At 38.3% G+C, this 288358-nt stretch overlaps 1 protein-coding gene across 1 annotated transcript; it reads left to right on the plus strand.

Moving 5' to 3' along the window:
- Positions 1-31817: 31817 nt before the first annotated feature.
- Positions 31818-132162, plus strand: LOC150109733 (fasciclin-1-like). The gene is made up of 12 exons (XM_090403135.1): positions 31818-32052; positions 51865-51962; positions 74637-74824; positions 82768-82891; positions 82976-83120; positions 92246-92429; positions 94693-94849; positions 96526-96658; positions 113768-113915; positions 118354-118525; positions 119864-119972; positions 129490-132162. The coding sequence occupies exons 1-12, from the start codon at positions 31818-31820 to the stop codon at positions 129678-129680; spliced, it is 1884 nt and encodes a 627-aa protein (XP_090259261.1). The 3' UTR covers positions 129681-132162.
- Positions 132163-288358: the final 156196 nt, after the last annotated feature.

Raw genomic sequence — 288358 nt, forward strand, 5'->3', positions numbered from 1 at the left:
AGGAGAAGGGATCTAATCGCAGAGACTCGTGAGGCAGTTCATCAAACTCAGAGAATCTTCTCTGAAACCTTCGAATTTTCTTAACTTCAATTAAAAACCTCAGTGAGTAAAGTGAAATCTTCTTCACGAGCGACTTCTGTAAGGGTATTCTCTCCTCCAAAGAATAAAATTTCTTTTAGTTAAACCTTCTTAAATTCTTAACTTTCTTGGTCGTTTTGCCGACGCATTCTTGAACTTAAATTCGTTGTTGACGAAAACTCAATTCGAATCCAAGTCAGAATGGAATCTCATAATTTCTTCACCTTCAGTTTTAATCCGGTAAAAGCTTTCATAACTCCGTCGCTAACGCCGATGCCCTTTGGGTGGAAAGACCTAGGTTTAGAACCCATCGACGCAAGTCCCCTTCATAAAGGCTTTTCCACAAAAGGTCAGTTAGCCAGTCTCTTGGGGGATAGTAGAGTTCCGCTCCCTTTTCCCCCTGTTTCCTTTTATTCTTTTTCTGTACGAGAAATTTGGCGTTTACTTCCACGAACTGGTCAGAAGAACATGCGTTTTTCCGACATAACTGAACGGCCTCATAGCCTTTGTTGCGTCTCCTGTACTTTCAAACAACCGAGCCATCCTTTCCATTTCCTAAATTATCGTGAAGTTAATTCATTCGGGCAACTTACCACTCTTCCCAGTTTTACATCATCAGCAAAGAGTGAGGGACTTGAACCCAATCAATGAATATCTTAAGTAATACAAAGCGGATCCTAAGCTACTAAACCTGGAAGGGGGGGGGGGCATAACGTTTCTTTTGTATGTTATCCGAACTTTTATTAATTAATTTTTCAGCTCAATATTTTTCAAAATTTTTTTTTTCTTATGCTGTATTTGATTGAGAAATTCGCTCATCCAATCAACTTCCGTTTTGTTTTAAAATTCTTCTCGAAACTTAATCTTATTGTTACGGATATGCGCTTGGTTTACTGATAGTAAACCATACCTTAAATTCAAATCGGACCTTGCCTTAATTTCAATCCCCCCCACCTCTCTCTCTCTCTCTCTCTCTCTCTCTCTCACACATATTAAGGTTAAATAATCATTTCCAGACGTTGGCTCTAAGTAGCTGATGCAGCCTTAAATTCCTAAGACGAAATTCTTAACTTCCTCTCATGTTATCGCGAAATAAATCCAGCAGAGTAGTTATTTGGTTACGGACATTTTGCTGTGAGAAGCTACCACAACTTAATTTTAAGAAATGTCGCTTGTTCCATTCCTTTTTCTCAATCGGCATTGAAATCGCCCAATTTTAATGCTTCGCTTTTCCCCTAGTTCCCTGAATAATTGATCCATAATGCTAGCGCTGGAATCTTCACTACGTGAGACACTCTCCCCCCTTAATGGGAGGTTCCCTCGATCATCAAGCACTCCGCTGAATCCCATCTCTCTCCCCGAAATGTGAATTTGAAGAGTCATTGGTTTTTATCGTTTCGGCCCTTTCTTATACGAAGAAGCGTTTCCATCTCTTCGCAATTCTCTTTCGGACCATTGTAATTCCCCCTTCATCAGAAATCTTCCCATTAAGCCAAGTTTATAAAAACTCGTCCACTAATTTAATCACAGAAGCTTAATTTTACAACTTCGTGCATTTGTGTGTAGAAACGTGTATGCCCTGTGACAGGTCGTGATAAAGTCGTAAAATGACTCGTTTAAGCGGTCTTTTATGTCGTGATTTCTTGTCGACCAAATATCTTTGACACACGCACTTTTTCTCCTTGTGAGAGCTGCAGTGACTGGTCTTCCATTTCACTTTAATATTTGCTTGTAGAAATGTTACGGTCATTATGTCTGAAATCCAATTCGCTGTCATTGCCCTGAACAATAAATTCTTCCTCATTAACCTTCGCATCGAGCAAACGTTCTTGTAGCCAATTCCTTGAACGTTTCCCGACACAAATTCCTTAATGATGCTATTTTACTGTGGCATTTTAAAAGCATTAGAATTATTTCAGAATATAAAGGAACAGTTAGAATGCAGAAGCATCTTCCTCACCGGATTTATATTACAAAGCGAGCCACTACTGTTAGTGGCAGTCCGGTACTACTTGTACCTAATTATTTATAACAGAATGATAACCAGAATAACAGATATTTTTCTTTGATATTAAACTCAACTTTTGTTCAGACAGAGGGGGAAACTTCTCAAATGAGGAACTTCTCATTTATCCAACTCGTAACCATCTACAAACCCCGTGTGCAATTTTCACATTTCGTGATGCGCTCAAAACTTCTAATTGCTTGACCCCACCCATAGGATAGCAATTCTCTTAACTAATTTTCCCTCTCTCTCTCTCTCTCTCTCTCTCTCTCTCTCTCTCTCTCTCCATATGCATACTTGGTGTCTCATTCGTCACATCCATTCTCATTGTCGTTCATCGTTTCTGCCACGTGTTCTCCTTTTTAGAGGTATTTTGATTCGCAGTGAAAGAATGGTGATGATCTCCACCTTCCTGGAGCAACCCGAGTAGCTGCTGGTCAACATGCATACGTAGTTTTGACTTCAAACTTAAACCAGCTTCTCCTTTGATAGCGATTAACTGATGCACTTTTTTTAATCTGAATAAGATTCTCATTAGAGATTAAGAAAGTAATGGAAAAATAAATTAAGAATCGTGTTGAGGAACATCAGTGAAAGCGATCACTTCCTCAGCAGCGCGCAGCAAGGTTTCTCTTTTCATCTTCCAAACAGGGAATCCAGCAGGAGAGCACATGAGCAATTACGACATAATAAGCTGCCCTCACAGCTTTGGTTGCTTTAGCCGTAATTCCAACAGCGCGATCCAACCCATCACTAGAGAGCACAATAAAAGATAGGAAAGCAGACAGTAAGAGCAAATACACAAATGACTGTTCGTGTTTTACTGTTAGGGTTGAAAATATATGGAATGGATTTCGGCAACAACAGGTCTGAAAGGCTTTGAGAATTAATTGGATACGATTAGAAAGACGTAGAGGACGTTTAATTAGGAAGGCACACATACGATGTCTTTCCACTTTGAACCTAACAGTATTAGTGTGCTTATATTTAACTGTGCTTATATTAATCCGCGCGGTTAGCCTAGTGGCTTTGCGCTTCGCAACCATATGTCTGGGGAAGGAGTGTCCTAGGTTCGATTCCCGTCCACGACGTGAGGAGCTTAAGGATCTTCCTCAGCCATAGCCAAGTTAGCCGGTCTTGGTCGTGGGCAGCAGGGTTTTTCCCGCCAGTTTATCTGGGGTTTTTCATCCCGCAAGCAGGCAAACCGGCCCCGTGAACACACAGGTTACAGTCATAAATACTTACGGCAAGGAAGGCAACGGGAAACCACCTTGCTCATAATCATCTCTCCCTAGAATGGTAGCATATAGCTACCCTCCCGCGTCCTTACGGCAGATGGAAACCAGAAGATATTTAACTGAGAATGTTAAAAAATAAAATAAGTTAAGATATCCAGTTTAAAAAAAGTATATGAAAGAGAGAATGAATACGCACACAACCATTCGATATCCGGATGGCTAATTGCATTTCGAATTTGGCTACAGTGAAGACTACTCAGTATGTATGGTTAAAAAGTTAGTCTCGAGCTGTGGGACTGGTCTGCGGTTTACACTTCGCAAGCAAAGAACTGATTTCGTGCGCATTTGATTTTAGTAGCGTGTACATGTGGCATGAATAGGAATGTGGTATAAATATTACTAATGGAGTTCAGGCTGTTGTCACCTTAGATGCACTTCATAAGTCCCCTGGCCAATAAATAATCATAATTTATGAGATATTTAATTTTTTTCACGCTGCAATATCCCTATATTCATTTATAGTTAATTGTAGTTAATATATTAATTTATAGATTCCTCCCCAACATAGAATTCAGTCTCTGAAATTATTTGAACCCATGTCAAATAGAATACCGTTGATCTTTGAATAAAGCGGGGGTTATGGTCGGCCGACACCCTGCTTTGTTCGAAAATCAGCGTATAACTTTTGACTCCCCAAAAACTTAACTACTGTTGACCGGAAGCCTTGCCGATAACATAAACAGTCGATTAACACATCTTTTGCATGTCATGTATGTATTATATACTTTATTCTTACAATAAAGTGAGCTAGAGAAAAGGAAATGTTATTAAAGAAAATCATAAGGAAGTGAAAATACATTTGCGGAAATGTACTGTGTTTATCGATACCGTAAGTTTACGTCGTCTGTTTACAAGATCAAGCGTATGTCTGATAGTACCTACATCAGTATTGTCTTATATGATACAAAACACTGCAGATGTTATACACATTACTAACACTACACATCAGAAAAAGAAAAGATAACGTGATAAAGAAATTCATATTTCTTTAGAGGCGTAATGATTCATGCATTGATAACGAAGCAGCATCAACAAGATTGCTTTATGGCAGCCTAGTGCAATCGATACGATTTCTTCTCGGTAGCGTAGTAATGAATGAATCGTTATTTTTTATTTTATGCTAATTAATTAATTTAACCAATTAATAACAATTATTTATGCAGTTATGATTTAATACTGCATCTTGAAGTTTACATTTCCCTCGACCTACGAATGGCAATGTACGGTCTGTTAGTGTTCGAGTGCGTGAGTTTTGATACATTTTAACTTTTAATAATCGATTTGTGCATATTTTATGGTAGTAAATGATAAAATAGACGAGTATCTACATATATTTTATGCATCCATGACATACTTAACTTTTTCTTAATTTTTTTTCTTAATTTTTTCGATATCTTTAGGATACGTGGTTCGTCTGCGAGTTCTTTCAAATTGTCGAAATTTCGAAAAAAAAATTTCGATCTATTTATGTATATATATATATTTATATATTAAAAATTATATAAAAAATTATTTATATATTTATATTAAAAAAATTATAGTGCATCCGCGCTGTTTTAAACCCGCGTCTTCAAGAGTCAACTGTACTTGGACATTTTTAAATGGTTAAGAATCTATTCAAATGGCAAAATCTTAGATAACCGTAGATGTTCGGTTTACGACATCAGTGATGTATGATTTCTAACTTACATTACAATAATTTTTTAATCCTAAGTTTTTACGTTGCGTGCAAATTCATATTTGCAGTTTCAATTTGCTCTAGATTTCCGGTCATTTCGCAAGTTAGAAATTACACCTTTTGTGTCTGAGACGTTTAGATTGAGTGGAACCAATTTATTATTTTTAGAAGATCAGCATTCACCAAATGCTTTGCATTTCTTCGACTGTGGGTCTGGAGAGAAATTAAGACCGAGTCATTTCGGGAAAACGATGCTGCTGCTAGTTATCTTTAGCTGAACCTGATCACATGGCAACTGAATGCCGAAAAACCCTCAGTAACATTTAAAAAGTGGAAAGTACTCTTCAAACAACGTTTGAACAAATTTAGGATAGTGCGGTGTATTTAAGTATTATATACTTTTAGAAACACTGCGAAACTGATTTTCTTCTCATTTACCAATTTTAAAGTCAGTTGGAAAAGTTCAGACATCTTGTTCAGTGGTTAACTTTGATTGAAATCTAAATTGGTTTACTGAAAAACAAGTTTGTTTGTTTGTTCTCAAAAAATGAAACAAAACATTAGATTAATTTTACTAGTTTCTCAAATATTTTCCAAAGAAAAAAAAAACGACTAAAGACAGATCTGTCTATCAGTTTTTAAATATTTTTTGTTTCCCTTATATATATAAAAGTGCTACTGGTGTAACCTTCTTAGAACCCAATGGAAGCGTGCTATTCGTCGGAATCAGCTGAAAGTGTAATTATGGACATCAGGGGTATTCGTTGACAATGTTGCTATTCGTACCATCGTATGCTGAAGTTTTAATGCTTTTTTTTTTAGTTACCAGGGGAGGCTCGTGCATAGGCACTGCGGAACTGCAGCATCCCCACGATATATAAATATATTTATTAATATTTAATTTTATCTTCAACAATCCTATACAATTCTCTTATTTTTATATTTTTTATTTTTATTGTATTCTTATTTTTATTGTATAAAAAATAAGAAGACCCCATCTTGTAGCATTTAGGAGGGCGAAGGACGCTAGCAGCGCTGTGTTTATCACAGATTGCTACGCGCGCAAGCATATGCACGTCATAGTGAGATGCGAGCTATAAGCGTAATGAGGCACTGTTCTTCGTGCAGTTTGTGCCACTAGTAGAGTGGTCGTAGCTGCTAAATTATTTAACAAGGATAAATTAGCTAATTTTAAGAATAAATTGCCTACAGAAGAAATAAAATTCACCACTGAAGCATATCCCATGATCAACAAAGAAAAACTTGAAACTGAACTTCGAGTATTCTACATTAGACCGGACAAGCATGATTTTTGTAAATTAACTGACTTGTTAAAATTTATAACAGAAAATAATTTAGATTGCGTTATTAATGAAATTACTGTATTGATAAAAATTCTCTTGACAATTCCATGACTACATCAGAGCTTGAATGCTGTTTTTCAACATTAAAGAGAATAAAAACATTTCTGAGGAGCACTACGAATCAGGGTAGGTTAAATGCACTTGCGATGATTTCAAGGGATCAAAAATTCTTCAACAGTCACACAAACATCAAGGAAAAAGTTATTGATCTTTTCGCTCGAAACGAAACAAGAAGAATGGATTTTATTTTTAAGTAATTTTGAATTATATTAAACTGCATAATTTTATTAATGATAAACAATATTTTTTCATATTTCATTTTTTTTTTAAATTTTTACGATAATTTTGATAGTTTATCCAAACACGTATACATTGTACTTACAGTGCGTATGTAAGTACACCCCACGATTTCAAGCCACGAACTGCCACTGCTTATAACATTTTTAATTCTGCTTTCACAAGCGGGAACAAATACATCTTCTTCATCTCTTCAAGGATTAGGCATTTGCCTGTTCCGGCTTCACTGGTCATTCTGCCTTGCATCTGGTCTCCCCCCCCCCCTCTCTCTCTCTTTCCCTTTGGTCTATATCCATCCACCTCTTTTGGTATCCGATATCGGAACAAAGTACATGCCATGACCAAATCTTTTACATACTTATCCTCTTAGCACATAAGGTCGAAATGCGTCTCTTCTGCTTCCCTCCCAGCCATCAGTCCTTTTAACAGTCTTGAATACATTCGGTAGAAGATTTTGTCTGTCTGTGACCAAACTAGAATTGAGTTCATCTACTAATCAAACATTAACCTTGGAATTTTAAAGAATTCATCGCAGTATGCATTCGTATTTTCATTCTTTTAATTTACAACATACTTGAGTGTTTTTGTTGTACTCGAAGCAATGTCCTAATATTAATTGCGTGGATAACTTTTTTAAAAAAACTGCTTGTACGTCTTATCTCCTCTAATCCAGGAACTGGTTTCTGCTTAAATGATCACAGATGAGTTTTCTTTAATATTTCTATACCTTTGTTGAGCGAATGTTTCTCTCTTTATCGGCACCCACGACACAGTGGTCCGATTATTATGTTTCTGTTTGTTCAGTTGTCATTTGCTGGGTAATTGGAGGTCCTCATTTTTACTGTCTTGGAACGCCATCCGAGAATTTCCAGTCGGTGTTTTTAATGGAGACTAGAACGTGATCTGGAAGAGGTTGATTTAGAACAGATGCTTGAGTTTTGTTTGTATTTATAGCTCCAGCAAACGTATGATCTTGCGATGTACGACGCCGTTGATTTGCCGTGTGGAGACATAAATATTTTGTGCTGGGTCGTAACATCTTTACATCCATGTAATTCTGAGAAAAATAGCGGTTTGTTTCTTAGCGATTCTATGTTTACAGATCACCAATTAAGAGAAAAAACACGGTCAAATTTAATCTCGTCTAGAAGAACTCGGTACGGTTAGCGCCGAACACACACAACAGTAGTGTGCAGAGCGTGCACTGTCAAAAGAATTTTTAAAAATCTATCAGCGGCATTTTAAACATTTTAAATTTTAAGCTTTTCCTTACGAGTGTTTTACATTTCTGGTAATTGCTCTCAAACTTGTGCTGGCTTGAATTGTACTCCCCCTCGTGCGTTAACAAAACCACGTAAAAGGGAATCAGAAATAGTTTCTTTATTTTCCATAATTCATTTCGTGCACGAAATGAATTTACGTAAACGTTTGCATTTTTCTGACATTTCTGAAGATGCACATGCAGGCACTTAGTGGGTTTATTTTTAAAATTAAACTCAGAGATTTTTGTTATTTTCTTTCACGTTAATTCCGAATCACATGACTGTCACCTGCTGTTTATTGTGCATTCAGATTGTAAATTAGCTAATAATTACGTAAAGATTGTCTAAAATTCTGCATTTAAATTCAGAATCGTCGCCGAATGCATCTTCATAATTCTTTGGTTCATTTCTCGTGAATTATTTGTAATGCGAGCACAAAATAATCGGAGCACTAAATATGACCGGGAAAATCGCCAAATTCAAATAAAGAGTGTTAAAAATTTAAACAAAAGGGTGCTTGAAATGTATTGATTGCTTTTCCGAGCAGCGTCGATACATCAGAGACCACGTTATGAAATAAAGCCATCGATTGGACCCGAAATCAATTAACTTTGGACTACGGACAAAATGCCTCCTAATTAATTAAACGTTATTTATCTCCGAACCATCCCCGTGTGAACTTGACTGCAAGCGGCTGATTTTGAAAGAAGTGTTTTGCATTGTGCGAAATGATGGCGTTTTATTCACAGCATTTGAGGAAGCTATAAAAGCGCAATAAAAATAGTTCCGATGCCTCCCTCGTTTATCCAGGACAGACGGGAAGGGAGGGATGCAGTCTGGAATAGTTATTGCATCATTTCAGATATCTGTTTCGCTTTCCGGTGCAAATATTTCATAGCCCAATAAAGCGAATTGAATCAAAACAGAACACACAAAAAATAAGAATATAAATCTTAAACACGCGAACAAACAACACTGCGGGAGTTCATTTTAATGGGGTGCTTTTTTAAAGCGCTTTCGAAAACTGTTTCAGAAATGCTCTCCGAGATTCGATCGAAGTGATTGCTGAGCCTCTTGGATTCAATTTTCAATTAGGATTTGTGAAACTGCGTGAAAACGTTAACATTTAAACCTGTTTCTGGGATGGTCGCGAAGATTTAGATGAAGTGGGTTGCGCAATCATTCGCATGATTTATATATTTTTAAATCATTTGTTCCGTTCTGAGCGATTAATTTATTTGTCATCATCGCATTCGCCTCCGTTATTTAGATTCCATTTAGATCCATTGCTATCGATCGATCAAGTTCACTGTGGAGAAAAGAAAGTTCTCGAGCGCGCGCGCGCGCACACAATTCACGGCAAATAATACAGTCCACCAGTAATTGTGCGAAAAAGTTTATTTTTTAGCAGAATGCGGCTCTAAATTTGCTGAAGGCTGTTTGAGATAAAAGAAAACATAAAAGGCGATCTTGTGCTGCGCCAGACAGAAGAGAAAATTAAAATGAAGGGGGGGGGCCTCCACAGCCGAGACAGAAGTTATTTCAGCTGGAAGAAAGCTATTAACGAAGCGAGTGACGAAGCACGAATTAAATGCGCGTGAGAACTAACAGGGAACACGAAGCCAAAGTAAACGGGTCTGTATGAAGAAAGATAGAAGAAAAAAAGTTTCTTTTAATCAATCTCTTCACACTATTCCATCCAAGAAGTACAAATGAGAGGAAGTCTTCGTTTCTTTCAAGAAATTAAAACCAATTTCGTCCGTAGCTTTAATCTGATTTCATTTGGATTTCGACTCATATTAAGAGAGATTTTGTAGTCGGTGTATAATATCTGGGGAAGGGGGGGGGGGAATATGGCCCGTAATGCGATTAATTAGAGGCAACTTAAAAAGGTTTCAAAGAAAATAGATCACCCAAGAAATTAAAGAACGTAATCGCTGTACTGTGGATGGTGACTGTTCTGCCAATATTTATATGATCGCTCTTCATCAAAATTGGCATTGATAACCCCCCCCACCCCACCGACCTATAACTTATTATTATCAACTTTTATCTCCACGCAGTCCAAGACTCATCGCGGGAGACTCGCACTAACCAATTCTGTCAACCCTCTCATAATGCCCGCCCTCCCATATTGAGACAATGGTCACTACGGCAGGTTCAAATACCATTATCGCACAATACCCATCATGCCTCTCCTTAAACTAATTCATCGACAAAGCGCTGACAATAACCTCCGGCAATCCGGTCTACTCAATCACCATCCTCGTAACAAAAAATTGAAAACTTGACCCTACGTCCACACCATTCTCCTCCAGGATTTTTTATCGCTTAAAAGAGACAAACCAGCCCAAAAACGGAAATTAACTTACGTAATACATTGGACTCCCACTTATTTCCGACATATTATCAACCAGACCAAGCATTTACCCTTCTTTCTTTCTTTGTATATTTTCGAAATAGTCCAATCCACAAGTTTTTAAGTCCACAGCTAAAGATTTCCTTTTTCCTCCTCAAATTTCCACCCTTCTGTGGAAATAATGTTCTTTAGGCTGAAAAAAACCCTCTCGTGCGTGTGTGAAGGAGGAGATTACCTTAAAATATTAAGGCGTTTAAATTTAGAGGCTCTTAAACAATTCAGAAGGGAAAGAAAGAGGGAAGAACCGTTTTAAATGCTTAAAAAGCTCACACGCGCCATCTATTTACGCCAAGAAAGATGAGTGGAAAGCTCTGTTTGTATGCGAATAAAGAGAGCACCGAGAATTCAACTGATGCCGTACCCCACACTGCCCTGGAAACGTTTTACACGAAACAACTAAATTATTTGAAAATTTATTAGAATAACTTCGTCTAATAAATGAAGGAATCCGAATAAATGCTATTTTTAGTTCTTTGATTTGTAGAACACAAGGCAACTTTTCTTAAACTCCCACTTGGGCTGTTTTTTATTTGATTATTGCTCGGAATTACTTCCACACATTTCCGATTTCATTTCACTCAAATCTAATTTTCATTGCGTAACAAAATAAAATTTTATTTTTCATTTATCATCGCTCATTTGCAACGATTTATGAAATTACTTGGACATTTTTATTTTATTTATTTTTGGCCAGATGGGCGAACCAGGAATGCTTTTCATATTCTCGTTATCCGTAGAAGGAAATGTATGGATTGGGTAATATAGCGCTATAAGCTCTGATCATGGCAGGCGTTTTAACTGATTATTTTAACTGAGGCAATAGCCGAGCCTCAGTTAAAACTTCATTGGCTACAGCATTGCCATCCATCACCCTCCCTGGGTATCCATTTTAGTCGCCTCGTGCGACATGCATGGGGATTTTTAAGTAAAGCCCTCTCTAAAAATTAAGACGATCCCTCGGACCACTCCCTACGAGTGGCCGAAAAGATCGCCCAACTCAGCGTTGGTTCCACTCAGTGACGCCGCCCCCCTCCACCACTGAGCAGAACCGCTCATATTCCAGGGAAAAGCATCCACCGACAAGGCCCCTCACGGGCCACGACGGAGAACACCCTCCCCAGAGACTCAAAATGCTCTCCCAGGGCAAACCTCCCCCATCGGGAGCAAAATTTCGGAAGAAGTCTAAGAGAGCGAAACTCTGCGTCCATTTTAGTCGCCTCTTACGACATGCATGGGTTGCATTGGAACTATTCTTACCTCGGCCACCACACGGGGCGAATACTTATACGGAATTATTTTATTGATTTGTTATTTAGAATCGAAAATGGTGTAAGAATTGACAACGATAGACAATCTTTACTTTCTATTATTAGTCTTTCTAAAATATTTTCCTAACTTTTAATATTTCTAATTCACATTTATATCTGAATGTTAATTGCGAGCAGCTGTTTTATGTCACGTTTCAGTAATATGTTTATAAGATTTCATTCAGGTAAAGAAAATTGTCTCAACAGAAGTGGATTGTAGTTTAGTGTCTAAGATATTGGAGAAAGCATAGATGACAGATTATCTTGCGCATTCCACCTTCTCCCTAGACAAAGGTTTGGCATTTAACAACTGCAGTGGATATGCTACAATTTGTAAGTAGTAGGAATTTTCCGAAGAGGTTAAAAAAGAACGCGCTGAACTTTGATCACATCTGCAAATTTGGGTAGTAGAAAGATGAAAGTGGATCGAGAGATAATGGCGAATAATCAGATTGTAATTCTTTAATTTAGGCCAACGTTTCGCTTAGTTTCCCTAGCATTTTCATGGCGCTTCAGGATAGAGATGCAAATTGAAATGAACTAACAACGAAAGATAATCGACGCGTCACTTCTATCGGGAGACATGCTGCCAAAAAGAAAACTCCGCACCCAGTTAGCGAGAGATGACGAACAAAAGTCCGTAACGGTGGAACGCGAAAGATTTTTCTGCCAAACGGAATCACAAACCGGGGGCAACTGCCCGAGTGGCTGTTTCCCACCAGATGTCGTTGGTCGTACGACATCTGAGCGACTCCCCTCACTTAACCCCAACTCGTTGGTTTAAATCCTGTTGTGGCAGGGATGATGGATGTCTGCGAAAGTTTTTAGGCACCCTTAAGTAGCGTGAAAAAGAAAGTTGTTTTCTTGGGTTTCTGGCCCGCCTAATCCTTCCCTCAGTAATTGTCATGTCGCATAAAACAAACGCCACTTAGCTTGCAGTCGGCACTCATCTTCCTCGTTGTTGCACGTGTCGAGTTTCGCATAAGTAGCAATTTGGTGGCCCACTGCAATGCCTTGAACAAGCTGCGCACATTTGTATGTGCGCGGCGTATTTTAGACTAGCTTGACTGTCGCGAGGCGTCACCGTATACCCCTTCCCCCAGCGAAATGCACTCTCAGACTGGGAAAACAAGTAGCCTCGTGCGTGGGATGCGCTTCGTCATATTTATACCGCGTCCATGCGCTTGCCTCCATATTTCTCGGCTTAAGCCTCTGCCGTAAATATTTGCGACTGCACATTCCTCTTTCGTTCGTGATGTATTTTAAAATCCTTCGGAATCCCTTTTATGTCGAATAGAACACAAATCATTCGAAACTATAGACGTAACCTTATTACAGCACAACGATGCAGCCTTCCGTGTTATTTTATTTCATTCTTTTTTTTTTTTTCTATTTTTTGCCGTTGCTAATGGCCGCACGCTCTTGCACATAGCAACAGTGACGTCGGTTGACGTCGTCGCAGGTGCGCATACGAAAGCAGCCGATTGGGGCTGTGATTTATGTAAGAGAAGCCTCGCGCGAGACTTTTGAATAAATCTCCCGATCTTTAACACGAGCCAAACATTGTAAACAGACAGCTTCTGGTGGAGGAATTGATTCTCCACGAACTAAACTAATTACAAAAAAAGGATGAAAAAGACGAAATGCTTCGATTATTTTGAAGGAATTGCAACATGGCTGCAATTCATCTGTTACAACAACCACTCTGTTATTTCCATATCCAAATTGATTCGTGAGTTATTCATGATTCGAATAATTTCTCGCTTTGAGCGAAACACATTTTTACTAACTCAAAGGAAACGCCCACATTTTTGTTCCTTCTCAAACATCGCTCGCTTTGCAGTCATTCGTATAAATTATTTTTTATTCTTTTATTATTCAGAATTTGAAGTGCTGTCAGAATATCGATCTGCAGTCATCGACATATTTTTTTGTTATTATTATTCTTTCAAGTTCAGAATATGAATGAATTTTATTTATTTATTAAAATTCTAGACACGAACTGTTTCTAACTGAGAAAGGGTGGGGGACCTTTCTCCCAAACAGTAGCGAGTTAATTGAAAACGAGCTGAGCAATACGTCATTCAGAGTTAAAATAGTAACAAGACTGCGATATATTTAGAAAAACCAGCAAATAGTGCACGAACACTCCGACACCATTTCACGATCTGAATAATGTAAATATAAAAGCAATTTATGTAATTATTCAGGAAGAGTGGTTGAACCCCGTGTGGTTGCCGGGTTAAGAATAGCACCAATGTAGCTAATGCATGTCGTACGAGGCGACTAAAATTGGTACCCAGGGAGGGTAATGGATGGCAATGCCGTAGCCAATGAAGTTCTTACTGAGGCTCGGCATTTGCTGTTACCCTCTTGCCATGATCAGAGCTTTCTAGCTCAATAACACCTTATCCTTACACTGTCCTCTACAGACAACGGGGAATGTGAAAAGCAATCTTGCTTCGCCCCTTTAAGCCAGTCCTTATAAGGACTATAAGGATTCAGGAAGAGTAGAGGGGAGGGAGAAGCGAAGGAATAAGTCCTATTTAGGACTTCCAGGGTAACAAATGGCAATGCTGAACCAAGGAAGTTAACTGAGGTTCGTTGCTGTTATCCTGGGTGATGAGTTTTTAAGTTCGCTCTCTTAAGAGAGCACTTTGAGTCTCCGGGGAAGGTGTTCTCCTGCACGGCCCGCTGAGGGGTTCATGCCGGTGAATTATTTTCCTCGGAATTTGAGCGGTTCTGCTCAGTGGTCGGGGAGCCCGTCACTGAGTGGAACCAACGCTGAGATATGGACGGTCTTTCGCCCACTATGGAGTGGCCTAGAGATCGTCCGATTTTTTGAGATTTTACCCTTTACTTACTAACCAGGGTAACAAATGGCAATGCTGTAGTCGATGAAGTTTTAACTGGGTAACGGCAATAAGTTTTAACTTATTGCCGTTACCCAGCCATGACTAGAGCTTTTAGCTCAATAACACTCCATCCACACAGATTATCTTCATTCAGATGACGGGATAAAGAGTCAAGGACTCAGTCCATCGCCCAGTTCTTTTAAGAACTTCAGGAAGCAATGCGATTTGTTTCATATACAGAGGTAAGACTTTGATTTAGTTGCAATTTAGGAATTGTAGTGATTTCTGAAAAATAAAATACGTCATTGGGTTTTAACGGTAGCAATCGCAGAAAAGCTAACTTGTGGAAAACTTTTCCAGTTGCATTCGATACAAAGGAGTGCATTTTGATTGAGATTCACTCAGCGAAAAGTAAAGTTTCGCTATTAATTCTCAGTTTTAGTAATTAGTAATTGACCAACCCCGAATCAAACCTACTAGACGTAATTATGACCAAAATAGACACCGACGCCCTGATAGAAACACTAGACAAAGGTCTGGTGCTAAGCCTACTCAAAAAATTGCTAAAAAAATTTGAAGTGGAATGGCCAGGATACTTGAATCTGTACTCCACAACGAGATATGATGAGGAAAGCGAGGATACTGCTAATACAGAGGAAAAATTGGATTTGGAGGTCTCCAATCCCCCCCCCCCAGGATCAAGGAGAGACCCACCCACGGAAAAAACGCAAAACACAGACAACAGAACCACCCACAAATGAAGGTATGGAAGAAGGACATAATTCTGACCCTCCTGCCTCCACTAAAGAGAAATTGCCTCAAATTATCTTAAGAGAAAAGAATAGGTGGACAGAACTAAGGGCCACTATGACTAGTCTACAGATACCATACACTACAGCAAAGAATTTAGATGATGGTATCAAAATCCAACCCGCCACTATAATGGACTACCGCAGACTCACAAAGGAGCTAGACAATAAAGGTGTGCAATACCACACCTTCACCCTTGACTCCGAGAGGAGCCTGAAGGTGGTTCTCCGTGGAGTATCAGAGCACATACATACAGAAGACATAGCCACCGATCTCTGCTACCAAGCCCTACCACCCATCAAGGTCAGCCGAATGACCAGGGCAGACAAAAGTCCAATGCCACTCGTCTTAGTAGAGATCCACCAGGCGTATAAAAACATATATGACCTAACTTCAATTTGTGTGCTAAAAATCAGCCCAGAACTACTAAGAAAAAGAACCTCATCAGGACAGTGCCACAGGTGCCAAAAATATGGTCATGCCCAGAGATTATGTAAAGCAGAATACAAGTGCCTAAAATGCGGGTAGAGCCACCCCACATATACCTGCACCAAGCCAAAATCCACCCCGGCTAAATGTGCAAACTGTGGGCGCCCACATCCAGCAAACTACAAAGGATGAATACAACACCCAAAAAACAGATCTGCTCACTCTACTAATCTACAAAAACCAGTAGTTCCAACTCCTCAATCCCCCAGAGGTCGACAAAACACGATACAAAACAAACTGCCGCAACCAGAAGCCCCAATCGAAGCAAACCGCAATCGGCAGACAAAGTCCTATGCAGATGTAGTCCGCTCAACAAAGACCACTCAGGAGCAATACAACCCAAATTTAGCAGCCATCATTACAAACTCTCTTGCAAATATGCTGCAAGACTTCAGCAAATCAAACCCCACATCAGACTCCAGAAAAAGATTTCTACAAGAAACCCAATCCATCCTAGCAGCTCTCATAAATGCATAAAAATAAAAGCACTCCAGTTTCCCTACAGTTCACTGCTTGGAACGCTAACGGACTTAGAAACAAGATTCTGGAACTCCAAGAGTTTGCACAAAGATACAACCCAGATATCATCTTAATAAACGAATCCCACTTAAAACCAGCAGACAATCCCAAAGTTAGAGGATACCTCCCCCACAGAAATGACAGAATAAACTACAGAGGAGGAGGCACCGCCATTTTCATAAAAAACCACATCGATCACCACTCTGTAACCAACCCCTCAACCAAAAATCTAGAGCTCACAGGAATAGTAGTAGTACCCACTACCTCAGTCGGGAAACTAACACTTTATGCAGCTTACAACCCTCCATCAAAGAATCTACTATATTCAGATCTAGATACCGTCCTAGAAAATAAAGATCAAGTCATCATTGCCGGTGATCTAAACGCGAAACACCCGGCATGGAACAGTAAAACCACAAATAGAAACGGCTGCACCCTCTTCAACTACTCCAGTTCAAATTATGCAGTGGTGGCAGGCCATGCAGAACCAACACATCATAGTACGTATGGCACAGCCGACATACTTGATATTGCTATATTACAAAATATTAAGTTACAGTATAGCCTAGACTCCTTAAATGAGCTGACATCTGATCACAACCCAATCCTGCTCCAGCTGGGAAAGCAAGAACAACTGCTGCCTCCTCCCCACTCCTTTATCTCATGGAAAAAACTAACAGAAGTACTGTCAGAACATATTGGACCTGTCTCTCACATCAGATCCATAAAAGAAATTGAAAATGCTGTCAAAAGCCTGACTCAGCAAATCAACACAGCCATTAAGGTTGCAACCTCTACCAAAACCACTCTTAAGCCAAGACAACTACCAGAAGACATCATGGAGTTAATTAGGAACAAAAACAAAGCAAGAAAAAGATACCACAACACCTGTGCACCTCAGGACAAAAAGATCCTCAATAAACTTAACAATGAAGTAAGAGAAGCACTTAAAGCTCACAGGACAAAGTTCACAGAAACATGGGAAGCCAAACTAGCCTCTGTATCATCCGGCGAACACTCTATCTGGAACATATTAAGAAGTCTCAGAAACAAAAACAAATCTCTTCCCCCACTCAAGTCAGACATGGGACCAGTACACACGGACGCAGAAAAAGCTGAAGAAATAGCAATGAACCTAGAAAAACAGTGTAGCTCTACGTACGACAACTTGGACTTCAAGCATGTTTATAATATCCACCTCCATGTTAGACATGCACTGAAAGTCACCGATACCTGCAACAACGTACCTCCAAACACCTCACCAGCAGAAATCTATGAAGTTCTAAAGAAGCTAAAGAATAAAAAAGCCCCTGGTCCAGATGGCATAGCAAATAGAATAATTAAACGGCTGCCCCGAAGAGCTGTCATACATCTCACCACCATAATCAACGCCATGTTCCGATTTAACTATTTCCCCAGCTATTGGAAAGTCGCAGATGTGATCCCAGTGCATAAACCAGCTAAAGATCCACACCTGCCTGAAAGCTATCGACCCATCAGCCTAATCTCAAACAGGCAAAATTGCCGAAAAAATCATCCTCTCTAAACTCCAAGCCTCGGTCAATGAGTTAAATATCCTTCCTAAGGAACAATTTGGCTTTAGACAACATCACAGTACTACTCAACAAATTCATAGGATAACTGAGTACATCACCACCGACTACAATTGGCACCAGCACACTGAAGCAGTCTTCCTTGACATAGCGAAAGCTTTTGACAAGATATGGCACTTGGGATTACTACACAAACTCATTTCAGCAGGTATACCATCAAGTATCGTCCACCTAATTAAGTCTTACCTCCAGGACAGACACAAGTCAAAATAAATGGTAGTTTCAAGTCAGCGACGGATCTCTGCAGGAGTTCCCCAAGGTTCCCTACTGGCACCAATCTTATTCTCGATATATATGGCAGACAACCCACACAACTCAATGTCATCCATCTTAGCACTTTATGCGGATGACACAGCAGTACTTGCCAGATCTCTGCGTCCACATCTTGTCACTAAAAAACTGCAAGAAAACCTGCTACAACTAGAACAATGGTTCTCCAAATGGAGATTACAAGTGAATCCCCAAAAGAGTGTAGCGATACTTTTCACCAGAAGAATGGTAACTTCCATGGGGGACCTTTATCTATTCAACACCAAAATCCCCTGGCAAACAGAAACAAAATATCTTGGAGTAATTCTAGACAAAAGATTAACGTTCAACCCACACATCAAAGCCTTATGCACGAAGGCATCTAAAACCATTGCACAACTTTACCCTCTAATAAATAGAAAAAGCAAACTAAATACCAGAATCAAAGTGCTCTTCTACCTGCTGACGATCCGCCCCATGGTGACATATGCATCTCCAGCCTGGAGCCACACATCCAACACCAACATCCTCAGGCTACAGAGAGTGCAAAATAGGTGTTTGCGCATGATCGTGGATGCACCGTGGTTTGTAAGGAACGTACAACTGCATAGAGATACAAACATCCTTACATCTACTCCTTCCTACTAACTACAGCAGAAAAATTCTTCTCAAAGATCTCTACGCATCCCAACGATCTAGTTAAACAGGCAGCAAACTATGAAGAAACTGACCTCTTCAAATACAAGAGGCCAAAATCCATCCTAAATACCTGCAACAATGACTAATCTCCGTGCCCCCCCCCCAGGGCGAGCTCTCAGCTCATAAATTTTTCCTTCAATTCATCCTCCCTATCAGACAACGGGGAATAAAACATCTTGCTTCACCCTTCTGGCCAATTATGTTATGTTATGTCCAGGAAGCAACTTGGGCAAGTTCATTCATTCATTTCGGTGGACTCTCGAAATAACTTTTGAGATTCCAAAGAAATAGATTCCAATATAATAATATTATTATTATTATTAATATTAATAATATATTGACTATCAGGATACAATAATAATAATATATTGACTATCAGGATATATTGACTATTTTTTTTTATTATATTTTTTTTATTGATCTCTCAAATATTTACATATTTAAAATAATCATCTTGCGTAACATTCAATATATTATTTAACAAGGTTCAGCACTAAGCGCTGCATATATCCCCCACCCCCCCCCCCCCCCACCCCCCCCCCCCCCCACCCCCCCCCCCCCCCACCCCCCCCCCCCCCCACCCCCCCCCCCCCCCACCCCCCCCCCCCCCCACCCCCCCCCCCCCCCACCCCCCCCCCCCCCCACCCCCCCCCCCCCCCACCCCCCCCCCCCCCCACCCCCCCCCCCCCCCACCCCCCCCCCCCCCCACCCCCCCCCCCCCCCACCCCCCCCCCCCCCCACCCCCCCCCCCCCCCACCCCCCCCCCCCCCCACCCCCCCCCCCCCCCACCCCCCCCCCCCCCCACCCCCCCCCCCCCCCACCCCCCCCCCCCCCCACCCCCCCCCCCCCCCACCCCCCCCCCCCCCCACCCCCCCCCCCCCCCACCCCCCCCCCCCCCCACCCCCCCCCCCCCCCACCCCCCCCCCCCCCCACCCCCCCCCCCCCCCACCCCCCCCCCCCCCCACCCCCCCCCCCCCCCACCCCCCCCCCCCCCCACCCCCCCCCCCCCCACAACTGATTATTTAATGCACTTCATTTTTTTTTCTCAACGCTGTTCTTGCTTCTTCTGGAGATGTGCAGTTTGATGGATTTTCGGTGATCTCCAAGGCTAAACTTTCTTTCCCGCTGATAAAATACTTTAGCTGGAGACCTGCAGGCTACAAATCTTGGATACTCCGAAGGGAATGTTCGGACAAATCCCTCATAACTCACACGAGTTATTTAACGAAGAATTCGCGGTTGGTTGCGAGCTCTGTCGGGGACAAAAGTATTTGCGGCTCATCTCTTGGTTCACTTGGTCTGCATCCCCGTAACGAAGCAGAACAGATTTCTCTTCAGTGGGTGGGAGAAAAGAGCTGCGGGCAACTATCGTATATCATCTGTATGGTGCAGAAGTTAGACACGCTGTCTTATAGCAATGATTCGTTTCTGTAAATATTCTTCCTTCTAGCTTGTACTGGGAACTGTGCATCGAATTTTTGTGGACCGTCATCTGCTGGAACTCCTCATTTATTGATGACTCCCCCCCCCCCCCATCTGGACCCGAGCCAGCTACTGTTTGAAAAAATTTCCGAAACGATAAAATGAAAGTTCCTGATATTGTGATGAGGAAAATAAAGTGGAGCCTTTGAGATTTCTTATCTTGGGTAGAAAAACAAAATAGAAAAAAGTGCTGAATGGGCAAGCAGGCTTCTTTTTTTGATTCGCAATGAACAAAGAAATCAGAAAAGAAATGAAAAAGAGCAGAATAAACAAACGCAATTTTCTTTATAAATTCAGATTAATGAAATAAAGCGAAGTCGAGGGTTGATGCGGGCAAACAAGAAAGATAAAACTTCGACAAGAGCTAATAATTACTTCCTTTGAGACTCGTACATTTATCTCGGAACAGCAGCCTTCGGAGTCTCCCTCGAAGTGAGTTTATTTTTCTTTGCTGAGAAAATATTTGTGGAAAAGTTCTGGAATGTTGAGCTTTCCTCTGATATCGAAACTATTTGGAATTATTCGATTTTGTTCTCTTGAAAGGGATGCCGCTGAATTGTCCGTTCTGAATGTGCCTCTGTTAACAAGTCGTTTGCAATGCGTAAATGGGCTGCTGCTTATGTATTCGTGAAAGGATGTCATTAGATTATGCTTATTGTTTCCGACAATGACACAGCGAGATATTTGCTTACTGATGTACGATGCCAGATCTCAAATAGTGCTAACCTCAACCTTTATAGTGGAGAAATGCGTCATGCTGACGTCAGTGCTTGCGGAGTATTGAGTGGGCGTTTGGCAGAGCAGCAGAGTATTGCTGAGACGCACTTTTGTTGTTTGTTTAACATTTCGGATGTCTTCTCCGGAATGCGCGTGTAAACCTGGCAGATGGAGGAGATGAAGACGACTTACCATTACATGCATTACTCTTAATTGCGGGTAGGAGGAAAGCAGAGCGGAACTTTTGTGATCCTTACGAGAAGCAAATTGCAGGTGGACATCGTGTTTAAGGAAAGCTATCTAAGAGAGTGAGTCTCTGTAATGTAATGAAAGGAATATCTGATTTCTGGGACAGAAGCAGCTAAGAGTGCCTTTTCTACATCTGTAATAAGAAGAAGTCGATGGAATGGATTCACGTGGGATAAATGATCTCAGGATTTGAATTTGTGTACTTCACTCCCCTTCTATCTGTATTACGCTGGAAAATACGAATGTTTAATTGATATTCCCCAAGAGTGTTTCAATCCTTCAGAAAATTCGCAGAGAGACAAAAAAAAATTTCGGTTATTCAAGGAGATGTTTAGTAAGCGGACTCATTTTTTTCCATAATGGGAAATGCTGTGATTACTTTAGTTGAAATGTTTATTGAGGGCAAACAGAAGTCTGCAAATACCCCGAAATATAATATAAAACAAAGCAACCTCTTATTATATATTTAAATATTAAATAATTTTCGCAACTGATCGCTGGACCTGTCGTTGAGTCCAATATTTTAGGAACATTTGGCTGAAGGACCCATTTATGGACCCCACCGGTTGCACTGCAATGGACCCATCTGCACTGAGTCGTTTGCAGAAGACAACAAGACATGATTGCTTTATGTCATATTTCCAAAAAAATGTTGTCAACTTGGACGCACATTTCTGCAGAATTCAAAGTAACAAAAACTGCGAATTCGGTTCAGGTAGTTCTTAATGAGACAACAAATACTTATTCTCTTCCCGTCGTTCCTTTTGTCTGAAGTATTCGAATAATGCTGAAGTAATTGCAGGATTACCTTCTAGAAAAAGAGGACGAATGGAAATGTAATTACCGAAGTGAAGGGCGCGAAGAAGTCTCGAGCAATCTCACGTTCTTAGTTTTAATTTGCCCAGAAAAGTCTGGGATTTAAAATGGCATTCTACAAGCATTGAGTGTTTTGTTCGTCAGAGGCCCGGAGAGACCCCGGCCATTTAATTACGGTCTGCACACACAAAAAGCGGGATTGAAGGAAGACATTTCAGTTGCAGCACTCCTTTCTCTCTTCTAAATTAAATGGGGAAATGTTTCACCGAAACAATAATCCATTGGCAGAGACTGCAAGTCTTGATCGATCGATGTATGTGTGTTGGGGGGAGGGGGACAGTCAATTTTCAGAGCTCTTTGATTACTCCTTAAAGAAGGATACAGCGTGAAAAAACACCCTCGCAGACGCTAAATGCAAGCGATTCGACGTGTATATCTTTAATGAAGATAACAGGCGATTGTTCTGCGTGCCTCAATGGCCATTTGCATTTTGTGGCTTTGCATTTAGAGAGGGATGCATTAGAATGTGGGGGAGTGTGGTTTATTTATTTATGGGGTTACTGTCCCGTTCCTCATTCGTCCCATAGGACTGGTTTCTTAATGAGGGGTCAAGTATGTATTTATGACTGTAAATCCGTGTGTGTGTGTGTGTTGGTAGGGTAAAAACCCTCTTCCTCCGTATGAGAGACGAGATAAAGGTTCATCAGGTCACGGACGGAAATCGAACCCAGGTAGTTCCCACAAAAGGGCTTCGTCTACACCGACTGAGCTACGGAGGCTCAGTGGAGTGTGGCGAGGAGCATTCTTCTCTTTCGTCGTCTCCTTTCGCTGTTCCTGTTGTGCTCAGCACTCATCATTGTTATAATCCCTCCCAAAATGATTGGTAAAGAGAATCTCTCTCTCTCTCTCTCTGTCTGTCTCTCTGTTCAAGAATGATAAAAACTACGTATATCTGATAATGGGCGTTTCGTTTTTTCTCGTGCATGAGAAAACGTGCGCCGAAAAATCCGGATATTCTTCGTAATGCTTGTGGTAGTTATTGTCCCTTTTCTTCAGCTTATTAAACGTACGATCCCATGAAGGAATTTAACTTTCCGTATTTACTCGAATACAATTCGCACTTTTTCCCCAAAAACTAAAGTTAAAAAATCGTGGTGCCAGATATATATGCGATGTTTATAATTAAATCCTCGGTATTCCTTATAATCTTTAATTGCTCACATTATTTATGAAATGTGAGCATTTTATTATAAAATTTAAATTTAATCATCAACGTTATTTACGCGATCGGCGGCTCATCCTCATCACACGATATATTTGAATGTTTAGCGACAATGCTTCTCTAATTAAACTAACACCAACAGTTTCATTTTTGCTCACCATGATTTAAAAATACTGAAAATGGGCATGACTTACCAAAAATCCACTATTCGCTATCGCTACGTCCTGTCTCGCGTATGATTGGTGCAGTATTAACAAAAGATCGCGCGACTCAACGACAAAGGCAAGCCGACGATTGTTGAGTTGAAATGCCGATTCTTCAACCGAATTCCAAAATATCTGAAACTGCCATAAGAACATTCACTTTCTCGAAGTTTTAAACTTTTCTCGTGTGCGAAATATGCGAAACTTTATTAATTTATTTTTTCGTAAAATGAAATCAGGGGTGCAAGACAAACGCGAGGGCGAGTTATATTCGCGTAACTACGTAAAATTTTCTTGTTATAAATTACGAGCCTGTTTTCGTTAAATTAGAAATGCAATACTTTTCTGAACTAACGAGATTCCCATTTTCGTATAAAGTATTCTTCTTTACGTCCGCAAGGAATTTTCGCCAGGCGGATCTACGATTTCGCAGTTGATTTCAAATGCAGGACGAAAGAGTATCGCTTTCCCGAGACTCTGAGAGATGTTAACTGAACACATCGTTTCTTTGGACTTTAAGTCTGGTCATTTTTGCCTTCTCCGAATTTATGATATCTTTCTGTGCGTGCGTGTGTGAAGCTGTAATCTCTCGAATTCCAGGTTGCTTTCGCTAAGAGTGAAGCCATTTTTTTTAATAGAGGAACTACTTACACATCAGCCATGAATCTTTTATTCAATTTAAAACCCACGTTTTGTCACGCAACCTGCAGCAGGTTGCCTCTCACAACCCGTGATTACTCTCTGAATGCCACTTTCATGTTTCGTTCGTGCGAAATGGGCTGCTCAATCAACAAGCTATCCCGCACACGCTTAATTTACTTCAGGTTAGGTGTTGGAGCTCTCTCTCTCTCTCTCTCTCTGTGTGTGTGTGTGTGCGCGCGTGCGCGGTTAATCTTGCATGTGATGACCTTTTCTTCTTGGCTGGAAGTCAGTCCATGGATTGTCGTGACCTGTCCAAAATTCTTTTTATCTCTTTCACGAAAGAGTAAGCCGCAGTCACATTCGGCTTCATATCAGGAATTGAATGACCAGTGAGGACTTGGGAGGTAAATTTCTTGCGAATTCATGATGTGTACATTTTTAATACGTATTGGTAAGTTTTTTTTCTAAACCAGAAATAATTTTACAGTTTTGTTTTATTTTCATGTTATTCCATTTTTCCTTGAGATCGCATCAAGATCATCTGCGTCTATCACCAATAACATGGCTTCGTGTTAATCTGATTAACGTCATAATAGGGCGGTTAATCCTCTCCTCAGAGTCTGGTATGTACGTGTGTTCCGTGCCCACGTCTTCTGTTTTGGACGATAAAAAAATAAGTTTCCGGAATTAAAATTCCGGACACCTATTTATGAGACGACTAACATCTCCGCTCTTGTAAAGGTTCCACACTTCCTAGACGGGATTGGAATTCAAGTTATTCCAACCAAAGGACATCTTATTACCGAGTGAATTCTGAGTGCTCGCTTAGACACACACTCATTTGATAACCAGAACGTGATTTTAATAAAATTTACCTTATGGTCCGTTGAGCTTATTTATATTACCCTTTCGTAATTTATCATTATTATTATTATTACGTGACACCTCCAGGGAGTCCAAAGACTCATCGAGGGAGGGCACCTACTCACTTCACTACTCAGATCCACCAACTACACCAAACAACATCATCTACACCAACGCCATCTACTGCCCACCACCACCACTAGTATTTTGACAGACAATCACCAACATCCATGCCCACGGCGGGATTTGAACCGCGGCCTCTTGGCTGGAGAGCGGATACGCAAAACACTAGGCCAAACAGGCTGGCTGCTTTCCACAGTTGATTCACAGACAATTCATCGCGGAAAACTCATCACAGAAAAATTCATCACGCGAAAAATTGATAGCTGAAAAAATTCGATGAAAATCTTATTCGCTAGAAAACTGAAAGGAATTGCATTGATACCGATATATAAAAATTAAGTGCAGTGCAAAATAAATTTCATCATCATCATGCGTTTCAAGGATTCAGGCCTAGCATGGCCTGTTCCGGCTTTAGAAGTCATCGTTGAATCGTTTAAGAGGACGTCCTGGTTTTCTTTTTCCTAATGGTTTGTAATTTAAGGCTTGTTTTGGTAATCTTTCTGTTTTCATTCTTTGAACGTGTTCCATTCATTTATGTTTATAATTTTTATTTTTTTCTGTTATTTTTCTTGGTTTAATTCTTTCATAATTTCTTTATTTCTTTTGTGATCAAATAGGGTATACTTTGCAGTTTTTCTCATAAACTTCATTTCTGCTGTTGTTAATCTTTGTTTGTCTTTTTGTTTTATTGTCCAGATTTCACTTCCTTGCAATAAAACTGGTAGGGCTAATGTATTGTGTACTTTTAGTCTGGTTTGTTTTTGAACTGGTTTGGTTTAAATATAGAGTTAATTACACCTGTTATTTTTAAATATTTTGCAATTTTTACGTTTATATCTTTTTCATTTTCATATGTGATCATACATCCTAGGTAGTTAAATGAATTCACCTGTTCTAAGATCTTGTTATCTAATACTATTTTAGTTCTTGCTGGATCGTGTCCTGTAAAGGCCATAGTTTTTGATTTTTCTGTTGATATTATCATACCATAATCTTTGGATATCTCATTTAGATCTAAAAGAGCTTTCTGTAAGTTATCTTCAGCATTTGTAATTATTATTTGGTCGTCTGTAAAGAGGAGAGTGTTTAAGTACTGTAGGAGAAAGTTTAATTCCTTGATGTAAATTTTTATTCTATTTTATTATTATTTCATTTAAGTAAATATTAAAAAGAGTTGCTGAGATGGGACATCCCTGTCGGAATCCTTGGTTTATCTCTCTTGTATATGATAGCTCGTGATTTAATCTTATTTGTGTTTAATTATTTTCATATATACTTGTGAGATCTTTTAGGAAATTATTTGGTATTTGTCTTTCTTTTAATATGTTAAATAATATGTTTCTTTTAACTTTGTCAAATGCTTTTACAAAGTCAATAAATGCAGTAAGTTTTCTAAATTGTATTCTCTTCTTTTCTCTATTATTAATTTTAGGCAAAAGAACGGGTCTACTCATGGTCAACCTTTTCTAAATCCTTTCTGTTCTTCTAAAATAAAGTTTTCGGAATATTTTTAGTTTGTTATTTAAAATTCTGCTGTATATTTTGTAACAGGAATTTAGTATACTGATGCCTCTATTGTGTTTAGGATCATCTCTATTACCTGTTTTAAAGATAGGCATCACAATTGCTTTTTTCCGTTCTATGGGGGGGCGGGGGGGATACCAGTTGAATAAATTTTATTTTAAAATAATAAGAGAACCTAACATCATCTTCAGGTGATTTTCCGTTCCTTGTTTCTTTCAGGCTGATTTCTAATTCTTCTTCAGTTATTTCCTTTTCATTTTCGTTAATTGTTTGCCAGTGGTCTTTTTTAAAATATTTGTCTGTCCACAATTCTGTGTAGAAATTTAGAAATTCTTCTAATTTCAATTCAGTGTTTAATTTTATGTTTTCTTTGGTATCTGCATTTAAGTGTTTCAAAATCTTATATACATTGGGTCTTATTTTATATAAATCATGTTCTAAATTAGAAACAAATTTGTTACATTATTCTCTACGTCTTTATTTGACTTCTCTTTTAGCTATGGCTCTTATTCTTTTATATTCTATTTCATCTTCTAATCTTTTATTGCTTAACCATTTGTGATAGGCTTCTTTTTTCTTTTTGATTATTTCTTTGATTGCATCATCCCAGATCTTCAGTTTTTTTTCTTTTATTGAATTTTTTGGTCTTTCCTAAGCTTTCATTTGCTGCTGCATTTAGTATCGTTTTTATATTAAGCCATTCTATTTCTCTTTATTCATTTTGTTTTATTTTATCTAGATATTGGTTAATTCTTTGTTCATATAGCCATTGTACATTTGTGTCATTCAATAGTCTAGTTTTATAAGCAAATGTTTCAATTTTTCTTTCTGTTCTTGTTACTTGTAACCATTTAGGTGGTAATCTTAATTTTACTTTAACAAGGAAGTGGTCACTGCTTATTTCATGTTCTCTGTGAACCCTAACATTTAGTGAAAATTTTGATGTCTTTTCATTTAATATAAAATAATTTAATACTGATTTCCATCCTCTTGCTGCCCAAGTATATTTATGTATGTCTTTAAGTTTATAGGAGGAATTCATTATTTTTAGGTTATTATAAACTACAAAGGCAATCAATTTTTTACCATTCCTGTTTAGAGTGTGTTCTCCATATTTTCCTATATTATTATTAATTTTCTTGTTTCCAATTCTTGCATTTAAGTCTCCTGCTAAAATTATGTAATCATTTTTATTTATTTTATTATATATGTTTTGTAGCTGATTATAAAAATCAGTATTGTCCTGTTCTCTTCCCTCTTCTGGGGCATATAAACTAATTATTGTTAAATAGCCGCTATCTATTTTTATTTTGGCTTCTATTATTCTTTCATTCCATAATTTATAATATTTTAACTGTTTTGAAAGGGATTTGTGAATCTAAACCATGACTCCTGCTTATGCCCTTTGGTCTCTGTCAACTCCACTGTATATAACATTAAATTTTTCGGTTCTCATGGTTCCTTTTAATTTCTTTTTTGTTTCAGTGATTACTGCTATTTTAAAATTTCTTTTATTTAATAGTTGGTCTAATTCTATTTCTTTATATGCTATTCCTCTTACATTCCAGTTTGCTATGTGTATTATATTTTGTCGTTTCCATTTTTGTTTTACCTTTTCCATTCCAGGGTCGTTTCCCATAGATTCAATCCGATTATCTTTTTCTGTCAGCTTACAAGTATGGTTATGTTCTCCATGTCAGGGGACTAGCCTGACGATGGAATAGTTCAGTGGTAGGGCTGCTACCTTAAGGCTTCTAAACTAGCATTCTTCCGAATTTAAACCCATAGGAGGAATAAGGTATATTGAAGGGAGAAAGAGTAGATTATAGAAGAATTATAGTAAGGTTTATAGAGAGGGCATAGTTGTAAGACCATGTAATGAAATGAAAAAACCCCATGGCCCTCGAGTACTCTAATAGCATAAGGATCATAAAATAAGAAGAGTTTGCTGATAAGGCTTTATAGGAAAGATTAAAGTAAGTGGATCTTCCTCAAAGTAGAAGAAGAAGAGGATAGAACCAGCTAGGGGTCCATGGGAGTGCCACTACCCTTACAATCAAGACGATTGCCCCTTATGGCCCTGTTGGCCCACGAGTTCTTATTCAGTATATTCGGACCACCCCACCACATGCACCCACGCACACACATGGTGGGCTTCCCTATCCGCCACCCAGGGGACGCGCTCTCTAGGGGTTACAGGGTACCCCCGTGAGAAGATAAATTTTACAAAATATAATTTTATTATGTATCTATGTATTAGTCTGAGTGGCTGGTTGCTTCGCAACCATATGCCTGGGAAAGGAGTGTTGTCCTGGATTCGATTCCCGTCGCTGACGTGAGGAGTGTAGAATCTTTCTCAGGCATAGCCAAGTTAGCCGGTCATGGGCGAGCACCGCACGGTTTGTTTCCCCAATTTATGTGGGGGTTTTCATCCTGCAAGCAAGCAAACAACAAACCGTTCCTGAGAAGATAACGCTTCTCCAGACATAGGATGCACTGGGAGACATGGGTCAACCACCTTACCCTCGCATAACGGTTGCGGTTATAATTTTATAAATATTAATATTCCATCAACAGAAACTGTAATATCAAAGTAAGAAAGAATATTTGTACCATTTTAAGACGAAACAGAAATTAGGAAACTTACCAATCAATTAAATATTTCTTTCACTATGTAAGAATAAAAAATATGATTAAAATCTAAACAAATAATACATAAGACTGGTGGTGGGAGGACTAGGGGCCATCCATGGAAGCTGGGCAAGAGTGTGGTTAGCAAGGGTGTTAGAGCTAGGTTTTTTTCTTTGGAGAGTGGTGAATGAGTGGAATAAGCTGTCAGAGTCTGTTGTGGGTGCCATGACTGTGAATGAGTTCAAGGCAAAGTATGATAGATACTGTGTGAATTCTTGACATGATGTTAGGGCCTCCCTAACATCATGTGAAGTTAGTATTACGGGACTCCTTGGAGTTTCCCGTAATACTACTGCTACTACTACTACTAATAATAATAGATCTGTCCCTCTTTTACCGTTACGTTGTCGAGAGTTTCTATTCCTTAAAACCGCAACCGTTATACGAGGATAAGGTGGTTGGCCGATGTCTCCCAGTGTATCCTATGTCTGTAGAAGCGTTATGTTCTCAAGACCGGTTTGCCTGCTTGTGGGAGGAAAAACCCCACCTAAACTGGGGAGAAAAACTCTGCAGTCCTCGCCCAAGACCGGCTAACTTGGCTTTGTCTGACAAAGATCCTACACTCCTCACGTCAGCGACGGGAATCGAACCCAGTACACTCCTTTCCCAGGCATATGGTTCTGAAGCATCCAGCCATTCGGCTAACCGCGCGGACTAATACCTAGATACATAATAAAATTCTATTTTGTGAAATTTATCTTGCACTGTATTTACTTTCCATATATCGGTATCAATGCAATATCATTTCAATTTTCTAGCGAATTTTTTCAGCGATCAATTTTTCTGCGATGAATTTTCCCGGCGATGATTTGTCCCCCGATGAATTGTCCGGACACGTCCACAGTTTGTTTCCCCCCAGAGACAACAATATTTAGAGTTGGGGATACTATTTTTCCTTTAAGGCTAGGAGAATATTTCAACAAACTCTTGATAGAATTCTTACGAGCAGGTGGTTAAATGAGTAGTTCTTATGAGACGCCCTTTCAACAGAGGGCGCTGTGTATATTGAACTTTCTCGCTTCTGATTAGCCAATGAAAAACACAAAGCTGGTGCGAAGCTGCAAACGAAACCACGGAGATTATTGGAATTAGCCCGGATGTCACAGAACTCGCTTTCTCATCACCTCCCCCTCCCCCCGGGGCAACTCGAACGCAGAAGGTATTTGACGCCGTGTGCCGGCTCATGTTTTGTCTCACTGCGTGTGACACAACAGCAGCACGGAGACCTGACTTTGACGAACACAATTAAGATGAACGAGAACCTGCGGGGACGACTGTAAATCACTCGGATCCCGCAGATAGGGCACAAAGTGTGCGGATTACTTCTAATCCCTCTGCGGGGTTGCTGCTTCCGTTTCTGGAAAGTAACCGAACTCCTTTTTTCTTTGTTTTCTGCAACATTCGCGGTGTGTTTGCTAAAAAATTCATTTTCACGCATACACGTCCGCTCAACGAATATTTCTTTTTACTACCAACTCCCGAGTGTGCAGCAGATGAGAGCGAAGTCGTTATGCTGACTGGGCACATTAGAAGATCGCGGTGGCTAAACACACACGCACACACACGCCCGTACGTATTCAGCCAAACGTCGGGCAGCAGTCCATTGAAGTCACCAACAATGAGAATGAATAGGAAACCGGCTTTGTGAACATTCCCTTGTATCCTCACATGAACTTCAACGGGAGACGAGATTAACATCCTTGAACTGACTTAATTCTCTATTTGGGATTTGCTTCGTTTGTAATTTTTTTGAAAATGTTCATTTTAAACCAGAGGATTGAAATATGATGGTTTCTCACTCTCGTTCTCTCTCTCTAACCACGATGAGACTACTGAAATAATGCCTAAAGAATTTAACCTTTAGGCATTATGATAAAAGGTTACCTAAATAAAGATAACCTTTTATCATTACTTACTACAACTTATACATAGATGGCTAATACCAGCCATTCCAGAAACAGTACACTTCATGTCTCCTATTGACCTCCGCCATAAAAATATCAGAGGAATATTGGACAACCTACATTCCAAAATTGCTCCTGACATTGAAACTGTGTCCCCATTTGTACTTAAGAAATGTGCTCCTGAGCTAATCTGTCCTTCCTTTATCACCTTTACACCATAGTATATTCAACTGGCATTCACCCCTCAGCTCAGAAGCAAGCTCATGTTTAGCTCATTCCCACGAGAGGAGATAAATGGAAATAAAAGACTGCCATTATTCGTAGAGCTGGTTACTCAGTAACCAGCTCTACGATTTTCACCTGACATGGAAATGTTTGGGGAAACCTCTCGCATTTGATAGGGGCAAGCATGAGAGCTTCTCAGCAAATTACCATCTTATGGGCTACCTTCCATCATTGTGTAACTGGATTGCAAGTTTCTTTCCAGTGGTTCGCTGCGTTAACGGTGGTGCTCTCTCTTCAGATTTCTCTACTAGTGCAGGTGTTCCTCCTGGCTTTGTTATTCAGCAACAACTTGTTCCTCATTTTCATGAGGAACTGGACAAGACAAAACGTGCAGTACTTGAACATCCTATGTGTCAAGATATTTTACAACTAGTGCCTGGAGGACGATGTATTTCTTCATTAAAGTAACGACATCTTATTCAACTTTTATGCATTTCTTCACAAAAAAAAAAAAAGACTTTAGTTCTTATTCGGTTGCTTTCATAATATTCAGCTTACCAACTGAGACCAAGTGCCTTCTTGGTTTGACCCTTACGCTTATTCTTTCCTGGCACAAGCACATCACGTCTATTAACATCCTTAGTTTAAAAAAAAAAACATTGGAACCCTTCTTGGACGTTAGTTTTTTCCGTTCAGCTACAACTCCGCGTGAATCCCAAGTCTGAGCAACCTGAGAACATCACTCCCACATTTGGGATGGCGTACCTAAAACATACCAAAAAATTCCGAAAGAACGTTGAGGCGAATTGACGATTCCTCTCATATAAAGTCGGTTTCTGCATTCTGTCTTTCTTTCTTTCTTTCTTCAAATTTCTGCTAAACGTGCAGTAACACGTGCAGCAGCTGCCCGCAGTTCAACTGTTAAGCCACCAACTCTTCTACTCTCGTTCATCTTTTGTTTCATCCATGGAACGTCCATTTTCTTAAACGTTCTTCAAAACGAGCATCAACGATTCTTCCTCGATTGATTCCTCCCCTCGTGCAGCTTCAATATACTGTAAGTTTTGCAACTTCTCGTGTGCAGAAGAGATAAAAAGCATTAACGTTCGTTATATTCATAAAAAAAGTAGTAAATGCAAGCAGTCTCCGACTTATTTGGATTTACGCAACATATCGAAAAATGGCGAATTATAAATATTTCAGGTAACCCGCGTACGCTATTCGCACGCCATCTAACGTTGGTCATCCACATGGCAGACAGTTCACGTAGTTCATGCGCACACTTTCCTCAGTTTCACTTTCAACACGGAGGTGCTCTCGTATTTTTCGGGTTTTAGTGCTGCGTGATTTTAGGGTTTACATGGCATGTATATTTAGAATTTGCGTGGATCCTAACGCCTCACGTTTCTTAAAAGTCTAAAGAGAAATGAATGAAGTTAGCCTGTTATGGGAAGCTTATGAAAAAAGGAAGTGATGAAACAAAACGCTATTCAGTCACTTCTTGATAATGTCTTTGCAAAGATAACAGGCGTAATACATTGGCGTAGGAACCTTACTTGTTGCGATCGTAAACAACGACACACCCAAACAGAGGTTGATTTGTTCTCAAGGAAGGTTTCGTCTCAAACATTGTATTTCAGAACTGACATCTGTCCTGCATTGTCTCTACAATCTATTCTGTTTAGTTGGCACTCATCCCAATCCATGGAAGCAATCTCATATCCATCCTAGTCCAAAAATGTTGACAGAAGTCTACTGTCAAACTACCGACCGATTGTCATCACCTCTGTCCTCTCCAAAATAATGAAGAAAGTCATCAATATCCAACTTCTTCTCCATCACCTGGAGAACCATCGATTCCACCATTTAAGATCCACAGCTGACCTCTTACAACACTGGACATGTGCCATGGAAAGGTTCTTGTGATGTCTCTCTTCACATTTCCAGAGCTTTCGACCGAGGTTGTAATCAAGGCCTGCAAAACAAATTACTATCTTTTTGCCATCTCTCTCTCTCTCTCTCTCTCTCTCTGCCATGCTCCGTAATTGGGTAGTCAGTTTTTTCTCTGGTCGTTCTCTGCAAGTCATGTTAAATGGCATGGATCCTTCACCTCCTGCTTCACCAGAAATGCTGGAGTGTCTCAAGGCTCTGTGCTGTCATCGACTGTCTTTCTCCTATACATAAATAATCTCCTCACAATCACAGTTAATCCTATCCACAGCTTTAAGCACAATTGTACTCATTCCACTCATTCGAGAAACCATGCAGTACTCTGATATGCTAGGCTACACAACTAGTGTCTTAAACATTGACCTATACATCATCCTTCAATGGGGCTAGGACAATCTTGTCACGTGCAATCCACCAAAACAGAGTCTTGCGTTTTCTCTCACAAAAGAGATCTCATCCACCTCCGTCATGTGGAACAGCCTATCGCAAGAAGTATTTCCAAACAACTACAACCTACAAGTCTTCAACATTTCCTACGTTTCTTCAATCTCAGTCCTCATTTACACCTCCCACACACAGAACTGGTGTGCATTCAGGTCTTCGACCTCTCGTGTATGGGATCTATATACAACAAAGATGCAATGGATATTTTATGATGATGTTGCATCGTATGCAAATTTGAAGTAACATTCACATTAAGGCGCGCTTTTCCTGTTGCAAAACACTTCATTTCAATCACAAAAATAATGAACATTTGATCCCTCTACGAATATATGGCATTGTTATTTTCCTATGAAAGCAGAAAGAATTCTTTCTGCGTAATAGAATGAGGGGTGAAATTTCTCCCAGAGGAGTAACAGTTTCTGTTATAAATGCGATTTCCTTACATCTCTCTCTCTCTCTCTCGTTTTGTTCAATTGACATCACAAGGGAGAGCAGCAACGAGTTCTCTAAATTGTACAATTGAAGTTCCTCAATTGCGGAGCTCATCTTTTCCTACATTACGGAACATCAAGTTATAAACTACAAGAACAGAAACTGTCCCAAACGAGACCATTGGAACATTCTCCCAGTAATATTAACTGAGCATTTTCTCTGTTCATCGGCTCCAAGACCGAACTTTACCAATTTCCTTAATGGGTTGATGCTCATCGCGAAATCCCTTTTATTTCCCCAGAAGACGCCACAACTGACCACCCCGTCTCACTCTGAACAGAAATGCTCATATCATCGGAATTAATTCTCTGCATCTCGGTTTGTGTATATATAAAGAGAGAGAGAGAGAATCCGCAAACATAAATCTGAAATCTTTAACTTGTAAGCATGGTTTTGGAAGTCCAGTTTTACAACTTTAATTCCCATGTTAAGAGACTGACTAACCTGTCTCTCCTCTCCTTCATTGTAATATACAGGGTGTTCGGGATAAATTTGACAGTTTCGTAAGGAAAAAGAAAATCTTCTTTGTATCTATTAAATTTAATGAATTGACAAAAAAACATTACAGGCAGAGTTAATTACAATACTATCAACAAGATTTACTCAAAATAACCACCATTAGCATCGATCACAGCTTCAATTCTGCTTCGGAACCTCGAACAAGCTGATGCTACAGTCTCCCTGGGAAGGGCCGCAAAAACTGTTTTAATTTTATCCATTAACTGGGCTTTTGTATTACTGGAAGTGCGATTGGTGTCTTTTTCAACTGCGCCCCATACAAAATAATCCATGGGGTTAAGGTCTGGGGAGTTTGGAGGCCAAACATTTGGACTGGTGAAGTCGTAGAAATTTTCAGACAACCATTTTTGACTTTTCCCAGAGGTGTGGCAAGGGGCCGAATCCTGCTGCCATACATACGGCCTACCATTGGCTACCCTTGTTATCCAGGGCTTGACTACAGTTAGCAACTCCACGAACAAAGCCCGAATTCCAATGCCATGGTTCTTCAACACCTGTTCCTGCAGATTTGCGAGGAATTCTGCTGTACGAACGCAATCAGATCGTCTGCTAGGGATCTTTCTTCTTGCTACATCCTCGTAGTCACCATTGCAAGTCTCTAGTTCATTCCTGATTGTTTTTACTGTATTCAGGGAGCATTGGGCAGCAGTCGTAATATCCTTATTTTGATGGCGGGCACGAATCATCATGATACAAGTTATTCTCTTCCATGATTCAGGTGGGTTCCAGCTATCCATCCTTTCTGACATCTTGTATGTGAATGAAGAAGGGTCCAAACTTTTAAATGAAGAGAAGTGTGTGTTAATACATGTAACTTACGGAAAAATATAATTAATTATAAATATGTCAAATTTATCCCGAACACCCTGTATTTTCTATGATATTTCCCAAAGCACCACTCAACAGCTGTTTGATTTCGTCTTCAAGGTTTGTTAAGAATGCCTCTTGAGCTTCCAATTGGAAGCAATTCGCGCGTGTGTATTTCCAGTTATGGGAATATGCAAGCGATGTGTTATTGTCGTTTAGGTCCGAACTCGTTAGGTCTGTTTTTTTATTTTATTTTAATAAACATCCAAAATCCTGTTGTATATGATAATTTTATCCAACAACTTACAACTCTGGTTATAAACAAGTTTATTTATAATTTCTGTATACTAAAGGTTTAAGAACATAATTAATTATTATTAAGGATTTAATTCGAAGATCGAATCATGACATCAAGCTTAGCAATTGGTTGAACACGATAAATTCTTTACCTTATCACTAAAATGTGTGCTTGGAGACGGTAAACTCGGCTTACAAGGTTTGCGAGCAACGAAATATATGAAACCATGTGACCATTGGTAGACCCAGATGAGCTGATTTCCCCATTGCCAGGTGTAAACATACTATTTATTTGAGTTTTGATGTTTTCTTTAAGGCAATTCTTTCCACGAAATGCTTGTAACTCACTGAAACGGATTTAGAGTACACAATCTCCGGAGATCGAAGGCTTTATTAGGCACTTTTAGGCACCAAAGTGAAATGGAATAAAAGTACGTAGCACTTCAGTACTTCTCGTGTTGTTGTTTACTTTAAAACGTTTCTTGATGAGATTTTCATACGGAGATTGCGTTCTTGCAATGCAAATTCCAAAAATTAAACCTCGCGTTTTCTTCCTTTCTCAGTCCATTTCTCCCCCTTTGTTTGTGGCAAATTCTACCTAACCCGTTTTGATTCCTTACTGGAAAATACTGGAAAATCTGAATCATAAATATCATCTCAGAAGAAATGTTGTTGTTATAATTTTTTGTTTTTACACGAAACCGAAGTCTGAACGTTTACTTATTTCAGGGATATGTGAATGTTCTCGTTTAACTCAACTCTGTGAGTTGAGTTAAAAATGGACCACTTTATGCACTGGTTGAACTAAAATGAAGGCTGACAGGAAGTGACGCATCGTGACGTTACATCTTCTCACCTCTTGTTCACGAATACATAAAAACAATGATGGAAACGCTGATTCAGAACCAGCAATTGAGCTCTCTATCCGCCCACAGAAAATAAGGAAAGGAAGGATACTGTTCGTTCGGAAAATCACGCCAGAACTGTTTCGCCTGCGGTAAGAACTGTGGGTAATGTGTTTCTTGAAATATCTTTCAGGTAAGAGCGAAGACTCCGCACTCTGTTCAAACATTATTCACTTTTTAATACTTTAACGACAGGAAAGTAATTAAGAGGTTTCTTTTATGCTTTTCACCAAAATGCCTTCATCAACTGTGGGATCAAACTTGTTTGTGAAAAGTGATACTCGTACGGCTCTCTCTCTCTCTCTCTCTCTCTCTCTCTTAATTACGAACAAGTAAAATTAGTTGCGATTCGCGCAAGTAATTTTCTAAATAAAACCGAAAATAAAACGCGGAACACAAAAAGCGAACTCGTTACGACCCGGCGAGTCGATTGTTCCCTCACCTTCACAAAATGTCCGCATTTTATTTTTGTGTTTACAGATCGCGGAGGAAAGTTAATTAAATGTGAAAAATGGTCCACTTTGGTAAACATAAATAAACAAATGGGAGAGAAAACATATTTATAAGTGGCTGCAATATTATTTGGGGGAGGGAACTTAAAATAAAAAATTCGAAAAAGGATTAAAAGAGACTATTCATAATTGTAGCTGATACGCAATGCCATGGCAAGTAACTTTAACGAGACGATGACTGGTGCTGCCATCTAACGGTACTGCAGGGACTCCAGCGCCAAAGAGATTGTGTAATGTCACACGTTTGTCTGCAGTTTGATAAACAATCACTTGCAAAGAATCTCTATAAACCGGTCCCCAAGCTCTTCGAAGTTTCTTTATTTATTGCCCTAACACGATAAGGAAGATTTAATTACTCTCAAGTGTTTCCTCTATCTTCTCTCGAAGCGCAGTCCTGGGATCAGATTCCTTGAAAGAAAACAACAGAAAGATTTCGATGAATCACTTTTGCTTTCGCTAATCAAGTGTGTCCAAGTCTCTGTGGCTTCGATGAAACAAACTTTCTTGGCAAGCGAGGGATTTCTAGTTCGCCAGAACATCAGTGATCGTTTTTAAAGGTGTACGTTCGCCCCTAATACCCCACAGCAGCAAACAGAAACAATTTGCATCAAAAATATTCTGCAGCTCATCTTGCCTTACTACCACACGTCATATTTCCAGCGGCAGCTGCAACTCGGCGGAGCATCCATCATCACACAAAAGGGTATTTGGTTTCTTTCCCAGCAGTTATGGCGCTTGTCTGATTTTACTTCTGATTGAGTTCGAGGGTCTCGGGAGAATCACATTCTTTCCCTTTCGTAGCGGCGGTGATTTTTCATCATGAAAGGAAAGATGAAATGAAAGATAAATTTCAACGCAGGGAAAAGACACAAAAACGAACAGCCCAATTTTGAACCCTATCCATTAGTGTAATCACGGAGTGAAGAACCCTTCAACAGTTGCAGTGCACATCTGGAATTTCCCGCTAGTTTCCGCTTTATTTTACGATTGACCTAGATTTTCTTAAACCCAGTCGCACCCTTTTAATAGATCCCCACTCTTAATGAAAATTGGCTTCTCCGCGATGAGCTTCGACACCATCCCATCCATCTGAGATTAAAACATTCTCCTTTTCAATTAGTTATCCGTAGGTCCGTTTTGCTTCGCACTCCTTCCTATTCTCCAGGGCAGTGTTCTATTTCGAAAACTATAATTCCTGCTGGTCGAGGAAAGCGAAAACATCCTTCATACCAAGGAGTGGCTGCGTTCTAATGGAAAGCTAACACGCGGAGGCTTTTTTCCCTTTCTAATTCGCTCTCATCCAGAGAGAGTCGGTCGTATTGCGGATGAACTCGGATTCAGTCATATACTCACATTAAGGAGAAATTAAATTCGGAGCTGCTGCTTAATGTCGCTTTTGCAGAGGACTTGGGAGGAATGCGCAGTGCTGGTGGGCGATGATAGATGAAAGGCTAACCGCATTTTCCATCACAAGATTACAGACTCTCTTCTGGCAGATGTAGCACATGGCTGCCATTAGAAGTGGTATCAGCAAACAGCGATTTGGCTCGCGGCCAAGTAGCCTCGTCAGCAAGGTGGCTTAATAAGGCACAAACAAGCGGCCTTAAAGAAGAAAATGTTTGCATTAGAGAGATGTGTATGTAGAGCGATGGCTCGACCCCAGTTACATATTTATGGGGTTCGTTGTGTGGTGTGGGGGTAAGGGAGGAGAAAAATTCAGTTTTTATGCATTGATCGTAAAGAGCATATTCGTTGGAAACAAAAAGGGGGGATTAGAGAGATGCACGTTGTTCGTGCATTGCACTCTGCTAATTACCACTTTCTGTAGGAATCTCAGCCTGTGATACAACTGGGGCTTTGTTTGATGTTTAATAATGCCTGGAGATTTACATTCTAAACTTTGGAAGAAGTCTGAATCATAAATATGATCTCAGCAGAAATGTTGTTTTTGTTTTAATTTTTTGTTTTTACACGAAACCGAAGTCTGAACATTTACTTGTTTCAGGGATAAATAAATGTTCTCGTTTATTTAACGTAACTCACAGAGCAAATGGACCAGTTTATCCATTGGTTGAAATAAAATGAAGGCTAACAGGAAGTGATGCATCGTGACGTTACATCCTCTCACCTCTTGTTCACGAATACATAAAAACAATGATGGAAACGCTGATTCAGAACCAGCAATCGAGCTCTCTGTCCGCCCACAGAAAATAAGGAAAGGAAGGATACTGTTCGTTCGGAAAATCACGCCAGAACTGTTTCGCCTGCGGTAAGAACTGTGGGTAAGGTGTTTCTTGAAATGTCTTTCAGGTAAGAGCGAAGACTGCGAAAACATTATCCACAATAATACTTTAACGACAGGAAAATAATTAACAGGTTTATTATGCTTTCGAAAGAAAGTGGTAGTAATAAGCAGAGCCTCCACAGTTCGGTCGGTATAGACGATGCCCTTTGGTCGAAAAGACCTGGGTTCGATCCCCCTCGGTTGACGTGAGGAACCTTTATCTGGTCTCTTTCGACTAAAGGTGAGTTAGTCAGTCTCATACGGAGGGTAGGGTTTTTTCGCTCGAAGACTCTGGTTTTTAGTTCCCCAGAACAGAAAATTCGGCCTCGTTAACACAGACGGATTTACGGCCATGAATACTTATATGTGGACGAGATGGGGTCCTCACCACATGTCGTAATGTTAGCCATGAGACACATCATGGTAGCCAACCTCCTGGATAGGAGATCGCACTTGAATGGGATTGGAAGGAGAAAAAATAATTCATAGGAATATCTTCAGTTGGACTTTAGAGCATGGCGAAACCAAGTCTGAAACTCGATTTAAATCAACGTCGAAGAGATCATCCGAAGTGATTCTAAGATTTCATTCGAATTTCCGAAAAAAAAAAGCAGGTCAATGATTCTCCAGTAATAATCCTTTTTAGCATTTCGTGGTTTGTAAATCAACTGCGTCTTGACCAAGCAGAAAATTCGAAGACTAGTGTAGGGTCAAGTTAAGTTAGTTTAAGTTATAAAATGAAATCAACGCTACTGATGACTTTTAATTTAGGCTCTAAGATCTAACTCTAATAACACGAGGAAGCATCTCGGTCCGTGTCCTTCCATTTTAGGCTACCGAACAGCTGAAAAGATTTATCAAAATGCCATCGGGGTAAAAATCGAAAACTCAGCTACAATCGATCACCGTTTCTGTGCATTTGTTTTAATTTCGATCCCATTTAACTGAATTGGCATAGTTTCAGTTTAGATTTCTGTCGTTTCTTTAACTGTTTCTTCACATTTGTAGTGCAGCTAAACCCACTGCTTCTTTACTGTATGAACGAAAGTAAAAGAGTACTCCGTTTTAAATCAGTCCTGCCTTTAAGTCTTTGTGAGGTTTAACTTAAAATAAATAAACTTCGCACTTTATGTGAGGCCTTTCTTTGTTTTGGAAGTTGGGGCATGTCACGGGTGGTCAAGGACTGCGACCACGGTGGACTGCATCAGCACTTATATCTCTCCTAACCGCATATTCGGTTAGCGGAGATATAAGTGCGATATGCGGTGTGCCTTGGCACCACGCAAAAAAAGGTCTCCGATTGGTCAACTTTCTTCCAGAGTGGACATCAGATTTACTTTTAAAATCACCACGTGAACGAAGAAATCTGAAGAATGTGTTCTAATGAAATTGCGTTGTGATCAGGTAGAGTAAACTGAATTAATGTCGCAAAAACAGGGGAGGTATATAAGTACCTCCTAAAAGGAGGAAATGGCAGATAAGATGTACAACAATGAAAGTCCACTCTGCTTGTCATAGGATTGATTGGGATATTTCTACGAGATTGTGTGTGGAAGCAAACTTTTACTCCTAAAGGAATCCGTTAGAGTTCTGCATCCACAAGGATCTCTCAACAGAAATCCAAACTTATCTCAAATGGCGTCTGGGAATCGAATCTCTCATTCTGTCCTTTAGGACGACTGATTGCGATTTTTCCAACAATTATCTTCAGTCTTTACTGTATTACCTGCATGCGATGCATGCCACGCGACTTTCCATTCATGTTTGGGGGGTGAATTTATTCATTGCCATTGTAACGATATTTCGGTTGAACAGTTTTCTATTTTGCGTGCTTTTTTTATAAACCTTGAAGAAGCCACTGGTTGCTTGTGAGCAAAACCAATTGTTTCAAATATTTAGAATGCCTAATATGATGTCTTTATTCTTCTGAGTTCTTCTAGTAGTTTTTTATTTTATTTCGTATGGCGATTCAACGGTCGTGAGCCCCTATTACGGGGGGGTACGGCATCCCCACTCGATTCCCCCTATTTTTATCCAGGCTTGAGCCCGGCATAGCTGACAATTCAGAACTATGGCTGGAGGAATCGTCTTGGGTATTCCTGATGCATCCATATGTATTAACGGGGATGGTTTGCCTGTTTGCGGGATGAAAAACCCCAGTTAAACTGGGTAGAAAAACCCTGCTGTCAACGCCCAAGACCGGATAACTAGGCTATGGCTGAGGAAGATCCTTCAGCTCCTCATGTCGTCGACGGGAATCGAACCTAGGACACTCCTTCCCCAGGCATATGGTTGCGAAGCGCACAGCCACGAGGCTAACCGCGCGGACATCGTTTTAGTAGTAAAACTCATGCATCGACCATTCTGAATTTTTTTTTTTATCTACGCACCTTTGAACGCTTATTTTTCTATATCCAGCTTTCCAGGCGGTGGAATTACACTGTTTGGCGATTTCGATGTACACAACTCCGATTGGCTTTCTTTCTTTAACTGCACTGATCAAGTGGGTAGAGATGATAAGTTGCAATTATCTCACAAACTATTCGCACGCCTGCTCGAATACCACTTTCTAAACACTCGGCTCCTCGCTAGCAACCACTTTATGTAAGCTGAACTTTGTTGTGCGGCCAGTTCAAAATTCTTATCGTTAACCCGACCACGTGTTGTCAGGTATTATAAGAAGTGTAGAATAGAAAGTCGTAAGCATATTGAGAAAAGCGAAATCAGACTGCGAAAGCAAATTAATTGAGAAACTTAAAAAAAAAAAGCGAATTCTTCCGGTTATGTGCCAAGGAATGTGAAAATGATTATGGAAAAACACTTTCAGGAATGTGAAAATGATTATGGAAAAACACTTTCAGGAATGTGAAAATGATTATGGAAAAACACTTTCAGGAATGTGAAAATGATTATGGAAAAACACTTTCAGGAATGTGAAAATGATTATGGAAAAACACTTTCAGGAATGTAAACGGCTGAAAAGTAACTGCAGTAGAAATACCTGGTTAGTGAGCAACTACGTTGTCATTGAATTTCATCGAAGTTGAAATGCTCGATTCTGGAAAGAGAGAATGAAGTTGGACGACTCAACAATGCAAGCGCAACAAATGGAACATCAGTGCGCGTGTTAAAGAAATGATTAAAGTGTTAAAGAACAGCGCCAAAAGTGGCATCCCTCAAAAGGAGGATGCCACTTTTGGCGCTGTTAACTTTCACTGAACTCAGGTACAATGCTAGTAAGATAATCCCATTGCACAACGGAGGAAGAAATTATAAGCTGGTTATTATTCCTGGAAGGATGAGCAGGAGTAGGAAAATTATGGAGGAGGAGAAGAAGGAAGGGTTATTTATTATTAATGCATTTTACCACATTGATCTGTTTACGTTTTTGAATAAGTGCGACGACAACACAGTGGCATTGAAGCTGGGAAAGTGCTTGGACAGAATCATGCATTGTAGATGATGGCATGTTAGTGTAGATATGAAGCTTATGGTACGATAATAGTGTGGGTATCGTATATGGTATTCTCATATAATTCTTACATAGTATTACTTTGGGATTAGTCGAACAGATGGATAGCGTGAGAAGGGCGCGACTTTAAAATTACCCAGTGCAGAGTTTTGCATTTTGAACTGAACAGATTGCACACCATGCCTCATATCGGTGGGCTTGTGCTTCAGAACACTGTCGATCAAGTTGCTCGTGATAGCAGACGGAACGTCGAAGTTCGGAGTGCATATTCCGTATTCCAAAAGACTGTAAACAGAACTCAAAGAATGACTGCTATCTTGAGAAGGACACTTTTACGGGTGAGAATAAGAAAGTTATTATATAAATCAAATGGATAATAAATTAAATCCAGCATTATTTCAAAGCCCAATGTGGAAGCTATGAAAGTTTTATACGAAATTTGACCCGAGAGCTTACGGGAATGCACTCGCCGGTATTTATGAGTTGCCCCAGCGCGGACCATATAGAAGATATGATCGCTTGCCGAAGAGTCCATATATTCACCTTTTATTTCTCCATTTTGAAAAGTGAAATTTTTCAAAATGGTTTCACTTTTCAATATGTAGACGCTTGGACAAGCGATCGTGTCTTCTGTATGGTCCGCGCTAGGGCAACTCATAAATACCGGCGAGTGCATTCCCGTAAGCTCTCTGGTCAAATTTCGTATGAAACTTTCCAATTTTCCACATTGGGCTTTGAAATGATGCTGGATTTAATATCCACTTCATTTATATAATTTTGCATCGCCGAACTGAAGCCTTTTGCCTCTTTATTTTGATAAATGAGAAAGTTATTACTCCGAGAGTCCACTTATCCAAAATCAAACCTTCCAACATGCGACAGCTTCGGTACTAAAGAGGGTTTTGAGTTCTGTAATCAATGCTGGGGACCATTCAGTTCTAAACAGACGTCAGACAAGTGAAACCTTAATCTAGAGCACCAATAAGAGAAGAACAGACTTCGTGGTTTTCAGTAGTGCCCCACTATGAGAACTCCAATGGCGAAGGTTATGTTTGCTCATAGGGATGAAGCCAATCTCGAGGAATTTTAATTTTGAATTTCGGTTTCAAATGTTAGCTTTGAAATGTCCTTTTAATAAATTTGTGTGAATATCTGGGTTTCAGGAGGATGTGGAAAAGTAGAGAGAGAGAGGGAAGGAAATAACAAATTGAATATCAGACCTATGGAATGTTGAATACAAAGAGCAGGCAGAAAAGGGAGAAGAAACCCAGGGAAAGGTTTCGATGCATGGCAGAGAAATAAGAACGAAGATTCCTTCTGGGAGTCTCTTGAACGAATATGCAAGAGCGAGGATGACTTGCAGACTTTGACCGTTGTGAGTGAAATACGTTTGTCGACCAAGTGGTGAGTGTGCTGACCGCGAGTGAACTGTGACAAGCATTTATGAGGCAGAATAGGCCCCCGCATGATGAATTCTGGGCTCGTTCGCTCTCTAATGAGAAAAACACGATTGAGGATATTTTAAAATTTAAAGCGTTCTTTTGAAAGTGATGTCAACAATGGGATGGTGAAATGGCTTGTAGTTTTGCTTAGTTTCGCGAGTTCATGAATGAGTTTACACGAGCGGTTAGCTGCTCATTTCTTTGGCGAGAACGCACTCGTACATTAGCAGAGTCCTAATTCCGTCCAAGAACCTTCATAGCGGCAGATCGTCCACCTGCAGTTAACATATCACATCTGAACAGGGATATTTATTACCTTTCCTTGTCTTCGCCATCATCGCAACCAAAATCTTGCTGACACTTTAATTCCTCTTCTAGAAGCAGACATCCGATGGCCAATAATCGGCGTGACCCTCACTTACCACTCTTTCGTGTACTAACTTTTACTTTCTCTTCAAAGAAGAAAACATAGCGGTTGCTTCTCATGGCTACAGCACCTGATACTGTCGACTTCCGAGAGAGTAGAGGTCACAACAGCAGTCAAATAAGTCAACTCACTCCCTCCGGTATACGAATAAAACACCTCGAGGACTGCTGGAAGACACAAAATCCGATAAGCCAATTTCTTTCTGCGCAGTTAATTACCACTTTGTCTACAGTCAACCGTCTCAGTAGCGCCACCTGCCGTGAAGCTCAAAGAAGAAGAAGAATGCTTCGAACAAACAACAACACTCGCGATTCGCGATCGAATTTACGATGAACTACTTTTGAAAAAGGAAGCACCCTCAGATGGAGGTGAAGACGGAGAGGGCGCACACCATTAATCATGTCGATCCCCTTCTGCAGTTGCATTCATCAGTCAAACCGTGCAAACCAAATGGGCTGAGAACACGAAAATTCCACCCCCCGATGAATAACACCGCCTTAATGTGCGATCGGTCCCTTGCAGCATCCCCGATCACCGTGTTCGCATTGTATAAAACTCACTCTTCATCCTGTGTGGCAGTTGACTTCTCCCTCTTCCTTTCCCTTCTACAGTTGCCATGGAAACGGTTACATCTCATCTTCCGCATTTTCTTACAGAGAATTTCGCACACTTCATACTTGTGGTGTATGAGGCATATTTAATCCAACCCTCTCTTGTCGGTCCTCCCCCCCCCTTCCCCCGCTGCATCTTCGCCCTCACTGGGATGTAAATAATTAGGGAGAGACGTCTCATCTTGTTCGTTTGCTGGCAAGAGCCTTCGCTTTATTAATCTTCATTATTGAGAGGCGCAACTGACAGAAGCAGATGCTGACAAATGCTGTTCATCAATTTATGATCGGGGTGAGTGAATATTTGATGGGATTGCGATTGGCTTTTCCCCTCGGGATGCCCCCTTCACGTGCAGGCAGTTCGTATTCTAATATACAATTCTGCGCTGTTGCTATCGATTGTTGGAAGTCAGAAACGCTGCTTCTGATGCACGATGGAGTTTGATTTATTCATTTTAGAACTTCATCAGCGCCAATGCGAACTTTGCATTCTTCTTCCCTCTCTCACTCTTTCTGAATCCACATAAGGGTTGGCTGCTCGAAGGGAGAATAAATGAGAGAGTTTCACCTTTTGTAGAGTGAGCTGTGTCTATGCTCACTCTACAAAATCTCAACAATAGATTCACCTATCAACGTGACCCACGCAAGAAAACATAGACCTAAGACGCAAAGTTCGCTCTGCGATGAACCTGAAGGGAATTGATTGTCATCTGCTTTGAAGATTAAATTTCAGTTAACGGACTGTTAAAGCGGGGTTCTTCGCCAGTGAACACTCTTTGAAATTTTCCAGTTCTCATAGTCTTCGTGCATTTACCGAAAGGAAGAATTCAAATTAAGGGGAAATGAGGAAAAAACAACTTCGCTATATCTGTTATTCCCCCGTTCATCAATCATGGGGGATGCGTCTCGTCAATGACAGGTAGGCAGATGCTAGAGGCTTGTTCTGTGGGTCTCTCGTTCGTCTTGAACAACGCGAGCTCGTTTCCCGATAAAAGCAATCCTTCCGGTGGTTTAATAGGGAGAATAATGTCTTCGTTTTAAGGGATTATCAGCAGATTTCTGAATGGCAATTTGGACTCGTGTGCGGACTGCATTTTGCATCAAACACGAGAGTTTTTAACAATGATCGACTGCTAGTGGTGTGATTGCCAAAGTTTAAACTATTATCACAACAACAACTCTTTACATTCATGCTGATCCATCAGAAGGTTAAGGATCTGAAACCTGCTGTTATTACTACGATAGAGTAGATTCTCGTCTAAGGAGTGGCCATCATTCATAAAAGAACAATTAACGGGTTGAAAAGTGCAGCGAATTCAACTTCTGCGAATTTGACCAAGCGACGCTTACATTGGAAGTAAATAAAACAACCTCGCTGGTTGGGCAGGACTCAGTTATGATGTTTGGTTGGTAATCCCGGGAATTAGAAGAGGAACAACTGGAACATTCAGCACAACTTGTGCTCCTCATCTGCTTCTTCACTCTTGAGACGAGCAGTGAAAATTCGCCGAACGGGAAAAAAGCGAAGTTATCTTTGATTGGTAGAAGAAAATCTTTATTTAACTCTACGACGCAGAGTCAGCACGTGCATCAAAACGCAGAGATCTCCCCATAGTCTTAAACGAAGGCTAACAGTTGATTGAAGTTCCAAGTCGGGTTGCACTTCTGTGTTTCTGATCGTTACGATTTTTTTTATTTTATAGTTGAGATTTAATGCTGAGAATAATGAAGTGTTATTTTTTCGGTAATTTTAAGAAGTTTTGCGCATTAAGTGCACAGATCGATTTTTCTTCGCCTGCTGTTTATCGCTAACATGAAAAGCGCAGCGATGAGTACAAAGAACACAAACGTGATGATCGCATTTTGCAGATTCTGATATATACACAAAACTGCCGTTTAAAAATAAGAATCGGAAATGCAAGGTTCAACAAGCAGGCTCATTTCAGCCACTCTTTTGAAATATTTGACCTTAAGAAATCGCACTACAAAAGGCCCCGATGATGCAGATGGAATTCAACATCTTCAGTGCATTTTCCTGGACGTTTTGTGTCCCGTCTGGTCTTGACGGTTCCTCTCATAAGATTCACCTTATTCTTGATGGTTCTATCGACAAATTCAAAAGATTCGCTTCTTTACGCAGAGGAACTTGCTGTAACCAGCGGAAATCACGTCCTTGTAAGACATTCAAAGCATGTCTTCTTGATGTAATACTTGCAGCTGGTCGTCCCTTAGCACTTCCTGTTAAGATCCTCAGTCGTTTGTCTTTACTTTGGACATTTACATGCGCTAACCAAAGATTCGTCCAAAAAAATGACTTCCTCTATAAAGAACTCTACAGAAGCTAAACGCAGTATACAAGTCCGAAAAGAATGTCAACATCCGTGCCTTTATTGCGATAATTTCTTTTAAAAATAGGAGGTTCAGAACCCACTCTCGTGCATCACGTTGATGTTTAGGGATTCTTCACGTTCGCAACAAGAAGTTGAAAGGAGCAAATTAAATATTGAAATTGAAATTTTAATCGAAAAATTAAATATTGAAAGGAGCAAGAAATTAAATATTTAACATTTTCGAGATCCGAATGCAGTTGGAGCGCTGTTTAATTTCACCAAATGTCGCACGGTGTGCCATTGCTCAAGATGACACGCGGCTTCAGATGTGTTGACGATTTTCCACCGGATAAATGCACTCAGAAAAAGAGGATGAGGGGGGGGGAATCGCGTATTTTATTGCCCAATTAAAGTACTTCGATTCCTCGTCGACCACCGAGAATTTACGTTTGCTCCCCAACGTTTCTTTTCATGTCTACTTAGAGAACTGTAAGAATGCCGTGTTCGGGGTGTAGCTACCGCTCGCGCACTTAGGTAATTACGGACGCCCAATGAACAATCCGCAAAGTCGCACGTCTTGATGGGATTCGTTTTTTCTTTCGTTTTTTTTTTTTTTTTTTCGTTCGATGTCGACATTCAAGCAAAGCCCAATGAAAATTTTTGGGAAAGAAAAACTCGATGCTCTCAGAAAACCAACCCCACAAAACTTAAGGAGCAAGAACACGAAGCTAATTGGGGAGTTATTTTTGCAAGATTGATTTCCCTCAAGCAGCCGTGGTGGCGTCAGCGATTCTTTGAATATACTGAGCGCAGTAAAGATTTTCTGGGTGGAGACGAGAAATAAATTCTTTAACAGAACTGCATCGGCACACAAAGTTGCGGTGCCACGCAACAGATTTTCTGTTACTTGTGATTCCATTTGGTGAAGTGCTTTCCTTTGCTTCACCAACAATCGTTCCACGCTTGAAGCTTTTTGGCCCTGAAAGTAGAGTCTTCTTTAAAACTCCATTGATTTTTCTTTGTATCGGAACAAAGAAAGTTTTTCGCATTGCTACTGTTGCTCCTTCTAGCGGATGAAATAAAAAACGAGAGTTTTAACTTGCACGAACCAAATACTTTTCGACACTTCGGACTCTGAAGAACCCTCATGGGAAAATGTCGCATCATATTTCACGCGCAGTCAAGGGCGTCTGTTTGTGTCACTTTACGCGAAAGAACAGAAGAGGAAAAAGAGGTCGCTGACAGTGATGATGACGAGAAAACCTCCCCTGCATCCATCTCCATTACGAAGGGTGTATCGTGACGAATCGCTAGCTTCTTGGGGGAGAAACTGCGGACACACAATGAACCACTCATCTCGACATAGCTATCATGTGACAATGACGTCATTCGTATACTGTAATCTTCTGGTTCTAGGAGTGACGTATCGTTGAAGCATACCATCCACCCTGTGTTCAATGACACGCTTTTTTATTTTATTATTTTTTTTTTTCTCTTAAGCCGTTGCCACAAATAGATCTAACAGCCTTTTAAATAAGTTTATTTAACCAGCAAACTCTCACTAATTTTTATGTAGCAGAGACAAAATTTAAAAGTATATATTTTGATATATTTTGGTCACAGTTTTTACATTTTTTATTCAAAAATTTCTCATTTTCTTAATTTTTTAATTTTGAAATAATAAATTCTTCAAACTTCACTAAACTGCCTTTTTTCCCTCAAATTACGAATATCAAGGGAAAAAATTGAGACTTGTTTCATAAGAATATTATTTCGTATGTATGAAAATATCGAGCCTCCGTAGGTCAGTTGATTTCGACTGAACCTTTTGGAATAACTTGGGTTCGTTTCACGTCTACGACGTGAACAACCTTCATAAGGTGACACGTATATTTTATAACATTTAGGAAACGGTGTTATAACTTCTTACGTTACACTTTTTACTCTTAATATCTCTCTAATTTGCATAATGTGGAATTCGTGTAACAGAATAATAACGATCACAGTAATCGTTTCCAAATATAGATCAGTTACACCGGGTAGTTGATATGATTAACTATGACGTTAATCATATATATAATACATTTTATTATATATATTTATTTATTTCCCTTTTTTATTTGACAAAGTGTTATCATACGGCTATTTACATTTAGAATATTCACTTATTATAAATTTTCGGTTTAGTACAGAATGTTATATAATAATAATTATTATTATTATTATCATCGGTTAAGGTATTGTGACATTGAAGTTACTTGCAGCGATTGGGTAATGAGGTTTACTTGATTAAGCCGTGCTAATCCCACCTACCTCGAAACTACGGTTAGCTTTCATGAAGAGAGTGGGATTAGCACACACACTATTTATGTTTGGTATTTTTTGGGTAGAAAGCAGACGTAGAAAAGAGGCAAGGGTAGACCATCAATGAGATGGGTGGAGTGACTGATCTTCAGAGAGTTGAGGCCGCCAGAAAAGCAAACAACAGGACTACATGGCGAGGCCTTGTGTGGCACATCACCGAGCATACGGCATCTGTAGATGCCCAATGAATTGAAGAAAGAAGAAGCAGGCGTTACGTTGGATGCTGGTGATTTGTGAAGTAAAAAAGAGGGGTGAGTGCTGTAATGAATCGTTTTGGTATAGCTTCCACAGTTCGTGTTTTAACGTTCTCTATGTTTTAAATTTTGTGGTAGGTTGTTGAGTAATGTGGGGATGAGATGTGATCTCACTGCAGAACCGCATGAGTTCTTGAAGGATCTTGGGGTGTAAAGAGTTGTGGTGGGTCGTGTTATGCGCTACGTGTCACTATTGTTACGATAGTTACTGTTGAAGTAATCCTTTAGTAACATTAAGTCGTGTTTTAGATTTTTTATGCTCAGGATTTTGTGCATCGCCCTATAAGGCTTCGGTTATTGACCGTTGTATGTGGGCCTCCAAATCACTGTTGAAATAATTTACCGAAGTAATGTTTCTGTTTTCGCTAGATGGATGTGTTTGCATAGACTGTTATGTCGTACCTGAGTAGGGATTCGCAGATACCGTTATATAAGAGTTTTTTTACGTTATATGGAATCATGTTGTTTACGTGGAAGAGTTTTGCTGCAGTGATGCGGAGTTTGGTATGTAGGTATTCTATATGCTTTGTACATTTGCAGTGGCAGTCTATGTAAAGGCCAAGGTATTTTGCATGTGTGATTTCGGGACATTGGCAGGTATTTTTGTTGTTAATGCAGCGGTATGTGTGACAGTGTAGCGATAGTGGTGAGAGGCGCATGATTGCGGATTATGCATAATTAACTTCTGAGTTTTGGTGCTATTCATTATAATTGAGTTTTGATTTCATTTAGGTCTTGTTGTGCTTTGGAGAGAGCCGTATTAATGTCTGTGTGGATTGCAAGTAGTGCGGTGTCATCTGCGTATTGATGTATTTTATTTCGTGTGGTCAAGTTGTAAAAATTATTACAACTGTTAGAATTATTATAATATTATTTTTAAATTTCGTAGGGAGGTACAGTGCCATCTCAGCCATCATGTGTTGTAAATATAAAGGCAAAAAAGTATCATTAAAAATTTTATTCGAAATCCAGTGTGGAAAACGAACCACAGATGCACTTTGTGGTGAAATTTGTTGGACTATCACTCAAGATGATTATCGTGCATGTGTAAATATTTTAGAAATCAATTAAAATATTATTCTTATTAAAAATTATTATTATTATTACTGATGTTAATGAGGCTGCGCATCCTAACCGATTGGTTTTCTTTCAGTGAACATCATTGCGTTGAAAGATATTTTTCCCGCAGTTCTCTCGCCCTACCTCCCCGGAGTGGCTCCGCTCTACCTGAACGTGCGAAAAGATACCCAGGTAAGTGCGTTTCTTGAAATTCGGGGAAGTCCTCATTAATCGAAACGTTTCGAAATGAAAAATGACGTTCGGGACTTGATTCGGAACAACTCGCTCGATGCCGCCAAGTCATCGGGGATTCTTCATTCGACAGGAAAGATCGGAGTTGAATTTCCCTTCATCTTGGATGCGCAGGGAGAATCTGTATAAGGGGGCTTTTCAATTAATGCTGAGTTAGCCGATCTCACACAGCGATCAAGTGGCTTTCGTTCTGCAACCCTGCCTCAGAATACGCACAATTAACAAAGAGCAACGTAATTGCCTCATTGCGTAATGGGCCTCTGTAGTTCTCAGTCGGAATCGACGGTGCCAGCGGTTGGAAAGACATCAGCTTGAAATCCCTCTAGGAATTGCAAAATAAAGAATAGGAATTGCTAACTCACCTTCTGTTGTAAAGCCCTTTAAAGAGTTTTGCAAGTGAAAGTGAGTTAGCTGGTCCCTTGACGAGGTAAAAGGAGTTTTCCAACTCGAAAAAGCTTCTATTTTTCATTGCGTAGAACAAGCAAAGCTGACAGAAGAACACGCGCAATATCCAACTCTCTGCCTCGTTCGCGTTTGATGATTCGGCCGTAGTTCCACACACTCAACCAATCTATCATAGTAAACTTGCTTCCGCTATAAATTCGAACCAACACATCTCCCGAGCAAACAGTTTACAGAGAGCCATCTGGTGGTGGCCTGTCCATCGAGAACAAAGCAATCAAGAAAATAATACACTGAAAAGAGAGAGACAAAGAGAAAGTATGGACTTGCGCAGTTGTGTGCACCCCATTAAGTATTCTCTAAGCCAACAATTCTCATTACAAAAACAAAGCGCGGTCATTATTCTTAGCAAGTTGTGTTCGCCATACGCTCACGCTCTGAAGCTGTTAATCTTTTCTGATCCATGAATTGTATCTTAGTGCTGAATGCCCCGCTGGTTATAAACACTGCGTGTTGTGTCTTTATTTACAGGATCTTCGAGAAATTTCTCTCGGCTCTCAACAACTACTCTTGGCTCGCATATTCTTGGCTCTTAGCCAGCACCAGTAGAAAAATATCTTAATGCATTCTTTCTAAATAAAAGCACCCATTGCATCGAACAATGGCCATTTCGCTTAACCTCCCTAAGGCCAGCCAGATGCGTAGCAGTCTCGCTATTGACCACAAATCTCCTGGAATCGGTAAACAAACCTGAAAATCAATGTAGCTGGCATTAAGGGCTTCTGAGAGTCAATCAGCGGAGATTCTAAGAATAAGAAAGGAACGTCCTGCATTACGACATCCCTCGCTTGGTTGTAATGTGCGGTCTTGTTAGCACCTATTTTGGGGAAGCAGCCGTTGAAATTTTTCGAGTTGTTTAAAACGATAACAAGCGAAAGGATGCGTTGCAGCACGTGACATTTTCCACTCCTTAAGCTGGAAACATGAAATAAAATTGGAATGTTGGATATCGACTACTGGTGGTCGATAGCGCTGCAGACACATACCCCTGTAGCCTTTTGGGGGAAAGGTGTTTGAGGAATTGGGAGTTTAACGACTTGACAAACTGTGCTTGCTTTAACTATTGTGTCAATGCAGAACCCCCAACAGCTGCATAAAGTCTTTCTAGAGAAGATCAAGAACCTAATGAAGGATTGCAATTTGTGAGAAACCCGCGGATGTCTTACTTCTCCTCTTTCGTTCTCTGACTGCGGAATGTGTTTACCCTTTCACTCCACGTGATAGTTACAAGGAATGGCGGTGATATCCGGTGTTCTGCATGGGACTAAGTTCATTCTCCAAGTGGATCTGCACAGATTAATATCAGTTAGGGAAGAATGTTCTTAAAAATGTTCAAAATTCCAGTTCATTTCATTGAGCTAACCCCTAAAGTTTAATTGGGTATTTTGAATTCATCTATTTTCCAAGAGCTCCTCGTGTGGATTCTCTTAATCCCTCGGTCCTGGTTGCATTTAATGATAGAATCATTATATCTGTTCCTTTAGGCTGGCAGATCAAGGATGTGCAGCGAAGAGATGAAATACCTTAACCGAATAGATAGATATAAACTTTATTCTAAACTTCGTAGTGTGGTACAAAATTTTGAACAACCCTATGTGTAACCTAAGAGCAACAGTTTGTCCACGTCACGCTGTGCATAAAGTTACAAAAAGTTATGTAATACATCATCATTAAATGCAGGTCCATATAATATACATATGGATATTATTGTTATAATATAATATAATAATAAAATCCCAGGAGACATGCTAATATGTACAGAAACATTTGCATAACATTATTCTATTTTGAAACAAAATAACACAAAGTAATTAAATGGCATTTAACATTATTTTGAACAAAAAGCTTCCTCACTTCTGGGAAAATAAATATTCTTTCATTCGAGTTTTGTATTTATTTGGGTTTGTTTCATTTCTTATTGTTAAAGGTAATGTGTTGAATATTTTTGGTACTAAATAAGTATAATGTTCGTGTGTTGCTTCTTTATTTGCGTTAAGAACTAAATATTTTAGACCCTTTTGTCTACTAAGGAAAGCATTTTGTTTGATATTTATGTATTCGTTGTCGTTTTTATGAATAGCAGTACGTATAAATATCTAAGGGACGGTGTGTTTTGTATGATGTATTTATTGCACATTGCAGTATCCTTGTAAATACACCATATTAAACATGGCGCTCTGTAATCTCCATTGGCTATGCGAAGTTAGATTATAAGATGGCCATTTTTATGGCGCTACAAATCTATCAGTTTCGAAAATTTATTACCGCCATCTTTCTGTCACAACTGGAACTATTTGCCACTATTAGAGGGGAGATTACACAAAGTTTTCATAGGTAGGATGTCATTTGTGCTGGGTGGAGCGATCTCTCTCTCTCTCTCTCTCTCTCTCTCTCTCTCTCTCTGAGTATTGATTGGCTAGCGGGTGCGTTCGTTGTCTGTGTCTGCAGTAACTCATCGTAGATGAAACATGGAGCGTGGCCATCTGGGACAGATTACGAAAACCATCCTGGTTTCTAAACACCGCCAAAGCCTTTCTCTTCTTCGCTGGTAATGTCGATATTGGGGATGCGAACGCTGCCGACCACCTGGTGCAGAAATTAATTAGCGTGGCAAGGGACAATGGAAACCGTGTTCAGTTTGTTGCTGCTCCGTGCACTGGAGGATTGGATTCGGCGTTTATAAGATTAGACGCAGTACAGGATTACTCATGTCCTTTAGGAAAATCCCCTAAACGACAGGGCCCCTTGAATGCAAGTTACATCCGGGAATCATATTAAACGACCCGATGTATCCTTTCGTGGCACTAATATTTTGATCACGCAGTATACACAAACGATTTAATGCGCCATCCCAAGCAACCCGCCAAGGGCTTTGGCTGTCAGTTCTTGAGAGTTCCATCTCACGAAGTTTTCTTCTTCTTTTATTTATTTTTTTTTCTTTCGGACACATTCGCTTTCTGTCACGTGCCAGCATTTCGGCCGAGAACACCAAAAGCTTGACGACGTGATGTACACCGACTGTGAATAGCGAGCGCAGCTTAAAAAGAAAGAAAAGATGTTGAGCGAGTTAAGATCCTGTCACTCGAACAGATTTCATTTTCTTTCAGCTGCCAGCGCACTTCCTGCACGTCACTTCCTGCACGAAGCCCTTTCTTTAAGTGCCGCTATTAGGAGGAGCATCGTGCTGGCGAAAGTCGCCGAAAGAATCCTCTTTTTGTATTCATAGCACTTCTGAACGTGCGAAATGTAAAACTGCTAACTTACTCCAGCGTGACCTCCCTTCGTGGTTAAGGAGGAAAGTGTAGAATTGCGATCATAAAGTCAAAAATAGTCGAAGAAGAGGGAAGTTTGCTGTTCTATTTGAAGAAAGTGTGTCAGTTCTGGTTGGATGACGAGCCTTTCGAGTGGATAGAAAAAAGTGAGAGAGGGTGTATGTGAGGGAGGGAGGTATTGGCTGTGCTGATGTCTAATAGAACACCCACAGGAGAATGAACGGTTCACGAAACAACTGTTGAAGAGGTGCTTCAAAAATTTAAGTGGAGGTCGCTTGGAATGTTTAATTAGTTTTCGAAACACATGAAACTGTTTCAAGCTTCACCTGCTTCTTCATCCTTTTCGCATTCTTTACCACCATTTCTTTTTTCTTACGCGGCAACAGGAGAATCTTATCTCGAATTTATCTTATTCTTTTAACGCAAACTTATCTCACTAAATAAGCGTCAGGAAAGTGTCTGTGTAGCCTTGTGATAATGTTTTTGAGTTCCGCAATACTTGCCGGCTGAAAAAAGGGCCGTTATAGGTACGACGCAAGACGCAAACTCGAGGAACTCTTTCCAGGCCTTTTTTTTCAGCCACTTTCAGTGTTCATCAACCATTCATTTAATGAGTTTCTTTTGGAAATTTCGAGTTTTAACTCGATAACTTAGGAAAATCTCACACTTTTTTAGACAATATTACCAGTTAGGTAAGAAATAGCAACAGAACTCTGCTTTACATTCTCGGCTTCTCTGAAGTCTTCAAAAATCATCGGAAGCCGTGAACTCAACTATCGGCGATGACTAGGAGTGCAGACAAGCTGCCTTTCGATTTCCAAACAGCTAAAAGTATTCTTCCTACTTCCTTTGGGACATAAACGGAAGCCTTTATGAACATGAAAATGAAGCATTCCTGCAATGAGTTTTCTTTTCATGTGACAAAACCTTCAGAATTCAAACGTTCTGTATTTTCACTTTACGTCAGTATGGAATGATTATTTTTGTAAATTGGCACAATTTTAACAATCTTCTTCTTCTTCTTCAACCTTTTGGTTCCCGTCCACTGCTGGACGAAGGTCTCCCCCATGGTTTTCCAGATCACTCGGTTTTCTGCCTCTTCCATCCATCTCACTCCTGCAATTTGTTCCAGTTCATCCCTCCACCTTCCTCTCGGTGTTCCTCTTTGTCTTGCTCCATCCATTGGTCTCCATTCTGTTGTTTTTCTAGTCCATCTCCCGTCACTGCATCTGGCAATATGGCCAGCCCATCTCCACTTTAATGTGTTTTGCAATATCCATGACACATGTTTGAGATCTTATCCAGATATTTGTCTTCCTATCTCTTAATGTTACTTTCAGCATACTTCTTTCCATGCGATGTTGTGTTGTTCTCAGCTATTTGTTCAGGGCTTTTAAATTCCATGTTTCTCCTCCATATGTTAGGACAGGAAGTATGCACTGGTCGAAAGCTTTCTTTTTAGACTCATAAGGATATCCCTTCTGAATATGTCTCTCATTTTCCCATAAGCCATTCATCCAAGGTGAATTCTTCGTTCAATCTCTTTTCTTTGGCACTCCTCAAAGGATAACAATTGGCCCAAATATACATATGAAGTAACTTGTTCTATTTCATGCTTTTCAATTTTGACAGTTCTATGGTTAATATATTTATTCATCATTATTTTTTAATCTGGAGGCTTCATTTAGCTGATTTAGCCTTTCTTCCAGATTTTCAAGATTATCTGCTATTAGGACAATATCATCTGCAAATTTCAGATGATGCAGCCTTTCTCCATTTATGTTTATTCCTTTTGTTTCCCAGTCAAGGCTTCTAAATACTTCCTCTAGTGCAGCTGTAAATAATTTGGGAGATATGGTGTCGCCTTGCCAGATGCCTTTTTGTATTGGGAACTTTTCACTGTTTTTAGATAATTTAATTACAGAAGTTGAATTATTGTAAATATGTTTTAGTGATTCAGTAGATGGTTTCTCAGTTCCCTGGGTTTCAAGTGCTTTTAGTGTTGCAGATGTTTTAACTGAATCAAATGCTTTTTCGTAGTCTATATAGGCCAGACATAAGGGTTTATTGTATTCAATTGATTTTTTAATCGAATACAATAAATGTCTTAATGTGTGAATATGGTCCAAATATTGTAATTCTTTCTAAACCCAGCTTATTCACAGGATTTCATTCCCTCTAGTCTAGATTTTAGTCTATTAGACTAAATTCAGAAAAAGCAAAAACGAATCATCAAAGCCGCCGTACGAAATTGAGAAGAGCGTTTTTCATTCTGTTTTTCATTCTTTTACTACAGTATTTTGCATTCTCGTTTTGTTATTGGATGCATTCTCATTTTCTGTGGTTCCCTGCGTCATATTATCGTTGTCTTCTACAAGTCGCCTCTGTTTTCTTTAGCTTTTTCAAAACAAAACAACAAAAAAAAATCAATGGGCCAAAAAGTCCATCTTCACATCTTTCAACGTATTAAGCCTCAACTCGACCTTCCACAAACGTAATTAATACTGTGATACTGTGATGGAAGAGGTAAAGCTATCTCTTTATTTTTCTTTGTCTCTCAGTGCGTGTGTTCTTTGGTCAGTTTGTCCCTTCTGTTGGAGAAAAACATCCTTAATTTTAAGGGAGAGAAAATGCTACTAATGTGTTCAATGGGAGTTAACCTATTTCATGTGGGGATCGGAGGAACTCGGTTGCAAAGCCCTAATAAAGGTTACTCACGTCCTATGCCGAAATTAGCTCAGCACCTCCGAAGGTTGGTTAGGTTAAGTTAGGTTAGGTTAAGTTAAATAACCTTCGGAGGTCAACCTACTGTTAACCTCAATGTACAATTAAACGATAAAAATGTTATTACAGTTCTGTAGTTATCTATTTTTGTTAATTTGCTAAGACATTTGTGAGTTCGTTCCAAGATAAGCCGTGAATATTAAAATGTCTTTCATGATTAAATCGCAGTAAGAAATATTCATCCACGTGAATATTAGCTACGTAATGCATAGAATAGTGTCAATAACGTAGGCACTTCAGATTTTATTGCGAATAGCAAAATACACGCCATCCACTCTGCATAGCGCTCAACAAGAACAAAACAGTTGCGCTTTTATAATCAGAAACATTCCAGATAAAATTCAATTTATATGCAGGTGATAAATCGATCTGCATAATATGGACCTAAACGGAGAACCAGGATGATGTTATGCTGAAAATTCCCCATTCCAGAAATTATCGCAGTCCATGGAGCTCCTCTTTAAGTTAGAAAAATAGCGAGCACCCACACAATGTAGCCCGAAGACGTTTTGTTTCTATTAGCTTTGCCGTTGAAAAACACTGAAAATATTGCCTGGCCCAACAATATTTCAAAAATTTCAACGCAACAAAACAGGCACTAAACTTACAAGAGTTCCAGTAGATGGCAGTACCTGTGGTATGTCGAAATAAAAGAGAAATGAACTGCACTCTCCACCTATTCAAAAAAGCTGTCCGGATACTTCCTGCTCTTCTAAACATAAAATGTATGTCGTCCATTAGCCTAAGAGAGTACTTTGTTTTGCTTTAGGATGGTCGTCAAGCAGCGCCCTCTAGATGGCAGTGGAACGCACCATAAGAATTTACAGTAGCCGTAAAATGCGATCCGTCACCCATCCTTTACTCGTAGAGAGGAAAGACCGGATAAGAAGGGTTTAATCTCTCTCTCTCTCTCTCTCTCTCTCTCTCCTTTATAAGAAGAATAAGAGTACGATCGAAATTACAGCAGTGCCACCTAGTGAACACATTTTCGCTGATTTATTGCAACCAACCCACTTGCAAACCATGATAAAGCACATTGCAAATACACCGATCCTCCAAAAGTAATGGCCCACTTCGGTTTAGATATCATATTATTACAATACAGACATTTGAATAATGATATGCAGGTAATTATCAGAGGGACTTTAATTTTATCGAAAATTAGTCAAAAAAGCAGTCGTTCGTGTCGTCGGCAAAATGCACTCAGCAGACGGAATATTCAGGGAGTCATAGAATCAAAGGAAATTCGTGGATGAATTGTGCCCCTCCAAGACAAAGTGGATTCTGTCACATCTCTTCGAAGATTTTCAGCACGATCGCATTTTCTCAATTCATCGAAACGTAGTGGAAGAACTTATGAAGATGTTTCTGCTGATTGCTAACCACAACTTCATGCCATGATGTAGATAAACCATTTTATTTTGAAGGAATGGCTATACTCGTTTCATCTGAACAATTGCTAATCACAGTGCATGAGAAGAGAAACTAAAAGAGGGATGCGTAGCGTCAATGAAATAGAAAACTCGGACCATTTCATTTGGATATCCAATTGAAGTGCATCCTAGTAAATGACAAACATATTTGCATTCGGTTGGAAAGCAAATCCCATGTAAGAATGCCTTTTTACAGGTTTTTCATCCCTAAAAGAAACAAGTGACCGAAGAAGACACAAAATAATCAAACATTCATCCTTCATGACTTTAATTCTAACCACTGCAACTGCAGGTGAAGCCGCAGAATATTTCACGAAGGCTAAAAGAGATCACACGTGGGTGGAAATCACTGCGCTACTCAGTTACCGAAATGAAGAGAACGAAAATTAAAAATATCTGACGAACATAAAGAATTAAAAAAGAGTTCAAGAATGAAGCTTAACGGGCGATACGATCAAGAGGTTGATAAAGCGGGAGAAGGTCACATAAAAGATGCCCGGATGAAGTAGAAGACAATCTTAGAAAGATGGAAGAATTAAAGAATGAGCAAGAAAGGAGAGAAAATGAAAGTCTGTTCCGGTGAGGAGAACGTGCTAAAACATTACTCCAGGGTTTGATGTTTTTACTAACTCTTTGCGTTCAGCAACTGGAGAATCGGAGGCGATGTTTCCTTTCTAAGCAAACTGCGTTCGCCCTTAGCCGAGTCCTCCATTTTGACGTTTTAAATATTCGAACGTAACTTTTCGAAAATCCCATTCTGAGTGCTCAGAACACGAAATGGCCATTCCCTCTTCCCCCTCCCCTGCCACCTCGCTTCCCTTCCATCGAAAACTAAAATAATAATGAAGTCAGAGGTGTTCAGTGGCGTGCGGAAGGAAGAAAGAGACGAACGATGAGGATCGGAGCCGTAAACACACCTCTTCGCATCCTCCCATGCCACGGATAGCATCCCAGGCGATCAATAAGCGACAGAAATAGCCGAGCGCCAATTAATCTCCGGACATGTTCTCCTAATCTGGTGCAACACTGCAGACTCGCAAGCTTCCCTTTAACGTTCCTGCAACGCACTTCCTGTACGACGCCATAACGAACGACGACAGCCCTTCGCCAACCATCAGCGCCACTTTAAGCCTAATTAATCATTAATCCACGGCATCGACGGGCCCACCCCTTTTTCAGCGAGACGGGGCACGTGGCGAATGCTAACACCGTACGAGGCCGTGTTTCTGCAAGATCCTCTTAATCGGGGATGTGATGAATCCACGTCGACTGCCACGCATCGAGACTACTGCGATGTCTGTTTAAGATGTGTCAGCAGGATTCAAAATGTCTTTAAGATGTTTTTTTCTCTTCGCTGCTTATCTCGGTAAGCGGAAAACAATTGCCTGTTCGCGTTAGCATATCGCAAGATCGCTTCGTCCCCCACCCCGCCCCCACCGCTGTCACTGCTCTTATTATCAGCATCACCTCCGCCTTCACACCCGAATCATTTTTTTTAAAATTTCTCTTCCTTAATATGTTCGCGTGATGAACTCAATCCACAGAATGAAGTCACCCATGTCCTTCAGATTGGTCCCTACCCCTTAAGATTACGTTGGTGCCCAAATAACAAGTCAGCGAACGAATTTCCTTCGTAAAAAGAAAGTATGAATGTTGAAACCACGCGAATTCCAAAGACAGCGACAAGTCAGCAGATCTTTGATTGTCGTTGTTCTGAAATTTGCTCATCCGCATTACGTAATGCAATTATCCCGATTTCCCTCTTCCTTCTCTCTGTGAGAAACAGCTCAAAACTCATAAAGTCCAATTAGTCATTTCGTAACCACTCCGGTGAACAGCGAAATTCACACCAAAAAAGCGAACAAATTCGATATTATTCTGTGATTCTACTGCCAAATGAAATGCATTATTAATAACGAAAGAGATTTTAATCAGTAATATTAATAAATTAATTTTGCATTTCGTAATATTTTACTCTCAGACTTGGTGATCTTTCAAAGGAACTTTTTAAAATCGTTGTGGCTCGCTGAGCACAGCGAAGATTGGATTCAATGTAAGCTCACACAGTTCATCCGATTGATAAATTCACGGTGTTTTCGTCATGAACGATGCATAAAGAAAATTTTAGTTTCATTTTCAAATTTATGTTTGAGTTTTTGTTCCGTGTCAGGTGCTGTTTTCAGAATAACAATTTGCTAATATCTGATCTGTAAGGACGCTCAAAGCCTAAACTTGAAAATGGTTTCATCGACTTCTTTTACTACCGACAATCGTTCCACGGATGTTACTTTTAAAAGGTGTGTGAAGCTGCACGTCGCGACAACATAAAATAAAAGCAGCGCTTCGGAAGTAATTGAAGGCACGGATTTTCACAAATGGGTCGGTCTGTTGGCAGTAGTCATGGAAACAAGTGCTCGTCACATTTTAACAATGCGGCAATCAATAGCAGAAATATACAGACAACGAGAAAAACAAGGCGACGGAAATGATCGCTTAACTCGAAAAAAAAAAAGAGTGCGTTTCGTAATCGCCTTACGACATCATCAGGTATCGCAACACTTGAACCTAGAGATTGTTTTCATCATATGCATTTGTTTCGGAGAATTGTAATGATTCATTTTGAGTATTTATCAATTGCAAAGCTGCAGTTCAAACAGTCGACAAATATTAAATTCCGTACAGTTGGGGAGAAATTAGTATCATCGCGAACTAAAATTGTGCGCTTCAATTATACAACCGAAGCACATGACCGAAGAAACGTGAGGTTATCAAACTCTTTTAACTGTTCGCCTCAAACACACTACGAAAGTGTTCACAAACACAATTTTGATTTTCATTATTTCCGTTGTTATTGCGAGAAGTATGAGCTCATTTGCGACACACTTCGGTCATTCAAATTCGATTGCAGGTTCGTTTAAAAATAATGCGCGATAAAAGTAATAGCTCGTTTATCACGAGTAGAAATTTAAGGCTTATGTGATCAAGACATGTATACGTTTTATAAGCCTAGACCTTGGCGAGTTCTGGTATAAAGACCACATGATTCAAAGACAGCGCTAAGATGGTTACATTATGCGGATGAGTATTCGCCACCTGGCCTCTGGTCGATGGAAAAACTGCGAGAATTCACCTTCCGCCTTTCAGGCGGAAGGTGAATTCTCGAAGGTGAACCCATGCATACATTTCACTGTTGAACTTAAAAACTTACCATTTCTTTACTTACTATCAGGGATCTTTCTCTTGAACAAGTTAGCTCTTCTTTACACAAAAAATCCTTCCCACGGGAAGATGCTTCATCTGAAGACCACACATGTTGCATTTTTATTCTGGAACCCTGCTCAGACATGGTTCTGACCAAACATGGAACTTTACAAACCACTTCAGGCCTCCAATAAGCGAGGTGGTGATCTCACGTCGGGCGATGAAATGCATCTCTCATCTAAAGATAATCACAAACATCCATGCCCATGGCGGGATTCGAATTTATCTATTCAAATAGGTGGTTTGAAAGTCCCAACACACCAGGATATACCTGACGGTTTCTTTACCGACTCACGGAAAAACAAAGGGGTAGCTTAACTTATCTGCCGGGCGTTGTTGCATTTCTCTTCAAAGCAGTTGGTTAGAGACGACTCTAATTAATACTTCTTTGCATCGAGCACACAACGGAAAAAAATTTCTAATACTTCAACAACACGAACATTTCATCTCCTGCCATCCAGATTTTTACACCCTGCTAAACCATTTCATCTTCCCCTTACAAAACCAGTGGTCAATAAAAATCCACTGTTACCATGTTAAAGATGTGGAGCAGAATTCTATCTAGCCACTGCAGTATAATGTAATTAATTACCAAGGAAATTAAAACTCATTTAACAGATTTTGTCAATAAAATGGCTTTATAGTAAGACAAAAAATGCTGTTTGTATTCCTGAATTCCAAATTTCAATGAATCCTATTTAACCGGAGCAATAACAGTAGCGATACGCAATTCCCATACATTTTGCCATTTTGTGCCCTTGCAAGTGGTCCGACTGAAGCAAAAATGACGATGCATTTTGTAACGATTCCAAACAAAAACCGAATAAAATAAGTTCATCGAGATTACACACATTCACACCAGGAGTTACTTTCGGAATTGCGAATCTTTTGTGCGTGATTCTTTTCAAGTGCATTTGTCAAAACCACTTACGGAAGATTTTCGCACAAATGTAGCTAATTGAAAAGGTAGGATTATTCGCATACAGCGTAACATTCCCCGCTTTCATCTATGAAAATCTTCTCGAGTTAAAGTTTTGAAAGAAGTCAAGTTTTTCTAATTTGGATTGGGAGCGTCCTTATGAAACAAAATGTCTCCCATTTTTTACACAACTCATACCTGAGTTGGGGGTGACACTCAACTATCGTGATCATTTTCATTTGGAAATTATGCACTCTTTGCTGGTGGATGCTGTAAAACCACCGGCATAAAGTGTGCACTTCACTCGGAGTATCGTCCACCACTTGAGATTCCGTGTTAAATCTGTGAGCAACGAATCTTCACAAGTACGTTTCCATCAAAGGAGTTCATCGCTATTAAACCCGCAGCCACTTAGACCTCACCCTTAGCGAGGCAAAACAGTAACAGAGAATTTCTTGTGAGAGAATTCACTTCCTTGTAGATGTTCATCAGTGCGGCTTTAGAAAGTCCAAATCACCACACAGGAGATACACGACGGTTTCTTTACGGACTCACGGAAAAACAAAGGGTAGCTTAACTTATCTGCCGGGAGTTGTTGCGTTTCTCTTCAAAGCAGTCTTCCCCTTCGCTCGGAATCCACCGGGACTGCCGATGCATGACAGCACTGCTGATAGACGTCTTTTTATAAGAATGCGCTCAACACTTGTTTGTAATTTGTGTGGATCTCTAAATCAGCTTGAAATCTCCTTATTGTGAGCGAAATTATTTTGTGAGACCAAAACCTTTTTCGCTCAAGCTGTTGTGCGTCGAGCAAATTGTTTGGATCTTACATCGCTTATCATTTTACATTCGACGCCACTTCTTAAATAGTTTTCGAAATAAAACTCCCTTAAACGCCTAATGACATTTAGGTCAGAATACTGTTTGCTGAGGTTTGGCTTTTAGGAGATAATTTCTGATACCCAACTCTTTCATCATCAAACGAAAAATCACCATCACCTTATGTTGGACTGGAGACGTGCCAGACTTTTTTTGTTTGTTTGCTTTTTGTATCCAGGGACGACGGGCTTTCCTGATATTCCTGGTACTGCACTGTTCAAATGGCTCTGCAGCAGTTCAACAGAGTTTTATAACAATTATTGATGAGTATTTGTCAGTAAACCACACAGAACAATTAAACCACATTAAGCAAAACAGTGCAAGCTGCAATGGCGACACACTCGACAGACTCACTCAAAACGAAGCAAGCAGTGAAGTTATATCCGGTGGGGCGAAGACCCACTGCTAGCAACACCTTTCGCTTTCGACTAGGCCCGGATCGTTTGGGAAGTATATCGTATATTCCTTAGGTACGAGTTTTATTTTACTGTTGTGTTACTTACAGATAATCAAATAGAATAGTCGTGGTGGTAATGTACGACAGTAACTCAATCTATCGTGCGTTAGTTTTACGCTCTCATATCACCCCACCCACTCTCTGAAGACAGTCCACTTCAGGCTCCCTTTCTCACAACTACCCCTCTTTATAATTTCCGGGGATGAAACGTGTCGTCCCATTATCCGCGGCCTTGCATTCCCGTAATCTATCTGATAAGTTTCTCTCGCCAGCTCAGAACAGTGCGTCATCTCCTCTCCTCCTGTCTGCCAAGCTCTGCAACGGCTCTTAATTTATCTTTATAGGGTTGACATTTTATCTTCCTGTTCTGCTTGTCATTTTACATTCGGCGCCTTTCCACATTTCACATCAATCGATTCGTGAATGTCTCTTCCACTTGTCACTGAGTAGTGTTCGTTAAGTCTACCAGATGGCGTTGCGATGAAAGCATGTATCAAAACGTAAGGAGCAATTCTTCTTTTCAATTCCTTCTTGAGGATTTAGATACAATTGTTTTCTGTAAACAATTTTTTGCGCGGTGTCGACAAGCCTTCTCCCGGGATAATCCGGACGACTGTTCCTGGTTGTCATAGCAACGAGTTCGCATTGTTGTTAAGAAATGTTATCACGACTTTCAGCCTTGCTTTATTTAGCTGCTTTTACGTTTTTTCTCCTTTTTTGTCTTTTCTTTAAGCAAACGTATCTTTGAAGCTTTCTCTTCTCCACTAGAAAACGAAGACATTGACTTACTTTTTAATATTTGCGAGTTCCTCTTTGATATCGATCAGAATATTGGCTTATTTTCAGAGTTACTGCGGGCATTTTTATCCACCAGATGGCGTGTGACATCTGCCACCCATCGAGAAGTTAAATGTCGTTCTCCAAAAGCGACTTGTGTTATGACCTGCTTAAATACCAATCCTTCCAACCTCCGTTTCACTTCGGCGTGCGTCAAGACCTTCCGCACTACCTCGCTCGGAGCTTGTCACAGCACATTTGGAACACCCTGTCTGCTGACAGGCATTCAAATCAACTACTTGCGTACAAGTGCCTGGAGCCTTGCGAGCACTTTCTCTCTCTCTCTCTCTCTCTCTCTCTCTTAAAGAAAAAATAGAAGGGGGGACATTCTACCTTTAATGTCTCAGGGAACACTCCCACTTTTGAAAGGACAGGAGTTTCAAATGGGGTAATTTAAATGCAGTTTCTCGGAACCGGAGACCATTTCCTACTGAAAGAGAAGAAGGGGGAAGGAGTTAGCGGAGGTAGTTTCCAGCAATGCGTAGTTTCGCTGCAAAGAAATATTCAATTTTCTGTTGGTTTAAGCTATCATGAATTTCCTTGCTGAGATCAATGGAGAATGGAGGAAACAGCGAGGGCTATCAAAAGGGAATTTAGATTCTTGAAAAATGTAAGGACGAAAGAAAGACAAATGCAGACGCAACTCACTGAGAACAAAGTAAAATAAAAAAAAATCTTGCTGCAGCCCTTCGAGTACTTCGATATTTAAAGCAATACCCCGCTCTTCACAATATGACTCGCAACATGTAAATGGTGCACCAAGTAGTACTTTTTGTCTCCGAGAAATGCAGTGAAAGGTCTTAGAGAGTAAACCCGACGTGCACCCAATTAAATTCGGCGAAAGTTTATGAGGATGACGTCATTCTAATTCTGTTTTCGCCTCAAGCTGCTTTCACGATTGCTTGATTGATGATATTCTCAGAAGATTTGCTTTCATTATTTAATTCCTTAAAGTGCAGCGCTCCTCCTATCCCAGTTTGTCCTGAATTCAGAAGAGTGCGTCTTCCTAATTATTCATTAACATGGGCCTGTACAAAGTGCGACGATGATTTGACTACGCATTCGCTACCTTTCTTCATAATGCAGTTGAAAACTAAATGCCAAGTCGATCTGCAGACGCTCAGATTTTATTTTCACTACTTCAAAATCTATCTTTTTTCTTAATTACGTCTGTTACATTATCTTTCAGATAAACTTGACCGAGTGGATAGTTAACATCGTCCATTTTCCAACCAACAGACCGTGGGTTTAATTCCTGCTGTGGAGATGGATTTTCGTGAAATGTATGTAGGTGGCCAATGGATTTCATCTCCTGGCATGATGGCATCACCTTGTTTACTGGAAACCTGAAGTGGATTAAAATGCTTACATGTTTGGTGTCTAGAACAATGTTTCTCGATTATCGATCTACACTCTTCAGACGATACTGAACTCATCTACTATATCTTTCTTGAGTGAGATTCACAAAACAAAACCGAACGTTTTCCGCTAAAAATCCTTTCCCAGTTGCAGGTTTAGTTTTAAATTATAATATAATACAAAAATAAAATTTTAAAAGCTTCTTTTGTTCAATAACGTTGCTTTAATCATGCGAGTGATGAGCACTCATAATATTTTCATCTCCACCATCAGTTCCACCAAGAGATTCACGAATGATTTAATATTTCACTTCCCATTAGACCATGTAAAACTTCATTTTGCACACGTCTTTGACTCACCTTCACAAAAATGTCACATTTTAATCCTTTGTTCACTGATGTGACATGCACATTCTCATTAAAAATTCTTGTCGGGGAGTCTGAAGTCATAGTCAAAAACATCTGCGATCTTGCACAGGGTCACTCCTTCACCGGTATAAATAAGAAATTATCCATATCGAGGAATATCTGCTCATTTTAAAGACGGATCACCCACTCCTCCACTGTAATATCAAATGTCATTTTGTCCTTTGTAAACAAAGGCGTCGTCCATTTCGGAAGACCACTCCCTCTATTATGTGGTATCATCGTGGAGCACAAAGGCGTTGCCCATCACATGACGTCACTTCCTTTCATAACAAGAACTTTTATGGAAATCGCTCTAGATACAGAGAGAATGAAGAGTGGGCGGATGGGGTGAACGTATCACCCCGACTTCGAAACTTTTCTTCGTGCATAACTAACTAATTGTGTTTCTTGCGTGACTACCTCAGTCGGACTGTCATCGGATGTCACAACCCACTCATCGCGGGTCCAGCTCTTCTTTTTTACTTGTGATTTAAATAGGGTGTCCTATCCCCACCTTTTCTTACCTTCATAAAACTATTTCTTGACGTTTATATAGATTTCCCTGAGGTACGCCTTTGGAATTATCCATTTAGGCTTTCATTGGCATCGTCTTCACACTGTGGAGAGGAAAATAATTTAGTTCGTTTTATTCCCATTAATTAATTACGCTGAAATTGTCTTTAAAAATTGCAGTTAGGATAGACGTAGGCACAGTTTTCACATGGGAAGGTTGGAGACTTAATCAAGAAGGGAGAACGCATAAAAATGTTTCTAAATCCCTTAAAGAGGGTTTATGACTGGAAATTATATTGAAACAATATTTTGTTAAACTTGAATTACAGTAATGAAAGAACGACATTATGAAATAAAGAAAAATCGCCAAAAACCTGACAGTAAGAACTGAATTGGTTTAAGCTATCATGAATTTCCTTGCTGAGATCAACGGAGAATGGAGGAAACAGCGAGGGCTATCAAAGAGGAATTTAGAGTTTGTTTTAGATCAGGGACTACGGAATGAACTAACTTCAGCGAAATGAAGTCAGGAACACTCCGAATTACGTCGTTTCGTTAATCAACAGGAGAGGCTTCCTTTTACTGCGATTGTGTAACGCAGTTTGAATGGCACTTGCCTTGGAGTGAAAAGACTCGAGTTGGAATTTATCGAAGATAAGAAGAATATTTATAAGAGCTTTTCAATCAGGTGTGTTCTGGCATGGAGGTGCAAAGGCATCGGAGTCATTAGCTGAGCTATGGAGACTCCTCCGTAGCTGGTGTTAGGTAAAAAATCAATGTTTACCCTATTCTAAACAGCAGGCCTTCCTTCCTTCCTTATGCCGTTTGGCTCATATCGCTTCAATTCAGCTACCTCTGTTGTTTTGAACAGAATACAACCTGGAGAATGAGAGATTGGTCCAATAAGTCGAAAGTGGAATTCTATGCAGAAGTGGAAGAATGGAGATCGTCCCTTTGGTGGATCGACACTGAGTCTCTGTGAGAAATTGACTGGAGAGAATTTGTAAGAAATGGTCAACTATTTTCAGGATTGCAATAAGAATTCTGAGGGAGGGTGACTTTTGTTCCAGCTACTCAAATGCGAAAACAATATTCGAAGGATATGCAGATTTGGAATTTATGTAATATAAGGTGTTATGCCATCTTCCTGATGGAAGAGAACCCAAAGGTTTTTTTTTCGGCAAGCCATGAAAGCTGTAGAAGTTACTGTTAATACCAAAAAAGGATGGCGGAGTACGTCACCAGAATAAGACAAATCTTATCCTGACTGCCGAACGTCATCAAAAGTAAAATAAAGAGAAATAGCAATGAGGAATATTTTCAAGCTTGAATTATTTGAGTAATGCATGATCTATTGAATGAATAAGAGGAATCGAGATGCTATCATGTCTGAAAGAAACAAGAAACGGAAAATCACCTGAGAAGATAAGCTAGGTTCAGAACTATATAAATACGAATTAACAAGATTCAAATAAAGACTCTTATTATTTTTAAATAAAATTCATTCAACTGGTATCCCCCCCAATAGAATGGAAAAAAGCAATTGTGATTCCTATCTTTAAAAAAAGGTAATAGAGATTACCCTGAAAACTATAGAGGTATCAGTATACTAAATTCCTGTTACAAACTATATAGCAGAATCTTAAATAACAAACTAATGAATTCGAAAACTTTATTCTAGAGGTACAAAATGGATTTAGAAAAGGACGATCATGTATAGACCGGGCCTTTTGCCGAAAATTAATAATAGAGAAAAGAAGAGAATACAATTTAGAAACACATATTGCATTTACTGACTTTGAAAAAGCATTTGACAAAGTTAAAAGAAACATATTATTTAACATATTAAAAGAAAGGCAAATACCAAATAATATCCTAAAAGCTGTCACAAGTATATATGAAAATAATCAAATACAAATAAGATTAAATCACGAGCTATCATATACGAGAGAGATAAACCAAGGGATCCGACAGGGATGACCCCTCTCAGCAACTCTTTTTAATATCTACTTAAATGAAATAATAATGGATAAAAATTTACATCAAGGAATTAAGCTTTCTCCTACAGTTACCTTAAACACTCTCCTCTTTGCCAACGACCAAATAATAATTACAAATTCTGAAGATAACTTACAGAAAGCTATTTTAAATCTAAATGAGATATCCAAAGATTATGGTATGATAATATCAACGGAAAAATCAAAAACTATGGCCTTTAAAGGACAAGATCCAGCAAGAACTAAGATAGCAACAGATAATAAGAACGTAGAACAGGTGAATTCATTTAACTACCTAGGATGTATGATCACATATGAAAATGAAAAAGATATAAACGTAAAAATTGCAAAATATTTAAAAATAACAGGTGTATTTAACTCTATATTTAAACCAAACCAGTTCAAAAACAAACCAGACTAAAAGTACACAATACATTAGCCCTACCAGTTTTATTGCAAGGAAGTGAAATCTGGACAATAAAACAAAAAGACAAACAAAGATTAACAACAGCAGAAATGAAGTTTATGAGAAAAACTGCAAAGTATACCCTATTTGATCACAAAAGAAATAAAGAAATTATGAAAGAATTAAACCAAGAAAAATAACAGAAAAAAATAAAAATTATAAACATAAATGGATGGAACCCGTTCAAAGAATGAAAACAGAAAGATTACCCAAACAAGCCTTAAAGTACAAGTCATTAGGAAAAAGAAAACCAGGACGTCCTCTTAAACGATTCAACGATGACTTCTAAGGCCGGAACACGCCATGCTAGGCCTAAATCCTTGATACGCATGATGATGATGATGAGATGCCATCATCAGCACAATCCATTCCCCTTGTTTGTTGCCAGCGGAGCTAGATTGTTAATGTACAACAGGAAGAGTGGACGAAAGCACAGTACCCCCCGGCATACCCTTAACATTGATAGAGAAACTTAAAGAGAAGAAACAGAGAAATTCTCTATCATGAAGCACTCGCGATCCGGTTGCAAAGAATATAAAGCAGACACCATAAGTGGGTAGCTTGTAAAAGAAGCCTATAGACCATTTTCATGTAACTGTCTCAGAAATGTCGAGTGCAACCGTGTTTCTTCGAAATTTTCTCCGACTAACCAAAACGCACCACTGAAATTTTAACGCAATCTTTTTGCTGGTTGTTATGGAGACTGAAAGCGGATGTAACGGATTTATTTCACTCGAGCAATTTAAGAAATGCTTCATTTTTTTTTATTATGGACTGCTTTGATACTGCGGGAAACAAAGTTTGGATAAAGCTTGAGAGTTTTGTGTGAAGTGGAGGGAGGATAAAGCTCATGATTTCAGCTCTGGTCCATCAAAGGTGTTTAAATCAGGAGAACGAGGGAACAGTAATCAGACCATGGAAAAGTGATGCGTAGAAATTACGGAGTTCGTCCCAGTTGGCATTCTTGTAATGCCATAATCCAGGAGAGTGAGATTGGCATGGAGGAGATCGATTTGTGGAAACGGGAACGTGGAAAAGGTTACGATCGAAGCCATCAAGAGATCTGAAATCTCAGAATAAGCTGTATTGGTTGATATGAGAGCAAATGATTTACATCTCTTCAAGCTTCAGCAGTGAAGGTGGAAAATGGAAATTCACTTGAATTATGAACATTAAAATTTCAAAGAAACTTTTCAGTCAGGACCGTTCAAATAGAGGCGACTTGAGATTTAATAACCTTTGACAAGTGTTATGAGAACTGGCAAATGCATATGTGTCGCTGTTTTACAGAAAGAATCGTGCAGAATATCTACTTTTGACAGATGAAATGTGCAGGATATTGAGACTGCTGGCAGTTTAGGTTCTGTGAGAAATGGAAGCGGATGAGGACGTCTTTACATTTCATTGAGGTATGATAGTGAAACGGGTGTTTTTTTTTTTTTCTTGTGTATATGTGCGTATGTTTAGAATAGAATTGTGGTTGATTTCGAAGATCTTTTGTTGTTTCTTTTGATTTTTATATAATCTTTTGTAAATTCTTTGCTATTTTTTGTTTTTGATAATTTACTGTCGTGCATTTTCATTCGTTCAAGTGATTATAACAATTCACACGTATTTCTGAGGCAGAATTGTGGTTATCCTCAACTGTGCCTCATGAATTAACACCCATCCTCTGTTTTATTTGTAATCTTTCATTCTCATCTGACATCTATCTATCCTACAGCACAAAAAAAAGTTTGAATTTATTACCGCTCACAAAACGAGATAACATTCAGCAATCAAAGGATGGTACAATAACCCTCATTTCGTTTCTCTGGAAATGATATAGATAGAGGGACATCGACACCCAATTTCTTCAATACTGGGAATTCCAGCAATTAATTACTGATAAGCAATACAAATTCCCCCACTCTCGGTCCACAACATTACTAATCTCCTATACGGGAGTGGCAAAGTTTCCTGTCTCTCAGAAATTCGGATAATTCATCTCTCAAAACAGGCGCGCTAGCCAGAAGAATTCACGCAAATATCAGACAGAATACGCTCGTCTCATTGTCGTAGTTGCGTTTGCCACAACTTCAAATTAACACCAATGACAACGTTGCCTATATTTTTAAAACAACTGTGGAAGGGTTTAATAAAATTAATGTAGTCATCCTTGCTCTGTATTCACTCAGCATTTGAAATGCACCGTCTGATCAAAAATATCCTGAGACGCCTTCGTAGTAGTGGACATTGCTATATGCATCGCAATAATGGCTCATCCAGATATAAGAGGAGGCACACAATCTTGCAATTTTCATAGACAAACATTAACATGTAAATAGGTCGTATTGAAGAACTTCGTGACTTTCGACTTGGTACTATCGTAGGTTTTCCCCTTTGTAACAACTCAATTCTGGAAATTCTGCCCTACTGCAACTTCCCTGATCAATCATAAATGATGTTGCGCCTAGGAGCAACAACAGCACCATCGCGACCTTGTAAGCCACATAAAATCAAAGAGCGTGACGGCCTGTTGATGAAGTGCGTGGCTTAAAAAAATCACCTGCCCTCCGTTGAAGCACTCATTAACTATCCAGTTCCAAATGCCTCTGCAAGTAACGCCAGCACCAAAATTGTTTGTCAGGAACTGAAGAACAGTGGGTTCTGTGGCCGCACACAATCCTAACATCAACAAAGGAATTGCCAACCGTCGGATGGAGTGGTGTAAAGTTCACCGCCATTGTACTACAGTGGAAACGAATTCTCTGTAGTAATCAATCATACTCCACCATCTGCAGTCCAATAGATGAGTGTGAGTTTGGCGAACACCACACTCTGGTGTGATGTTTAGTGGAAGAGGCATCGTGTGGTTTAAGGCTGTTTTTCATGATTCCCTACTTCCAGTGACCGGGAATCAACTCAATGGTCAATAACGACATTCTAGACAATTCTGTGCTTCCAACTTATGCAACAGTTGGTGAAGCTCTGTCCCCTCTATCAACAAAACAGAGCCCTCGACAAAGCGAAGTCTGTATAGTAATGGTTTGATGAGATGAGTGTTGAAGAAAGCTTGCACAGAGCCCTAACGTGAGCCCCATCGATCAGCTGCGGGATGAGTGGGAATTCCGATTGCAACCTAGGCCAAATCACCCGTCACTAGTGACCGACTTCACTATTGTTCTCCTGGAAGAATGAAAGGGAATCATCGCATCAACGCACCAAAATCTAGTGGAAAGTGTTCCCAGAGGATTGAAGGTTTTTATAGAAATAAACGTCATACCAGTTTCATATAAATGCCTTTCATATTCTAGTGGGATTTGTGAGTATCAAAAGTCTGGATATTTGTTATCAAATATTGTATGCGACTACTTGTTAGGTATCTTTCACGACTTTTTCCTGCTATTCAGTTTAGTTTTTCATTCTTTCCACAATCGTTGGTAGCGTTCAGGTGTGCTAAGTTGTGCTTACTACCGTTAGATTTAGTAGAATCATAGTAGTAGCAAATTCTCTGGATGTATATTTTTTAAAAAACTGTTCCTTATTGACTGGCAATAACTGATATGTGCGCATTTTCTCTTTGCAGGAGTACTTTGTGAACGACGCCAAAATCATTCGAGAAACGGAATATCGGGGCACAGAAGGTGGGGGACAGTTGCTTTGTGTAATTGACGAGCTCCTTCTGCCTTACACGTCCGTTACTAACTTTGCTCCATCAGCTCTGGACTTCTTGACCCAACCTTCGATTTACAGCAGCATTTCTGAATCTTTAGCGTAAGTGGCGAATTTCAAATGTTACATCACTTTTTTCATGAGTTGTGCACTTAAGTTGGAAGCGATCACACACACACACACACAATTCATAAAATGAAATCTAATCCTCTCTCTCTCATGTGTGTGAGATAAGACACATTTTTAAGAAAAAGTGACACTAGATGAAGTTGCACTTTTCCTTTTAGCTTCTGCTTCTTACCAAGTCCGCAGAGTTAATAATTAATATACGTTTTTGCTCGATTTTTTCACCCAATGTGATAACACTTCTACGCTTTTTAGAACGGTCTTTTGCTAGGAGATTTCATTAGTCTACGAACACTCTCCGAAACTCCTCTGATAAGTTTCAGATGATTTCCTCAACCCCTCTGTAGGCTTTCCTGGCATAACGCAGATTAATGAGAATTTCCCAACTCTGAGCAGTTTAATACCTGTGAGCCATCCTCCCATTTCCAGCGACCCGAAGAGAAGCTGTTGGTGCATCGGGAGGAGAATGGCACCGAAATCGGACCTGCATGAGAACATACCGGCAGTGACATCACACAGCTTAATGGCACATTCAGAGACAGACGTTGTCGCTTCCCAACCAAGGAAACTCCTTCAGCTTAATGGATTCCTCAGAGGATCACAAGTTTCAATGAATCGAGGATCTGGAATAGGTTTACCGACTTCCGCTCTCCACTCCGAATAGAGCCGCTTCTTCCTAGCAAGTACGTCACGTGATTTAGCTCCTTCGTTTAATTAGCTAAGATGAAATTGAGTAGCAGAACACAATTTCATCTTAGCGTCGGCCCGATTAAGAAAAAGGCCCTTCTAGTGAAGGTCTGATGTTAGAAAGTTTAAATGCACAAATCCTTCTACGATGTGTGGCCAACTTACGTGGTAGTTCCTCATCCACGTCTGTCTCTCGTGCATGGGGGGGGTTAATAAGCAGCGCGTGATCCTAATAAAGATGCGGCCGTTAATTTATTCATTACGCTCTCCATCTCGGCGATTCTTTCATCGAGACTTCTGAGAGTGCTAAATGAGGCGCTTGACTGCTTTATTAATTAAACAGCCACGTGACTGGTAATCAAATTAAAACAGCAAAAGCCGAAGCTAAATGCGGCTTTATTAGTGCATCAGATGGGCGCAGAAAACGAAGAAAGGCGAGTGGAAGCAGCTGCGGGTGGTTTTACGAGACAACTAACTCAAGAGCGAGAGAGAGAGAGAGAGAGAGAGAGAGAGAGAGAGAGAGAGGTAGCAAAATCAGCGTTGACCTGACACATAAGCAAGAACACCAGAAAGTGTTTTAATTTAGTCGTCCATAGTATCGTTGCTTAAAAGTGCAATTATTCATCTTTTCCACCCCCACCCCTTCTTTTTGTCATGGAATGGTCCAGGCGAATCCCTGGAAGTTTCGAGTGAAGCTGGAATTTAAAAGTTTCAAATATTCATTGATGGCGGTGATTTTGAGGTCATCGAATATTTTTACTCCCCACAAAGCGCAAAACATCTGGAATGAGAAGAGCACCTTTGCGTGGAGTCGCCTCATCCATCGTATTGGATCGGCTGATGAGAGGGATCAAAAGAAGAAGAGGAGGAGGAGGCAGCTCCTCTATCGAACGGGAAGATTGACTTTGGCGCATCGAGAAAGACCAGAATTAGCCACGGGGTTCTGCTTCCACTCCTCTTTGAAAATGAATTTCCGCCTGCAGTTAGCATCGGTAAGTGATGTGCGGATCTTAACGATCTTGGCAACGGTTACGGGATTGTCAGCATCCTCCAGAAATTCGATGTGCGAAATTCTCTAATAAGAACATCCGACGCGAACTTTTTTCTTCTTCGTTCCATCATTAGAGAAATTTATGGCGCCAATTGCCATTAAAAGAAATTTTCACCGTCTTAAAGTTTGTTCTTCTTTCTTGGCTCGCTGTCAAATAGCCACATTACAGGCTGTAATGTGCACTTTCCGAATTCGCTTTGTTTTCTTCCCATCGATGTGATGTGTTGAGAGGTCAAAGCCTGAACTGCAATCAGAGATTATTTGAGATGAATCAATCAGACATGCGCAGTTCTCATGCGGTTCAATTCAAGAAAATTCAGCTCGCTAAAACGCTGTGGGCCTCTGAGACTATCTGACTATCTGATTGCATTTCCACCATTTCTCTGAGGGGTTCATCGGGCTGCAATTAAACGGCGACCATCCGCAATATTACGCGAGGACAGTCAATACGCTTCTCACCTCTCATCCCGCCGGGGGGGGGGGGGGGGCTGCAAATGTCATTTAGCTAAATGTGGAACAGATAACGTGACAGCAGCTTCACTGCTACCGAGGGTAACAGGAGCTAACGTATTCGACGTCTATGAATTTATGGGTCATTCACGTGTAGCACGAAAGACAGCGCAGCAACGAAGTAAACGGAGCTCCCTTTATGAGCGAGTGGGTTTAATTACTGATCATTCTCGTACTAAGTCTTTGAAAAGAAATGTTTGAGATCAGCCTTGAAGGGTTTAGTATATACGAGCGCTGGATTAACACAGAGATTGATCCAATCATTTTTCATTCCCATTTAAAAATTTCAGCTCCGTCGGTCTCGTTTGGATAGTCGTTCTTCATGACTATTATGATGCCAAGCGAGGGGCTTCGTTAGTGGACTTCCTATCACCAGCTAAACGTTATTGTGGAGTGTACAATAAGGTACATCTATGTCCAGTTAAAGTGACTTGTGATTTTAAACATGGATAAGTCGTAAAAGACAGATAGATATTTTATCTCCTTATGTCTCCATAAATTATCTCCGTGATTTTATAAGGATAATATTCATAGATTGATGGGATGAGAAAATAAACAGATACTGGCATATAGAAAGGAACTGACAAACTTTACTCAGTATTTTAAAAAGAAAACTGTGGAAAAAAGAAAAGCTGAAGATCCACAATTTTTGTTAGTAAAAGTTACACAGAGCATCGACAGCTTCAATTCGAAAAGATGTGGGTGAGCATCCTCACCCACATCTTCAATTGAAAGTCCTAGCTGTACTTCCAATTGCAGTGGGCAGTGATATGCGGTATCTTGGCGAAACTTTTTACCCATGTCTGAAGACAAATGTATGAAGAGCATAGAAAAATCAGAAGACGAAGAATTTCTGACCCAAACTTCTACTATCCATGATTTATAAAGCGTTTGCAGAACTCATGGGTTTTGTACAACTTTGGACCTTGTACGTCAAAAAGAACAGGAAGGAATTAGAATTACTTTCAATACAACAGACCATATTCAAGCTGAACGAAGATTATTGAACAGTGTAACGCATATTATCTCCCATTTTGTCTTGGCTTTATTGATTATGAGAAACCCTCGATTCCGCAAAAACTTGCGGAATCAAGGCATATACCAATGGAACAGTAACCATTCATTTTAATGGAAATATCTCCAACGTCGAAATAGAGAGAAAGGCACCAGATGATGTGACATAGTATCTCCAAAGAACGGTTCACAAATGTTTAGAAGAAATATTCAAACCTCTTCATCGTGAATAAAAAGGTCGTAAGAAAAACAGGAGATATTGAAGTCATTTCATAAATGACTTACTTATCTTGACTTCAAGTACAGATAAAGTACAGACTTCTGCCTGTGAACTGCAGATTACTAACAGAACAGATGCCTTAAAACCTAAAGAAAACCCAAGTTATGTTCCACCAGAAATAATAAAAATCAGTGATGGCGAAATAGAACAAGTGGATCACTACATACACTCAGGGCGACAGAAATCAATGAAATGAATCAAAGTGGTGTGGAAGAAATCAAAAGAAGAACAAGATTGACTGGAAAGCAATTGAATATATCCAGTGGTAACTGGATATTGCATTCAAAGGCCAGTGGTAACTGGCCTTTGAATATCAACTGGATATTTCAACTTTCAGTATTTCGCCAGAATGTTAAGTTTTTGTACAGTGCATTCTCCTTATATTGACATAGGGATGCGAACCATGGACATTAAATGCAAAAGAAACTCAGAAAAAAAAACTAAGAACAACACAACTTAGTATTGGAAAGATGTTTATTACAAAAGAAATACTATGATAAGAAATAAAACCAAAGTCCCTAACATTATAGATAACGGGAAACATCCGAAGGAGTAGTGGGTTTTCTGGATGACATGACCAATTATGGACAAAGGAAGTGCTGGATTGGATTAACGATGGAGCTGATGAAATCATCACATTTGCAAAGTGAGATGAAGAAGAAAAGCCATTGATAGACAGGTCTTCGATTCAAATTGGAAAGGCCTTCATCCAGCAGTGGATCGATAAAAGAGGAAAAATTTATTAAAGAAAGACACTCGTATTGGAAAGCTTTGATAAACTTTATGAAGCAGGAGAAGAGTTAAAAAAATTATTTATTTTAATATTTCATTAATAGCTTATTATCTCACACCTTGAATGTTCTGCTGCTTGGTTTGTTTATTATTACATCGCATTTTCCTGTTGTTCCGAAATGTGATATTGGCATTGCTAATTCCGAGCTTGGTTATTGTTCTCTTTATTTTCTTAAAATGAGTCGCTTAATGTATTCGGAATTAGCAGCTCCAAGTGTATGAATTATGACATGTGGCCTAAGAACGCATTCTGGTTACACAATACGATAAAATTACAGTACGCTTTATATTATCACTTATATACAACTACAGGGCGATCTTCACACTCCTATCACAAAAGATTAAGGAGTATTCTGCACTTCAAAACTAACGAAAACGCCCCACTAAGCAGGCATCCCCAAATTTCACATTTCCGAAATACAGTCCTTTGTACTCAATTGAAGTAGCAACGACGACAACAAGCAATGCAAGACAAAGACAAAATGCTCCCTATAAATTCTTTAGTAACTGCCAAAAGAAGAAGTTCAGGATGAACGTATACCTTACAGTGAGTTGTGTTTCAAAATGACCTCCGTTAGCAGCCAAAGAACACGGCTGATGAGTCGCCTCACCATCGACAGGTTTAGTTACTCGAAAGTTCCTGGTTAGTGTATGATGGTAATTTTTGCAAGTTCAGCACGTTCCTGCAATTCTGCAGCACAGTAAAGCACACAAATGATCTCAAATGCTTCCACAAATAAAATTCCACAAGAATTAGTGACTGAGGAAATCATATAATCGATGCCTGGTGCCTGTAATTCCAAGGATGTGAAGTTTATATCTCTCCATCTCTTTACAGAGAATATCCAGAGTACCCATCTGTGCACTCTGTACATTCGGTGTGAACACGTAAAGTTCTTCACCTACTGTATTCCTTGTTCACAGTAACGCTGACCTGTGTGGAGACTGCACTATACTTCTCGAACATGAACAACCTAACCCTGAACGCGAATCTGATTATTCTGCGCGAAAGCTGATACAGCATGAGATTCATTATAACCGTGTTTGCATTTTTTGTGATATCAGTTCAAGAATAAAAAAGTGATAGGTTGCAGATTTCCTTTCCAAATATCTGGAGGGTTTCGGTCCAATTCATATCACGCTGGCCAAGTGGTTTGAAACCAGCCTACTAAGTGAGGCAAAGCAAGAAGGAAAGAGAGAAAGGTAGGGAGCAGTCTACAGATAATACGAGTATAACAGATGTATATTACATGAAGTAAGGCATCGTCCAGAGCATCAGGTACGTCGGGTTTGCCACTCCCCTACTCACCAAAGTGAGCCACCGAGGAAATGATAAGTATGGCAGATTTAAAATTTTAAAAATGACAAAATTAGTAAAACCACAATTAAAAAGCTGTGATTTTTGCAGAAAGGGTACCGTGTTTTTGGCATGTTGAGGAGCATGGGATGTGGTTGTGCCAGCAAAGGTTCCAGAAGTCCCAGTCAAGAAGAAAAATATCATCTTATTGAGTAATAGCAATCTTATCAAAGAGAAGGGGAAAGGAATAAAGATCTTGCTTCGGAGAAATAACACAGGCCTTCGTTTTGATAGTACTGACTTACACAATGACTTGAAGGTCAATGTTCCCTTGCGAATGGCAAGAGGAAGTTATGGAAGATCTTGAAGCTTCAAGTGCTAGTGCACTACAAAATTTCTCAAATGAAAACTCATCAGCGAAACTGAAGAGGAATTGAGAGAACCGAAAGAAGCTCTTGAAGGTACAAGAAAAAACTCTCGGCGAAACTACAAAACTCTAGGTTGCTTTGTAAACGATGGGGAAATCGTCCACCACGAAGCGCGATGAACACACACAAAAAGAGTAAGATTTGACTTCCTTATTACAAAGGAATGGAAGAAGAAAGACAGACATAAGATAGAAATTTTCTTAACAAAACTCTGTGCCAGAGCAAACGAACATCCCGGATGTGTCGTCAGCATTTTCATCAATAGCACTGGTTTCTCTTTGAACTTTCCCCTTGCAAATACTTAGAGGGAGTTGATATAGGAGGTTACGAGGTCTCTCTTTATTTTTATATGAATCTCATTCGCCAGGGGCTTGCAATACATTACTGTTAGCACCGTCGGTGGTCTTGATTACGTAATCGAGGAACACTCTCTACTAGCCTAAAACGGGACATATTTCAAGTCGCCAATCAGTATGGTAACGACCTCACATCAGCCAGTGAAACTCATCTCCCAGAAAAAGCCATTCACAAAACATCCTTACATATAATCGGATTCGAACCCGCAGTGTGTTCGCTGGAAAGCAAAAAAATGCTATCATCCGGGCTGGCAACAGTTGAGAAATTGTTTTTGAGCTCATGAGTATCCAGAAGGAAAAACGCTTGCTTTTAATGGACTTGTTTATTATTTTACAAAGAGCACTGTGAGTGAGAAGAACAGGTCGATAGATTGATGAGCGACATTTGCCTTCCTGTTCCGAAATGGGGCGAATATTGATGCACTTCTATCCTGTCGCGTACTTAATATGTGAATAGGAAAGAGTGTGAAGACGACTAAGGTAGGGTTCTCAGTTCCAGAGCACAACTTTAAATAGTAACTGAAGAAAAATTCTTTCAGAAACATTATGCGTTTTGGTATTCTGCTCATCCGAGATTCTTCGTCTTCTGGAGAAAGTCCACAGAAGGTATGCGTGCACTGTTACTATTGATGTGACGGAGCTGATGTGCCTTGGTTGGCTACGCAGGAAATCGGTTTTTGTTGAGTTTCATTGTGTTACTGTGTTGCCATCCCATACACGGTTACTTTGAGCCTTATTCCGTTTTTGTGTTTCGTTTATTGTTCTAATTTTCTGTTTATTTATGTCAGACTTTTTAGTCCTTCAATACTTGTTTGCTAAAGTTGCATGTGGTCAGCCGGGCATTTTGATTATTGCGATAATTTTCTTTCACTTGGTGTTTTGTTCTCGCATTTGCTGGTTTATATTTTCAAGTGATGCTGAAAATGAACTAACGGACTTGGAGAAAGTTAGTAATGTGTACTGCACTTCAAAGGCGAATTTCATTGTTAATTCTGTAGGTGGTGAGCTAAAGCGTACTTTCTGAAAGGAATAATCTTAGCTCTCTCTCTCTCTCTCTCTCTCTCTCTCTCTCTCTCTCTTGAAAAATGCGAACATTGCACTGAGAATTTTCAGGCAAGCAATTTTCTTCTTTCGTATCCAAGTGTGAAAAAGAACGCAGTCACATAGGGTAATGGGAGCCCGTGACAGTGATGGATGAAGCAGTTACGACAGTTCAAGTCATTCAGCCACGCAAAAATCCATATTTAAGATGCTATTCAAGACGCCATTTTGCATCCCACCTCCTTCCTGCAGACTACGGAGCAACAAGAGCTCCAAATGCATGTTCAGTTAAAGGAGAGCTCGCAGCTAAGCATACATGTTCGTATCACAACGTCCCTCTGCTCTGCATTTCTCCCCCTTTTGTAGAATGTCTTCCCCTTATTCACTCCAGAACTTTTTTATTGTTTTAGTGTTGCTTCGACGTTCATCGCTCTGCATAATTTTGTCTTCATTTTTTCCTCAGGGCTTTTAGTTCCCGTGTGCTTTCGGAAGACGACAAAGACCTCTTCCGCCGGGCAGGGAACCATACCTTCTTCATCCCCGTGGAGGGTCAAAGTTTCGACCGCTTGCAGTACATCGACAAGTGGGTGAGTGTAGTTGCCCTTTTTAATTAAAATCAGTACTTTGAAGACATTGCTACAGATTCACGCTCCTTCTTTGTTTTCTTTCAGGTCATTCGTGGTCACGTGATTCCGTACCGTGTGCTCTTTACTCGTACGATGGAGCCATATCCCTACCTGACCGAGAATAACAAGAACGTGACAGTTTACCTCTCCCTGATCAACGAAACCAGTCCTGACGGTACTTCCTACACACGTGAGTATTTCGCTTCTCCGTGATAATCAATCGCAAGAAATGCCTTTTCCACTTCCTTAACATATTCGAAGTACAATGTCGAAGTGGGATTTTTTATGACAGGATATCTTTAAAACGACCTCACGTCGCAAAGAAATGTTTTCTTAGAAAACTCTTGACTTTTTTCTGATTAAAACCGCAGCACCTCAACATGTTTTAAAAATAAATCTAAAAGGTCGTTAAAATATCGAAAATTGCTAAATAAGAATACAGCACCCTCTGACTGATTTATCATATGATATTATTGTCTATAATTGCCGAAATTCCGAGAATGGAAATAAAACGTTGGATATTTTCATAAGTGTTTCAGTTTTGATTTTTTTAATAATGACATGAATAAAATAAAAATGTCATACGAGAGAGTGACACTGTGTAAGGTTAACATCCGAGCTGCCAGTCTTAAAATTAAGTGAGTAGTACTCCCTCTGGTGGCATCAGCAGTTTAATTTTCATTTTGAGTGACGATACCTGCGCATACGCAAATGTACGAATGTTACGTTTGCGTTACAAGATAGTCATCTTGTCGCTTCTGTCAGCAGAAATGACAAGGCTTACTACAGCGCTGCACCAATGAGGGAAAGGGGCGTTCTCGGACGGAAACTGAAACTCACATTGGAAGCCGCAACTCAGCGAGTACGTTACTTGGAGGATCCTACTTTCTATCTTTGAGCTTCTGCCCTCTAGTGGCAGCACTTAAGGTATCAAGGAGAAAGAGTTCTTCACCGGCGAATACGTCACGCATTCTAAAGGAACAGTTAATATTTGACCAAAGAAACCGCCATGGCTTCAAGGCTTACTACAGAGATTACTGAGTTTGCATCATCAAACGCGGTGAGACTGAGTTGTTCTCTTCGAGTTATTTCTTGAAGAATCGCATTCTTCGAACACGCATCGCGAATCGAAGAAAATATGAAGTCTTCCCTCACAAATTCCACTGCCCAAAATATAAATTTTTAAAAGAAGGAATCCAAAATATAAAAGCTCTGAATATGCAATTAAAATATAAATTAATCACCATGTAAATAATTAAATAATAATTAAAATATGTATAGATAATAATATTAACCAGTAACGCTAAATGAAAAATAAAAACATCGATAACAATCAATATATGATTGTTATAAAATATAAAGTTGCCATAAGAAACTGGGGATGGAATAGAAGAGCGTGCAGGTAAGAGAAGGAGGAGCCATGAGTGGAAGAGACTGAGAACATTTGTGAAACAGCCGCTTCTTGTTCGCATTTGTGCCAACCAAAATGTGTTACTAATTTTGCAAGTAGTGATATTTAGCGATAGAAGCGAACTCCTTTTCTCCTAAGCCTTTAAATTTTAACACCAAACATTCGGAGGAACCTTTTTGAAGAGGAAAGGAACTGAAATTTGTGACCAACCAGAAAGGCCTTTTTGTATTGAGCTGAAACTTAACAATAAAGAACTAATGCTGTGCATTTCCCCATCAACTTCCTTCTGGAAGCAGAAGGGACGGTATTTATGAAATGCGTCAACAATTACTCATCGTCCAAAATGAAACGAATGATAATATTGCGACAGCTCTGAGTCCCTGACGAAGAAGCCTCCTTTGAGTAAGCGCGTAGTTCATTTGGTGGCGCCCCAAAGAAACGCCGTCTAATCTGAAATTCAATTTGCGGGAAAGCTGACAACAGAAGCAACAAATTAGTTGGCTACTTAAGTAAGCCTAATCTCTCCTGACACCTACGCACTCCCGCGCTATTCAGGCATCCTGCTTCTCTCTTTCTCTGCGGATGAGTCCCAAAAAGAGAATTGCTAATGAGCTTCCTTCGACTCGACCTTCTTCTTTCTTGGCACGCTAATTAAAAGCACCTTCTTGTAGGAAGAGGAAATTATTAATGACGTCACAATGAAGTACCTGTCTGTTCTTTGTACTTTGTTAATTATCCATCTGGGAATCCACGGGCATCTTTCTTTTTGTTTTTTTCTTTTTCCCGACGTTTTCAGATTCTAAAAAGTCAACAATTCAAATGAGAAACCAAGGTCACGTGCACGACGTCAGTCTTTCTATTCCCGCTCTCGAAGAGCTCTCTTCTCCCTTCTCTCAAATTCACGTGCAATTTTAATTCGCTTCGGAGCGCGTGCGAGAACGAAAAATATTTAAACACAAAGTTGTTGAGTTTCCCTTCTATTAGTTCCCGAAGGCGAGAACTCAGCGGTGTTCCCAGTGGAAATCACTTAGAAGCTAAGAAAACACACACAAATAACGTTATTTTTTAAAAAGATTGTTACGCATTTGCAAACTCTTCGCTGCCATTCTGAACGGCAGTGTTTTACTTGTTAAAAAAGTAATCTGCAACTCACAGTTTTAACTTCTCCCAAACAGCCGGTTAATGTGTTAGCCAAATATTCACCAAAGCAGGCAATCTTATCTTCCCAGAAGGCAGTTCTTTTAGCTAATCTTAGGAATTCTATCCACGGACGGCTGTAAACCTATATAAATTAGCACGAGTGGGAAAGGTTTACATAATTTGCAACCCACCCTGTTCTAGCTACACATTTTTTAAGCCAATTGGATCTGCAATAAACAGGGGCTGGTGAATTCAAACCAGGCGTTGAAATTCATCTACTTAATCCACGGCCTGTTGGAGAAGTGTGAAGATGATGTAATTCGCTCGCACAGCCGGTCTACTCATTAGATGGCGGTTGCCATGGGAATAAACGCAGTTTTAACTTACCACCAACAGTTCTGTGAAAACAAAAACTGAAGAATGATAGAATAAGATGGATCTTAAGAAGTGGCCACACACGCACACAGAGAGGCTGAAGCAGTATTTGCTGCTATTGTCTCCATATTGTGGTTTTAGGGTATCACAACGATTCATTTTCTTCTCAAAGAGGGGGGGGGGAGGTTTCGACTTGTATTGAACAGAATATGGGCTTGAATTTCTTCTTCACCTCTCCGACTCAGTTTTTACCGTTAGAAGAATACAGACATTCTTATTTCCTTGAAGATATTACTTGTGGAAGGAAACTTGCCGTTGTAGCTAGACAGACCTCTGCGAGGTCACCAGTCAGCACGTGTCACATTATCTTTCCCAACAACAGTCTCCATAGCTCGGGTAGTATGAATGATGCCCTTTCGCTGGAAAGTGCTGAGTTCGAAACCCCCTCAAGGACGCGCAAAACAGGCAAACAAGACAGAAGAGCACTCGCAATTAACAGACATAACATATTGGACTCGTAACCTTCGTTACTTCAGCCATAACTCCAAACATTTTTCCCGACAGGGCCTTATTACGCCATGACCCATCCAGTACCTCCTCAGTAGAGAGAATACGTGCTGAACAGAAATACCGGTAGATCATAATCCTCAAATACTAGTCTCCAGTGATCATTGTGGATTAAAAGAAAGCCCCGTAATTCTTCAAATATCACTCTCCCCATTTACGGTACACATTCATAGGAAGCATTTCAGAGATGTTTCATATGCAGATGCCCTTGCTGTTCAACTGGCGAACGACTTCCAACGGACTTTCAGTTCTTCAATGTTTCAGGTGGGCGAATTTTCTCGTTCCTTGGGAAACTGACCATGAATTCGTAAATACGATTATTACTCGTGAGAAAACATCTGCTTGCGTGGTGATTTCATATTTTCCCATTAAAGTGTTCAGAAAGACGCCAATGAAAAGTTGCTGTTTACTGAACTTTCCGAAGCCTCACCATTTAGTGAAATTGGGGAGTTAATTTGACTTCCGATGCATGAGAAATCCTTAGAAATTCGCTTCTCATTTGACTTCCATAACACTTCGGTATCAGAGCTCTAAATGAGTATGCAATTTCGGCTGGACTGATAGTTGAGACGAGAGATAATTTTCATCGCCCGGTGTGCCACCGCTTACTAGAAGTTCAAACAGAGTATGCATAAGTTAAGTTTAAAGGAGATGGTACATCCCGTATTATTGTATAGCCGGGTACGAAACTCGGATCGAAATCCATGCCGAAAAAACTATCGGCGAGCCCAAGTGTAAGTAATCACTTGGGAAGTACAACACCAGGGGCTTGTTATAGTAGTAATAACAATATATGAGAGTAGCATAATTAAGTACAGCAGTATATAAGATAAACTGCTGCCTTGAAAAGTTTTTGTTTATTCCATGTGCGTGAGAGGGAACCAAAAAGTTTCCTTTTTGCTTTTCTTTTCTCTAAGATCACGGCATTTAGCGGTTCTCCTCGAAGAATTGCCAGCTACCGGGAGAAAAAATTTACAGCAGAAGTTCTGTTTAAAAGCTCGTTTTTTTTTTTTTTTGTTAACCGTGAAGATATTTAATCAGTCCCGTTCTTTTAAGTGACAACTTGAGTTCTGTCTTGCGATACTAGATTTTTTTTCTGCGGAGGGTGGTAGGGAGATTGAACAGTTTCTTGGTCTTCATATGCTACATGGAGGTTTTTTTTTTCAGTCAGTCATGTACTCCAATTGTGTTCATCTGCCTTGACAGGCCCGAATGAGTGTCTAGATTAGAACTCGCTGATTGCGATGTGTTTGATGTCGTGCAGGAAAAAAACATTCACCACATTTTTAGTCATTTTTCTCCTCTCTAGATGCGTTCCCGAATGTTGAATGAGGTCATCATCGTGAGTTTTTGCTCATCCTTTCCAGCAAAAAAGCAAGTTTATCTGTTCTTTGAGATCGGAAAAACAGCACGCACACGCGCACATACACACAGTTGCATTTTTCGCGTTTAGTATTCATGTTTTTACTTAATAGCATAAACTACATATTCGGAATAAACAGGAAATTACCGAGCAAATTCTCCCTTACTTATTCTCACCAGGGAAGCTTTGTCCTTACTGCAGTAGCGCCATCTGCTGATTTGTACAGAAACTTTTTGACCAATCGTAAAACGCATTTTTTGTTGAATTCGTTCATTTTTATTTATTTATTTGCTTATTACTATTTACATTTTGCATTATATATGCACAGCACAATCACATTTTACTTTTTTAATTCTTAAATTCCGTTCTGAGTAATTACACGATAGAACAAAAATGATTTTAAAACAACTAATATTACCTCAAGAAAGAACATATCTTAAAACTCTTTAACCCCAATGTTTCATCAATTTGTGATAATTTGTTCTTTTTTTTAGGATATATATAAGAAGACATGTTAGAGGTTGTGAAGAAATTCGAAAGACACTGAGGTGCGGGCCGCCATCAAGTTTTTCGTGCTGCAAGAAAAGTGCGCGACGAGATTCATCAAACTTTGTGTGAGACTTGAGGGTCTGTGCTCCAGTATGCTCAACAGTTGCCAGATGAGTGAGCAAGTTTAAAACTGGGTTTAAAACTGTTTAAGACTTTCCACAGCGATCACACTTCTGAAAACATCGATGCGATACATGCCATGATCCTCGGTGATAGACGAATGCCAGCGAAAACATTGCAAAGACGCTGCGGATATCAGGGAACGGATTATAGTCATTATCTACCAACATCTGGACATGAAGAAGGTTTCATGAAGTGGCTCCACAAATGTTTGAATGATAACCAAAAGAGAGAAGGTGTGCTGTCATCTCAAGGGATTTTGAGAAATCAGGTGCAAATATTGGATCGTATTGTGACTGCTGATGAAATTTGGCTTCATCGCTATGACCCAAAGACCAAATCCCTAGCCTGATCAATAGAGTGGAGATATAAAGGGTCTCTACGGTCACAGAGGTTCCGAACCCAAAAGTCAGCAGGGAAGGTCCCCGCCATCGTCTTTTGGGATATGAAGTATCTAAGTACCTTAAAAAGGTGAAAGTGTTACAGCAGCAGTTTATTCAACAGCTCTGAAGGAAATGATGGAGATACTGAAGGTAAAACACCGTGGGGAACTGAGCAGAGGCGTGTTGTTTTTGCAGGACAATCCACCTGATGAAACTCAACAGTCAATACACAACTTAGGCTCTGAGTGTATGCCTCACCCACCCTGTTCGCCAGACTTGGTCCCCATCTGATTATTTCCTGTTCCAAAATTTAGAGCAACACTTGAAAGGAACACACTTTACCACAGATGATGAGGTCATATCTGCAGCTGAGGACTGATTTGTGCAACAAGGGAAAGACTTTTCCCGGAGGATTGCAAATGATGACGCAGCGTTGCAACAAGTGTATAGCACGTCATGTGGAATATGTAAAATAATGTGTAAGTTTCATGGTTCTGCCTGCATTCCTTCATGATGACTATCACAACTTTTCAGCATACCTTCGTATTATTCTCTGAGTTGTATTTCAATGTTTCCTATATGGCCCTTGAACTTCCTGTCTATTAAAACTCCAAATCCCTAGCCTGATCAGCTTCTTATAGCATAACTCCCACCAATATAATACGACATTAGATATCTAATCACACCAAAGCATTTTTTGTTAACATCGAAATGACAGCCATTTTCACATACCACAATTCCAGTGTATTCACATCATTCTGCAAGTACTGCATATAAGCAGCACTCCTGATTACCCTACCACTCTTTGCATCATCAGCAAATTGTTTGTCAAATCCTTCCCAATATCATTAATGTGCAAAATGAATATCAATGGATTAAGGACTGAACCTTATGGTACACCAATCGTTACCTTAAATCTTGCACACCCACTTCCCCCATATACCACTATATGGTATCTGTCAGTCAGCCATTCTCTTATCCATGCTAATATTGTATAACTCAAACCCATATTCTACAATCCATGCAACGGTATTCCATGCTGTATTTTGCCAAAAGCCCTTAGCAAAATCCAAAGGTGTCATTCATTCCCCTTGTCTAACTCAGTGGCAACATTATTATAGAACGTAAGTTGCTAAAACATGACCTTCCCTTAGTAAACCCACTCTGTTCATTGCAAAGTAGAGATTCTCTGTCAACCCATTTCTGAATGCGAGCCCGAACCAACTTTTCCAAAATTTTCACCACCTTTCCTGAGATTCAGATTGGTCGATAGTTGGAGAAACATCGGTCGTTGCACCATTCTTGTTCAATGTAATTACAATGTATTCCTTCCACTCCTGCAGAATCTTCCCTGTTCTGAGGCTTAAATTGTACAGTCTGGTGAAGAGAATACTCAGTTCAGCTGAACACTCTTTTAGCATCCGTGCTGATATCCCATCAATTCCTATTGCAGAATTCTTATTCAATTTCTGCAACAGCTCTACTACTTCCTCCTCATCCACATGAGTTTTCTCATACGGTGAAGAGGTAGCGGTGAGTTCACTGTTGCATATACCAGGTTCATAGCTTTTAGCAAAATGGCTTCTCATTAGTTGAACGGTCACTTCTGCATCATTTACCCGCATACCACCTGCATTCAGCAGAGTTATTCTTTCAAATTCATTCTTTCTTTTACTTGCTGCATAACGATAGAATTCTTTTGGGTTTTCTTTAACGTGCAGAGCCAGTGACTTAGCTTTTCGTCCACTAGTTGTGACTCTTCTGGCCTGCTGCTTATAGTTTTCATAACTGACATCATCCTTATGCACATGACATTCCATCCGCATTATATTTTTCTTAGGAATCTCTAGCTTAATTAGATTACATATCCCTTTCTCTCTTACTCTATTTATTTTTCAAACTCTAAGGATAGCCAGCTCTCACTAATGTCTACAATAGGCGGTCCCAATATATTAACCAAGGCAACGAAATCTACTCCTTTGTGTCTAATAATCTTAGCATTCGTGCATAGACATAATACTTTAACTGCATGCTCTTTGCATACACTTGTCTGTGGTCTGCATGACACTGTTCGACAGCTTGCAGATCCCTGTTCTTATCCAGTTCCTTACTTACTCAGACATTAATACCCATGGTTGAGTCCGTACTGGACGAACACATAATCGTTCTCTCTTCATAATCATTCCCATCATTAGCACAGTTACCTAACCTTATTTACGATATGAAAGAGATATCTTTTTTCGTATTTAGTAAACGTTTGTATCAGGGGCGAATGCTGGTCTTGAAATTCACGCTTGCTCTTGTTATCATTCAGGGAGTGAGAGGTGTGATTGAAGTCTGATTAGCGGAATGATGAATTACTGACCATTTAAAACTATATATTTAGCAATTTATGTCCATTTAATCATACAAATACAACATTTATTTTACAAATGATATTTTATCTTTTTCAATTTAGCTACTTGAATATAAATTCTACCCTCCGGTTCTTCTTTATGAACTGGTCAATAACATCGTCATAAAAAGTTGGTTGTCACTTAATTTCCCCAAGCAACACGCACACTTGTAAAGGCCGACTGAAGTTCACTGGCTAGAGCTACTTTGACTGCGTATGGCCTGTGTTTAAAGTGACGTGAAGAGAGCGGAAATGGCTACGCGCGCTCATGAGATCACAATGCTGCAGCGAAGACCTGGAAGCTCCTCAGCCGAGCAAGCCAAGGTAGCTTTGACTAGACGAGCACGCATCTGCCTTCGATAAACAACCCAAAGCTCAATTATAGCAGCGCAAGCTTAAGACGTCTTCTCTCTACAAAACCAAAAGCCTAAATGGAATGCTTATAAATGCATGCATTTATTAACAAATAAATATTACTTCTTTCTCAATTAATGAGCTTGCGCAGCAAGCATGGAGAATTCGCCCCTGGTTTGTATCATTTTTACAGTTTCTTCGTCATATTCTACAGCTTTGTTGGTGTTTGGTCTGCTTACGATTACTTGTAGTTTTTTTTTAGAGATTTATAACAGGAAGAAGGAGAGTACACCTATTCTACAGCTGGCTGTTAAAGTCTGAAAGCGATCCATTTGATAGTGTTCTGCCACGTCTGCACTGCAGAATGTGTTCATTTCGTTTACTGTAGTTTTCAGATTAGTGACTAGGGAATGTTTTCTGTTTACGCTGCTGCAGAAAAATTAATCCAAATATGCCTATGATCTATATTCGCTTTCAATCTCTACATTTCTGAGATGCTTTTTATATTTCTTATAATAATTTCCTTTTTTTTTTTATTAAATTAATTGAATATTAAGTTATCTATGTTTTTTTTTTTTTTTACTATTCATAGGCTCTTTTTTTGGCGAAGTAATCTTGGAATTAAGTGAGTTTTGTTTTGCTTTTATTTTTCGCGTAGTGTATGCTCAGAGTAACACCATCAAAAGTGATCATCGCCACCGCAAGGGAGTGATAAGATCGGAGATCATCATACCCAACATCCCCGTCAGCAATGGAGTGGTGCACCTCATCAAATCTCCCCTGATGGTGATTGACAGGACCATCCGCGGCTTCCTGGATCAGGAGAAGGCAGGTCGACTGTCGTGAGTACAAACTCCATTTATGCATTCCGAATCAATTAGCATTATAATAGTAGTTCATTTAAGGGGGACCTTCGCATTTCTTCCCACCCCCTCACTCCCCCCTATGATTTTCTGGCACGGCAAGGTTTATTTCCTTAACATCTCCGTAGTAAACGAATGAAAGGCTCTGCTACCCGTGTGATACTAACAAGTATTCGCAGTAGTCACCATCCATCCATCCGACACTTGTTACAAAGGTTGTCGCGCCTTCCACAGGATGTCGCATCCACTCCGAAGTCGGCAGCCCGCAGATAAGCCACGCTCTCCATTTATCACGATGACATCCAATCTCCTGTCTGATTCGCTTCTATTTTCCACCTGGCGATTGTGAAGGATGTCAGCTTCTATTGAGCGCTCCTCCGTCAGTGAGCAGATTTGTCACAAAAGGCCTTCAGCCACAAACAGAGAAATGCTTGTGTTCTGTACAGCGAGGTCATTCTTTTCGGCCTTATGCTGTAGAACCTTTGTACGGTGCACCCGTTTAAGGTGGATCCGATTTAAATGTTACCTCTGCGAACATAACCCCTCGTTCCGGTTGCAACGCTTGAAAGGTATTATCGGTTCCCATAGCAACCCTGTCTCACTCACTCTTACGTACGATGTCTGAATGAGCAGGTCGAGAATTGCAGCAGTTCGTTAAAATAGAATGATGGATGTCCTGCCCGGAGAGCCGCAAATCAGAGGACATCAAGGCATTCCCCCTGGCTTAAACAGGCCAGAAAGACAGGGTGGTTGAAAATTAATATCGAATAAATTAATCTGTATAATTCTCAAGTTCGACGGTGATGAATGTTATCAAATATGAAGCACCTCGTATTTCCTGTTCTCAGCAAACTTCTGCGTTTAATTTCAAGCCAAGCAAAGAGTTCTGCTGCTGCTGCGGATTTAATTCCCTAACGAAGCTTCGTTGCGATGTAACTTTGAGCATCTAATCGTAAACCTATATCACCACTGCTGCAAAAAAACAGTTCCATACAGAGAGAGAGAGAGAGAGAGAAGAAGCAAACTCCGTCTGCTCCTCCAACTCGGATACACGCTTGAAAGAAGGAACTAACAAAGCTGTGTTGCCATAACAACAGAGCCTTTCGTCCGAATCATTCACGAGTATTAACCGTATGAAGAGATCGCTTGAAAAAGTAGTCTCAATCATTAAAGTGTTTTTGATATTCATGATCAACGCCGTGTTCCTTACACGATCGATATCTCCGGTTTGCTCTTAAGAGTTGGACTCGATGCTCGAGTTCGTATATTTGTGACCTTTGCCTTTCTAATCGTAGTACGAGTGGCGATTTATAAAATAGCTTTTCAGCTGAAGGTGACTTGGGCGGCCTGATGGGGTGGTGCAGAGTTCATCTTCCTGGACACTCAGGTTTATTCTCCCGCAAAACAAGCGCATGCTCAGCGGGTAGCTACGGTTGCTTCGTAACGCATGAGAGTCAACAAATGTAGATTGAGTTGTGAAGAATGCAAAACTCAGCTTGTTTTCGTTTCTAAATCGGTTAATTGGATTGACTTCTAAGCTCAGCACTTACTCATTTCCTAGCTGCACTCAGTCTAAAGCTCAGTTCAATTGCAAGCTTCCAAACTTGATTGCGTTTAGCTTCGTATCCCAATTATGTTTTAGAAATTCGTAACTGGGCTTATGTAGAAGGCGTGTTCTTCATTCAAGTTAATGCGTCGTGCACTGTGTTGCTTTGAAGCAGCAGTACCATGATTGTTTTGTTCTGTTTCTTGATTATTTTTCTTACTTTTTTCTTCGCAATATTGATCAATAGGGCACGCCAGATAACCCCGATTGTTCTACGTCCTCAATGTATTGTTTATTCGCTTACCTCGAGACAGCCAATCGATCATTCGCTGTTAGCAAATTTCGCGTGATTAATGGCCCCACCAGGAAATTTGTGCACAACTGAGACATTCTGATAAGACGGGCCATCGTCGAGCCGAAGACTTGAATTATGGCTCCGTGAATCAAATGTCGCATTCAGGGGATTGTGTGGAAACTGTGAGCGCATTGTGTGCCCACATTCGTCGTTCCGTTAGTTGGATCGCTGTGCGAATATCCCCCCTTCCTCTGACGCAGAAGAGAATTTTCTCCTTAAAACGAATTTCAGTTTAATCGGTTCGGATTTTAGTTTCGTAATCTTAAATCTGCTTTATTAATTTGCTTTCAAAATGCCGCGATTCACTTTACAAAAATAATTTTATAATTTCTCTCTTGCAGGGAGTTTTACAAACTGGCCGAAAAGTACAGCGATTACTTCGCCGAACTGGACAGCGTTAAGGACAAAACGGTTTTTGCTCCATCTAACGAAGCCATGGTATCTGTTTATGGCGAGAATCTTGAGATGCTGCCGAAGAATCGTACAGCCATTCACGATGTAAGTGCCCCTTCTGTTAATTTTCATGATATTCGATCAAATAGGTGTGTAGAATGGACTGAAGATCTCTCGAAATGTACTTTGAGAATGAATACGAAACGGGTGCGTCAATGTGAATAGAAGATGATAATCAGGATGAGCTTTTGGATGGCTGAACAGCCGTCATGGGAATTTTACACAGAAAACTTCATTTGAAAGAAAAAGAAATAAATGGGTCCAGGAGAGGATATACAAATTTCGGTGGTCGACGCGCGCGCGTACTCTCTCTCTCTCTCTCTCTCTCTCTCTCTCACACACACACACACACACACACAAAATTCCAAAGCCAGAGAGAATTGATCGTTCAATTCTTAGCAAATAACAATTCTTATTTTTCACTTTTCCAGGCCACTTAAAAGCGCGCGCGCATGGACTTTTCCCCCGAGACGAGTATTTTAAGTTCCGTCTTAACGCTGTCGACAGTTCCAAATGGGGAAAGTCAATTCGATTACTTCGAGAACCCACACGAGATTCCGTCATCTTAACTGGCAAGTAATGTGCTGATGAAAGGGTCGATATCTGACCGTATCTCAAGTGCGGTTTTCCATTAACTACCCCGCCATTATTGAACTTCTGCCTCATCCCAACAGACGTTGGAAGAACTTGGTCGTTAAAATCTTTGCGAGGATTCGTCTGATTGCGGAGATTACGAGGCATCCCGGACCAGTTCTGTTACGTGTGGAGATTTAGCGTTTTCCTAATATCTACGGTGCAAAACTGGATGTTCAATGAAACGAACCGGATGCTTCGCTTTCATCCGACAAGCTTTATTTATCATTCAGGTGTCACCATGGTAACAGTGGTTTACTGGTCGCACAAACAAGACCAATTTTTTTATTTCGAGAGCAGTTTTATTGTTGTAAGAGTCGTCGAACGCCTTCTGCGCAAGAGTCGCTTATTATTGAAGTTGTCATAGCAACCTTCACTCCGTGTTGCCCAGTGGTCAACTGTCGTGTTATTGGACTCGAAATGTCTTCATGAAGCGCCTCAGCATTCGCTAATGTTTCCTTTCTGTGTAGTTGACCAAATGAAAGCAGCCGCCTTACCTTCGAAGCTCTGTGCCTTTCATTACGTGAAATCCCATCGGAATCTCGCTGTTATCCGACGGCCTTTCGAAAAATGTTTCTCAACTGGACTGCCCTCACTGAACTTTAAGTGTTTTCTGATTCGGGCGTCATATTAGAAAAGCATGTTGGATTTCTTAATCGCTGGTTACTTCTTTTGTCGATAGTCAATTACCTTAATTGCCTGCCAACTTTCCATCGGACTTCTCCTTCTCCATCCATTTAATCGGGATTTTGTTTATCCCCAATACCATCTGATTGCCGCTCCACAGGAGCAAATGCTTTCCAGAAACGCAAAAAAAAAAAACGACATTCCGATTTTCGTTGTGGTATTCCATCTCTGGCTCAACAAATTCAGTCCATTATGAGAAAATGACTTTCTTTCTGAAAAGCCAAAGACCTCGGTGGCTTTTCTTTGTGACCTGATCAACCGGAAAAACGATTATTTTTTACGATCAAAAACTCACCGAAATGGCGCTCACACTGTTAATGTCATTTCTTCGATTATAATTCGATAGTTCATTCCTTTGTTTTAGTTTTCTTGATTCTTTCTTTCTTTCTTCGACCTTTCAGATTCTCAAGAAGCACACTGTGATCCGTGTCATCTCCACGGAAGACGTTTTGCATCGAGGAGTGAAAAACCAGACGGCTATGGACAACAAGATGGTTTTGTATTTCAAAGTAGTCGGTGGGGAAAGAAATAAAAGTAAGTCAATTTATTAATCCGTTTTAGCCTTAGCAGTAAACAAAATATATTAGCATTTGTGAAAGATTTCAACAGCGCCATCTCCTGGGCTAAATTACAACAAATTAGAATTTCCCAACCTTTGATATGGATTCAAGTGGGAGTGGGAAAAGGGATGCCAGAAGCAAACAGATGGTGAAGAAAGCAACATTCACGTCTCGTTACCCTGGGGCAGGGAGGGACGGGAACAAAAATTTCTCCAACAAACCGGTGGTGCTTTTAGAGCAATTTGCATCGCTTCACCTTATTTTACAGGGGAGTGGGGGAGGAGGAATCCCGCTTAATAGTTGCTTCTGCTCGTGGCTTGTGGGAAAAGAATTCTGCCGCAATCTCGTTTGCATTGATCGCCTTTCTAAATGCAAACGAGAACGTTTAAGTGAAGCCCAAATAAAAACATCCTCGACTCTGGGAATGCTCCAGAGATGTCTTTGAATGGAGCCAACGGCATCTAGCGAGAGCAAAAATAAACCGAAGAATACAGTGGGAAATTCTCCTTCATGAATAGCAAACAGCGAAGCGGAGTATGTGCGATGGAAATCGCAGCAGTGAAATTAAGCTGAGTGTGGGCGGAAGTTGGTTTAAGTTTTGTTTAAAGGGATTCTCCAGCAGGTGACTGATTTCGATTGTGGGTAGAAACAACAGCGTGAATGAACTCTCCGAATTATCCAAATTCCTGTTTATCCTTCAACAGTACACGTAACTATTGTCAAATATATCGTGGGCCCGTTTTATATTTGCAAGTTGGAACCAGAGTACCCGGAGGGTACTCTGGTTCCAACTTGCAAACATAAAACTGGCAAACATAAATCCAACTTGCAAACATATCCAACCACCAACTTCAGACCTCACTCGACTAATTTGATACTTGAAATTTAAAAAAAAAAGAAAGAAAAAATAGTAGGACAACCATATAACAAATACCGTGTGTGCAGGTGTACAAGGCGAATAAGACGACCCTACCCCCCCAAATATCATTTCAAATGTGCATTTTGCTCTACTCGCCATACAATACGACCTCAAATGTTGCACTTACTGCCGACAGCTTCTTATACCTTGCTTTCAAATTAATACTATTTAAGCACAGCAATCACTGTGGTTCTTTCTTTAGAGTAATGCATGAGCGACGTTTCCCCATGTGAGGCAATCAGTAAAATTGTTTGTCACGTGTTTATTGCCACTTTTCGGTTTCGTATGTTTTAATTCGTGCGACCATCAGCAAGGTTTTGTTAAGATTTAAATGAAAAAAAAACTGAATGCTTGCCTTAATGAATAAATTGTATTAAATGTAAATATTTATATTCAAATGATATATCAATAAGCTAATCTAACAGCATATTAACAAGCCAAAAGCGTATTAGCACCCATCGCATGAACTGGACATAACACCGCTATGCAGTACATTAACGCACGAACTAGATGATGGCTTAACGCTGCTTGCCTTCACCGCGTTCCACGGATTTTGTACCAGGAGATGAACCCTGTTTCAGCAAAAATTTTTTCAAACTTCAAATATCGTCTTATACGCTGACATGTATTCGGTAATCACTTTTGCTCATATGTAGGATGACTTGCGTATATTCACTCATAGCTTGACTTCTCTTTCATTTCATATATCCTAATTAATTATATTTTCTTTATTTTGTTATTCTTTTCTACATACGTGCTTATACACAAATATAACAACACTAGCATATGCAACAGTGCGAAATTAGATGATCACTACCCTCAAGCCACAATAACTGTCTAGTGCTTTTTCATATTTGCATAAATTCTCCACTTCTACAACTTGTTGATGAAGGCCATTTCACGTATATTCAACGCAATAAATATCTTTATTCTAACTCACTTCATTTCTTCGCTATGTTCCTAATATACCCTCTAGTAGAGCCAGATTCATTCAAGTGCCCAAACTCCTACCTATCTTTTATGTGCCTTAAATTAACTTAAAATGTACATATATTTCATTCCAATGCCTGCTAGAAAATTTGATCAAATTACAAGAAACCCGCCGATTTTCATAAGTATCACGATAGAATCCCTCAGCGCACTTCGCTGAATAACGTCAAGTCTTTGATATTCATGGAAAACCTTGGAGAGTCAATAATGAGATATCAACCCGACTAGAGAACTGCATCACAAGTTTCCTTCCTCCGAAAACCGAAGCCCTTTTAATTAAACCTAAAATAAATCCAATTTAATACTTTTTAAATAATTTCCAATCAACCAAAATTCTGAAATGTATTTTGTACTTGTCGTTCAGGTACGTGTCGTTTAGTTGATGGGGAGGATGATGTGTATTCATTGTCCAACTAATATATTGTGGATTCGTAAATGTCTGGCCTGAGATAAATTCCATTGCAATACGAGACCACTACTTTGATTACTTGGGGAGTGAGGGGGAATAGCATGAGAAAGTTACAATTCTAGTCTCGACAGCAGGGATTCTGAATTATCTAACGCTTAGACCATCCACGATACCAATACAAGCTTTCGTTTTCATAATATAATAATAATAAATGCTACTGCTAATAATAATAATCTTAACCACAGTTTATTATCTTTAAAAAAATTACATGAATGCAAGGTACATTTTGTTGCATATTATTAAATTATTATGATAGGACAATGTAATACTATAATTAATGTTAAAATTAATAGCAATCCTAACAAAAACAATTTACAGTTACAGTTTTACATTGAAACAGTTAAACAGCTATTTTTGCATTTTGTCATTTACATTTTAATTTTACAATTCATTTTTATTCCCAATTCATATTAACAATCACTTTTTTCAAAAGACAAATTTCGGTGATTGCACCACATTTTTTATTATTCAGTTATACAATATACTGAAGTAATAATAGTTCCCGACAAGTTTCGTAAATCGTAGGATTTACATCTTCAGGGATAAATAATAGTATAACTTAAAGTTTAAACAACAGAATTAATAAATACAAATCATAACCGTCTGGCTATTCATAAACTCAAATAACAGAATGCAGATATAAAACGTTATTGACGTTGAACAATACTGGACGATGTCACGTGTTCTTGTTCTCGGTCATACAGTCCGAGCTCAGATTAAGGCAGATTTTTTATTAGAGCTGACCACACTTCATGGAGAATTAAACCTTGATTTTTATTGCATTGGATTGAGTTTTTCAGCATATTAGCAGCTTCTTTAAATTTTCTTATATAACTGTTCTTTTCTATGTATGACATCGTCGTTTTTTGCCAGAGTACATCGTGTTCAGTGCAAGTGGTATGGAAAGCAAGACCCGTTTTTTGTTCTCTTTTGTATTGGACGACTTTTTGGTGTTGAGCCATGCGTGTTTCTGCAGATCTTCCTGTCTGTCCTACATAGCAAATCCCGCAAGAGCAATGGATTTTGTAGACTCCTCGTTTTTTAAGATGATGATGAGGTGGTTTTGGTGGATGTAGGAATCTTGAGATTTTTTCCATAGGAAGGAAGGCTACTTTTATGTTGTGTTTGTTCATTAATTTGGCTAGCTTATCTGTAACATTTTTAATATAAGGAAGCGAGATTGCGTTTTTGTAATCCTGTTTTATTGTGTTGTTAGTTGAAGGCATTTAAAGGATTCTCTTGATGGCTTTTGTTTCATATCCATTCTGTTAGAGGATTTGTGTTAAGTATTTTAGTTCTTCATTACATCTTTCTTGTGTGCTGGAGATATTGTATGCTCTGTCTCGAAGAGTTTTAATTAAGCTTATTTTCTGTGAAGGATGGTAGTGTGAGGTTGCATTTAGAAATCTTCCTGTGTTGGGCGGCTGAGAAGGAGAGTTTATTTTCTTCATTAACTTCTAATAGAATATCCAGAAAAGGAAGTTTTTTATTTTCTTCTTGTTCTGAAGTGAATTTTATGGTGTTGTGCAAATTGTTGAGATAAGCTTTAAAATTGATATGTTCATCTGTTGTTCCACTGAATATGATGAAAATATCGTCCACATAGCGTAGCCACATTTTTGGTTTTTTATGGTAATTCTTTAGAGCATTGTGTTAAAATTTTTCCACAAATAGGTTTGCTAATACCGTTGATAATGATGAACCCATGGCCAGTCCTTCTTTTTGTTCCCAGATTCTGTCTTGATAGGTGAAAAAAGTATTGTTTATACAATGTTTAAAAAGATCTAAGATGTCCGGAGGGAAGAGGTCTTCTAGGATATTCAAAGTGTCTTGTCTCGGGACGTTTGTAAACAAGCTGACAATATCTAGACTTGCTAAGATGTCTGTTGAATCAATGTAATAGTATATTGATCCATCAGATCAATATGCTATTATTGATTATATAAGCCGCCCAACACAGGAAGATTTCTAAATGCAACCTCACACCACCATCCTTCACAAAAAATAATCTTCATTAAACATCTTCGAGACAGAGCATACAATATCTCCAGCACACAAGAAAGATGCAATGAAGAACTAAAATACTTAACACTAATCCTCCAACAGAATGGATATGAAACAAAACCCATCAAGAGAATCCTTTAAATGCCTTCAACTAACAACACAATAAAACAGGATTACAAAAACTTAATGTCGCTTCCTTATATTAAAAATGTTACAGATAAGCTAGCCAAATTAATGAACAAACACAACATAAAAGTAGCCTTCCTTCCTATTGAAAAAATCTCAAGATTCCTACATCCACCAAAACTACCTCATCATCATCTTAAAAAACCAGGAGTCTACAAAATCCATTGCTCTTGCGGGATTTGCTACGTAGGACAGACAGGAAGATCTGGAGAAATACGCATGGCGGAACACCAAAAAGACGTCCAATACAAAAGAGAACAAAAAACTGGTCTTGCTTTCCATACCACTTCCACTGGACACGATGTACTCTGGCAAAAAACGACAATGCATAGAAAACAACTGCTATATAAGAAAATTTAAAGAAACTGCTAATATGCTGAAAAACCCAACCCAATGCAATAAAAATTAAGGTTTAATTCTCCATGAAGTGTGGTCAGCTCTAATTAAAAATCTACCTCAATCTGAGCTCGGACTGTATGACCGAGAACAAGAACACGTGACATCGTCCAGTATTGTTCAACGTCAATAACGTTTTATATCTGCATTCTGTTATTTGAGTTTATGAATAGCCAGACGGTTATGATTTATATTTATTAATTTCTCTTGTTTATACTTTAAGTTATCCTACGATTTACGAAACTTGTCGGGAACTATTATTATTTCAGTATTTTGTATAACTGAATAATAAAAAATGTTGTGCAATCACCGAAATTTGTCTTTTAAACCAATTTGCCACAGAAGCCTACGCCTGCAATTACGTTTTTGTTAACATGCAATGTACAGTGCTAAATGAATTAATTTCACTTTTCACAATAATAATTAAAATAAAATAAAACAAAATTGACAGCAACAGTGAAGAATTAGACTTTGCCATTTTACAATTCTGTGCTAACCATGTGTACACTTGGGTACAATAATTTTGTATCACTTTGCTTTCACTTTTCATTACCTCTCAGAGAATAACATATATTTACTAATATTTAGCTATAATTTCTTACGTTATACTTTTCACTCCCAATATCTCTCTAATTTGCATAATGTGGAATTCATGTAACAGAATAATAACGATCACAGTAATCGCTTGCAAATGTAGTCACAGTTACGTAAGGTGGTTAATATGATTACATGCTGCATTTTACCTTTTATTATATATTTATTTATTTCCCTTTTATTTGGATTAAGGGGATATTAAATCCCACATTGTTTTAAAATCGAATAAGAAACTCAAAGATTGGAATCAGAGAGTTTCATGCCGAATATAGTATAAAAAACTATATAAGTATCGGCAAATACTAGCGTGAGCCAATGCAAGTAGTCCTAGAACGTAGTACAATACCGGGCAACTCGTTGCAAAGGTGGGAAAAGTTCTGATCGCTATTCTTGGTATTTTCCATAATATAAAAACACAATTCCTAGGAAATGTATTTAAGTATTTATTTCCCCTTTTTTATTTGACAAAGTATTATCTTTATCATATAGCTTTTACATTTAGACTATTCACATGTTATATTTTCGGTTTAGTAAAAAATGTTATACATATACTTTTTTGCATCAAAATTTACAACACGTGTTCTTCTAATTTCTAATATTAACAATGAAGATTACACGGAATTTTTGAATAATGGATCATTATAATAATAATATGATAATGTCTCATATAAATTACATACATATATTAATAATCATAATAATAATTTATATATATATAATACATTATACGAATAAAACAATTGTTCATAACAGATACGTGCACGTACATAGTATTTTTTAAATAATAATTAATAATTGTTTACAACTTACATTTTTATAATATTAACATTCGTGATTATTACAGACATTTCTGCATGTTTACACATTATGTATAAAATAACAATTTTTCTATTTTCATCGTACAGAGTATTTACATATTTACCATTAATGTATATTACACTTGATGTTCTGTACAATATTCTGTACGAAGATTAAGGTACATCATTTCTTTTCAATATTTTTTTTCTTTGGATACAAATTCATATACTTTTTTAATATCAGTATCTCCATTAATATTAAACACCGTACTGACTGTTTTGTAACATAATTTGCAGTCTTTGATTATGATGATTACGTGTAGATGAATGAGGCAAATTAATCCCACCTACTTCGAAGCTTGGGTTAGCTTTTAGGAAGAGAGTGGGATTAGCCTTCACTATTTATGTTGTTATTGTTACTGTTTATGCGATGTACGCATTGGATGTTGGTGATTTGTGATGTGTATGTTAGTGTTAATGGTATATTAACTTTATTGGTATATTTTCCAGAGTTCGTTTTTTAATGTTCTGTAGTTATCTACGTGTTTTAACTTTCTTGGTAGGTTGTTGAGTTGCGTGGGTATCTGATGTGATCTCACAAAAGAATCGTATGAGTTGTTGAAAGGTGTGGGGACGTAGAGAGTTGTTGTAGGTCGTGTTATACGATATGTGTCTCTGTTGTTTCGATAGGTGATGTTGAAGTAATTCCTTGTTAATATCATGTAGTGTTTCAGGTTTTTAATGCTCAGAATTCTGTGTATCGCCATGTGCTTGTCGGATATTGGTTTTTGCGTGTAAGGTGTCCAGATCACTGTTGACACGATTTTCGTATGTAATATTTCTAATTTTGTTAGGTGGCTATTTGATGTGTTTGCATAGACAGTTATACCGTATCTGAGTAGACATTCGCAGATACCGTGATATAGGAGGTTTTTATATTAGATTGAATAATGTATTTTCCTTGGAAGAGTTTCGCTGCGATGATCCGGAGTTTGGTATGTAAATATTCTATACGTTTTGTCCATTTAAGGTTGCAATCTATGTCAAGACCAAGGTATTTGCATGTGTTACAGATTTGATTTCGGGACACTGGCAATTTTTTTCTTGTTGTTAATGCAGCGGTATATGTGAGAATGTATCGATAATGGTGGGGGGCTGCATGATTCTCGGGTTGTGTATTATTAACATATGTGTTTTGGTGCCGTTGATTACTATTGCGTTGTTGTGATTTCATTTAGGTCTTGTTGTGCTTTGCAGAGAGCCGTGTTGATGTCTGTGTGGATTGCTAGTAGTGCAGTGTCATCTGCGTATTGAAATATTTGACTTCTTATGGCCATGTTATGAACATCATTAATGTATATGTTGAATAGAGTGGGTGATAATATGGCGCCTGGAGGAACACCGTGTTTTATTTGTATACTCTGGCAGTGACTTGTACCTATTTTTGTTACTTGTGTTCTGTTTGAGAGGTAGTTCCTGAACTATATATGCAGTGTTCCTCTTATACCTATTGAGTATAGTTTGGTGAGTAGTATGTCATGTTCAAGTGTATCAAATGCTTTGGTTAAGTCAAGCAGTATAAGGACGGCGTACTTGTTTTTATCGAGGACTTTCTTTATTGCGTCGGCGATGTCTTCTAATAAAGTGATGGTGCTTTTTCTTTTCTGAAAGCCGTATTGGTTTTGTGAGATGATGTTGTACTTCTGTAAATAGTTCTGTAGTCTGGTGTGTGTTATTTTTTCTAGAATTTTTGAAATGTCTTGTAGAATAGCTGTTGGTCTGTAGCTCTGATTATCGTTCCTTTAGTCATTTTTGTAAATTGGCGTAATTACTGCAGTTTTTAGTTGTTGTGGAATAATGCCTGTGTCGAATATTATGTTCACGAGCCTCAAAAATATTGGATTTATTTGTTCAAAGAGTGTTAAAAGATTTGTGAGTCTTATTTTATCTATTCATGGACTAGTCTTTGGTTTTAGCTCTAAGAGTGCTTCTATCGGTTCCTCTTTTGTTGCAGGATGGAAAATACATAGTTTGTTGTTGACTTTGTGCCTGTAGTTTTTATTTGTTGATCATTTGGTAGATTGTCTTTTTTGAGTTGTGTGTGATTGTTTATGAAAGCATGGTTAAATGAATTTTCTAGTTCCTCTTGGTTTGTATCCTAACCGAAAAGTTTTGCAATAAAATCTTGTGCTGAAGTTTTCTTTTTTCGAGTTACTAATTCGTTAAGTGTAGCCCATGTTTGCTTCATGTTGTCGTTATATTCCATGAATTTTTGGAAGTAGTAGTGTCTTTTTTTTGCCCTACGAATATTTGTTGTTAGGTTGATTTTTTGTGCTTTTGTGTAATGTTTGTAAACGTGTGTTACTGGGTAACTTTTTTAGTTTTTTCCATAGATTTTCTTTTACAATAATACTATTTACTACGTCACCATTTATCCGTGAATTATTGCCTGTTTGTCGCCTCGTTTGTGTAGGCTTTGTTGCTTTTTTGTATATTTCTGTGAACTTTAGTTGAAAATTCTCGTATAATGTTACAGGATCATTTATTTTAAGTAGGCAATTACAGTTTGTATTTTTTACAAGGTTGTCGACAATGCTCTTTAATATGATCGAGTTTTGTCGACTTTTGTGGCGGTGGGAGGGGGGGAGTAGGTAACGTAATGTGAGACAAAGTAGTGATCGGTAATTTTGACGTTAATTACTGATGATGTATATGTATGGATGGGAGCCTATTTGATATGATCAATGCATGGTTGCTTTAATGAAAATTTGAGTATATCTTCTCTTGTTGGGGAGTTAATGGTAGGGTTTATGTTCTACTGACTTAGTATGTGTTAGTGATTGAAGAAGCGTGGTCAAGAGTATTTATATTAATGTCTCCTATTAGGATGAGACTATGTGTGTTGTACGGGGTTCGATGCCGCTTAGCCATGTTTCTAATTCGTGAAGAAAACTGAGTGGATTATTATCTGAGGGTCTGTATATTGTGTTTATTGTGTATTTGATACTATGTTTGTGGTTATTTGTGATTTTCAAAAGTAGTATTTCTGCATGTTCGAAATGAGTTTGTTTTTCAGTCACATTGTATTTTTTTTGATAAATGCCACGATGCCTCCTCCTCTTTTGTTGGTCTGCATAAGTTATAGGTTTGGTAATTATTAATGTTGTATGCGTAAATTTCTGTGTCGTTTATTGCAACTTCGGTCAGTATTAGCGCATCTATGTTTGTCAAGGTTTAGTTGAGCAGTGTTATCAATGTAACCCAGTGTTTTTTTATACTTCTTATGTTTGTGTGCATGATAGTGAAGTCGGTATTGGTGGAAATATTGTCTGACCATTTTTTCAAAGAGTCAAAGACCTTGATGTTTATATTGTCTGACTGGATATGTTCGCTTATATTTGAGATCTCCATTATATAGTTTTTAAGTGATTTCTAATCTTGTTCTTAAAGATGTGAAGAGTTAGTGTTTTATATTGGGCTGTATAGGTCGGATTCTCTTGCAATTATATAAACTCGGGTGTTTTCATTCTTTCTCATAAATATCTGTGAATACTTAGTCCACAGGAACTTTTAGTTTTTCTCTTCCTTGCTTAGTATGAAAGATTTTAAAAGTATGGAGTCTAGTGTTCAGATATGTAGATTGGTGTTCGGAGTTTCTTGTTCAGTTAGGATCGATGTTGTCAGCCTTGTTTTCTTGCTTGCTGCAAGAATGGAGTCTCTAAAACTTCTCCTGGTAAAACTGGCGATGGTTGGTGCCGGTCTCTCTGTGTTTTTTGTGGGCCTCGATTAATAGAGGTGATGTCTGTGATTGCGACTTGAATGCCAATTTTGCTGCTGATCAGCTGCACTGTGTTGCTTAAATCTTCTGTCTTGTCTTTTGTTATTCCCTCAATTTGAAGATTTTTTTTTCTTTCTTTTTGTAGCATGTGCTCCATTTGACACTCGAGTGTTTTTACCTCTGTCTGCAATTCTTCATTTTCGCGCTTGAGTGTTTCTTGTGTTTCTATCACTACTGTTAATTTTGTCTTTATTTCTCTCACGTTTCCTAACATTTCTTCAAGTGTCATGTTATTGTACTGTATGTAATGCTCATACTCCTCGAACGTTTTGTTAATTTGTTCCATGTGTGTATTTAGAAAATCTTTAACCATAAGTTTGAATAAGTGTAAGTTGCCTGTAATTTTAGGATCAGGAAGGGACTTACTTTGATGTGTGTCATTGCCTTTCTTTGGTGTCTGTTCTTTGTTCTTCATTTTCTCAAGGCATTGTAGACAGCACCATTCGATCGTTTCGCGGCTCCTTTGCTTTCCATCTGCTTTATGAGATCCCAGAGCATTCATAGTGTTGTCTTCGGCCACATCCAGAACAATGCGGCCAGTCCCATTCGTCGCTTAATGGCTTATTGCACTTGTTACAGCTCATTATGCTTGACCTTCGCTGTCTCGGTGACCTTTGGACTTTCTTCCCTTTAGCTACTATAGTGCGACTTTTAAAATGGCAACTTCCTTTGATCTTTGCTGGTTGGTGACAGCAGTTCACTCTATTATTTTCAGCACACAGAATTTGGATATTACTTCGCCGATTTAGATAATTTAAACGTCCCTGTCTTCAGCGTGACTAGCAGAATTAAATAGCCACACTTTCAAATTAAAAACATGAATTAAAACCACTTTAAACCTATAAAAACGGGAGTAGCAATAATAGCGTGGGTGCATTCGTCTGCCTACACAGCACCCTCCATATAATAATAATAATAATAATAATAATAATAATAATAATTATTATTATTATTATTATTATTATTATTATTATTATTATTATTATTATTATTGTTATACACACAAAAAAACAATAAATAACCAACTGGTGTCATCCTCAGATAAGCTTACATATAAGCTTCGAGGATGAAAGCACAGAAATTAGTTCTCATCCAAGATGTATCATATATAACCAAATGCACGTAATGTACGTATCGCATGTAAACCAATGTATGTAATGTATATAATAACTGTAACAAAAGAATGCAATATAGAGTGATTATATCCATTGATATTGTATATATAGAGTGTAAAATTGCAAAGAAACATCTTTAATAATCATCATTATGAATATTATAATAATATACGTTGTAAACAGTTATTGTTATTATTATTATTTAAAAAAAACTTTATGTATGAGAAAGTATTTGTTATGCATAATTGTGTTCCTATAATGTATGTAATTTATCTGAGAAATAATAAAAATGTTTAAAATAATAATAATAATAATATATTATAATAATTATAATATAATAATTAGCATAATAATAATAGTAATATAATTAATATTTTTTTTAACATTTTATTATGTCTCAGTATAAATTACATACAATAATAATATTTACAATATTTACAATAAGGTTTATTTTATATAAACGACTTATTTATTTTTACAATGAAAATTATAAGGTTTACTATCACACAGAGTATCTGCACACACACAATGAAAAACATATTCTCTTTTCTGTACAGTACGAAAATTCGATATACAAAATGCAGAGTACATTTTATAAATATGAATATACATTTTTTTAAACTAGCTAAATTTGGATTGGCACCAATGTGCACACAATTCACGATACAATGCAGTAATGCAACATACACACACAATTCAATAATAATAATAATAATAATAATTTTTTTTATAATTTTTTTTTTTTTTTACATTTTATTATGTCTCAGTATAAGTTACATACAATAATAATATTTACATTATTACAATAAGGATTGTACAGAATTTTTTTTTTTATGTCTCAGATGAATTGCATACATAGTTGCTGTAGTAATTATATGTATATAATATTTATATCGCATTACAAGTGTGTATAACAGATACTTGCAAGTTAGTAATTTTCTTCCTCGAATCTTAGCAGAGCTTATCTGAGGAAGATAATAGGTGACAGAGGGTGGTGGTTTCATGGTTGTGTTCCTATAGTGGTCACAAGCCAGGTGTTGATTTTACTGTTTGTTGGTACGTGCTTGAAAGACTTCGACTGCTATTACGGTTTAACTTTTTTTTTGTTTTGTTTTGTGCAAATAGGGTTGGATTTAGACATGGTGTGTTTGTTTCTTTGTGTTCTTGTAGTGGTAGTTTTTTGAGAGGAGGGGTTGTCGTAGGTTTGTGTGTGTGTGTATGTGTGGTGGGAGAGAGAGAAACAGGAATTGCTCTAATTTTCATTCTCGCTATAATATTTATATAGTGCCTGTTTCAGCTCTCTGTATGTTCCTAGGTTTCTGTTGTCGAACGGCAGTTTGTTTATCATGTCAGGTATGTAGAAGTTTCGGGTGGCTTTGCCGTGGTGATTGTTGTACTTATATGTTATGTAGTTTGTTGACTGTGGTCTTGTTATTTGATATGTTGTTCTGGTTACTCTATATGTTGGGCTGTAGTAGTGTTTTAACATGACTGTGTAGTGGCGTAAGTGTTTCACCTTAAATATTTTGTGTTTTGTCCATGCTTCCTGCATAAGAGTGGGTTGTTCCCAGAATATCAGTTTTATCATTTTATCTTGCAACCATTGTAGCCTGTTAAGTCTGTAGTCTGTGCAGAATGCGTATGATGATTGCATATCTTAAAATGTTTTCACATAATGCTTTATAGATTAGTATTTTTATGTGGGTTGGGGCAATATCTTTTAATCTGTATAGTTTGCTTGCTATTATCCTAAGCTTGGTATGTAGGTAGTTTGTATGGCTATTCCAACTTTGATCTGCATCGAAGTGAAGTCCAAGGTAGCGTGTTGTTTTCACCTTTGTGATGGTTGTGATTTTAGGTTCTGCACTTTGTGGATAGGAGAATGAATGTTTGATAGTGAGATATTAAGTTTCTATGGGCACGGTTTGGGGGTTTTTGAATATCATTAGCTTTGTTTTTCCAGGGTTTATATATATGCCGTTTTCGGTTAACCAGTTAGTGATTTGATTGATGTCGTGTTGCATATTTTCGTAAGCGATTTTTGCAGTGTTGTGAATGGATACTATGGCAGTGTCGTCTGCATACTGGAAGATTTTACTTTTTAGGGGGAGTTGGCTTATGTTGTGTGTGTATATGTTAAATAGAATGGGAGATAGGACAGCTCCTTGCGGTACTCCACAGGTTACATGTACCTCTTTGTAATAATAATATAATAGTAATAATAATAATAATAATAATAGTAATAATAATATAATTAGTATAATAATAATAGTATAATAATTATACTATACTCAATAGGTATAAGAGGAGCACTGCATACATGGTTCAAGAACTACCTCTCAAACAGAACACAATTAACAAAAATAGGTACATATCACAGTCGGAGTATACAAGTAAAACACAGTGTACCTCAAGGTACCATATTATCACACACTCTATTCAACATATACATTAACGATGTTCATTACATATCCATAAGAAGTCAAATATTTCAATACGCAGATGACACTGCACTACTAGCAATCCACACAGACATTAACACAGCTCTCTGCAAAGCACAACAAGACCTAAACGAAATCACAACATACTTCCACCAAAAGGCAATTCTAATCAACGGCACCAAACACAGATGTTGATAATACACAACCCAAGAATCATACGTCCCGGATCACTATCGATACATTGTTACACATACCGCTGCATTAACAACAAAAATACCTGCCAATTTTCCGAAATCAAGCCTGTAACACACGCAAAATACCTCGGTCTCTATATAGATTCCCACTTAAATGGACAAAACATATAGAATACATACACACAAAACTCCGGATCATCGCAGCAAAACTCTTCCAAGTTAAAAACATTATTCCATCCAACATAAAAATAACTCCTATATCACGGTATCTGCGAATCCCTACTCCGATACGGAATAACAGTCTATGCAAACACATCAAATAGCCACCTAACAAAATTAGAAATATTACATACGAAAATCGTGTCAACAGTGATCTGGACACCTTACAGGCAACAACCAATATCCGACAAGCACATGGCGATACACAGAATTCTGAGCATTAAAAATCTGAAACACTACATGACATTAACAAGGAATTACTTCAACATCACCTATCGAAACAACAGAGACACATATCGTATAACACGACCTACGACAACTCTCTACATCCCCACACCCTTCAACAATTCATACGGTTCTTTTGTAAGATCACATCAGATACTCACGCAACTCAACAACCTACCAAGAAAGTTAAAACACGTAGATAACTACAGAACATTAAAAAACGAACTCTGGAAAATATACCAACAAAGTTAAGAAACCATTAACACTAATATACACATCACAAATCACTAGCATCCAATGCCTACATCCCATACATAAACAGTAGCAACAACACAAATAGTGAAGGCTAAGTCCCACTCTCTTCATAAAAGCTAACCTAAGCTTCGAAGTAGGTGGAATTAACCTGCCTCACTCATCTACAAGCAATCCTTATAAGTAAATGCATAAAATTGTATGTATAGTCCTCTTTCTCAAACTTAAAATAAAATAAAATAAAATAAAAATGAAAAAAAAAATTATACAAAAAATTCTGTATAATCTTCATTGTTAATATTAGAAGAACATGTGTTGTAAATAAATAATATAAACGCAAAAAATAATATTAAAAAATTTAATTGAAATCCAATGTAGGAATTGCAGCACTTAGTGCTGAACTCTGTAAAATTATAAGGTGCAATGTCACACAAGATGTTTATTGTAGGTATAAATATTTTAGCAATCAAAAAAAAAATTAGTTAAGGTATTGAGACTTGGAAGTTAATTGTAGTGATTGGCTAATGAGGGTTATTTGATTAAGCCGTGCTAATCCCACCTACTTCGAAGCTAGGGTTAGCTTTTATAAAGAGAGTGGGATTAGCATATACTATTTATGTTTGGTATTTTTTATGGATCGAAAATAGGTGTCGGATGCTGGTGATTTGTGAAGTGTAAATATGTATGAGAGCTATATTAATTGTGCTGGTATAGTTTCCACAGTTCGTGTTTTGATGTTCTGTAATTGTCTATGTGTTTTAAATTTTTGGTATGTTGTTGAGTAGCGTGGATATGAGATGTTAGTAGTGTTATAATAATAATAAGAAGAAAAAGATTGACTGATCTCTAAATCTCCATTTTATCATTTCAACCATCCTTATGAATTGGAACAGAGTTGATAAATTTCTAGTGAGAAGTGAGTGTTCACATTCTCATGGATTCAGTGAAGAAGATCCAAAGTGCGTGATGAACACTGGCATACATCTGTTTATCTCCAAAGTCGATATATATTTCAACTTCCAACCTTGTCGTTTATGGTCGGACGTTAAAAGATCAGAAGGATACACGATTTACACCCATAACACATTGACCTTTGCAGATTTAATTCTTCCTGCTGCAATTGCGAAAAGTAACCCAACCCCTTGCATTAAATTCTTCCACAACACCAGCTGAAGAGTTAAAAGAGAGTCCCATGGAACTGGTAATTCCTAATTGGTTTCTATTATTTTTAACCTCTTTTTACAATTAAAAAAAAAACAGTAAAAGATTTTGGATTAATTTTATTGCACAGACATCTAGTTAGCCATTAGTCCAATTTTGCTTTGGAATTCTTTAATTAATTATTTATCTACAACTAGTCATTGATTGTACTTTTCCCTTTCAGTACGTGATATATCAGATCAATGCTCTTTCCACAGGATATTCTTGTCGTCTATTTCTTGGAGAACAAGCCTATTCATCCTGATGACTCCAGACTTACATGAAATTTAGTTTTAGGGCGTACAAAGACATGAAATTACTTAAGATGTTGCTCAGTTATCCATTTCAATTACTGTCACTTCCCAGTTGAATTCCCTCTGATGCCTTCCAAGATCACGTGATCGCTTTCTCGGATGTGTTATAATGAATAAATTGCTTTGATATGAAATTCAAAATTCTGTTAACACTATAATATGTTCAGTTAAAAGTTGCTCAGATAAGAGGGTGTGCTGAAAAGTTGTTATAATCACCATGAAGGAATTGACATGTGACAAGGTTTTTATATATCCTAGAAGAAAAAGAACGAATTCTTACAATTTGATGAAACATGGGGGTTAAACGGTTTTAAGATGTGTTCTTCCTGGTGGTGATATCAGTTGCTTTAATATCATTTTCGTTCTTGGTGTTTATCAGAACTTTCCAGCCCCCATCCTCCTCGTAGCTTATTAATTTACTTTCCTCCAAAATGCACTATCTCTTCTATTATTAGTTCTTTTATTCTCCAGCAGTATTCTCCAATAATTCACATTAATACTAATAATAATACTTTTTTTATTCTTTTATCTGTTTAAGCAGGCAGGTCTCTGATATTATGACTTCTGGCTGCAATTCAGTACCACTCTCACCCCTTCAAATGTGCGTACCCCATGCTTATTATTAGTGGTCTGTTTGTTTCCATACTGACCCAACACGAGTAAAGTGTTGAATGAAGGGTTTCTCTATTAAGGGGATGGAATAACGAGTGCTCTCTCTCAGATACGTTTATTTGTTTGTTTTCTATCCATGCACTGCATTTTTTCATTTCCCTCTTTTGTTGTTGAATATTTTATGAATTTTGGTTTTCATTTAACTCATTTTTACAGATTTATTTCATCTTGTGTTCTGCTTGGACTTCGGATGTTGCACAACGTGATCTCAGTTGTCCACACCACAATTAAACCCATTTGTTTTATTTCTATTTTCAGCGCTCACAGTGGAGGGAGGCGGAGTAAATGCGACTGCCATTCAAGCTGACATCGGAGCCACCAATGGGATGATTCACATCATCGACAGAGTTCTGGGAGTGCCTTACTTGACGGTATACGAGAAGATAAAGAGCGATTCCGTTATGCAGTAAGAAATTATTTCTTTAATTTATTTATTTTTGTTACTATTCTCATTTTATTCTCATTTTATTTCATATAATTCTCAGTTTAATTTATTTATTATTCTTTTCATGATGCGTAGTAGTAAACGGACACGCGAGATTGATTTTTCAGAATGGTGCTGTTCAATGATATTCTTGGTCTGTATTTAAACCCGATACTGAATTTCACCGTTTCAGGTACCCTAATCAGCAAATCTATTTCGGTAGGCATTATCGGATACTTGCAACTTAATATGGCGGTTTTTGCTACAACTGATTGAGTAATTTTTTAACTGGCTTTTATATCTAAGAGATATCCTCGCCCCCCCCCCCTTTAGACGTAAAACTCTAAATATATTATATATTCTCTATTAATACTGCAAATCAAATCTTTCTGTTGGGCGGGCGGGAGTTTTATTTTATTTTATTTTCATATTACTGAACCCCCATTACCGGAACGCTGTTAGCCTTTAGGACATTGGTATCTGACACTGGGGGGAGGAGTGAAATTCATCTCCTACCTAAACACTATCACAGACATGCAGTAGAACAGCAACAACCCACCACCTTAGAACTACGTTACGCTGGTTTCATTTAGAGAGTAAGGAGAATAACAGATGATAGCTGACAGCTGCAGGCGCACTCTAACTTACAAGAATACTTTCAAACATCAAGCACTGTTAACCTAATAGCAAAATTAATGTTAACTTGTCATGTTAACCACAAAAATAAGACTGCCTAACCAATAACACATCCGTTCAAATTTTTAATACGGCACGGTGATTTTGAATGGAATACAGGATGGAGACCTTCGTTTAAGCAATAATTGTTTCGATGATTTGCCCAGAACGAGGCCATGCTAGGAGTTAATAATAGGAAAACTGACGTTTTCCACAAACTGGAAAATCGAACTGGTGAAGACAAGGTTCAAGGGCATTGGGAGGATGATGAAATTGTTTGGTATTCTGGCGGGAGAGCGATGACATACTGTAAGATGTGCAGTATGTCATCACTGCTAGTAGCAGCAGCTAATAGTTTGACATTTCATTCAGAGGCATCAGCGGAATTAGAACAGAGAAGCCAGTTTAAGAAAAATTGAGGTGGCCAAAGAAAAAAAAAAATCACTGTTTGGATTAACATCCAAACGGTGAGGTTATTTCCTCTCTTTTATGTGTATTCTTCTTCTTTGTTTTATGCTGTGCTGTTATAATCCAAGTTTGTTGATCGTCAATGTCATAAACGCCGATCTCCTCGCCATTCTCCAGTGGGTGAAAATTAACCCCTAAACTCAGTTCTGTCCCATTTCTCTGAACCAAAATCTCACATTACCTCTCCTTACTATTGATATTACGTAGATCAGCTCCTTCTCCTTTGGCTGACTTGCATCCCAACTGCCTTTGCTCCTACACAACCATAGTCGAACATTCATGGTTCAGTCAGTAACGGCGATGCCCTTAAGTTGAAGGATTTCGGTATGAATCCTGTCTAAGACGCGAAGAACCTTTATAAGTAGGATTTACAACTAACGGAGAATTGCCGTCTTATGTGCAACATGCCATCTTCTTTTATTTCATCTGTCTCTCCTTTAGCACGATTTTCTAGCATCGTTTTTTCCCAGCTGTTCAAGAAGCATATCAACAGGTTCCTTTCTTCCTTCTTCACCGCTCCATAGCTTCGCTAAGTGTTTTGTGACCTCATGTATGTGTGTATGTGCGTGTGGGGGGGGGGTAATTAAGGTATTAATTATATAATTATTGAAGTAATTTAAAAAAGGTAAGTTAAAAAACTTAAATAGTAATTAAGGATAACTCTCTGGCCCTCCAGAACAATTCCACTAATGTCGAAGAAAACGATCTCAATCCTTTTGCTATCTTGGAGACAACTCGATCTCCGTTCCTTGCTCTGCTGTTCAGTTTCAGCGTCACATTCGAAGCACCACCAATGATTCGTGATCAGTCAGGATACTCAGGAGTCAAAGAACGTGACAAGAATCGGGGACAAGTCTTTCTTGACACTAAATTTTCAGCGAAATTTCACGGACTACGTCCTTTCCGATATTTGTGCGATCGCCAGAATGCTGATTTCGCGATCTCCGTTGACCACCTCACAAATTTATTCCACGCTGTTTACCGGTTCGAACCGAGACAAACCTTTCTGGTCGTGGATCGTCTTCCATTGAATTTCTACCATCTCACAATCGTGTGAATCACTCAGCAACTCGTGCACGTGATCGACAGTCAGCGCAAATCATTTTTAAATCATTATGTGTAATATATATATATATATAAAGATAGTATATATATATATATGTGTGTGTGTGTGGGTGGGTGGGTGTATGTGTGAATTTTTTTTTACCTTGGGGATAATATATATTAAAATAATATATATTAATATATATATATTAATATATATTAATAATATATATTAATATATATAATCCCCAAGGTAAAAAACTTTTCACATCCTTATCTCATCCAGAGTTTCTTATTCAAAGTAAAAGCACCTTGTAGCAACTTGTATAGATAAAGTTCATAAGGCTCCGTATTACTAAAAACCTTGGTATTTCAGGGTCTAGCTACTCACTGAGGAGACCTCAAAAAAGGTTGAAACCGGTCTGGGTAGTGACCCCACCCATAATGCATTGCAGTATACATATTCTAGTGAGATGTGTTTTACATTATAGGAAATACTAAGAATAGTGATCGGAGCTTTACCCACCTTTACAACGAGTTGTCCTGGTGTTGCACTACCTTTTAGACTTGAACTACGTTCAGGCGCAAACTAAACTGTGTTGTTTACTTGGGAGAAGGAGTAAAAAAAAAAAAAAAATAAATAAATAAAAAAATATATATATATATATATTTCCTGGTGATATTTTGTTTTGCAGCACTGAATTGATCAATCGGGCTCAGCATGTTTTATTAAATCATAGGGTAATCGAATTTTAGTCTGCAACTTGTGTTGTTATTTCATTTTTTTTTTCGGTCGTGCTGTTCATCTCTTTTACGTGTTTGTGTGCGTTTCCCGCTCTTGGCTAAAATAATTCCTATCATGTGTTCCGAAGTTCTCCTGTTAAAGCATACTTGCGACTAATGCTGCCCTGATGGACGAAAATAAATTCTGTCATCATCCTGGCCAGCATCTTTCAGGGAGATTTTGGCAACTGCTGTAAACTCCGAATTCAAATACGAATTTTGGACTGAAGCTGCGTTTCTCGCGCTACTTTTGCCAGCAGATAACTCGAAAGAGACTAAAAGGCTTTGTGAAACAGCCTTTCTCCCTTCCTCTCCCCAGCGAATCGATTTACGCTCTTGGCAGAGTAGCCAGCACCTCTGAAACGAGAGTGAAGCCTGTCTGTTTAGCCCATCGGCTCGATTTGTTACAGTTTAACGACAGCCGTCACATCGACCTATCGACCTACGGCTGTTCATCCTGACAGTGCTGATAAGGAAAATAGTTTGAGAATCTTCCCCAACCCACCCCCAATTGTCTACGTGAAGAGGGTATTTATCTTGGACAGAGCACAAAGTCCAGATCAGAGTGTGAATATGCAAGTATGAGTGGTTGCAGAAAATTTGCTGCTTGAAAACGGAAGCAGCAAATGAATCGCGCGCGCGCACACACACACAACGAGAAGTAAGAAAAGATCTGCTATTTGTTTAACTTAACTTGCGACATTCTTAACCAAGAAAACTTTTACAGTGTGGTTTACTCCTTCTGTTTCTCATTATAATCACGAGGAACAAAGCATGATCCACAGACGATCACATGACAGGAAGTGACGCATCTTGAGGCAGTCATTTTAACTCTCCACCATTGTTGGTAAACGCGAAAATAAAGTAGAAAGTTTCTGTAGTTTGTTAACAGCGAAAATGGAATAGAGAGAAATGCTATTTTCCCGCAAAAGTTGATTAAATACGTCTAGAGAATCTTAAAACAAAATGCTGTTGCATTTTTCTCCATAGAATCGGAAAGTACGAAGGCTGATCGATAAGGATAGAGGACGAACAGTAAAATCAACACTCATTTGAGATATTTAGCAGCATCTCCTGGTACCATGTACCGGAAAAAGGAAGCCGCTAGTCTGAAGATGTGAGAGGACATAGAAAGGTCCGTTTTTCTCTTTCTTAAATCGTTGGATTGCAACGGGTTGATATTTCGAACAACAGTGGCACATTTCAAAGCGAAAATAATTCTTGCAATTCAAGAGGGTTAACACAATCAATGATTTCTATAAAATTAGCATTCGGCGCTGTATGCGAATGCGTCAACGTAATTGAGTGTTGTACGTGACAGAACAATAACCAACAGTTGCTTGGTCCTCACTTTAAGAATAAATAAATAAAATAAAATTTATTAAGTTAAATTCTGCTGATTTGTGAAAAACAAAAGTTTATTTCCTTATTTATTTATTTTCTCTTTCAGGCCTACATTCCAACTTGGTCAGCAAGATGATTGGAACGAAATCCTGAACGACAACGACAAGAACTTCACTTATTTCGTCCCCAGCAGACAAGCTTGGGAAAAATTGCAACTCGAGATGCCAACAGAACACAAGCAGTTGCATATGGGGCTGTACGGCTATCACGTGAAGAAGGTATGTTCATTCCTTCACCCCAAAATGTGCCAATTGTTATTTAGATTAATTCTTAAGAATAACTGTTTTAAACTTCAACAGTGAAGAATTTGTGCCGCTGTTTAAGAAACGCCATCTTGGTATTATTAAATAAAACGCTGTTTATTCAACTTACAAACTGCTGCTTAAAACTTGTTAACAAAGTGTGAAAAACTTTTCCTTAATCTGCTCATTATTAAAAGCTTAACTGAAAGTCGACATTTTAACTGAATGACGTCAATGCACGAACCGAAGCTGGGAGAAATGTTTGTTTCCAGTAGCACGAGCCTGGCTTTCGGAAACTTACAGCGCTTTCTTCCTTCGCTGCGGTGGTAATTAGAACTAAAATTAGAAGAGAATGGCTTTGCGAGTCTTAAAAACTGGATCCTCGCGTGATTATAACTACTTTGGAATGAGTTTAAAAGACCGCTATGTTTCTGCTATTTCTAATTCTAAACTGTAAGCAGTTTTGGAATAAAAAAATAAAAAAAAAAAAAAAAGAACCTTCACGTATGGCTATTTGCAAATGCAGATGAGATGTGTACTAACATGGTTATTCAGCATTTTCCCCCAAATACGTTATTATTATAAATTAGACAAAGCATGCCGAAAGTTGGTGATTATTCTGTAAATAACGATAATGAGAAATGATGGCGAACAATATATAATAAACCTAAATGCCTGTGTTCGTTTGTTCCTCTGAATCAGAAGTAAGGAATGCATTCTTAGTCGTACTTTAGGATATTAAACAAGAACTTAATTTTATTTTAATTTTCGAGCTATTCTTGTAATACTTGGAGATGAAACTGTAGCGCTAAGTATGAGTTTACGACCACAATCAGAATATTAATAAATTGCAGGAGAAGTTTCGTGCACTGTTTCTGTAATTCGAGAATCATTTAGAGCAATGTTCCCCAAACTTCCAGTATCCGCTTTGAAAATGATACTAACACCTACTTGCCCTCTCTTAGGAAGACGCAATTTGGAAGCCAATTTTAAATGCAAAATTAAATGCATTTTAGAAACAAAATTTTTGAAATTCAAATTATCAGTTTAAAAAAAAAATCTCTTCCCAACTGAACGAACGAAATCGTTTCTGTTGGGAAGAGATTTGTTTTTCAGCATCCACATGAAGAGGGTTCTTTTTTTTTTTCTCACGTGTGGCGGAATAATAGTTGGGGACCGTTACAATTTAAGATACGAATGATTCCGAAATTTAACGGAGAGTTCCGACCACGTGGTCCGAAAGCAAATGAATTATCAAGACATTCTACATCTTCAACATTTTTTAATGGTGACTCTTTTCTTTTTTTTTTTAAGATTCTAAATCGTCATTTGGTGATCGGAAAAGTATATTCTTCTGATGCTTTGGAAAAGGTATCCGAAATTCAGACGATCCATGGAATTTTCAAGATATTGCGAGGAACGAGTAAGTGCTTACAAAGAGTTTAAATTTGGCTAAGAAATTCAACGTGTACAATTACCTCCGTTCTCGACATCTGCTTTAGCAGGAACCGTTCGTCATTCTGTTGTACGGAAATTCATCGAAAGCCACTTTACCGAACGACAATTCATCGAAAGAGCAATTTGTCGAATAAACAATTAATCGAACAGCAATTTAACGAATGGAAATTCATCGAATAAACAATTCGTCGAACGACAGCTCATCGTGCGACAATTCCTAGCAAATGCAATTGATCGGAAAAACAAGTTACTGATAATTTTTCGATGAATTCTTTCATTTATCGAAAGATTCATTTTCTTGAAAACTATTGTTTTAAAGTGTTCAGCAAGAAGAATTAACGTCATTCAAGACGTAGACAACATGTGTAGATGGTTACCGAGAAATAATAATTATTAAAAAAAAAAAAAAAAACATTATTATGTAAGCGTACCTACCACTTCAATGTGTAGATAGCGATTTATCTCCAGACAAAAAAGTTTCTTCCACCTAATTTTTTCAGAACAAAAATGACCAGAATGAAATCAAAACTGACAATAATTAATATAGATCTGAATTTTAACATTTCCTTAAAATTCATTCAGCTACAACGGAATTATTAACATCATTTCGAAATTTCTTTACCAAAATTTTCTAATAAAAGTGATCCTGTTGGAACAAAAACTGAACCACAGACTTCTTGCGTGTTTTACAAATTCCGACATTTGCGCGTATTCCCACTAAGTCAGAGACTTATTGCAATATGAATGTTGACATGTTGTCCCTTTGTAGTCCCCAATATAGTTGAACTGAAAACTGGAACGGTCAGTTCGACAAATTTTTGTAAAAGGTTCAAATACCAAATCTTAATAAAATTTATTCCATATAACAGGTGTGGGTACAGACGTCACCATACTAATTCTACTATTACTACTAATAATAATAATAATCGAGTCTCCATAATTCAGTCGGTATAAACGAAGCCCTTTAGTTAGATAGACCTGAGTTCGAATCCCGTGCATGAGGCAAAGCATTTTTATCGGTCCTCTTCAACTGAAGGTGAGTTATCTGATCTCGATGGCAGGGTTTTACTCCTGGAAACTGGGGCGTTCCTTTCCGCAAGCCGTCCCCATGAACACACACACACACAATCTCCGGACATTAAACACTTACCTGATAAGGCAGACAATGGGAAACCGTCTTGTTCTCTAATTATTCCCTAGTAAAACAGAATTGCTACCAGACCAACCATTTGGTTTGGTGGAGAGGAGGATGAGGGGAATAATAATAATAATAATTTGATCCAATTAAAATGGCAGTTCGTTTTACAAAATACACTTCACTTTACATGCTCGATCAATCTTTTTTCGATGAACTGTTCATTCGATGATTTGTAATTTCTGCAAATTTTGATTTTTCGATGGATTGTTGGTTTTCGAGAATTGCATTTCGATAAATTATGTTTTCGATTAATTGCCATTCAATTAATTGCTTTTTCGATTACCTGTTGTTCAATGAACTGTTTTTCGATTAACTGTTTATTCAAGTAACTGTTTTTTCGATAAATTGACTTTCGGTAAATTGTCGTTTGATAAATTGTCGTACGATGAACTGTTCTTGGCGAATTTTCTGGATACCTGCCATTCTTCGAATAATCAGAATATTTTGGGAAAAAACGAAGGGCGTTTTTACTATTGAAAACTGAGTAAAAAAGACATTATGGGAACTACTTAATTTCATATTTCTGATCTTATTAACCCCACTTCATGGTGCAATTCGATTTCTGTAAATCATTTGTGACTTATTTTTGAATCCATGATTTTCTCTTGTAAACATGAATTAGCTTACTCTACAGCGATACCAGTATTTTTAAGGTCCACTGCTGAGCTTCTGTGTTTACCTCAACAAAACCTGGTGGCAGATACTTTCGTACAGAGATGCACTATTTATTATCAATGCATTTTACACAATTATGTCAAGTATTTCTCGCTTACCTCCTGATTCAAGGGATGTCATTCTTTCTGTTTTTCACTTCAGAGAAGTCTTCAATCCAAGGTGATACATTGCCAGTTTTATTCATAATCTTTTCTGTCATTGAATGTGGCTTGTGATATTCTTGCTTACTGAATTTAGGATATAAATATTTCCTTTCTAAATTTCACAGAAAATTTTACTTAGTTCCTTTCTGAGTGGCGATGCCATCTTTTCCACAACACTGAAAATCACATAAACTATGGCTATTCGTAAGAAAAAGATTGACTTATTTCCCTTCTCTAACTTCAAAGATTAAGGTGAGAAAGATACCTATATTCGCTGCCAGCAACGTCCTGACATGGATAGTTCATCTACCTATCAGAATACCAGACCATCCATCCCATTCTACCAACACCTTAACCAGCTCTCCTCTTGGGAGCTCCCACCATGACTAAGTCCACGCTTCCTTTTCTGCGGACAATCCTTCGCCCATTGAGACTGAATCATATGGCATTACAACAATAGAATTAATTCTTTCCATGATCCTATTACTCTTTCTGTTCTTCTCATCCAAACATCTGCTTCGACCGAATAACAAAAATAATTCTAACTAGAATAAAGGCATTCGTTTCTAATTTCCCTAAGAATTGCAAACCACTGCCAGCCATGGTTCTCCAAGCGTGTCAGACTGGTCTTATATATATATATATATATATATATATATATATATATATATAAGACCATATATATATATATATATATATATATATATATGTAGAAAGTATTTTTACCTTGGGTATAAATATGTTAAAGATACCAAGCAATTTTAAACCTGGTTTTACTCCATTTCCCAAGTAAGCAAACAGACTAAAAGTCAAGTTTGCGCCTGCAATTGATGCAAGTCTAACTGATCCCACAGGTAGTGCAGGACCAGGGCAACTCGTGGCAAAGGTGGAACAAGCTCCGATCACTAATCTTAATATTTACCCTTAATGCCAAAACACATCTCCACGAAGGGGATGTATGATGTTTTGTATTAAAGGCAAGGGGCCAATACCCAGACCGGGTAAAGGTCGAAGATTAAAGGTCGAAACCGGTCTGGGTAGTGGCCCCTTGCCTTTAATACAAAACATCATACATCCCCTTCTTGGAGATGTGTTTTGGCATTAAGGGTAAATATTAAGATTAGTGATCGGAGCTTGTTCCACCTTTGCCACGAGTTGCCCTGGTCCTGCACTACCTGTGGGATCAGTTAGACTTGCATCAATTGCAGGCGCAAACTTGACTTTTAGTCTGTTTGCTTACTTGGGAAATGGAGTAAAACCAGGTTTAAAATTGCTTGGTATCTTTAACATATATATATATATATATATATATATATATATATATATATATATATATATATATATATATATATATATATATATATATATATATATATCTTATTAAGACCTCGTTCGCAGTTCATAAGTTCTTTTCCTGTCCATTGACATTGTTGTACAGATGCAAATTCCACTCTGGATGTGTTATACGTACGTTCTCTGTTATCCTTGTGGCAATACAGGCTGCTTGAAATGACATTAATATACACATCAGTAAATTTGTTTTAAAACCAAGTGAAATCCTAATACTAATTTCAACTTAGTGTATATCATTCCTTACTGTTTCAAGTCTTGTATTTGAAGTAATGTATTAATTATTAGTTATTGCTATTACAGTGGTTTATCATTGCCGGGTTATTGTTAGGGGATCTTCAAACCCCAGTGTAATAATCCCAGTCGCAATATAAAAGAGATCCCTTGCGCAAAGTGTAATACTTACACCCCGTTTGCAGTCCATTGTTTACTATTTACATCTAAAAGTAAGATAGCATCACTAATTGTAGAAAATGTCGGAGTGATAGATACAAAGAATAATTTCTGTACATTATCACATTATTATTATTATTATTATTATTATTATTATTATTATTATTATTATTATTATTATTATTGTTCCGGGAAACTCCAAGGAGTCGACAGACTCATCGAGGGAGGCCCTAACATCATGTCTGGAACAACTATTCAACATTCACACAGTATCTATCATATCTTGCCTTGAACTCATTCACGGTCGTAGCACCCACAACAGACTCTGGAAGCTTATTCCACTCATTCACCACTCTCCAAGTAAAAAACCTAGCTCTAACACCCTTGTCAACCACGCTCTTGCCCAGCTTCCATGCATGGCCCCTAGTCCTTCCACCACCAGTCATATTTTCAAAAATATCTTCTGGATCAATCTTATAAAACCCTTCAGTAATTTGAATGTCTCAATCATATCACCTCTCCTTCGCTTATCGTCCAATTTCTGCAACCCACAATTCTTCAACCTATTCTCATAAGGTTCATTCCGCAGACCTGCTATCATCTTGGTCACTCGTCTCTGGACCCTCTCCACTTCCTCCACATCACGAAGAAACCCTGGTGCCCATAACTGGGCACAGAAGTCCAGATGGGGTCTTATCAAGGCTCGATACAGAGGAACAACAACTTGTTTGTCTCTGCATGTTAAAGTATTTTTCATAAGCCAAGTGATTTGGTGAGCTGTTTTAGTCGCTTTTGCAATGTGCCCCCTAAACTTCAACTCCCTATCCACCAGCACTCCCAAATCCCTGGCCTCATCAATCTTCTGGAGTACGGTTCCACCAATGCGATATACTGCTGCTATTCGTTTCACCCCAAAGTGCATAACCTTACACTTTGTCACATTAAACTGACATCCATTTTTCCTAGCCCAGTTCTCCAAACTATCCAAATCATCCTGTAAAATTTTGACATCCTGTGCACTCACAATTGCTCTACCCAACTTTGCATCATCAGCAAACAAGTGAACACTTCCTCTCAAATCTTTGACTATATCATTGATGAACAAATTGAAAAGCAGTGGTCCAAGAACAGAGCCCTGCGGCACTCCACTGGTCACAAGACGTCTTTTTGACTCCACTCCTGAATAAACCACTCTCTGGTATCTCTCCTTCAACCACCCTCCTATCCATCTTACCAACCTTATATCTATCCCCATCTGCTCCAGTTTACTGATTAGGGTTCCATGTGGTATCCTGTCAAAGGCCTTGGCAAGGTCCAGTAGTATCACTGTAAACCCATTACCCCTATCCAGTTCAGCCGTCACTGTGTTATAAAACGTGAGCAAGTTACTGAGGCATGATCTACCCTTCACAAAACCATGTTGTCCCCCATACAATATCCCATTTTCATCTATCCAATCCTGTATTCTTTTCTTGACTAATTTCTCTAAGACCTTGACAACAATTCCTGAAATGCTAATCGGTCGGTAATTTACAACAGCAGTCTTGGAACCATCTTTATGCAGTGGAACTATTTTCCCCTCTTTCCACCCCCTCGGGACTAACCCAGACCCGAGATTCAAATTAAACAAAATGGTCAAGGGTACTGACAATTCTTTAGCTGCTTCTCATACTACACGAGCTGGTATACCATCCAATCCCACAGATGTATTGACATTGAGGTTATGCAATAGACTACTCACCTTCACTTCATTCACCACAATTCCTGTATAATCTACTGGTTCATTCATTTCTGCAATGTCACCACCTGGATGATATATTCTTGCAAAGTGCTTACTCAGTAACTCAACTATATCAACTGATTCAGTTACCTCCCTACCATCGGCATTCTATAAAATCATTCTGCCATATACATTTTTCCTTTTACTTGCAACATATCGAAAAAACTGTTTAGGATTCTCTTTAGCCTGCATGGCCAATGTTCTTTCGTAATCCTTTTTTGCTTTTCTTACCACACTCGTTACCCTTCTGGCCCGCGCTTTATACTGTCCATGTGCCTGCCGGTCACCTTTCTCCTTAAATTTCCTCCATAGTTGTTTCTTTTTTTGCAGCTCAAGCTTAATGGTGTTATTCATCCATTTAACCCCTACTTGATTTATTATTCGGACTCTAGGTATACAGTCAGCCAATGCCTCCTGCAAACACTTCTTAACCACCTCCCATGCACTATCAAATTCTAGCCCTTGCAGTTGTATATGCCATGGCACTGAACCAATCAAACTCCTAAGCTTGTCATACTTTCCAGCCTGATAATTCCACATGTACCCTGTCTTAATTGTAAATTCCACACCTTTAGCCACCTCCCAAGTCAAGACCGTATGATCACTCTCACCGATTGGTGGCAATGTGGTCATATTCGTTACAGCCAAATCCTCAGATATAATTACTAGGTCAAGCACTCTCTGACCCCTAGTATTTTCCATTGCATGCTGTCGCAGATAGTTATCCCTTAATAACCGCATACAATCCAATTCCTTCCTCCCGTGTGTCCTCTCCTCACTCCAATCAATGCGACTGTAGTTGAAATCTCCCATAATAATCACCCTCCTTCCACTCATTTCTTCTAGTTGCTTGTGCATACTGTCATCACCATCTTTTCCATCACCTGGTCTATAGCAGCACCCAATTGTATATTTAATTCTGCTAGCCACAATCTCACACCAAATGGCCTCAAATGTGCTCTTTTCTCTATCCTGAAATTCACCTTCTATTCTCCTTGGCTGTACCTCATGAGCTATCATCAACAATACTCCTCCCCCCATTTTATTCTCTCTGTCATTCCTGAACACACTATACCCATCACATTCCATCCCACTAGCTATATCATCTACAGTCAGCCATGTTTCACTAATAGCAATAACCTGTGGTCTGGAAGTGCCAACCATGGCCAAAAACTCTTCCTTCTTGTTCCTAATACTCCTAGTATTAGTGTACATGAATTTAAGACCTCCATTAGCCCCAACCATACCTTGATGTCTTATATAACTATCCCACTCTGGTTTGTTGTCCTTATTTGCTCTAGCATATTATATTCATTCTTACATTCGACTGCCTCCCTAAGGACTGTATATCTACTCACCCCCCCTTAACAAATCTAGTTTCCCTGAATTTGCACATCCACTACATTCAGCAACACTTTCTCAAGTCTTCTTACACCGTAACCATTCAAATGCAAGCCATCCATCTTATATAGATCCTTTCGCCCATCAAACTCACTCCACACCACTCGTCATACATAACCCACCCATAAAGGCATTCGCAATTATGGCCCTCCTTTTAAACATTTCACTGTCATACCGTGGCAAAAGACTAATCATTCTAACTCTCTCACTCTTTTCTTTTGCTACCTCAAACAATTCATTCAGGTCTTCTATCATTTCCATTTTATCTCCTTTCAAATCATTCGTACCTGCCACAACAATCATTTCTTTCACCCTTTCCTTTTGCTCTCTAATAGACTCAGTTACATCCTTTATGGTCGCACCAGGTTGGTACGATTTTTTCAAATCCTCTACTAACACACCTCGTACTAACGAGTCTCCATACAGCACTCTATCCTTCATTTTGTTCATGTTCACATTCATACGCCTATTTTTCCTGTCATACCTTTTATTACTGGTTGGTTCATTCAGTCGACTTTTGTTCATGCACTCTAGCTGCTGTTTTGCCCTTTCTATCGCACCATTCAACAACGCGATCTCACTCAATGCATCTATCTCATCTTTTTTATTCTCTGAGAAACCATTAATACTATCATTCACACTTTCTACATTCACACTCTCATAATTCTCATGTACAACCTTGCCGTTTCTTGTCATATCGCTATTTTCATCATTCTGAAGTTTGACAAAATTATCACACTTACGATCCGAAATACACTTCAATTCCTCATTCTCCCTACATTTTCTATACACATTCAATCCTTTATTATCATCTATCCACACTCTGACCGCACTCCGCAAAGCGTACATTTCACAGCTAGTACACTGTCTCATTTCTTTTATACTACCGTTCTTTGATAAAGATGGCGAACCATCATTACTGGCCGCCATTTTCCTTCGTACAGATGCCATAATTATTGCAACGTGTTTTATCAAATAATAAGTTATAACACACCAAAAACACACAAACAGACGCACTAAAATACGCAAGGCAAACAAAACTACGCAATATTAAGTAATTTTATCAACGATAACTGAAAATAATACTTATCTCATCAGGAGCTTGCACGAACACTACACACTACGATATAACCTCGAACCCTGTCCCAATATAGAAATTACACTTGAATTTTCGATGGTCGTCAAGTATTTGCGTACTAAGTATGAACATGCGCACCGCACTCGAGTAGAGAACATTGCAGTAAAAATAAGAAATTAATTTACATAAATATAAAGAGTTAATAGGCTTCATTTCGGCGATATAAACATTATTTAAATTAAGGGAATATTAAATCCCACATTGTTTTAAAACAGAATAAGAAACTCAAAGATTGGAATCAGAGAGTTTCATGCCGAATATAGTATAAAAAAATTATAAAAGTATCGACGATTACTAGCGTGAGCTAATGCAAGTAGTTGTAGTACAACTACTACGTAGTACAACTCGCAGCAAAGGTGGTAAAGTACTGATCGTTATTCTTGGTATTTTCCATAATGTAAAAACACATTTCCTAGGAAATGTATGCTGTTATTACATTATGGTGGGAGGTCACTACCCAGATCGGTTTCAGCCTTATGAATAAGTAAAGCCGTCTCTAAAAATTCGGACGATCCCTAGGCCACTCAATCGTGGGCGAAAGACCGTCCATCTCAGCGTTGGCTCCACTCAGTGATGGCCTTCCACCCACCACCACCACCACAGAGCAGAACCGCTCATATTCTGAAGAAGAGCAATCACCGACAAAGCCCCTCACTGGGCCGTGCCGGAAAACACTTTCCCCGGAGACTCAAATTGCTCCCTTAAGGCAAAAACCTTAAGAGAGCGAACTCATAATAGCTCCCCACCGGTTTCAGCCTTTTTTGAGGCTTCATCAGTGAGTAGGTAGACCAAATTAATACCAAAGGGTATAGCGAAAAGAACTTATATACTCTGCTCTACGAGTTGTCCAAAAGGTGCACCCATTAAGCTACATAAATATAAAGAGCCAATAGGCTTCATTTCGTCGATAAAAACATTATTTAAATTAAGGGGATATTAAATCCCCCATTGTTTTAAAACCGAATAAGAACCTCAAAGATTGGAATCAGAGAGTTTCATGCCGAGTATAGTAAACTATATAAAAGTATCGGCGATTACTAGCGTGAGCTAATGCAAGTAGTCCTAGTACGTAGTACCTAGTTTTAAAACAACGTGGGATTTAATATCCCCTTAATTTAAATAAGAAATATATATATTTCTTATTTAAATTTGTTTTTATAGCAGAACCGCTTAAAAATATCGGGCCATGATTTTTTGTTGTTTCTCAACAGATAATTTTTTCGGCCAAATTAGTGACCCCGGTGGACAATTATAGAGAAATAACGGAGAAGATATTCCAAAATACATCTTACGACCTTCTTACTTATACATCTTACTTATTTCTGTGAAGTGAATGTTAATATTTGCATTGTAATGAATTGAAGGAGAGAAATATGAAACAGTTCCTTCTTTTGTGTCTTTCAGATGCGCTCAATATAATGTGGGAAGGCGAAAAAGCAAGCATCATCCGCCCCGACGTCGAAGCCACTAACGGCATCATTCACGTCATCGACCGGGTCATGATGAAACCACGGGATCTCACAAAATCAGGAGCTTCGGGACTGTCTCCTTCCTTGGCGTTTCTAGCTCTGGCGACAGCGAAGTGGATGCTGTAGTTTCACTAGCTGCCGCTTTTCTTTTCTTTCTTTCCAACTCACTCATCATCATCATCACCTCTGGAAGCATCGTTAATAAGGCGTCCCCTCGATCAGCGGGAGGTCCCTCCAGACAGCCTCGCACTCGCAAGGAACGCTGCACAAGCACACGTGGAAAAAAAAAGTACTAATAAAGATTTTTGCGCCCTCTAGCGACGAAACACGAAAATTAAACGAAGGAAGAACGAACGATGACGTTAGACCTACTTCCACGGTACCCATAATTCCTTTCACCTTTTTGCGGCTTTTCATTGTTGGCGTAGAGGATTTTACGCTCTGAGTCAGCTGTGCTCCACTGCCAATTCTATTCTGAATCAACCCCACGTTATTCCTCCTCCTCCAATCTATCTATCTTTCTCACTTCCTCTGCCTAGCTGGAGACTATAAATACATATAAATAAATGAATATATATATAAATAAATATATATAAATATATGCTGTAATATGTTGCGAGAGATTTTGTTCGTTTTGTTGTTACTGAAGCGTAGCATTTGTTCCCTGAGGGTGGTGGGGAGATTTGCGGGTTATCCTCTTTAATAAAGCTGATAGTTGTGTGTGATTGAATCGATAATTTCCAGTTCCTGTCGAGTAGGTTTCATCCGTTCATGAACTCTCACCTTTATGTGAACTTCGATGCGTTTTTTCGTGTTTGCTTCTCATTTTGACTTCCTCTAGAAAGCTCTTCCTCTATGAGTGTTTATCAAGAAGCGTCTCTTCCTGTGTGTGTGACTAAGGTAGGAAGCAAAAGCACGTGATATTCATTCCTTTAACCAAGGTCACCTTTAGCGCTTCATCATTTACAGAGGCGCTCAGCAGCGCCATCTTCAGTCCAACTTCATCAGCATACGAGCTACCTAGTCTTTGTCCAGTAAGGTTAGAAACCGCAAGACTCGATTTCGAGAATAGTGAGAAGGGGGGGTGGGGAAAGAGGGACGAAAACAAATGCACAGTTTTGATGAGAATTTCAAGTCGCTGGTGGAAGTAGCGAATCTCCATGTGGGCCCCTTGAAGAAGGCCCTTGTCGCACGTTGGCAAAATTACTCACACGCAATGATAATTGGCATGATTTGACCTCAGCACATCGTAATCCAAAAGCTCCGATCCTTCACCTCGTTTATGACTCTCTTTTGGCATCGCAGCCATCATTTTCCAGCCTTGCGTTTCCCCCCTGGCGTCAGCATCGAGTATTATATCCTCCGCTAGCTCATAATTAGTTTATTATTTGCATTTCTCATATTTCGAGCCTCACGTCAGCTTAAGTGAACTTCAGCACTAGCGACATCTGGAGGACATACACTGAAGCGGTAGTCTGGCAACCCCTGTATTGCAGCTGCTCTTCTCGCTGTCTGTCACGCATGCTTTGATCATTAAAGGGATTCGCCCGCGTATGTATTGTACGCGGAGAATCTTCAACATCGCATGACCTGGTGATTCGGGTATTTTAATTATTCTAAATATTATTTAGTGTCAGAAGTGTACCGTCTACTTTAAGGGATAATTGTGATAAATCATCCCCTAAGGATCAGTTGGAGTAGACCACTTCATTCAAGCTGGAATCGTATCTTTGTTTATGTCTTCGCCTAGTGATCAAATAGAGAACCAAGTCGATATCTATGACAGTGATTTCCTCTTTGTAGATGTCCGACAGTCTGACGTACATTCCATATTTTTATGATGTTAGTTTTAAATGGTTTGCAACTCATTAACTCCAGCAGATGAATTAAGAAACTCTTTAATATTAAAGAATCCGTAGTGCAGTCTCGATTGTTTTAGTGTTTGTTTTTCATTTCTCTCTTGGATTCTGGTTAAATCTTTTGAATTTGGCTGTTCAGTCCGTGCAGAAATACCAGTCTAAGTTACCAGAATTGGATCTGATCGAGTCGGAAGGAGGCCCCAATTAGTGCAGGACTGCCTTGCTTCTTAGTGAGTCCAAATTCGCCAAGCCTACTGTAGAATTGTATTAGTACAAATTGAGATTAATTGTAACTTAAGAGGCAGCTAATAGGGCTGTCATTTCTGGGGATCCGCAACTGGTGGTAGGGGAGGGCGAGAAGGGGCTGGCGGTTAGCGCCTTCACATACCGAACAAGCACGCTTGTAACGTGTGTACTTCCAACTTCGTGTCCCGCAAGTTCTGTGCATTAGACTGGTATTTTTTATCGCTGTTACCATGGCGATCTAGAAACTGTTTAGACAAACTCGACTGAGATGCCTTCGTAACCTAGGAAACGGCCCGTAATGAAATTCATCTTTTACGCCAATTTTCCACCGATTAGCTGAAACTCTACCCAGAGTGCAGCGTCACGAGAAAGAAACTGTTTCCACGGTAACGGCTTTCTGGTGACGGCGATGGAGAGGAATGCGACAGATGTACGTGGGTGTCACTGAGGGTCATTCGAGATGTATGTACGGAAAGAGAATAAAATGGATCCTGTGCAGTGTCTGCATTGTCTTCTGAGTGAGTTACTTGTGCATATACACACCAAACACGTACACAGTTTCTTGGAACAGCGCCCCCCCCCCACCCGAGCAGTCAGTGATAAAGGCTGCCTGCTATTGAGAAACGAAGAAGCTTAAAAAAGGCAAACCATAATGTTGTCCAAAGAATGTTTCCTTTATTTACAAAAACAAAGAGTCAAAAGGTTTCCTTTATTATTAAAGTTTTAAAACTTAAACGACATTTTAATTTAAAAAAACCATTTTGCCACACACACAGCACATTATTACAGCAAATTATTCCTCCTTCAAATTGCCAGCTGGTATTATTATTTTTTTTTATTATTACATGACACCTCCAAGTAGTCCAAAGACTCATAGAAGGAGAGCACCTAGTCTACAACTCTCCGTCTCCACCACTCAATCCACCAAGTACATCAAACCTAATCATCTACCCCAACGCCATCTACTGACCATCACGGCCACTAGTGTTTTCACAGACAATCACAAACATCCATGGCGGGATTCAAACCCGCAGCCTTTGGGCTGGAGAGCGGATACGCTTACCACTCGGCCAAACTTCATTACAGATGCCTTCGAAGCTAATCTAGAAGGAAAATGATTCGTGCTTAGAGACAGGATGTCTAAAGCGACTGTCATCATTGTTTGATGACGTGGAATTTACCACGCTATGGGCACCGACGCTTGCAAATATTTTGATCGAAAGTTCGGAGAAGAAATGCAATGGAGAAGAATTTAATGGGAACTGATTGCAATCCACCAGGATTCAAATCATTTCTCAGTGATTTCCTGTCCATTGAATTTCTTCTGTGAAGTGTTAATTAGGAATAGCAATAGTTCTGCGAAATGTTATTTTCTGGGAACTGTAAATAATATTTCATTCAGATTACAAACACAGACTTCCGAAAATTATTTAGAAACATTTACTTCTACTCTCATAATCATTTATTTTTATCGATGCTTCGAAACGTGGCTCAGTAATTTTAATTAAAATGTTAAACATTTGGTAGTTTAAATTTTCTTTATTTTGCAATAATTGCACCTTCTTATTATTATTGTAAAATTATGCAATCTGTGTAAATTTCAAATTTTATTTGAAATTTACACAGATTTTTACAGAGACTTTTTCTAAGCCTTTCTTCGGCAGTCCTTGAGTTAGTCGGTTATTTGCATTGCCAAGCAGGGTTTTCCCTGCTAGAAACACTCAGGTTTTTAACTCTACATCTACCGAGGAACTCACTATTTTCGACAAAACACATACCTGCTATTGAAGGTCGTCGCCAGATTAGATCGCGTCCTGATGCAACCAATTAAATGTCGCCCTGATCGATTATAAGACAAAAATATAAGAAAATCTCCAATTTTTTTTATTACAAGAGAATCATTAATGCAAAGCGATTACATAATGATATTAATCAAGTGTTTGCTCTACGGGGATATCGCACAATAACACTGTTTATAAGCTCTTCTAAAATTATTCCTGCTCTCTCAGAATGGTTTTACCACAAAACCGAAATCGAGACATAAAAAAGCAGAATAATTCTTAAAATGACGGTAGAATACTAAATCAGAGAAATTTAAATCGACGAAAATACGGCACTAATTGTATAAAGCTTGGGACTGATTAGGAAAGACCTTGGAGAATTTTTCATATCTTCCGAAATTAAGAAAAGGAAATGGTGCACACTAAAACAGAATACATTAGCAAAGCTCAGTATTCAGTCATATTACAGCCAAAATACTTTTAATTTTTATTTTACGTTTTGATTGCTACAAAAAGTGTATTTGTGAATCTGCATTTGAACTTTACATTGTAAAATATTTTGCTTATGTAATTATTTAAATAGGAAAACAATTCGGGGAAAACCCTAATTGTTTTCCCAAGCAGGCAGCCACTTTGCAGTGTTAGGTGTTTGCTTCAACATATCCAGGGATGGAAAATGTTTCGCGCATTTTCACAGCGACTTCTCCACAAAGACGTGGAAGTACGAATAAAAATCCAAAATGGAATTCGAAAGATACTTTGTGTTTTCAGGGTCATCTCTTCCCTTAACACTCTCATTTCCAAGCTGAAAATTGGAATTTCGTGTGGTGGCCAAATTTTAGTTTATTCTTTTATTTAGTTAGCGACGTCCACGCGATAACGCGTGATCGGCCGCCCGGTGAGACCTCGCATCGCGCGATATCGCGTGATTGGCAATGAACGTGTTAAGGGGAGAATTTTTCCATGCAAAATCAATTGGATTAACTGCTGTAGCTGGACTAGATAATGTAGTGTTTTAATATAAATTTACAAAAAAGTAGATCATAAAGTATATACTGGTTTCCATAAATTAAGGAACAAGGAGAAAAATCGCGATAACTCGGAGGGAAAAGAAGAAAAAAACGTGAACTCCAGGTATGTTATATAAAAAAAGTGATGCTGAGTCTAGCTATCATATACAAATGGGTGGAGCTGTTAGCAATATATGAAAATGAGCCAAGGCATAAAAGTGGACATTTTGGAGTGGATTTCCGTTTCCTGTCTCTGGAGTGAGAATATTTAGCGGATGACTTCAGGTGGCGAGCCAACCTAAGACCAGAGGTCAGCGAAAAACAGGAGGAGGAGGTATCCAGATGGTTCCACGAGTCATTCGGGCTTCAGAGACTGTGGACCAATTCCAACAGTCACAAACAGCATCAGGGAGAATACAATGAAGGAACAGTATTGGCTACAACAGCATTGGATGACCGATATCTCCTATTATCTGCTCACCGAAACAGGAGTTCTACAAAGAATCGGCTACGATCTGACCTCGCGTCTGCTATAGAAACATTGGCATGCAAGAAACATTGGCAACATTGGCATGCAACGTTTGAATGGGCGACTCCATGTCAACTGGACCAAATGCCAATGAGTTCCTTATTAATTATGGACGAGTCCTGGTTTGCAATACAAAGCGATACCAGTCAGTCTCTGAACTAGACAGAATCAGGGATACATCATCATTCCTCTAATATTCGTGAAAGGGATACTTACGATGGAGATAGTATGATGGTTTGGGGAGACATCTCGTTGGGTGGTACCCACTGACTTGTATGTGCTTCCGAGAGGAACCGAGAACGCTTCAACTTATAGAATTGAGGTCCTGGACTCCTATGTTTGTCCGTATGCGGGTGCGATAGGGAAGATATTTATCCTGTAAGACGATAAGGATCGTCCTCATTGCATCTTGAAGGAGATATTATCGTGCGTATGTAGTGGCCAGCCTCGTCTCCTGGCCTTCATCCTATTGACCATGTCTGGGATGCTCTCAAACTGTCCCCTTTCCCAAGGAATACAATACTGAGGCATTTTTCAAATATCAAGCACTTCGACTGTCCCACTTTGACCTCCTGTTTTAATGTCCCAATTTGTGACTGAATTAAACTATTTATTTACAATTTTTGTGGGTGTTTCTTTCACATCTCATATCGTACTGCTTTTCACAGAATTGTATAATAATTCCTGATACAGTTCTTGAATTATCGTGATTTTATCTTAATTTATGGAAACCAGTGTATGTAAGCAAAAAAGGATAAAATTTACGCACCAAGTAAACTAGCACACAGACTGTTTGCATTAATAAATTTATCATACGTTTTTCATTAATATTAACGAGTTTTTGTGGTTCAATTAATTTATTGAGAAAATGCAAGAAAATCCTACTAATTTATTTCATTTCCTTTAACATCTTTACAAACATTTGGTATCGAATTTCCTCTTTACTTTCTCAGAAACCAAAATGAAGAATTTCATAATTCATCATCAACAACAACTTCTGGTCCAAAAGAAACTGTCAGTTCAGGTTAATCAGCGCTCTCCAGTGTTTCTATCCTCCCACAGTCTTTCTTCATGGACACTCTTTTTTTTTTCTTATCTGCTCTCTCCACCTTTCTTAGTGTTAATTTAATCTTTCCTTCACCAATTTTCATTTCATAAATTCTTCTTGGCATTCTTTCTGAATTAATTTTCATTCACCTCTGAACCTTTTCAAGCGGAAGTTTAAAGCATTTCTTCGACTCTTTCTACTCTCAGTACATTCTTAATGTCCGTATTTTCTTGGTTTTAAATTGTCATTGGTTTACGGTTTTAAATTTTAGAAAAACATGCCCAAGTTAGCCGTGTTTAACTTAATGAGTCTCATAAAGAGGAGTGAATATTTCGCATATTTGGCAAGCGTACGTTCTAATAATGGAAGTTTAGATTAGGAGATGCTAAGTGAAAGGCTCTTAAGCGTATAAGTAGTCTTCTTTGAAAGACGTTGGAGTTCTCCCACTGAACTGTGTTTTGATTAACTGAATTTACTTTTTTTGTCGATTTTGTTTTATGCAGCAGAAATAGAGAGATCAACAAAAATTATAAATAAAACAGAGAAAATGGAATTGAACATTTTGAGGAAATGGTGTGAAAAAGAGAGATAAGAACTTTATATATTAAGCAATTTAATTCACTGGTTTGATACGAACTGTGTGATAAAATCATCACACAGCTTAGAGTAATCGTGATTTTTCTCTTTGTTCCTTAATTTATGAAAATCAGTGTATTAATTGCCATTTCCCATTTTATTACCCACTTTCCTAGACATTCTACGACTGCAAATATTAAACGTTTAATTTCAAAATCATCTCATCGATGAAAATTAAGAAATACGGTGCGCCCACATCAACCAGTTTAAACATCCCGGTCGGAGGCACTGCTTTCTTTGTCTTCTCTTCCATAGGCATCCCCCTAATCACCGAGGTGCTTCTACAAATCTTAAAATAGACGAGTGCGATGCAGTTTCCAGTGCCTTCCTAAAATTCAAATACATGGTTGTCCAAATAAACTATTCCTTACATTTAATTCCTTTCTGGTAATCACTGGATGTGGAGAGCGCAAAATTGTTATAAGCTTAACCATTCATATAAGCACATTCTTAATAGTGCAACTTTTAACCAATCGCACACAACATTTGAAAACAGAAACAGCATTTGGTTGGTAATGGATACGAGAATTATAAATTGAAAGGGTGCATTTTGCACCTAAATGTCCCTGTCCCATATTCCCGGCTATCCTCACGCTAACTAAAAATAAAAAATGAAAATCGATACGCACACACATGGAAAACCTCCTGGCCAGTCTCTCTAAACTAAATTAAGCTAAAAATAGTTTAATTTAAAACCAAAAGAAAGTAACATGAGAGAGAGAGAGAGAGAGAGAATCAAAATAATAAAATCGGTACTAACGCAGTTTTGTGAAAATCACCTAAAATGTGTCAAAGGGTAACATAAAGAATGCGAGATTATATTAAGATTCAGCAGTGGGCTTAATGAGTTGAATGTTCGTGTTATAATTCGATTCTGTAATACGAACATTTAAGTAGCATTGCTTCTTCGGGCTGCCAATCTTATGAGTGGCTTAATTCTTATCCAAATATTCCACGCTATTTAAATTTAACTACTATTGCGTCCTGTTAATCTGTGGCAACCTCACAATTAAGCAAGTCTTAATTCAATCCATTAAATGAGCAGCAATTAGTGTTTGAATACTAAAATGCACTTTTATCATTTATCAGCAAAAGGACTTCCTTTGAGGTGTGGCCAGTTTAAGTATAAAGCAAAAAAGACTATTTTTAACCCCTCTCCCGCGCGGTTAGTAGAATGTAGAACGATAAACCGCAAAATGATCAACGCTAGTTATTAAGGACACCGTTTTTATTTTAAAATATACTAAAAGAAGTTTTGTTCGTAGGCGGAGCAGACCGAGAGCCGCCTAAATGGGTACATCGTCGGTTTTACAAAGAAAAGGATGCAGTTGTTTACTGTAAACAACTTATCTCATTAATTAAGAAAGAATGTGTCTTAGGCAGACTACGAGATCACCTCATTAGTATTCCGTATTTTTTCTTTAATTAATTTAAATTAAGGTGATATATAACACCGAACAGCACATTACTCCAACTTCTCGAACAGACAACTTCCTCTGGTGTTCTGCAACCGTTAAAGTTTTAATTCAACGTCACATATTTGAGCAGTGAAGTAAACGTGTGAAGGCGTTCCCATGACAGCACGAAAAGGAACAATTGCATAATTTGATGGACATGAGGCGACGATGCTAATAAAATTTTTGAGTTTTTGTGCGCACGTGACAGAAACAAGACAGAACACGGGAAGTACTTGTCACATCACCAAATATAATATCTTAAAGGTGGAGGGAGAGAGAAAGGGATGTTTTCTTAAACTAACAAGAGGGCGTGACTTATGCTTATAGACGCACAACAGTCGAAAGTTTATTTTAAGAACGCGCTCAATGGTGAAGTTAAAATCGGACGTAATTCGTTTTTTTTTTTTTTCCCATTATTAAGAGACTTGTGTTTCGGGGAAGAAATGAAAATATATTAATAATAATAATGGGAAAAAACTGCTTAAAGAAAATCCAGAGCTATTGAAAAGTCTGGAATGGAGCTTTTAATTCTTCTCTTTGTAGCTGATGAAGAAAAAAAACTTTGTAAGAGAACATAATTCATTTTCGAATATTTTTCTTCGGGGAAAGCATCCAAGGTGACTGACCCCTCAAAGACTGGAGTAGCTCCGCTGTGGACTGTAGAAACAAGCAGAGGCTTTGTTAGTGTCAAACATGTTTAAAAAAAGGGCCCGTTGACAGCCTCTGGTAAAACAAACGCAGTGCGAGTAATGATGCCATCTCTCCATTAAGAAGCAAACGGATAGCGAGGGTGGAACGAAAACAAGTCCCGTCAACCCTCAGATCAACGAGTTGCGATGCGCTAGCAATTACTTATGTTTACATAGCACCGGGAATCTGCTGGCGGAAGGGATGGGGATGACGTCACACATGGGTTCATTCATCGGAACAAAATCAGCTGCGCTCCGATCATAAACGAAGGCTTCTGAGCAAATTCTGCTTCGTAAGTAGAAATCGAGTAGCGAAGTTCAATGAAATGCGTAAAGGGCAAGGAGGCATTGGGATGCCACTTACAATGCTTGTCTTTGTACTTATTTTTTTGTTTTGTTATTTTGTTTCGTTCTCCACCTACATGCAATTCATGTACGATTGAGAACAATTTCTGAAGAAAGTGCACGTAGTGCCTGCTAATAAGCAAGGATGCGTAATTTCGTCTGTCTATCCATTGGGAAATGAAAAGCTGCTCAGAAAATTTCGATTAACTTTATTTAGTATTTTAACTAGCATTTAGTATTATTTTTAGTTCTTAAACCTAAAATTCAACCCACAGCATTCTATTTTGTTAATAAGATCTTGCTAGGCCTCACCATTGTCTGCTCGCTTCACAAAACCTTTTAAATACTGTACATTTAAGAGATTTATTTTTCTGTTTTTTTCGGACTTCTTGTCATGTTTCTTTTTTCCCCATATTCTTATTTGTTTCGGATATGCTCAATACGTTTTCTTTCAAACTTCGATTAATTTTTCTAAGGTGAGTTTATGTTGTCATTAGTTTTCTAATTTTATGATAAAAACGTGCATCCAGATGTGCATGTCTTCATTCTGTTATCCGATTATTTATCTGATCTCACGTAGAGCACACGACTTTAAGAGAAATTTCTACGATTAAAATAAGTCGGATGATTGTGGATAATCTTCATTTTAACTTAACTTAAGGAATATTCATCTGCTTCTGGGCTTCCAGAGTCATTAGACCTTTGATTATATTTCCATCTGCTAAATGAATTTCTTCCAAATGAGTGAGTTGTCCTTCGTTAATAGCAAGTGCGTCGTGTTACGCTTCTCAGATTTGAATCTCGTGGATACGTGGCCATTACAAATGCTAACTTTATTGGTGAGTTAGTTTTCTTTTCTGTTAATGATTTTCGAAACCGTTTAAGCCATTCATACGCAAAACAAAATGTGACACGCGCTTTCGAGATTGAAGTTTGGCATCCTAGAACTGTTTTACTGAAACGAAAAGTAATCCTTTACAGTGTGAAAATTAGATGCAATAGTGATTCGCTTTGAATTGTCCCCTCTTCTGGTGTTAACTTTTCCTAACTTCTATCCATTCAAAAACACCAGTTTTTCTTCTATGACGTCATCAAGATATTTTTGCTAATTCAAGAAATTTCCAGATTACATTTTTTGCCTCTGAATTAATAAAGATCATTTTGTCGATTAGGAACTGACTCTTGTTTATGTTGTATTGGGTGGAGTTGCTCATGCTTTTTGTCAATAATTTAAGCAGTGCTAGTACAAATATTATTTTGATCGCTAGTTATTTGCTGAAGATCATTTCATTTTGTCTTTCATAAGGAATGCTCTTCCTGTTAATAATTCTTCAACTGAAGTTCTCCAATAAATAATGCACTTGGTACACTCCAATTGGCACGCCTCTTAGCTTGCTTCCGACCATTTCCGCTGTTATTTTAATGTATCTTCCACATATTTTTCTTAGTTTTTTTTTCCTCGACCTCTTTTATCTATATTGCATTTTTATTGTTCTTGTGCGTTATCCCATCGGTCTTTCCACAGTGCCATAATTTCCTTCTTCGACCTTCTGACCAAGCCTTCTGAATCATGTAGGAGGTTAGAAGGAATATTTGAACGGTAAAAAATTTGATTTCTGTGTTTGGGAATTTCTAGTCCGATATCATCTACTGCAGCTGCCTTTCTACATTTGGTATTTTTGTTAGCCTTTTCCACCTCAAGTATTGATATGCCCTCCTGTTTGCATTCCTCTTGAATGTTTTCTACATTGCTCTCTGATGCTTCTCTCATTTGAAATTTAACGTAATATTTGTATAACATTGCTAATTGAAATTGATACTTTAAAATCTGTTAATTAAAATATATTTCCAATTAAATATAGAAACATGGAAGCATCCCTACATATCCGGGAATACTATTATCATGGAAGAGCAATAATAAGGATATAATTCAATAAATTATTAAATAAATATGAGAATAAAATGTATGCAAAAATAAGAACGAAAAAAAATGAGAAAACACGATAAGCCATTAAAACAGTCTGAAGGGTAATCAGATTATAGAAGAAAGCAAAGTGAACGCTAGCGACGAGGCTATTTCTGTGAAGCAGATAATATTAGGCTCCTTGTTATTGATGCTTTAATCCCTTAGCTCATTTTTTATAACGGAATGCCAAGACACAGACCTAAACCAGGACCTGATAATGGCGAGATATTCTACTTTTTTTTTTTTTTTCATTTACAGATTCAGTAATTCATGAATGTGGAAAAGCAACTCAACGATTCTGGTAAGTTGTTCAAACAGATAACACTCGTTAAGCAGTTCGAACCCATTAAAAAGTACACAATAAAAGATGAAATGCGTCGTGTCTTCCCCCTCTTTTTCCTTTGGTTTTTTCCAGCAAGGAAATGGTCTACGAAATAAAAAAAAGTCCTGCAAGCGTTTGTGTTGTAAAAACTTTAATGACTCCGCCAGCAATGCATTTCTTTCCATCTTAGTGCGTGCTAATGCATTTCCCCTGCCATTCTTTCCCTAATTAATATTCGGAGCTACGCTGATGCGTTCTGCGAAGATTTATAGCTTACTTTGAAGGTAGAATTTGTACAGGATGAAGGAAAGGGTTGTCGAGAATTATCTTAGTAAGTCATTCTTTTAATAATAAACAAACTCGCGATGTTATCAATTATTCCAAGAGGGAGGACTTCAGTTAAAAAAAAAAAAAAAAAAACATTATCATTGTTTTTCTCGCAGTGGCCTCTGTGACGGAAATTGTCCATTAGCAGCACGTGCGATTTTTCAAAATGTGCTCGAAGACATTTTGCGATCTTCATTACTATATAATAAACCCTGATAATAATTATTTTGTGTTCAACTCCTCCATTATTCAGTTCATTTATTTATTTATTCTTACGGAAAAAGCAGTTACTACAGGTCAATGTCCAGACCAGAAAGCCAATCCAGAGCCTCATCTGTCACCTCGTGGATGTCCTGGAGGCCACCATCATGAAATTGGCGCCTTGGGCAGTCATTCACAATGTGAGTGATCGTCTGAGCCACAAGGAAACAGTCACAATAAGGGTGGTATGAAAGTAGGTAGCACATTTATGCAGTAGGTACTCACATCTGCCCTGGTTAGTTCTGCCTTCTGATTATTCAATGAGAAGGCAGAACACATGGGTCTCCTTGTCCCATTCAGTTACATTCATCTGCTGTGTCCAAATTCCGAAAACGATTCTTACATCTATGACCCTTCACAATTTCTAGGCAAAATACACCCCCCATCCAAAAAAAAAAAAAAAAAAAAAAAACTGAAATCTCCTTCTTGAATGACTTCGATGTCCACAAGTCTAACTAGTTACCCTTTTCCACTCAACTCACCAAGCCAAAGAGATGTTGAAGTATTTCTATCAGTAATGATTTAAATACAAGTCGTCAACATAACAACCAGAATATCTGACAATCCTATTCCCTCTGCCCAACACCTTTGATATCTTCTTAACGAGCTCTCCTGAAAAACATACAGTAAATGTCAGCCTTCCTCTCGATAACTTAGATCATAATCTTGTATTAGTTTCCTTTCGCAGACTTCCTTATTTCAATTTCTGTACTTTGTCATCACAACAGTGCCAAGTAGAATAATTACTGACTTGTATTCCTCCTTTCCACTGTCAGACTACTTTTTTAATCTCAAAATCCAAACATTTGCTCTGATGCAGACACAGTAATTATCCATGTTGAAGTGAATGTCAATCCTCACTCTGTTCAGAATTCCCACTTTCTGTCCAAACCATGATTCAATAACGAGTGTAGCCAGGCGCCCAAAGACGAAATTGAGCTTATCACAAGTGGACTCAGACAGGAATTCCAGCTTCATTTACAATTTGTACTATAGTCCACAACAGGTGCAAAACAACAATTTAATAAATCTATGTTACTTCAAAGGAACTAAATGCAGAAAACTTACTTCTTGTTCAAATGGTAGAACTGTCTCTTCTGGTCCCTTGCAAAAGCCATCGGCCGTAACTTTCGCTCCTCTATTCTTTCACCTTTTCTCAGCCCAAGATAGTGCTGAAACTACACCTAAAAATAAAGATAATCTCCTAGCATTATTCTTCTCTTCGAAGTCCAAGTGATAGTATGCCTGCCTCTTGTGGTTAATTTGAAGGAAAACATCAGACTTTAAATTACTTGGATGCTAGAAAATTATATTGTTGTCCTAATACTATCTCTCCCCCACGCCAAGTTTGCTCATATATATATATATATATATATATATATATATGCACATAGCGCATATCCATAAGGACATGTATAATACTTACATCTATTTCTAGAGTATGCAGAGTATTTTAGTAATAAAGTATGACACTTTTTGGCTACTTGGTCTGGCTCCCACTGATGAGACCTCAATGAAGGGTGAAACTGGTGTCTGGGTAATGGTCCTTCCCATAATGCATAAAATTGTGCATTATGGGATGCTAAAGCGATTGATGTGAAGTCATTAGCTTCTTTCTACAAGTAGTATAGTCATGATGTTACTTCACTGGCAAAATTTGTTTGCTTACACTTGGATAAAGGATTAAACCAAGAATATAATTTCTTGGTATCTTTAATTTATAGTTTAAACAGTACAAAATCTTTCAAAATCCATACTTTTTAGGGTACTATACTTTATTTATCATACTGATTGGATAAATTTTGGCTGCTAAGTAAATGTAGTTCTTTGGACATTTAAACGCAAATCGTCGTTCGGATAGAGGGGGGGGGGGGGCGTTCTTATTGGCATTCCCAAAAATTACAGCCTTCAGGGTTTTTTAAATAAAAAAAGAAATGTCAGTAGGATCATTCTCCCACAGCCCTAAACTACCCTAATCCCACGAAACTAATTACCTAATTTTTTCCTAATCTATACTGTCAGAGGATTCTCCTTAGCAGTAATTTTCGATGAATTCGTTTGGTCTTGGATGCAAAGAATCTTTATTAGGGTTTTTCAATTGAAGGTGAGTTAGTCAGTCTCATGCAGAGGTGGTAACGGTTTTCTCACCGAAACTCTTGTTTTCTTCCTGCAAACAGGCAAACTAGCCGGGAGAACGCGTCCAATTTACAAACAAAAATAGACATTTACCTTAAGAGTCTGGAAGTACTACAGATGATTATTGATTTTTGATATACTGTTACATTTATACATCTGTCTTCTCAGTGTATCTATAAGTATTTTGAAAACGAGACAGGCAAACGAAAAAAATGAATGGGAAGTTACTTTTTTGGAAATATATCGATGGTTAATCACAGTTATTCTTGTTCTTTCAAAATCCTCCTCTCTCCTTACCAAAAATGAAATAAAGGGATCAAAGGAAGCGGAATTTCACATATGCCTATGGAGGGCCGATAAGAAAAATTGCAAGTTAGTTTTGCGTGACTTTATAGTAGGAGATTGCCAATTATTTTGGGAGGAGAGTCCTTGAGAACACGAACAAATATAACGATACATCAATTTGTTTCTTCCGGAGATGAAGTGAGAATTGTCATGGAAACGAACACGGCTCGCCTCTAACAAGACTTCAAACAAAAGGATTTGATTGGCAAAAAGAGTTTGGTTTGGCAGCGGTAATTACCAGAAGGTTGATGTTCGGAAACGAATCTTCAGAAAAAGATCTTTCATCTGAATTCCGGAGAAGGAGATATTAATCCTTAATCTCATTACCGGACGTGACAGATGTGTAGATAAAGTTGAAACTTGTTATCGACCTGACCCGCCCCAGGCGGGGGTGAACGAAGGCGCGCGGATAATGAGGATGGCACTTTGTTAGCCGGGAAATTAGATGACAACGAGCGCGAGGCGAAAGGGTGTCCGTGTAATAAACCTTATTGAGAAGGGAAAGAATGCAATTATGGATGCACACAAAACAAACATTAAAAAAGCCTCCTGGACACCGCCTGAAATGGGCCTCATTACACTTCGAGTCTGGCACTAATGAAATATTCTGGACTGCACGCACTATCTTCTTTGAAAAATCCACAAAATAAAACCAATTTTGGACTACGCAATGGATTATTCTGAAAAGGGGTTCGTTTCCAATGGCAGAAGGAATTTGACAATCTTATCTCGCTGAAAGAGGCCATCTTGGCGACCCAATTAATTGCCGAAATGTTTCTTGCCGATCAACGACCAGGAACAGTCCAGAAATACCACAAATGACCTTTCGCTAGCGACTTGACATTTAACAAGTAAACAAGCAGAGCTCGAGCCAGCTGTCACTTCGAGGTTGCTTTTCGCACGGCGGTTGTCGCCATAGCAACCAACGGTAAACATCACAGGACGGCCAATTCCGCAAAATTTATGCTCTCCTCGTCCCAGGCTTACAGCTTTCCAGCAAAAGGGTCGCTCGTGTCTTCTGCGGAATACACGGGACGCACGTGGCTGTAGGTCACAAGGTTAACAGAAAACAGATCTGCTTCGTGTGCGAAGCAGGCATCTGTTTGTACGGAGCAGCGCAGAGTAAACGTGCAAGGATCGGGGTTAGGGAAAGGAAGTGGCTGGACCAACTTAATGAGTTGATTAACCTACGCTTCGAAGCAGCCTTCTATGCAGCGAACTTTTCCTTCTTTTTGTCAAATGTCGACGGAAATAGCGCACACGATGTGACATCCGAGGAGGAGGAAGGTATGACGAGGTGAACTCGGAGGAAATAATGAGAAAGTATTAATTAGCTCTGTGAAAACAGGCACACGTATTCTCTCTCTTTCTCTCTCTCTCTCTCTCTCTCCCTCTCTCTCTGTGTGTGTGTGTGGAGCCACAAGTTCGTTGAGTTTAGTACGACGGTTTCCATGGCGATCACGTGCGCTCCCTTAATTAAACAGCGAATTTGTTCTCTTGGCAGATACACACCATCGCTGCCCTTGCGGGCACCATCGGACAAGCAGATCACGTGACCCCTCAGCGATAAAGGGCGCCAGTTCTCAGCGACAAAGCGCTGCAAAATTTTAATCAATTTGCGTGAAGTGACTCCGCATAAAAGCAAAGTAATCCGTGGATTCAATCACTTTTGCATTATTTAATATAACGCCAGGCGGGCTAGTAGCCAAACACATTCATTTCCATTACAAAGCAGCGCCAACATTATTCAAATGAACTTCTCGTCTGCGTCCCCCGAAGCCTTCACTGGCAAAGTTTGTCTTAATCTTCGTTATCACCTGAATGAGAATCAGAAGAACGCGCTTGACTGGCATCTGCCTTCGACTTTGAAGGAACTTTATAGCAGAAGGAAAAGTCTTCTCATGTCCAACAACAATTCTCCCCACTGATTTTCTCCACAATCATCCCAACAAAAGTATAACAAGCGATCCCCAATAAGCATAATACGAAGAGCAAAGTTGTCCGAAAAACAAACTAACAGACTCAAAATAAAAATAGACAATAACAAGAAAGTAAACGAAGAATGTGAGGTTTGCTTCTTTGGTCTTTTTTGTAGACAGCAAAACCAGGAAATTATCTTCACAACTGACAAAAGTCGTCTGGTTGGTGTATAGTATATGTGCGATAAAAAAATCAACGCATCAAATGATGCCACGTTAAATGGGTTTTTTTTTCTTTGAAGTGCCAAAAACTTACCTCCTGTTTTACAGAGAAAGATAGAAGTTTAAGATGCCTATCTTAAACTTACAGGTAGCGATTGTTCCGATTGATTAAGCTGATGATCTCTTTCTCTATGGATCACAATTCTTATACAAGAATGGAACACTGGAACCAAGTCAGAAATGAGAAGTACAAACTTCTGAAGAAACAAATGGAATAGAAAGCGATTAAACACGCTAAACTCAAAACTCTGGAAACTGAAATATAAAACAAAAAAAAGATAATAACCGCGCTCGCATTTTGTTCACTTATTCCATCCAAGTGGAATAAGTGAACAAAATGGTTCAAGGATGTGCGCAACGTCTTCAGTGATCGCAGTAAACTTATCACTTGCCAGACGACAAAACTAGCGCTCAAGATCGGTGGAAATCCACAGTTGAAAAATTCTAATCTGAAAATTACTCTTCTGATGATTGACCGCAAAGAAGAGCTGAAGGAATCTTTGGTCATGCTGTGGACACGCCTAAGAAAACTCCTGAGAGAATTACTTTACGAAATATTTATCATCGCATCTTTCACAGGGGTGAAGGCGACAACTTTTAGTTATAGCGACTTGCAAAAACGCCATTCGGAAGGCGCTGAACCTTTCTCGATGCTTTTTAAATGAAATGAGATGGCTAATCTCTGGTGTGATGGTGGTTGGGATTTTCCAACAAAATGTCGAAGTTTCCATCCCGAAAGATCAGAAAAAACGAAGAGAGAGGTTTCGAAGCCAAAGATACTTTGGCCCAACATACGTGTGGATGTTGTTTTGGGTGTTTGTAATCACAGCCGAAGCAACTAAACTTGTCCGCCTGCGTATTGTGCCTGATGACTGCATCTGATCTTCTAGCCCGTCTGCCTGCTTTTCAGGATGGAAAAAGCCTGCCATATGACACCAGCTAACTCGCCTTCAGATGAAAAAATCCTTTATAAAGATTGTTCTCTTCCTAGATGAGATTCGAAACCAGGCTTCCCAATCAAAAGACGCCGTCTACCTGGAAGGAGTGAAGAACACAACAGAATAAAATACACCGTCTCTTGCATCAAACCAACTCTCGTTTCCTAAATAAGCGGGATTGACACATGGACAGTCGGTCACAAATTAAGATTGTTTTATCCAAACACTTAATGAAAATTAAAATCCCTTTCATATAAGAAGGTTGAATGGAGTCTTCAGTGCAGTTCGGCATCAACATAATTAAATAATTAATATAGAAAAAATTACATCAGACAAGAATGAGCACTCGGTCCAACTTCTCAGCCTGTCTGCAGAGAAAACCGAAAATATCAATAAGTTGAATTTTCGGTTTTACGGTTTGATATTTACGGTTTCTCAATAAATAAATCTATTGAGATGACAGTATTGCACTGTCATCTCAATAGATTTATTTATTTATATATTCGTATGGGATTTCCCCTTCATTCGAGTTGAGCTGAGTCCGGGGAGAGTTGAGTCCTCCTAATGAGGAATTATATATATTTTTATGACTGTAGTCCATGTGTGTGTGTGTGTGTGTGTGTGTGTGTGTGTGTGTGTGTGTTCACGGGGCCGGTTTTCCTGTTCTTAGGGGCGAAAAACCCGAGTTTCCGAGTGAAAAACCCTCTACCTCCGTATAAGACTGGCTAACTCAACTTTCAACTGAAGTTGAAAGTTGAAAGAGACCAGATAAAGGTTCCTCATGTCATGGACGAGAACCGAACCCGTGGAGCATGGAGTCTTTATAGCTCAATAGATAATAATGTCAGTGCTCTTTTTGCTGGAAAGAACCTGAAACTGAGTCAAAGAGCTTTTCCAGGAGGTAAATGCGATTCGTTGGGAGGGAGGGCTTTTCATCTCACAAAAAAGGTTAACCGACCAAAATAACACGTGCAGCTAACAAACATAATATACTTGTCGCATAGCCTTAGTTAGTTCGACCCTAATGCGAAGCGACCCAAACCGACTTCAGTTGATATATTGACCATTTCTTTGAAAACGCTAAAAAGACTTAATGTACTAAAATACCAGTAAAGATATTCAATAGAAGTATGAGGACATTGTTATTATATGCATCGATAAGCATACTAAATTAAATTGTTTTCGTTGCGTAATATATTAAAAATATTTCGACTGCAACGTGCATCAAATGATGAGTTACTTGAACAAAAGAGGCAAAACCGATTCGCCAGTAAAATAAAAGGGAGCAAGTGGAAGTGGAGTGGCCATGTTTACTGAGAGGAAACAGAAAAGAAACTCGAAAGGTGACGTTGACGAAGGAAGGAAAAGCAAAACAAGAAGGTCAAAAATTAATTAGCTAAGAAAAAAAAGGGGGGGGGGGGTTGCAGGATGGAGGAGCGACAGATGAAAAATTAGTTGCAAGCGTAGGAATAACTGGAGACGAGACAAGAAAGTTAAATAATTGCTAATGCTGATTAAAAACGATTTTAATCAGCATCAGCAATCGAAAAAAAACAATGCTGCCAACATCATCACAGGGAGAATAATCAATGAAATGAAAATCTATTCAAACAGTCTTAGTCCCCATAAGAGTGAAGCAACCACCAATACGTCTTTGATTGCCGAAACATTAATATACACTGTTTGGAAAGAAGTCAACTGACACCCCATGGGCAAGGGGCATCGTGTAATGTAGCGAGTCACGTGTTTATAGCTGGCATAAATAGGAGGGATATTATGCTCTCAAGTCGGTGCAACTGTGTATGGGTGAAATGGCTGCAAAAAGGGAATTTATGAAGTTTTAAACCGGCATTGCTATAGGATGGCATGTTGCAGGCCTGTCTGTTCAGCAAATTGTTGACAAATGTAGCCATCACAGGCGAACAATCAATGATACCACACAGAAATGGAAGCCAAGGAGTTAATTGCAAGTGCTACCGGCAATGGACGACTCACCACACTCACTGAACGTGACTGTAGGGTGTTATGAAAAACTAACACGCAAAAAAGCGCCATTTTAGAGACACATTGAATGCAGAATTCTGAGCATCAACTAGAACAGGAATCTGCACAATAACATTCAGAATCCAAACCCATGCTCATAACATTGAGCCTGGGTTCTGAATGCATATTACGGTAGGACCGCAATATGCAAGACCCCACATTACCCGAACCGACTATGTGGTGCTGACAGCGTGTAAAGTGGGAGTTTGGAAAGTTGTGTTATGGAGCGACGAATCATATTACCCCAATAGCGAGCAGATGGACGGGTGTGGGTGTGGCGGATGCCAGGTGAACGTCTCTTACCAGAGTGCGAAAACTATGAAATTTGGAGGTGGCAGTGTGATGGTCCTATTTTTCCTGGTTTTTCCTCGGACCTCTGTTTGTGGTGCGACGAACATTGAAACCCCAGAGGTATATGAACGTTTTGGACAATGCAATGCCTCCTTTTTGTGGCGTTTCTACGGAATCGACCATCCTCTCTTTCAGCACGACAATGCACAGTGAAATGTGGTGACGTTAATGTCCACAAACTTGTCTGGCCTCCACAAAGCCCTGATCTCAATCTCTGGAACATTTGTAAGATGAACTAGAGCGTCGTGTGAGGTGGTAAAGGGATCTCCGTCCCCACAACTGTTCAGAACCTCATTGCATGCCTACATGAAGAATGGTCCAAAATTCCCATTGATCGGTATCGTACTTTCCGCTACTCTCATCGCACCGAAAGGAGGTTTTACACCTTATTAAGGTGGGTGCTATGGCTGTATGTTACTGACACTATGGTGTCCGTTGATTTGTTTTCGAGCAGTGTATTTATTAACCCCGAAAAGGCATGTAATCAACACATCTGCCACATTTTTTAAAATAAAAATAACTGCTCTTTGATTGCTAGTTTTCTTTATTTATTATTCTTAATGTTACAGGTAAGAAAACGAGGCGTTATCTGTTATAAGTTTAAGAAATAGTTTGGGGGGGGGGTAAAACAACAACGGTTTATTTTCTCAGATGTGGAATGTCAGATGAGCTTGTTATGTGATTGCCATCGCAAGACAGCGGTCTTCTCCGTTTTATTGCAACTGTCGCCCGCCGTCTGGGTGTGGTCACTCATCGATACTTCCGATATAGGCAACAGGCATCGTCCGACGCATCTGACTGAAGAGAAAAAAAGACTTCTCTTTCGTAGCGATGCGAGCTGTCAATGACCGCATCTACAAGAAGTGGGACACCTCGATTATTTCTTTTTCTGTGAAATTCGTATATTAATAGTGCTGCCATCTAATGGGATGATCATGAAACGAGATATTTTCGCAAATATCTTAATTCTTTTAGCCCTACGCCTGGTACAGGAGCTTGAAACTCACGCTAAAAAATTATTATTGCAAGGGAAGTCTATTAAGGCAATAAATAAGATCCCTCTTTTCTTCTACTTGAAATTTTGTCGACGTAGACTTCAGTGTAAAAATCTGTGAATGTACTTAAGGTAAATGAAATTCTCCGCTATAATGGAGAATTGCCCGAAGATGAAACTGTTAACTCAAGTGAAAAAAAGGTGAAAACAAATCACTTTATATGTACGATCTAGGCCATTGTTGTACAGAGAAATATGGTGAAAGGATGCAGATTTTGCTTTAGCAGAAGAACACGCTGTCTGCCCAGAAAATTAGAATAATTTATATCATCTGCTTTGCATGAAACGTTTGAAATGCAATTCACATAAATGAGACAATCATCTAAGTTGCTTTGTGTATTTATCACGTTGTTTCAGCAACGCTGAAACAACGTGATCAGAACGACTTGGAATAAAATCAATGTTCTTATTATGCTGTTAAAAATGTGATAAAGTTCTACAAAAAAGATGCACAAAAATATTTGGAAGATGGAACCTGCCCTTCAAGTACTGGTACGAAACCGGCACACATCTCCAAAAGCTAAGGGATACACAAAAACGTGTCAAAGAAACTTGATCTACGATGCAAATCTATTGAATTCATATCTTTAACTGATTTGGACAATCAACAGAAGGTTCAACGGCAATTCAGTAACTCCCAAACATGTAATTTGAGTTATCCGTCGGTGAACTTTCGAATACGCACATGAAGAATGTGGCACGTGGAGACAAATATGTGCTACCCAGGTTGTTCATTGGCAGTGGTTAAAAGATTAAAAGTTTCAAAGTCAGTAGTTGAAAGGTTAAGGAGACAAGCTGGTCTCCCGCAAATGTTAAACACTCAAAGTCTAAATGAAGAAATATGCAGGAAGTTCTTGCAAAAACCAGTGAAAGCAGCGCCATCTGTCTCTCTGTCTTATTCTGTTCTTATTCGGCGCGTGGCTACTGCCACTACTTTAAAACGCCAACTTGGATTTTCCTCCCCTTCTGGTTACCGACTTCTCAACGCGGAACATTTTCCGTCAAGAAACTTTTTAACTTACGTAACTGTTTTGCACATAACACTCCAGTGGATGGCGGAAGAGCTCGAGATCAGCTGCCACGAAGTTTCTAATTATAGTCATTATCGAGGCCCATCACAGATATAATTACACCGATGCGCACCAGATGTCACTTGGTGAGGACATTACGATTCATTGTCTCGAGTTAGTGCGCGCCCACACACTCACACACATACGTGCATATTAGAGGGATGGCTAGAAAAGGAAATCTTCGAGGAATTACGTTATCGCGGAAACTTGTCCTGATGCAGCGAGGCAAAGTCTGATGAGAAGGGAGTCACGTGACGGGTCCTGCTAACATACGAAGGGACGGACTTCGCAGTTGCTAAGTTCGTTTGTTTAGCGGCTGTCTGTGTATATTCACACACACACACACACACACTAAAACAGTGCAGTTTACTCTCTCTCTCTCTCTCTCTCTCTCTCTCTCCTTAAACATATTAATAACAGAAACGTGTTGTTTTGTTATTCGCTTTTGCAAATACGTAACTGCTTCTCGTTCATGTTTTCCTGATTACACCCTCTCTCCTTCAAGAAAGAAGAAAATCACATAAACGCATAAAATATGAGGATACGAAATTCGAAGCACAGCGAAACGTTTCCTTTGATGTGTTTCACACTTCACACACTCATAGCCACTTACTGTTTCATTTTATTTTATTATTATCATTATTTTCTTTCCATGATAAAGCGTAAGTCTAATTATGAGAGTCAATTGTCTTTCCTCTCCCATAAACTCGAATTTTCCCCTCTGCCATATAAAATGAACATCAAGAACGATTAGTCAACACTTCTTGTGTCTTTCTTCGCTCTATCTTAGCTGACCAACCAGGCTGGGATGCTGGTGAATATGAAAACACTTCACATTATTACCGAGTCCTTGCTCGGGTCACCGCTGATATCATGTTAGTAACATTCGTTTAAGAACTTGATCAAGAGCCTTTCTTCTCCCAGTGCACAAGTAAAAATATGCACCTCCAGAAAAGGTATATTTTTATACTCATTTTTGTATGATAATCTCACCACTGTGGATAGATGCACATTAATACCAAGGAAAAACAAGACCGAGAGCGCAAGGAGACGCTCTGGAAACCAAACTGCTACTTTTTCAAGACACGTTTCCTTTGAGCAGGGCGTCGTGATAATGAAAGCAGCCGCATATTGAATAATATTTTAGGACAATGTTTAGTTTATTCACTTGAATGACTTTAAATTTTCGCCTCAGCAAACTCTGCTTCAGTTTTAAGAAAAGGAATAAGAAGTCTTAAGAAACTTGATCAAATGAATTGCCTGACTGACCTCTGCAATTAATACTACGAATGCCACTTGTAGTATTAATTTAAGAAAACTCATTCTCTAATCCGTTGTTCATTCTCTAATTTGCTAAAGCCTGTAGTATGCGTGTGTGGGCGGGGAAGAAGACATAAAACAAGAATCCTCTAATCTATTAGAAACCCCTCCTACTTCAGTATATTTCGATCAAACTTTACATTTGAGTTCTGGAACGAGTTGTGTCAAGTAAAACAAGCTCTAAGGAATGAAATCGAGTGTTGTCCGTGCTCGGCAAATGCAGGTGTCCCCGTAGCCTCTTCGGAGGAAGATGAATGAAAATTTCTTCGCTGTCACATGAACACGATGGAGTAATTCTCGCTCTGTTGAAAGGGAATCTCTCCCTCTCTCTCTCTGCGATCCGAATTTATTCCCTCGAGGGGGTGAGTTACAAAAGAAGAGCATTTATTCTCTCTCTCTCTCTCTCTCTGTTCGCGAGAAGTTTTATTTCCATCTTCCTCGTTGCTGTCTCCACTTCCATTCTCAATCTCGGCACTCGTGCAAGATTTATGCACCACTAGAGGGAGCTGCATCAGAATGAAATAAGGGATAAACACCACAGTCTCATTTCAGTTTCCCAGGCAACACATTTTTCCGTGATTTGACCTCAGACCTGTCTGATGGAGATTTCTTTTTTGCTTCTCCAACACACATTCACTCACACACACACACACACAGGATCCTCTCGTGGTGGCAAATTGGCTAACTTTTTGCTGCGGTGTGCGCTGAAGTATGGCAACTATTTATCCGCTGTTCATCTTTCTTGTGAAGACAGCAGAGATTGCCAATCTGTTATTCTTTCGTGCATGGATGGAAGGTAGTTTTATTGCCTCTGTTCCTGTCCACCATCTGTTTTCCGTGCCCTTCATCTGTCCTCCACAGGATTAGATGGGATTACCGCATCCTCCGAGAGCCACCTTTTATTTAAGATGGGTGCAAACAACGTTGGTTAAAGCGAAAACTTTTCTCCTCGTAGGCCTTCTGCGCTGTTTATGCTTTGTGCTCCAATGTAATCCCTAACATGTCGTCACTTTCTGTTTTTATTTTATTTATTTATGAATTATTTATTTTATTTCCCTTTTGGCTATATTTATGTTAGAAACTGGCAACTTTCGCAACTATCCTCGACGGAAATATAACTGCATGTTATACTAGTAACGATTGGAGTTAAAAGTGACGTCACTGCGTCTCATGATGCTCATAAGCAATAAGTCACCGGTTGTATACAGGAAGTGGTGTTCGTTTATGGTGTTTATTTATGGTTATTATTTCCTCCACTAAAAGTTTTATTTGAAACAAATAGACGAAATGTAAAGAACCGATGAACAAAAACCAAAAACCATCATAAAACAAAGTTTCATTTGGGACAAAAAACGCCTTAAGCAAATAAGTATTAGCTTAACTTCATCAGAGTTCACTCCTGGATCATCCCATCCAATTTGGGTGTACACAATGACCACAAATCGATGTAAAAGAATTATCTACAAATTACTTTTCAACAAATTAAGAAAGAATATTATATAAATTACACAATACTAAACGCGTATCTCCTAACCTTTTCTTATGCATTGATATATTGAGGAAGTCAATAACATGAACTTTGCAGCAAGAGATGGTGGCTTAGAAAATCATGCTTTGCAAATTATACAAGAGGATCCTAAAGCGGATATTCAGTGATAATCGAGCATCATCAGTAACTAATTGAATATTCCTCAATGTTAGTGAGGAAGATTTTTATGAGGTAACTGGATTAGTGTAAGTGATCAGTGAATTATCCTCAGGAAAGATGGTTATTCTTCTTTTTGAAATGCATCAAAGAAAACAAGGTATCCTGTAGACCATTTTACATAGCTAGCTGTTTGTCGAAACTTTAACTCCGAATGGAAATCTTAGAAACGAAAATGAATCTTTAAGAAAATATTAAGATTGTTTCTTGGCTAATTATACAGTCTTACTGATCACTAAAATATTACTCTCTTTGATTAATAGGCAGTAATTCACTTGAATATATTTCAATACGTTTTTGTAGAAGATTCAATGCATAATATTTATACCTCTGTCCAAAAAGAAACTGAACTTTTCGAAAATAGAAGAAACTAGTGGCGCCACTTGTTGTATCGTTTTGTTGTCGAAAGCGACAATCTTCATTAGTATTGTGTCAACTGTTTATGACATTTGTTTCATTAGAAGCCCAGTTACAGTGCCAAGTTATAGTGACAGTGTGTTTTGACGAACGGTGGGTCGTCACAATATTCATGCCGTACTCGACGAATTCTCGATATCAATCGCTTCAAATCTTCGAGATAAAACTCACCATTGACCGTTTGGCCAGGTGGACGAATTCTTTGTGGATAATGCCCTTGGAATCTCAGAAACAAATCAGCATTGTCTTTACTTTTGACTTCTCCATGCGACTTTTTTTCTGATGCCCCTCTTCTGGTGGAATCCACTCAGCACTCTGTTTCGGGCTCATACTCAAACCACCACGTTTCGTCACCAGTAACGATCGTTTCAAGGAAGTTTGAGTCCTTACTAGCGGTTTTAATGAGATCCTTGCAGTGTTCAATTCGATACATTTTTTGGTCGTCGGTCAATTTGTGGGGAACAAATCGCAAATTCAATTTACGAAGGCCAAACATTTGGTCAAAATGTTGTGCATAGTTGATTCTTGAATCCCCAATTCATCTTCAATCAATTTCATGGATGATTTCGGGTTTTCTTTGATGAAATCACGCAATCTTTGGATGTTAGCTTCGCTCAGTCCACTTTTTGTCGACTTTTCGTTGTTCTCAAGCTTCTCACGACAACTTTGAAATCGCTTAAATCGCTCATAAACTTGAGTATGGGAGAAGTATTCATTACCAAATGCTTTTTGAAGCATTTGATGCGTTTTGGTAAAACTTTTACCAAGTTTAACACAAAAGTCAATTACCAAAAGTTTTACCAAAAGTTTTGGTAAAACTTTTACCAAGTTTAACACAAAAGTCAATCGCAGCTCTCTGTTTGAAACTCTTTTTCCGACCGTTCGTCAAAACACACTGTCACTCTTGGCACTGTAACTCGGCTTCTAATGAAACAAATGTCGTAAACAGTTGGGACAACCCTGATGAAGGTTGCCGCTTTCGACAACAAAAAGATACAACAGACGGCGCCACTAATTTCTTCTATTTTCTCAACGTTCGGGCTCGTTTTGGACAGAGGGTGTATTTGTAACGAATAACACTTTTAATATATATTAACGTGATGTGTAATTTAACTGAACAGTTTTGTATATATTGTCTCTGTAATCATAACTGTCACTCGCTTCGTTATTTTACATATTTGTTGTCTATTTTACAATTGCAAAATATTAAGACTGAGTTTGTGTCTGATGAAGTTAGAGGACGCATTATAAACCAATCTCAGATGGATCCTATCGATCCCTTATGTTCAAATTGTAAGCATCCCAAAGCGCATCAGAAATAATGTTTGCCGGAGAAGGCACTTCGTTTCTTTTTCCTTTAGAACTTCTTTTACAAGCGATGACTTCCGCGTTCAATTAGAACACAGCGTAATTTCCCCAAAATGGCGATTAATCCAGTCTAATTTGTTGAAGCTCATCCATCATTAATGTGACATCACGGTTCGCAATGATGACGATTAGAAACCAGTCTGAAGCCAGTGATAATGATGATGAACCTCCTTCCCCACCCTGATACCACGTTAAGTGACGTCATATCCATGAGGAATTTTCTTAAGGCGATGCAAACTCCATTCTCTTTCTCCTCAATGCACTTTGCATAGTATCGACAACAAACGGAAGAACACTTAAGGGACTGCCTCCCCGCATTAATCCCGAACGCGAAACAGAGAAGCGTAACCACCACTCAAAGGCACTCATTCTAAACTGAGCTCGAATCGATAAGCAGCAGCAACTCGTTGGGGAGGAAGAAATATTGAGCTGTGTAGCCGGGAAATGGAGTAGCGACAAACACCGTCGCGGAGAATGAATAAATGAAGGGAATCCGAAGAACTTCCGGTTTAAAAAGTAATTACGGTGCGTGTCAACATACAGAAAGACAACTCCAACTTCTTCCTGTGTTCAGAAATTCACCGAAAGAAACCAAATAGAAAGTAATTTTGTGTTAACCGCAAATACGGCTTTCATTCCGTGAATATTTTGGCGGAAGACATTCTCATACTTTGAAATTAGATGAATCCGGCGAAGGTCTGTGTTTGACGTGAGTCAGGTCTGGTGGGTTTTAGCCCGTCTTTCTTCTCTGTTAATATTTCATCAATTTTTCTCTTCCCTCGGTAATCAGCACACTGAAAAATTAAAACAAAAACACTTCCGAACGACACACCGGCTAGCCACGATGATACCTCGAGCGGATGGATGCAAATATTAAGATTTAATCTTAATACTGTATTAAGCCTGCTTTTCAAGCGTGTGTGAAACGTTGTTTCGTTATTTCGATTTTGTGAAAAAATGTGCTAAACGGAATTCAAACCGAAGTCTTTTCAATCAAAGGGTGAGTCGTTCTTCCAACTAAATATATTTGGATAGGATTATAATTATATTTAAGTTATTTATAACGCTTCTGAGAGTTACAAATAACTATTGGATATCAGTCAGTCCCCCCCCCCTACACACACACACCCCAGTGACTGAGAAAAAGATTCTTCGAAGAACTGCTGTTAAGAATCAAAATGCGTGCTTTTATTAAGAATAGTCCTTTGAAGAATTCTCTTCTCAGTCACTGGGGTGTGTGTGTGGGGGGGGGGGGGACTGACTGATATCCAATAGTTATTTGTAACTCTCAGAAGCGTTATAAATAACTTAAATATAATTATAATCCTATCCAAATATACTTAGTTGGAAGAACGACTCACCCTTTGATTGAAAAGACTTCGGTTTGAATTCCGTTTAGCACATTTTTAAGAGAGTTCAGCTGAAGGTGAGTTACGAGATTTGGCTGAAATGACTTTGTTTTGAATGGATTCATTTGACGGACAGAAGTCGAAGAAGACCTAACAAACATTCATTTTTTTCGCCTCGTCGATATCAACAAGGGCAATCGTTTGTCATTCTTCATTTCCAATGTAACAAAAAATGTTTCTGTTGAAGTTTAACACACACACACACTCCAAAAATTACAGTCCAAACTCTTTCAAAACTGAGACCCGCGTAGAGTGCTTGTTGTCCCCTGCTTTAGACAGTCCAGTTGTATAATAGTGCGATGCTGGTGTGTCCGATTGGTAAAACACTGCGATCAGCGAAGTTTGCTTGCGAATTCCTTTGCCCCCCCCCCCCGACTTCGCTCTTTTTAGGGGAAACAAACCGTGAATTTTTCGGTACGACACGAACCATTTTCCGAAGTTCTGATGGCCACGTAAATGAGGGAATGTTCGATTCCAACAAATCGAGAACTTGAAGGTACGACAAGGGAGTCGCGGACACGCTGTTTATTACTAATGTGATCACGTTCCACTTGTACGACACGAAACTCTCCTTTCCTTTCTAAATGGGTCCCGCCGCACCCTGAAATGCACGCGAGGGAACTTCGCCCGCTTCACGACTTTCATGAACTCGATGTTGGTTTCATTTTACGTGTTTCGTGTCACCAACCCTTCTTGTGTCACCAAACGCATCGGCAGTCGTTAGTTTCTCCTCCCCCCCTCTACACACACAACTCATTTGCCACCGGTTGCGAGCAACCCTCTGCGGACTCTTATCTCTTTCTTGCACGTGTTCCTAATCACGATGTTCGGAGTTAAAAGAAAGGTCATCACGGATAAATCACTATCGACCACCGGCCCACTACATCACCATGGCAACAGCAGGTGTTCCTTAATCAGTGGTCTTCCCACACTCCTTCCCCCCCTCAGTCTGTAATGGTTATTTCATGATGGATCGCGTTCTCTTTATCATAATCTTGCTCTTATGAGCACTCTTCCCACCCCCACTGCAGTAAAAACGCGCGCTCATTACATCGCGCTTAACGATGTTCTCTTGTTTACCCAGCAAACACGGAGTTCAGCACTCCGAGCCATGTCACGAGGAGGCTTCGTTGCCATCACAACTCGCTGGGTTTCCCGTGCTCGGCTAAAAGTGAGTCTAATTGTTTTCGATGTCGTCGAAACCATAGGATGGGAGATAATCTTTGTCCTCCCCTCCTCTGGGAAGGAATGCATCCCTAATGTCAAATTAAGTACTCACAGCATCCGTCGGCGCAGGAGATTAGTGGAAGTCGCAACATCGTTAGGACTTCATTGATCCACCCTCAGTCGAAGTGAGTCAGCGAATTCATTTCGATTCTATCACCCTCCTCCTCCTCCTCTTCGCTTTGCTCTCTCTCATAATAAACGACAGATCCGCCTCCGCCTGGGGTATAGATCGGTCCTTAATGAGGTGAATTTGGGAAAGAGATACACCGATGGGCAGTGTCGCCTCGTAAGGAGGTGGTCTTGTAAATACAGCGGCAGGTGAAGCTCTTTAAGGAGTTCGGCTGTTTCGGATCCGAGTAATCTGGTGACCTCTTTCAAGCTTCAGCGACAGCGAATGAAGATAAATCAGATCTTCGCACCAGACAAAAGAGAATCTTCCAGAGCGCTCTGCTCGCATAGGGTTAAACCGTCTACGCCTTAGCTGAGACAAGAAACTGATCTCATCTCTCTCTCTCTCTCTCAAAGTTATTTTTTGTTACTCAAATTAAGTCACTCAAGAATTGTCTTCTCAAATTACTTTTAATGGAAGGATGTAATTTTCCAAGTAATATGGAAAACTAAACACAGAAAATCTACATGCATATAAAATACTTTTATAAAGCAAAATAAGTTATGGGAATCTTACTGGCTGTAAACATTACTCACTTGACCATGACTCGACCAAGACCCTGGCCTATTAAATGAAGAGCTTTTGTCTCTCTGTCCCACGCTAACCCAGCAGTATCAATTTCACTGGCTCATTCAATCCATTATGCCAATTATCGCAATGCTAACTGCCTGCCAACCAACTGACGCCACTTTCATGCAATCAATATAACAATTATGAGTAGATGCATTCTCCTCAAAGAGAAAACTGAATCCTATGAATGTATGATTTTGCCCTTTAAGAAAAGCCATCTTCTCAAATATAGCGATCATAGTCTTCCTCCTAAATTTCTAAATGTTTGCATTCGATACAACAACGATCAACACTCTGCTACCGTTCAATATCTGGAAATTAGCCAAAGACGGAGGTTGCAAAGAGTCACCTTCAGGAAATATTAAAGTACTTAGAGGCAGAAGGCTTCGCATGATTCAAAAGATTCCGTTTGTGTACGTCTATGAATAGTTATCAATTGCTTTCATTTTACACACGCACGCAAAGCATTGTGGTTAAAGCAGTCTGCTGAAACGATACGACATATTGATAGATCACATGTCAATACGAGGGAAGTCACTCATGCTGACAGTTGATCCATCAAATCTATCACGGGTATATTGCAATTGTTCCTAAGAAAGGAGTAACATGACTTGTGCAGTAACAACCGGATTAATTCTATCGTAAACAATCGAGAAAATCCCTTCTGAGAAATGGAAAAATCAACTCACCCATGGAGAGGAAACGGACTGTCTCAATAGTCCCAAAATAGTGAACAGGGTTTCATCGTCTCGCTTTATCGCCAACGGCGTTTTTTCGGCGTGTCATAAAAGAGAAAAGGGGACAAATTTGCACTACTTAAGAGGGCATTCGAATATATTTTCGGCAGTAGTTGATTTTCAACGCCAGGAGGAATCACCGCACTTCATTCTTATTGGTAGTTTGATTTACAACCTCTTTGCAGGAGAGAAGAGGAATTGTCATAAAGTGCTTTTTTTTTCTCTTATAAAACCGTTTTATCAGCATTGTTAGGCCACATACTTCGATAGACAATTTAAACTTCAATGGCCTTTCGACGATGAATTTTTTAAATTCGTTTTACTCAAGTAAAGACCTCATAATTAAAACAATACTTTAAATAAATGAAATGCCGGAATAGAGCTGACGAAAGTACTGCAGCAACCACCATAAATTGTCTCTTTTGCTTCGTGACTGGACAAAAGCCAGAGTACATTTCGAGTCAGAGTTAGTTTGTTTGCAGGAAATGATTATCACTACGGTGATAGACTTAATTAAGTTTCGCTTTATTTTTAGATCTCGCAGCAAAGTTTAAAAAGACTTTAAAACTCCAAAACTAGAGAGTGATACAGCAGAATGTAAACAAGTCTGCAGTTTAATTTATTCCCTAAAATTGACATCCATTAACAGGGGTTGGTTACCGAGTGTCAGGTTTGTCTGCAGCCAGATGAACAGAAGTCGAACATTGTATAATTTTGCCACAATTCATGATTTTTGCCAAAAACCTTCAAATATCTAGAGAATATCTAGATAAGCAACAAAATAACTAGGCACCCATAGTAAAATATCTACATTCACCTTCTGAGCAGATCGTTCTCATTCCGCTACGGCTGTCTGAATTAAAAAAGAGCGCTCGCCATCCAACATGAAGCCTAGAACAAGACTGCAAAAATAGTTCTTTAATCGGAGAAAGATCACCGACCGTTACAAATAACTACTGCGGAAAGTTGGTAGGACAACGAAAAATTTCGTAACTTTAGTCAAAATTTGTCGTTGTTTTTATTGTTGTTTTTACAAATCGTGCATGGTGGCTTCCCTATCATAGTATTGATGTTTATAATAACGAACGAAAAAAATGATTGTGTCAGCAAACACCATCTCCATTGATGCGAACATGGATGCCAGAATTTATTTGGGATACCTTAACTTCAGTTCAAACATTTTCCTAATAGTTCTTAACGTCTCACGCGGGATTCAAGCTGAGGTCTTTTCAACCGAAAAAAAAGGCAAATATCCTGACGAATGCGCTGAGCTTCGGAGACAGAACCACGCGAGAACTGAGGGAAATAATCTGAAAACAGCCATGAATAATTCAACAGCAGTTTCAAAAAAGCAGCGCGATAAAAGAAGTCGGTTTAAAAGAAAACTCTGAAGCAAACATTGACCGTCTCGAAAACGTTCAGCAAAAAAAAAAAAAAAAAAATCGTAGCTAAACTGCGTCGGGTTTACTTCACTGTGACATGTTATGGCTGCCTATTTCTACCGCATACAAATTGCGCATGCGTCATGATTAGTCTCTCCGTTAAGGGCTGCACTGCATGCAGCATTTTTGTCATTTGATATTAATGCGGTTCCTTTTATTGGGGTGTCTACTTCTGGATGAGTCATGAGCGTCGATGATCCTGGCGATCAGGAGTTCCTGCAACACGAGCTCCAAAAGCAATCGTATTGCTGAGGGTAAAACACAATTAAATGGAGAGCGGGTGCATTTCCAGTCTTTGTTGTGGATCCCGAGCTTCGTCTTAACAGCGGGGCCTTCGAAATGAAAGTGAGGCGATGCGCCTCTGAGACGGAACAGACACGACGACGACCATCCAACCGAGAACTGCTTAGTAAAAACATTGGTTAGCAGACGGGGTGAACGTGTTTTAATAACAATACCAAATGAATACTCTCAGGAAACCTGTTTCGACTCCTGAACGTATGAAGCTCGCATTTCACTTCCTTGAAACATTCGCCGCGTCCTTGGAAAAGAATTTCTCTTCCTGCACAAGCCTCTTAAGGAGAATTGGTTTGCAGTCGGATTTGATTGCGTTCTCATACTTCGGAAGAAAATGCCTCACAGACAAAAAGAAATTGTTTCTTCTTTTCCTGCCTTCTCTTTATTAATTATTTTATTCTGCGATGCCGAGAAATAAACGGGGAAACACTGCAGATAAGAGTTCGTAATGGCCGTGGGGATGTTTGTTCGCGAGTGCCCGAAGAGCATCTTCGCCAATGCTAAGTAAGGATTTTGCTATCTGGGAAGTCATTGAAAGGCTCGCGCTGTTATCTTAACACACAGTAAGTGGACACTGACGAAGTCGGATTATCTGAGTACGCCACATCTTCTACGAGCTCGTAATTGACTGCCTGGCCATGACGGAGATTGCACTGCCGTTCGGAAATGCTGCCCCCCCCCAACCTCCCCCTTTGAGTGACACGCGGCTTTGACGGGTCAAGAAATAATTCCTTTAACGGACAAAACGCACATGGGAATAGTCGAACGATAGCAGAGGAGCTTCCTTTCTCTTTCCGATAAAGTTCGGAAACCATTTCGCTTCTTAATTATTCCAAGCGCACAAAACGCGACTGAATGAGGGCAATCAGAGCCCCTTCGACGCGGCACAAAACCGCCTTGTGTCGCAGGAGTTGAACGAACTTTCGCATCTTTGAAGAGAAAAATCGATCTCCGCAGTGGGTCGATTTGCAGCTGGCACCATTCCACGTTCCCTCCCACCCTGCGTCACGAGGCCTGCAAGCAGACTTCCTTGCGAAAAGGGGTGGAAACGAGCCGGAATTAGCCGTTTTAATTGATACGTGCATCGACTATACCCTCGTGCCCAAAAGGTATTACTGTTAGCAACCCCGTGCAAAGAAAAAAAATGTTCAACAGTCGCCCTGAAAAATATCCCATTTTTTACTTGCCCGTGAACTTAACGATGCGTGGGCTGACTCTGACGGGAAGGGGAGGGCGACGTAATGACCCAAGAAAAGTTGTGAGTGAAATAAATTACTTGATAGCTTTTTTTTGTTTTGTTTTGCTTTGGTTTTTGTTAGAGGAGCGAAATCTCACACACGTTAGGCATTAGGTTCTTCTCCGTGTCCGGGGAAATTATTAATTATCGCCAGCCATGCGATCACCGCCCAAATATAGCACTCACTCGAATATGAGCCATCCGCTCCCTTGGTTCCTTTGTTTTCGTTGGCCTGGCTTCTCGTTATCCTTTATTTAAACGCGATTCGATTCCAGGTCGGTTCACGTTATGTAGACTCAGCGGATCCAATTCTCATTTTACCCGTTACTTTAAAAAATCGAGGTTTCGGTTCCCTCAATCAGACACCTCCCTGCTTTCCGTGTTTCGGCGTCGTTGCGACAAGGCACCAAAGTGCGCAAATGCATCCGTTAATGGGATTAATTAGAGAAGGTTCTGGTCTGAGTGATTTCTTTCGGCTCCGCCACAGACAAATGAGTGGCTGTAGAGATGCCGTTTGCGTAGATTAACACACGAAAGAGTCGGGGCTTAAAGCGCTTAGATAGGGGACCTGTTGAAAGTTTAATTGGTGTAGGAGATTCGTTATCGCATTACTTCATTGTCGGCGGCCATTAATGCAATGACTCGCTCACGCCCTGATGAGGTTCGTCTTTGCAAATTTAATAAACGCAATCATCTCCGTATTCCAGCTCTCCCGAGTGCACGTTCTCAGAAAAGTGACGGAAATCAATTTGTCAGTTGAAGAACAACAACGATCGATTTCGTGAAAAATTTTTTTTTTAAATTATGAAGTTACTCAATTTAAATATTCATAGTTCATGTCTTGCAAGTGAAGATGAAAACTTCGTCCATTAAACTTTCAAGACTGGACGTCTTCAAATAAGATTAAATTTCATTCCAAATTCAAAAATACGTTTAAAAATTTAATGAAAAATTAATACATTCAAAATAATTTTCAACTTGCAGTACATCGAGAAACTCAAGATACCAACTAAATTTTTAAAATTCCAAGCACGTTGAAAAAAAGTTTAACATAAAAAAACCTTCGCTTGAGAACGAATTAGCATAGATACTCGTAATTTAGCATATTTCTACTTGTAATTTGCTTCCACTGAGGATTTCGTATAAAACACGGAAAAAACTAGTTTAAGACATGTCGTCCAAGTGAATATAGAACCGCGAGACGTTTGCGTCATATATTCTTTCTTAATTGCATTACATCCCAAGAGGAGTCGTTCATTTGTCTTGTACTCTTCGCGAATCACTCATGTGATTTAACTAATCAAACGATCTGCTGATTTTAGAGTACCGGAAACGACATCTTCGCTGGGCTCATCTAAATGACATCCATATTTGAACGGTCCCTTGGCAAAGCGGGTCAACTCACCTGGAATATTTCTTTCACTTAACCGCGATCAACTGTTTGTATTTTAGAATCAATTTAGCGCAAGTCTTATGCGAATAAACATATGCGGATGGTTTATTAACATTCATTATTACGCCTTCAGAGGCGATCTGTTTCGATCCATTTAATCTTCTTGCAGTCGTGGTTACTGAGTGCTTTCATTTCACCAGCGGCGAAATTTATAATTCCGATGACATTCAAGCAGAAAACTTGCTTATTTAAAGTAAACTTCTTACAGTAAACTCCTCACACACCGGAAAACCCAGCTTCATAGGAACGTTGCTCAAACCATCATTAATACAAATGGACAGATTAGAATCTGTCCATTTGTATTTATATATATATATGCATTCGCTGATAAAGGAAGTGAAGTTCACATCTCGAACAAGTGGAACTACACCAGGATCATGAAGTAAGAAGGCATTTTGCCAAGTTTCTTTTTCTTTCTTTTTTTTTTTTTGTACTTCCACTCCTTTTCCTTCTTGAATTCCTTTCACGTAACTTTTGCCATTTCTACTCTGTGGAGAATGTCAATCGCGAGTTGTCTGTATTCCGAAGAAACTTACTGAAAGAGCGAAGAGGTCACTGTATCCATTATGGCTGCCCTAAACTTGCACTTCCCAAACATTCTCGAAACCTTTTTCTTGTGTTTGGAAAAAAAAAGTGTGTGATTGTGTGCAGTTCGTGCTCTACGGCATCCCCAGGCGAACGGAAGACACGGGTGGCTGCGATTGTGAGTTCAGAAAGCGACAAATTGAAAGAGAGAGAGAGAGAGAGAGAGAGAGTTAGAAGTTTGCCACTCGGTTTTCTTGTGAGAAATAAAAACTCTCCGAATAATGAAAATATTTCTAAACATGATAACGCAAGCAACGATGGGGTTGCTGTCATGTCGTCGCTAATGAAGCATGGAAACGAGGTGGGGCGAATAAAAAGGGCTAAACAGCGACAACAGCTCAAGTATTGATGTTATTGGTTTCCAGTTTATTATTGTCAAACTACAAGTAGGGGATGCTTTGTCAACGATAACCGATAGAGATACTGCTGTCCTACGGGAGCATATGTGAAAGGTGAAAGAAGGGGCGGTGATCTACTCGAGTCAGAACTGCAGTTTACCTCAAAAGGCAAACCGTGTTTTTTCTTGCAGCTTTTTTCTTTATCTGATCCGTCATGTTTACTTAGGAGGTTGAATTGATCAACGCTTGGGGTGTTAACTAATCTGGAGAGGAAACATTTGTTTGCGTTTATTTGAAGAAGAGTAGCAGTTGAAACGAGCATCCTTACAATAAGCGCTGCGGAGCATCTACAAAATTCAGCGGCAACTTCCCAAGGAACGTTCTAATTAAATGACTTGCCCTAATGATATGCAGTTAGCCTTCGCTCGGAACAGATTTCCAAGCACGTGCCGAAGAGGGAGGGGGGGAGGAGAGAAGAAGGTTGCATATGCGCTTAATGGGGTCTAATAAATATTGAGAAGAGAATTGATTTCAGTGAAGGCACAACAAAGGCGGAGAAAAGCTTTTTCCCCGAAGCACTTGATAAATAAACACGCAGCTTTACTTGATACACTCGTGGAGAATGCTGCCGACTTAATTTGAATACTTGAAACATTAAAGAAAGCATGTTACATGGAACTTATTACAGCATAAATAAAGGAGATGTTCATCTGTTCGGGCCGAGAAAAAGAATCAACTGCTAATGAGCAGCTCCCATCAGTTGCAGAAGGCAAATGCGCATATGGATAATGGATGTTGTCCTCCATACTGCCTTTTTTCTACCATCTTGTTCTGTAAATGTTTTCTGTTTTTCTTTTTCTTTACTGCACTGCAGACGGCATGTGGTTTTCATGATATGAAATGAGATGTATTTTATTCCACCGCAGAGAGTCCAGCTCTGCAGTGGTTCTTTATTTTTCTTTTTCATTTGTAGTACGTTAAGTTGTCCAGTGTTTGTTTGTTTACCTTTAAATTTTTTCGGTCTTCTCCGCACGAGTTTTCCTCAGTTTTGTTTCTTCACCGCACACGAACCGCCAACTCATTAATTCTGTTCAGACGTCCTTCTTAGTTTGTACCACGAGAGTCTTTTTTCGCGTATCTCTAAATGTGCAGCTTTTGTCTGCAGTTTTCATTAAAGCGAATTACCTTGCGGGGGCTTCGATAAAAAGATTACTATTTGTACCGCATGGTTAGCATTTGCGGCTTGCAGTAGACCAGGTTTTTTTTATATGGTTTTCGCTTGGCAAACTTGCAATTTTTATTTTATATTGTCTTCGCAATAAGGGAAAGTTCTCTTTTATTTCTAGCACACACACACGTTTTTCTTGCAAGCAATGCTCCCTGTTTATCGCGAAGAAGAATTTCTTCGCTCACTGCGAGTGATTTTATCTCATTTGCAAGTGACAGCTCAAAGCACCAATCGGATACCGCGATATATCAGACAGAAATCCCCATGCTACGGATCATATCTGGCTCGAGGGTTTATTGCTGGAAGAAATAATGTTGTGAACAATAGTGAAGCATTTTCTCTGTACTTTTGAAACTTGGAGTAGAAAATCAAATTTTCCATTTTATAATTAATCTGTTTCAGTTTTCTATCTCTCTATTTTTCTGCCTCCTATCCTCTGTACGCTTTCTTTTGGTAACAGCCTACTCTTGTCACCAAAATCGCTGAATCTCACATAATATTGACAAAGAGGATGCGAAACCTAACGGGGACAATTCATAGCAATCACGATGATCATATACATGGGGGGTCAGTTTTAGATTTCTTTTTATTCAGATGTAGAGCGACTGCCATTTTCAAGAAGAAGAAGTAGAACAGTTGTTTATTATTATTATCATCCCCATCACGTATAAAATATATTTATATTATACAATTCAAGTTGTACAATTCAATCTGCAATATTATATAATACAATTCAAGTATCACTATCATTTTCTGTTGGTACTTACATTTATTTTTTGGCTATTTATTTTGTTACAGTTAATAAATGTTTCCTTATATATACAAATAGAGTAAAATACATTTCGGATAGTTTTCGTAGTTTATAATAAGTTACTGGTTTTAGTTATAAAGTAAGTTGGTTTGTGTGTTTATGTGTAACCAAGAGCCGTAGCCATGCTGGTTACTAGAGAATTAAATTAGCTCGAAACAGTCACTGCGAGTTCAGTGACTGTATCTATGAGGACTCACCTTACTCGGTGTGATTTGATGTAAATATTAATCTATTAGTCTCCTAAGTGAATGAACTAGTTAGTATATTGGTACCTTAATTGGATATGATGCGTGAGTTATACTAATCCCTTATACTATTCGTTTAAAGTAATTGTCAACATTGTTGAGTCCCATGAGGTAGTCTCTCAATCTTTTTCTGAATGCATAAGATGAGGTTATAGATTTGATTTCATTTGGGAGTTTATTGTAGCTGCTTGTCGCCAGGTATGCGAAGGATGTATGAAAATTTTTTTTGTTTGCCTTGGGTCGAAACACCAGCGTGTTTCGACCGCAGCTTAATCCATAGTCTACATTATATACCAAGAAATTTTCAGCCTTCCTTTTTACATAGAACAGACATACAGATATAGTTTCTGAAGCGGTAGAATATTATGAATGGCATCCAGATCGTTGGTTGAATGTGCGAAGTCAGTAGTGGTTATGGCTCTAAATATTCTGTTTAGTATTCTTATTAATGGAAGCAGATTGTTGTAATAATCTCCACCCCAGCAGATAATGCCATATTGCAGTGAGGAATTTACCCAGGAATAGTATAAACATCTTAAGAATGCTGCATTTACAATTTTTTTTTAACATAATATATTCTGTTAATTCTGAACCTAAACTTATTCGTTAAGAAAGTGGTGTGGGAGTTCCACTTCAAATTGCTATCGATATGGAGGCCCAAATATTTGACGGTTTTTGTTTTTTTGATTAATCTACATTTACAATTTAGGATGTCACTACATTTCCTTTCATGCCATTTTATGGTTATTATACTGTGGTCTACCTTATCTGTTAACGTGAAGTATCTGGTTTTATCGGTATTAATGTTAAGTCCATTATTGCTAAACCATTTACTTAGTTTTAAAATGTCACTATTAATCCGAATTTTTAGATCTTCAAGGGTTGTTTCGGTGTATATTAACGTCGTATCGTTCGCGACGGACATCGTTTTGCCAAAATTACAATAAAGGCGTCTCGCTTCAGTTACGGTCTTCATAAAAGGTTTCGTTAACTTAACATCAGGCTAACGGAAAAGGAAGGGAAGGGTAAAAGGTCATGCGCATTGCAGCATAGACACGAGTGCAACGGTCATCATTCTTCCCACCCTTCTGACCTCCCTCTTTCCTTGTTTTCTTTCTCCAGAACATGTTCGCCATGTTTGATGACAACGTAGCCGACCAGCTCCCGATCAATCAAACATGTCCAACAATTTCTGCCACATCCCGCGCCTGTTGGTCTTCCTACATTTGTCCTGCAGTCCATTTTCCGTTTTCGTCCTTTCCACCAGCACGCTTACTGCCAAGGAAGGAAGGAAAGAGAAAGGGATCTCTTCGCGTAGATGTGGAATCTTTTCCTTTTTGCATTTTGTGAAAAGACCGCTTTGACTACTGTATATGAGAATTTTAATTGTACGAGAATTTTACCCAGGGGGAAACAATTTGTGTCCCTCACTTGATCGTGTACGTCGAATGTCTTTCGATTCAGAAGACGGTGAACTCTTTAAGCAAAAAAAAAACGTTCAAAATTCTTATTAAACCATCGGAGAGAAGACGATTATTGAAAATAGAAGAAAAGAATCAAAATACCTCCTTCAGGCCAAATTTATCCATTCTTTCAGAATGGATAAATTTGAAGATAGCGAATAGTCCCTTAGCGATCAAAGCATCAAACCGAATGCAACAAATCGACATCATAATACGTGAAGGTCTCTATCATCTTTAGAACCAACTTTTCATTGAAATCTCCACTAAACTCGGCAGATTGTGATGAATACCGACAGACTCTCTCAGTGTTTGAATCTTCTAAAAATCATTTCATCTTTCCTTCCCAAATCCCACTGAATTCATTTTAAGACGCAGAGGACAGAAAAAGGTTGAACTCTTCGGTAATGAACATGAAACGGTCATCACATAATGTGGTCTTATCCTCAAAGGTAATTTCTAGACTAATATTTCCTCTCAATATACTGTACTAATTAAAAAACACCACCACCTTTATTCTTACTTTGTTCTCAAGTAAAAACGAAAGCGTCTCCTTGCAATTTAATCTGCCTTATTTCTGGCTGAATTGTCCTCAGAGAAAACGAAGTTTTTTTTTAATCTTCTGTTATTATATTTGTCTGTTTTTGTTCCTTATTATTGTACTTTTAATTTGGTAAAAATTTAATGTCTGCTGTGATCATAACGCGCTGTTGCCATGGAGACGAGATGTACTATTAGCCTGCGGGCTTCTAGTTGCCACTGCACTGAGTTAATGTTGAAAGTTCTGGGCACAGACCAATAATGAAAAGAAGGTCGTGGAAGTACAATGGGATTTCGAAATAGCTAAAAGAACAGTCGTTAGAAACATTTTACGTCTCCATTTCTTCAAGAATTTATAGGTCTAGTCACGACCATTATCTCCGATTCTAGAGAATTCTATTTCTCTACTTCAGTTGCAATTCATGGTTCCTGTTAATCCGAATGCCGATATTTTAATCAGATTCCGTGTAACTATTTTCATTTTACCCTCAAATGGAGGTGACAAATTTCTAGAAGGTAAATATTTTAATACTTACTGGAAGAGTAAAATAATAGCCTAATGAAGCACGTCCAAAGGTTATTTTTCTTTCTCGTAGTGGTATTTTCCAACTTGTTTCTGGTAATTATGCGCGTTGTAGTCAAGTCGTATTTGGTTTTAGTAGGGAGAGGGTCTTGTGTCCCTTGCATGGCGCAGCAAATAAAAAAAAAAGTTGAGATGCTGTGCGGGAGGTTTTTGATGTTTTTTACCTGCAAAGACAACTTCACGATTCAGCTGCTCATGAAGCCTTGCGATAACGCAGCCCTAACGACAAACGTGTTATGTTGGTTCCAATATAACTCTCGTTAGCCGGCCCTTCTACTAAACTTTCTGCAATCGATCGATGTGTTTCGGCAGCTGTAGGAATTCAGCGCCGAGATTAACACGACTCACGACTGTCATTCTTTCCTGCAAAAGCGGAAACAGAGAATACCTGTTCTCTGCTTCCTGTGCAAGCGCTGTTTCCTGTCTAACTGACGATCTCCAAGCCCTTAAAAGGTCTCTCTCTCTTTCTCTCTGCAAACCCTTCGCGGTCCCAGCCTAAATCCACATCTCGCAGTGACCCTGTCAGCTTCTTCCGATAATGTCGAGAAGTTGATGCTTAAGTATATGGAAGTTCCTCCGGTTAAAGTTGCGCACTACAAATACCAGGATGTCTTCGTTGACAGCAAAGATTTCCACGAAGCTGGCATGCCAAGAAAATAACAGTGACTTGCATTTTATTCAGCGCAACGAGTGGAAGAACACAGGCTTAGATACATCGGACACAACTAAGAATAAATCGGAATGAATCAGTGGAAAAGAAAGCCATAGCATTCTTAACTTGCAGGTACGCATGCGCTTATAAATATACTAGTTTAAAACTGGATATTAAAAACACGAAACTTTTTCGTATTGATTTTTTCCTGTATGCTTTGAATGCATTTCTCTTTTCTTCTGGCATTGAAACTGTTAAAATTAAGGATAAAAAGTAGTTGTGTTTTGAGACGCTAAAAAAGTTTGAAAGTAACGTGGATCTTACAGGAATGTAATCTTCGCTATTAGAGTTGCCTCGGTATTGCACTTAAAGAAGACAAGCTCTACCTCCAGTCCGTATATTCACATTTTAAATGAAGCATCAATGGCGTTACATTAGCCTCGAACTGTTAGAACTCGGTAGAAAAGACGTCAAACTTTACAAGGGCAAAAAAAAAAAAAAAAAAGCCTTTTAAGTATTATGCAATCTCATGTTCGTAAGCTACATTCTTTAATTAGCTTGCTCACAAATAAATCAGTGAGCTTGTGGCTCCATCTAACGTTAAATTCATCAAACAACTTTTCTGAAAAAAAGAAAAAACGTGCCATAAATTCTTAATTGTTTTGTAAGCCGCACAGACGAGGAAAAAAAAGACCTTGCTAATTTCCTAAATGGATTACCAGTGAGTAATAAAAAAAGAAACTCCTCGCGAGAGAACATCAATCAAAATTAATACGTAATAATTTACTTTACGTAACAACACGGTAAGTTGTGTAACATTGAATTAATTTCTTAGAAAATAAGTCGCTGCATAACTTAATCTACACAAAACACGCGAGGAAGGTCATAAATTAGCGTAACAATACTTCCTTCCTTCTTTATGGAGGAATAAATTAGCGCGCATCAAATGAAGTCCCCGTAATTACAATAATTAAAAATAGCCACGCGCCGTTTTGCGCTGAACAATAAAACATTTAATTACTGCTGCTTAAATTTACAATTTCGAATCGTGTTCTGCGTGATATGCAAATTATACGAATGTATATTCGAACACTGAATCGAGTGAGGGCGAAGGTTCCAGCAGGTTCAGCTGCGTTACTGTTTTTAACATCTTTCTATCCACACGCGCACGCACATACACATCGGATAAATATTTGGCTATTTTGAGTGCTGAATGTCAGAAGAAAAGTATTTGGACGAAAAAGAAAGTACTATGAAGAAGGAGAAGAAGAAGACACGTTCTTTCAAGTGCGAACTTCCGAGATATTATTAAGAAGTTGAGGTCAAAAGTCGGAACACTTTTAACCCCGCCGTTAGACGGCGAAGATCGGCGAGCGGAGTAAGTACCCTTGTCACGCAGAGAGGAAGGGGAGCGGGCCACGAAATTTAATAAACATGGAGCTTAAGAGCTTTGGTTCGTGAGCAAAAACCAGCAAACGAGATTAGGTACGATTGTGCACCCGCGGCACGGAACGCGCACTTCTATCGTCGGAGAACTTACAGAATCCTGCGCATGTTAGAGGTGTCGTATCCCGAGGGGAGATAAATCCTCACGTGCAAACACCGCACGTGAGGATTTGTGCGCGGGGATGGGAGTCGTAATGAGCCCGTAATTCGCTTATATGCCACTAGGTGGCTCTTGCGTCATCCCTCCACCCGACTACCTAGAAGAGTTTAATTGGACTCGACGCTGTCAAACCAGTGTTTGAAATGTCTTTTAAAAAACATGCGAAACTAAGAATAAGTTGTGCGGAATGAAAATAATACAAGATGTTCTTCTTTTTAGGAGAATCGTTTCCGTAAATCCCGCCCACAAAATTGAACCCTCTCCCTTAGTATTGCGATTGGTTAAGGATTAGGTAATCTGGAAACTTCTTCTGGAACGATACGCGAAGCTATTTGAAGCCACTTAAGCCTCTGATAAGCAGGTCCTTCTGATAATACTTGCTAATGAAATTCATGCAGCATCTAAAGACATTCAAAAACACCATGTCCGGCGCAGATTCGAGCCACCTTTACTGCTGCCTTTTGATTTGACAGTAGCTCTGTCCACTTGGGCAACAAGGCCAGCAATTATCAAGAGGTTTTAAATAAGAACAAGCCCGTCCATTCTTGAATACTATTCTTCAGAATTTTTACACATTCGTTCCTTTTTTACGCAAGGTTTTGTGTATTCGTATAATATAAGGGACTTTCGGCTCTTGCCTCTTACTGCGGTGAGTTAGGCATTTATGGAAGATCCTAAAGTGAGAAGAAACTATTTTACCAACTTTAGCTACGCTAAATCTATCCATCTTTCAATTTATTGTTCAGGTTAGTCAGCAATTTACTAGCTGATCAGGGAAGCTCTAAGAGTGTGCACTAGAAATTGAGAACGCTTTATATTCATCGATCGCACATCTGAAATTGTGCGATCACAGGGGTTTTTGGTTCCTCCCATTGCAACTAATTGCCCCCAAAAATGGCATCCACTCGATAAACGAAATGCTGGAAGAAACGATAAATCACACGAGGCTGCTGAAGAATGCGAAAGCATCAAACTGTGGGAAGAAAATCACGAGCTAGCAGTAAACACGTACGTGTGGTAAAGGCGAAGGGTCACAGCGCCTTTCTTCCTCGCAAATGCACCGCGTTTCACGTCACACACAACGGTTCGAACTCTCAGAGCTTTATGAAGACTAACTTCAGTCAGGCATTTAAAACGCCAATTCTCCTCCCCCCTCGCCACTAATAGTTCTGCCGAAGATTCAAATAAAGACGACTCGAGAATTTTATAATCCATGAAAGTCGAGTTTCGGTCTGGTTTCTGTATACTGCTCTGCTCGTTTCCATGACAACACCTCGAACAATACTGGGCCGATGCAACGAGGGTTTTGAGCCCATCGACCTGCGACGCCACTTCCAACACACCTTCGATAAGAAATCCCAAACCCCTCACCTTCCGCCAGCTCGGTACCCCAATGGGGTTGTTAGGAAGAGACGCGCACTCAAAACATCTCGATGTTGCTTATCGTCCCATCTCAGCGGTCGTTAAGCCTCGGACGATCCCCTCGCAAAAGGGAAATGCAAATTTAATGCGCACTAGCGGCCCTTTCCGAGGTCATTTGCTGCTATCAGCGCGTGCGATGCGCTCTATCTCGCTCCCACTAATGCTTGGTGAATCGTCGGATGCTCCTTTTCTGCTCGGCGTCACGAGCTAACCGGCAACACACCTTGGGCTTCGTACATCCCCTCGACAACTGTTCTCCGGTGGAGTGATGGAAGAAACGCAAATTTGGGAGGCTAATTAGGAAAGAGCGGAGAGTAAACAGAAGGCGGGCTGGCGATAAATCGCGAGTGTTACGAAGCTCGTCCTCACCCCTCTCAAGTGTGTTGACAAGGCAAAGAAAGCGGAAAAGAAATGACCCGAATCTACTTTTACGGCAGAAAGACTCCTCTAATTAGTGACTTAATGAGCTCGAACATCCATCACCATCAACGTGGCATTCGAGGACCGTCGGATGGGGGAATAAAAACGCTTTAAGGAGACCATCGATCTGTTGATGGCAGAAATTTTTGGATGGTAGAGGGCGCTGATAGCAGGCGTCCATTAGGAGTCTGCATAAACGAGAAAATGGTCCGTAACGTCGTTCAAAATGACCTCGTCTCCTCCCACCTTCTTCTTTTTCGTTCGGTGATCCTTTGGTCATGTGACTGAACTGCCGTTGTAAGCGGGCAACAGCTGCTTCCTTCGTAGCTGAACGGCGGGGCTCGCGAATGTTTTACAAGAACAGTTTCAGTCGAAACTGCGACGTACACTGTGCATCCGGAGGTCACATCATTAGCTAACACTCAGACTTCTCTCGTCATCTGCGAAAAGTTTCCGTTGATTTTGAAGACCCGCGGCGTTCATTATCTGAATTTCAAATGAAACGCCGAGGGCTCCTCCTTCAACTGATGGCATCGTTCTGCAGGCTGATTGTCACGAGGATTCGTTGGCGGATGATTAGGCGTGGGTTCAAATTTTCTGCCCTTTTCACGAGCGTGTTACGGATGATGACGTTTAATTGATGTGCACTGTCCGGCTATCTTGCAAGCACTACTTTCAAATCGGATCTTTAAAGTCAAGTAAAAAATAAAATTGAGAACAACCAAAACCGGTTACCGAACTCAGGATCGAAAACTTTTACTGGTGGTCGTGTTGAACTTCTCTTTTCACTGGACTTCTGAGACTATCTTACATTCGTGTAAGCTGCAGGATCTTTGAAAGAGTTCTGTATCAAACAGAACACTCCTCTTTGCATATATGTAAAGTCTGAAATAGCACTGGTCAAGGACCAAATGTGCATCGAATTGTACCAATTTTGAAGCCAGATTATATTAACGATCTCCCGTATCCTGAACTTCATCTAAATCTATTAGGCTCTTTAAGAGAAGCAGAACTTTTTGATCTTAGAAATCTCCTTAAAATTCATTATAGTGCAGTGTAAAGAATATGATTTTTTTTTTTTTTTTTTTTGGCCATTGAACTGTGATTGGATAAATATGGGAGAGGCAGAACACGTCAGTGCATGAAAACTGGGCGAAAGCTGATTACCGGAGTTACCAATGGTCTTTCGTTATGTATATGTAACTTTGGAACAACACTGGGCTGTACTGGTGCCTTTTGTCCACCACATGAATCTGTTCTTGCATTATGGAGATGGCTGCTTTAGGCCTCGCTGGGAAGAGTCTTCCTAGAGGGTTCTACGTTTCTATAATATACAGACCAGACAGAGATAATCATCGTCACAGGGGATTCAGTGTTCTAATGATTAATGTGTAGTTTTAAAAACTTAAGAGCACAACCTGATCACACTTAAACTAACATTGCTCTTTTGACAGAAGTGATCAACCTTTCGATATACCATTGTAGGTTCACTAGATGGCGAGGAAGACAAACGTAAAGAGGTGCTCTATCCTGCGTTTAATTTATTAAGCAGAGGGAGGGAGGGATAAGAACTAGTTATTTGGACAGATGAATTACACTCGGGGTTATTGGTAAGAGGAATAGAGAGTGTTATTTCTGAATGATTGCGTATTATTTATTTCAGAAATATTTACTGTACATAACACAAATAAAGTACTCCTAACATAAATATGGGAAGAGATACAAACCCTTTATGTGTATTGCCTTTACAAACAGATAAATTGCTTTTCAGCATATAATTCTGTGAATAAAACATTCTTTGTTTACATGAATTCTATAAACGAGTTATATCTCCTATCTGTTTGTCTCGGTGAAACCACTGAAGAAAAAATCACTCCTTGAATTTTGATGCCGAAATGATTTCATTCTCTCTCTCTCTCTCTCTCTCTCTCTCTCTCTCTCTCTCTCTCTGTCTCATAAACGTGACAGTCTTTCTTGTCATTTCTACGTCTAGGGAATTTCCATTTCATATGTAAACAAACATCTCTCAGCATTTTTTGTGAGCAGTTGTCGTAACAAAATATTTTCCAAGTATTTTTAACTGAGAGCGTTTTATTCACTGGAGACAAGTAACTGCATGTTATTCTCACTCTTTCTGTCTATTGCATCTCGCTATTTTTCTCCTTTGTCGATCTGGTGTGGACTTTTCCGCTCAACTTCCTTTCTCTGGATTTTTCTCTCCGGTAAACATTACCCCGGACATCCGTTGGCTGCTGTAGCTAAACTCGAGCACCTACCGGTGGAGTTCCGCACAGCTTTATGATTTCGATTAGGTCGGCATCGAATCTCGTGCGTTTACTTGCGCGTCACTAACAACAACAAAATTTGTGACAGCGAGGATCTCTGCGCAAAGGAAGATAGCCTGGAATCGAGCAAGCAAGAATGCACTCTTAAAACTCCATTTTCTCTTATGATGATGCCTTCTAGGCGAATGTTTTTGTACCAGCTGTTAGTGGACAAGAACTGTCCTTCGCATCTGTTCTATGAGTCATTGCTTGAAGAGAGAGAGAGAGAGAGAGAGAGAGAGAGAGAGAGATCCAACACCCGAATAAAAATTACAAATGTAAAAAATAATAAAAGAATTTTTCTTTATTATTCCCCTTTAAATCAGTCTTCACTGCAATGCATGCAGAAGTGCAATACAGTAAATGTTTAAATATTTTGTTTTACAATATTGCTTTAACAGTATGTTTATTTTTAAATCAAATAAGAAAACGGCTTTCGCTACGTATGGATGCTCGTACAGCTCATGCCATTAATGGACATGGATACTTCCATCCTGTTACTACCCGCCAAAGGGACGAATACAGAAATGAAAAACACTTCCGATTTGAATTGATTAAAAGAACACCAGTGTAAGAACCCAACTCAAACGAACCGTATAAAGGGAATCAACTTCTCCAGGCCAAACGCGAGCATTGGATTTTTCTGGTATCGTTAATATACGACTACTTTTATCCCCTCTTCTCCCGTTAATGTTCATAGCTAAGCAGAATCGTGAACTCCTTGTATTTTCTCAGTGCTGCTAAAAATAATGAAATTCCGGACATTAATCAAATGCAGCATGGCTCCGGCAAATCGCACACAACAGCTGTCTGGGCAAACGGTGTGAAATCGAGTCCCTTGATGCGATATCGTCAGCTGGATCTCTCTCTGCATTTTGTTTAGTCTCCCCGTCGTTCCACCTTGCAGCATAAATAAAAGTTCGCACACACTCCCGAAAGATAAAGGCGAGGTGTCAAAGAGAGATTACTTGCAGTGCCGACAGGGATTAATTCCTCTTTCGCCTCATTACATAAACACCAGAAAAACATCGCAGCAAAAAGAGGGCGAAATTGTAACTTCTAATCACGTAATTATTATAAATTACTCATAAATTTTGATTCGGGATCAAAGTGGGGGTAAAGGGACGAAAGAACGCAGGGAAGCTCCTGAAATGCTCGTTTAAAATTTCCAAAGAATCACGTGACATCTAACGAGCTGTCTTGTAACAAGAATGCCAAGCAGAAGTGTTGTTGACGCAGAGTTGCTCATGTGAAAATTTAAAAGTATACAGAGTAAACTTAATTCTTCCTCCTCGAAGTGTATGTTGTCACCGGCTGTCAATTCAGTTACAAAGTTGAGGTTGTAAAGGATTTAAAAGTCATCTTACATCTCTTCATTTTTCCAGATAAAAGTGATTTTATACAAGCCGTCGAGGGATGATTAACAACACTTGCAGTTAATCCATCCAAAAATGATTCTGAGTACTGGAGATGCACATCTAATGGAAATAACGTTTAGCTTATTCACTTTTGAATAAACGCTGAATATCTTCGCAAAAGATCGCATGATTTCAAATGCAATATGCAGTATTATGCTTAATTATTTCGGTGTGGAATCTTTGATTCGTAATGTCATCATAATTCAGATAAGAAATTCTCGTCACACTCTGCAAGAATAATCCTACAGATTCTCAGCTCTTCACCCTGTAGCGAGTAGCCATGCAATCTGATGGAAAACTACAAGAAAAAACTTCGTGAACCGAGTTGGGAGCGAGGTCTTCCCGCTAAACACTTTGAACTTCTTTCGGTGTTATTCACGTATCTTCGCGACTCCAACGTGAATTTTATTGGGACGATTCCTGTTTTTGTTAGAATATGAAAGCGAGAGAGAGAGAGAGAAGATGCTCTATTAGTAGAAACAGTCTAAATAATTCTTGAATCAACAAATCTTCGTGCCAGTTAATCCATAAGGTTTCATTCCAACCTTCTCTCTCCTGGGAGTTTGAAACTGCAATTTATTATTAGACATTTATTGTAATTATTCTTAAAATACAGGGTGGCCATAAAATAACTTTCCCTCTTTGGAGGCATCAGTAGCTAAAACCAATAAACGGAAAGATCAAATTTTATTTTGAGACTTTTGAGGGCATGGGGAGATGAATTCCGCGAAAAAAAAGATTTACTACCAAAAGTCGCCGATAGGGGAAATTTTGGCGCTTGCGGAGTCGAAAGCAGTCTGATATTTGCAGTAAACGCAGGTAAAAAGGATTATGCAAATTTTACTGTGCGTACGTGACATCGGTGCCACCAATTCCACTTAAAAAGGGATTGGGAACGTTCAGGCAGTTATTCGAATGACTGACGAATTGTGCTCAATATGCGTCCTACCTTGCCTCTGCGTCCTTTACTTGTTAAGTTGTTTTACCTTAAACAGTGCAATGCCGTAGCGGCCCTTCGGAAATTTAGAAGGCTTAATAGTCTGCATACGGGTCCTATATCAGCTGTAGCACTGAAAGCTATGATTAAGAAGTTTGAAGAAATTGGATCACTAGGAAGTTAGACCGGGAAGAGGACGGAAAGCAGTGCAAGAAGAGACAGTAACAGACGTTGCTACTGCGGTGTTCGACAACACAGGGACTAGGGACCAGGGACCGAAATGTTATTATTCCATTTTATCTGCTTTTAATGTAATTATCCGCTTGTTTTCGGCTCCGCCAGCGCCAAAATGTCCCCTATCGTCGACTTTTCGTAATAAATATTTTTTTTTTTTTCGCGGAAATCATCTCCTGCCTTTGAAAGTCTCAAAATAAAATTTGGTCTCATTCCGTTTATTGGATTTAGCTACAGATGCCTCCAAAGAGGGAAAGTTATCTTATGGCCACCCTGTATTTCATTAAACAAAACAAATCAATTTCTGCGGATGCGATCATTTTGGGTAAGCTGTATATTAAACTGGAAAATAAAAATGGATTTATACCATGAGTAGTCATTGAGTTGAAAACAGGCAAGTTTTCTGCATGTTTCCGCAAACTGTGTCGAGTTAGCACCTGCACGGTAACGTAGAGCCAGAGTATTGTCGTAATGAAGGAGGTTCGTGGCTGTTCTGTAACTTAACGTAAGGAGAATTGCGTTATCCAGAATCGGTGCCATCCGTCCGTCGTCCTTCTGGTCACCACAACCAACCGTTCAGCTCTGTAAAGCATTTCCGTGATGTTTGCCACAATCCCATGGCTACACCGAAGGGTCAAGGGTTTGCGTGATTCGCCGTTTCATAATGCGGCTTCTCCCAGCATTCGTCGGGTTCTTTATGTTATTATAGTCCGCTGCCATAGTTGACCTAATTGACATGCATGCAACTGCTCTACCTCTTAACTGTGTAGCTCTTTAGAAAGTGTCCTGATCGCTTCCATTTCGGCCTGCTATGATCCCTTTACCATCCTCTCTATATACCTCCTTTCTGTGTTGTCTGATGATTGCTGACAGTGTTGTCCACAGTTGATTTTGAATGATGCGGACTTTACCACATGTCAGAAATGCCAAAAACATCCATAGATTATAATCCTTGGTGACCTTTGTACAGCAATGCCGACGCCGTTCTCCTGGGTAGACTTCTTCCCACTACTTGTTGATAAGTGGACATGAACATTTTGTCTCATTTCTCAGAAAATAATAATTTGTTTATGGTGAACATGGTTGTATTTTTCTTGTCCTTAACTGATATTCTCCTCCCCCCCCCAACGTAGTTCTTAAAGCTTCCAATCCGGACTCCGTGCTATCTAATCACCCTCTTTTCGCTCTTATTTCCTCATCTTATGTCTCTATAACAATTACAGTATGACCTCGTAGATTACGCCAACTCGATCTCTCAGTGGAGAGTGTTATTTCGTCTTTTCAATGTACAGGCGATGGCTTCGAATATCTCACCGGAGAATGTCTTTAGATGTTGATGATCTCCTCTATAGGTGAAAGACTATCACTCTGATGTGACACGAAATAGTATCATTCCTGATCTCTTTAACAGCATTTCCAGTGGATGACCTACATTTATTCCTTACATTGTACTAAATGTGAGATAATGACGGCTTGTTATAAAACTATCAAATCCATACTCAAGAAGAGACAATTCTTTGTTTTTCTCTTTCTGGCGCTATGAAAAGGAGTTCCATTGCAAACCAGCAAGCATCATCAAGCCATATCACGATGTAGCCGTACTTAATGCATGTCACTGTGCGTCACACTCCAGGCTACAACTTTCCCACCGTCCAATGTGAGTGAGCTCTGCACCAACAACTGAAAACCAAGCATTCTTTGAAACAGTAATGTTCTACTTTTATGCTGCACTCCTTTCACAGAATCAAACTATGGATTTCAAGACGTAGCGCAATGTTCTAGCAAAAGCTTAATGGATGCTGAACTCCTCGTTGGAGAAGTTATGGAAGAAACGCACCTTTCCCTTGAGCATGCGCCTGTTTTTTCCGTTGGTTCATATCATTTTGCTGACTGTTTTCTTGTTTTGTCACCATCATCGTTATTCAATCCTTTAATCATGGCGGCTGCAACCAATTCTAGACACCCTGCGTTTTCTGGAGAGCCTACTTTCCACCGAATACCTCGATGCACTAATCCGAAAACGGTCACTACACTCTTATCCAATACATCTAAAACTGTTGATTATCGCTAAAAATTCTTTCCCATATTCTTACTCCCAAAAAGTGAGGCATGCTATCTCTGTAAATATACTTTGATAATCTCGTTGGGATGACAATTTAATGCAATTAATGAACCCACGTGCTAATAAATTACTGAACCCGTAGATGCTTTCAGTGGAGTTTGATCAAAGACCCAAAAGGCATCGTGGTTTATAGCTGAAAGGGAATCAATCATCACACGCACTCAACATGTAAGCCAAACAGTTAAGAACTTTCTTCGGTGTTGGTATAGACTGAGTTGATCGCATTTCCCGACAGGGAAAAGAGCGACTTCCTTAAGGATTTAACCGTTCCCACCTATTAAGTTTGCTGTCATTTCTAGGGCGAAGAGTGTTCACCACTCGCACTTAAAGGACATCCTCCGAACTCGGGGGAGGGAGAAACGGAGATGACGAACACTTGAGTGTGCTGAAATGTATGGCACGGCAGTGTACTTAATGATCGCCAATGAAGCGAGCGCTTTCTCCCCGCGTGCCCAATAAATCAATTTCTACTTGAGGATCTCGTCTTTCATTGCCGACATCGATCTCTACTCTTTTCGTGAGATTTTCTTTTTGTTCCCACCTTTTGTTTCGGTTTGCTCTCGCAGGTAATACTTTTAATATCGCAATAAGCGTGACCAACCCCATCCCGCCCATCCTTGCGGAAAAAAAACAACAAGACTTTTTTCTTCTTTTTTTTCTTTGTGCACAGAGGAACAAAAGAGGTCGATGCGATGAAGCCGATTAGGATGCAGAGAAGAAAGAGGCAGTTTTCACTAGTTCTAAGCAACCACCTCATTAATCCATCTTCTCTCTCTCTCTCTCTCTCTCTCTCTCTCTCTCTCTCTCTCTCTCTCTCTCTCTCTCTCTCTCTCTCTCTCTCTCCCTGGGACTGAAAATGCCGATTACGTGGAGGCTCTTCCTGCAACTCAGCAAAGAACTTTTGTTCGTGGGAGCGCGACCAGATGCCGCCTCCTCTGAACCTTTTCCGATGATCTCTCTCGCGGGTGGGAAGTTCATCAAAACTTTCCGCCAAGCAACCTGTATCGACAGTTATAAAGAACACTCCGCTTCCACGAACTTAGTTGTAAAATCGCTATTCCTATTCATGCTTCTTCAGACGAAAGAGGGTTAGTGAGCAGTTCATTGCTCTCTCGTGAAAAAGATTCCGAAGGTAAAAATAATGATAAGTTTCTTTAATCTCCGCATCATTTTTCTAACCATAATCTGAATTAGGGAGCATCATTGTGCACCAGTCACCGCTTAATACCAACCAACGCCATATATTATCAAATGCATTGGAACTTAAAAACCGTGTGTGTGTGTGTGTGTGTGTGTGTGTGTGTGTGTGTGTGTCGTGAAAACGGCTTAATGTTAAGCTGTTAATTAAGAAGACGAGTGATCAGTCGCCTAGAAGGATAGTGATGCGTTGACAGCTCTTCAAAGAGGATTTTAACTACAAAGCTTCCTGTTTTTATAGTTTTTTTTTTCAAGTTGATAGCTTTACTCTGTTAGACGTGATCTCGGATACTTCTTATCCTGATATCTTTGTCTAAATTACCAACTCAGATTAAACACGATCCTTCTTGTTGTGCACTTGTTCATGCTCGGTTGAATAAAATGCTCAACAGAAATATTGGAGTTCGGCAACACCCAGCCCCAAATAAAATCATAAACACCACTAAAGATAAAAAATGCGTTGAGACTTCTGATCAAACACTTCGTCTACTGTTTTGCATAATTAGACAATCCGTACTCTTCTACAAATGCAGAATCACACGCATTGCTTGATGTAGAGCGAGCACTGAGAAACTGAAAAGTTACTTTTCAGTTTCTCAGTGCTTTTCTGTGATTCTAAAAGTAGAGTTACGTTAAGGAGCACACAGAATTCCACTGTTTCTTTTTCTAATTGTTCAGGCCTTAGGCTACTTATTTGCGAGCAGTACTCAAAGTGAGGAGAAATGTCGAACTAGTCGTTTCGCTCAAAGTTTTAAGGAGTTCCCTGTCAATACTGTTGGAAGAAAATTCCGTCAATCAATTTATATATGCGTTCGTCCCTCAGAACTCTCTTATATCTGAAGGGTGGTGAAATTGTGTTTTAAATTAAAATAAATTAAAATACAAAGTAAAGAAAGAAAATATGCAAATTTGAGGCCCGTAAAAGAGATGAGTGGTTCGCTCGAAAGTCATTTCAATCCCGTATGCCAAGAAATGAGTAGACGGGAAGAGGCTCAGAGGAAAATGAGAGTGGGCAATCTTGTATGTGTTTTCCCTCAACCCAATGATTAGTGGGGTAGAAATGTCACATCACTAGGATGTGGGATCTGATCAGATCTGTGGGATCTGACGGCGATGAGTTCGCCGTCAAATCCCACAGAATACGCATTTTGAGGAAACGCTAACAGTCACAAGCAATCCTATAAATGTCACCAGAAGCACAAAAGCCTTTTTAACAATATCGAATACACATCGCTGACAGGTATGGGCATCGGCCGACTGTGGAGCAATGGAAATTGTGCCTGAGGATGGAGTCACATTGCAGGTTCCCCCTGGAACACTTTTTGTATTTATTTTCTGAGCACGTTGCCCTTAACAATAAAGTTTGTATGTGGCCGTGTAATGGTGTTCGGTTGCTTTTCGCGTATGGATCGGGTCCGTCAATTGGCCACAGTGCATGGGATCATGACAGCTACGTTAACGCTGATGTTCTGAATGACTGTGTTTCCGACATTGTAACAATTTTTGGTGTTGCCCTTACACCATTTAAAACGATAAGGTTCCTCGGTATGATTTCCTTCAAACCTACGTTGTGAAGAGAATCACACAGTGATGCTGCAGTGCCCAATAAAGACCCGTAAGTTGAATACGATAGCACATCTTTGAGGCAAACTTGAATACAAAATTACGGAACTGTCGAGATGAGCACTGTTTAAAAAGACATAATGGAAATCCACGAACACCCTATTTTACTGGAAATTAACAGGACGTCTCCCATGACGCATCTAAACACTCGTGGCCAACCAAAATATTGCAAACTCATCATTATTATCATCGTCACCATCATTCGATGAGTACCCTCATGAAATTTTTCCAAGCAATATGACAATGTAGCTAAACTCTTATTAGTTTTTGATCAAAAGCTTTTTTCGGAATTTCTCTGTTGTTCATTTTATACACTGCTGTCCAAAACCTAAGAACGAAAACTATTTCTGAATATTACAACCGCAAATTCAGGCGAATCAGCTTGTGGCAATTTCTATAATTGAATATCTCGCCTAGAAAATGGCCACACATTCAATTTTTCGAATTGCGCATCAAGGGATCGCTTGGTAGAAATCAACGGAATAAAAGGTAAAAGGCTGCGCTAAGTGAGTTTTGTTCGAAGGAAACGCATTTCGTGAATGAATACAGTTGCAAACTTGGACGTCTTGATGTCTCAAAGACATCGTCTGCATGATTTCAGGCGGGGATCAATTATTGGAAAGCTTGAAGAAGATCACAAAATTACTAATATTGGCAAAACGTTTGTAATTGTACATAGCATTGTATCCTGGCTCTGGGTGGTGTTTCAAACAATGGAATGTGTTTCGTACATTTACTCAAAGGTCTCCCTCGCTCTACCACGGAGCACGAAGACAAATATTTGGTTATAACAACCAAATATAATCGACGCATGATAGCAGATCAGCTAGCAAGTCGGCTCCATTCAAGCAGAGGGACTCGTATATCTCGACAAATTGTCGCAAGATGTCTGCATCAAGTAGACCTTACACCCAAAGGCCTGTAGTATGCATCACTGTAACTACAGCTCATCATAGAGTAGGTTGTATGGGTGTTGCATCCATAAAATTTGGGCAAGACACCAATGAGATAATGTACTCTTTACAGATGAGAATCCTTTCAGTCTTTCCTCGGATTCTAGATGACACTTGACATGGCTCAAAAGTGGTACTGCTTATCATTGCGAGAATGTTCTTGAAAGGGGTAGATACGGCAGTACTGTGGTCATGGGGTGAGGAGGCTTTATGCTCAATAAACGACCTAGCTACAAATGCTGGAAAAATGGATTTTAACTGGTGAATCATATTGCAACGAAGTTCTTTAACGTCACGTTTGATCGTTCCGTAGTACTGTAGGCGAAGAATTAATTTTTATGGATGACAACTTGGGATTTACTTGGGATTAAAAGTTGATAGGAATTGAAGCTGGAAACCGCATATCACCGATGTCGTAAATAAAGTAAGGACGATGTTAAACAGACTGTACTAATTAAACGGATTCTTAAATGTAAATATGCTAAAAATATTATATTCTGCCTGGATTCAATGCACACTACAATATGGTATATTAAGTTGGGGAGGAATCCATCGCGCTAATCTGACACCTTTAGTCTCGACTCAGAATAAAGTAATTAAAATATTATCTAGAAACAAATATAAGGATACTGCAATGCGTAATGAATACACCATACGAAACATACTACCCATTAGATGTTTACACTCTTATAGGGTACTGCTATTCGTAAAAAATGACAACGAATACGTAAATATCAAACAAGACACTTTCCTTAGTAGACATAAGGGCCTAAAATATTTAGTTCCAAAAGCAAATAAAGAAGTAACACACAAACATTATATTTATTTAGCGCCAAAAGTATTCAACACACCTCCTTTAACAATAATAAAAAATGAAACTAACCCAAACAAATACAAAACTCTAATCAAAGAGTATTTATTTTCCCACAGAAATGAGGAAGCTCTGGTCAAAATAATAACATAAATGATTGTTTTGCATATTGATATTACGAAGATCCTGTTTGAGCTGTAAAATGTAAAAAATGTAAAGGCCATTTAACACATTTGGTGCATTGTATTCCTAATTAATGTTATGCAACTTTTTCTGTATATATTAGCATGTTTCCTGTGATTTTATGGTTATTATATTATAATAATATGTATATTAGATGGATGTACATGTGTTTATTTAATGGTAATACATTACATAACTTTATGCATATCGTAACCTGGACCAGCTGCTGCTCTTAGGTTACACATATTATTGTCAAAATTATTATTATTATTATTATCTGAGACCTCCAAGTAGTCAAGGACTTATCGAGGGAGGCTGTAAATTACCCAACCCAACTATCACACCTTCCCTTAAATCTATTTACACTAGATGCACTCACTACCCGTAATGGCAAATTATTTCACTCACTCACTGCTCTCTGGGAGAAAAACCTAGCTCTTAACCCTTTCTTGACTGAGGACAACCTTAACTTCCATGTATGCCCTCGTGGTCTCTCCCCTCCTTCCATATAACGAAACGTTTCATCATTTCAAATGCCATAACACCCATTCAAGTTTATAGACCTCTCTCGTATCACCCCTCTTTCTCCTGTTAATCAGAGTCTGCAATCCACATACTCGCAATCTGTCCTCATAATCTAAATCTCATAATCCGGATATAATCTTTGTAACTCTTCTTTGCACCGTTTCCACAGCTTCCTTATCTCCATGGAACCCGGGAGACCTAATCTGCGCACAGTAATCCAAATGTGGTCTTATCCAAGCCTTATAAAGAGGCAAAATTACTTCCTTATCCTTACATGTCAAGGTTTGCTTCAATATAGAAATTATTCTCTGAGTTGTATTTGCAACTTTTGCTATGTGACCTTTGAACTTTAAATTGTTAAATGATTTTGTAATTGCTTAATATCAGTAGCATCCCTGATTGCCCTGCCTATCTTCGCATCATCAGCAAACAATTGCAAATCTGATGATAGACCCTGCTTGATGTCATTAATGTATAGATTAAACAATAATGGCCCAAGGACTGAATCCTGAGGTACATCTCTGGTTACCTTAAATCTGGCAGATTCACACCCATTGTATACTATTTTTTGATATCTGTCTGTCAACCATTACCTGATCCAAGTCAACAGATTATGTTCCAATCCCATATTCTCCCGTTTATACAACAGCCTATCGTGTGGTATTCTATCAATTGGCTTAGAAAAATCCAACATTATCATAGTGTATCCGTTCCCTTTATCCAACTCGGCCGTAAAATTGTTATAAAATATGAGCAAATTGCTAAAACATGACCTTCCTTTAGTAAACCCATGCTGTTCCCTGTATAGTATAGAATGCTTGTCTACCCATTTCTGTATACGAGTTCTTACCAACTTCCCTAAAATCTTCACTACCACACCGGAGATACTAATAGGTCGGTAGTTAGACACATCAGTTTTTGCACAACCCTTGTGCAATGGAACTATCATACATTCCTTCCATTACTGTAGAATCATTCCTGAGCTGAGACTCAAGTTATACAAATGTGTGAACGGCCTAGCTAATTCAGCTAGGCCGTTCACACAGATGGAATAGACAAGCATCTATTCCATCTGTCCCTATTGACAAATTCTTATCCAGGTTATGCAAGATCTCTTCAACCTCATTTTCATGAACCTCTGACTCTTCAACCAATGTACTAGCGTATTGTATTTGTACTAGCATATGAAGCTTAGAGTACAAATATCCGTCTGTCTTTCAATATTACATCAAACCGTACACAAGCAATGGAGATACTTCTGAAGACCGTGGATATTAATCGAATCGAGTGGTCAGCACGCTCCCCAGATTTTGATCCCATAGAACACGTTTGGGATGCAATAAGGAGTTGCACTGTTGCTTGAAATTCCTCCCCAGAAAACAAACAAAGCCTTATTCTTGCTCTGAAAGAGGAGTGGGCCAGTTTTCCTCAAGAACACTTGAATCACTTGGTGCTAAGCGTGGTATGATGCGAAAGCTGCATCGCAATTGGGGAAGGTGGCATATTCCACACTGATTCCATAGTCTCTCTCTCTCTCTCTCTCTCTCTCTCTCTGAATAGTTGTCTGTAAGCACTGGACGTTAATTCCTTAGCTGCATCCTTAGAAAATTTGTAACTTTTACCGCAATTTAATTTGTAAGAAATTTATAACATGTTTTGTGTAATGTAATGTATTAGTATGCTGGCAATAAATACATGTCCACATCCTCCTTACCTTTTGGACACCAGTGTATAAACAATTATATTATGATGGTGCAACAAGACAGGACGACGCATTATTAATTTCTTTTCCAATAAAAATATCATTATTTATGTCCTTATCTTTATCCGTTCGTTTCCTTAATTTAAATCTCGAAAAACGAGTAGAGGTGTTTCTGATGGATCTAAACTAAACGATTTTGTTTAGCATCATACAAAGAAAACAGTGCTTTCTTTATCTTCCTGCATACGAGACACAACTTCTGGAGAAGGCACGTCATTAAGAGACACAACATTGGTCTTAGAACCTTAAATTCCTGCTGGTATTCCTAACAACTAACAACCTTAAATATGTTGTAAGCCATTCGCAAAGAAGAAGAAGAGCATAACCATCATATTTAGGTGTTAGTCAGTCCTACAAGCTCATACATCAGAATTAATTACGTCTTCAAAATTTCCAGTGCTTATTGCGACATTATAATATCGGGCGTAATTTTATTATTCATATGCGCTCATTTCACTGTGACGTCGGTCATGAACGTTCTATCAGCAGCCAATCAGGTTCGAACGTGTTTAAAATGGTGCACTGCATGGTAGTCTATAAAGGGGTCTCCATCTAACTTCGCAACATATTCGGGCTAATCCGTATCTACTTATAAAATTATCGTATTTTTTCTTTTTTTTCTGTCTGTTATAATAGAGGTTGAGAACACCAAGAATGATCTTGGAATATTCATGCCCCTTAAACTCTGCAGATATGCTTTAATAATTTTAAGAATAATTAGTTATTTTATTTTATTAATTATTATTTAATTTATGAGCATGCGGTTCACGATTATTTATGTTTTTAGAGATTATTTCCGTTTTAACTCAGAAGATGACGCCACTGGTAAGAAGATGGATGTCTTCACTTGTCAAGCTACCGGACGTCTATTCTTTCCGATAGTTCTGTATCCTTGGCGTAGCGAAGTATTTGTTTAATCATGACCTGTCATTAAAGATGCCAATAATTTATGACATAATGACATCCCTCATAAAATATTCATGGGATCATTTTGCAAACATCTGAGCGCCGCTACCGTTCTGCTTGCAGGTAATGATCGTTTCCTTGACGACGAACTTAACTGGTGGTGGAATCAGCGGAGAAATCAAGTGACGTTTCTACTCGCTTATGTTCTTGTGGTACAGTCTTACACATTTCCCAAAACTTTAGTGCATAAATTATTTTAAGCGATTTCATTCGGTCATATAAAAAATTCCATCATAATGCGCACTTATTACAAAATGATTTAAAGGGTTATTTGGTGCTGCCATCTGTTATCGGTTACCAATAGTTGCACAAAAGTGTTCGGTAATATTAACTTTCTCTTTGTCAATATAAAATTTCACGTAAAAATTTTCTTTTCGAATTTCTTCTCTTCTCTTCCCACTCTCTTTATGTGGTTTTCTTCATTTCCTTTATTCCCTAATAGTATCATTATTTTTAATATTTTGATTAACGATATATTTCCATAAATATGTCGTTTTTTTTCTTTTAATTTATTTAGTTTCACCCGTCCCATTTTCTTTTCAAATTCTACCAATCTGCAGCAATTATCTCTCTAAATATATTTGATCTCTCTCTCTCTCTCCATCTTTAGTTCCATATTTCCCTCATTTTTTTTACCTTTTCTTTTGGCAGGAGAGATAAACTGTAGTATCTCATCACCTGGCGATTATTTTACAAAGATGAGTTCTTTCTTCTAGAAGATCTGGCTGGGAGTAAATTTTACAGAAAAATCAGTTTTTAAATTAGTTTTACTTTCAAAATGTTAGACTCGAGTGGGTGGTGCAGCAAAACATCTTTCGTATATGAAAGAAGATAAAGATCTATCTTCTAAAACCCGTTTCCGCTTTTGAATAGAAATGTAAATTTCTGGCTGCAAAATAAACATTTGTGACGTCATGTTGTCATGGAAATGAAGAATGCTTCCTATAAAAGTTTTTAAAAATGCAAAACTAGTTGAAACGCCTTCAGCGAATCCAAGGTTTGCATATGCAGTCTGTCTTTATAAATTCACTCACCTTTAGTGTAGAAGAAAAAACACAGGAAGGTTATTTCAGATGAAACATTAAAAACCCATGGATCAAAAGCGGCGTTTTCCTTACTTTGATCTCGTGTTAATCCAAATACGGCAATGGCAAATATTATGACATAAACTTGAAAGGTCTCTATGCTAACCAGTACTGAACACTATTGAACTTCAACACTGTGCCTTTGAGGCAAACTTAGAACATTAGACTGTGCCTTAGAATTCGGGACTGCTCAATAATCTACGATGCCGAAGAAGAATGTCAGGATATTCATAAGCAGCTATCAGTAGCATGTATTCATCCTTACGTTGTCTGTTGTTGACGGAAGTAGATTTTTTCCCCAAAAGTCCAAATTTTAAATTGATTGCTTCGATTTCTGACTTATTAACCCGTCACATCTATTCCTAGAGACAATTAGGTGTCATCTGATTATAAACGGTGATATACGATGTCGAGAGTTAAGACATGGAAATGCCCCAACCTACTAAGGTCATTCTATTTTTGGAAACGCGTCTTGCCTACACCCGCTGAATAGCCATTTCCTTCCTTCACGCAGCACTAGTTTCTGAGCAGAGCGGTTGTTGCAAAGAGATGCACTGCCTGGAAACAAGTCAGCGGACATCATAGTGTGAGGAACAAACAGCCATAGCGCCCACCTTAATACGATGTAAGCCCCCCTTTCGCTGCAATAACTACAGCAATCCTACGGAGCATACTTTCCACATGCGATCAATGGGAATTTTGGACCATTCTTTCTGTAGGCATGTAATGAGGATTTTTGTGGAGTTGATTTCCCTTGTCTTCACCGGACGCTCCAGTTCATCCCACAGAAGTTCAGTAGGGCTGAGACCAGGATTCTGTGGAGATTAGGCAAGTGTGGTGACGTTCATGTCTAAAACCCACACAGTTAGAGCAGCAGCCTTATGATAAGATACATTGTCTTGCTGAAAGAGACAATGGTCACTTCCTTATAAACGCCACAAAGTAGGAAGCATTGCATTGTCCAAAATGTTCACATACCTCTTCGGAGTTAAATGTTTTTGGCACCAGAAACAAAGATCTGAGGCCAAACCAGGAAAAACAGGACCATACCATTAGACCGAAACGTCCGAATTTCATAGTTGAAGAAAGGCATTTCGACGGGGATCATTTACATCCACACCAGTCTGTCGAGTCGGTAGAGGACAACATATCGTGATTCGTTGCTCGATATCACAGCTTTCCAAGCTTCCAAATCCCGCTGTACATGCTCTTTACGCTGCTGACGACGACGCTGAATGTTCGTTCGGGTAATGCATGGCTTGCATGTTGCGATCTTACCATAGAAACCCATGTTGGGAACCTCGGTTCTGCATGTTTTTGTGCAGATTCGTGTTCCAATCAATGCGCAGAACTCCGCATTCAACGTGTCGGCCGTGGAATTGCGGTTTTACATATTATCATTTCGGAGCACCCTACACGCACTTTCGGTGAGTGTGGTGAATCGTCCGCTGTGGGGGAGCACTTAAAGTTGACCCCCACTGTATTTACATCTAAGTATGGTATCACGGATTGTTGACTAAAGATGGCCCAATTTGTGAACAGTTTGCCCAACAGATAGGGATGCAACGTGGCATTCAGTCCAAACGCCTCTCTCAAAGTTAACTTCTCCCAGCCATTTCACCCGAACACAGTTGCGCTGACTTGGTACATCATATTCCTTCAGTTTATACCGGCTATAAATAATTGACTCGTTACATGGTCAGATACACCTTGCCAATGGGAGTATCCGTTGACTTTGTTTCCAAGCAATGTAGTGGGAAGTCACCTAAGAGCAGTTTTTGGACTCATAGTCTTTCACGTGGAAGTCAATCATCATTACAGTTTCATATAATGTCCGTACAAAGCTGAATGTGTGGTTTCTTTGAAGGACGCATTTTTATTTGGATCCCTCAAAAGGTTTTATAAACTTTTCGTATCGCGGGAGAGTTTAAATTTTTTTTATATATTTCTTCAATTTTTTATCATTTTCTTTATTTCGTAGGGTGATTCAACGGCGGTGAGCCCCTGTTACAAGGAGGTACTGCACCACCTCAATCCCTCCCTATTTTTATCCGGGCTTAGAACCGCTGACAATTCAGACTGGAGGGATCGTCTTAGGTATTCCTGAATGTATCCTTGTGTGTTAACGGGATCGGTTTGCCTCCTTGCGGGATGAAAAACCCCAGTTAAACTGAGTAGAAAAACCCTGCTGTCAATGCCCAAGACCGGATAACTTGGCTATGGCTGAGGAAAATCCTTAAGCCCCTCACGTCGTCGACGGGAATCGAACCTAGGACTCTCCTTCCTTAGGCATATGGTTGCGAAGCGCATAGCCATTAGGCTAACCGCGCAGAGAATAATTTTATATACTTTATTTATTTTTACTTAGCTCGGAAACTCTTCTCTTGAGACCGAACAATTCGTCTCAGGCCACCATTAGGTGTCGCTGGGTCACACACAGGTTAATGAAACTCATCTACCACCTAAAGACGATGACGTACATCCATGACCACGATGGGATTTGAAATCGCACACTGCTGATTATAGAAAGCGGATACGATAAACTCGAAGCCAACTAGCCCGTTTAAAAATTGATTTTTGCGTTGTGATTAACAGCGGTCTACCAGACGTCGCTGAAGATACCATTACGTTTTCTCTCCAACTTCTGTACAATATTTCCAATGAACGATTTTAGGAGTTCCCTCGATGTAATGTGAAGAGATGTACATTCACTGCTGCTGATTTTAAGTGTTCAGAAGCTAGGTTTTACATCAGACCTTCCTGAGCCTGTGTTATTAATCCATTTATACAAACATTGTACTCGCAAATTTCTATTTATATGCTTTGTACTTGATGTCTGGAATTTTCTCTGGAAATGAGAATATTGAACGCAGAATTATAAATACGCATATATGAATAGTTGAAAATGTCCTGGAAAGAGGATCGAAAACTATATCAGTACGTAAAACTGAATGGATATAAACAGATAGCCTTAGCAGTGGTAAAAGGTATAAAATCTTCTCAAAGAAGAACTATCTAAGTTCTTCTTTGAGAAGATCTAACGTACTTGAAGTTCTTGAAAAGATCTAACTTTTTTATTGTACTTTCAAAGGAAAACGTACTGGTCTGTAAATGCCTGTGAAACTGCAGTATGGATATCGTTGAAGAAATGTTCTCTAAATGATAACAAAAGTGCGTATGGAATATTTTTGAATGACTCTTTGTTTGGTAGAGTGGCATTGGCTTCATGAAGATAAGTAACGTTTTTCATCTGTAAAAGAAATGAAAACTGTGTCAGCTAGCGAAGGATATTACAGTATTACAGCCTTATTAAAATATTATAAACGATACAAAGTATAACACAAAATTAGAAAACAGAAATTGAAAAAAAAAGATAATCAAAAAGGAAAAGGAAAACGCAAAAATAGTTGGTTGCTTAAAGAACCTCACTGCTGTGGGAGGACATTATTCTATAAATCGCATAAGATTTCAGGAAATCTTAAAATGTTTGCTATTGGAATGAGCATTAAAAATTGACGTCTATTAATCAGTTAACCAGTAACCTCGATCTGTGTTTCGGTCCGCATGTTATACAGATTTAAACAGTATCCCCCACGTGCTGTTTATTTATTTGTTATTCCTACTCTGAAACTTGCACACGCCGTTGTTTCTTTCCCACACGAATCAGCAGTGAGGAAGAGGTGGAGTTTTACAGCGTTGACACCGCGAAGATTAGTTTGCACGAAGGGGGAGGAATGCTAATCCTAATGGTTAAACTTTCAGTGGAATGAGAGGAACAAACTTTGTTTCAAAACTTAAGAAGTGTTTCTTTGTTGTGCTGCCTAGGAAGACGAAGCAGAGAAAAAATGCACACTTATATTGACCTTTACAGTTTTCTCTCTCACCTAAACAAAAACGGGCAAATTTAATGCAGAGATCACGTGTTGTTTCTACTACATCCTGGTAACTTTAGGAGTATAAACAACTTACTGTTGTTTATATTCCTACAGACGTTTTTCCCATCTTCATTTTAAAATTAGATGAATCGTCTACTTGTCTATTGGGGATGTGTATAAAGCATGTCGAGTAATTAGAAATTATTCTAAATTTTAAAGAGAAGAGTCGAGAATTTCATGTGGGTAGATGCAAGGTGTTTGTGCTCAGACTAACAAGATCACCGATGAATATTTTATAGGGAACGTGTGAGGTCATTTTCAAGGATCATTTAGGCATTCGTCTTGCTTACTTAGGTTTAGGAGAAAAAAAAGTTGCTGTCAAGATATCTTGCTCAAACAACAGTTTTAAGCTTGTGACTGCTCCTTACTAATCATATATTTGTGCTTTGTAACGCCAATTACTTTTTTGTCAGTAGTTACGCGGCTCAGTGGCTCAGTCGAAAGATGCAGCGTGTCCTGCTTTTGTTTGTGCGAATGGTGTTCAACTGAACGGAATATTCTGTATACTGGGGAATCAGCAGGACTTTTCCTTCCAGAAATTCGATTTACTTCTGCGAAAAAGGACAATTGATGGGAGTATATGTGCAATTGATTTTTATAAGTTTTAATTATTACAATACACCTATTTATTCTTCACAATTTCACAACACACTTCGCAGTGCTCGGTCCTTTTTTGCTTGAAGATCACCCAGAACCAATAAACGCTACACTCTGTGCCATTCTTCTGTTAATAAAAGGACAGTCACTGCGGATTCTATTAAAACACAATGATCTTTTATTTATTTAGGAGGAGGAGAATCTCATTTCACTTTACCACATTTACACTTTTCTCTTTACATAAAACACAATTGAAAAAGTATTTGTACACCTTACGTGCCATGCAAATTTCGGATTCTACCACATGCATATATTCAGGGAGTGTCTGTATAAGTCTGGTAATAAAAGGTGGGATGTGCTGCATGTTTTGCGCTGTACTCAATGTCAAGATAAGACTTTCGACTTAACTGACCGACTTCTAACGTGGGATAGTAGCTGTGTGTCACATCAGTGATCTTTCTGTTCGTGATATTGACGTCCGTCTTATACCGAAATCCACTTTTGTTTTTGTCATTCGTTGATGGTGCTACCACAATAAGAAAACTCCCTGGGAAGCCATCGATATTTAATGATCGAGATCGGCGAGTACTGTCTCGGAATGTTCGAGCATCCCGCACGTCATCAGCGACAGAACTCGCAGTCAACCTGGGAAATGCTGCAGGAACATCTGTCAGCACTAGAACTGTCTACAGAGAGTTGCCTACCTTAGGTTTACCACGGAAGAGCTGCTACGAACAAGTCACATATGACTCTTCCCTTCAAAGCCAAATGACGTTTGACCTAGTGTCTTTCACCGTTCGTGGACTGTAAAGTATTGGGAAAAGGTTCTGTGAAGCAACAAACTGCGCTTTCAAATGTTTCATTCTGATGGTCGTGTTTGGATCTGGAGATTACCCGAGGAACGGTTCCCGCAGGACTGTATCATTCCAACTTTTAAGTTTGGTGGAGGCTCGGTAATGGTATGGAGGATATTTCATTTGGATGGGGATTGGTCCATTGATGAACGTGCCCAAAACCATGACGTCTGATTGCTACCTGGACATCTTGGACAACTTCATGTTTCCGATGCTGTGGAAGTACTTCGGCAGTGACTGTTGAATATTTCATAAAGAGGCATTGCTCCATGCCATACTGCACTGCGCGTCCGAGACTGGTCTCTACCAAACAACTTTGAAGTATTGGACCGGCCGGCTCAGAGTGGAGACCTCAATCCCCATCGAACATCTTTGAAATGAATTGGAACGCTGAATTCGCTTCACAGCAAAGATTTCCTTTGCAAGGGGGAATGGAAGAATATTCTTGTTGTGGAATATTCGTATCGGAAATTGGTTGAAAGCATTCCCCGAAGGGTAGTTGCTGTCATTCAGGCCAAAGGTGGTGCCACTCGGTACGGGAAATGTAGTTAAAATGCACTTTTGACCACAACTGATGTGTAAATAATTTTGTCAACATATCAATATACTTTTGTCCAAACACTTTTGTTAATGATTTTTCAGAAATCGCTATGAAATTCTCAGAAATATTCTCAAAAATTTTCCTCAAAATTACTCTGTTACTTTGTTTTTGCTACTCTGTTTCTTGTATGTACTCCAATGCTGTCAGATCTTATATTTCGGTCTACTACGACACTTCTTATATCAATCCACCTAGATAACTGCCTTCCATCGGAACATTTTCCTGTCATTTCTGCATTAAACACCTTTTACTGACTTCCATCCCATTCTTTGTAAGCGATCATACTATCGGAGCTTATCTCCGCTAGCACATAATGGAATTTCAAGTTACATCGTAATGTCTTTCATTTTACATGATGGTACTATTTCCATCAGTACCCTCCTCTTTCTCATTTGTTTCTAGTATTTGATCAACCGTTTTATTTTAAACATTACTCTTACTTCCATAACGTGAAACTGGTTTTAACACTGTGCTGCCTGCTTCTGCAATAATTTCTCTCTTATTTTAATACATGTTTTTCACTTCTCTTCCCAATTTTTCTATTCTACTATTTCAAATTTTATTTTCCACATCACTAAATTGTATATAAAATGACTGAAGTGTTTCATTTGTGTTTTAGGATCTTCCTTTAGAATACAGTTAATATTTTTCTTGTTCTTGACTGTTTTTATAGTTTATATCTTTTCATTGCTGATTTGAATTTTATACCATGAGTCTTATAGATTTTAAAACTGAATCCTGAAGTCATGTGGATTTATTCTTCACTTTATTCAACTGAATACAATAAAGAGCTGCGATTAACATCTCCAAATTTGACATCAAGTTTAATGTCGCTCCTCTCCTTCATCATTTGATCCATATAGTGGATGAATATAGTGCGGAAATGGTGTATATCCTTATCTTACATCAAACCATCTTCCTGCACCTCCTTCAATTCTAACTGGCGACTTAAAAGTTAAAGATGGATTATATTTCTCTGTTTACAACGTTCACTCTATCCATGCATTTGTAACGTTTTGAGCATACTTTTTCTTATCACCTTGATCTTTCCAGATTAATAAGACAAATGCGTATTCTTTTTATAGTTTCATAATTTCTCAACTATTTTCGTAAAGTATTCCAGGTAATCCGTATTTGGTTGACACGACACGTCTAATTCTTCAGCTAGTTTCTCTTCCATAATTTTCTTCCTTCTCAAGTAAATTTTAAGAACTCTTACCTATAAGACTCTTACCTATAATTAGTGATTCTGGCATTGTTTTCTTTTTTTCTTTATTTCTTTCTTTTTTTTCAGCCTCCTGAATTTTCCAATGCAATTACTGTAAACTTTTTATACATTTTCTTCTTCCATTTTTAAGAATTTCTGGTGCAATAAATCTACTCCAGTTGCGTTTTCCACATCTCAGATTTCTGATGGTAATTTTTCTACCTCGAGTATTGATACGTATTCATGATTTTATTTCTCTTGAATATTTCTACAACTGTTCTGGTTTCGTTTTATATTCTTTCGTGAAGTAATAATCGAGAAATTCAAAACACATTTCAGTCTTCAGTCTGAAAAAAGTTTATCACCTCTGATTTCTTTTACATTACGCTTTTTTCTCTCTTTACTACTTTTTGCTTCCTTCGTAATTTTCCAAGCACATTCGACATGCTTTCTTCTTTTCCAAGTCTCCTTTCTTAACTTTTAAAGCGACCACAAGTCAGAATTTTTCTATCCTTACAAACAACTTTACCTCATGCTTTCCTACCTGACTCGATCAATCCTTTCTGCGGAAGTTTCTACTGAGTCTCTAAAGATTGTTTCTTCTTTAATACTGTAACTGTAAAATGTCTGAAGTTTTGTTTTAAATTTTCAAACTTTTTCGAGTTTTTCTTTATCGGAATTTGCATTTGCAATTGTTATCCGCTTCTCCAGTTCGTCTTCAAAATTTATGATCCCTTTGATGCCATTAAAATCATTCTAAATATATTTTTTCGAAATGTATTCATTTTTCCTTCTTAATACAAAACGTAATCTCTTCCTATTTCTGATCTTATATACAGTCTCGTCAACTGAAATAGCGTGAATATCACTAAACGTAATCACTGAGACGTTTCTTTCTTGTATCTCCTATTATGGGAATCTGACGCCTGGGATTCATTTTCTATATCGTTCTTTAGATCTCCTACAAGGAAAACATTTTTTTTTTCGTTATGTCAAATGCATTCTATAAGGATTCGAAAAATTCCTCCACTTCTTTCTCAGTAGAACCTTCGGTGGTAGTCCCGTCGCCACCCATTCAATAAGCTGATCATCGTATTTAGTATTGAATGATATAGCTGTCTTAAGATAGTACAAGAATTCTAAGGAAAACTGTACAGTAAAGATGATAATGGCATAGTAAACTCATACCTAAGAAAAAAAGACCACCAATCCTACGAGAAGTAGTTTACCCATGATATAAAAAAGTGAGCCAGGGAAAAGCCTCAGGAGAAGACGGAATTACTGCAGACATCTTTAGATGTTGCTAGTCTAGAGGTAGAGACAATATTTGCCCAACTATTTACTGAGTGACTTGACGAATGCCAAATTCCCACGGAGCGAAACAATGCTACAGTGATTCTTGTGCATAAAAAGGACCGAAAAGACCTGATAAACTACAGACTTATTAGCTTCTTTCCTGCAATTGAAGTGTTCATGGAATATTGTCGCGTTCTATCTTTACTCAGCCACGTGAACAAGCAGGTTTCAGAAGTGGCTCATGCAACATAGATCACATGATAGCACTACAAGAACTAACAGAGAAGTCCAATAAATAAAGACTCCCACCTTTTTTGGTCTTCATTGACTAGAAGAATGGATTCGTTTCCATAAGCACATCGGCAGCCATTAACTCTCTGAAGTCTTGCTCCAAAGATTATAACTACAGTAAAATTTTCTCCAGTATCTATGAGAATATAACAGCAACATTCAGACTTTATGAAGACATACAGCCTGTCAAAATTGGGAAAGGAATACGGTAAGGAGACACCATATCATCAGAGATTTTAATACAACACTACAGAGTGCTTTTCTAGGAATGAATTGAGAAGGAAAATTATTCAAAATTCATGATAAATCTTTACCCAATTATACTTTTCAGATGACATCGTTATTTTTGTAAACACTCCAACTATAAACTTGTGAGTTTAAGCGTTGCTAAATCTATAATTGGTAAATGTATATTTGTAAATGTATAACTATATAATTATTAAATGTATAACTGGCCTGGTAGGCTACTTCTGGTAGCAACTTCTGTGTAAAGAGTGCTTCCAAAAGCTACGTTGTTTAAAAAAATAACGAGCGATACTAGTTCGAATTTGTATTAGAAGTAAATTGTGGTGTTAATGGCCTTAAATATAAGTTATTTTGTACGGCAAATTACATAACATCGCAAATGGCACTAATGCAAAGTCCAATAATGGCGTCCAAAACATCATGTTCAAGGAATTCAACTAAAAAGATAAAATGTGTTGAAAATGTTATGAAAGCGAGTGTGAGAAATGCTGATCAGTCGGTAAATTGAAGTATCAGGAAACATACGTGACACTGTGTGCGAAAGATAGTATTGAGACGAGGGATGACGACCAAAAGAATAGTAGTATGAAAGATGCGAAGAATGAAAGTTAGCTCTAATGAGAGATAGCGCGCTTATACGAAATTACCAGCTGTGAATCATATTGATGAAACTGTGTCCAGTAAATTGATGAAACCACGGATCTGAGTGTGCCAGTGGATCGACAGTTGAATCGTCGTTTTCTTTATGAATCTTAGATTCATAAAGAAAACGTACCTCTTCGTCCAATAGTTGATGGAAGATCCTCGCCCATGTACTTACTAGCAAAGCATCTGGCAAAAATTAATGAAAGGAACAATTAGACACACAGAGACCTACATTAAAAACTCTCAACAATTTGTAGAAAAAATCGAGAGTATTAAAATATCAGAAACGGACATTATGGCTAGTCTTGATGTAGTGTCCTTATTCACTAACGTACCGATCGTAGAGGTGGTTAACATTCTGAAAGATCTTTTCCCTCAAGACATCACACAGCTGTTTCATCATTGCCTGAAATCAAATTTCTTCAAATTTAACAACACTGTATACAAACAATTGGAAGGACTAGCCATGGGTAGCCCTCTGTCACCACCATGCGCAGACCTTTTTATGGAAAAACTTGAAAAGGATATTCTTTCCACCATTGTACCAAAACAGTCAATTTGGTGGAGATATGTCGATGACGTGTTCATCATCTGGAAAGATACCATGGAAAACCTTCTCCTGTTTCTGAACAAAATCAACTCACTACACAATAAGATCAAATTCACTTTAGAACTAGAGAAGAACAAAGAACTTCCTTTTCTTGACAACCTAGTGAGGAGAGAAAATAACAATTTCCAACTGTCCATTTACAAGAAACCCACAGATACTGGTAGATATCTACATTATTCGTCCAACCATCATAGATCACAAAAACACAGCATCATTCACATGCTCCGTAATAGAGCCTTAAGGTCGATTTCAAAAGAAACAGATGTGCAGAGAGAACTGTCACTAATAGCTAACACTCTATCTCTTAATGGATACCCTTCTAACATTTTAAACAAATGGCTATTTAAAGACAACCTCCAACAACGTGTTACGGTGCCCCAATATGTGTCCACAGCTGTCATTCCATATATTAATTCATTTTCCACAAAATTGGCGGGAATGTTAAAAGCTCATAACATCAGAGTGGTTTTTAAACCAACTACCATGATCAGAGAAGTCTTAAGATCACCCAAAGATGAGGTACCTTTCTTCAAATGTCCTGGAGTATATGAAATTCCATGCACGTGTGGCCTTTCTTACATTGGTCAGACTTCTAGAAGTTTTGAAATAAGACAGAAGGAACATGTGGGGGATGTCAATCATAATAGAATCATCACATCTAGTTTAGCTCATCATTTCTCAACATCAAATCACGTTATAGATTGGAAAAACAGTTCTATGCCTTACATCGAGAATGACTACAGATACAGAACTTTAAAAGAAGCAGCTGTGGTATTACGCACAGGCAATAATTTAAATAGAAATCAGGTACTATTCTTAAAGACATATGGAAAAATCTCATCATCTCTCTCAGTTCGACAGAACTACAATATGCAAAAAACTACACAACACGTGGTCATGTACCGGAATCTGACGGAAGCTTTCGAACACATGCACGCCTTCAAACAGATTGATCAAATGTAACGGCCTAACAGTTACTAAAGTGTATGTTTTTAATGTAACTTAATGCATTTGTTTTCACACCAGTTCAGCCTTGAAAATGCTAGACAGTGGCTAGTGAAACTTGTTGGCTCTTTGTATATTTTATCATTTATCTTCTGGTCTTTTAATAATAAAAGTTCTTTATTTTAATACATCAGACCAAATATGTACAATTTATAATTAACACAGATGAAAGTTTTCAGAACAGGTCTGGTGGATGGAGAACTAGGGACAAGATATTTTGCTTGGAGGGTGGCGAATGAGTAGAATTGGTTGCCAGAGTCTGCTGTGAGTGCCATGTATGAGTTCGAAGCAAACTATGATAGATATTGTGTGAATATTGGAGAGTACTTGGCTTAGCGTTTAGGGCTTCCGTCGATGAGTCTACTGGATCCATAGAGTTGCCCGTGAAAGTAATTATGTACACAGATTCAGAATTTATAGACTATAGACACTAACAAAAAATAAATTGGCAATAAATTCACATTGGTAAGGATTTTACAGGCAACTATTTTCTGATGATGCAGAGGTAGGTAAGATAATCAGGTATGTGATGATATGAGTGCTTGCAAAATCATTCGAACGGGCTGAAATTGTGGGCATGGGAAAATGGCTAAATGTAAAGTCAAGCACTTTGATGTGATTAAATATCCAATCTCATATTATATTCGTGGGATTATGCTAAAAGAAACGGATCAGGCTGGGAATCTTGGAATGTTAGTAGATAGGAAGTTGACGTTCAGGAGCCGAAGATTGAAACGAACTTTCACATGTGAAGATTTGGATGTCATTTTGCCTCTTTACAAGGCTTTGATAAGACCTCACTTGGACTACCGTGTGCAGGTCTGGTGTCTCCTGCTTTACATGGTGATGTTGGTAGTGAACAGAGTAAAGAGGAGAACGTTATAGATGATGTCGGGATTGTGGAATATTGATTATGGAGACAAACTGAGAATTTGTAGACTGCAGACACTAGCAAACAGGGGAAAGAGGGGGTGATGTGATTGAGACTTAAACTTCTGAAAGATTCATGAAGAATTTCAGTTGATAGAATTTTTCATTTTATGGAGGGTGACGAAAAGACAGGATGGCATCCTTTAAAGCTGAGAATGAATGCCTCTAAGAAGGGGGTGAGGGCTAGATTTTTCTCTCACAGGGTGGTGCGTGATTGGAATGGATTGCCATTGGATGTTGTGGTGCAAATGGTGTGATTGAGTTCAATAACAGGAATGATGATAATAATTATGCCAAGGGAATTCAAAATTCAAGCCTTCATCCTCATTAGAGAAGGGGAACTTGGTGAGAAAAATAAAATTTCTTGAGAATGAAAACATGAAAAATATTTCCACAGCCTAAAACTATTTTTAAAATTCAAGACTTACTATTGTTACAGAATTCTTTCAAGAGTCGCTGAGGAACCTCCATTAAAGAGTACGTGAACGTAGTCATTAACTGTAGCAAAGCATGTACGAGATTCACAGATCTATGCAAAGTCTTGAACAAAATAATTCCCTTTATCCTTTCTAGGTTTCTCACAGATTGGACTGGACTTCAGCATTCTCACAATCAATCTGCGAAACTGATTTTGATCTTCTTCTATAGTTTCTCAATGGCCATTTTAGAGAAAATAAAACATAACTGCCTTTATCTTTCACTCCATCATCACGCTTTGTACATGGTGATGAAAGTAAAATAAATGCTAACACTGTAGAAGTTTACCAACGTACATGTCACATATCCATCCGGCTATCGAACACCGTTTTCCTGCTTTAGACGGTGCGCATAAGAAAGTTAAAATCATCGTGCGATAATAGTTTATGAGGTCGACTTCCTCCACTTTCTTTCACATAAGCTTTATTTCTGTTGCATAACTATTCATGTTTGAAAATTAGAAATGGTATTATCAGTAATTTTCATGCTTGTCTATAACTCAGTTAAGACACTTCTATTCACAAATCATAGCTTCTAAGGCTGTGCTCCTTTGGAACGACCACCAAGCTTGTAAAAGTACACTACCCATACCCCCATATCGCGGAATAACTTTCATCTTTATTCTCAGCCTTTCAATGCACTATCATGTGGAAAAGGCCCTAGTGTTTGACCAAATACAAGGGCCTTTATCACATGCCAGTGCAGAAAAGTCTTATTTCCATTAGGTGGTGTGTGTGTGTGGATTATTGGATTATCTAGCAGACACGAAGTAATCAGATTTAAAAAATATAGCTTAAGAAAAATATTGCATTAAGCAGAAACAACCGAAACTCATTTTATGATATAATTCTCTCTCTCTCTTTCTCTTTCTCTTTCTCTTTCTCTTTCACTCTCTATCTATCTATCTTTCGTTTCTCGTCCTTTCTTCATTTCTTCTTTCTGTTTGTTACTCTCTCTCTCTCTCTCTCTCTCTCTCTCTCTCTCTCTCTCTCTCTCTCTCTTTCTCTCTCTTTCTATTGTTAGTTCCTTTCCTTCTCTCTTTCTTTTTTTCATCCTGTTTTTCCACTTTCTTTTTCTCCTTTCAGCTTCTTCTTTCATTCTGTTACTCTCCCTCTTTCTTTCTTTCTATCTTTCTTTTCTTTTTTTCTCTCTTTACCTTTCTTTTTTCTTCTATCTTTTTCTCTTCTTTCATTTTCTCTCCTCCTCTCTTTCCTTTTCTCATGTTTTTCTATTTTCTTTTTCTCCTTTTTTCTTTCTTCTTTCCTTCTGTTACTCTCATTCTCTGTCTTTCTTTTCTATTTTTCCTTTCTCTCCTTCTCTCGTTCTCTTTCTTTCTTTCTATATTTCTTTTTCTCCTTTCTTTTTCTCTTTCTTCTGTCCTTCTCTCTCTCTCTCCCTCTCTCTCAATAAGAGCTTAATATAGTATGCAGAAAGAACACTATAATTAAGCTATCTTATCATATTAATGTGTAGCATTTCGTAGCTGCTTCTCTTCGGCATGGATAATTCAACATTCGCCTAAAGAAGAGCAAGGAATTTTCACTGGTTGAAATCAGTCTGGTATGTTGCAGGCATGAACTGAATAAGTGAACCAACTGATGAAGCTAAAGGAGTTCAATCAGTGATCAGGGATCCGTCGTGATTACCACGAGTTTATACGATACGATAAAGTAGTCGGTTAGTGGAGATGAATATTATTATGAATTACAAAAGTTTTTTTTTTTATCACGAGCAGTAAAAATATAGCTGTCATTATCGAACGGCAGAATCCATTCTATTAAAAATAGGCTCTTTACATATACATAGAAACATGTGTATGTCTGGTGAACTTCCATTGATCTGCCATTCCCTTTACAGGTGTACGAAAACATTCTAGGAAACTGGAAGCAGTCGTGTTCACCACACTTCGAAAACCCTGGAGACAAAAGAGACCTTCAACGTTTACGTACACGCCCACCATTAGCATCGCCATCAAACACATTAATCCTCTATTTTCTCTGCCAACCAACAAGTAGCGCAAGCTCGGCAATCAAGCTATCTCATCTTGCGTCCATTTGTTGCTATGTCAACAATCAAAGCCGCGACGCATTTCTTCCTAATGGCAGTTTAATCCTCTTGCTGTATTCTCGAAAACTTGTGACTTTATCATCATTCTTAGATTCAATCTTTCTCTACAGCGGTCACGTCCGTCTGTCTTGTTAAAGATCGTGTATTCTTGTACCTTCTAAGAATATCCGTGCTCTTTCAGAAGAATTCTATATGAACAAATAAGAAGTGGAACGCCACCTTAGTTGTACAGCTGAAGTGCCAAAAGTAATACTTCTATAAAAATGTTGGCTTTTGTTTAAGCAATCAATTAACTCGTAATCTTCTTATATACCGTGTAAAGGTGCATGCACGCCTACGCACCCCACACACACACACACACACACATCAGCATCATCACAATTATCTCCTTTAAGAAACACTTCTGTATGTCCCGGTGATCATCAGTCCTCATGTAAATCTGGATTATACAATCATTTTCATACAACGGAAATATGAAATAAAATAATTTTTATGTTCATTTGAAACAAATGTTTTATCACGAATCTCCTTAATATCGTTTCGTGAATAAAATCTTTATATTAAGATATAACTAATTCATTGATAATCACGTAATCCATTCTGTTCCTTTACTTTACTCCATTGCTTCTCCTTACGCCTATTTTTGTTATGTGAGTTGTTTTGCGGATATACGGAAAGCAGCAACGCAGTCTAAATCGTAAATTGCGCATTTGGTTTAGGCGGGTGTCCATATTTGCAAGTGCATTGCGCCACCTGAATGTATCGCCGATACATTCAGGTGGCGCAGTTACTGGCGTAACTCATTCCTGAATGAGTTACGCCAGTAATTCATTCAGGAATTTGAATTTACGTTCTTCTCCTTCTACGTGTCAGGCCTACTGAACTGTTGCAGGGCTTAACTTGAGCCCTTCTAAGTCGTGCCTGTCCCGAGGATGACTAGCCCTATGTCTCCCTGTATGTCCTGTGGCTGTAGCTCGTGAGTTCACGGGACCAGTTGCTCGCGGAGGAAAAACCCCAGATACACTGGGGAGAAAAACCCTGAAGTCCACGCCCAAGACCGGCTAACTTGGCTATGTCTGAGAAAGATCATTAAGCTCCTCACATCGGCGATGGGAATCGAATACAGGACACTCCTTTTCCAGGCAGATGGTTGCGAAGCGCATAGCCACTAGAACAACGCGCGGACTTGAATTTATGTTGAGAAATGTTATTTTACGTGTAATGTATTTCAGAGATTTATTCGGCGAAAAATATGATAACTTAGTTAACAACACTTTCGTCAGTGCTTAATTAATAGCGTATTGTATTTGATCGCGGAATATTAAAAAATAAAATGGAAAGAAGATACATAATTCCAAATAAGTTTTCCTTTGGTCAAGCTGTGATTATCTCATCAAAACCAAACACTTAAATCAGAATAATTTCATTTCTAGTTACTGAAATTCCTCAGGTGTCTTTTTAAGGGAATAATGACTAAAATGAGTGCCCTGAATAATTAATGCATGCATAATATTTTTATATTATTTCTAAAAAAAAACCTTGATAAAAACAGTGCAATTTATATACTTGATGTTGCCATTAATAATAATCACGAGTATCTCAAACAACAACAAACTAGTCCTGCTGTTGCTTTTACATCACCTAAAAGATTAACACACCTGACGGAATGAGAAGAGCAGAGGGGGGGATGGGAGGGGAGGGAAGAATATATTGAGACCAACACGCAAGCTAGTTTTGCCTTCCTGATGAATGTTTCCTCGCGAGACTCAGGGTGAAGTAATCACAATCCAAATGAATGCAGGCTAACTGCACGAGCACGAAGATGCCCAGGAATTAGGGAGCCAGCCATTTGATCACGTGACAGCAATCAGGGGGATAAAATGCGCGATATTTTGGCTTAATTAGGAGTCCATATTTGCAAGCGTTTGCAAACTGCGCCCCCTGGTTGTAGCTGAGCTGCGAATAACTCACGAGGGAATTTGAATTTGTGTTAACGACAGCCAAGGTGGGGTGGCCACATGCTAATCGCTGATAAAAATTGAGCTCTCTCGAAATTATTGGCATCGCCATTAGCATTAAACATTCATTTTCTTCACTGCGTGATGAAAGGTTCATCGTAAAATATGCAAGACTGTAGTGTTTCTGAATGGTTAATGATGGTAAAGAATTGGTCCACGGATGGGTAGGGGGCGCTAGCAAATGTGCTTCAGATATTTATTAGGCGAAAAATATGATAACTTAGTTAACAACACCTTCATAAGTGCTTAACTGGTAACGTATTTGATCGCAGAATATCAGAGTAAAATAAAGAATAAGATGTGTAATTCCGAATAAGTTTTCCTTGGTCAGTCTGTGACGTTTTTTATTCGTTGAACGGTCAAGTTGCGTAACGAAGAAAAAAAAGAAAAGAAAGGAAAGCGATAACGTTTTATTCTACTGATTCCCAATAGAAGAGCATCTTTCGTCCCAAAAATATACGAAGAAAGAATCTTCAAAGGAGGTGGACCTGAAGGATTAAATTAAACGTGTATCCTAGTAACTATATAATAAGTCACTGCAGACATTCTGAAGTTACTTCAGTTTTATTCCACTTTCTTGTCAATTCCCGAAAGTGAGTAAGGGGAGCAACCGAAAGCCCAATATCCGCAAAAAAAGAGCAACAGACATCAAAAGCTACCCACAAGAGAATTCCGACTGGTATTCCATGAATTCTCTAGCATGTTCCATTCTGGTGATGGCGAAGAAGTTGATAACTGGATTCCTGTAGATCCATGGCTCGCTAAAAATGATTCTCACTTCAGCCATCTATCTATCAGTCACCACAGAAAAAAAACAGTCGTGAAATGTCCCAGATTTGGTAAGGTCAAATATAGATGGTCTTCCCATTCTGTTGAATCTTCTGCATTAGCATAAAAGATAATTTTATTGTCATATAACGTTCTACGTTTCGAACTGACATTTTTTCCCAAATGGAAAACAATCACTGTTCAGTATGTCCATTATACTTGAAAAATGGCGTCATCTCTGCTGTGGAGATATTTTAGGATGCAAGATTTTGTTAGAGGGACCAAGGCGCTAAAGCATAGAAAAGACATTTAGACTAACAATGGGACCATTAAAAACCTAAAATTAAATTCGCTACTATAGTCGTTTATACTTGGGCTAAGAAAGTTTCATTAACTCCCTCATATGATTATGAGTCAATGAAATCGACTTTGTCCAGTATTTGAACCGTCAGCGACACATCCACTTCTAAGAAACCCATGAGACGGTTCGCGTCATCTCTGACTTATGCCAAGAAGAAGAACGTCATTGGCAGTGTGAGGTGCGAGGGACTTCATTTAATAGGAAGTGCTGCCCTCTATTTCCACGAGTACCCTGGGACTCCACAGTTTTATTGGAACTCTGATTATGCGACATCCGCACACTCCATCAATCCCTGCGTGTCGCTGCTTCCGTGATGACCCCTAATGATGTTGGCATAACCACTACATGTAGAGCAAACACAGTCCACGCCGCACTTTCCCAGAGGGAAGTCGGTGGGGTCAGTACTCGGCTTTTCATCACGACACGGCGTTTCATAGTTCCTGGAATCGCCACAAGAGGCAGCTAATGCAAACGAAGTTTCCGTGACTTCCTTGTGTGCGTTTCTTGTCTCAATAGCAACTACACGATACCGGAAAATTGGATCGTCAAGCAGCCCCGCCCATAACCCCCCTTCCTTCGCCCCCTAGCATTGCACTTGTCGCCAGGCTATCAATCATCAGTCCTTTGTAATGCAGCTATTGATTTCCGGAACACAAAACACCTCGAAATTACGCAAAACAAACTACGACATTCATAGTTTCTATCTTGATTCTCGGAATTTTGGCGTTGTGTTTAAATTTTCCATCCTCCTTTTCCACCAACTGTATACACACACAACTCTGAAAGGCAGCTACAAGACGGCAGATTTTTTTTCAGGACTTTCAGTGCATCAAAGGTCAGAAGGAACATAAAAAATAATTCGATAAATAACCGTCTAGTGATATAATGGAAGCTGCGAAAACTCCCAGTATATATATATATATATCCCAAGGAGCGTACAGGTAGATTCCTTGTGTTTTCGCTGTTTTACCGTTCTCATTATTAAGCCAGAGGTTTGCTTCTTGTTGGAAGATGTGATGGAAATAAGAAATGATCTGCTAATGGCGAGAAATATTTCTAATAGAAGTCCTTTTTAACGATTTTGTTAGAAGAAGCAAAATCATAAAAAATGAATCTTTAAATGGTAACACTCCCAACCAACGTTATGTAGACATTTTTTAAATGTGGATCCCATTGTGCAAGAAATTGCACAAATGATAGCGCATTGGTATCGTTCGTGAATATAAGGATTAGATAATTCGAAAACTCAACTCTAGCAATCAAACTTTTCTAGTGACTCCAAATTTACAATAAGCAAGATAGTTGGCTGCCATCATACTAAGAATATTATCTGTCAATTAAATACAAATAACCATGTTACAGTGAGATTAGGACTCACATTCTGCCATTCCACTCCATCAACTAGCCTGGCAAAGCTCTTTAAGGAATTAATATTATTAATATTTAAACGATCAGAATGTGTAGAAAGAAGTGATCATTCGATCCATTGAACACGACAACCGGCTTAAATAAAGAAAGTCACAAATGAACTTTGGACTTTATTATTTGTTCTCTGGTGTCGTAAAGAACTACACGACAAATATTCGTCTGCTTATCCAATATTTTCTTAAGAAATTTAAATTCTAGAAATTCTTACACATCTCTAGAATTCTTAGTAGATAAGTCAGCAATGACGATACCCCTTGGGTTAAAAGACCTGGGTTCATATCCTTTCAATTTCGCGAGTTTACAAGTGAAGATGAATCAACCAGTCTTATATGGAAATGGAAACTTTCTAGAAGAAATTATTTATTCTAGAAAGTTGGATTTCCATCAAACAGGCCAACAGAACACACGCAATTCACATACATAATACACTGCCTCATAGGATGCACTTCATCGGCTGTAATTCAGAACTATTCTACTCACCACATCATTTATTGCATCGGAACCTAAGGATGTCTTTCTAAATTGCTGGACGTCACAGTTCTTTATCTAATATCTGTTTAGTTTTTATTTTCAAATTTTCTACGTAATCAAAACACTTTCCTCAATTAACCAAGCTAGATTTATTAAAAATTATCGACTGAAGAGTAGAAAATGTTGTTTTGTCTTTAAAATGTTTTTTGGTTTTAAAAGATATCTTGTTTACCAGTCATCAATATAAATATTATACACTATGAGAGATAAACAGATAATCATCATTCGCCTATTCAGAAGTGCCTCGATGTGCCGGGCATCGAGTTCATGAGGTTCCCAAAATATTCCACAGCAACCATTCGTGCAATCAGATTTTCTGGTGATTTATGGTTTTCAATAACATGCAGTTCTTGAAAACAGCGAGAGAGATATCGTTGTTGCAATTCCTGGTGACATGTACACGATCTGGTTGGAAAGATCGATTGCATACAAATCGAATAGTGAGTATGCACGAGCACAGTTGGTCTTTCACGCTGTTTAGATGTAACATTCCACTGCGCCAATGTCCTTCCTCTCATGATATTAAGAGTACCAATGGGGTTCAGCAGTCATGCCAAAGATCACGCAGATGCTACAATTTTCCTTTTGGTGAACAGCGCCGAAGTTGTTGTTGTTGTTATTGTCGCCATATTCTTTATTTTTCCTCTTTCATACAACAGGCATCAAGATTTCATTACTCCATGAAAACTTTCTTCGACTTTCTTTAGTGTTCCAGTTGCTATTATTGATACCTCGTCCATCTAAGCCGTCTGCTGTATACACGTGGTGTCTTCAACAGTTGGGGCTTTTAATTCCTACTTTCTGACAAGAATAAACGAATGGTACTTTAAAATCTTCTTTCATAGTTGTACCTTGCACTCATTTAACCAACTGAGGATATTTTACGATATTTTGGATATTTCCTTTGCCTCCGGTGTTTGTGATCTGTTTCCGTCCCCTTCCCGACTTTGTCTAAATGTTTATTTCTGTTTATGACGCTATTTTCGACATACCGACACATTGGTGCACGTGACTACCCACGCAGGGAGGGTAAGATTTCCGAGCTACGCATCTGCTCGTCTGGCTCCTATTTTCATTTCATGTTTGAAGTCACTTCACAACTTGTTTCTTATAAAACATCCACTCGAACGCATATATTGTCTCCCTGAAGCATTCTCTCCATCTGTAGAGTATCGGTGCGGAGATTATTGCCAGTTGTCGTTATTCGCATATTAGTTAAGGCCAGTTCGTATTTAAGATCGTCTCTAGCACATCTGCAAGTGAACGCATTTACACTTGAAGCGAGAAAGAAGAAGGTGTTACTGACCGCTTGGAAAGGTATATGAAGCAGTTTTATTGTAGACAAATACGTGGCCTTTAATTCAAAAGGCCTGGTCAGAGGGTCGAATTCCAGTACTATGACAGATCTAATATAAGAATGGAGCTCTCGTAGTGGTCATCTATAAAATGTGAAATAATGAGATAAGACTGCAGATTATCCTCACTGTTATTCATCATCTACATGGATCACATGAAGGAAACTGGTATTAAACTTGACGTCAAAACTGGCGACGTCAGTCTGAGTTCTTTATTTTATGCACATGATGTTCTACTTTTAAATAAATCCTGTACAAGGCTGCAAGATTCCCTGACTAAATTGAATAACTGTTGTAATAGGTTTGGTAAAAATAAATAAAAAGAATTAAAAAGACGAAGACAACAACGAAGATAGGTGGAAACATTGAACACATCAACGGCATCCTAAATGGAGAACCTATAAAACATTTTAGATAATTTTAGACACAATTTTAATGCAAGTGTCAGAAGGCCTGGCATGAAATAAAACAACGGAATTAGTAAAGCTGGTATGGTAGGAAGTCAACTGAATACATTTATATAGCATAAGAAAGAAAATACTAAATTAGCTGTATGCAAGACAGTGCTTAAACTAATTTTATCTTATGAAACTGAGAGCTGAATTAGAAATAAAACACCTTATAAGAAACTGAAGACCGCTGATGTAAGAGTTCTGAGAAAGATTATTGAAGTGAGCAGATGGCATCAGTGGAAATATCATATTAAAAACGAGGATATTATTAATATTCAGGAATGTGTTAGCAGAGCTAATCTAATGTCAACGTTTAAACATGGTATTACTTAAACAGAATGGGCGAGGAAAGATTAGCAAAGTGTTCTTTGCCAGGTTGGCAGGAAAAAGACTCAGAGGAAGATAAGTTTTGTGTGGATTGATACCGTAAAAATGTGCCTTAGAAGACAGAAATTTAAGATCTGATAATGTTGGCGTCCTGAGAGGTAACAGATTGATTTGCAGGAAAATTGTTGATAGGAAGTTACTAATGCTGTAAGTTTTTCATTTTATACTGTCATAATATCTTATTACACTCCTCCCTGAGGGCACACACGCGTATGTACAGCGCATGTGATTTGATACGATAGTCTAAACCTTTTTGTATTATAAAAGTGGTATAACTCTGGTACGAATGCCGTTCATCAGAAGCTTTTCAACTTTGGAAAATTAAATGATCTCTTACTTAGGTAAGTCTGGGGTTAACCCAGTGGCTATGCTCTTCTCAACCATATTCTTGGGGAAGGAGTGTCCTAGGTTCGATTTTCGTCGACGACGTGAAGAGCTTAATGATCTTCCTCAGCCATAGCCAAGTTAGCCGGTCTTGGGTGTGGACAGCAGGGTTTTTTCCACAGTTTATCTGGGGTTTTTCATTCCACAAGCAGGCAAATTAGCCTAAACACACACACACATGGATTACAGTCATGAATCTGGAGAACCAGATTCATGACTGTAATCATGAAGCTGGTCATGAATCTACAGTCATGAAGCTGGTTCACCACTCCTCTGCTGCATCGCCCTTAGGGGATGCAGCAGAGGAGTGGTGAAACAGCTGCATCAATACACTAGGAACCCCTCATTAGGAGGGGACTCAACGCATCCTACGACGGACGAGGATAGGATAGATACATTGCTTAGATAAGAAGAACACACGCAATAAATAACCATTACATTCCATGCAGACAGGATGAGACCATACTTATATTTGAAGTGACTTGGTCGTGACTTTTTTGAAGATACCACAATAGTTCGTTGGCAGTTTATTATCACTTAATCGTATCACATGAAGTAATTTCTCTATGGTGTGTCTCATCTCTTTATCCTTTCTGTATATAGAATCCAAAGGTTATTCTTCCGGTCTCTGTATGTAGGTAGGATCATATCGCTGGTTCGCTGGAACTGCATGTAACATGAATGCATGTGAGCAACGTCATATGCTTGACCACTTTTTGTAGCCGTTGGAAATGAATTATTACTTCACACAAACATTTCTATATCAGAGTTTTGTTGTTTGGTGGAACTGTTTCTAATTTGAGACGGTGTTGCTAAGATAGTGCTTAATTTCTTATAAAGTTAGATTTACGTGCAGACCGAGATATTTTACTGTTGCAATTTGCGTAATAGCAACGCATGATCATTTTTCCTACATTGCTGTGGTTTGTTTCAGCAAATTACTGACTTTGCAGCAGATGGAGACTGCATTTGAAAACTTTTAATCAGTATCACGTGAAGTTTTCCTCTGATGAGGTGAATGGAATTGTGGAACTAATTAGAAAGTTGATTTGGTTATTTATATCTTATGGTATTTGATCTTCGCTTTCCAAAACTTGGCATTGGCTACAAACAGTGCACATCTCGTATTTGATTATGAACATGAAGCAGTTTCATGCAATTTTCTGAATAAAGTTTTGGTTTAAATCCACAGAAGTGTAATAGGGTTTCCCATGCTTTATTTTACCAAAATGAATATCGTTTGCAGGTTTGCTCTAATCAGGATATAGTTTTATATGTATGACATTTTTCGCTGATAAGATATATGGTTGAAGTCTGTTTGATTTCTAATTATTAACAACTCAAACTGTAACAGCAAGAAACCTGAATTTCACACCGAATGTTGTGAATGTTGAATAGAAGTTTTTACCGTTGTCAGGATTGGGTCGATCTTAAAATGACTTTACTCAAATTTCTTGCAGATTAATGTAGCGATACTTTGATGAGATTAAAGAGTTTTCTAGAGTAATATATTGGAATAATACATAGCCAATAATGACTCTAAAAACAGTCTATCCTACTGATAATGACTTTTATATAACATATTGGTTTTCTACCATCTAATCATGTTGGGGGGCGCATGGGAAGGATAGGATAGGAATCCTGTGAACGGCTATTCAAATTCTCCTAATCTTAAGAAATACGGTTTCATTAATCTACCAAAAATTGGAAGACAATCCTTTTAAGATCAACCAAACAATTGTGAAAATGACTTGCATATAAAATTAGAGGGACTCCAAATCAGTACTTTTTGTCTTTTGTGCGTTTTAGCATTTAAATTGTTTCATATACTCAACGTCACGTTTAGAATCTTGTGGTTGTACTCCGAAGATGCTAGTTTTGAACTCGGCGAAATATATCAGTTATTAAATATCTTTACATGATTTATTGTTTTATGTTTGTAATACGGTGTAAAAGAGATGAAGAAGCATGCAAGCCTGCCAGTCTCTCTATCAGCAAAGTATGTGTAACTCTTGTCTGTATCTTTGTATCATAAAACGGATGCTATTATTTATTTATTTATTTATTTTTACCTTTCTCCCTTGAAATTAAATATTTCTGGAGCATGTTGTCAAATATTCTGAGGTGAGTATCGATCTTTATGGAAGGCAGGTTTTATGTATCGCGGTTGGAATTCGTTTTAACTCGCATTTTATCAATTTGTTTGCAAACATGATTATAATTAGCGAAAGAAATTTCTTGTCTTTTATTTTAATTTTCTTGCTTTCGTTAGGATATCTTCTGTCTCTATTTTATTTTCGAATCTCTCCATTATTTGCCTTGTTATTTCATCTTGATGTTCTGTTTTATTTGCACTGTTCCCTGCTTTAGTTGATCTACTTCTAATTTTAAAATATTCAGTTCTATAGAAAGTTCTTCATTTTCTTTAACAAGTTTAACTGCGATATTTTTAAATTATTATAATTGCTTCGATCTTCCAAACAGTCTTGGTTGTTTTTTTTTTAGTTTTTTTAAACTTTAAAGTTTTAATTAAAACTGCGATAAATTCTCTACTTGGGCGAACACTTGTAGATCACCGTCTTTTTCTAATCGGTTGTTGCTGTTAACGAGATATCAGCGAGTGGATAACAGCTGAGTCTTCCTTCCTACGAACATTGAGTTGGAATCTCACCACTGTTGTGGATGTTTGTGAATGCCGTTAGGTTGTAAATGAATATCCTCGTCATTCCGGAATGAGACAGCAACTCCATTTATTGGAGACTTTAAACTTGTCTAGTGCAGAATTTCCAAATTATATAACCCTTACCAACTCTCCGTATTAAGACATACTACAGCTTCACAGGAGTAAGATTCGCATTATAATCTTATAGCATTATAATACTTTACACCAAATTATGCAGTTGTGTTATAGGTTTACAACATTTTGTGACTACAATTTACATATCAACTGTTTCTTCAACCATTTGAGCAGCATGTATTGGAACATGAGTGCCACAGTATTTTCCTTCCTGAATAAACCGAATTGCTCAACTAGGAATGTTTAGTTCAAGTACTGTGGAAGATACATCGAATTTGTTTAACACATATTGGGGAAGTCGCCTAGGACTTCTCCTGCTATGTAAATGCTCCTGCATATATTTGAACATCACGTTTTACTTCATACAGCGAGTTAAGCTATGATCAGCTGAAGATAACCACAGGTCGGTTGCTTTCGAAAAGTATGATGCTATAACTTAAGAGAAAACCTATAAATCATATTTTGGGGTGATATGTATGCTGTACATTTACTGCTATAAAATCAATAATCTGCAGAGCATTGTCTAAAAAAGCTCATCCAGTAAACTCCAAACCACACACACACACACACGCACTAAAACCTTTCTAATGGACCTAAAAGTAAAACCTGTAATTTTCCGACCATTAAATTGTCTGAAAGGGATAAGCCACTTTATTGCGCAGTTTACTACCCAACCAGCTGCTGGATTTAGTTGTAGTTTTTTCCCCATCAGTTACCAATATATCAATTGTTGTTATCATGGCAACATCTATTGCTGATATATCTATTCTCATGTTAACATACCTAAGAGAACAATGCGTGAATGCCAAGTTTGCTATAAATGACCGAAGGATGGATAATTTTCCGCATCCTTGCAACCCAGACGTTATTAGGTTTGAGTACCAATCTCCAAGTGATTAGATTTCATTTCTTCGAATAGCTGCGAATGTTTCATTATCTGGAATTAGAGTTTGGCGTTAGCACCCGCAGAGGAAAGGGATACAACGTCACGTGATATCCAGAAAGAACAGAGATGTTAAACTACAGATCAAAAGCTGCATGAGTTTTCTGAAGAGCTCGGTCCTCCCATTAGCAGCAAACGTTGGCGAGAGAATTAGTTACACAGTACGATATAATTATATGTTTTGTACGTGTAAAATACTGCAAAACGACATTAATAAATCTCATAATGCATTAAACCAGTTATTATCTTACTCGCAATGACGCGGTATTTGCCCTACCCTAAAAATACTGTTTCAGATCCTCTTTCTCAGCTGAAGAACCTTCATTCAAAAGTAGAGATGTGTGTCTCATTCGAAAGTGGCAGGAAGATTTCATCCGTAAACTGAAGTTTTTACTCTCTCAGAACAGACAGATCGGTCAGACAGCACATCCCGTTACCAGACAAAATGAAAGAATTTAGCCATAAGACAAAGTTCTCGAGAAGAAAAAAAAATGTTTGGAGACATTTTTATAATGAAAATATTTGTTTTCAATTCCAGTGAGACAAAACTCGAATGAATAAGAAGTATAGAAACCGTAGAACTACAGAATTCTCTCTCTCTCTCTCTCTCCGAGTTAAGGAAATTGTGCTTCACAAATAAAATAAATACGCTACTCGTTCCTCATTTTCATTAATTTCTTTTCAGTGTGATTTTACTTCACATATTTATTGTATAAAGTTATTACGAAATGATCTCAATATCTGTCAAAATGCAAAGATAAATTATGTCTTCTTTATAAGAACGAAATAAGTAAATTAAAACTAACAAGATGAATGAACAGTTCCTTAAGTATTTACGCTTTTGCGCTTGCTCACACAATTATTAAAAAAAACTTCGGTGTATGACTAAAAAGGTCATTGAGAAATCTGAAGTTATTTCAGAAGAAATCTGATGCTCGTTCGTATAAATTAATTTCATACCTTTCAAATAAAATATAGTGCGTTAAAAATTAACTTAAACTCACAAAATATTCCAGTACCTTCGTCAGTATCTTTCTTTAACTGCGTGGTTGTTTATTTCTTAACTTTAATTCTTCAGTGATGACATTAAAGCAAAAGATCGAAGTTATTAATTGAGTGAGCATGCGCTGAAATGCATATGATTAGGGAACCGTTCATTCATTTCGTTAAATTATAATTTTCTTATTTTGTTGTAATATGTTTATAATTAATATAATAATAATAATTATTATAATTATAATGATTATTATTATTATTAATTATTTATAATTATTAATTATAAATTATAAATAATAAATTATGTAATTTATCTGAGACATAATAAAACGTTAAAAAAATTTTAAAAAATGAAATTATTATTATAAATATAGTACTGCATTCATCATCCACTACTGAATATTTTTGCTATTATTTTGCTAGGTTAATGATAGTGTGCTCCTTGGAGTGGTTATTCGTAATTAATTGCAGGAACCTGTGGTTTTTGTACTTGTACCGATAAGTAAAACAACGCCTGGGTGTCTGCAATAACATTGTCCATAACGAACTCGTGACTAGATTGTGACTAGAATGTGAAAGATGTTGTGAAGAATAAGAAGTTATTGCACCTCCTGTGGGGTACCCACTTCCGGAAGCAGCTTTCCTTTCCTAGTAATTCATGGGTCTTTCCATTACTGCAGATGTACGGCCATCAGACATACGCAAGATTCCTTTCTCTCCCTCTTTTCTTCTCAGTGTGTTCTTCTTCTTCCCCCCTCCCCCATGCGCTCTCCACTGACCAGTAGACGATCTTCTCTCTTCTCACCTGCGGAAGACTGGCAGCGATGACGCTGATTAGGCCAACTGTTGATAACAATATGACATTGCGTCCTGCGGCTCGCTACATTACTTCACCTGGTGGTCGTCATTGCGCGGAATACTTTATAAAGGTGATCACCGCCTGTTCATCACGCATGAGAGTAACAATGGGACCGCAGTCGTGGCAACACCTGAGAACGCTACTGGCCGTAGTCGGGCTGACCCTGACCTGGTCCATCGTCGTCGATAGCGGAGGTAAGAAAACTTTGTTTCTCTTTTAGACTAGATGCACAGAGTGAGCATGACGGTTTCTCCACTTGTAATGCAAAAAACTCATGTCGCTGTGCCACAAAACGGATATGAGATACGATACGCTCCATTAAAATCATGCGAAAAAGAGCGATAGCAGTCGATATGATGAGGGAAGTCTTATTGAACTCCGATAATGACTGAAATAAAATTCATAATGTAACCTGATGAACAGCAGAGCGGAAAATCTTGTCAGAATTAATCCACATCACCCATAAAATGATTGAATAGATCTGGACGCACATAACAAAAAAGGGAAAGATGATAAACATGATTTGGGACATTTCAGACAATATTCTTCGATATGGCTGTGCCAGTAGTGGTTTTATAAGGCTACAGTAGCTATCGATATTTCATTACACGCTTCTAGAAAAAGAAAGAAAGCGCAGTATAAATGCGAACTTCATTCAGATACTGCATTATATTTTAGTGTTTTTCAAATGTTTACAGCATACATTCCTCTTAGTCTATTAATTTCTTACTTAAGTTAAGTACAATATTTCATATTTCATTTGGCAATAAAGTAATCTATACAGCTGTCATTAAATCAATTTCGTTCATTAAAATAGTTTTAACTAGTTCGAGTAATCAGTTTTTAATCATGAAGAATTAAAGAATTATTATTCTTATGTAAGTTCTGTAAAACAGTTCGATGATTTTTAATTTGTTGTCTTTTATAGATGGACCAATTAAATCTTCGGAAAGGAGAGGATAGTTTTTAGTTGTTTTCTGATTTTGTAATGTTGAGAAAGTTATTCCGCAGAAGAAGTGTCTTCTTTTAGTTTTAGAGGACGAATAATTGGTTTGAAAGTGGATTAGCTTGAAGTAAGTTCCCTAGGATTAAAATTTGAAGCCGATCCAGTTTAACTAACCACCTCGTATGTCTGTCTTAATGAATGTCATGACTGCCTTAACTCCCCTCATCAATACAATAATGTACTTTTTACTGGTTTTCGTTGCGCATTATTTTTCAAGTGAGTTTTACCATGACACTTGTTCATGACACTTGTTCAGCTTATACTAAGTTAGTATCTTGTAATGTGGATGTGTTTATGCAACGGAGAATAGGAAAAGGAAGGATATATTATATCTGAAAACATGTTGGTTATATTTCTTGCAAGACACAAAGTTATAACAAAGCACGAAAATGGGCAAACAAGAAGAACACGTATTGTTTGTTGGAGTTTGGTCGATATCAGCTAGATTCGTAGGCATGTATTAAAAGATTTAAAGTGATTTTGATAATTCTTCTTGTGGGGAGCCTTGCTTTAGCTACACGGGGATCAAGATTCGGGTCTCTTATCCTCAACTTCCTCCTTCTTTCAGGATAATTCTTTACATACGCCTTAATCTTCCAAGTCTCCTGTTACCATCTATAACCATGTCTTAACTCATTAAATCTTTCTCATTCTCGAACCTCGGAGTGAGAAAACCATTTATCCCTTAGAATCGCATAAATAACTTGAAGAATCTTTAAAAGAAGCTCTTTAAAGGTTTTAAAAGCGCCTTTTTTAGTCTTGTATCATATGCTTGTGGCGGGTTTCTCCTCCGAGAAACTCGATGTGGTTTCAACCTCCAAAACAGACAAATCTGCGAAAAGCACACACCCAGTTGATTAGCAGACATACCACACTACACTCCGGCCTCGTAGCCTGTCCGATCAGTCATAATTCTAAGCAGCAACTCTTTCTTCAAATATCTTAGCTCTATTAAAAATTGTTTGATTTCATGTCCTAATCTCCTAATGGAGATTCCGTGTGCGTCTCCAAGGACTCCCTGTTCCTACTCTTTACCAAAGCACTTTTCGCCCAGTTATGTAATCCAAAAGAAGGAGTTATATCTTTCTTTTCTTTTATTTCTGCTTTCTCTCAGATGCCATAGACTTCGTTTCTCAATCTTCCGAATAGTTAAAAGGAAATATTCTCTTCGTCGAATCATATCTTGCACTTCAATGGAATCTCTCTCTCTCTCTCTCTCTCTCTCTCTCTCTCTACAGATTCTTTCATTTCCCTGTTCACATCTCAAGTACTTTTTCCATTGCTTCTCCACAGTTATTCATCCGTTTCCACATCACATTTACATCCTGACTCCCCATAACTCAAAATATTTCCTGCCTTTTTTTTTCTCGAAATACCAACTCATTCTTTTAATTTAGTCATTTCATCCTCCAATTCTTTTAACTGCACAGGAGTTTTAATTCTCAGATCCAACATATGATGTTCTGTAGTCAAATTCTTCCCAACTTAAGTGTTCTTACATGTCGCAACTGAAAGAAATCTGATCTGACGTACTCGCTACTTTAATAATTCAACATATCATTTGTTCTTTTGTCGAAGTCTACATTTACTGTTGGCAAGTCACACAGTACTGAAGTTTATAATCTCGGGTTTCACGCCTTTAAAGTGTCAACCACTATGATTCATTTTATATCTTACTGTGGGTTTTCCTCCATGACCATTAAAGTCATCATCATCATCATGCGTTTCAAGGATTTAAGTCTAGCACGGCCTGTTCCGGTTAGAAATCATCGTTGAATCGTTTAAGAGGACGTCCTGGTTTTCTTTTTCCTAATGGCTTGTACTTTAAGGCTTCTTTTGGTAATCTTTCTGTTTTCATTCTTTGAACGTGTTCCATCCATTTATGTTTATATTTTTTAATTTTTTCTATTACTGGTTCTTGGTTTAATTCTTTTTCGAATTGAATCGAATCGAATTGAATGACCATTAAAGTATCTTGCTATAACAACACCTCTGTTGAGTACTTTTCAGTAGGCATGCAATGAATTCCAAACGTCCGTCTTAAAATAACCTTATACACATTAGCAATCACTTGGTTTATGTTTTCTTTCAAACATATAACTAAACATTCTGAAGAAATATCCACTCACTCAGCACCACTTTCCGTTAAGGTTCCATCGTTCCAAGCCTGTACTCTTATCGTATACACCTCCCTATTTAACTGCACTCGGCTTCAGTCGTGGTGGAATCTTAGACTGTTTCTCGCCAAATGTACGGAAACGTAAACCTTCGCTTCTGGAATAGCCTATTGTCCCGAAGATTTAATTCAGACTCTTCATGATTTGCAAAGTTTTTAGGTGCTAGTTGCCACTTGACACAAATTTTTCTACTTTTTTTTAATCTGGCCTTGGAATCGGCAATGGCGCATTTAATGAATTGAGAATTACTGAATGCTTATTACAATGTCCAGAAAATTATTCGGAGAAAGTTGATGCACAAAACATACACCAATGATATTTCATTCTATTAGTTATAATCTTATTCCAAATTTCGAGAATGACCAATTCATCTCCTTATCGAGTCAAATGATCAGAGTACAGATGAGCACGATCTCGAGAATATGCTCTCGATATTTTGAAGGAATTTGACCGAATATTTCACAAATATCTTCTGAGCAAGGCCTACCTGAAATATTTACTTGTTATTACAATTCAGCATTTAATTTTCTGATTGATTATTTGCTGTTTTCACTCCTTCAACTTCATCACCATAGCCTTGAAGAGCTGCTTGTTCATCGCTCTTCTGTGCATGTCCATGTTCTCTTTTCATTAAGTGCCAACTCGATTCTTAGTATTGCAATCGACAGTATTTTGCACTTCTCTTTTCACTTCCTTGGTAATGCAAACTATACGCTGCAAGTTCATCGAAGATAAATTCCCAAAGTGGTAAAAAAGTTAATCTGGTCAATTTTAATTCTTCTAAGCCTAGTCCAGTGTTAGTTCACAGCTTGGTTTACGAAGGTGCGTCTTTGCTCTGCATAGGTGAATCTCAGCTATAACTTGAATGTATGTGAATGTCTTTAGCTGATAAATGATTTTTATCACCAGCTCTGCCTGTTGGAGGTTTAATGATTCTTGAAGAAGTTCAAACCAGTTGAGTGGCTTCAAGAAGTTCGATATTTGAACTCAGTATTTTCGGATTACTTAACCATTATTCCACTGATGATACTCTGAGTTTTACAACCTTTCGTAGATTGCACAACCATAAAAAAATTTTAGAGGAATATTTAAGAAAATAAAACTTAGAAAATAGCGTTTCTAATCTACAAATCGGAAATATCGATTGCAAAAATCATAAGATATCACTGAAATATAGTAATTGTAATTAAAAACACGAGATGACGACCGTTGTTTTCTATTCTCATGCGCTGTCGTCAGCTCCTACTAGGGATCTTCCTAATCGTCCTGCAATGAAAAATGTGGTGATTGGCTTCCAACTAATTTCCAATGTTAAAGCTAGAAAGTACCACTAAAATAATAAAAATACTTTTGCTGTTTGTTTAATTATTAATATATAGCATCCATACCTTCAGCAGTATCAATGAAGGTGGACGTTTTCAGTTCTCGCTCTCTTTCACATGTTCTAAACTTATCCAGTTCAAAACAGAAAGGGAACATTACTCTTAATAAGGTTCCTGAAGTCTCTGCCGCAACATGTTTGTGGACAGTGCGCAGCCTGACTTTCGTCTTCTTCTCAAAATTTGGAAGCATGAATGTTGCAATCCGTTACCACCAATTTATGGTCAAACTGATCGCACTAACTGCTCATCCTCTTCTTTGATCCTTAACGATTTATGGAAGCGATCACTATAAAGAAAATATATAAGATGTTTTGAGTGAGGAAAATGTTTGGTTAGAATTTCTTAAATGCGAATCTCCAAGATATTCTTGATATCTTACAAATCTCACTTTTATTTCTTTTAACATGCCAGCTTTAGACCAAATCCAATCAAGAAGCTATGGATTCGCATTCTACTGTAACGCGTTTGTGAATATCTTTTTGTGGTAAATGACGTAGCACTAAACAGTGCGTGACGGCATTTCCCCATGGATCAAATACCTTCTAGGGTGCGAGGACGTTTAATAGCTTTTCAAATGATGTCGCGTTAGTTGGTTTTGTGCGAAGGGAATAATGGTTTCCTCCCAATTGGGAGGAAATTTATTTTGGAATTTACGTCACAATAAAATGATAATAATAATAATTCCTTTGTCTTACTTTTGATAACATCCTCTTCATCGGAAAGGACTAGTCAGACTGTTTAGAAATACGGCAGAAGCGACTGAAGCTATGGGCCAGTGTGTATCTATGCTAACTGCGCGTGTTCCTATGGAGGAATAGTTTGTCGGATGAAAAACCAAACTTCTTTCTGTGGCTAAATTACTATCCATTTCCTATAAGAATATTTCCTGCTTTCTAGGAGAGATTCTCCATCAGGTGTTTACAACCAAAAGGCATAATATTGACTGAGTTATCGAGCTTCTTTACCTGCAATAATCATCGCTTTTTTTTTCTAAGCTCGCATATAATATCTCTCTTTGTTTTCTTCTCCAATAAACCGTTTCGAGTCTTTATCCGCGTTTCTCGCTCCAGTTCTCTAATTACAAAACTATCCCATTCCTTCAACACATACCGGCTTTAGAAACGTTTACTGAATACCGTATTGGACCCCCTTTAACCAGAATTATACCACATATGCGGCTTGGCATAGATTCCACAAGGTGCTGGATTTCATCTCCGTCTACAACCTACCTGGCTTTCTCCAGACATCCCTTTACTGGCCACACTTGATGGAAGAGGACTGTGCTCCACGATCTGTTATTCTAGAGCGTTCCATATATTTTCAATGGGGTTCAGATTGGAACTTTGTGGTGGCCAGGGAAGAGCGTGTGTTAGTCGCCGCCATGTTCGCTAAACCACATGCTGAACAGTTCTTGTTCAGCACCCACAATAAGCCCTTCATCGAATCCGAAAGATGATACCTTCTTTTTCCCATTGGGATCAATACTATTGACGATTACTGACCCGCAGCATTCTTAAATAGTTGTCTTGAACACGTGGTGACGCACGTGACTAAGTATTTCGCATATACGTTGCGTAAGTGACATTGAACTTCATCTGCATGAAGGTTTCTGATTCAGTGGCCGCAGTGTCTACCTTCTCCTCCGCTACGATTGGTTTCTGTGTTTTCTATCCTGATTATTTTCTACATATTTTCAGGTCTTCTATAGAAACATCATTTGAATTCCGCCATTTTTTTCTGGAAAACAATTATTGATAGCCCACTCGCGAATTTTCCTCCTTCCAAGAAACTATTATTATGAATTGCTTGTTAGGAAAACGTTTCACTACTCTCTCTCTCTCTCTCTCTCTCTCTCTCTCTCTCTCTCTTCGTCTGTTTTAAACTATCGACGTCATCAGTATACAATAAACTAATAAAGTTTCATTTTTGGAGAGAATTCATCAAAACACGCGATTGGTTGAAAGTAGGCTATTGCACAGAATAATGGATATAGTTGTTTAGTTAATGCAAAATATCGAAATCATCTTCCTATGAAAAAAAAACAACTCACGTTTCTAGTACGAAAAAACATAGCCACCTGCGTATAAGAGTAGTTAACTCTTAGAGTTTGTAGTGCAAGTCCTTCCAGCCAAAGGGCAATGCTGTTCTGATTGCTTTGCAAAATAGATACTCCAAGCAGAGAAGAATCCCTGAAACAAAAACAAAAAATCATAAAATCCCATTTTAAGAATAGTAAAGAAAGGAACCTCGGAGCAATAATACGTATTTGATGGTTTTGAGATGATTTCGTCTACTGGTTTTCCCTTCCAATTGTTTCCTACTGTAGTGAATTTGCAGGCATTGTCCACAAAGTATTCCTGGTGAGATTGTTACAGGGTAGTTCACCATTGCTTTCCCCAAACCCACAATTTTATCCAGGCTCGGGACCAGCATATGACCGGGACGTATTAATGACTGTAATCCATGTGTCTTCACCGGGTCAGTTTGCCTGTTCTGGGGGACGAAAAACCCGAGTTTCTGGGTGAAAAATCCCCTCTACCTCTGTATAAGACCGGCTAACTCAGCTTTAGTCGAAAGAGACCAGATAAAGGTTCCTCACATCACTGACGGGAATCGAACCCAGTCTTTTCGAACAAAAGGCTTCGTCTATACTGACTGAGCTACGGAGGCTCATGTATTCTTCAATAAGAACAATTTGAGGACGGAATAATTTCCAGAATGAAAGGATAATATCATTTCAAATATCAATTAGTGTGCAGAGACAAAAAAATATCTGTCAAAACAGTCAGTGTAGTGCAAATATTTATAAACATACATCGATTTTTGAAATGCTAGCTCAAGAAGACCTAAACAAATTAGATTAAAAAAAAATGGTTCGTTTTATATTAACATCGAGATCTGAGGAGTCAACTTTCTTGTGGATTCCTAGGAGAAATTTGAACCCATCCACTCTTTTCAATTAATTGAAATTCACAACATTAATAACGTGTCTCGATGCCTTTAGGAGGGATCATTCCTCTAGTGTGTGTGTGTGTGTGTGTGACACACACACACACACACACACACACACACACACACACACACACACACACACACACACACACACACACACACACACACACAGACGATAAAGTTCATCTGGTTACTAAAACTTTCGCAAGCATCGATGATCTAGTGGGCTTTTAATCCGCTGCACGGTGATTGTGAAAACGAGATGCTGTCAATTCAGCTATCCAAGCCAACATTTACGCTTAATTCAATAATTTTTCATTTCTTTGACGAAAATGTTTCCACTTGTATATTTATTTATTTATTTATGCTTATGGCTACATGAATACTGGTAAGTGAAGACTACAATCACAATTTCCAGAAACAAATGAAGGAAATCTTAACAAATAAAAGTTCATTACATAAAAGGCACAACCTGCTTTCTAAGTCTTTCCTTTTTTAAAAAAAATATATAAAGAAAAAGTAACTAGTCATAATTAAGCCAGGGACAATTATCATCCTGCTGCACCAAGTATGACAAGGCTGCATGTTCTCACAACACTTCACAACATAAAAGTAGCTGTATCCGAGGTTTAAGTAGAGAGCAGTTGTGTCTTGTGTGAGAAAACATGATCCATTAGAGGAGGCCCATTTCACACTCTATCATCATCTTCTAACATGAGGAGTTCTGCTGATACTGTGACGAGAACTATGAGAGTAACTACGAGAATAACGTCTTTGTGATGAGAGACCTGACTGTGATCTTCTGTTTCCTCCATAACCACCGCCACCATCATACCAACTACAGGTCAAGGTCCAGGCTGGAAAGCCAATTCAAGGACTCATCCGTCACCTTGTGAATGTCCGGTAGGCCATCACCGTGAAATTGGCGCCTTGGCCATCGTACACAATATGAGTATTCGTCTGAGCCACGGGAGAACAATCACAATAAGGGTGATCTGACAGCCCCCATTTATGTAGGAGATAGCCTCATCTGCCCTGACTAGTTCTGATCCTGTTTATGGATGACCAAATCTTCCTAGCAAGATCAAAACCACGCTGCGGAGCACAGGGATCTTCTACCAGGAAGCCGTTTGCTGGGAGATTGTTGGACCAGTGTTCTCTCCATATGTCAGATATTGATGGCAGCGCAGCTGAAGAGAGTTCGTCCATAGACCAGAGAGGCTTTCTGGATTTGAGGCGAAGACTAGGTGGGTTTATGAGGGTCTTGTGTAGGGGTAGGAGTGGGTTGCTCATTGCTTTATTAAATTCCTTAATCGAGGCTTGTCTTCTCCGTGTGTGTGGTGGAGCAATGTTGGATAGAACAGGCAGCCAGGAAATAGGGGTGCTTCTCACTGTCCCACTAATTGTGCGCATAGTAGAGCTCAGATGGGTGTCTATAATTTTAGTGTGTGTACTTCTTTCCCAGACAGGGGCACAATATTCTGCTGCAGAGAATGTGAGGGCTAGTGCAGACGACCTCAGCACTTCTGCACCACAATCCCAGGTTGTACCAGCAAGCCTTGAAATGATGTTATTTCTGATTTTAATTTTATTGGAGAGGTTGATCATGTGCCTTTCATAGGTTAGGCTTCTGTCCAGGCTCACTCGAATGTATTTTGGGTGAGGCTCGTGTTCTACCATTTTTCCACAGAAGGAAAGGTCGAGTTGTCGATTGTCTTCTGCATTGTACAGGTGAAATACTGAGGACACTCTTTTCGTTGGATTTTGTTTCAAGTACCACTGCTTGAAGTACTCTTCCAGGGTGTTCAGGTCTGTATTCAAGGTTGATTCTTGGTTGGTAAAGGAGGTGGATTGATGTAAGATCGCTAGGTCATCGGCGTACATATACTTGCTTGATCTGGTATGAGGTAGATCATATACATAGATGTTAAAAAGTATAGGGATAACATAGAGCCCTGAGGAAGACCGTTGTGAAGGAATCTGGGCCTGCTCTTTTTTCTGCCAATATGAACCATCTTTCTCTCGGAGAGAATAGATCCAAAAAGTTGTAGAGTTTTTACACTTTATAATATTTCCTAGTTTTAGGAGGAGGCCCCTGATCCAAACAGTGTCATAAGCAGATGTTAGGTCAATTAAAGTGGCTCCAGATTTAAGTTTCTTTTGGAAGTCTGTTTCAATTTGAGTTATCAGGGCCATTACCTGGTCACAGCAACTTCTTCTTGGCCTGAAGCCAGCTTGGTCAGTCGGGAGTACTCTTTCAATGAGTGGTGAAATTTTTTTAAGGAGAATTCTTTCAAAGTGCTTAAGGTGGTGCAAAGCAAGGAGATAGGTCGTAGGTTTTGCACTTCATTTGGATCTTTCCCTGGTTTGGGCACGGCAATTATTTTGGCTTCCCGCCACAGCTTTGGTAATTTACCAGACATTATGATTTCTGAGAAAAGGGCAGCCAGCCATGTTTGGTCATATTGACCAAGATGTTTTAGGAATTCAGGGAGTATACCATCTACTCCTGCAACTTTGCCATTCTTGGGAAGTTTTAAGGCTATTTGTACCTCTTACCGAGATATTGGGTGTACGAGTTCGTCTTCAGGATTTGTCTGATCCTGAAGGGTTCGTCTCTGGTTCCGTCTTCAGGATTTGTCTGATCGAAGCTTGTACAGCAATTTTCCTGGTAGAGCTGGGATGAATCTTGGAGGTTTTCAATAAATGGTTAGCCATTTGATCAGGAGTTATCTCTGTTGTTTTGTGTGTTGTTGGCTCTGCTCCACCTAATTTTCTCAAAAGTGACCAGCTTCTCCGACTAGATGTGACGAAGTTCACTGATGGTTGAGATCCATCTTTCCTTTCTGTTTTTATCCAGAGTTGATATGAGCTCCTTAGCAATAGCTGGATCTTCAGTTTCCTCGTATTTGGTTAGGAGTTCCTCACTTTCTCTACTCCAACATGGGATATATTGTTTTCTGTAGCCTCTATGGATAGAGGCTTTTGCTGCAGATTTGAGTAGTTTAAGAAATCTAGGATAGCAATTAGGAGTGGGTGGAATGGCTCTAATGGTTTGCTCGATTTGTTTCTGAAATGCAGACCAGTTGGATCTGCTGAGATTCCGTTTAACGATTGGTATTCCGCTGTTGACTGGGATTGATGTTCCTATCTGTATTAATGTAGGACGATGTTGACTATTAGGGAATCTGTTAAGGATGGTTCTGGTTGATGAAAGAAGGTGGTGGTCGAAGCCTTTAGTGACTATGCACAGATCTGAGGTGTAGGTTCTGTTCCATCTGGCTGAGTAAAGAGTGCCGTCCTGCATGGCATCATAATTCAAATACAAATTATATGTATCCATTCAGTTTGCTAGATTATTACCATCCCGGTTGTTAGAGGAATAGCCCCACATGGTGTGATGGGAATTGAAGTCACCAACGTAGATAGCAGGGTGAGGAAGAGGTCGGTCCATCTGATTAGGCCAGGATTGCGATGGAGGTTTGTAGACATTATATATGGTGATATTTTGAACTTTAATACCTATGGAGTATTCTTTATCAGGAAAACTTTGGGTTATATCCTTGAGACCAGGCCGGATATAGGCTAGGCCATGCTTGAGGTGGCAGTCATAAGACACGAGAATGAGTCCTGGGATCTTTAGTCTACTGAGGGCAGTGTCAGGCACATGGGTTTCCTGGAGAGCCAAGACATCAATTGCTTTATCTTTGGCTATTTTGCCGATGACTTCGGCTTTGGATTTAGATATCCCTTCTATGTTTAGAAAACATATCTTGAGGTAGTGTTGATTAGGGGACTGTAACATAATTTTCGAAGTTTGCCCTCCGTCTAAACAAGCTACGCGATCCTTGTTTTTCCGAGCGACGATCGAGCCGGCATGGAACTTTTTAAGTTTTGTATTCATCATAATTGTAAGTAGTTCAGGAGGCTTGGAAACCTTTGGACGCCTTGTTTGAGACATTAGCTTCATGTTGCCTGTGATTCATCTCCGGGGCATCTTTTTTCTGAAGCACCAACAATGTATCACAAGGCAACACTACTGGTGGGGGGGCACAGGAAGGCAGTCTCAATCCCCCTCCATTTGTATATGAAAACACGAATAGAATTATGATTGATTATCCATATTAAAAGTTTAAGAAAAGGATGAAACCTTCTTTATGTTAGCAGAGTTTATTCAGAAAACTGCAGACAAAATTAGTTCTTAATAAAATACATAGAGACGTAAAGGATACAGGTGTAAAGGCAAATGGTGTAAAGGGTTTCACCCTTTTCAGATTAATTCCAAACATAGCGAGTAGCGTCAGACATATAGCGCAACCAATTCAGAAATGTGCATGAAGAAGCTGAAGCTGAACTCGAGATTTGATTAAATGGCCAGAGAATACAATGATCTTTACACAAGATACGGAAAACCTCCTGTTGGAAACATAATGTATCACTTCATATCCACGCGTGGTGCAAATGCAATCTGTGCATTGTGTTTCGAACTTGTGTCCATGAGAGACGCTTAGCGCACGTGCGTGATAAATATGTATTTCTGATCAATGGCTGTTCACAATGAGTGACCTATTACTACTCATTGGTATGCAAATATCGTCTCCCTGATCTGTTTTGTGTTCCCTTCTGTCATACCCTCAATCTGTCATCGTCCCTAACAAGGTTCCAGATCGTTAAAATCGATCACTTCCATCACAATAACACACAATCAATTGCTAATTGAATTGGACTCGATTTCTATCATCTGAATGTGTTCGTGTGAATTATCACTCTCTGCATTCGATGTTTCAAAGAACCTGCTGCGAACTCGTTTGAAAGTTGCCAAACGCACCCATTTATTTAATGATGTGTTTCGGTCTTGTTGTCAGACAATATATAAACGCTTTTCTTTCTAAGAGCAGCGATCTTTCGGTGATAGGGCTCCAATTGAATCAAACGCTGTATCGTTTTTAATGCGCAAGTTGAGCAATTTACAAATGAAACAGCGCAGCCGGATATTACGAAATCACCGAGTACACCTACAGTGATGTAAAAGTTACCTCATTATTCAGTCTTTGAAACGTGTTCCACAAAACTGGAATTGTGTCGATTTGGTCTCTTTCGATACTAAGTTTATGATAAAATGTCTTGATCCTATTTGAACAACTGGCAACAAAAGTAACATGTAAAGAATTCTACTTTTTATTCTGCGTATCGGAACATTCTCTCTCTGTCTATGTCACTACTCATATAAATTTTCCTATCTAGAAAAAGTGAAAAGAAAATCTTTCCACTATTCCTAGAGAAAGAATAAATCTTTCTCCAGTTCTATTTGCTTTCTAGTTAAGCCTCTTACGTTCTGGCTGGAAATATTATCTTTTTTTTTCTGATACAGTGCTTCTTGAAAGACATCTTGTTAAACGTAAGGCGTTTAGTAGTTGACATATTTTTAAAGTTACGGTTTTTACTAGTTCACGTACGTATTTTTGCAGTTTCAAGCATAAATATCAAATTGTGTTAGAAATGACGATGCACGTTTAATGAATATTTCATTTAATGTAATAAAATATGTGTTCATTTTTTGTTGTTACATTACTTTAGTTTATGTTTTTGTAGACTAGATTTATATATCTTGATAAAGCTGACTCACGCCTGTGAATCTTTCCATGTATATACTCGGAAGGGGTGGGGGGGGTTGATTTAAATTAAACATTGCATTACTAAACTTGCCAGTATTGCAACACATAGCCTGTGAGTCTTTGCGCAACTCTACGCATTCGAGATTGCATAGCATATGCTATCTCGATTTTTAAGCGTAATAACATTCGCAAGTGGGGATGTCCTTTGGTTGAAAAGACACTGGTTACAGTTTTCTATTACGCTAGGGTTTTAAATAGAATGCGTTAACAGATGCAGTAGGCTTATATCTCTCCCCAAAATAAGAGGAGCCTGTGTAGCTCAGTGGATGTGTGTTTGCACAGCACAACGCTTGACCGCACGAAGGAAGACTTGGTTTCGAGTCTAGTCGAAGACTAGAGGAAATTTTTCTAATCATTTTTTCGACCGGTTCCCGGGTTAGTCTATCTCTAGCAAGGGAAAGTGGGTTTTTTCCTCCGGGAAACTTGGGTTATTAGTCTCGTAAACTCAAGAAAATCGACCGTAGAACCCACATTATTTCAGACATTAAATATATTGTGGTAGAGCTAGGGACCACGAGATGGCGGCACTTGTTAAGCCGTCCCTCTTCATCGGTGGCTGCTGTAATTAGTGATAGACATGGGCCAGCTATCTCTGATTGGCTGCCAGTGGAGATTGAACTGCCCATTCAGTCTCAAAAGTTAGATAGGGCTGAACGGCCTCGCCTATTCCCTATACAGAAATAAAAAGGCGTTAGCTGATTTTTTTAAAAGAAAGGAACCAGCCACTGAACACACAAATAGACGTGACACTCTAGCTCTTCCTTATCCTAGCAAGAAGGTTTACATGAAGACAAACGATTTCTTAGCTTGGCCTTGACTTATCATTGAATTTAAAACTTTAAGGGGAACGTCATGAAATTGCCGAGTTGCAGGAGAGAAACACCTCGTTCGCAATTTTATTATTATGTATTAATATAAAAAACAGTTGATTATCATGAATTGTTTAGTAGTTTAATACATATTTGTAGTTTTGTAGGATTGAATTTGGCTGGCTATTTACCATCACTCCACCATTAAAAGCATGACGTGAATGTTAGAGTTTAATGAGCAGATTTTCTTGAAGCTAGCGGGTTGTTATCGCAATGGGGAGTCATTTATTCGTGAAAAAAGCAACATCGATGTACAGAAGTTAAAAGCGTGGAAAGGCCATTGACATTTGTTGTAAACAGAGAAATTTAATATTAAAATATCTTCGAGAGTAATGTATTAATATAAGGGTCCATCGTGGAATTTTTGGACAAACTATAATTAACAAGTGGGGGAAAAATGTTTTAATACTTGTTTTCAGGATTCACTGAGGCTGGATCGGCTTTATTGAAGTTAATAATAGCGACTTAATTTCTAGGGAAGAACAATTTGATTTCAACTTCTTCAGATAGCATTTCTTTGGCATCTCTTCTTAGTGTTATCTGACTCGACATTTTGTGATAGATGGTGACAAAATACGACTGGGACTTGGGCGAAATACTGTACTTACAGACTAAAACGAAAAACTCAGTGTATAAGATCTTAATTTATTAAATTGTTCGAATGTAGATGATCTTCGGATAATTTTAGTAACATGTTACCAGATAATGAGTGAATACAAATTAATAAACTATAAACCGAAAAGAGTTTTAATAAGTAAACTAAATATGTTCAGATATTTTTATACAATTTAAAAGCAAATATGTTATTGCTTTGCAGGTAGTTGTCAGCAGTATGGTCACTCATGTCTGGGAGGTAAGCTTACTCCATTTAGATTAAATACATAATGTTATTAAGTATCGTCTCTTGCAACATTGTATTTAATAAAGGACAGGTCTTACTGTGAAGTGATCTCCTCTGTGAGATAGTTGGTTCCTTTCTAAAGATATCTCATTAATTGATTCTTAATTGATACTTATTTTTCAGTTCAATTTGAAATAACGCTATTTAAAATTATAGCGTTAATGAAAATTGATTCAAATACATTTAAAGTTGTAAATTATCTTAATTCGTTAATTAATACTAATTTGTTGTATTTCACAATCATGGCTTTCACCAAATCGTCCTCCATTAAGACAGGGAGGATTCAGCAACTGAGATTCAAAAACCATTTCAAACTTTGATGCGCTAGCAAAATGAAATTTCCCTGAACAGATCAACAAAGTTATTCGTATCAGAATAAATAGTTTAATTCTCCACTTTGAATTGAATGCAAAAAAAAAAAAAATTTCAGCTCTATCTGACATTTGGAGACTAAGGAAGCAGTTCAACTTTGCGCCGGTAGACAATGAATCGATCGACAAGTGTTGCCATTTCGTAGTTCGTGATCTTATTGCATTATTATTATTATTATTATTATTATTATTATTATTATTATTATTATTATTATTATTCACAACATACTTCCACCAAAACGCAATTCTAATCAACGGCACCAAAACACAGATGTTGATAAACACAACCCAAGAATCATACGCTCTGCATCACTATCGATACATTGTCGCACATACCGTTGCATTAACAACAAAATTATTTGCCAATGTTCCGAAATCAAACCTGTAACACACGCAAAATACCTCGGTCTCCATATAGATTCCCACCTTAAATGGACAAAACATATAGAATACCTACACACCAAACTCCGGATCATCGTAGCAAAATTCTTCTAAGTTAAAGACATTATTCCACCCAACATAAAAAACTCCTATATCACGGTATATCTGCGAATCCCTACTCAGATACGAAATAACAGTCTATGCAAATACATCAAACAGCCACCTAACAAAATTAGAAACACTGCACAAGAAAATCGTCTCAACAGTGATCTGGACACCTTTCACGCAAAAACCAATATCGACAAGCACTTGGCGATACACAGAATTCTGAGCATTAAAAACCTGAGACACTGCATGACATTAACAAGGAATTACTTCAACATCACCTATCGAAACAATAGAGACACATATCGTATAACACGACCTACAACAACTCTCTACATCCCCACACCCTCCAACAACTCATACGGTTCTTTTGTGAGATCACATCAGATACCCACGCAACTCAACAACCTACCAAGAAACTTAAAACACGTAGATAACTACAGAACATTAAGAAAACAACTCTGGAAAATATACCAACAAAGTTAAGAAACCATTAACACTAATATACACATCACAAGTCACTAGCATCCAATGCCTACATCCCATACATAAACAGTAGCAACAACACAAATAGTGAAGGCTAAATCCCACTCTCTTCATAAAAGCTAACCCAAGCTTCGAAGTAGGTGGGATTAACTTGCCTCACTCATCTACAAGTAATCCTTATAAGCAAATGCAGAAATTTGTATGTATAATCATTCTTTCTCAAACTTTAAAAAAATAAAAATAAAAATAAAATTAACAATTAAAAAATTATACAAAAAATTCTACTTAAATTAAGGGGATATTAAATCCCACATAGTTTTAAAACCGAATAAGAAACTCAAAGATTGGAATCAGAGAGTTTCTTGCCGAATATAGTAAACTATAAAGTATCGGCGACACTAGCGTTAGCCAATGCAAGTGATCCTAGTACGTAGTACAATACCAGGGCAGCTCGTTGCAAAGGTGGGGAAGTTCAGATCGCTATTCTTAGGTATTTTCAATAATGTAAAAACACATTTCCTAGGAAATGTATGCTGTTATTACATAATGGAGGGAGGTCACTACCCAGACCGGTTTCAGCCTTATGAGTAAGTAAAGCCGTCTCTAAAAATTCGGACGATCCCTAGGCCACTCAATCGTGGACGAAAGACCGTCCATCTCAGCGTTGGCTCCACTCAGTGATGGCCTTCCACCCACACCACCTAGCAGAACCGCTTAAATTCCGAAGAAAATCATTCACCGACATAGCCCCTCAGCGGGCCGTGCCGGAGAACACTTTCCCCGGAGACTCAAATTGCTCCCTTAAGGCAAAAACCCCAAGGGAGCGAATTCATAATAGCCCCCATAGCCCCCACCGGTTTCAGCCTTTTTTGAGGCTTCATCAGTGAGTATCTAGACCTAATAACTAGACCTAATACCAAAGTGTGTAGCGAAAAGAACTTATGTACTCTGCGGTCGAGTTTTCCAAACAGGTGCAACCGTTAAGTTACTTAAGTATAAAGAGCTAATAAGCTTCATTTCGGCAATGAAAACATTACTTAAATTAAGGGGATATTAAATCCCACATAGTTTTAAAACCCAATAAGAAACTCAAAGATTGGAATCTTTGCCGAAATGAAGCTTATTAGCTCTTTATACTTAAGTAACTTTACGGTTGCACCTGTTTGGAAAACTCGTTCGCAGAGTACATAAGTTCTTTTCGCTACACACTTTGGTATTAGGTCTAGCTACTCACTGATGAAGCTTCAAAAAAGGCTGAAACCGGTCTGGGTAGTGACCTCCCTCCATAATGTAATAACAGCATACATTTCCTAGGAAATGTGTTTTTACATTATGGAAAATACCTAAGAATAGCGATCTGAACTTCCCCACCTTTGCAACGAGCTGCCCTGGTATTGTACTACGTACTAGGATCACTTGCATTGGCTAACGCTAGTGTCGCCGATACTTTATAGTTTACTATATTCGGCAAGAAACTCTCTGATTCCAATCTTTGAGTTTCTTATTCGGTTTTAAAACTATGTGGGATTTAATATCCCCTTAATTTAAGTAATGTTTTCATTGCCGAAATGAAGCTTATTAGCTCTTTATACTTAAGTAACAAAAAATTCTGTTTAATCTTCATTGTTAATATTAGAAGAACATGTGTTGTAAATACATAATATAAAGGCAAAAAAGTATTATTAAAATTTTTAATTGAAATCCAATGTAGGAATTACAGCACTTAGTGCTGAACTCTGTAAAATTATAAGATGCAATGTCACACAAGATGTTTATTGTATGTATAAATATTTTAACAATCAATAAAAAATAAAATATTAAAAAAATAAAGATAAAAATAAATATTGTTATTATTTTTATTATCTGAGATCTCCAGGGAGTCAAGGACTCGTCGAGGGAGGCTATAAATCATCCAAACCAGCTATCATACCTTCCCTTAAATTCATTCAAACTAGATCTACTCATTACCCCTTTCTCTCCCCACCGTCCATATAACGAAAAATTTCATCAGACGATATCTTATAACACCCATTCCAAAGTTTATAGACCTTTATCATATCATTCCTCTTTCTCCTGTTAAGACCTTTCACATCTTTATCCCTTTGTAATCCGGGAGACCAAATCTGCCCACAATAATCCAGCTGTGGTCTTATCAAAGCCTTATAAAAAGGCGAAATTCCTTCCATATCCTTACTTGTCAAGGTTCGCTTCAACATCGCGATTATCTTCGGAGTTGTATTTGCAACTTTTGTTATATGAACTTCAAATTCCTATCCACCAATACGCCAAGATCCTTGCCTTTTCAGTTTCTTGTATCATAGCTCCACTAATATAATATGCTTCTGGAAATCTAATCACGCCAAACTGCATAACTTTACACTTTCTGACATTAAACTGATAGTCATTTCATCCAAATTTGCAGCCTATTCAAATCAGTTTGTAAGTGCTAGATATCAGTAGCATCCCTGCCCTGAATGCCCTGTTTATCTTCATATGATCGACAAATAAATTGCACATCTCTTGTTGGACCCTTCTTAATGTCAATGTATAGATTGAACAACAATGGCCCAAGGATTGAACTGTCCGAACACGCCGACAATTCATCGCGGGAAAATTGATCGCCGACAATTCATTGCGAGGACTAATCATCGCGAGAAAAATTCATCGCGGAGAAATTTCATCGTGGAGGAAAATTCATCGCGGATATATGTGAAAAATTTCCCATATAAGAATTTTTTAAAATACCTTTTTAAAATTTTATTCTGATATTTCTTTTGTATGATGATACTGTTTTTTAAACATTAATTTACCCAATATCACATAATTTAATGGGTTATATTTATCAGGAAATAATATAAATGAGGAAATATACAAAATTTGCTCATTTGTAATAATCACAATTTAATTTCAGTATCGGAAAATTAAAAATTATCTGTACAATTAGTTTGGAAAAATAACGAATTCAAATAAAAAGAAGGTGCACACATGTTATCTAGCAGTAGTTGTGTGTGTGATGGTTTGGAAGGGGAGGGGGGGGGGAGCTATCAAAGACTAAATACAATTTTAAATCTATTATGAAAATTCTGGAATTTTCATTTTGACCTATGCATGTTTCGAATGATAACTGTAGGAAAAGTATCGCTACTTCAAAATTGCAGAAAATATGTACATAACAGTTGACTTCATAATTGCCGTTTATTTCAATGTGTAACCAGATATTCCAGGAAGCCGAGAAAGTTGAAGTGCGAAGAACTACAGATTACGTTGTAAATATTATATATTATGTGATATAATTCAAGATTTATGTATGATTATCTATAAGGTAATATCGTAAAAAGAGCGAACCTTCACGCAATCCGCGAACTAATTTTCTAAGATTATGAATAAAAAATAAAGAAAATAATTTGGAACAGATGGAGACTGCATTTATTTTAAGATTCGGATTTTTATGAATTTATAAAATAATTGTTTGACAAAAATAATTATTTGAATCAAGTTCTTAGAGAATAAAATGTATTGGCGACCAAGATAATTAGCAAAAAAAATAAAAAATAAAATAAAATAAAAATGATAGTGGCATTGTTCTCCAGAGTGATACAATCTTAAGTGAAGAAATCTGAAAGGATCTCTTATTTGCACTGGCATTAATAACTATAATTATACGATAAAACAAGTAGCAAAAATAAATGTAACTTGTAGGTAATATAATTTAGATTCCAGTTACCGAGCAAACGGCAAGCAACTGCGTTTCTGGCAATAGGTAACTGAACGTAGCTACGTACGCGAGGTAATCTGGTTAACTGTTCTCGTCAACGTGAAGGATTATCGCACCTTCTATTGGATATGACAGTCAAATGCATTTGATATCCATGTTTTTTCAACAGGCGGTATGACTCGTATCCAGAATTTGCTGGACATATATATACGGGTGTCGCTGTCGAAAAAATTGCAGCTTAGGTCGCATGTATCGGAGAGATATATTCATTACTAGTATATGCTGAAATGCGATAAAACTTAAAAAAAAAAAAACTACAAATATAATACATGATGGTTATTTATTTTCAGTTATTACAATCTAGAAATTATTAAAAAAAAAAGAAAGAAAGAAAAAACACAACTAAACCAGTACTATATTGACATCGGTATCTCTCAGTTCACGGTATCTCTCAGATACAATTTACTATCAAATATCACACACCTCTACATCCCGTCCGTTAAACCAAACGGACTTCAATTTTGTAGCGAATAACGCTTTTAGCGAATTTTTCTGCGATGAATTTTCCTGCAATGAATTTTCCCGCGATCAATTTTCCTGCGATGAATTATCCGAGCCGCAATGACTTGTCGGTGATGAATTGTCCGTGAACCCACCACTGGTCACCTTAAATCTGGCAGATTTGCACCCACAGTATACTACTTTTTTTATATCTGTCTGCAGCCATCCACCGAACCAAGTCAAGAGTTTATATTCCCATTCCATAGTCTCCAGTTTATGCAACAGCCTTTCGTGTGGTATCCTATCAAATGCCTTAGAATTATTTAACATTATCATAGTGGATCCATTTCCTTTTTCCACCTCGGCCGAAACATTGTCATAAAATGGGAAGAAATTGCTAAAATATGACCTTCCTTTAGTAAACCTATGCTCAGTGGTGAGCTATAAGGGGCTCGCGGGGATCGCGCGAGCTCTTTGTTAAATTTTTCTCAAATTTGCTAGCCCCTTGTTCTTCTTGTTTAATAATCTTGTAGAACTAGAAAATACCACTGCGGAATGTATACATGCTACTTTAAATTCATATGGATTTTCTGATAACTACATAAAATATCATTTCATTGCATTTTGTCCTGATGGAGCTAGTGTAATGTTAGGAAACAAATCAGCTGTTGCAATCAAAATTTTACAAAAATTTCCCAACGTTGTGATTTGGCATTGCGCTCATCGTTTACACTTAGCATTAGACGATTCGATAAAGACATTAAAGAAATAAATCATTTTGAAATATTTATGGATAAAGTATATGCTTTTTATCATCAATCACCAAAAAATCAACGAGAATTAAATACGATTGCAAAAGACCTTGGTATCGAAATTTTAAAGATCGGCCGTGTGTTTGGACCACGATGGGCAGCTTGCAGGTTACGAACGCTCTTGCTGTGTGAAGAAATTACCCAGCTTTATGCAAGCATTTTGCATCGAACAATAAATCTAAGGGCTTTTTAAACCGACTTCTCAATTTGGAATTTTTAAAAGATCTAGCATTAATGATTGATTTCCTACAGGAGTTATCATATCTGTCAGAAGCTTTACAAAGTCGCAATATAAGTATTATAAGGGCTAAGTTAGGCTTTTTTTTTCTTTTCTTTTTTTTGCTCGACGATGCGAGCCCTTTGTTAAATTTCCAAAACTCATCACTGCCTGTGCTGTTCCTTGCAGAGTATAGCTTGCTTGACTACTAATTTCTGTATGTGAGTTCTTACTAACTTCTCTAAAATCTTCACTACCACACCAGAGATACTGATAGGTCGGTAGTTAGACACATCGGTTTTTGCACCACCCTTGTACAATGGAATTATCTTACATTACTGCAATTCCTGTTGTATCATTCTTAAGCAGAACTCAAGTTATACAAACATCTGAAAGGCTAGCTAATTCAGCTAAGCATTCCTTTAGCAAACGGTCTGATATTCCTTCATGAACCTCTAACTCTTCATCCAATATAGCTGTAGCACTGTGCGCCATGTTGCATACACCTGGTTGATATATCTTAGCAAAGTGAGTACTCATTAACTGAACAATCTCATTAGTTTCCGACACTAGAGTACCATCTGCATTCAGTAAAGTTATTCTTACACATTCATTCTTCCTTTTGATTGAGGCATAACGATAAAATTCTTTTGGATTGCCTTTAGCTTGCATGGCCAATTTCTTTTCATGCTTCAATTTAGCTTTCGGCGCAATACTGGTTACTTTTCTGGCCTGCGCTTTATATATTTCATAACTCCTCTCATTCTTATTCTCGCAATATTCTTTCCTCATCGTCTTCTTCTTGTGGATCTCTTGCTTAATGAGGTTGTGCATTCATTTCACTTCCAACTTATTTATTCTTCGAACACTAGGGTGCATTCAGATACTGCCTCATTTAAGCTTTTTCAAAGCTTCCCATGCATTGCTGAGATTTTTCCCATTCAGTAACTGATCCCATCGGATCAAAGATAATATTCTCCTAAGTTGATCATAATTTCCAGCTTTGAAGTTCAGCATGTAACTTGTTTTAACGGAGCTTCAATACAATTAAATACTTCCCAAGAAAGCACAGCATGATCGTTGTCACCAACTGGTGGTAAAATTGCCATATTCTTAACAGAGATCACTTCTGACGCTATGAGCAAATCCAGTACTCTTTGATCTCGAGTTCTTTCTCTCATATGCTGCTTGAGAAAGTTGTCTCGCAACAATTAAATATATTTCTGTGCATTCTTATCATGAGATTTCTCACCTATCCAATCAATTTTTGGATAATTCAAGTCATCCATAAATATTATTCGTTTTGTACCCAAAAACTAAGTTGGCGATGTATTTCTTCATCCCCCGCAACTGAGCCTTCAGGTCTGTAACAACACAACCACATATGTATTTCATTTTGCTAGCCTACTCTTTACACCAGGTAGACCCAAATTCACCGCTACACGGGACATTGTTAACCTCATTGTGTGCTTACGTTTTTATCCTAACTGGACGTACGTCATCTGATATCATCAGTAGTACTACTACTACTCCTCTTCTCCTATCTCTTTTGTCGTTCCTAAGAATAGTATACCCATTGCATTCGATCCCACTTACCATATCTGATTCTGATAGTCAGAATCAGATATGGTAAGTGGGATCGAAGTGGGTGCATTAGTGACACCTGACTAGGCCACATCGTATTCAATAAAGCATCGAACTCAACTCTTTGTGTCTGATGCTCCTGGCATTTGTGTATAGACATATTAAAGTAACATCTAGCCTATTCTTATAATTAGATATGCAATGTATTTGGTCTTGTTGTAGAACTTACTCTTTTCCCTCCAAGACATATTCAAAAGGTCCGGCACCAAAGCATATTTTTCCACCCCTTCGCCACATACATAACCATGTTCGAAGACATTCATATCTTTACCACGTTTGTATACCATAGCTGAACTTTCGCACACGTTTTACCATTCCTCCCTTGTTGATTTGGTTTCCCTGCAATATGTTACTGCTTGAAATAGTATGGGTTCTATGGTCGATTTTCTTTAGCTTAAGTGCCGAAAAACCACAGTTTCCAGTATAAGAAACTTTCTTGTCTGTGCCAGATATAATGCAAAATCTTGATAAATCAATAAATTTGTTTTAGTTCCTCTAATTTCTATATAGGTTTCCAACGTTTAAAGAAATATGTTGGAAAACTTTAAATATTTGGTTTATTCCGTGCAGGTAGTCGAGATGGCTCTCAATTCTTTCTATATTGTGGAAGAGACGTAGACGAAGATTTCTGTGGTTAAGCAGTTCTGTAGGTGGTTTTCGATATTGACACTGCATTGTAATATAAAGAGTTTACAATTAAAAATACCGACAGGTTTCGTGCTTCGTAAGACTTACATCATCAGGGGTAATGGTACATAAAGGTTTTACACAACAAAAGCTTATTGACAATTAATTACACATATTAGATGTTTTAATAACCTCACAGCTTTTAAAAAATTGAGAAACCAGAATACAAATGAGATATTCGTTACTGTATGCGTGTTGGAACATTGCTAGTTGTTGTCATGTGGTTCACGTGTGCTAATCCGAGATCAGAGGCAGTTGAATTTTGGATGAACGCAGATCATACTTGATGTAAAATCAAGCCTTGATTTTTCTTGAACTGTGTAAGAATTCTAAGCATTTGTGCGGCGTCTTTAACGTTTCTTGTGAAACAGTTATGTGACATTTTTGTCTGTTGCCAGAGTACTTGATGGCCAGTACTGTCTGTGTAAAATGCTAAACCTGATTTGTGCTCCCTTCTTTTTTCGACGTCTTTTACATGCTCAGACATGCGGATCTCTCCCGACCTTCCCCTCTGGCCTACATAACAAATGTCACAAGAGCAATGAATCTCATAGACGCCTGGTTTTTTCATGGGGGTGATGTCGCGGTTTTGGTGCATGTAGGAATCTTGATATTTTTTGTAAAGGTAGAAAAGCCACTTTTATGTTGTACACGCGGAGCATCTTACCCACTTTGTCCATGAAAGTTTTGATGTACGGCAGCGTGATTGCTTTCTTGAAATCTTGTTTAAGTAAGGGAGTTGCAGGAGCTGTATTAAGAGTATTGAGTTTTTTTGATCGTCTTGGGTTCGAAACCATTAAGTTCGAGGTTCTCTGCCAGGTAGTGTAATTCTTCATTTCTTTTAATCGGTGTGCTAGATATACTGTATACCCTGTCTCGCAAACTTTTAATTATGCTTATTATTTGCAATGGATGGTGGAGTGGAGCGGTATTTAAAAATCTTCCCGTTGTTGTGGGTTTTCTGTATATGGAGAAGGATAACCTTTTTTCCTCTTCGTTTACTTCAAAAAGGATATCAAGGAAAGGTTGGATTATTTTGTGCTGTTCTAGTTCAATAGTAAATTCTATATTGGGATGCAGGTTGTTTAGATAATCTTTAAACGCAGTCAGCTTTTCATGTGTACAACTTTTATGTACGATTATCCCTGATGAAAGTCTTACGACGTACTCAACTTGTGGGGTTTTTTAATTGTTTATTTTTAATAAAGTCTTTATATTAATATGTGGTCTCAATACCGAAAACTACCTACGGCATCTCTTGCACAAGTTTTCTCATCGAAGAAGTTTATTTTCATCCTTCCATTTCATTTCCCAATCTTTTAGAAACTAGAAACGAATAAAATCGGCTTTAACCAGCATTTCTTTGAAATTAGCACCTCTTCCTTTATGCCACACCTTTTCTCATCGCACACTTTTGTACGCCCTCAGCATTTAGCAGACATTTGCAAGGATTGAATATCATGTCTGTCAATTTTCAGGTTAATCTAACATCTTGAAGTTAGTTAGATATCCTTCAAATTTTATTTCCTGTATGAGTTTTGTGAATGGAGAATCGTTTGACCACATAATATTTTCATTTATTCACATTGATAAAACTTTCGACTTATCCCTTCCCCACCACTAACGTTCGAGTCTTTGTCTTTGTTCCTCACTTTCTGCATTCCTTGTAAACTCTTTCCAATGTTCTACTTTTCAAAATCTTCCAAAGTTGCATTTTGGTTTTATTTCGTTTCGCCTGTTTACTCTTCGTTGGAAAATATATTTGCTCTTTTTTTTGTATACAGTCTTTCTCTTTCAAAAATTTTTCAGTCTCATCTGCATCCGGGAGAACCTCTCTCACTCAATTATTACAAACAAAGTCAATTACAAAACGGGGTTTCCGCTAGGAACTTTATTTCCATGGATTTTTAGAGTACTTTTAGAGTCACTCTCTCTCTATTTATATATATATATATATATATATATATATACACACACATGATAATAATTTTGCATCCATTTATTTTATACTGAATGATTATTTCTTCCTACAAGATGGCAATTTGCTCAGATTTCTCCAACATCGAAAAGGAGAATTTTATATTTTATCTCCCTCGTTCGGCTCTTTCATTACTTGCAAGAGAATTTGGAAATTTCAACACACATTTAGAACCACGCTTCAACCTGATAATGAATTTTTATATGCAACATTATACGCAACTTTCGCAGACGAAAACGTCTCCTTACTAATTTCCCAAAATCTATTTGGTTCAGGTTCTTCTTTTATTTTACATATTTCCTATTCGATCCGTTAATAATCTCGCATTTTCTTATATTTTAGGCATTTATTTGCTATGTTTGTCCATTTTCCTAATCGTGTGTGAGTATTCGTTCTTAATTATTCCAAATAACGGAATTTTTCTTGGCTAAATTCAATTTCTTCAAGAAATTTCTCACAGCCTTGTTTCTGCTAGTAACCGAATTCCCTGTAGTAATGCAATAAACTGCAAATTTATTTTCTTTGGAATCTTCTCGTTCAGTAAATTCACACACGCACACACGCACACACACACACACGCACACACACACACACACACACACACACACACACACACACACACACACACACAGATTTTCCCTTCGATCTGCAAGAGTATTAATCTTATCGAAAAGATGGAGGACGTAAACTTCATTAATATTGTGTGGCAGTTAATCAAATCTCTGACTTCTTCCATTGAAACGTGCGTTCTTGGTTTCACATTTACTTAAATCTGCAGCGATCATTACTTTTTTTTTGTTCTTGTTGTTTTGCCAATCCCTGCGTTCAGATTAATATTCCTGCTTGTTCTATTTCCAAATTTTCCGACGAGGTCGTATTCATCGGTACCAAAATTCTTTTCCCTTTAGTTGGCGTTCTTTTTTCTTATATTATTTTCACGACGAAGGCCTTCAATAAGCATTTCATTGTCTTCCTCTTTCCATTTCGTATCTAGCGTTATAGCATTTGTTTTCTGACTGATCGAGATGCCTAATGTGAGCCGATACAAAGTTGTTCGAAGGTTTAGGAGGTGAATGACATTTATTAAAAGGAATTGCGGGCTCGTTGTTTTCCTCTGCAGCATTTGTGTAATCGTAAATTTAAAATAGGCGATCTGATTCCACTTGACCTCTTCGAACATTAAATAAATCATTTCATTCAAAGTGGGCTCTTAGAAGAACCCATTTAGCAGAAAACTCCTTCGTTCTGGCAGCTGGTTGTGTTTTTTGACATCATCAGGAAGTCATTTTAAATCAATTAGACAGGATTAAATCGACGCCATTGTGCCTGCTGAATTCGATGAGTGGCATAACCTTGAACGTCGGAAAGGAATGCGTTTGAATCCTGACAAGTACACCACGAAAACGTTTTTAATTGTAGTTTGCTCTCTTTTTTCCTTCAAAGCAGAGCTAAATTACGCACGATATTCTCTTTCAAAATGTAATAAGACGATGACTTTCTGATGTGCAGAGGACTGTTTTATTTTTCTGCATTGCGCCGCCCTCGGGTAGTCTGGAGGACCTCGTGATATTGCCCTTAGTTACAAAAATGGGGACGTTCGATAACGAAAGCATCTTATAGAGAAGATCTTTCTTTTTTCTTAACGGAAAATGCGTTTGTCGCTCGTCACGGTTTCTACTAGTTTTTACCTTAGCAGAAAAAAAAAGAAAAGTTCAGATAAAGAATAAAACAAATTCAAGCACCGCAATGTGACTCAATGAGTGATATTTTCCATTAAGCAACCAATAGTCATTTAGCTTATTTGGCAGAATTAATATTGTGGTATAAGTTGAAAAAAATGTTTTTCTCACATGCGAGATGCATCGTTTAAGACGTTGTTCATTCCGAAAAGAAAGAAAAGGAAACATAAAGTAGTTACTCCCACAGTATCACACAGCTTTTCTTTTATTTTGGATTTCTATAATTCTGGATTTTATCCAGAATTCGACATTTTCATCCCCTGATAGGAAGTGATCTCCTATATCATTAATTTTCGGATATTGTTTGCTACTTCGTCAGGGATCGCTGACACAACTGGAGACTCCTGCTTTGAATCTTGAATTCTCCAAAATGGAGAACTTAGTGCCAACAAAGTGAAATTATTTTGAATAAGAGATGAAACGTGTAACATTTTGCGCCACTGTAAATGAAATGACTGATGGACAGAAGTAAAAGAGTGGCAATATGGGAAAATTCACGAGAAGCCTGGTGACAATAATATATTACAGGTTACTAATTTGTTCATCAGTGATTATGAAAATCGTTATTTATGGGGAAATATTCAGTTGTTTGCCAATGATCTGATGTTAGGAAGAACGATAGTCAATGACAATGATGGTGTGATTATTTTGATTTCGTTATAAATGGACTGGCAGGATGAGCAAAGGATAACGGCTACTAGTATAACGTCGCAAAGTAAAGGGTCATGCACGTTGGGACGAAACGATTATCAGCTGTTTACTGCATTTGCTGGAACTTAACTGCAGGAAACTGATGAGATGGATTAGGGAGTACTGGCGGTTAGGGAGTTAAAGTTTGGAGAGCATATTGAGAAGGTGGGAAAAAAGCTCGCCCTATCCTCATAGGCAGAATGCTCCCAATGAAGATAGCTCCAAGATGTATTGTTTACAAAGTTTAGTTGAGAGGCGGAAAAGGGGGACTTGATAGGAACATATAACTTATTAAAGGGTTTTATAAAAACTAAGACAAAGACTTTTTTTGCTGATGAATCTTTGACTCCATGAAGATGCTTGAGAAATAAATATAATAAATGAACATTCTATCTTAATCACAAACAACTGAATTCCTTAGAAATACAAATTATCTTCTTTTTTCTGTGTGTGTGTTTGTGTAGGACATGGGAAGAGAAGCGAAGTCCAGCAACCAGCATATCCCTTACAGTACATTCTGCAGGCGCTGAGATCAAGAGATCGCCTTCCAATAATGTACGATTCCTCTCCACCAAAAAGCAGCGAAACGCGAGAGCTGTTGGATTTCATCTCGTCAATTCAAGAAAAGAGGAAGAAATAATTTGAGGCTTTTCATATTTCCAAATCCTGTTTTCAGAAATTAATGAGAAGTATAATGATTTTTTTTTGTAAAACATACCAACGGTTATTCATTTTGATTATAATGTAAGCATTTAAACTCAGAAATGAGCAAAATCAACGATATAAAGAAATCCGTTCACTTGCTAATACACTTTCCTCTGTTCGACATTCGATCGACTTCTGTATTTATAAAAGAAATAAAAAAATTATTATCACATTGGACGTTGACTTCTGTTTACAACATGATGCGTGCGTGCGTGCATGCGTGTGTGTGTGTGTGTGTGTGTGTGGAAACCTTTTACGCCTAAACAGACAATTTAAGAAAATGTTATCACTTTTGCGATCTTCATCAAAGTTAATCTCTCAAGGTCCACTGGAAGTTTTAAATACATTATTTCGCACATTAAATCTCACAATGAAATAAAATAATATACATCATAAATATTTATAAATGATTATACAAAGCAAACTCATTTGTGCTTATAACAGGTGAGGGGAGAATAATGCGAGGAAAACTCTGCTAAGAAGTAAACTAAACACGCTCAAATATGTCTTTATTTATGCTGCCTTGATTTGAGCAAAAGACTGTGATCAGTAGAGATCGACTATGGAATTATATGTACTCCATTCTCTTCTCTTTCGGAAGTCTGGCATTGAAGTCTTGTAATGGATATTCATTGAAATAAATATTTACAGTAAATCTGTGATAGTAGGTATTAATTTTAAATTTTAAATAAAAATGAAATACCGGAAATATTTTTCCACATAAGGCTTAGCAAATGGTAAAAATATTTTCCCATTATTTTATAAACTTAGTCCTTAATTAGAAATGTTTTAAAATTCGATTTACACTTTAGAATTAAATTCAAAAAGTGGAATCTAAACATTTTATTTTACCTGAAATGCAGTTAAACGAGCTGCTTTAAATCAGAAATGGTTTAAATTAAATAAGCCTTAAAATATACAAAACTTTGAAGGGCAATTAAAGTTACACAAAAAACAAAAACAAAAAAATTCAAAACTTGATTTTTGTTTTCTCAGTCACATCGATTTTTTTCCTTATTTATCAATTGACATAAAGATGCGCTAGATTTCTTTTTCTATTTTGTTATGTAAGTCGAATGCATTTTAAAGTTATTTTTATATGTTTAAGAATTACATGAAAGTTTTTTCGATGTTTGTACCTTTAATTTACATCAGCAGGAGCAGCGTCGTGTATTGTTTTTTTAAATCAAATATATTTAATATAAAAATGTTCTGAAACTAGGGTTCGCTGTTATTATTATTATTATTATTATTATTATTATTATAAATCAATAAAAAATTATCAATAAAAATTATAATTATCATTAAATATATTTATTAATGATTTTAAACAACGTATATACCTTTTAAAGCATTTAGTACTCAGTTTATTTCAGCTTCAGTTATAGTGAAATAAATAATTTCTTATACTCAGGTAAAGCTGTTGTATTTCTATATCGCTTACTTAACATAAATAGCCTATTTTACACTGACAAGTCTATAAAGTCTATAGCGCCATCTATAAAAAGAAGAAAAAAAACACCACTTCTTTCAATCGATGTATTCTTTCCGTGAACTTCGCGTTTGCCATCATTAACCTTTCCGCTTAAAGTCGATTAACTTTTTACTTAAATGGATTTTTGTTTCGCAACAAACAGCGGCGACATCTTCCGAATAGAACTAGTGTAATTCGAGTAGTTATTGATGGACACACAACGAAACTTTGATGTGCACACGATACATCCGTGTAGGTGCGCTTTTCGATTTTTATTCGATCGTCCTTATTAAGGAGGATCGAAGCAATTATTGTAACTCATTAAAGAAAAAAAAACTGATTTTAAAATGAATAAAAGTTGTATTTCGTTTTCAATCACTTTGGCGCACCAAACGAACAATTAAATTAAGTCCGGATTTAGAAAAGGACTGCGCGCCATCTGTTCATTTTTGTAAAATACTTGTAAACAAACAAATTCTGCTTTTTAAAAGCATTTCTTCCAGAGAATGCACATGTTCAGCCATATAGTTATAATCTATATAGCTTACGGATACCTTAATAGTTGAAAGTAAGAGGAAAATTTAAATTACTAAATGCCAGACTCAATAAAAAAAAAAAAAAAAAAAGAAAAGAATTATAAAAAGACCGTAAAGGGTTTTTCAGTAGTCGAGTATTTTAGATACTCGACGTATCTAAAATAATTAGAAAATACATTTCATGTTAAGCTATAAAATTACATTATTCCTCTTCACTGCAAATCACCGCAAATCACCATCGTAATTTGGCTTCCGTTTGGAAAGACCTAGGTCGGAATACTGTCTAGACGAAAACAACCATTGCAAGGTCTTGTTACAAATGAAAGTGCATATGCAGAAATAGTAGTGTTCCCCACATTTCCAGAAACTCGGGGATTTTGCTTCCTTCAAAACAAGAAACCCCTCAAGCAATAGATGCAATACACTTGCATATCTGACTTACATGCTCTAGTTGTTTCCAACCAACTACCAAACGTAAACGCTGAATTTGTCACATTTTTTAACATCGTTGGATAATAAAAATACGCAAAGGTTGGTCAAACTTGTAATTTCGAGACATATGCACAGCTCCAGCTAGTCGGCAATTGCATTTTAGCGGCGATGTTGCTACTCCATTTTCCTCAGTCTGTATTTTAATAATTGTCAAAAATTACCAAGCACTACGAAGAGGTTCAGTGCGATGACACTATTGCGATATGAATTATCACTATATAAAATAAGTCAAGTGCAAAGCACATTAGGAACATAAAATATTCCCCATTTTTCGAACTCCATAGAGCATGTCTTCAGAAGGCATTCTGTAGCAGACTTAGCTTTGATGCGATCGCATTCTAATTAATTGAAATGGCCATAGCAACACACTGTGGAAATATAGTATGTGAAAGTATTCTTACAGAATTCTTATCTCCGATTTCGTCTGTCCAACGAATCACAGGATTCCCTCACCACCAAACTCAAGGAGGATATCCAAAGTTAATTCTATCAACACCGTACTTCAAGGTATAATCGGCATCGATTCAGAAATAATAAGATGTTTGGCAATGCTACTCCCGTGATCTATTTGGCCAGTATCTTTTCATGCAGTAATAAGAAACATGCGCACAGAATTTAAAACTATCGCTGTCCTATCCTAACCTACCTAATCCTATTCTATCTTGTCAACTGCTTTCAGAAACTTCTCGAACAGCGAGAAGTTTCTGAAAGCGAGTGTTGAAGAAGATCGCTGCAGTTAGCAACCATGAAAAAGACACTCAGCGAGACAAATATGAATATTCTCCTAAAACCAAATATGAACATCTTTCTTCCTTCTTAAATCAAATATTACCTAAAACTATGAATCTTGAAAATGAAACGAATCTCAGTGGAGTGTTCGAACACATGGTAACTGAAGTAAATCCGAGCATCGTAAATGTGTTGGATATTTCAAAAAAGCTTAAGAAGATCCTAAAGCAAATTACCTTATAAACTTTTAGCACACATGATACTGTCCTATGTATTTCAGGCAACTAGATCAGTTGTTTCTTGTAGTTCTGAGTACCCCTTCCTCAGAAAAAAGTACCCCCCTTCAATGCAACATTATGAGGAAACATTGACAATTATCTGTGTAAGTTATCCTCAAGGTGTTCACAGTTCTCTTCTCCACTGTGCTAGGCTGCCACTTGGGTGTAAAGGAAGAGGTGCTCGCTCTCACTCTTTAGATTATAGGGAATCTCAATTGGGTGTCATAAGAGAGCGGATGAATAGCTGCTGGGAGTGGACTCAGAGGACGATGACGCATTCTTCGAATAAATATCAACGTATAGGCTGACAGTAGGTGTCGCTATTTCCTGATAAACAGAATTGTGGTGGCTCCCACTATCAAAGAGTGGCAGTGTGCTTTAGGAAAAATTCAGCCTCTTAAAATTGAGGCATTACTAATGAAAGATATAACCAAAACTCGCCTATTCGCGAAACAGCTCGGAAACCTTCCAGAATGAAAATAGGAAATGACTCGATACTCTTCTTCTCTATATTTAAGAAGTTAAGACAGCGAGAGAGAGAGAGAGAGAGAGAGGAAGAAATCTGAATCTCTATAACTGAACACATCAGAAATCATCTTTGAGTATCTTTCACGTTTGTAAAGCACAAACAGTAAAGATCAAGAGTATTGATTAAAATGAACATTACCACACCAGTTTGGTACAAACACACACAATACGAGCAGCGCATAGTGTGATAGAAGCCTGTTTAATGATGCTTCAAACAACAAAAAAAAAGAATCTTCATCGCTGTGTGGTTCCAAATCTGAATTCAATCAGAGTTATTTAGGATTGCACTTTCTAAATTAGGACCAGCATGGAAAGAGAATTGAATATCCTGTCTGTCCTAAAAAGTTATTCATTTCTAAGACTTTCATTTCTTTCAACATTTCAGTCATTTTATGTGATGGCCAAAATTACTGAAGTATTTGCTTCTGTTTCCCTCCTCAAAAAATAGCTTACAAAAATGCAGTTTAAGATTTCCTTTTTTTGTGCGTAGCTAAATACTACACTGCTGCTTCGTTTGTTTTTATGTATGTTGAGGGAGTTGCACAGTAAAGGAATGCTAAGAAGCTGTTGATCCTGTTTTAATAACGGGTGCAACAGACAGTGGATGGATGATCTTTGAAGTACCTACCTGTAAGTTAGACACCACTCTGCAATATTGCATGTGTGAGATAGACTTGAATCTGTAAGAGAAAGCTCATCTCAGAAAGATCATTTTTCTCCTCTAGGCAGGACTGAAAATTTTAGGAAAGTTTTAGCTGCACCACCACATAAGTGAGCAGAGTTAAAAAGATAAACAGATTTCGGATATGTCCAGGGTCAGTAGATGGGAGGGTGAAAAATAGTATCTTGAGGCGAACAGAATGCCTAGTTTTACAGCTTCCTCCCAATTTTTAGCATGGGAGGAAGCTGATCATATCATTGTTTTTGCGAGGAGAGTATGGAAGTAAATGCCGGTCTAAGAAGAGAGAGATCTCATGCTGACTGGTGATTTGTTTTATTACTTTATTACCAAGGATCAGAATAAAAAGCTGAGAACTGTTTTGAAAAAAGGCGGACAGAACTGTGTTTTGGTGGAATTGAAGGTAATCAGGTTCTCGTATTTAAAGATGGTATGGAGATCATACCATTCTTCACTAGGGAGGATCGATAGGAATTAACATACTTTGAAAAGGAAGATGCATGTTTATCGGTTTGTTTGATGTGTACTATCATCAGAAAAGTAGTAAATAGTATTAGTGGCCCTTATGTATTAGGCCGTTTGTGTAGAGGAGAAAGAGGGCACGTAATACAACTGTGACCTGAGGCAATCCTGCATTTGGTGAAAAAGTTTGAAGAGAGGACACCATTTGCCGTGATACAAAGAGAACGACCAGAGCGAGAGCGAATGACGTGAGGGATAGTTTGCTCCCCAATTACAGATGGTGGAATGTCATTCTAAAGAATAGCAATTTACTGATAAAACCCCGATGCTAAATGAGATCAGATGCTCTGGAAATGTAAAGAGATACAATCCATGCTTCTCAAGTTATCGAGAAATTTATGAAATTGATCAACTTCAATTCAACTCTGAACTGTTTCCGAACTTCCACTCTGATATCATCCAAAAACCTCATCCTCATATTGAGTTTCATGAATGATAACAGTGAAACTGTAATTTCTTCACTTTACCAGAATATGTGACTATAAATCTGCCAGAATAAAAAAATTAGTGATTTTCTCTCACAAAACGTATGCTACTCTGCTTACAAATCACTTCTTAACATAATGCAAAGTGGTTTCTTCATTTTCTGAAAACAATATTTATAAGTTTATTTTAACAAATATTTCCTAAACTGATGCACTACTTTCCGTGGATCTGTTCAGAAATACAATTCAGGATTCACCACGAAATAATTTATATATATATATATATATATATATATATATGTTAAAGATACCAAGCTATTTTAAACCTGGTTTTACTCCATTTCCCAAGTAAACAAACAGACAAATAAGTCCAGTTTGCGCCTGCACGTAATGCAGGTCTAGCTGACCCTGCAGGTAGTGCAAGACCAAGGTAACTCATGGTAAAAGTAGAATAAGCTCTGATCACTAATCTTAATGGTCTTGCACTACCTGCAGGGTTAGTTAGACTTGCAATACTTGCAGGCCAAACTTGACTTGTTTGTTTGCTTACTTGGGAAATGGAGTAAAACCAGGTTTAAAATAGCTTAGTATCTTTAACATTTATAATACCCAAGGTAAAATACTTTTTACATATATATATATATATATATATATATATATATATATATATATATATATGTTAAATATCAGAATCTTAAATAAAAAACTAATGAAATATTCCGAAAACTTTATTCTAGAGGTACAAAATGGATTCAGAAAAGGACGATCATGTATAGACCCAGCCTTCTGCCTAAAATTAATAATAGAGAAAAGTAGAGAATATAATTTAGAAACACATATTGCATTTATTGACTTTGAAAAAGCATTTGACAAAGTTAAAAGAAACATATTAAAAGAAAGACAAATACCAAATAATATCCTAAAAGCTGTCACAAGTATATGTGAAAATAATCAAATACAAATAAGATTAAATCATGAGCTATCATATACAAGAGAGATAAACCAAGGGGTCCGACAGGGATGTCCCCTCTCAGCAACTCTTTTTAATATCTACTTAAATGAAATAATAATAAAATGGAGTAAAAATTTACATCAAGGAATTAAACTTTCACCTACAGTTAACTTAAACACTCTCCTCTTTGCAGACGACCAAATAATAATTACAAATTCTGAAGATAACTTACAGAAAGCTATTTTAAATCTAAATGAGATATCCAAAGATTATGGTATGATAATATCAACGGAAAAATCAAAAACTATGGCCTTTAAAAGGACAAGATCCAGCAAGAACTAAAATAGTATTAGATAACAAGATCTTAGAACAGATGAATTCATTTAACTACCTAGGATGTATGATCACTTATGAAAATGAAAAAGATATAAACATAAAAATTGCAAAATATTTAAAAATAACAGGAGTAATTAACTCTATATTTAAACCAAACCTAGTTCAAAAACAAACCAGACTAAAAGTATACAATACATTAGCCCTACCGGTCTTAATGTATGGAAGCGAAATCTGGACAATAAAACAAAAAGACAAACAAAGATTAACAACAGCAGAAATGAAGTTTATGAGAAAAACTGCAAAGTATACCCTATTTGATCACAAAAGAAACGAAGATATGATGAAAGAACTAAACCAAGAAACAGTAATGGAAAAAATTAAAAAATATAAACATAGATGGATGGAACACGTTCAAAGAATGAAAACAGAAAGATTACCAAAACAAGCCTTAAAGTACAAGCCATTAGGAAAAAGAAAACCAGGACGTCCTCTTAAACGATTCAACGATGACTTCTAAGGCCGGAACAGGCCATACTAGGCCTAAATTCTTGATAAGTATGATGATGATGATATATGTTAAATATATAATTGACTTATTTGTCATATATATATATGACAAATAAGTCAAATATATATATACATATATATATATATGTATATATATATTTTTAGGAAAAAAATTGAATGACTAGAACCGAGATTTAATTAAAAAGTTTTTAATATAAACACACTACTAGTTTCGGCCTGTAACAGCCTTCTTCAGGTGACATTATAAAAGAAAAAACACTAAACATTGAGGGTTAAAAGACTATGAACAACACAGACAGTCTTTATACATAATTAACATTAAAACGTTGTAGTTGTATTTGAAGCTGTTCTCTCGTTTGTTGCATTGTTGGGAGAGTGCGTGCTTGCTACATCACGTGGACGCCAGTACATGATTACAGCTGAATGACTATCTGGGAGGTTGTAGCTTAAGTTGTTATTTAGATGAACAGGATTGAAGATGATTTCTCCCGATTCCACAATTTTTCTCTCTATTTCGTCACTGCAACGGAAGATGTTTGTAGATTTTTCCCAGCAGACTTTGTGACTTTGGTTATCATCATTAGGATTAGCCGAGAAGAGGATATGACTTGATAATGCACTTGCTCGCTGTCTCTTGTAAGTAATGTCTCTCATGTGTTCTTCCATACGCATTTCGACAGATTTGTCTGTCTGCCCGAAATAAGGAATATCGCAGTCACATAATATTTTATATACGCCAGGGTATTTGAGTTGATGATGACAAGGTTTTGGGTGGCTAATTAAGGAACGGATCTTTGGAAGTGGAGTGAGCTAACATTTTTTTGGATAACTTGTCCTTGAGTAATGTTAGGACTTCATCTGTTGGGACATTAGTGAACAAAGAAGTTATGTCCAAGCTAGCCATGATGTCATTTTCATCAACTGTAATATCCTTGATGTATGTAACAAATTCTGTAGTGTTCTTGATAAAGGAAGGTGATTTTCCTGAAAAACTTTTGAGGTATTTGGCAAGGTATTTTGAAAGATTGTATGTAGGAGAATCGATACCTTCTACAATTGGGCGTAACGGGGTCTTCTCTTTATGGATTTTAGGAACACCATATATGCGAGGAATTAACGGATGGAGAGAGCGTAGAGATAAACGGACGTTTCGGGATAATTCAGTTGTTGTTTTTAATAAGTTGTTTGTACGATTTTGAAGTTCACAAGTTGGATCTCTCTCAAGTATTGAGTAGGTATCATTATGTAGTAATTCAATCATTTTATTCTTGTAATCTTCGGAGTTCATGATGACTGTTGCATTTCCTTTATCTGGAGGGAGGATGATTATATCTCTGTTGTTTTTTAAACTTTTAATAGCTTTGCGTTCAGTTGAAGTAATGTTGTCTGCAGGTGGTTTTGCGTTATTGATAATAAAGATTGATTCAATACTTAGAAGGCTTGCATCTTGTGGAGGGAGAAAAGAAGCAGCTCTTTCTATTTTTGTAAGTAGTGTTTCCTTTGGTATTAATTTTGGAGAAGGAATGAAGTTTAGACCTTTACTAAGGATGCTTTGTTCTACATCTGAAAGTATATAGGAGGATTTGTTGATAACGACTTTGTCAATATTGATGTGTGGTTTTGAGTTCCTATTATAAAGAGATTACAAAATAATAGGTACTCAAAACCACACATCAATATTGACAAAGTCGTTATCAACAAATCCTCCTATATACTTTCAGATGTAGATGTGGTTTGAGTTCCTATTATAAAGAGATTACAAAATAATAGGTACTCAAAACCACACATCAATATTGAAAAAGTCGTTATCAACAAATCCTCCTATATACTTTCAGATGTAGAACAAAGCATCCTTAGTAAAGGTCTAAACTTCATTCCTTCTCCAAAATTAATACCAAAGGAAACACTACTTACAAAAATAGAAAGAGCTGCTTCTTTTCTCCCTCCACAAGATGCAAGCCTTCTACGTATTGAATCAATCTTTATTATCAATAACGCAAAACCACCTGCAGACAACATTACTTCAACTGAACGCAAAGCTATTAAAAGTTTAAAAAACAACAGAGATATAATCATCCTCCCTGCAGATAAAGGAAATGCAACAGTCATCATGAACTCTGAAGATTACAAGAATAAAATGATTGAATTACTACATAATGATACCTACTCAATACTTGAGAGAGATCCAACTCGTGAACTTCAAAATCGTACAAACAACTTATTAAAAACAACAACTGAATTATCCCGAAACGTCCGTTTATCTCTACGCTCTCTCCGTCCGTTAATTCCTCGCATATATGGTGTTCCTAAAATCCATAAAGAGAAGACCCCGTTACGCCCAATTGTAGAAGGTATCGATTCTCCTACATACAATCTTTCAAAATACCTTGCCAAATACCTCAAAAGGTTTTCAGGAAAATCACCTTCCTTTATCAAGAACACTACAGAATTTGTTACATACATCAAGGATATTACAGTTGATGAAAATGACATCATGGCTAGCTTGGACATAACTTCTTTGTTCACTAATGTCCCAACAGATGAAGTCCTAACATTACTCAAGGACAAGTTATCCAAAAAAATGTTAGCCTTGCTTACACATTGCATCAGGTCCGGTTACTTCAAATTTCAAGATAATATATATAAACAAAATCATGGACTGGCTATGGGTAATCCTTTATCTTCTGTTCTTGCAAATATTTACTTAGAAGATTTTGAAACCAAGGCTATCTCTTCCTTTATTTTAACACCTAAAGTTTGGAAACGTTATGTGGATGATGTCTTCATTGTCTGGAGCCATGGACATGAATCCCTTATGGTTTTCCTCGAACATCTCAATAGCCGACATCAAAGTATTAAGTTTACTGCTGAGCTTGAAACGGATAATTCCTTGCCTTTTCTTGATGTCAAACTGACTCGCTCTTCTGCTGGTAAACTAAAAATATCGATATATAGAAAACCCACACATACCAACAGATATCTGCACAGTCAATCCCATCATTTCCCTCCTCATAAGCTTGGAATAATTTCCACCTTGGGACATAGAGCTCGTTCTCTTCTTGATGATCCAAATGAACTGCTTACAGAAATAAACCATCTGAAAACTTCTTTCGAAGTTAATGGATATTCCAAGAAAATCATTAACAAATTCCTTCTTAATCCTCCCAGACATCACTCAGAAGAAACAAATAGATTCAAAAGCAATATATCTATTCCTTACATAAGTACTGTTTCACATAAATTAGCAAAGGTTCTAAAAAAATACAATATCAGAACCTTGTTCACTCCACTTCCAAAGATCCTTAATTAGCCACCCAAAACCTTGTCATCATCAACTCAAATACCCTGGCGTATATAAAATATTATGTGACTGCGATATTCCTTATTTCGGGCAGACAGACAAATCTGTCGAAATGCGTATGGAAGAACACATGAGAGACATTACTTACAAGAGACAGCGAGCAAGTGCATTATCAAGTCATATCCTCTTCTCGGCTAATCTTAATGATGATAACCAATGTTACAAAGTCTGCTGGGAAAAATCTACAAACATCTTCCGTTGCAGTGACGAAATAGATAGAAAAATTGTGGAATCGAGAGAAATCATCTTCAATCCTGTTCATCTAAATAACAACTTAAGCTACAACCTCCCGGATAGTCATTCAGCTGTAATCATGTACTGGCGTTCACGTGATGCAGCAAGCACGCACTCTCCCAACAATGCAACAAATGAAAGAACAGCTTCAAATACAACTACAACGTTTTAATGTTAATAATGTATAAAGACTGTCTATGTTGTTCATAGTCTTTTTACCCTCAATGTTTAGTGTTTTTTCTTTTATAATGTCACCTGAAGAAGGCTGTTACAGGCCGAAACTAGTAGTGTGTTTATATTAAAACCTTTTTAATTAAATCTCGTTCTAGTCATTAAAGTGTTTTCCTAAAACTATGTATGTTACCGAGTCAATGATCATTCTGTCGTATATATATATATATATATATACATAAATATATATATACATATATATATATATATATATATATATATATGTATATATATATATATATATATATATATACATATATATATATATATGCATATATATATATATATGTATATATTAGTTGTAATTGATGAAGAGTTGTTGAGTAGGTGCCCTCCCTCGATGAGTCTTTGAACTCCCTGAAAGTGTTACGTAATAATAATAATAATAATAATAATAATTACAAGCTTGTTTAAGAAAACGAGTATTAGACAGATGTCACCTCTGTTTGACAATTTTAACTGCAGGCACCTGGCAAAGCCATACGTAGAAGGACATTCCGACTTGTTGCAGTGACGCTTATCATCTAGGAAATAAAAAGACAGGCAGCAGTTTCTCTCTTTCATGATAATCAAGTGGCAGATGCCATTCTTTGAATGTCATTTTAGAAATATAAAGTGCGCATTAAGGATTACAAAAGTCGTAAGGAATTTCATTAAACAATCCAAATTGCACATTAAGAATTACCAAATTTTTTGTTTTAGATGGCTCCATGAAAATTTATCGAAAATCGTTTATCGAAAGACAGTTTACCGAATGAGCAATTCATAGAAGGACAGGTCATCTCATCACAATTTCATCGCACTGATCGAAAAGCTAATTCACCGATAATTTTTTAATGAATTCTTTCGTACTTCACCGAAACATATTTTCTCGAAAACTGTTGTTTTAAAGTGATCGGTAAGAATATCTAACGTCAACAACGATGTGGACAGCATATGTAGATCGTTGTATAATATATGTAGAAGCTACTTCATCGTGTAGGCAGTGATTTAAAACGAATTTAGACAACGATCTAGATAACGAATTCGGTTCTAATTAAATCTTTTCGCAACAAAAATCATCAGATTGAAATACAAACTGATACATTTTAATATAGATTTTAAACATGTAAATTTGATCCAGCCAGAGCGAAATTGCTAATATCATTTCGAAACTTCTTTTTTAATAAAAGCAATCCTGTTGTCACTAAAACGGAACCACGGAGTTCTTGTGAGGTTTGAAATTTCGACATTTACGCGCATTCCTCTAAGTCAGAGAGTTACTACAACATGAATCGTTGACATGTTGTCCCTTTCTAGCCCCGAATATTGTTGAACTGAAAACTGGAACGGTTCGTCGACAAATTTTTGTAAAACGTTCAAATACCAAATCAGAGTAAATTTCATTCCATTTAAGAGGTGTAATGGGGGGGGGGGGGTTGCGGACATCACATGCTATTGCTAATAACAATAATGGATCCTCCGTACTTCAGACGGTATGAACGAAGCCTTTTAGCTAGAAGGACCTGAGTTCGAATCCCGTGCATGACGCGAAGAATTCCTATCGGTCCTCTTCAAATGAAGGTGAGATATTCGGTCTCATATGTGGGTGGAAGGATTTTATTCCTCGAAACTCGGGCGTTTCTATCCACAAACTGTCCCCATCAACACACACATATATCTCCGGACATAAAACATTTACTGGATAAGAAAGACAATGAGAAAGCAAGCCAATTGTTCTCTGATTATTCGCTAGTAAAATAGCATTGCTACCAGACCAACTATTCCGTTGAATGGAGAGGGGAATAAGGGGGATAATAATTATATTAATAATGATTTTTTACATCATCTTTTCAATATTGTGTAAGACACACAAAATACAAATAATACATATACTGACTGAAAGGAATATCCCTCAGAAAATATTGCCACACACGTGTTCATTACATACATAAATCGAATATCACGCTAAACCTTCAATTACGTCAAACGTTCAACCTATAAAAACTGCAGTTCTCTTTGATAAATACACTTTATCACTTCACGCCTTATGATTCATTTTTCGATGAAGTGTTCATTCGTTGATTTGTAGTTTTATGCTAAAAACGAAGCAACACTCATGGATGGAGAGTAATTGTCATATATAATACGTTATTGTTGATAACTTTGTTGAAATGCGTATAACAAAATTACGAATTAATGCGATTATACCACGTTGCTTTATATCATATGGCGTTGAAAACTACTTAGTGAATTTTCACTCCTTACTGAAATATCCTTCTTGGTTATAATGAAATAAAATAAAATTGCAGTATCTCGCGTGACAAAGACATTCTCCTGCCCCAGTAACTGTTTCCATTAACGTTCCAGCTTGCTGCATGTAGGAAAAGGGAGAAACGTGGGTGGAAGTCTTTCTCCGTGGCTGTCATTAAGAATGACTTTCGTATTTCATAACAGCAGAAGGTTTAGCAGAACTTTGATGCTGACATGCACACCTGTAATCTGACATCTCGTTCTTCTGCTCGCAGTCTTCCTACAATTGGTGACCATCTTGTACAGAACATCTTGTAAAAGGCGGTTGATCTTAATTAATAGAACACGAACGTAAAAATGGAGCCTAGATCGTGGTCACTGATAATACTGCTGATATTAATCGAGCAAATTTTGAACTCCCCAATTGAAACGGATGATAAAGATAAAGTTTTTAATAATGAGTAAGCAGGCCGTGGCTGGTTCTTATAGATATTGTTAACAACACAATACGAAATGGGTTTCTTTTGTAGTTTAAATATATGATATCGAAATAGAGGCTTTAGTTACATTTCCGATAAGTCACTTTCTCTCTTGGATTCCTAGATTAGTACTATGCCTTGAACATGAAATATTATTTAGAATAAGAACCCTGATTTTAGATTAGTGTTATCATCATACGTTATGCATTCCAATGGCGATATTCGTGTTGAGACCATAACCAAAACTTAAACCAGTTTGGGAAGTTATTTTCATCACTGTAGTGTGTCTTTGGCAATATACACCGTTTCGTGCCACAATCCCAGAAACTTGGGTTTTTCGTCCCCTAGAACAGGCAAACTGACCCTGTGAGCACACACACACACACACACACACACACACACACACGGATTGCATTCAGGAGTACTTAAGAGACGGTCCCTCCCACCCATAGGCCTGATTCTTCAGCTATGCCGGTTCCGAGCCCTCGTAGAATCCGGGGGAGGGAGAAATGAGCTGGTGCCGTACCTTCCAGTAAGGGGCTCACGGTCCTTGTATGTACATGTCTTCTCAAATCCCTTTCTTTCTTTCTTTGTTTTCTGCCTTCAATAACTGAAATACTTTAAGAGCATAATTCACTTTCAGAGATTTCCCCAGGTCATAACTTCCCTTCCTGTCTTTTCTTTTTCACCAGTTATTCTTTTCTTCTTTGACAATTTTTCTCGTATTACTAACAGTATTAACCACACTCGTACTTTGCAATTAAACTCTCAACTAACAAGCAACCGTGTTACCTAACCGTTAACCACCAACTTGTTTTTTCTGTTCCAACGAGAAATGAGATCACGGCCGCCTCAGTAAGTTATTTAAATTTATTCTAATCGCTTCATTCTTAGGAATGCTCGATTATATATGACCCCTAACTTTTTATTAATAAATTATTTATTTTATTTTTTTTATTTTATTTCATATTTAAACCCTGAGTTAACTTCCTTCTTAGGTTGACAGTTACACTCCAAGTAGATATTTTCTTAAAGTGCTGATCTTCACCGAATCCAAAGTTGCCATACGGAAAACAAACTTAAAAAAATGGGTTCTTGAGAATTTCAACTCGTCTAAAATTTTAAAATGTAACAAGCTTTAAAATGTAAATTTAACGTATGGTTTGAAAATCCAACACTCCGGTTCTATTTTCTTCTGACGTTTTAAGTCCAATGGTCACTGACGATCAAGTAACTTGTCCCATCTTTAGTAATTGGTTAATCGTATCTTTATGGTGTGCTTTGACTGCCAATGCGTTTGTTCTTTGGTCGGTTTGTTGCTTTTGCAAGGGAAGAATCCGTCCATCCCAGTATGAAATTGGATAATTTGTCTTAAGATAAAAAGCGTTTATGAAGACATTATAAAATTTCTGTTCGTAAAAAAAAACAGAAACATTATAATGTTCTTATAAAGTTCACTTTCACAGATGGCGAGCAGAATAATAAGAAGAGGAGAATTGATTGAGATGAATTAATAACTCTGAAATGATTATTGCACACGCACACGTATTGCATGCATTCATCATTAACATCTGAATTTATTCCATCGACTACTTCTTCAGTGTAGTACACACATCCAATCTTGTTTACTATTACTGTGTTCACTGGACATCCACAGATGCCGTATGGTCACTCTGATGCTCGGTAAAGTGCCATGCCAGGCCTCACCATGTAGTCCTGTTGTTTGCTTTTCTGGCGACCTCAACTCTCTGAAGATCAGTCACTCCAGACCCATACCCTCCATCCATCTCAATGGTGGTCTATCCATTCTTTTTCCAGGAACTTACCTTCTGTTACTGTTCTGAGAAGTCCCTCCCTTCCATCCTTGTTTAACAGAACATTAATTAATAATTTTAAACCTTTCTGCATTACATGTATTTTAGTGTAATTGTAGTTTTCAGTTCGATGGCTATTTGGTTTTATGCTTGGTAAAATTGCACATGGAAACCTCGCAATATTTCCCGATATCTTATTCCATCAGCAAAACTTCCGTGGCTCACAATCGACACCCCTCGTCTCTTTGTCCTTAATTCCGTGGAACTATTACTCAGCAGCTATCTGAAGAATGGACAGTTCAAATCTTCACTGAAATCTTATTGTTTAAAATCTGATGAAGGCAGAGAGGCCTTCACCATATTTTAAAGGCTAATATACCAATCCTAAACACCTTTCTCCCTCAATGGAAAGTAGTCAACTTTTAAGTGTGTTCTGTTTTACGCTAATGCGCATACCCTTACTGTACCATGTCAGCTTTGAAATCAGATCCGAAGGAATAAGCTAATTAATACCTTATGTCTGTAAAATGCATGTTTTTATGGAGGGTTTGTCTGCCTTGAGGAATGAAAAATCGAAGTTTCGAGTTCAATATCTTCCGTTTGGTGGCTCATTGAATTTGATTATAAATGATGATTTGTCATCATCCAACTTCGTTACCAATAAAAGGTTTCGGTTCTATTGGCTATTGATTTCCTTCTGTATGTTAATGATTAGCATCTGAATTGACATCTCTTGCACAAGTTTTCTCATCGAAGAAGTTGGCAGTCATCCTTCCATTTCATTTCCCAATCTTTTAAAAACTAGAAACGAATAAAATGGGCTTTAACCAGCATTTCTTTGAAATTTGCATCCTCTTCTTTTATGCCACACCTTTCTGCCTGCACATGCTTTGTAAGCCATTCGCATTTAGTAGACATTTGCAAGGATTGAATGTTACGTCAGTCAATATTCAAGTTACTCCACCCAACTACATCTTGGAGGTTAGTTAGATATCCTTGAAATGTGAATTCCCATATGCGTTCTTGAATTGAGAATCGTTTCATCACAGAATTGGTTCATTTATTCGCATTGATAAACCTTTGGACTCCCCTGAGATTAAATTCCATTTTATTTTCTTTTATCGCTTAAAATTCAGTCTTCTCTTTCTGCATTCTTTAGAAGCTCTTTCCAACGTATTACTTTTTAAAATCTCGCAAATTTATGTAACTTTGGTTTTATTTATTTGCACGTGCTTATGCTTCTTTGGAAAATATATTTGCTCTCTTTGTGTAGTTTTTTTCTTTCAAAATTTATTCAGTCTCATCTGCATCCGGGAGAACCTCTCTCTCTCTCTCTCTCAATTATTACAAAGTCATTTACAAAACGGGTTTTCGGATAGGAATTTTATTTTCATGGACTTCTCTCTCTCTCTCTCTCTCTCTCTCTCTCTCTCTCTCTCTCTCTCTCTCTCTCTCTCTCTCTCTCTCTCACTCTCACACGTTCTGACAATAATTTTGCATTCTAGAATATTTCTTCCTACCAAATGACAATTTTTTCAGATTTCTTTTTCTACATGGTACATCGAAAAGCAGTTTTATATTTTAACTCTCCGTTCGGCTTTCATCAATTAGAAGAAAACGAGCATTGGGAAACTGGAACACGTTTCAGTCTGATGATGATTTCAACAGGACCTTCGAATATGCAAAATTTTACCCGTTACGAGAAAGTCTCCTCCCCGATTTCCAAAAACTCATTTGGTTCAGGTTTCAAGAGTTTCCTCTTTTTCCATTGATAAGAAGTTTGACGATATTTTAATTTCTTTTATTTTACATATTTCTATTCGTTCCGCTAATAATCTCGCATTTTCTTATATTTTAAGCATTTATGTGCTATTTTTGTCCATTTTTTCCTAGTCGTCTGTGAGCAGTTTTTCGTATTTATTCCAGATAACTGAGTGTTTCTTTCTTAATTTCAATTTCTTCAAGAAATTTCTCACAGCCTTGTTTCTGCTAGTAACCGAATTCTCTGTAGTAATGTAATAAACTGCAAATTTATTTTCTTTGGTGTTTTCTCGTTAAGTAAATTCACACCCACACCCATACCCCCCTCCCACACACACACACACACACAGAGAGAGAGAGAGAGAGACTATTTTTTCATTCCATCTACAGGAGTATTAATCTTATTGGGAAGATGGAGGTCGTAAACTTCATTATTATTGTGTGAAGGTTAATGAAATCTCTCTTGCATTTAAACGTATTCTTAGTTTTGCATTTATTTAAAACAAGCGATCATAAATTTGTCTATGCCTGCTGTTTTTCTGATCCTTGTGCTCAGATTAAATATTCTTGCGTGTTGTTCTATGCTCAGATTTTCCGAAGAGGTCGTATTTGCGTATTTATCGGGACATGAATTCATTTCACTTTAGTTGGTGTTCTTTTTTTTTGTCACATTATTTTCACGACGAAGGCGTTCAATAAGCATTTCAATGTCTTCCTCGTTCCATTTCGTCTCTAGCCTTGCACCATTTTTTTCTGACCTGACTGATCGAGATGCTAATCTGAGCCGAATCTGTTATACAAATTTGTTCGAGAATTCTTTTTCAGGAGGAGAATGACATTTATTAAAAGGAATTGCGGGCTCGTTGTTTTCCTGTGCAGCATTTGAGTAAGCGTGAATTTAAAATAGGCGATCTGATTCCACTTGACCTCTTCGAACATTAAATAAATCATTTCATTCAAAGTGGGCTCTTAGAAGAACCCATTTAGCAGAAAACTCCTTCGTTCTGGCAGCTGGTTGTGTTTTTTGACATCATCAGGAAGTCATTTTAAATCAATTAGGCAGGATTAAATCGACGCCATTGTGCCTGCTGAATTCGATGAGTGGCATAACCTTGAACGTCGGAAAGGAATGCGTTTGAATCCTGACAAGTACACCACGAAAACTTTTTTAATTGTAGTTTGCTCTCTTTTTTCCATCAGAGCAGAGCTAAATTACGCACGATATATCGCTTTCAAAATGTAATAAGATGATGACTTTCTGGTAGAGAGAGTACGGTTTTATTTTTCTGCATTGCGCCCCCTCGCGTAGTGCGAACAAAGTAGATTATTTTGAATATTAGATGAAACGTGTAAACTTTAGTGCCACTGTAAACTAAATGGCTGACGGATCAGAGGTAAAAGAGTGGTAATGTGGGAATTTAATTAAGGAAAAGTTTGCTGAAAATAGCGTACTGCTGGGCTCAATGCGTGGCTATTATTTTGTTCCTCAGTGATGATGGAATTCGCTATTTAAGGGGAAATATTGAGTTGCTTGCCAATGACACGATGATAGGAAGAGCGATAGTCAATGAAGATGTAGAAATTATTTTTATTTCTTAATAAATGGACTGGCAGGTTGAGCAAAGGAAAACAGATTCTAGTACGACGTCCTAAATTGTAAGGTCAGGCACGTTGGCATGAATAGATTACCAGCTGGTTACTACATTGCTGGAACTTAACTGCCGAAAACTGATATGACGTATTATGCAGTTCTTGTGGTTAGAGAGTTAAAGTTCGGAGAGCATATTGCAAAGATTCGAAGAACAGCTCATCAGATTATGTTGTTGATGAAGAAGACACTTACAAGCAGGGAAAGGGAAGTTTTTTTTCCTCCTTATAATGCTTTGTTATGGCTCCATCTGGAATACTGCCGACCGGGCGAATTGATTCCATGGCGGATAGAAACGTGGTGGCGAGGGTCCAGAGGCAGGTAACAGTTTCTGGATCATCGATTCGCCCTATCCTCATAGGAACAATGCTCCCAATGAGGATAGCTTGAAGGCGTGTTGTTTAGAAAGTTGAGTTGACAGGCGGAGAAGGAGAACTCGATAGGAACATATAACTTATTAAAAGGGTTTTATAAAACTGACATAAAGACATTTTGCCAGTGCATGGCAGGAAGGGAGAGAACAATTGATCACCCCTGGAAACTGTGTAAGAGTGTAATTAGAAAGGGTTAGAACGAGACGTTTTGTGGATGATGGTTAAGAGATTGCAAAAACTGGTTTTTAATGCTGCGTGGGTGAATGGGTCCGAGGAGACGTATGATAAGTATCGTGCGAGATGGGTAGATCTGACCTTCCAAGATAAATCCATGATTTTATGGAGATGCTTGAGGAAATAAACATAATAAATTAAAATGATATCTTAATCACAAACAAATGAATTCCTTATGAATATAAATTATCTTAATTTTGTGTGTGTGAGCAGGACATGGGAAGAGATATCAAGAGCACAACAAGACCTAAATGAAATCACAACATACTTTCACCAAAACGCAATTCTAATCAACGGCACCAAAACACAGATGTTGATAATTCACAACCCAAGAATCATGCGCCCCGCACCACTATCGCTACACTCTCATACATACCGCTGCATTAACGACAAAAATACCTGCAAATGTCCCAAAATGAAACCTCTAACACATGCAAAATACCTTGGTCTCTATATAGATTGCTACCCTAAATGGACAAAACATACAGAATACCTACACACCAAACTCCGAATCATCGCAGCAAAACTCTTCCAAGTAAAAGACATTATTCCATCCAACATAAAACAAACTCCTGTATCACGGTATCTGTGAATCCCTACTCAGATACGGTATAACAGTTTATGCAACACATCAACCTAACAAAATTAGAAATATTACGCAGGAAAATCGTGTCAACAGTGATTTCGACACATTACACTCAATGACCAATATCCGACCAGCACATGGCAACACACAGAATCCTGAGCATTAAAAACCTGAAACACTACATGACATTAACAAGGAATTACTTCAACATTCCCTATCGAAACAACAGAGACACGTATCGTAGAACACGACCCAAAACAACTCTCTACATCCCCACACCCTTCAACAACTCATGTGGTTCTTTTGTGAGATCACATCAGATACCCACGCAACTCAACAACCTACAAAGAAATTTAAAACACGTAGATAACTACAGAACATTAAAACACGAACTCTGGAAAATATACCAACAAAGTTAAGAAACCATTTACACTAACATACACATCACAAATCACCAGCATCCAATGCCTACAGCCCATGCATAAACAATAACAACAACATAAATAGTGAAGACTAAATCCCATTCTCTTCATAAAAGCTAACCCAGGGTTCGAAGTCGGTGGGATTAACTTGCCTCACTCCTCTACATGTAATCCTCAGTATTAAAAAAAATCTAAATCATGAGTTTACACTGTATATTTGTGAGAATTAGGAAATATAATATTTTAATTGCATATGTGTAAATAATGTTGTGTAATCACACTTTCTCAAGCTTTGTAAAATATAAAATAAAAAAGTAATCTACAACATGTAATATTATACAACTTGTGTAACTCTGAACTATATAATTAAATTATTACTGTGATTGTTATTTTAAAAAATAGCAAAAAAACTATGTTATCATCATTATATATAGTGTTGAACCTAGTAAAATAATATGTTGAATGTCGATCAAGGTGATCATTGTATATATTTAAATATTTGAGAGATCAATAAAAAATATATTACTATTATTTTTTTAATTGTGTTTATGTATATAGGCTGTATTACAATTGTGGAAAAAATGCACATTTATATTTTTAAAAAAATTGGCTGTACTCTACGTTTTCTACTGAACAGAAATTGTAATACTATGCTTTATTGCATATATGTAAATACCCTGTGTTATTAAAACAAAATGTTATTACAGTTAAAAAATCATTGGTATTGGCCATATTTATATATTATTCACATGAATGATCATATTATGTATGGACATGTTCCTATTTTGTAAAACTTTGGAAAAAAAAAAACTTTAAATATCAACATGCAATGTTACAGTTTTCATTGCAATGTTAACTTTAACAATAGTACGCGTAATTTATGGCAGTATTATAATCGTAACTAATAATACATGAATTGTCCTGTTATAGCATTTGCACAATATGCAAATTATAATGATATTAATTAGAAATTGTTCTTGAATCACATGAGAAAATGTTATATCATTGCTTAAATTCTATATCATATGTATGCAATTTATCGGAGACAAAATAAAGTATTAATCTATTAAAAATATATATATTATTTCAAAAAAATAAAGGATCAGCAACACTCCTGGAAGATTTCACAGATCTAATAAATGCTGCATTGGATAAAAACGGAATAACATTAGTCGTTTTCATTGACCTAGCAAAAGCATTTGACACACTAACACACAAAACCTTGTTAACGAAAGCATACACGAAAAACAGGAAACACATCACACACATATAGGATCCGCGTACAACAAAAACATACCGGTAGCCTGTGAAGTACCCCAAGGAGCTGTCCTATCTCACATTCTATTTAACATATACACACACGATATAAGCCATCTTCCCCTAAAAAGTAAAATGCTCCAGCACGCAGACGACACGGCCATAGTATCCATTCACAACAACGCAAATATCGCTTACACAAATTTGAAACACGACATCAATCAAATCACTAACTGGTTAACCGAAAACGGCATATATATAAACCCTGGAAAAACAAAGCTAATAATATTCAAAAACCCCCATAGAAACTGCCGATAGAAACTAAATATCTCACTATCCGACATTCACCCTCCTATACATAAACCGCAGAAATAAAATCACAACCATCACACAGGTGAAATCAACACGCTATCTCGGACTTCACTTCGATGCTGATCAAAGTTGGAATAGCCATACAAATTACCTACATACCAAGCTTAGGATAATATCAAGCAAACTATACACATTAAAAGACATAGCCCCGACACACATAAAAATACTAATCTATAAAGCATTATGTGAAAACATTTTAAGATACGCAATCACATCATATGCATTCTACGCAGGCTACAGACTGAACAGGTTACAATGATTGCAAGATAAAAAGATAAAACTGATATTCTGGGAACAACCCACACTTATACAGGCAGCACGGACAGAACACAAAATATTTAAGGTGAAGCACTTATGCCACTACTCAGTAATGTTGAACAATTATTGAACAATTACTTCTGTCCAACCAATAGAGTAATCAGAACAATATCAGATAACAAGACCACAATCAACAAACTTCTTCTTCTTCTTCTTTCACTCTGCCTTATCCCATGTTAAACGGGGTCGGCGCATCATTCTTTAACCTTCCTCTTCCAAGTTCTCCGTCCAGGGCATCCTTCGGACTCCATCCTTTCTCCCTAAGATCCTCTGTCATCTTATCCCTCCACCTGAGCTTGGGCCTGCCTCTTTTCCTCCTTCCCTCCAACTCCATATAATCCACTCGTTTACCAACATACTCCTCACCCTTCCTCTCAACATGTCCAAACCATCTTAGCCTACTTTCTTGTATCTTCTTGCCAATTGGTCCCACCTTAACCGTCCCTCTGATTTAGTCATTCCTTATCCTGTCCTTCTTTGTCACACCACTCATCCATCTCAACATCCGCATCTCCGCTACCTCCATCTTCCTCTCCTGTGCCTTGGTTATAGGCCACGTTTCCGCACTATGGAGCATCGCCGGCCTCACCACCATCTTATAGAGCTTTCTTTTCCTCTTACAACTCCTTCTCTCTTGTCACACAGGACCCCGCTCATCTTCCTCCAATTCATCCAACCGCATGTTATTCGGTGCTGTATTTCCTCATCCAGGTCACCATTTCTCTCGACAACCGACCCAAGGTACTTGAATTTCTTCCCAGAAATTAGCCTTTCACCCTGAAGTCGTATGACGATATCCTCGTCACTCCCAGTTGACATATATTCAGTCTTCACCCAGTTAATTCTCATGCTGCTCTCCTCCAATGCCTTTCTCCACTCTTCCAGGGTATTTTCAAGCTTCTCTCGGGATGATTCGCATAGAACAATGTCATCGGCAAACAGCATGCTCCATGGTGCCTCTTTCTTGACATCCTCCACTAGTACATCCATGACCAGGTCAAAGAGGTAGGGGCTCAGAGCTGACCCTTGGTGTAGCCCTACAACAATAGGGAACCCTTCTGTCATGCCGACACTAGACCTGACCTGAGTTTCTGTTCCCTCATACATCTCTTTCACCAACCTCACGTACTTCTCCGACACCCCCTTCTTCCTCATACACCTCCATACCTCCTGCCTGGCCACTCTGTCGTATGCCTTTTCCAGATCTATAAACACCATGTGCAGATCCACTTGCATCGCTCTATATTTCTCCATCAATCGCCTTAGCGCAAATATTGCATCCGTTGTCCCTCTTCCTGGCATAAATCCAAACTGCTCCTCACCAATTTTCGTTTCCTGCCATAACCTTGCTTCAATTACTCTTTCCCATATTTTTAATGTGTGTGACATCAACTTGATTCCTCTATAGTTGCCACAGTTTGAACATCTCCTCTTCTTTTGTAGATTGGGACGATAATGCTTTTCCTCCATTCCTCTGGTATCTTTTCCTGTTGGGCTATTTTACACATCAGTTCCCATAACATATCCACGCCCTCAATGCCCAAACTTTTCCATACTTCCCCAGGTATCTGGTCTGCTCCTATAGCCTTTCCATTCTTCATTTTTCTCAGTACCCAAACCACTTCCTCTCTACTTATGTCTTGCACCGGTCTCTCATTTACCTCTCCATCCTCGCACCTCTCTCTTGGATTCTCCTCATTTAGTAGTTTTCGGAAATATTCTTTTCATCTTCCTCTGATTTTGTCCTCGTCTTGTAATACTACTCCTGAGGCATCCTTTATCTGCTTGACTGATGTTATGTCTTTCGAGGCCTTATCTATGGCTTTCGCTATTCTCAACAACTGAGCTTCGCCACAGTTTCTCTCCAGTTCTTCATAAACCTCATCAACTGCCCTCGCTTTCGCCCTTGCCACAGTTCTCTTTGCATTTTTCTTTGCTAATCTATATGCCTCCTTGTCGGCTCTAGTTCCAGTCATGTCCCATTTTTTCTTTGCCTCTTTCTTTTCCTTGATCTCCAACTGCACCTCCTCATTCTACCACCATGCCTCCTTATCCTCAGGTGGTCCCTTCCCTGATGTTATACCAAGCACATCTTCTCCAATTTTTCTAATATTCCGACTATTAACGTCCCACCATTCTTCCACATCCTCTGGTAACTTCATTTCTTTCAATACCTCTTCTTTAAACTTATTCCTTGGTCCTTCCTCTTCCAATTTCCACCACTTTATTCTCCTCTGTACCCACCATTTCCGTCTATTCTTCTTTTCCCCTTTTATATCACAGTCTACCACAACCAACCTGTGCTGTGCTGCTACACTTTCTCCATTAATCACTTTACAGTTTTTCACCTCCTTGAGATGTTTCCTACGGCACATAATATAGTCAATCAGATCGAAGGCCACAGCATATTCTATAATTTTTTTACCTTCATTTCTTTCATTACTCCTCCAACCTCCATGTACCCTTTCGTCACCACTTCGTCGCCTTCCTACATGCCCGTTCAGATCTGCTCCAACGATCACTCTCTCACCATCAGGGATTCCCATTACTACTTGGTCAAGTTCTCTCCAGAATGTCTCCTTCTCCTCATCATCACAACCTACTTGCGGGGCGTAGCCACACACTATAGTAGCCACACTTCCTCCCATCTCAAGCTTAACGCTCATAATCCGATCATTCTTCCGGCACACCTCGTAGACTCCACTCTTTAGCTCCTTATCGATGATAATTCCAACTCCCTTTCTTCCCTTCTCATCCACACCGCCATAAAACAGTTTATATCCCTCCGCCAGCTCCTTTGCTTTATTGCCTTTCCACCTTGTCTCCTGCACGCACAAGATCTTCAGCTTCCTTCTTCTCATCATGTCCACTATCTCCCTACTCTTCCCATTTATCGTATCCACATTCAGCGACCCGATTCTTACTTTACACACACTCTCTTTCTGTTGGACTCGCTTCTTTAGCAGAACCCGTCCTTGGTTCAGTAGCCCTAGCCCACTTCTCACAGTCCTCGGGCGACAGAACTGCGCGTCGCTTACGGGGGACCCCTAGCCGTGATCCTTTCTCTGTTATCTAACATTTCATCCTGGGTTTTGGCATGGTTTTTTACAGCCGGATGCCCTTCCTGACGCCAACCCTCCCCATTTATCCGGGCTTGGGACTGGCACTGAGAAGACTAATTTGCTCTCCCCAGTGACTGGGTTACAATCAACAAACTACACAACATATAAGTACAACAAACACTATGGCAAAGCCACTCGAAACTTTCACGTGCTTGACATGATAAACAAACTGCCGTTCGACGACAAAAGCCTAGGGACATACAAAGAGCTGAGCTATATAAATATTATAGCGATAATGAAAATTAGAGAAATTCCTCTCTCTCTCTCTCTCTCTCTCTCTCCTTTACACACACACACACACTAAACTTATTACAAACCCCTCTCAAAAAATACTACCAGAAAGACACAAACAAACACACCATGTCCGAATTCCACCCTACTTAAAAAAAAAGTTAAACTGTGTAATAGCAGTTGAAGTCTTCCAAGCACATACTAACAAACAGTAAAATCCACTCCTGGATTGCGACCAGTATGGAAACCACGAAACCACCGCCATCTATAATCTTCTTCAGATAAGCTCTGCAAAGCTTCGAGGAAGAAATCATAAATACCTCTCAAATAAACAAAAGAAACAATTATTATTATTATTTATTTATTTATTTTTAAATTGTGAATATGTAAATAGGCTGTATAATAAAGAGCTATGATATTGATACTAAAAAAAATGTACATTTATATTTTAAAAAATCATTGTACCCTACATTTTGTACTGAATAGAAAAACGGATAGTGTATATACATGTAAGTACCCTGTATGATGATAAATAAAATGTTATTACAGTTCAAAAAGAATATTATTATTTATTTTTTGTTATTATTATTATGAATATTTCTTAATGCTTTTAAACAACGTATACATCTCTTCAAGCATTTAGTATTCGATTTATTTCAGTTTCAGTTATACGAGTAATGAAATAAATAATGGTACTTTCGTATACTCAGGAAAAGCTATGGTATTTCTACATCGCATACTTAACATGAAGATGAAGTTTATTTTACACCTACAAGTCATTTTTCATTTGTGTTATTCTAAAAAACGAAAAAAAAAATATTCCACTTCTTTAAATCGATGTATTCTTTCCGTTTGCCATCATTAACATTACCCCTAAATGGATTTCTGTTTTGCAACAAACAGCAGCGACATCTTCCGAACAGAACTAGTGTAATTCGAGTAGTTATTGATGGACACACAGCGAAACTTTAATGGGCACACGATACGTCCATGCAGGTGCGTTTTTCGATTTTTATTCGATCGTCCTTGTTAAGAAGGATCGAAGCAATTATTGTAACTCATTAGAAAAAAAAAGTTGGTTTTAAAATGAATAAAAGTTGTATTGCGTGTCCAATAACTTTGGCCACACCAAACGAACAATTAAATTAAGTCCGGATTAAAAGAACTGCGCGCCATCTGTTCATTCTTGTAAAATGCTTGTAAAAAGCAAATGCTGCTTTTTTTAGAAGCACTTCTCCCAGACAGTTCCCATGTTGAGGACTACTTTATTATTACAGGTTTACAGATACCTTAATAAATAAATGTGGTAGGTAAATTTGAAGTATTAAATGCTAGAATCGATTAAAAAAAAGGAATTATAAAAATCACGTAAAGGGATACTCGACGTATTTAAAATAATTAGAAAATACATTTCATGTTAAGCTATAAAATTGCATTATTTCTCTTCATTCACATAAAAGTTGTTAGGCATGATCATGCCTTGTGCATCTCTTAACGAAGATGCCTATAGTTGGAATGATATTAGAAGAAAGGGTCTCATATGTGAGTGCCGTAGTTTGTCTTCCTGTATTGCCCTGCATAGCACAGCCTATTATCGTAAATTGCCTTCCGTTTGGAAATAACTAGGTCGGAATTCAGTCTAGACGAATAGAACCATTATAAGGTCTTATTTCAAATGAAATTGAGTTCATATGCAGAGATAGCAGGTTCCTCCTCCACCCCCACCTTTCCAACCAACTAATAGACGCAAACTGAATTTGTCACATTCTTTAACATCGTTGGACAATAAAACTACGTAATGGCTGGTCAAAGTTGTAATTTCGAGACAATCGGACAGCTCCAAGTGGTTGGAAATTTCATTTTAGGGCGATGTTGCTACACCATTTTCATCAGTCTGTATTTTAATAATTGCGAAAAATTACCAAGAACTACGAAGAGGTTCATTGCGAAGAAACTAATTGCAATAATACGAATTTTAATGGATGAAAACTTCATCCGCATTCTACTTTTTATTATGCTCCCCCTCCTTCTGCCGTTAATCCCTTTACGGCGATTTTAGAGCCATTGACGGATTAACTGTGGTGGAGCAACTTTTGGTCACTTGGATTATCCTTTGCTGTCCTGTGATAGCATAATTCACTCGTATGGCGCATTCTGAACATGAAATGTCATCATCTGTCCAACTGAATATGGCATGTCTTCAGAAGGCATTCTATAGTAGACTTAATGTTGATGTACATCGCATTCTACTTTATTGTAAGGACTATAGCAATACACTGTAGCTATAGAGAATATGATTTTTCCAGATTTCTTATCTCTGATTTCTTCTGTGCAACGAATGGCAGACTTCCCTGACCACCAAAATGGAGAAGGTGGAGATCCAAAGAAAATTCCATCAACACCGTACTGCAACCTATAATCGGCAACCACTCACAGAAACTACGAAGTTTGGCACTGCTAGCCTCGGTTTTATCTACTTGGCCTGTCTCTTTTCATGCAGTAATCAGAACCATGCTCTCAGATAGAAATATAAAAAGTTCGCTGTACCTGTCTAAGCCTATTCTATCTCGTCAGCTGCTTTCTCGAACAGCGAGAAGTTTCTGAAAGCGAGAGTTGGAGAAGATTGCTGCAGTTAACAAGAATTGCGGTTCTGAGAACCCCTACGTCGGAAAAAAGTACCCCCCCCCCCTTTAATAGTGCAACATTATGAGGAACGATTGACAATTATCGGCGTAAGTTATCCTCAAGGTGTTCACAGTTCGCTTCTCCACTGTGCTAGGCTGCCACTTGGGTATAAAGGAAGAGGCGTTCGCTCACTCTTTAGATTATAGGGAATCTGAATTGGGTGTCATAAGAGAGCGGATGAATTGCTGCTGGGAGTGGACTCAGAGGACGATGACGCATGCTTCTAATAACGAGCAACGTGGAAGGCTGACAGTAGGTGTCGTTATTTCTTGATAAACAGAATTGTGGTAGCTGCCATCTATCAAAGAGTGGCAGTCAACTGCTCAAGGAAAAGTACAGTCTCTGAGCTTTTCCTAATAGCATTACTAATGGAAGATTATAACCAAAACTCGTCTATTCGAGAAACAGCTCGGAAACCTTCCAGAATGTAAATATGAAATGACTCGATATTCTTTTTCTCTCTATTTAAGAAGTTACGACAGAGAGAGAGAGAGAGAGAGAGAGAGAGAGAGAGAGAGAGAGAGAGAGAGAGATCTGAATCTCCATAACTGAACACATTAGAAATCACCTTACGGTATCTTTCGGGTTTGTGAACATTACCACACCATTTTGGTGCACACACAACACACGCAGAGCATAATGTGATAAAAGCCTGTTTAATGATGCTTCAAACAAAAACAAAAAAAAAAAATCTTCATCGCTGTGTGGTTCCAAATCTGCATTCAATCACATTTTTAGGCCTGCACTTCCTAGCTTAGGACCAGCAGGGAAATAGAATTGAATATCCTGTCTGTCCTAAAAATGTATTCATTTCTAAGACTTCCCTTTCTTCCAACATTTGAGTAAATTTATGAGATGGCCAAAATCATTGAAGTATCAATTCTCTGGAAATGTAAAGAGATACAATCCATGCTTCTCAAGTTATCGAGAAATTGATGAACAGCTAAACTGCAATTCAACTCTGAACTTTTTCGGTACTTCTCTGGAACTTCCACTCTGACACCATCCAAGAAACTCATCCTCATATTGATTTTCATGAATAATAACGGTGAAATTGTAAAGCTGGTTCAAATACCTTTATTTGAACCAGCAAAAAAAAAAAAAAATATATATATATATATATAGAGAGAGAGAGAGAGAGAGAGAGAGAGAGAGATGCTCTCTCTCTCTCTCTCTCTCTCACACACACCTGCTTGCTTGCAGCTTGTGGAGAATAACTGGCCTGGGTAGCCGAGTGGTTAGCGTATCCATTCTTCACCCGCAAAGCTGCGGGTTCGAATCCCGCTGTGGGCATGGATGTTTTTGAGATGCTATGGAAGTACTAGTAGTGGTGGTAGGGGTAGATAGCATTGGGGTAGTTGCGGTTAGTTGTGGAGAGTCGTACAGTAGATGCCCTCCCTCGATGAGTCTTTGAACTCCCTGGAGGTGTTGCATAATAATAATAATAATAATTACAAGAGTTACAAGCTTCTTTAAAAAAACGAGTATTACACAGATGTCGCCTCTGTTTGATAATTTTCATTGTAGGCACCTGGCAAAGCTATACGGGGAAGGACTTGTTGCAGTGACGTATCATCTGTGAAATAAAAAGATAGGCTGCAGTTTTCCTGTTTCATGAAAATCAAACAGCAGATGCCATTCTTTGAATGTCTTTTTGGAAACAGAAAGTGAGCAGTAAAATTCTCTCAACATGAATCATGCACATTACGAATTCCCAAAGTTTGTGTTTTAGATTTTTACTTTTGTGTTTTAGAGGTTCCATGAAAATTTGTCGAACACCGTTTTTCGAAAGACAATTCACTGAATCGGCAATTCATCGAACGACAGTTCATCGCACGATAATTTCATCGCACTGATCGAAAAGCTAATTCACCGATAATTTTTTAATGAATTCTTTCGTACTTCACCGAAACACATTTTCCCGAAAACTGTTGTTTTAAAGTGATCGGTAAGAATATCTAACGTCAACAAAGATGTGGACAGCATATGTAGATCGTTGTATAATATATGTAGAAGCTACTTCATCGTATAGGCAGTGATTTAAAACGAATTTAGACAACGATCTAGATAACGAATTCGGTTCTAATTAAATCTTTTCGCAACAAAAATCATCAGATTGAAATACAAACTGATACATTTTAATATAGATTTTAAACATGTAAATTTGATCCAGCCAGAGCGAAATTGCTAATATCATTTCGAAACTTCTTTTTTAATAAAAGCAATCCTGTTGTCACTAAAACGGAACCACGGAGTTCTTGTGAGGTTTGAAATTTCGACATTTACGCGCATTCCTCTAAGTCAGAGAGTTATTACAACATGAATCGTTGACATGTTGTCCCTTTCTAGCCCCGGAAATTGTTGAACTGAAAACTGGAACGGTTCGACAAATTTTTGTAAAACGTTCAAATACCAAATCAGAGTAAATTTCATTCCATTTAAGAGGTGTAATGGGGGGGGGGTTGCGGACATCACATGCTATTGCTAATAACAATAATGGATCCTCCGTACTTCAGACGGTATGAACGAAGCCTTTTAGCTAGAAGGACCTGAGTTCGAATCCCGAGCATGACGCGAAGAATTCCTCTCGGTCCTCTTCAAATGAAGGTGAGATATTCGGTCTCATATGTGGGTGGAAGGGTTTTATTCCTGGACACTCGGGCCTTTCTATCCGCAAACTGTCCCCATCAACACACACATATATCTCCGGACATAAAACATTTACTGGATAAGAAAAACAATGAGAAAGCAAGCCACTTGTTCTCTGATTATTCGCTAGTAAAATAGCACTGCTACCAGACCAACTATTCCGTTGAATGGAGAGGGGCATAAAGGGGATAATAATTATATTAATAAAGATTTTTTACATCATCTTTTCAATATTGTGTAAGACACACAAAATACAAATAATACATATACTGACTGAAAGGAATATCCCTCAGAAAATATTGCCACACACGTCTTCATTACATACATAAATCGAATATCACTCTAAACCTTCAATTACGTCAAACATTCAACCAATAAAAACTGCAGTTCTCTTTGATAAATACACTTTATCACTTCACGCCTTATGATTCATTTTTCGATGAACTGTTCATTCGGTGATCGAATTGTTATTTTTCGATGAATTATTTGCTTTCGATAAATTGTGTTTTCGATTATATGCCGTTCGTTGAAATTGCTTTTTCGCTTATTTGTTTTTTGGTTCATTATTTATTCGATTAATTGTTTTTCGATAATTGTCTTTAGGCAAATGGTCGCTCGATTAACTGTATTTCTATGAATTTTTTCGGTTAATTTTCTTGATGCCGTTTAAACTGCTAAGAATAGCCATTCACTTGAAAATCAAGGGATAGCTGTGGTAAACGGAGGTACCATTGCTGTGCACTTCATTTGACTGTTTTTATTTCTAAGCCAATCAATGACTCCTTCATTCATTACTTCTTAGCTGAAGATCGTTAGGAGACTATGAAGAAGGTATGGCTGATAAATATCAATGTTGTTATTTTTAATGAAGATTTCTGAAGGAATCTTTGGTTTTTATTGTTAATGTTTATAAAGAAAACAATCTCTGAAAGATGAAATAAAACACTCCTTAATGAACATCAAGGAGCGTGTTATTTCATTTTTCAGAGATGTTTCTCTTCCCACCTATTCCATTAATGGGCATCATCGGACTGACATTTTACAAACTTGTTTTAAGCCAAAACGAAGCAACACTTATGGATTACGTCATCGTCGATAAAATTTGGGAAATGTATATAACAAAATTATGAATTAATGCGATTATACCAAGTTGCTTTATATCATATATGGCGATGAAAACTCCTTAGTGAATCTTGGTTATAATGAAATAAAATAAAATTGCAGTATGTCATGTGACAAAGACATTCTCTTGTCCTAGTAACTCTTTCCATTAACGTTCCAGCTTCGTACATGTAAGAAAAGGGAAGATAATGACAAGAAATGGGTGGAAGTCTTTCTCCGTGGCTGTCATTATGAATGACTTTCGTATTTCATAACAGCAGAAGGTTTAGCAGAACTTTGATGCTGACATGCACACCTGTAATCTGACAGCTCGTCCTTCTGCTCGCAGTCTTCCTGCAATTGGTGACCATCTTGTACAGAACATCTTGTAAAAGGCGGTTGATCTTAATTAATAGAACACGAACGTAAAAATGGAGCCTAGATCGTGGTCACTGATAATACTGCTGATATTAATCGAGCAAATTTTGAACTCCCCAATTGAAACGGATGATAAAGATAAAGTTTTTAATAATGAGTAAGCAGGCCGTGGCTGATTCTTATAGATATTCTTCGCAACACAATACGAAATGGATTTCTTTTGTAGTTTAAATATATGATATCGAAATAGAGGCTTAGTTGCATTTCCGATAAGTTACTTTCTCTCTTGGATTCCTAGATTAGTACTATGCCTTGAACATGAAATATTATTTAGAATAAGAACCCTGATTTTAGATTAGTGTTATTATCATACGTTATGCATTCCAATTGCGATATTCGTGTTGAGACCATAACCAAAACTTGAACCAGTTTGGGAAGTTACTTTCATCACTGTAGTATGTCTTTGGCAATATACGCCGTTTCGTGCCACAATCCCAGAAACTTGGGTTTTTCGTCCCCCAGAACAGGAAAACTGGCCCTGTGAGCACACACACACAAATGGATTACATTCAGGAGTACTTAAGAAGCTGTCCCTCCCACCCATAAGCCTGATTCTTCAGCTATGCTGGTTCCGAATCCCTTTCTTTCTTTCTTTGTTTTCTGCCTTCAATAACTGAAATACTTTAAGAGCATAATTCACTTTCAGAGATTTCCCAAACTTCCCTTCATTTCGTTTCTTTTTCACCAGTTATTCTTTCCTTCTTTGACAATTTTGCTCTTATTACTAACAGTATTAACCACACTCGTACTTTGCAATTAAACTCTCAACTAACAAGCAACCGTGTTACTTAACCGTTAACCACCAACTTGTTTCTGTTCCAACGAGAAATGAGATCACACCTCAGGTCAGTGAAGTACTTTTGATGCTTCAGATTAATCCTCATCTTTCTGAAGCCAGTCAGAAGAATGTATAGTAATTATTTTCGTGTTTAAAACAATACGAATATATCTCAACATGTTCGACTTTAAATAAATAAATAGGTGTGTGTGTGTGTGTGTAAAATAAGTTACCTAAACTTATTATAATCGCTTCATCCTTAGGACTGCTCGCACCCCTAACGTTTTATTTATTTTTTGTTATTTATTTTTTTTACTTTTATTTTCCATTTAAACCCTGAGTAAAATTCCTTCTTAGGTTGACAGTTACACTCCAAACAGATGTTTTCTAAAAATGCTCGTCTTCACCGATCCAAAGTTGCCACACCGAAAACAAACTAAAAAATAATGGGTTCTTGAGAATTTCAACTTGTCTAAGATTTTAAAATGTAACAAGCTTTAAAATGTAAATTTTAACGTATGGTTTGAAAATCCAACACTCCTTTCTATTTTCTTCTGACGTATTAAGTCAAATGGCCATTCACGGTCAAGTAACTTGTCCCAGCTTTAGTAATTGGTTAATCGTATCTTTATGGTGTGCTTTGACTGGCAATGCGTTTGTTCTTTGGTCGGTTTGTTGCTTTTGCAAGGGAAGAACCCGTCCCTCCCAGTATAAAATTGGATAACTCACCTTAAGATAAAAAGCGTTTGTGAAGACGTTATAAAATTTCTGTTCGTAAAAGAAACGGAAACGTTTATAATGTTCTTATAAAGTTATAAAATATAACACTTACAAAATATAAGAGTAATATTTTTTATTAACCTCTGAAATATTTACTTATATCAATAATCATCTTGAGTGACATTCTAGACATAGACGGATATTCATAGACATAGGTATAGACAGCAGAATTAGCGAAGCGGTATGGCAGGAAGTCAATTGAATAAATTTATATGGAATAAGAGAGAAATTAGTCCGAACACTAAATTAGCTGTATACAAGATAGTGTTCAAACCATTTTAACTTATGGATCTGAGAGCTGGGTCAGAAGTAAAACACTTGACCAAAGACTAGAAACCGCAGATAAGAGAGTCCTGAAAAAGATTAAGGGCATGAACAGATGGCATCAGTGACAATGTTATTTTAAAAACGAGGATATTAGGAAAGAACTTGACATACTCAGCATCCAGGAATGCGTTAGCAGAGCTAATCTCAGGTGGTATGGTCACTTAAACAGAATGGAAAAGAAAGATTAGCAAAACAAGTGTTCTCTACCTTGTGTTGGCAGAGAACACTTGTTTGCAGGAAAATTTACTGAGGAAGATGTAGATGGATCTATACAGTAAACAGAGCCTTAAAATACAGAAATATAAGATCTGATAATGTTGGATTCTTGACAGGAAACAGACTGATTTGGAGGAAAATTGTAGATAGGAAGTTAGTAATGATGTAAGTTGTTCATGTAGTACTATCATATCCTGTACACCCCTTGAGAGTACATGTCAGGAGTCTGAATATGGTGATGATGATGATGATGATGATGATTAGCACTTTGTGGTGCATATTATGGTTCATTTTCTACATTACATTTCAATAAAAAATATAATAATATCTTTGCTTATATATTATGCATTTACAACACGGATTTTTTGTATAATGAATAACTAATGTGTGTTATAAGAAATTATATTTATTGCAATAAGTTTTATAGCAATAAATATAATTATTAAAATCTAATTTTATTCAAAATTGGACAGCAAAAACGTCCAATCCAGAAGTACTGGAACAAACGGGAAAATCACATGTACTTTTAGATACCATGAAAAGAAGAAAAACTGCTTAACTTGGCCACCTATTTCTTAATGAAAAATAAAAGATACTTCAATTGATTATAAAAGGAAAAATAAATGGAAGAGGAAGACAAAGAAAACGAAGAAAATTTTGACTTTCAGACGGTTTACTGGCATGAGCTCTGAGGGACTGAGGATCGCTCAAAATTTTCCAAAGTGGTAGCCGATCTCCAATAGGAGATGATACTCAAAGAAGTATAAATCTATTTATGAATATTAGTTTATTCATTATATAAAAATCTGTATATAATCTGCATTGTTAATATTAGAACGATATGTGCTGTTCTAACGTTATATATAATCTTATTATTATTCTTTCGCTATGCCTTATCTCGTGTTAAACGGGGTCGGCGTTCACATCTTTAATCTTCTTCTTCCAGATTCTCCGGTCCAGGTCATCTTCCGACTCCATCCTTTCTACCTAAGATCCTCTGCCACTTTATCCCTCCATCTGAGTTTGGGCCTGCCTCTTTTCCTCCAACTCCATACGCTCCATTCGTTTACCAACATACTCCTCACTCCTCCTCTCTACATGACCGAACCACCTCGACCTGCTTTCTCGTACCTTCTTACCGATCGGTCTCACCTTGATCGTCCCTCTGATGTAGTCATTCCTTATCCTGTCCTTCTTTGTCGCACCACTCATCCATCTCAACATCCGCATCTCCGCCACCTCCATCTTCCTCTCCTGTGCTATAGGCCACGTCTCCGCGCCATGGAGCATCGCCGACCTCACCACCATCTTATACAGCTTTCCTTTCCTCTTACAACTCACTCTCTTGTCGCAGAGGACTCCGCTCATCTTCCTCCAATTCATCCAGCCGCATGTTATTCGGTGCTGTATTTCTTCATCCAGGTCACCGTTCCTCTTGACGACCGACCCAAGGTACTTGAATTTCTTCCTTGAAGTTAACCTTTCACCCTGGAGTCGTATGATCATATCCTCGTCACTCCCCGTTGATGTATTGGTCTTTACCCGGTTAATTTTCATGCCTCTACCATCCAATACCCTTCTCCACTCTTCCAAGGTCTTTTCAAGCTTCTCTCGGGATGATTCGCAGAGATCAATATCATCGGCAAAAATCATGCTCCCTGGCGCCTCCTTCTTAACATCCTGCACTAGCACATTGATGACCAGATCAAAGAGGTCATCGATGTACTAGAGTTGATTCCTGATGGAGCCCTACGACAATGGGGAACCCCCTCTGTCATGCCGACACTGAACCTGACCTGAGGTTTTTCTCCGTCATACATCTTCTTCACCAACCTCAAGTACTTTTCCGACACCCCCCTTCTTCCTCATACATCTCCATACCTGCTGTCTGGTCACTCTGTCGTACGCCTTTTCCAGGTCTATAAACACCATATGTAGCTCCGTCTGCATCTCCCTATATTTCTCCATCAATCGCCTTAGCGCAAATATTGCATCCGTAGTCCCTCTTCCTGGCATAAATCCAAACTGCTGCTCACCAATTTTTGTTTCCCGCCGTATCCTTCCTTCAATTACTCTTTCTCATATCTTCAACGTGTGTGACATCAGCTTGATCCCTCTATAGTTGCCACAATTTTGAACATCTCCTCTTCTTTTGTAGATTGGGACGAGGATGCTTTTCCTCCATTCCTCTGGTATCTTTTCCTGTTGGGCTATTTTCCTCATCAGATCCCATAACATGTCTACGCCCTCGCTGCCCAAGCTTCTCTACACTTCTCCAGGTATCTGGTCCTCCCCCCACAGCCTTTCCATTCTTCGTTTTTCTCAGTGCCCAAACCACTTCCTCTCTACTTATGTCTTGCACCGGTCTCTCATTTACCTCTCCATCCTCGCACTTCTCTCTTGGATTCTCCTCATTTAGTAGATTACGAAAATATTCTTCCCATCTTCCTCTGATTTTTTCCTCCTCTTGTAGCACTAATCCTGTGGCGTCCTTTATCTGCTTAACTGTTGTTACGTCTTTCGAGGCGTTATCTCTAGCTTTCGCTATTCTCAACAACTTAGTTTCACCGTTTCTCTCCAGTACTTCATAAACCTCTTCAACTGCCCTCGCCTTCTCCCTTGCCACAGCTCTCTTTGAACTTTTCTTCGCTAACGTTATATATAATATATACATAATAATGCAGTCATTTATGACAGAATAAGGTCAGATTGCTCCCTTGAAGCTATGACCATCAAGCAAAAATTGTCATACTTCGGACATATTTTGCGAGCAAATGACAGTCTGGAGAAGATGATGATGCTTACTAAAGTTGATGGAAGCAGGAGAAGAGGAAGACCAAGAATTAGATGGGTGGATGAAGTTAAAGAAGCAACTGGAGTGCTCTTGGAGGTTCTGAAAGACATGGTCAGGAACAGATCGGAATGGAGAGTGTATGTTCGTGGAGTCGCCAAGAGTTATGATCAATGGATCATAACAACAACAACAACAAATACAGTCATTTATATATATATATATATATATATATATATATATATATATATATATATATATATATATATATATATATATATATTTATTTATTTATTTATTTATTTATTTATTTATGTTTCAAGCTCTAAGGTCAATACGCTTTTATTTTACCCAATAAAGGACGAAATGCCTTGGCCTCCTGTACCGAAACGTACAAAACCTCCACATGTATGACGAGTATTTCGTGAGAAATACGAAATAAACCTTTTGGAAGCACTTCTTTTTCTAAACGTTTGGTTCAGAATCTGTTGTTTCTTGTAATCGTCATGCATTGATTTGGATTAGAATAAGCGCTGAAGTGAATAAAATAACTGATCTGTGAACAGTTATTTTATTTTTTTGGTTCGCAGTTTGCTTTTTTGTTTTGTAACGTACGTGAAAGAGAAATAAATATTTCTGTAGCATTCGTAAGGGGTTAAAGGATAATACTCGAATTGGAGAAAACCTTTGTTGTTCTTAAGTCGGATATGGAAAGAATGTGTGAAGTATTAACAATTAAATTCTACGAGTACGATTAAACGAAAGTCCTTTTTTACCGTAGCGTTGAATTTATTTTAGTGGCAACGCATCACTTCGCACTGTATGAAATCATTCTGCTAATTTTCCTTTGTCGTTAAATACACTTTCGAATTTCAAACACAAATCGAATAATCCACATGTTGCGCCCTAAGAATTTGAATCTTGATTGCTAATACAAATTTTTCAACAAATTCTTCCTCCTTAAGTCTCTCTGGTGCAACCTGCCACAGCAGTTTATGAAGTGCGTTTCATACTTCACCTAAGAGCTCAGAACAACAGACCGTCTAGCGAAGGAAGTGATTTGAGTTTCTCTGCATATGAAACATTCGAGTATTCTGACTGCTGCTGAAGGAATATTACAGAAAATAAAAAGGAAACAATACCTAGTTTATCCACTTCACCATAAATGATTATCACAATTCGTAACTACTTTCAGCAGTGCCGGTGTAAACGTCAATTAGCTGAACAACAGGGACCCGACTCCCGTTCAAATCACGTGTGAATTTTATTCCATTTTTGTTATAAAGTGCCAATAAATACACTCAAAGCAATCGCGAAATCTCAAAATTTTCGACGCTAAACAATATTTGACGGACGAGTATGTCCCAAGGAGGATTTCGGTATCAACTTTGGTTTGTTTGTGCAAATGAAACTAGGATTGTACATCTTGATTCAAATTGATCAGTGAACTGAGTATTCCCTTGACATTGCAAAAATACTTTACGTAAATTAAAAATATTAGTGGTTGCAAGCCATGGAAAAAAATGTAAATATTTCAAGAGGGACATAAATCTTCAACTTGAAATATATAATAAAGATGAAAAAAATTAACATAGTTAATGCATTTTGAAAATCATGGAGACAACAACCGTGTTTGAATAAAAACTCTAGTTTAATATCACTGAAATCTACATTCGACGTTTCACACTTTATGTCAAGGTCATCTTCTGGAGCATACAACTATACACAGAAAACAAGCTACACTACAATCAAACTGGTTCGTTAAAGACACTGACCAACCGCTGCAACAATTGTTGACCTGACCTCTGGTGAAAAAAAAAATACATCAACGCTAGAGTTCTATTATTAGTGTTATC

Source organism: Typopeltis vanoorti, chromosome 2, assembly GCF_054136105.1.
Source record: "Typopeltis vanoorti isolate ZY-2024b chromosome 2, IOZ_Tvanoo_1.0, whole genome shotgun sequence".
NCBI classification, from domain to species: domain Eukaryota; kingdom Metazoa; phylum Arthropoda; class Arachnida; order Uropygi; family Thelyphonidae; genus Typopeltis; species Typopeltis vanoorti.

Bases quoted from the DNA above. Each gene is read 5' to 3' on its own strand.
- LOC150109733 (XM_090403135.1), top strand. From the start codon at position 31,818: ATGGGCTACCTTCCATCATTGTGTAACTGGATTGCAAGTTTCTTTCCA. The intron at 94,850-96,525 runs GTAAGTGCCCCT...TCGACCTTTCAG, and splicing joins ATCGTACAGCCATTCACGAT to ATTCTCAAGAAGCACACTGT. The intron at 113,916-118,353 runs GTAAGAAATTAT...TTTCTCTTTCAG, and splicing joins AAGAGCGATTCCGTTATGCA to GCCTACATTCCAACTTGGTC.